Source organism: Mauremys reevesii, linkage group 2, assembly GCF_016161935.1.
Source record: "Mauremys reevesii isolate NIE-2019 linkage group 2, ASM1616193v1, whole genome shotgun sequence".
Classification (NCBI taxonomy): Eukaryota; Metazoa; Chordata; order Testudines; family Geoemydidae; genus Mauremys; species Mauremys reevesii.
The window spans coordinates 5,265,824-5,501,676 of NC_052624.1; the positions used below are offsets into that span (position 1 = coordinate 5,265,824).

Below are 235,853 nucleotides of genomic sequence, written 5' to 3' on the forward strand. Positions count from 1 at the left end.
TTATGAGTCAGGGGCCCGGATACTAGGGTGATGGGCAGCAGGCTAAAAAGAAAGATTGATACGAGAGGTTTTTTTTTAAATCAGGGTTTCGTTGAGCTCACGCCATCCCAATAGCTCACGCTTAACATTTAGCCCTTTCCAGGTGAGGCTCTCAAAGCACCCGGCAAACAAGCACGATCGACAAGCACGGCGCTCTTAGAGGTAGGCGCGGTTGGGGAAACTGAGGCACCGCCAGGCTCAACAATTTGGCCATGGTGTGGGCTTGGCAACGTCCAGGCAGCTGGTGCGCTGGGGCTACTGCTCGGTGCACTCATCAGAACGCCTCTTACTTCGGGCTGGCCTCTTTGCTTTGTTGTAGCCACCTTTTGTCTCCCATCCTGGGCTGCTCGCCCCACAAACTTGCCCTCCAACAACAAAAAGTGTGGCAGGTTCAATCGTGTGTTTAAAACGTCTCTGTGCAGGGACCCAGCTGAGCTGCACAGACAGAATAAGCTGCCCTCGTTCATTAGGGGAGGCCCAACCCACAGCGCTGAGAAATGGGCTTCCCAGGGAAAGCCTCCGAGCCCGAATCCTGATGGTGCGTCCTTCCAGCCACTAGTCACGGAGCCCCCGCTCCTTATGCCCAAGGAATTCCAGTGGTCCCTCCCCGTGCGCTGCAGGCGTGTACACCGGGGTGCTCTGCTGAGGGATACACAGCATTGCTGAAAGGCACAACTGCCTGCCTCTGCTTCCTCAGACTGCCTAGACAGCTGTGCATGGGGGCTTGTCCTGTCCACACCGGCCCAAGCCTGAACACAGTGGGTCTCCAACCGGCGCTGCCTCCTAGGAACACAGGAGACATTCATCTGGCTTGTGACAGGCTGTCAGGTTACGCTGCTGCCGCTTCCCCATCATCACTGCCAGCTCCCTGCTAATCCTCCAGCCCCATCGCCTCCTTTCCACCACCCTGCAGGCCTGACTCTGAGCTCACACCAGGGCTGGTCAGGAGTGACCACTGGCGTGACCCCATGGAGATCTGAATCAGGCCCTGGGTACCTAACATCAGCCCTCCCCGCCCAAGCCCTCCTGCTCTGAGCCCTCTACGTCAGAACCACACTCCCAGCCACAGCTCCCCATCCCCATGTGTGTGGCAGACCAGCCTATTGTACCAGCCGTCTCGTTCCTTCCCTCCTTGAATTTCACTCTGGAACGTGGGATCCCCATAGCAGAACACAGTGCGTCCAGTGTTCCCCAATCTGTGGTAGGCGCCGATACCTAAGGCTTCTCTGGCAGCACCATCATAATACCCCCTATGCGGTGTTGCAAGGAGCAGAGGAGTAATTCCTTCCTGACCTCCCTCCCCCGCTGCTGCTTATCTCCTGCCCTGAAGCATGGCACTTAATGGGTCATTTTTGCATTCCAGATTTACCAGTCCTGTGACTTTTCCCTCTTCCCCTTGGCAATTAGCAGTGCTGAAAGCGACCTAGCAGTGATAGCTGGCTAAGCCTATAAGGCAGAAAAACAAAGCCAGGATGATAGGTTTCAGAGTGGTAGCCGTGTTAGTCTGTATCAGCAAAAAGAACGAGGAGTATTTGTGGCACCTTAGAGACTAACAAATTTATTTGGGCATAAGCTTTTGTGGATAAAAAACCCACTTCATCTGATGCATGCAGTGGAAAATACAGTAGGAAGATATATATATATATACACACACACAGAGAACATGAAAAAATGGGTATTAACGAGATTAATCAATTAAGGTGGGCTATTAGCAGCAGGAGAAAAAAAACTTTTGTAGAGATAATCAGGATGGCCCATTTCAAACAGTTGACAAGAAGGTGTGAGTAACAATAGGGGAAAAATTAGCATGGGGAAATAGTTTTTACTTTGTGTAATGACCCATCCACTCCCAGTCTTTATTCAAGCCTAATTTAATGGTGTCCAGTTTGCAAATTAATTCCAATTCTGCAGTTTCTCATTGGAGTCTGTTTTTTAAGTTTTTTTGTTGGAGAATTGCAACAGGGTGGTTTTGGTTTACATGCATGGAGGAAATGGCCAAGGAGATGATAGCCAGCATTACCGGGACTATACTTATAATGGGAGGGAGTATTATCCAGTGCGTAGAGCAGGGGACTGGGCGCTGGAATGCCTGGGTTCTATTCCCAGCTGTGACACCTGGGAAAAGCCACTAAACCGCTCTGTGCCTCAGTTTCCCCTTTTACAAAATGGAGATATGTGTCCTAACCCAGGGAGAGGGTTTGTGAGGCTTAAACCACGACGACTGTCAAGTGCTTTGACCTCCCTGAAGGCAGTTGAGGCGTTGGAAGGAACTCGGAAACGATGGGCACACATGATTCGGGAGCTAAAGAGATTACTTTAGGGTGGGGGAAGGTTGACAGAGCTAAAGGCCTGAAGCTTACTGGTGCTGAGCACTGGCTGCTCCTCTTGAAGTCACTGGGAGCGTCAGCTGCTCAAGCCCTCACAGGATCAGGCCCTACATTGCTTAAGCTTGTGAGCTCTTTGGGACATGAGACATCTTTTCCTGGCTGTAGACACAGCACCTCGTGCTGGGGCCTCCTGGTGTGCCCATAATTCAAATGGCAGTTCTAATCCACGTGTGCAACTTGGCCAAATGCTGCGTGTGGTTATTCAGAGGCCTAATACCTAGCAATCAGGCAGCAATGTCCGTCTGTAGCTAGGAAGCTGCTTGACTAAGGGAAACTGAGGCGCACTGCGGGAAAGTGCCTTGCTCAATGTCCCACCCAGAGCGAGTCAGTGGGAAAGCCGAGGGCATGCGGATAGCTATAAGTATGTGACAGTTGTAGGGAGGGCAGGGCCGGCCTTAGGGGTGGGTGACCACCCAGGGCACCTTGGTTGGGGGCGCCGTCCAAGCGCCACAGGTTGGCAGACCTGGGCTGCCAGAGCGGATCTGAGTGCAAGCCAGCCCGGGGCTGGAGCACATGGCCAGGCAGGCCGGGGGTGGGAGCTGCCAGCTTGGCGGAGCGGTGCAGGCAGCAGGGCCAGCCCCCGGGTCCCCGCTTCCTCCGGGCACAGTGCTCAGGGGGTATTTGGCTGGGGCAGCCCCTGGGCTCAGAAACTCCTCCCTGTGCAGCCCTTGTCATGGGCGATGGGGGTGGGGACCCTTCAGGGGCCAGGGGTGCCAAAATACAAGTTTGCCCAGGGTGTCATTTTCCCTAAGGCCGGCCCTATGTCTAGGCTCTGGGGATCTGTAGGGGGCTTGCTACAGTGCCGTGGTTATGCCAGCAGAACGCTGTAGTGTAGACGCAGCCTACACGCGAACGGAAGGGGTTTCTCCGTCACTGTAGGAACTCCACTTCCCCGAGGGAGGGTAGCTGGTCCATGGAAGTGTTCTCCCATAGTCCTAGCTGCGTCTCCACAGAGTGTGTGTGTGGGGGGGCTGTCAGGGCGGCCTGACTGCCTGCGCAGGGGGGCGGCTTTTTCACACCTTCAGCCCCCTCGCTAGGTAGACCAGGCCCCAGCCCCCCTCCTCCCACAGCTGAACTGAAAGTTGTTGAGTGAATTAGTGCAATTGCCTTGCAGGGGAATCTTGCTTCCTGCTCTTTCAACCCCAGCCGGGCCGGGAGGGAGATCAAAGGCTGCTGCTACTGTCCGTCTGGCAGGATTAATGTCCTTGGGTCCTGGGGACGCCTCCCTTTGGTGTGTGGGGAATCCGCATGGGAGGGGCAGGCGGGAGGGAAATGCAGGCGCTTCTCTTTATCCAGAGGAGCAGGAGTTAGCCAGCTGGCTGGCTGCAGAGAGCCCCCCGCCACACCCCCCGTCAGCTCCCATGTGCACCACCCAGCGTCCTGGCTGCTCTGGCACGAGGGCAAAGGGCTCTGCTGGGCACCGGTGTTGGCTAAGCCTGGCAGGCCAGGTCCGGATGCAGCAGGGGTGAGGGGGCACGGCCTTTCCTAGAGCTGATGGCACGGCTGGGGCCTGTGGAAGCGGGTAGACAAGCTGGGGGACCACGCACACAGGGGAGGGGATTCAGTGATCGGATCTAGGGGCATCATGAGCCAGTGTCTAGACAGTCGGTGAGGGGGTGTAAGACAGGAGGGAGGGCTGGTTTCCTGGGCCGTGTCTGCGGCCGTACAGCGGTCTCACGTGCTGGGCCCTCGCCCTGCCGAAGGAACCCTGGGGAGATGGGGGAGGACACGGGTTGGGGGGAAATGTTGCAATTGGGAAATCTATTCTAACCGGGGGGGGGGGGAAAGGGGGGCGGCTGAGTCAGGGTGCTCAGCTGGCCCTGTGCCCCCCCGCCAGTAACACCCCGGAGCCGCGGTCCTGGAGCTCCCCTCCAGGAACGCTCCCTCCCAGCCTTCCCCTCCAGAACCAGCAGAGCACTCAGACCGCTGAGCCCCAGCTGGTCGCAGCCAGATCCTCCTCTCCTGTGGTGGGCAGGGGTTCCAGGAACACACACTCCAATGCCACCCAGCAGCATTGGAACCTGCTCCTGAGAATCACCCTGAGTGCGCCTTGAAACCCTCCCAACAGGAGAGCCCCCCCCCCGCTTTTGGTGCAGGCCTCCCCTTCTCCCCCAGCACCCTGAGCTCCAGCTCCAGGGATGCTTTTCCACACGCAAAACTCAGAGGGAGGCAATTACCCAGATCCTCTACGTGGCAGAACCAGTCCTGCCCACCTCCACCTCAAAAATAACCCCACCCAACCCCCTTCTTATTGCCCTGCCTGCCCCCCTCAGAGCCCGAGCCCCCTGCCCCCTCACTCTGGGGCTTCTCGAGTTCAGGAGTCTCCTTTCCTTGCCTGCTCAAGCCCTGGTGGCTTGGACGACGTCTCCTACTGCCCTAGTAATACTTTGCATTTGAGCGGGGCTTTTCAAATGGGGAGAACCATTATTACCCCCATATTACAGGTGGGGAAACTGAGGCAGAGACTCTCACCAAGTACGGGCACCATGTCCTTAAACTGGGGGAACACAAAGCACAGAGCAAACCCAGAGTGAAAAGACGATGCAGCACCGGGACGTTCTGCTCCAGTGTGAGAAGGAGATTGGCTCCGATTCGCTGACATGATGACCATTATTAACGATCACAGTAGCACCGGCAGGCCGCTGTTTGTTGGGATCAGAGCCCCATGGCGCAAGGCGCTGTACGTACATGTCATGAGGGAGCGGCCCTAGCCCAAACTGTTTAGAGTTCAAGTAGGCGAGGCAGAGGAAGGGTGGGGAGAGACAGAGGCTCAGAGATGGGAAGGGTAGCCAGGGTCCAGGCGGAGCGCCTGGCATATTGAATACAATGGGGCAGCCCTGTGGAGCAGAGCTGCCTGTGTCCCTAATGCAGACACCGCACAGGGACAGCTCTCAGACAAGGGCGGCTCTTTGATTTCAGCCTGAGGCTAAAACTCACACGTCCCGTCCCCGCAAGGGCCCCTTGTTGCCAAGCTCACCCTGACATTGTCCTGACATTCGGGGGCTGGTTGTAAAGCTGTGGATTGCAGGCTCCGGCTCCGGCCCCCCTGCCGGCCCTTTGTCTCCCTGTTGCAATCGCTCCCTGGGAGAAGATGGCAATGCAGACAAGGCCTTGGGCGGGGGGGGGCTGGGGAGAGAGGGGAGGGAAGATCAAGAGATGGAGAAGACCAGTAAGCGCCAACCTTGTCCCTTGGGGCCGTTGCAAGTTCTTCGTTGCCCTCTCCAGTGCTGTACGTAACTCACTTCCCTCTTCCTTGGAAAGAAAGAATTAGATCGGCAGACAGGACACTGGGCTGGCTGGCCCATTGGTCTGACCCAGTATGGCCGTTCTGATGGTTTAAAACTGCACCCTCGTCCGTCAGCTCTGCCCCGACCTGTATCGCCGATCTCCACTTGCGTCTCCTGCCTGCCAATGAGTCCAGCCCCACCCTCCCCTTCCTGCCTTCTCCTCCGCTGCCTGGCGGCCGGAGCCGCGCAGAGAAAGGCGTTTTGCTGAGCACGGCATGACCCGACTGCCCCACCGATGCGCGAGGCGGGGTGCTCGGACCAGCCAGCGGGCGGCGCTGCGTATATCTGTGCGCACCTGTACAGCTGTGTACGCCTGAAGAATGAAGGGAGAACTCAAACCTCTTCAATCAGCCCCCTCCCGGGCAGCAAGAGACATTTGGGTTAGAGATTGAGGAAAACTTTCAAATTACGATAGTTAAAACATGGGACCAGCTTACCGAATCCCCATCACCGGAGGTTTTCCAGACCGGGTTAGGTGAACACCTGGCAGGGATGGTCTACGTATATATTTGCTCCCGGACTAGATGCCCTCTTGAGGTCCCTTCCAGCCGTAGGATTCTCCAGGTCCACCTTGATGACTGCACATGGCTCGAGGCAGAGACTGTCAGGTGTTACGTCTTACACACAAAGACTCACCATGTGCCTATGGGGAAAGGAGCATTATTTTCTCTTTGGCAGAGAGGTTAAGGGACTTGGCCAAGGCCATTGTCGGAGCTGGGATTAGAACCCTGAAGCTCCTGGCTCCCAGTTCTGTGCTCTAGAAAAACACATGATATTCTATGTACCATTCTCCAGAAGCTATTCCCCAGAGCTAGACAATGGGGATTTAAGCACCTCGTGGGGAGCTTGTTTCTCAGGCAGGGTTCAGCTCATGGTCCGTTCCTCCTGCAGGCAAAGCATGGCTGGATCCTGGGCTCTCCTGCTGCCCCCTCTCCCAGCCCCTCTGACACTGGTTTGAACTGCAAAGCAATTGGGATGAGGCCTCGCCGGCTGAGAGCTGTTAGCTGCGGTGAGCCGCAGGGACATTTTAATCAGCTACTAATACATGCATGGGCCTGCGTGTGCCGCACGTTCGATTAGATCTAGGGTCCCCTGGCTTGAGCGTGCCAAACCCTGTTATCTACCTGCGCTATCCACTGAGACACCCAGCCACCCCTGCAGCGTCTATAGGACCCAACTGAGATCAGAGCCCCCTGGGGCTAGGTGCTGGAGAGAGACCAGCCCTGCCCCAAAGAGTTTGGAGTCTAAACAGATAGAGGAGGTGGGGGAACAAGGCACAGAAAGGGCCCCAAGGGCCAACAGCAGTAAGAGACCCAAAGCCCCAGGCCAGTGCCCTACCCACTAGCCCGTACTGCCTCTGCTGGTTCTAGCCCTGCGCACGTTTCTGGGCGTGTGCACGCTGAAATCGATGGCAGCTGCACCTGCTGACAGGAGGGCTGGATTGGGTGCTGTGCCTGGACATGTTTGTCAGTGATTCAGCCCTCAGTTATATCCCACTGACCGTACGAGGGACACCGAGCTCAGCATCCAGCCCAGCACGGGGTCCTTTGGCAGTACCCCTGTTCCCTCTCTCAGGCAGCCACTGTTTCCGCCTCTCCACCTTGTCTCCCTAAGGCTGGGAGAACTTTTCCCCTTATGGTCCAGCAGGAATCCATTTACTACAGTACTCCCGGCCTCACTCCAGGGCAGCTTTGGAGTCTGTACAGCAACACAGAAAAGACTTCTCTGCCTCAGTTTCCCCCCGGCCACTCGGATCACCAAACTACAATCACTTGGCTTTCACACACACCATGCAGCCCCTGGTTTCAGTGTGTCGGCACTAGAGCCAAGATGCTGACCCCAGTTAAACCAGTGTTAGTCCAGTGTGGCTCCAACGACTGCATGGCACTCTGGTCTCAACATGAGCAGGCTTCAACCCTAATTTCTATATTCTATACATTCCTGGCCTACACAGAGAGCGTTAGAAACAAAACTTGAATATACCTGCTGAAAGGTGGCCATGTAGCTTAGACTCCAGCACTCCAACATACAACAACCAAATTCAGAGAGAGACAAAGCAGGCTGCTCCCACAAATCACCCCACTTTACTCTAGGCCGGCTCTTTGCAGACTAATAGATGCAGATTGTATTTGCATGTTGTCTCCCTTCCTACAGAGCCCCCCTAGTCTGCAAGAAGGACCAGGACACCCCGGAGAACTTAAAGTGATAGCTTGTCATTTTAACACAGTTTGTAGTACACCCCAGTAAGAGTTTCTTGGGGCTTTGTGCATTGGAGTTCAGCAAGGTCCGGGTTACTGTGAAGTTCCTGGGCAGGAAACTACAGTGTTTGAGCTGGATGTGCACTGAGGGGCACATCTCAATGGACAAATCATCAAGAGAGCAGGTCGAGAAACATTTTGTTCCTTTTTTTTGGTTGAAATTTGATGTTTCCGTGGCAAATGGCATCAAAATATCCCGTGTGGAAACTTTCCCCAGCTCCCTTTGTCCAGCAGGTGCCTCTCAGCCCATTCCCGCGTACACAGGCCCTCCTCCCCTCAGCATGCAGTTGGACAGTGTCCCGGTGGAGACTACAGCGATTAATTCCATGGGCAGGCGACAGCAGGAAGGTAGGTAGCCGTAGCCACCTTTTCACAACTTGGAAATGAAGAGCCAGCTGGGCGTGACCAGCTCTTTGCATGTCACCAGCAAGTGCTCTGCAGACCCTCAGCCCTGCAGAGAGCTGATGAAAACAAGACTGGAGAGGACACCCTGGGTCTGTTTTCACTGCAGCATTAACCAGATTCTTACCCAGCTGTTGCCCCCAACCATCACCCCCGTACAGACCTCTCACCTCAGTTGTTTACTGGTGCTTTCGACCTGCGCTAGCTGGCCAGGCGGGGGGTGAGTTAGAATCCAGGGGCTGCTTTCACTGGCCTGCTAACCCGCCTGCTTTGCAATGAGGATGCAGGTTTAACTACAGGGCTGAGAGGGCTCCGATGCCTTCCCAGAATTCCCCCCTGCCCCATGTAGAAGGACAGACCATTCTCCCATGATGCACTGGGAAAGACCAGAGAGCAGCTCAGTTTAGTGAGGCACAAAGAAACGTGGGACGAGCCCCCAGTCGCCCCAGTGACACGCACGGAGGAACTCCCACGGGGACACAGTAACTCACGTAGGGCTTTGCAGTGGGGCTGCTCAGACCCGGGCCAGGCTAATCAGAGTGCCTAGCCTCTGGGGTTGCTCTAGAGTGAAGACAGACCCTAGCAGAGGCAGTGGTGGGCATGAACTTGCCATGGCAGGCAATGGACTGATGGTCTCTAAGAAGCTGTCTCCACTTTCTATCATATGCAGGGTTTACAGTTTGGTTCAAAGGCTCTCAGCACGTCAGGGCCCTGCAGTGTTGCTGATGAATCTAAGCTAGCCCGTTTTTATAATGCACCTATGCCCATGGCAGCTGGCTCTCCCCAACCCCCCCACTTAGGCCAATGAACTTCTCAGCTGCCCCTGGTCTGTGGGGGTTGGAGCTAGCAGGCCCGTTCATTTCATGGAGCGCTGTCTCACTGGCCAGCCCAGCCCTCGCCACTCGCACTGGGCCTGTTCGGCTTCCAGACTAACAAATGGTGGATCCCGAGGATGGTGAGCAGGGAGGCAAGGGGAGGCGGAGAGGGACTTCAAAGGGGCTATTGAGGGGGAAGATCAGAGAGTGGCAAACTGTAACCAAATGTCCCCCCACTGAGCCGGAGAGGGCAATAGAATTTTATGACCCAATGCCTGGATCCCTTTCAAGGGCTGGGATCTTTTTACTGTTCCCATCCCCTGCCTATCTGCCTAATTGGAGTTCCCTGGGGCCGCCTGCTAATCTCCCCGGCTCTTTGTTATCAGGAAGGAGCAGCGAGTTTTATTGCCAAATCTCCCCCACCCCCCCAGGTCAAAATGTTATGAGACCTGCTGTGGTTTCAAAGGCAGGGGCAGCCTTGCTGGCTTCCTGAATCCGGCAGCACAGCGAAGAGATACTCGTATAGCTGGGCCGAAGGGACTTGACAGGCCCGTGCTATGTGAGATCAGTGGATGGCAGCTTTGGCCAGTGGCTAGGGTGACCAGACAGCAAATGTGAAAAATCGGGACGGGGGTGGGGGGTAATAGGAGCCTATATAAAAAAGACCCCAAAATTGGGACTGTCCCTATAAAATCGGGACATCTGGTCACCCTACCAGTGGCTAACGCACTTAGGCGCCTAACTCCTCAAGCTGGCTTTGAGGATCTGGGCCTTCCCTTCTCTGTGCCCAGGTTTTCCCTCCCAAATGCAGGGCCGGGGCTCCCTCTGTTCACACAGCACCTACCCCCTAGGCACTACTGCAGTGCAAATAATATACCCCAGCAGGGCCAGATTAACCTTTTGTGGGTCGGGCGCCAAATATATTTGCGGGGCCCCTTGGGGGCAATGGCGCATGGCAGGGGGAGATCGGTCCGTGGAGCGAGGGGCCAGCCAGGGGCATGGGATGGCAGGGGTGGCCCCGCTCCGCCCAGCCCAGTGCGAGGGCACTATTTACAAACCGGCTGTTGCCAGACACACAGTGTCCTGCCCGGCCCTGTGCTGCCAGCATGCCCCTTCCCCTCGGGGGTGGGCCCATGCCTCACCACACAGCCCCCCCACCCAACACTGGAACCCCCCCCCCCCGATTCCCTATGGCCAGAGCCCCCCCGGACTCGCTATGCCCAACACCACCCCCAGACCCCTCAAAATTCACAGAGCCCTTCACAACACCATCCCTGCCCAGCACCCCCCTGCCCACAGCCCCACCACAGCTGCCCAGCACGCCACACACAACCCCCACGCCCTAATGCCCAACACACACAGATCTTCCCTGCCCCCTCACAGCCCAGCACCCCCCCCCAGACCCTCAGAGACCCACTCCCCGCCTCTTGGCTGCACTCACTGGCCCTGCTGGGAGGTGACCGTGTCTGCCGGGCTGAGCCGGGAGCGCAGCCATGGGAATCGCTCCGGCCCCTTGGGAGTGGCGCAATCAGCCAGGCCAGGGCCTGCCCCAGCCAGGCTCCCTTCTGAGCATGGGCCCGGCTCCATGGTGCCACTGGAGCCATTGTAAACCCGGCACTGCCGGTATCTAGTTAAGACACCCATGCTCAAAGACGGAGAGGCTGGGGAAATGCAGCCAGAGGGCACCTGATGGCTCAAGAGACTGGAATCCGCTGTCCCCATATTATTATATATTCCTTGTGTTACCATAGCACCTAGCAGCCCTAGTCACACCCCATTGTGCTAGGTGCTGTACAAACACAGAACAGCCAGACAGTCCCTGCCCCAAGGCACTGAGAATCTAAGTCGTTCAGCCCAGGTAGCATATGGACACAGAGGCAACTCATAAGAACATAAGAATGGCCATAGTGGATCAGACCAAAGGTCCATCTAGCCCAGTATCCTGTCTACTGAGAGTGACCAATGCCAGGTGCCCCAGAGGGAATGAACAGAACAGGTAGTGATCACGTGATCTCTCTCCTGCCATCCATCTCCATCCTCTGACAAACAGAGGCTAGGGACACCATTCCTTACCCAGCCTGGCTAATAGCCATTAATGGACTTAACCTCCATGAATTTATCCAGTTCTCTTTTAAACCCTGTTATAGTCCCAGCCTTCACAACCTCCTCAGGCAAGGAGTTCCACAGGTTGACTGTGCGCTGTGTGAAGAAGAACTTCCTTTTATTTGTTTTAAACCTGCTGCCCATTAATTTAATTTGGTGGCCCCTAGTTCTTGTATTGTGGGAATAAGTAAATAACTTTTCCTTATCTACTTTCTCCACACCAGTGATGATTTTATATACCTCTATCATATTCCCCCTTAGTCTCCTCTTTTCCAAGCTGAAGAGTCCTAGCCTCTTTAATCTCTCCTCATATGGTACCCTCTCCAAACCCCTAATCATTTTAGTTGCCCTTCTCTGAACCTTTTCTAGTGCCAGTCTATCTTTTTTGAGGTGAGAAGACCACATCTGTACACAGTATTCGAGATGTGGGTGTACCATGGATTTATATAAGGGCAATAAGATATTCTCCTTCTTATTCTCTATCACCTTTTTAATGATTCCTAACATCCTGTTTGTTTTTTTGACCGCCTCTGCACACTGCGTGGACGTCTTCAGAGAACTATCCACGATGACTCCAAGCTCTTTTTCCTGACTCGTTGTAGCTAAATTAGCCCCCATCATATTGTATGTATAGTTGGGGTTATTTTTTCCAATGTGCATTACTTTACATTTATCCACATTAAATTTCGTTTGTCATTTTGTTGCCCAATCACTTAGTTTTGTGAGATCTTTTTGAAGTTCTTCACAGTCTGCTTTGGTCTTAACTATCTTGAGCAGTTTAGTAACATCTGCAAACTTTGCCACCTCACTGTTTACCCCTTTCTCCAGATCATTTATGAATAAGTTGAATAGGATTGGTCCTAGGACTGACCCTTGGGGGACACCACTAGTTACCCCTCTCCATTCTGAGAATTTACCATTAATTCCTACCCTTTGTTCCCTGTCTTTTAACCAGGTCTCAATCCAGGAAAGGACCTTCCCTTTTATCCCTTTTAACTCCAACTTGGTCTGCTAGGATCAGCTGTTGGGGTGGCTCCACCCATTCAGGGTCTGTGGCCCATTCAATCCGTGGTCTCCCTCCAGGGATTTCCAGCAAGGCTGGGATGGGTTTTGTGATGGTGACACAGGGAACTGGACTGAGATTTTGGTGTCAGAGGGGACCCGCTTGACACCAGCGTGGCCGAGTGCAGAATTTGATCCCTCCACCTGTCAGTAAGGGTTTGAAGGCGGGTGGGAGGGGGTTCTGCAAAGGGTGGGTCCCTGGGGTGTAACGGGGATAAAACTGAGTGAAGGAGAATTTAGGCAGAAATCAGTGGCAGAGTCTGGATATATTCTAGATGGAACTTGCTTTATTTACACACATAGACCAGTCCTGAAATGGAGAGGCTGGCATTTCATCCAAGACTAAAAACTTGCTCACACGCCAAGAACTTGGAAGACTGTGTGCACTAGCGCCCCCTGGTGACTCCTGCCATAATGCGATTTATTTGAATTACAGCAGTACCAGGGGTCAGGGCCCCATTGTGCTGGATGCTGAATAGATGGGCAGCAAAAGACAATCCCTGCCCCTGAGTGCAGCCGCCCCGCTCCACAGACCGAGGGCCAGGCTGGTGGGGAGCTTCACCCAAGGACTTAGCAATGGTACCTGGCTCTGCTGCTATGCCCAGGCCTCTCCACCGGCCCAGGCAGGAGGGGGCTTGAATGGCTCCCCGTCTGCCCCGCTGCACGGTATTTGAAGAGCGACATTAAGAGGCCCCACCTCACGGGGCTGGGGTAGGAGGCCAGGGCCCCGGCCCAGCTCAGAAGCTTCCATCCCTGCTTCCATCAGAAGATGTAGTTCCCGGGGCGGGACTTCGCCCACGTCAGTCACGGGGTGACTGCGGGTCGGGGTGGAGCCAGTGCCAGACACAGGACGTGTCACACCTGCCTTCTGGAGCCTGCAGAGACAAAACAGACACAACCTCCTACCCCGTGTGGTAAGAATCATAGCGGGGTCTATCTGCCTCTCACTCGGCCCCCAGGACCATGGTAGCTGGTCACCTCACAGTCTAGGTATTTATCTTCCCAGCCCTCTGCGAGTCAGGCCAGTGCAGTGATCCCCATTGTACAGATGGGAAACTGAGGCACAGAGAGGCTGAGGCACATGCCCTGATTCACACAAGGAAGCTGCAGAGGAGCAGGGACTAGACTCCAGGTCTCTCAAATCCGAGATTAGTGCCCTAATCTTTGTGCCAACCTGCCGCTCCAGGCGTGTGAATCCTAGGGGATTAAGTGACTCATCCGAGGAAGAGTGTGGCCTAGAAAACTGAGTAGGGGATTGGGACTCTGGTAAACCTGGGTTCTATTCCTGCCTCTACCACTAGCCTCCCGTGCCTCAGTTTCCCCCATCTGTAAAATGGGGATAAAGCACTTTGTGATCCTCTGATGAGAAGCCTTGTATAAGAGCTGGGAATTCTCAGTCTCTCCCAAGGTCCGGGCTACTGCCTTCATCACAAAGCTGCCTTTCCCCTCTGGAAGCTTCAAAAGACAGTCCGGCATTTACTGAGGTGTCTCACATATGAATAGACTACTTAGAAGCCAGTGACGCTTCCCACTCTCAGATGCTGCTGACAGGCTGGAGGCTCCGGGGGAGGGAGGAAACACATTGCAGACTCTGAAGCCATCTCGAAACGAAGCCTGGAGAACATCAGCCCTGCAAAATCTAATTTGAGTGAGACGTCTCCCATAAATAACAATGCAGCCCAGGCCTGTGGAATGCCGATGTACTCCTGGCCCAAAGCCAGCCCCGCCCTTCCCCCTCAAGGATTGTACCATCCCCGTTTCCTGGCTCCCACGGGCCTGGGGACCACCAGCCGGCATGCTGGGAAGGGCTCGGCAATCACAGGGGGAGAATCAGAACCTGCAATGGCAGCTGAGCATCATGCTCTAAGAGTGGCTGCTTGCAACTCCGCGAGGCCCTGGACGCCAGCTCTACTGTGGCCCCTTTCCCCTGGAGGTGGGACACAGGAACCTCCCCTCACCCAGCCCAGCCCAATCTCCCAGCCACCCAACAGGACGCCGACGGCCTTCAGAGCCTCACCCCGGGATCCAGCCCAAGATGGTTACTGAGCACTGGCTCCAGGACAATCAGGACCTGGGGAGTTCCACAGCTTTGGAGATGACCAGATCCACGGCCTGGGGGCGGTAAGGCCGAGAGGCGTTGGGGAGCGAAGACTGGCCTGCGAGCAGGTTCATTTCAGTCCACGGCCTTCACAGAACTGCTCCGGCTGGCTGTGTGAATTCAGCACCTCCAGGCCCTTCTCTGGGGCCATAGGCACAGGAACGAGGGGTGCAGGGGGTGCTGCATGGGGCTCTGCTCCCAACCCCATGCCCAGGGTCCCAGCTGGCACCCCATGCCCGGGGCTCCAGCTGCTGCCCAGCGCCTGGAATCCTGGCTGCCACCCCATGCCCAGGGCTCCACTCTTGGTCCCACACCTGCCCCCAGCTGTGACCCCAGCCTCAGCCCCCTTATCCTTGTCTGGGTCCCCTGCTCCTGGACCCATGACCCTGCTCCCAGTCCCAGCTCATGGGGTGGGTGGGGGGGCGCAGACAGGAATAAGAGGGCTGGCTTTCAGCCAGGGCCGCCTGGGGGGGGCAAGTGGGGCAATTTGCCCCAGGCCTCGGGCCCCGCAGGGCCCCCGCGAGCCCTGGCCCAGCGGCGGTCCAGGTCTTCGATGGCAGCGGGCGCTTCAGTGCTGCAGAAGATGCGGAGCGACTGACGAAGACCCAGACCACCAAAGACCCAGACCGCCACCGGGTGAATATAAGTGCCGCAGCTCCCCCGCTTTGCTCCAGGCCCCCTGAATCCTCTGGGCGGCCCTGCTTTCAGCACCTCCACTATTAGAAGTGTTCCAGTGCCACTGCCTGGTGCCACATCTGGGCTCGTCTGGGCCAGTGGGGGTTTGAAGTGGAACGTTTGTGAGGGTTTTCGGCAGCTGATCCAAGCCCCAGTTAACACGCGTTGACTAAAGAATCCAGCTCCTGGGAGACGAGCTAGACGACAAAGCCCTGGAGCACTGGAGAGAGATGCGGGCTGAAGGACTGACCTGAACGGGTATGTCTACACAGGCTTGCAAACTTGGGTTTGCAGGACCTGGCCTTGTGGACTCGGTGTGTCCGAGCCTGTGCTTGAGCAGCCCGCTGCATTGTAAACCTGGGATTACAACTGCTGGATCCGGGCCTCACAGCCGTGCTAATGCGCCCGTACAGCTAAGCAGACCTTCTGACGCAGGTCTGGGCCTTGAGCTGCATCCGCGCTGCATAACGACCCGCGTATCAGCAAAGACCCTCGGTAGAGAACCCAGGTCCTGAGCGGTTGCTCACTCGAATCAGACAGATGTGTGTGCGGCTGGGAGGGGGTAGGACTCGAATCTGAGCTGTGGGTTTGCAATGTGGTGTCGACATACCCAGGGGGTCCCACTAGTCAGGAGACATGTGCGAGAGCAGCGCTGACACTGCCTGTCCAGTAGAGGGAAGTAGCAGTACACCCAGACGCACACCTGCGCATGCGAAGTACCTGCCAGGTCTGTCCAGATGTGCTAGGCACATACCCGGAAAGGTGCCAACATGTAGGCGGTGTCAGAAGACAGACGCAGCTGGTGGGGGAAGCTGAGCGCCTGGCAGAGAAGCTGGCCCAGCCGGTGCAGGAAGTTGGGTTGATGACCATGAAGTGCTGCCCTGGCTTATGGGCCCAATGCGCTTACCCCAGGAGATAGTGGAAGGCCATTTGGTCGATGACACCTGCCTCCTCCCTGCTGTATGTCTAACTCGGCTTGTCACCACCTCCGCGACATGCCCCGGTCTCAGCTTACCCCAGCTTCCAGCTCTCCACTAGTCAAACCACATCCCTTGTCTGGGGGCAAGTCCCAGGCAGCTGCCCAGTCTGTGTTAGAGCCGGCTGCCTACCTTCTCCCACGTCCAGCTCCTGCAGCCTCGAACCACTGCACTGGCACCTCTGTCAGCCCCCTTCTTTTTAACGCCCTCCACGCTTGCTCTGGCCAACTTCCCGCACTTTGGCTGCTCCTCTGTCTCTGCTGCCTTGCCGTCCTTTCACACAACCCCACCGTCGAGGTGAGAGAGCCTTCTCCCGTGCAGTCTGAACCAGACCGCTCAGCTCATCCCAAACCTCCACCGGTGACACTTCCTCTCTCTCTGTTACTCTCCCACCCAGTTGGCACATTTTTATTATGTTTATATTAATAATGTTGCTACAGAACCGGGTTTAACCATAGGCAGGGTCCTGACCCCACAAGCCAGGAAGGGGTTAATGCACATCTGGAACTGGAAGAACAGTCCAAGGGGCTAATTCTTCTCCTCTGCCCCATTAATGACCTGATTTCCCTTCACTCCCCACTCGCCTTCCTTAACCCATCGTATTGCTCCAACCCAGTCCCTCTCTCAGGCAGGGCCAGAGCCCTGCAGCTCTTGCTAATGGGAGTAAGCGCAGGGGAAGGTGGAGGGCCCTAATATTGTGTGTACAGGAGGCTAGATACCTGTGAATCGCAGCATGGCTTTGTTGCATTTTTTCTAAGCCGGCCCTGTCCTTGCAATAGCACGCAGGGTATGTCCCCTCCCCAGAGCCCTTCCTGCCCCCTGGGGAATGATGTCAGAATGGGAGCATCTGGCAGACATTCCTTCCTGGAGGGAGAACTCAGCCAGGGAGGGAGAGATTCATGCACACCCAGCGGCCACCACTGATGTGGTTTTACCAAAGCCATGCAACAAGGCACCCGCCTCCCCACCCCGCTTCCCTTTCACGGTCTCCAAGCAGCCCAGCCGCCGCCTTCCTTTTCACGCCCATCGCGTGTGTGTGTGTGTGTGTCTTTAAGATCTGACCTTACTGGGTTCAGCACGGAGTCAGGGTTAGGCCTAGCGTCTTGCTCAAAACAGCCCATGCAGCGTGTTACGTGGCAGTTAGTTGCCACGCTCCACCCCAGAGTGGGCTGCATTTCAGGGATGGCATACATATAGTGTGAGGAGCCTTGGAAACCTTCAGCATGGAAGCCTCTATGGGTTTGATGTTCAGACGGCACCCACTAATCTAGCTGAAGTCAATAGGAGCTGCAGCTGCTCAGCAGTGCTGGCCCAGTCAGAGCCTGGCTAGACAGAGCGGCTAACGTCCACTGGAATGAGCACAGGGCTGAGCATCATGGCTCTGCCACTGTTCTGTTGTGTGGCCTTGGGCATGCCACTTCACTGTGCTGTGCCTCAGTTTCCCCTTCTGTCAGTGGAGATGCAACTTCTCAGCTTTCGGTCACAAAGTAGCAGAGGTGCCAAGCACCTCACGGAAAAATTCTTTTAAGTAATTTACAGAGGGCAACATGTTAAAAATAAAAAAGAGAAAAATGTTGAAAATGTTATCCATTTTTTTTTGTGGGCCAAAATTTTGAAACTTCAGCATTTTAAATTTCAAACTGCAAACCAATTTCAGCCCGCTCCGTCGCTGGTTAAAACACAAAAGAAATGGAGATTTCGTCCAACATTTCTCAGATTTTTTTTTTCAAATTTCTAAATTTGAAAAATTCTGATCCATAGGTGCCGACTAGAGCACGCCAGAAAAAAAACCAGTGGGTGCTCAGCACCCATCAGCCAGAGCTGTTTGGCAGCTGGGGGAGGCGCTTGGGGGAAGGTGGAGAGCAGCGAGTGGTGGGTGGACAGGGCCTCGGGGGAGGGGTTAGAGCAGGGGCAGGAAGAGGTGGAGCGAGACCAGGCCCTCAGAGGGGGGCAGAGTCGGGGCAGGGCCTTGGGACAGACTGGGGGATGTAGCACCCCTAGGGGAAAAACCCTCAGCACCTATGTTCTGCTCAACCCCCAACCGAGTGGTCCCTCTTAGCTAGTTGCTCTCCTTCTCCAGCCTGTCTCTAGTTCCCCTCCTTTCCATCCTGCGTGTCCCTCTCTCACAGCAGAAACACCCACGCTCCAAAAGAAGAGCCTCAGAGCTTCTCCGCGTCGGAGCCTGAGCTGGATCTCAATGGCGGCTCAGAACAGTGCTCCTAGTCAACGCAAAGGCCTTCCTTAAAGGGCCACTGGTTAGAACTATTTCCTTTCCCGGGCACGAGGAGGACATTGAAGAGGTGTGGAAAGCCGGAGACATGGCGACCATTTTGAACCGGCTTCAGATTCCAAACCCATCCAAAGTCTACGGGTGGGGGTTGGAGCCTTGATTTTGGTGGGACCGCTCTCTCCTGACACGGCACAAGAGCCAGTGGCTGGAAGCTGAAGTCAGACACATTCCAATTAGAAATTGGGCACCATTTTTTTTTAAATCAGTGAATGTAATTAAACATTGGAACAAAGTCAACTGGCGGATCTTCCACCTTGACGTCTTCAGATCTAGACTAGATTCCTTTCTGGAAGATGCTTTCATCAACCACAAGTTATTGGGCTCAATACAGGATTATGCAGGAGGTCAGACTGCTGAGCCAATGGGCCCTTCTGGCCTTAAACTCTATACATATTTGAAAACTGACAGAACTGCTACCCTGAGTCTGCTGCCCAAAGCACCACCAGCCCACACAGCCCAAGAGACTAAGGGCTTGTCTACACTTGCAATGCTACAGCACTTCAGAGTACACACTCGCTACTGGAATTTCCTGGCCGCATAGTTAATCCGCATCCCCCCTAGACAGTAGGTAGTTTGACGGAAAAATTCTCCTGTTCACGTAGTGCTGTCTACCCCAGGGGTTAGGTTGGCTTAACTACATGGCTCAGGGGTGTGGATTTTTCACACATCTGAGCGGTGTAGCTGGGTCGACTTAACTTTTTAGTGTAGACCTGGCCCAGGGAATATCCCCAGGCAAACACTCAATCACCAGTGACCAAAAGAAAATGCTGTGTTTGAAGGCCGGGAAATATTTTGTACTCATGGCCCAGGTTTCTGGCCAGTACCAAAGATTGGTTGTGCATTCCAAGTAACCCCACTTTGGCTGCGTGCACAGAACAGTCCCGGCTGGGGGAGAGCTCACACGTGTGCCTAGGTGGTTGCTTTGAATCCTCTTCCCCACGTGCTGTTCCCCGGCAACTGTGAAGGAATTTCCATACGCTTTCCAAGGACAGCGTACTTGTGACAACGGCAGCTCTTGCGAGGAAATCCCTGGGAAGGGACAATGAGCAGGGCTCCACAGGGCTCTGCTGAGACACATGGAGTTCAGATCCTGCCGCACGACCCAGGACTTCCCTGCCCATGACTGTCCCTAGGCAGCACCTGAAAGGAACTGGGCCGAGCCCTACTAAGTCCCAGCCTCAGCTGAACCTCTGCAGAGGACTTCTCCTTCTAGAGATCCATGTAGGAAACAGGGCCCGCTCTGTATCCACCCCCCCATTCCTGTTTGACACCCCTGGCTCTCCATGTTATCCCAGGATAAGCTCCAAACCCCACTGCCAGCCCCGGAGCTGTCCTGTCTCCACCCATGCAGGTTAGCAGGATATAAACTGGTGGTTGCTTGGACATGCTGTAGCTGCCTCTCAAGCCTGGTGTCTCAGCTGGGCCAGGCCCAAACAGAGCATGGTGCGGTTGTCTGAAGGGCGAATCCAGCCTCCCCCGGATCAGCCATGATAGTCCTGGGAGGAACGTGGCTGCCGGGAGGGCTCCCGGGCAGGCAGGGGGTCACATGCAGACGAGGCACCCAGGACGGGGCAGACTAGCCTGTCGGCCCCTGGCGAGGCCCCTAAACCGCAGGCCGAAGGAACAGCTGGGTTAGCGCAGCCAGGAGGCAGGGCTGTCAGACACGAGCGTGGCCCGCACAGCTCAGCGGTGTAGCCCCATCGCCCACAGAAGGAGGCAACAGGGGTGGGGCTGCTGCCTGATTCCCCCTTCCCCCCCCAGAGGTGGCTGCATTTCAGCCCTGGGTGGAGCAAGCTTGGTAGGACCCGCTACCCGCTTGCCAACAGTTAAGGTCACACCGGGCGTGGGCCTGCTAGGCCCCAGCGATCTCACCAGTCTGCAAAGCACCCCAGGGACAAAATGGGGCTGCCCCATCTCAGGGGGAGGCCCAAGATACGTGGATCCAGCTGCACTAGGAGCCGCCAGGGCCCTGTCCCCCCTTTGCCCCTGCTGTCTGTCTCTCTCCCCAGCGGGGGGGAGGCTGTCTGGGACCCCTCCCCCTCCCGCTCCTCCTCCCCCTCCCCCTGATCTCTCTCCCCCATCATGAGGTTTTCATTCCTCCTCCTGGGTCTTGTGGTCTCCCTGGCGCCTCTCCAGCCCCCCCCGATACCCCCCAGGGCTGCGCTGCTGCCTCCTCACGGCCCACGTGTCTTTCATTAGGCCTCTGCCGTAGTGTTGTGTTGCCAGGATGGTTCTGTGCACAGCCAGCCAGACCCTGTGCATCTCCGTCCCCTGCCCCACCCTCCACAGCCCCAGGCGGGCAGTGCGGGTAACCCTAGGAACAGGAAAGGAGAGGGCCCTGCTTGGCACCAGCCTGGCGTCAGCTCCCTCTGACACCCCCCCAGCCTATTCTTCCTCCACTTGCACCCTCAGCCTCCCCATCCTCTTTCTTCTCTGCCTTCTTCTCACATCCCCGTCCCTGTCCCCCTTCCCACAGCCGGCTCGCTGTGCCTCTCACCCCCATGCCCCACTGTCTCTCTCACATTCATCCCTCCCCACGCACACTAAGGCCCGGTCTACACCTCAAACTTAGGTCGACGGAGCCACGTTGCTTGGGGCTGGGAAAAATTCACCCCCGGAGGAGACTCATACAGCGCCCGCGGTACGATTGATAGCCTTCCCCGTCCCTCGTGCCGCACGGGACATCAGGGTTTGCACCTAGGGTCACCCATGCTCCAAGGTTGGCTGCATCTAGCACCCGGGCATCTGGAGAGCTTTGCACCCGGTCAAATCCAGCTCAGCTTGACAGGGGTCAGGGGCTGTGTGACAGCCAGTGGAAAACTATGATGCAGGGACCAGGGCTTAGCACAGGGGCGGGCAAACTTTTTGGCCTGAGGGCTGCAGCGGGTTTCGTAACTCGTATGGAGGGCCGGGCCGGGCCGGGCCGGGCCGGGGAGGGGAGGAGAGGAGCTTGAGGGCCGGCCCCCACCTCCTATCTGCCCCCCCCTGGACTCCTGCCCCTTCCAACCCCCCCGTTCCTTGACAGCCTCTCTGGGACCCCTGCCCCATCCACACACCCCTGCTCCCTGTCCCCTGACTGCCCCCGGACCCACGCCGCCCCATCCAAGCCCTCCTCTCATTCCTGACGGCCCCGGGACCCCTGCCCCATCCACACACCCCTGCTCCCTGTCCCCTGACTGCCCCCGGACCCACGCCGCCCCATCCAACCCCTCCTCTCATTCCTGACGGCCCCCCCCGGGACCCCTGCCCCATCCACACACCCCTGCTCCCTGTCCCCTGACTGCCCCCGGACCCCTGCTCCCGACTGGCCCCGCCACCCCATCCAACCCCCTCTCATTGCTGACGGCCCCCGGGACCCCTGCCCCATCCAACCACCCCTTCTCCCTGTCCCCTCACTGCCCCACGAAACCCCTGCATCCCCATCCAACCCCCCACTCCTTCCTGACTGCCCCCGGGACTCCTGCCCCCACTCAACCTCATTTCCCCCCCGACACCACCCCGAACTCCCCTGCCCTCTATCCAAGCCCCCTGCTCCCTGCCCCCTGACCGCGCCGCCTGGAGCACTGGTGGCGGGAGCCGTGCCACGCTGCCGCCACCGCGCAGCACAGAGACCGGGTCAGGCCAGGCTCTGCAGCTGCGCTGCCCCAGGAGCTCACAGCCCCACCGCCCAGAGCACTGCGCCTACAGTGACCAGATGTCCCGATTTAATAGGGGCTTTGTCTTATATAGACTCCTATTACCCCCACACCCTGTCCCAATTTTTCATACTTGCTGTCTGGTCACCCTAATGGCGCAGGCTGCGGAGCGAGCGAGCTGAGGCTGCGGGGGAGGGGCTGGGGCGAGCCTTCCGGGCCAGGAGCTCAGGGGCCGGGCAGGACGGTCCCGTGGGCCGGATGTGGCCCACGGGCCGTAGTTTGCCTACCCCTGGCTTAGCCCCACCAAGCCCAGGACCAAACTTGGCATGAAGTGGAGGGACCTTAGCAGAGAAAACGGCAGCGGGTTTAACTGTCCTTTAACTGGCAGAGGCAAGTCCCTGGAGGTCGGGGTGGAATCCCATCTGCAGTCTGCCTGCTGCTTCGGGAGGACTTCAGTCCTCCTCCCCCACCACTACAGCTGATCGGCTCCTCGGCGGGTGGAAATCCCCCAGCGGGGCCGTGCCGCGCCAGGTCACACCAGCCGAGGAGCCGGCTTATGAAACTTTTCTAGACTCTTCACAAACCTCTCCAGTGCTGGCACAACTCTCTGACCTCGCCTTCCCAGCCACAAATGCAGAGCAAGGGGTTTATTTAAAACCCCAAACCCCCCACCCTAAAACCCTACAGAAACAAGACACTCCACTGCCCACCAGGGAGCGGCTGAGAGAACACACACACCTGATGGGAAGTCATGGTGCTAAATGCACGCATGGAAGGTGCCCAGATACTACAGTGTTGGGCGTGGGATGAGAACCTGCACAGAATAGAATCGACCGGGCTATTTTCAGCACGGTACTGTCACTCACTAGCTTCTTTTCTCGCACTCTGTGCCGCTGCCACACTGCATGGGCTCTCCCACGGCGGCAGTCTGCTCTGGTTCAACGCAGTTGCAAGCAAGGCCTTCTGGGAACAGACCCTGTCAGGGTTTATACTGCACCTCGCCTTCGGAATTAGTCCCAGCCAGAGCAAGGGGGTGAAGCGTGGCCCGGGGGTGCCTGGGAACCTGGAGAGTCACCCCGAGCGGCCTCATCTTCCCCGTCCAGTGAGCAACATTCCAACACAATTTGCTCCCGGATGCAAAACCCACCCTTCACCCCTGGCTTTGTCCAGGGACAAAAGGGCCCAGCTGGGAGCTTTCCAAACAGCAGGCGTTTCACAGGCAGCGGTTCACCTGAAGCTCTGGTCTCTTTTCTAGCATGGGGGGGGGGGGTGTTAGGCTAGCTGCTAGCCCCCCTGGGGAGCAGAGTGGGGGTGGGAGAGGCAGCTCAGGAAATGACCCCACCTCCAGGGAGTTTTATTGCCCCTGCTGCAGCAGAGTGGCATTTACAGCCTGTTAACCGGTTGCACTTCAAGGGCATTTTTGGTTTTTATTGGAGTCCACAGGGTGCTGCAGAAGGGGAGGGAGAGGGGCCGGGGCAGGCCGGGCTTCAGAGAGACACTCGTACAGCTTGGGTCCAGTGGCAGGGTGAGCCAGGAATGTGGCCAGTAGGAGGGAAACTTGTCCAGAATGGACAGCCCGCAGCAGAAGGCCCTTGCCTGGGGGGAATAGAGGGGGCTGAATGTGTATTAGTTGGAGGAAATAAAGCCGATACCCTGAGCAAAGTCTGGACCCCTTGCTGCGTCCTGGCCTGGGGGACAGGCCAGCAGGTAGAAGGGCAGGATCTGCCCAGGAGACGTTACACCTCTGGTGACAATTCCAGCGGAGATAAAGCCACCTTCGTCCTTGCCCACCTGGCTGCGGCCTTTGCCAGTCACCTCGGCCCAATGGGCGAGAACAGCTGCTGAAAAACAAGCTCCCAAAGAGCGGCTGGGATTAGAATGGGCTTGAGTCAAGGGGCGTCTTCCCCAGCCTTACTTCAATGCAGGGTTCACCAGCCTGGCCTGGAGGGGGTTAAGCGGGGGGAGAGAGGGAGGATGCTCACTGAAGTCAATGGCGTTCCACTAGGCTTGATGCCAGCCCGTCGTGGCTTGAATGCCCACAGCAGACCAGTGCCTGTGTCTTTGCTAGCCCGGCAGGGCGTGCGCTCCAATTTCACAGCGGTGACTGGAGCAGTGCCGCGGGGGACGTGGTTTACCAGGGAGGGTTATGCTCTGGCAGAGCGTGGGTTTGGCCTTTGATTCAAGCTAAACCCAGCAGGGCGGAGCTGACATAACGCAGCCACCCCCGTGCCCGCCTGTGCGAGAGGAACAGAACGGGCACACACATCCTCTCTCCCGGACAAGGGAGGCTGTGGATCCCCTTGCTGACACCACCCACCGCTGCGCATCAGCGGCTCTTTGGCTCTCTTTCAGTGCTCTCTCTGAGCCCGGCATCTACGTTGCCTTGCATCACAGCACTGCTGCCACGCCGAGCCGGCCAGGGCAGTACGTGGATGGGAGATCTCTGGGAAGCGGAGTCCTCCTTTGGGTCAGTACTGAACCACTGACCCTAGGGGGCGCCAAGCTGCTGTTGGCTTTCCACAAAATCAAGCTGGTTACCGTTTGTTATCCCAGGCCATATTTTATATATGACTGGGGTGTTCCCCACCCCGCAGCCTGTTCTGATTGCAATTTGGGCTACACCACTCTGCCTTCCAGTCCCTACCCTCCAGCTGGATTCTTCTTCACTTTGTCCCAAACTGCGGTGTCAGCTTGCTGGGCAGTTTCACCCAGAGGTGGCTGCAGTTCAGAGGCGGGGGACGAGATCCCTGCATCTACCGTATAATTTCATGGGATTTTGGACGCCTTCAGACCTATGGGGCTGTCTGAATTCCAGCCACCAAAACAATCCAACAGCCTGTATGCAAGAGCCCCTAATGCGCTGGTGGCCAGTGCCCGTCTCACATACAGACACAGTTTGGAGGCTAGAAGTAAGCACCTCACCTGTAATACACCTCGTACCTTGCCCATGGCTCCGGCTTGTGCATCTCTCTAAAGCCCAGTCATTATTGCGACCCAAAGGCAAGAGCTCAAAAACGTGTGCAGCACACGGACCCCCAGGGGCCATTTCCTGCTTGCTACTCCCATCCTAACACGGTCCAGCCACATACACTTTGTTGCTTTCTGTATGGGGAACAGATCCAGGAGCCACAGCAGGACCCAGGGCTGGGTTTGCCTCTGATCCTGCCCCCTATGCGGCAAAGCGTCTATTCAGACATGGGCAGGGACTCCCTGTGCCTCTTCTGAAAGACAATGGAGACACTCACATCTCTGGGAACCAGCCACAGAGTCATCGATTGTAAGGACCACTGTGGTCACCTCGTCTGATCTCGTGTCTAACACGAGCCACGGGACCGCCCTGAGTTAACTCCTGTTTGTACTAGAGCCGATCTTGTAGAAAAACATCCCAGCTCGATTTAAAAAATGTCCAGCTATGGAGAATCCCCCAGGACCCTTAGAAAGCTGCCCCAATGGTTAATTCCCCTCACTGTTAAAAAAAAAAATTGCATCTATTTCTAGTCTGAATTTGTCTAGCTTCAATTTCCAGCCACTGGCTAGATCGAAGAGCCTCTTATTAAATTTCTGTTCCCCATGTGGGTCCTTAGAGACTGGTCAAGTCACCCCTTAACCTTCTCTTCGTTAAGCTCAATCGATGGAGCTCCTGGAGTCTCCCCCTATAAGGCAGGTTTGCCAGTTCTTCAATCAATCATTCTCTTGGCTCTTCCCTGAACCCCCTTCGATTTATCAATGTCCTCCTTGAACGGTGCACACCAGAGCTGGACGCACCATTCCAGCAGCAGTCGCACCCATGCCAAATACAGAGTAATATAAACAGGGGACCCTGCCAGCTCCTCCCGCTTGCTAGGTCCCTACCATTCTACCCCCCGCAGGATTGACCTCCTTGTGGCTGGCTTGGCACAGAGTCTGAGGCCCGAATGGCCATGGACACAAACTCCCCTCTTGCTCTTGAAAAGGTCCCTTCCAAGTAGGGCTCATGCACAACAACGGGGTGGAGGGGGGAAAGGCAGTGGCTGTTCTGTGGTGAGCAGACTCCAGGGTCTGGGATTGTGAGGTCAGCACCAAATTCGCATCTAAGAAACCACAGTCCCAACTTGCCAGGTCAGCGTCACAAGTGAGCGGCGCTAGCATGCGTCCTGCAGAGCGACGGATGTACCCCGGCTTCTTGGAGAGGGACATGACGCAGCCTGGCATAGGCGCCTCCTCACCCTCCTCCGCTCCCCTGAAGAAGGGTCCCAGCAGAGCCACGTCACAGCAGCTGCCTTCCTGCTTCTGCACCAGGGTCCCTGGTGGAATCCCTTGTATTTACAGAAGGGTGAACTACTGTAAATAGAGCCTAGCGTTAGACTAAACACAGGCGAGTCGGGGAGGCCGAGTCCTTGTCTTATTGGATGAGGGGCTTGCCAAGCCAAGATTGCAGCAGCTTCATCGGCGAAGTGCAGAGCCCTCAGACCACCGTCCAGTCTGGGCAGAGGGCAGACCACAGCCGCATGTGGGTTTGCCCGGATCTTCTCAACCAGTCTGGCTGTAGCTTCCTCCCGACGGATGTGCGGAGGAGTGAGGTGGCTTAACACAGGGAGCACGGTGCTGGTGTGGGTTGAATCATCCCAGTAATGATGCGCCTGGTTGAGTGTAGTTGTGTGTTAACCAACTTGACATGAGACGGATGGAGCCAGACCGGAGCACAATATTCTGCTGCAGAGTAACAGAGCGCTAGACCGGATGAGCATGGAGTTCGAGTGTTTGCGCCGCATGAAGTCCTGGCCTGTTTGCATAGGAGGTTGTTACGTGTCCTCAGCATAGCTGCAGTTTTCCTCAGGTGGTTGATATGTGAGATTTATCCAAGGTTACTCCAGGTAGACTGGGCGAAATTCGTGGTTCAAGCGATGTCCATTGAGAAAGATATCCAGCTCTAGGGATGTTCTGGTGTTATGAGGATGGAACACATTCAAAACTGTCTTGGTTACACACGGTTGCAAATACCATTGACTACCGTATTCAGCCATTTTAGTCAAATCAGCATTTCGGGTGCCTTCGAGTTCTGGGAATGACCATGCTTGGATGCCTGAGCAAATGTCATCTGCCTACATGAATGTGCAGGACTGGGAGAGCCAGAGGTCATTTGCGCATGGGTTGGAACGCGTCGGTGCCAGCAGAGAGCTTGGGGTTAGACCATGGGTGTGTTTTCTCCATGTACTGACTCAATCTCCCGTGTGCACTTGGAAACCTCTGTGGTGGAGAAGGAAGCCAACGATGCTGACTACCCGTGCTGGGAGTGTTCGACAATTTGACTAAGAGCCCTGTGTGCCAGACCCTGGGGGTCATGCCACTGTCCGGTCCAGAAACAAGGCGAGCGAAAGGGACGAATGACACGGGGTGGGGAAGGGAGGGAGAAATGCTTTCAGGCCAACGGCCTCCCATTGTGATCAGCCTTCATCCATGCCCAGGGGCGGGGAGCTGCCTGGGAGAGCGAAGCACAGAGCATGGCCAGGACACTTGCCGGACACACACCACTGCAGCCGGTTGGCCTCTCCCCGGCAGAGTCAAGCAGGCTGCCCAGCGAGGCCCAGCGCCTCAGCCTGCTCCGATCGGGGCAGAGAAGACTGGGGAGGGAGGGAGCTCAGGATCAGACTTTGCTGACTAAGCTCTGAGAGGCCGGTCCCATTGCTCTCCCCTCTTCGTGACCAGCGTGTATGCTGGCTTGGAGAGAGAGAGGTGCTCGCGCCGTCTGAACCCCCCTCATTCCGGATGGGCCCATGCAAATGTCTGCCTCGGCCCCTCTCACCATGGCCCCGATCCAGCAAAGCACTTCGGCTTCGATCCCACTCCCACAGGAGCCAACGGGAACTTTGCCGCCGCCGCCGCCCTTGGGGGCAGGGCTAAGCTGTTCAGCACGTGCTTAAGTGCTTTGCTGGAAGCAGCTCAGCCAAATCCCCCCTCCGGCTCAACACCCCATAACCTGGGAGCGATTCGACTCCAGAGCAGGACTTTATGGCTTGGAACCGAGGGTGGAGCCAGCAGCCTCCGGAGAGCACGTGTTCCCGTTGCGAGTCCCTAGACGCTGAGTGCAACAGGGCCGTCCCTTCTGACACGGGTCAGGCCACGATTTAACCACGTTCCCACGCTGTGCAGGAGACCAGGCCTGCACCGTGGCGGTAACAGCACGGCCTGACCTCCGGGGGTGACCAGACAGCCCAGCCGTTCAAGACTAGGAAGTGCTCAGCTAGGGTTGCCAACTTTCTAATCACACGAAACCAAAACCCTGCTACGCCCCGTCTGAGGCCCCGCCCATGCCCCACCCCTTCTCTGAGGCCCCGCCCCTGCTCACTCCATCTCCCCTCCGTCCGTCACTCACTCTTCTCCACCCTCCCTCACTTTCACTGGGCTGGGGCAGGGGATTGGGGTGTGGGAGGTGGTGAGGGCTCTGGCTGGGGGTGGGGCCGGGGATGAGGGGTTTGGGTGTGGGAGGGGATTGGGGGGCTGGTGGGGGGACAGGGGCCCAGCAGCACTTACCATGGCTTTGAGGTCCTTGTGGCCTCCAGGCGCATGGGTGGCCAGACAGCTCTGCACGGTGTGTGCCACCTTCATGCCCGCAGGCATCACCCCCGCCACCCAGCTCCCATTGGTCGTAGTTCCCGGCCAATGGGAGCTGTGGAGCCGGCACCGGGGGCAGCATGCAGAGCCTAGGGGCTGCAGGGACATGCTGGTTGCTTCTGGGAGCCGCGTGGAGCTAGGGCCGTCCGAGAGCCTACCTTAGCCCCAGGCCCCCGCTGTGCTGCCGACTGGACTTTTAATGGCCTGGTTGGTGGTGTCGACCGGAGCCGCCAGCGTCCCTTTTCCACTAGGCGTTCTGGTCGAAAACCGGACACCTGGCAGCCCTCTACTCTGGTGACGGGGGGCCAGCTAAGTACCTAAGCTACATAGCTGGTCTTGGAACATGGCTAAAACCCAGCGCGGTGCCATCTCCACCCTCAGTCCTCACTGCCTGGCACCCCAGAGCTCGCTGACCACCAGGCCTCAACGGCCCGCTGGGCCCTGACGGCAGTGGGATCGAGGCTGATTTGCACCCACTGAGGATCGGGCCCTTCACATTAAATTTGACAAGCCAGTGGTTTCAATTAAGGGCGAGGAGATAAAGTTTAGCAGAGGCAGGGTCCTCAATCCCCTGCCCCCCCAGTTAAACAACCCAGGCTGTCCCCCGTCTCCCCGGCTGCATGTAGATCTCTCGCTACGCCGGCCGAACCCACCCGTACGCACCAGAGACGCAGGACGCATGCTCCCCAGCAGCTCACAACAGCTAGGGCTACGTAGGCTTTGAAGGCCCTGGCTCCGAGCCCAGGGATGGTGGAGCAGCGCTAGCAGAAGGCCCATCACCAAGCTAGGGGGCCGACCAATCGCCCGTGTCCTCAGCCAAGGGCCGGCCTGGGAATTTGCACGTCGGGACACCAGTTTGCCCAACACCGAGTGGCAGAGCAGAGGGGGGAGGAGATGGGAAAGCCCCAGCAGATCCTGGCTGGTGTATCGATCCCCCAGGCCCCAGCCATGCCAGGGAGGGCAAAACCCCCATCAGGTGTCAAGGGCACCCATCCATCCTGCACCCTCGGGGTTAAATGCCTCCCGCTAGAGAGGGGCACAGGACTGTCTCACTGCAGGAGTTTTAACCCTTCTGCTGCCCAGCTCCTTCCTCCAGCCAGGCCCCCACCCTCTTGGATTGAGCCCCTCACTCTATGGGTGCAAAGCTGCCCTCCGGTTGCCAGGCCAATGCAGCAGAAATGCCAGCTCCTGCTGAAGCATCTCCGGTGGCGCCTTTTCCTAGTGCCCCTCCTGCCTCTGCGAAGCAGTCGCGTGCCCTACGTATTGCCAAAGCGAACCGCGGCTGTTCTGAGCAGATCCGCCCGGAGCAAACACCCTTTCGTCCACCACAAACAAACCTCGCGGCCTCTCCGGAGCCGAGTGTGGTTCCCAGACTGGTAGGGAGAGAGCAGCGGGGGGAGCGAGCCTGTGGGCAGTTCCCAGCACTGTGCCTGGATGAAGCCTGCAGCCCTGCTCCGAAAGCCACAGCCACTTCCCGCCCATGTGACAGCCTGGGGTCCAGGGCCAAGATAAACCTGCCGGATGCCAGAACCTGGCTGGGCATCTCCCACGATTGGTCGCCCTGCGACCACAGGGGGCTGCATCACGCCTGCGTCCCCTCAAACGCCTGGGCATGGCAACTGCAAACCATGGGCGCAAAGCACTCTGGGAGTCTGGCCAAGGGGCCATTCCCATCTCCTGCAGCCAGGCAGGGTGAGCGCACAGGGTCACACCAGGTCAGCCCGTCCTGTGAGCCAGCGAGAGGCTGGATGGTGTTGCAGGGAAGCAGCTGGCCAACGCAGTTGGCTGGGAGGGGAAGTGGGAAGCCCTAGGTGCCGTGGCAGGGCCTTGCACGGCCGGAGGCAGCGACTCGGAGCATCGAGCTGAATCAGCGCCCTTGGCTGCTGCCTGTGAGCTCCCGCAGGCCAAGTTCCTGGGAGCCTCACATGGACGTGGCAGGCTGGCCTCGTGGTCACAGCACTGGACTGGGACTCAGGAGAGCTGCGTTCAAGTCATGGCTCAGCTGCAGCCTCCCTGTGCGCCTCTGAGCAGGTCATTGAATGTGCCTGGGCCTTGGTTCTCCATCTGTACAGCGAGGATAATCAGCCTGCCTTTCTTCCAGCCTTTGGCTGTTCTCGCTAGTTAGCCTGTACGTTCTGCCAAGCAGGGGCTGCCCTTGCCGTGTGTACGTGCAGCGCCTAGCACAATGGGCCCCCAGTCTGCAGCTTCAAGTCTCAGAGCCCAGGTCAGCTGACTTGGGCTGGTGCTGCAGGGCTAAAAATGTCAATGTAGACATTGGGGCTCTGAGACCCTCCCTCCCATTGGGTTTCAGAGCCCAGGCTCCAGCTCTACAAAAGTGGGGTCACTGTTATCATCCCATGGGGGTGGGGGGAGCAGGAGAGAAGTGGGAAACTGAGGCACAGCTGGGGTTCATTTGAGGCCAGTCAACCAGTGAATCAGTTACAGAGCTGGGACCAGTCCTCAGAGCAGCAAACACCCTCCTGGGTGAAAGGGATGGGGAAAGCAAGACTCTCTTAAATTAGCAGGTGCTGTGCAAGTGTCTCCACACACTACTCTGCTAGGGAACCCTAACCTGATCTGCAGCACCCTCTGGGCTCCCAATCCTGGACCACCCCCCACAGCACTGCAGGACCCCACCAGTCCAGCCCCGGGATCCCCCCAGCCCTGCCGCTGCACCTTGCTCCCAGCCCGCAGCACCCCACCAGTCCAGCCTCGAGATCCCCATCCCGCTTTGCCGCTGCACCTCGCTCCCGGCCCGCAGCACCCCACCAGTCCAGCCCTGGGATCCCCCCTGCCCTGCCGCTGCACCTCGCTCCCGGCCCACAGCACCCCACCAGTCCAGCCCCGGGATCCCCCCGGCCCTGCCGCTGCACCTCGCTCCCGGCCCGCAGCACCCTACCAGTCCAGCCCCGGGATCCCCCCGGCCCTGCCGCTGCACCTTGCTCCCGGCCTGCAGCACCCCACCAGTCCAGCCCCGGGATCCCCCCCGGCCCTGCCGCTGCACCTCGCTGCTGGCCCGCAGCACCCCACCAGTCCAGCCCCGAGTTCCCCCCCAGCCCTGCCGCTGCACCTCGCTCCCGGCCCGCAGCACCCCACCAGTCCAGCCCCGCAGCACCCTACCAGTCCAGCCCCGAGATCCCCCCCAGCCCTGCCGCTGCACCTCGCTCCCGGCCCGCAGCACCCCACCAGTCCATCCCCGGGATCCCCCCCGCCCTGCCACTGCACCTCGCTCCCGGCCCGCAGCACCCCACCAGTCCAGCCCCGGGATCCCCCCGGCCCTGCCGCTGCACCTCGCTCCCGGCCCGCAGCACCCCACCAGTCCAGCCCCGGGATCCCCCCCGCCCAGCCGCAGCACCACGCTCCCGGCCCGCAGCACCCCACCCGTCCAGCCCCGACATCCCCCCCAGCCCTGCCGCTGCACCTCGCTCCCGGCCCGCAGCACCCCACCAGTCCAGCCCCGGGATCCCCCCCGCCCTGCCACTGCACCTCGCTCCCGGCCTGCAGCACCCTAATAGTCCAGCCCCGGGATCCCCCCGGCCCTGCCGCTGCACCTCGCTCCCGGCCCGCAGCACCCCACCAGTCCAGCCCCGAGATCCCCCCCAGCCCTGCCGCTGCACCTGGTTCCTGCCTGGGGAATGCTATACATGCAATGGGGGGAGCTGCCTCAGGGTCTGAACTTCTCTCCCCAGTGCACTGTCCTCTGCAGTGCTCGGCTCCTTCCCAGCACAGCTCAGGCCCCCGGCTGAGCTTCTGAGTCACCCAGGGCTTTACACACTCAGCCAGGTATGTAAACAGGCCCCAGTTCAGAGCAGATTCCTGGCAGGAGATGAGATCATGGAGCTGCTAATCGGGGACAGATGGGCTCAGGGAGTCCTTCCAGGGCACAATCCTCTGGGGAGTGAGCAGGGGCATGTGTGTGTTGGGGGGGGGGGGCAGCAATCAGGGCATCTCCCCCAATACCCCTCCCTGGGACTGCGTAACTTCGGTGCCCAGCAGTGAGCCAAGATCCTACAAAGGGCTTGTAGGGGGTGTCCCACGGCCTGGAGCAAGGAAGGGCTTGGAGGACTCATCTGGGCGTCCCCCCCCCGGGTACTGCCTGCAGCCCCCCAGCCCTCGGCATCTTCGAGAGCCCCTGGGAAAAGGGAGAACGACCCTAGTTCAACGCGCCCCGTTCATCCTATCACCAGGCAGTCGGTCCCCAAGGGTCCCCACTCATCTGGCACAAGCTTGAGTTAGGAGGAGGCCCTAGGTGTTAGAGACCCCCCAACCCCTGACCTTGTATTACCCCAGTGCTGGGCTCCCCACTTTCCCCTCCCCCTCCAGGGCTGGGCTCCCCCACTTTCCTCCACCCATCCCTCATGCCCCCCATTGCTGCAGGGGTCAGGGGCAGCTGGCCAGAGCTGGAGCTGCTGGGCGGGTGGGCAGTGCAGAGGAACGGGGAGAGAAGCGTCCGCTGCCCCGTCTGCCTGTGCCGCAGCAGGCAGCCGGGCATAAGAGATGTGGGGGCAGCCCCCTAAAAAGCCCCGGCAGACTGGGAGGGCAGGAGAAGGGAGATCACCCCCTGCTGGCACCAAGGCCTCACTCTCTCAGCACACAGCGGGTTCAGAACAAAGGGAGCAGCAATCCCTCTGGTGAGCCCCTACCTCTGCTGACGGGAAGAGGCAGGGCCGTAACTGAGGAGAGGACCATTTCCAGCCTCATGCAGCCAAAGCAGGGACAATCTACCTACCTAGCTACGTCTAGGGCTCCCGCCACCGCAGCATCGGGGCTCGTTAACAGCTGGATTTATTCCCATCTCCCCCCGTATCATCTCCCCATTGCACAAGTTGGGAAACCGAGGCAGAGAGCGGCTAAGGGGCATGCCCAAGGCTGCCCGGGGAAAGCGTGGAACCCCAGGGCTCCCAAGGCCCATGCCGGCGCCGTAACCGCAAGGCCCTCCACCAGCCGGGGTCGTAGCACCTTACTGAAGAATTCCCCTGCCTCGGAAGCAGCCCTGGGAAGCGGCCGATGCCAGAGGCTGGGCACCCTGGGATTTGACGGCCCAAAGACAACGTGGCCTCCTTCCCCCGGCTGGAGCAGCCTTCCCCGCCCAGCCAAACCCTGCGACCAGCGGCTCCCACACCAGCTGGGGCTCGCAGCTATTCGCCCCATTTTCTCTGCCGCCGCCGCCTCTGCTTCACATTTGGGTGATTAAAGGCTGTAAAGGCCTGGAATGTGCTGCCCCCCCCATGCCACTTCCTGTCTGCAACTAATTTAACATCCTCAGAAACATCTGACGGAAATATTCCCGCACGAACCAGGCAGGAGCGATGGGCATCGGTCAGGGCGCTCCCCCCCCGCGGCAGATTGGCTCCTGGGCGCCCCCTGGAGCCCAGAGGAGAGAGGGCGCGAGGGCAAACAGCCAAAAAGGGACCGTAACCCCCCCACCCCGTGAGCTGGTTGATGCCGCTCAGTGCAGGGGGAGGGTTGGCAGCACAAGCCCCAGGCCCCCTCAGTGGTAGAGAAACAAATTTCTCCATTACCAACACCTCAGAGGCTGCTGGAGCTGAAGGTCGTGAGGCCTGGGCCCCTCCACTGAGACTGCGCCAGTGCCTGACTGGGGCACTAACCGCCCTCGAAGGAACAGCCCAGGAGGGGGCACACGGCAGGGCTGGGGCGTCCCTGCCCCCAGACACCCCCCCAGGGACTGCCACGTCTGCCGCTCGCACTCCAGGTTCAGCTCCCCCAGGCAGGGCTTGGCCCAGGCCACCTGGAAAGCCGGCAGGGGCTTGCCCGGGGCTGCCACCGCTCCGGCTTGTCCAAGGGCAGTGGGTGATGGTGAAGAGCCGGGCCTCGGCCAGCGTGGATACCACGATGCCCTGGCGCCTCCCCCCCCCGCCAGGAGGTCCCCGGCTCGCCTGCAGGGCAAGCACAGAACCAGGAGCCAGAGGCCAGGCGAGGAGAGCAGGGCTAGGGGGAGGCAGATCCAGGGGGCACCCAGAGGCAGGGGGAAGGGAGATCCAAGGGGCACCCAACACCCAGCCCACACACCAGCCTGTATGTCTTCATCACATGAGGCCTCAGGTGCATGCCCAGTGCCTGGCAACGCTCCAGCACCTGCCTGGCATCCCTCTCTCCCCCCCCCCACCTCGTCCACCACCAGCACGAGGTGCGGCCACTCCTGCAGGTGCCACCCACTTCCCCCTCCGCGGCTGGCTGATGAATGCAGGCTTCCTTCAATGCCCATTGCCCCGGATACACCCTTCTCGCACTGTGGTTAGGACCCCTGAGGGCTAGCGCTGCTGCTGGCTTCCTTGGGGCACTTCGGTGCCTCCATTTTGGCTGGCCCCAACTCGAGGCACCAGGAAGGAGCCCAGCCCACTGAGGTGCTGGGTGCCCGCAGGGCCGATCGCTGTCAGCTGAAGCCGAGGGCGACTTACGTCCCGCAGAGTCAGGCGTCTAAAGCCGGGTGCCCATCCCGTAAAGCAACCCAAAGCAGAAGCCGTCTCTGAAACGATGGGGCTTGATAGTCTGTGCCTCAGTTTCCCTATGCATGCTAGGGTAACACTTCCTGTCAAGCTTGATTCTTTGGTGTCTTGAAATGTTAAAAGCCTTTCAGGGAGGGCATCAGGGACGGAGGAAGGTTGGAAGCTGCAGCTGTCTTTGCTGTTTAACCCTTTCAGCACAGGCCCCTTGCAGTAGCGCTCCCCGTTAGAAACCTGCTGCCAGCCAGGCAGTGGTTGGGTCTAATGGGGTCACTGAGTGGCACAAGCTCACGGGGGGAACCTACAGCATGCCAGCCAGCAGCGGAGGGGTTAACTCAGAGAGGCACTGCTCCAGAAGCCCATAGCAAGGCAAAGGGATCAGTGCAATTCTCTCTGGAGTACCCCAGCCTGCGTGAACAGGCTGCTACTGCTGCCAGCTAAGGGAGCCGCCCCTCTAGTCCAAGTGGCAGAGGTCTGGGCTGCCGGTCCAGGGTTCAAACGGCCTGCAAAGAGGAAGAGAGATGCCCCGCTGCGTCCGGCAGAGGGGGACGTGTTCTGGTTCTCATTAGAGGCTGAAACCCAAACAGAGGGGCAGGAGCCCCCGGCACTGACCCTGGCTAAGGACCTGGCAGGAGGCAGACCAGGTCTGAGCTCTGTGGACACCTCACCGGGGGGCTGGAGCTTTAGCCAAGATGCCCACATCCCTGCCCCGAGAGAGGGGCAGCAGCTCCGGCTGGCTCCCAGGGAAGGTCCTTAGCTAGCCCAGCGACGAGGCTCTAGAGAAATGGCTCAGGGCCCATTCACGCTAGGGATCGTAGCTAGACGGACATTCAGAAGCCGGGCAAGTAACACGGAGGCAAGCCCAGTGCAGCAAAGGGGCTCATGCTCTCACGGCCCCTGCTTCCTGCTGAGATGAGATCCAGGCCGGGCGGGGCCCTCCCCTGCACCAAAGGAAGAGTCCGTCTCTGCCCCCCGGGGATGGCTGCCCACCTCCCTGAGTTTTGATTCCAGCTTGGGGCAACTTTTTTTGCCACGCACGCGACTTCCATATCTGCAGCCCCGCAGGAGGCCACGCCGCCTGCCCCCGTGGAAGAGTTTGGACGTGAGGGCAAACAGGCGTAAGCCCACTGCCGTCGGCCCTGCACCAGGGCTGAACGGGAACCCAAGTTCCTCTCTCGGGGCTGTTCCCCGTGGGACAGCGGGAGAGCGTGGAACCCTACCTGGCAGGCAGAGGAATGTTCATCCAACTTCCAGGCTTGGCTGCGGCTCCAGGGACCCTCCAGCCTGTGTGGGGAGGGGGACTTTGATGGGCCCCTGGGAATGCAGTGTGCCCTCAGTCCGGTGGCTACAAGCTCCCAGGGGATCGCTGCTCTTGTCCTCCTGGACATTGCTCTAGGAGCAGCAGAAGCCTGTCAGCCCACTGGCCACCAGCCCAGGTGGTGCCAATAGGATGCAGCAAGTGCCTTCCAAGCACCAAGGAGGGCATGATCGCATGCAGATGCAAGGAGACCCAACTCCCGCTGCACTGAGCGAGTGGGAGAGCGCCAAGCTGCTCCTGCAGACAAGCATGCCACTTCTCACGCTGGCCTGGTGCTGCAAGGGGCTGCAGAAGTCACTCCAGAATGCAGCTGGCCAGCGACCCACTCCAGCCTCAAAGTACAGGCTGTACGGGGCTGGTCACAGAGTTTATAGGACAGGAACAGCTTGGGAAGGGAGCTCTTTCCAGTACCTGACCTCACTGAATGGAGAAGTTCAGCTCAGGCAGAAAAGCCAGTCCCAGACCTAGGCACCACTTCATGCCGACGTTGGGGGCTCAAGCAGTGCAGAGGTCTCATGCTGGCTCATTGGTTGGGGCACCTGTGGGGACTGAACCCCTGATCTGTCTCTAAAAGCACACGAATCTCTACAGCTTCGGCTAACGCACAAGCTACATTGAGACCCGTGTGAAAGTTTTAGACCAGGAAGGTTCAAAGAAATGCAGATGTTAAGTCCTCACAGCAACCTCAACTCAGCCCTGTTGCACTCCTGGCATCATTTCTCTTGCATAGTTCAATGTATTTGTAGGTTTTCAGAAATGATCACGAAGCGTCATCTGTCTGCACAGGCTGAAGGCAGGGCCCTAAATGTGTAGGGGACACACACACAATATCCACTGTGTCGATATGGATGAAATTACACTGCTGCGGGAAACTCAACAAAAATTACCCATGCAACTTAGTGATGGCCATGAGGAAGAACTGTGCTGGGGACCAGGACACCTGGGTTCGGTGCCCCGCTCCACCACAGACTTGGGGTACAACCTTGGGCAAGTCATCAAAATTCCCAAGACAGAAAGATCCCATATTGCAGATGAGTAAATCAAGTCTCCATTTACGGCTGTCAAGCATTTTGAGGTCCTCTTATGAAAGATGCTAAAGAAATGCCAAGTTTTATCACACAATAAGTGGGTGCAGTGGGGAGAGGGGGAGGAAAGGTCAAGGAGTTGAGAACGTGTATTCCTTTATAAAGTTTATTAAAGATCACATACACCGTACGTTGCTAGCAAACCGGACAACCCATCCCCCTACAGAATGAGGCCATGCTCCTCTTCAAGTTTAAGGCATAAATGTTTTCTCATCGGATTGTGCTTTATTTTGTTTTTGGAAAGAATCTGTAGACATAGCTACAAGAGAAATACATTTTTCCGAGCACCAAACACACCCCTTGTGTGGATTTGTCATTCACCCTTCTCTTCCCTGCTGGACAGTGAGGACAGGAGTGTGAGTGAAAGACTTGGCTGGTCCATTTCTCCTCACGGCTGGTTCTAAAGGAAAAGCACAGGCAATGGTCCCATACACAATGCCTGGAGGAGCCCGTGGTCAGAGACGGGGAGTCTGAATTCCTGGGTTGGCTCTCAGCTATCAACCTGTCCCTTCAAATCCTTTGCCAGTCTCCCCAAGCAAACCCTGCTCCATTCCATAGAGGAATGAGAACTGCCTTCAGGTCTGAGTGGGATGCAATCTGGCACAAGGATGGCGGATTTGTTAACACCCCTCCTCCCCAAGATTCAGGATCCTGGGAGATCAGTATGTAGCACAACTGATTGGCATGAAGGCTCCAACACGACATGCGGCAGGCCAGAGAGCTGGGAGTACCAGTGGTGTTACCCTGGTCAAACCACTTGCTTGAATTCACTTCCCCAAAAGGCAGATCCACCGTGAGCCATTCACTTCCCAAAAGAGGTAGAGAAGTAGGGGACCCTCATGTAACCACCCCACAGTCATACCACTACATGCAGGAATCAGGCATGGGGGCTACTTTTTTTTTTTTTTTCTCTCCAAATTTGGGTGCTTACATTAGCTTGCCCAAATGCCAGCTCGGGTCCTGTAACGTAGACACTCAAGATTCAAGACCAGGTTTCACATTGTTATTCCAGGGGTGGGTGGAGCAGAAAGGAATCTTGCAGGGTCAGAAGGAAACCATTCCCTTTGAAGGGGAGCATCCCAAGCCTGCCAGACCCTTCCCCACACAGAAGTCTCAGAGATCTGGCCCAAGCATTCCTGTCTGTGAAGAAGACTGGAGCAGGAAGAGCCCTCAGCAAGTTCCATCCTGACTCCATAAAACCAGAGAAGGTACAAGCCAAGTGAAAGGAGGGAAAGAAAAACCTCTTCAAGTAGAAGAACATGGCAGAGGCCAACCAGAGAGCAGGTACCCCTGGAATTCAAGCATCTTCACAACAGGGCCAGCAATGACCCCTTGAATTTCCACTGGGCCGAGCAATTCTAAGAAGGATGACAGACAAACCCACGGTGAGGATTGTAGGTCCCTTGGTGCTCTATAAAAGCCAGCAGGATTCTGGGAAGCTCCAAATATTTACCACCCCACTTTTGGAAAAAAAGTAGTAGAAATCTTTAGATTTACATCATTCAAAAAAGTTACAAAAGCTATATATATATATATATATATATATATATACACACATACACACACACACACACACCTCAATACAGCACACGTGCTAAAAAAGTCTTCTCTACAAGTTGCAAATATTGCACTGTCGGTGGTTAAACCCTGATCTTCACCCAGGGAATGAAGTTGAGAGCATTGCTTGAGCCTCTTGCCCAGTGTTGGTGGTTCTTGCCTTTTTTTGTTTTTCTTTGTGAAGAGAATTAAGGCGCTGCTCAGTGCAGAGCGTGATCTAACCAGCTGCCCATCACAACATCACCTCCAGACCAGTAGCAACCTCCGCACGCAACAGGGTCCGGTGGCTAACAAGCAGTGCGTTTAGAGAGCCTCTCTTCCCTTATTAGCGGCATTTGCAGTTCAGCATCTGCAGATGATTGTCCCAGCCTACAGTAGATGTTTCCTCCAGCGTGAGCCACAACGGACCCATGTCCTCTCCTCTCAGCCCTTGTTGGAAAGAAGCTACCGAATGACAGTGTCCCAGGGCAGAGACAGTGCCTTTTTTGGTCAGGAGGCGTCATGGCGTGGAAGGTCCAAACCATTTGTAACCATCGTGTTGTAGTTTGACGGAAAGGGACCCTGGAGGACCGATGGAAGAAAGTTGCGAGGATGGAAGGTGCAGCGGCTTTAACGACCCATCGTTATGAATAATAAAAGCAAAGCACATCGCTCATCGCTTTGAGCCCCTCAAGAATCGCACTCAGATCCTAACATTCCTTGACCATCTCTGCGTTTCACACCGTCTGCCCTGCATCCCTCCCACAGATCTTCACCAGGGACCAGCGACTTCTAGGAGAAATCCCTGGACATGAGGGAGCACCCTGTCTCCATACTGTGGCATCAGTAACACGGCAAAAAATACCTAGAGTATATGGGGGCAGGGGAGAGATCCATTTCCTAGAGCCAGGGAATGGGTTCAGGGGGAGAGGAAAGGACAGACTGCTCTTCAACCCACACCCCACCTCACTACAACCCCTCCTGACTCTAGGACTGTGAAGTTTCATGTGGTTCTGCAGAGAGATGGGATTGGATCCAGAACCGAATCTCCCCTCCCTCATCTCTGGGAAGTTCGGATCCAGCTGTTTACGGAGAACAGGGGCCCCGGTTATGAAGCTCAAGCCAAGATACCAACATCTCCAGAGGTCGAGGGGGGTTGGAGTCAGGCGTGGAATTCCCGACCGCTTCAAGCTAGTCACTGCCCTTCCTCTCCAAACCAAAGCCCGGCCCAGCGATGGGCAGTCACTGGCGCCAGAGGCAGGGCAAGCTGACTGGCACCAGGGCGCTTGTTATTGCGAGCATCAACATGATGCAGAAAGGCTGCGGGTTCCACAGCTCTGCGCCCAGACGCATCCGGAGCCCCACCAGCCTCTTCCACCCCTGGCTTACCTGACGGCAGGAGAGTTTTTAAATCAGGGAGAGGAAGTGTGGGGAACAACATGGCAGCTCCCTCCACCTTCCAGCTAAGTGACAGTAACCGTGTCCTACAAGGACCGATCCATCGCCCTTGTTTGGGGGCCATTCGCTCCCAGACGCTCTGGGGATGGGCTCCTGCCCTGCATCGTAAACATGGACTGTTCCATTTTCACGGGGACGGCTGGGCTCCCTGCAGCTGCGAGTTACGTCTGAATGGGGCACAAGCATCTACTAGCCTCAGACAGCTGCTTCTAGCCTAACGCAACCCCCACTCCCCCCATTCCGCTCTGGAGCAACGAGGCCTTGGCCAAGCAGAGATCAGAACCTGGGTCCCTCAGAGAAGGTGCCAGCGTGGTTTCAAATTTCACCATGACCAGGGATGGAAAGTCTGTAGGACTGGACACCCCCCCGCCCAACCCACCCAGTTGGTTAAAAGCAGAGAAGGGTTGGCCGTTGGCTGCAAAAACAAGCCTCTTTCTGGGCGAATTCCTATTTACTGTGGCCACTTCAGTATCAGAAACAGACTGACGGAGGGACAGATGGGCTTTCCTGGAGCGGGAGGGGCATTTGCAGATGGGATCAACATTGGGCCCAGACTGCGAAGGAGACAAAATCCCCGTATTGCTTCATCTCCACTGCTGGAGCTTTCTTACTTCTGTTGCGATCTCTCTAACATTGACCTCCACGGGTTTTGACCGAGCCCTTCGAAGCTTCAGAAGGGCTCAGCTTTGGCTCCGGGAGCCCTCATGGAGATGCCATGTTTCGAGGGCTCTCGGGCTCTCTTACTAAGATCCGCGCTCGTTGGGAGAGGCAAACGCCGACCCCTCTTGCACCTGCGCTGGCCTGATCCTCTCCCGGTTGGGCGAGAAGAACTCTCCTTCCTGCTACAAGCAGGGGTATCCGGTGTGCAGCCAGAGAGGAGTTTCGCTACAGCCCCGGAGCTGCAGGATGAAGGCAAAGCTAACGAACGGCAGGGTTTTATTGCTGGTGAAGTCATCCAATGAGCCCCGCTGGCTCGTGCTCCATGGAACAGACCAGTCTTGGGAGACAAGAAGATTGTGCACATTTATTTTGTTTTTTTTTAAAAAAACGTATAAATCAATAGGAAAGTTAGAAGAGGCCCCACCAGCAAATGACTGGGGCCCTGGGAGGTGCTGAATTTGAGTGCCCCTGTTGGAAGAGGCAGACAAACCATTCTGGAGAATCCCAGTGAAAGCGCAACACCCTTCTTTGCCAGCAGGGGGTCTATGCACATCTCGGCTTTGGGGCTGGCTCGAGACAATCAGTAAGTATCTTTCTGGGCCCCTGGTATTTGTTGCCCTCCGAAATTCAACCCCTGGGAGGAAAACAGAACAGGCTCTTGCCAGTCTGATCACATTAAAGCTTTTCTGCAGCAGACTGGCCTCCTGCCGAAAGCAGTCCTTGGTTTTGGTACAAGTTCTCTACGTAGTGCAACAGGGTCTGGTTAAGGCCACCCAAGGAGGACTGAGAATGCAGCGATGGTCATCGTCTTGCATCTATTGCGACGTTTCCCTGCTGGGCGGCAGGGGGCACCGGCTGCGGGTTTCCCGGCCTCTCCGTCCAGTGAGAAAGTCACAAAGAATAATACAAAAACGTTTTCCACTTCAAGCTCTGCAGGAAACGGGATGGGCTGGGGGGACGTCAGATCGTCCCACACGCATCCTGGCTCGGCAAGCCAGAGTCACCGGTGCAGGCCCCTGGCTCGGAACGGGATCCTGAGCTCTGCACCCTCGGAGAGTGAGTGGTCGAGAGCCCCAGTGCAGCAAGGCTCCCACGGTTCACAGCGATCGCCATGTTCCCAGGGGACGTGCAGATACCTCCGAGTGGCGAGGCTGGACCGGCCCCCTCCGCCACCTCTCAGAGACCTCCTGCTGCAGGACATCTCTGCCCAGTAATGCTCTGGGGACAGGTCACCTCACATCAAGCCTGTCACTTGGACTCGGGCGGGTTGTACTCGGTCTCTCCGGAGGAGACCTGGGAGATCCGGCGCGTGGAACGCCACAGCCGTCTGTGGAACTGCCCCGTCCGCACCTGGGGAGAGAGCGGAATGAAGGGGCAGGGCTGAGGAGAGACGTGGAGGTGCTTTGCGGAAAGGGATGGGGTCGCTCGGCGGAAGCAGGGCCGTAGTCTGTCTTGGCTATGTTACAGACCCGGCTTCTGTAAAGGGGGCCCGGAGCCCCTCCCTCCAGGCCAGGGTCTCATCACACAGCTGGGCTGTGCAGCCGCCCGGCCCCCGGGACGCCCAGCACCTCGAGGGTTGGAGCCCACCCTCTGGCAGGGATGAGCCGTCTCACCAAAGAGAGCAGGGTGGAGCGGACAGAACCTCTGTCCTAAGGGTTCGTGCCAAGGCATGGCTGATCCCAGCCATTTCACGCTCCGGAGAGGAGCTGGATTTCGAGCGTTCTGCTGTGGGAAATCCAGCCCTGCCGTCACGCGGCCCACGAGGAGTCAATCCCTCAGTCTGCAGACAGCGGCTCTGACTTCACTCATGGCTATGGGCCCCTCTTGGCGCCTACCTGGGCTGGCTGGGAGTGCAGCGCCTTCCCCGTCTCACCCTCCTGCCAGCAAGGTGCACCCCGCCCCCCTCCCATCATGCAACTACTTCACTGGTGCTTCCAGCCAGGTGCACCCGCTCCCGCCCACCCCCACCGAACCACGAGGAGGGGCGGTCTCCATTTACCTCCGAGGGCTGGCCCGCTCCCACCACAATCAGCTTCCCATCCTCCAGCCCCACCAGGATGTGGCTCTTCTCCTTGGTCACAGAGACGCTGTGAACCGGGACCTTCATGGGCATTGGCAACACCGCTGCTTGGAGGCTGCAATGGCAAGGGGGGGGATTTAAACAGTGGGGAGAGCTGCTGGGGACTCAGAACAGACTGTGGAAAGGGACAGCTGGGCAGGGGGCCCTGCCAGAGACCCCCCCCCAAACCCACCCCCTCTCCAAGATCTTTAAATTGGGGGTCTCTCAAAGCGCCCGGCTCCTGGCTGCACTCCAAGCCAGATCTGGGGATTTTACTGCATTTCACGCCTGTTCACCCTGCCAAGCCGACGCAGCTCCAGGACAGGGAGCTGGGTCCCAGTCTGGCTCCTGCATCAGTCACCTAGCTGGCTAAGTCCCAGTTGCAGGGAGAAATGCCACACCGGGACAACTGGCTTGTGCGGGCATCTGAGGGCAGAGTTTTATTCCACAGACCCTTTGGGACGGGGGCGACGCGTGAAAAGGAGAAAGCCAAGCTTGACTCTCAGATCCCAGGCTGGTGGGTAGGAAAACCAAACCATTTCACTTCGCAAACAAGAGTCAATCTGATCTGGAATTCCTGCCATGCAGAATCCCACACAGGGCCGCCCGGGGGTGTGAGGGAGGGAGGGAAAGCAGGGCAATTTGCCCCAGGCCCTGCAGGGGCCCCCACGAGAGTTTTTCTGGGCCCCTGGAGCGGGGTCCTTCACTCGTGCTGGGGGCCCTGGAAAACTCTCGCGGGGGCGGGTCCCCGGAGCTTCTTCCACTCCGGGTCTTCGGCGGTGGGGGGTCCTTCTGCCCCGGGACCCGCCGCCGAAGAGCCCCGAAGACCCGCGGCGGGGTGTCCTTCCACCCCGTGACCTGCTGCTGAAGACCCCAGGTCCCCTGAATCCTCTGGGCGGCCCTGATCCCACAAGGCCAGCAGGGGGGAACCAACCACGTTTTCAGGGGTTGATAAATCCAGTTTTAAGTGCCGTCCAGCAGCCCAGCCCCGCACAGACAGTTACAATGGGTGATTCTCTTTCACCCACAAGAGCCGGCAAGACCAGATCAAACTGGCCAGGGCCACAGGCAGGTTTGCCCCAACCTGCTGGGGAAGCGGAAAAAAACATGCAGACATCTTAGTCCTTTAGGAAGAGCAAGAGTCGGGCTAACTCTGTCAGCTAATAACGCGAGACGTCCAGGCAGGGCCTGGGCGCGTGGAAAAGAACCGTAAGAGAGGGTGTTTTGACCCTGTGTTAGATAAGCATGGAACGCAGACTCCAGCAAGAACTGCTGAGAAAAGCAAGATCTCAGGAAGGAATATGTATAAACCAAATGCAGTTGTGGATCCTTACTGTGTGTAACAGAAGGTAGAACTACTTGCCCGAATTGTTTAGCTTTTGGGAGACCTGCCGTTGTGCACTCTCCCCCTTGCAAAATTGCTTGAGAATAAACTGCCTCTGACATGTTGCAACCAACACAAGTGTGAAGGTCTGTTATTCTTCCACACTGCAAACGTCAGCTTCCTAATCCCTGCAAGGAGCCCCCAGGTATGGCCCTAACAGACACCTCATCAGTACGGATTCTAGGGCCTGGGAAACGAGCAGAGGATTTCAATTTAATCCCCAAAGAATAATTTCCACTCCCATTCATGGACTTTATGGCCAGAAAGGACCATTGTGATCATCTAGTCTGACCTCCTGTAGGACACAGGCCAGAGAACCCATTCACCTCACCCCCCGATGGGACATGAACCCACAACCCCGCTTAGGAGGCCAGTGCCTTACCCATTAGTACATTTCACCTCTCGTGCTACTGAGCATAAGGTACCAGCCACACCCTAACCTCACCCTGAATAAAATGGGATGTTAATGGCTGCATGAGAATAGCTCGTCCGCGTGGGGAGCTCCTCCAGAAGATGGTAGGCTACCCTGAGGTGAAGAGAGGTGCAGATGCAAGACCCACACGCTATGCTATTGACCCACACTCTGCGTGGTTTTAGAGAGACAGCGACGGAGGAAAAGCGTTCGCCGCAAGCGGAGGATCATGGCTATGACGCACTCGGGACCCTTGTCCCCTGCACGAGAGTGACACATGGCACTAGTGGGGGGCCCAGGAAACCATCGAGGGGACATTTACCTCTGAAGATCCAAGATCTGGAGAGAACACTGCATGGTCCCCAGAACCACAAACTCCTCGGTGACACACAGGGCTGTGACCTGCTCCTCCAGCGGGACGGAGGAGAGATGCTTGCCGTTGACGGAATAAAGGTGCAGGGCAAATTTATCCTTCGAGAGAAACGAGAAGGGTGTTGGGGGAGAAACCGATGATGGGTTGAAAACTTTCCAAGCACACCTCTATTCTAGGAGGCGACTGGGCGAACAGCCTTCGGCGTGGCCGTGGCACCATCCCTCCATGACTCCCCGTTCAAATGGGCCTGGTTCTTACCTTCTCGGGCATCACCAGCCATAAAGGTTCTGCAGGCCGAGCTATACCATCAGCAACGCCTCCCCACTGCCCGCAACAGGCGCAACTGGAACGTGCCACCCCATTCCGCCGGGATGCCCATAAAGGAGTAAGGGGGGGAGGACAGCGCCTCCTGCTGGGTGGTGGATGGGTTGTTCCTATTCAGGGATAAGTCCCCAGCTATGTTTATTTGGGATGGGAATCTGGCTGCTGCTGATCTGCCCCGAGGCACAGTGCCATCACCACAGCAGGGTGGAGTTACTGTCCCTTCCCTGCTGGGTTCGGAGCGTGTCCGAGACGCCTGTCCTTGCCCACAGCGTCCCATAGGGAAAGGCCATGCTTGGCCCTGCATTGCTGCTGGGCCCGCAGGTCCCGGCCCACTCACCTTCAGGGAGGATCTCCCCGCCACGGTGGTCTGGACGATGATCTGGCCCTCCAGCCCCACGGCGAGGTTCGAGACAGTGGCGGGCAGCGAGCTCTCACAGGGGGGCTTGATGGACTTCATGAACTGTCCCCGGCGGATGGTGTGGACGATGATGGTGCCGTCCTGCCACAACGACAAGGCCTTTCGGCTGTCACCAGGGCAACTGGGTGCTTTGCTCTCATGTACCATCAATGGGCCCTCAGTGTCTAATTCCCATAGGCCTCTCAAAACCCTAGCCTTATTCTCCACCGGCCCTGAGCCTTTCATGAGGACAACTACTAAAAAACTATTAAAAAAATAAAGGAAAAGCAGCATTTTTCTTCTGCATAGCAAAGTTTCAAGGCTGCATTAAGTCAATGTTCCGCTGTAAACTTTTGAAAGAACCGTGTTTGGTTCAGAGTTATGAACATTTCAGAGTTATGAGCAACCTCCATTCCCGGGGTGTTCGGAACGCCGAGGTTCTTCTGTGTGTGTGGGGACAGGGGCTCTTGTTCTGTTGTGTCCCTAGCCTCTGTTTGTCAGAGGGTGGAGCTGGATGGCAGGGGTGGATCACTTGATCGTTACCTGTTCTGTTCATTCCCTCTGGGGCACCTGGCACTGGCCACTGTCGGCAGACAGGACACTGGGCTGGATGGACCTTTGGTCTGACCCAGTGTGGCCGTTCTTATGTTCTAAACTCTAAATAACATGAAATGCTTATGTACAATCAAAGGCCCTATAAAGTACGTCCATCAAACCTGAAAGATTTTTTGGTGTTCATTGTAAATAACTGACACTAGAAAGAGAGCGCCCAGGTGGGTGAGAGGATATCTTCTATTGGTGGGAGGCACAAGGTCTGCGTAACTCGAAAGCTTGTCCCACTCACCAACAGAAGCTGGCTCAATAAAAGATATTGCCTCCCACACCTTCTCTCTCTAAAATCCTGGGACCCACATGGGTACCACCACACCACAGCCTAGAAATAACAGGAATTGTCTGGCACCAAAAGAAGGAATGTTGAAAGACAAACACAGGAATAAATTTGGATTATCCACAGAAATGGCTTAAAAAGGGAGAAATTCCAGTTAATAACAAGGGCTAATACTGAGATGGGATCCTGGATACGAATCAACCATAAAAAAGCCTCAGACAGGGAAAGGACTGAAGAAATGTGTTATACGCCAGTGCCATCTACTGGATACCGATGGAAGTGTAAGAGAAACAGAGCTGAAATCTGAGCACTCCGCTGTCTGTTAGAAATCAGGGGGTGGGGTCCCCACCAAGGAGCCCTGAAATCAGAGTATATAAAGCTGAGGTCACTACATGGGACCCCCAGAGTTGACTGAACCCATGAGGAAGCTTCTGAATCCCCAGTGCAATGGATGCCAGGACTGGCGGTGGGCAGTCTCCATATTCCAGCGTTAAGAGGATAAGAATTGGGGAGATTTCATTTCAGACTGGATTTCCGGGGCATCCATGTGCGCCCGCCTACCAGCCGCCAGACAAGCAGCCGCCAAAATGCCGCAGGGAAGTGCCAACGTCAAGAAGCGACACCTCTTGATGCTCCTTCACGGCGGCATTTCGGTGGCGATGCCTCTTGACGTTGCCACTTCATGGCGGCTTGTCCAGTGGCCACGGTCCTCGGCGGCTAGTTGTCCGGCGCCCGCCCCACGGAAAAGGTTGGGGACCACTGCTCTAGAGACCTCCTGTAACCATAGTTTAGGGTTGAACTCATGCTCGACGAACGCTCTCCTTCATAACGCCGGCAAACTGGCCCACGAGAGATTTGAACTGAAACTTAAAGCAACTGCTTTTGATATTTTAAACTTGTCCCTTTTGCAACCAATCCATTCAAACAGCAGGGACTCCGAACCGCCTTACAGAGACGTGCACTCGACCTCCTTGGAGAAACGCTGGCAGGGCGATGCATGTTAGGTACTGAGAAATGATGCTCGTAAGTAAATGTAATAAAATATCTTGCTGGTTTAACTGCTTGAGTTGAACTCTAGTCTTTGACAATTGCTTGCAAGACTGCGTTGGTGTGTGTGCTCGTACCACGAGCACCGGGTGCACCTACATGTGAGTGGTGAACTGCTGTGTATATTCATCTGGTTCTGGATCAGTTAATACAGTGCTGACTGGTTATGTGTCCTGACTTGAGAAATACTGTTCAAGTGAAGAGCGGATGTGAAAAGGGCCCAGCATTAAAGTAGGAAGTGAACACTCGCTGGACCCCGACACTGGCTACAGCACTTAGCCAACTGGCAAATCAAGTTGGCTGGAGTTCAGCTTTAAAATCTAACTGGCACCTCAGCAAACTCCTAACATTGACGCCTTCGGCCCCCCCACACACCGTGACACATCCTCACCTTCGACCCCGACACGGCCATGTCCAGCTCGGTGCTGATGGCGACGCACGTCACCTCGGCGTCGTGACCGTACAGGACTTGGACAGGTTTGGGAGCCAGGCCACTGGAAAACCCACCCTGGAGAGAGAAACCAGGGTCCGTGGGCCAGATCCTGAGCCAGTCTCGGCCCCGCAGCCCCTCTGATGTCAGTGGAGCTATCGCCGCTTAGAGCAGCGGAGGATCTGGCCTGGAAAGGCCCAGAGGAAACGGAGCTGAGGGAACAGAGCTCCAGCCAGATGCTGGGGGTGGGAAGCGTTTGAAATCACCGTGTGAAGCCACCGATGCTGCTTGCAAAGCCCCCGGGGCTGAGCGAGGCTGGAGGAATAACTCCAGCCACACCCGCCAGGATGGCTCAGGAGAAGCCCCAGCCACGTGGCAGCGAGGCCGACACGTTAGGGGAGCAGAGCTCAGAGCCCTTCCAGCAGGGCAGGCTGAACCGGATACGTTCCTATCCTCGTCTCCAGAAGGCAACCGGCCCCAGCACAGAACTGCCACAGAAGCTAGTATGATGGAGCAACCTCTGCTCGGGACAGGGCTGGACCAGGAGTGCGGGGAACTGGCATCGGGTAGAGCTGGGGGTGGCAAAGGCTGGTGCTGTGGGCCAGGAGTGAGGGGCATTGGCAGAGCTGGGGGGGAGGCTCAGGGCTGGCATGGCAGGGGTGCTGTGGGCCAGGAGTGAGGGGCACTGGCAGAGCTGGGGGGGAGGCCCAGGGCTGGCATGGCAGGGGTGCTGCGGGACGGGAGTGAGGGGCACTGGCAGAGCTGGGGGGAGGCTCAGGGCTGGCATGGCAGGGGTGCTGCGGGACAGGAGTGAGGGGCACTGGCAGAGCTGGGGGGGAGGCTCAGGGCTGGCACGGCAGGGGTGCTGCGGGACGGGAGCGAGGGGCACTGGCAGAGCTGGGTGTGGGGGCTGCAGTACCACTCCCACCAGCCAATCAGTATCAAGTCAACCAAATGCACAAAAGGATCCTGCAAACCTTTGAGGAGACATCGGGGTAGCCTGCTGCCAGCATGCCCTCGGGCCTACAGAATGGTGCCTCCTAGCCCAGGAGCGAAACAGGCCGGGGATCTGCCTTCCCCCCTACCGAGCCCAAGAGTCACGTGAGTGCCTTGCCAGGAAGTCTCCAACCACCCAGACGCCTCCTTGGACCCCCGCCCCGAGCTCCTCAGCGGAGCACACCCGGCCGGAGCCCGTCTCTCCCTCACCTGCTGCAGGACCTGCCAGACCATGCAGGTGGTATCCCGGGAGCCCGAAATGAGGTAGATTCCGCACAGATCGAGCGCCAGGCAGGTGACCACATCTGCAAGCAGGGGAAGAGGAGACGTTGCTTCCGAGACGCCGAGCCCAGCGCCCCACGATGCCGATCCCCACCTGGTTTCCCTGGGGCTCTGAGTTGGGGCTGGGATTTGCTGGAGGCTCCGCACCCGAGAGGGGGGCTTTGGGGCAGAGCCCACCAGGCACTCTGGAGGGGGCGGAAGTTAGTGACCGCAGGGTGAGCAGCACGGCTCCTTTCAACCCCACCTGGTCCTGCGGGCTGGTAACTCCTCCCCCCAAAGCACCAGGTCACGGAGACGAGCCGCAAAGAGTAAGGGGCGGCTCCGGGACCCTGGCTGGCCCGAAGCGTCGAGAGTTTGCCAGTGTCTTCCTAGTGCCCCCGCAGGTCATGCCAGGGTTGATCAGCTGGTCACGGGGTGGAAAAGCTCGGGGGCTGCAGGCCGGGGTGGAGGTGCATTGGAGGGATGGGCCACAGAACCGTGGCAGGATGAGAGTCCCTCCGGCCCACGTGCCCCACATCGGGTTACCCCCCCGCCAGCCCGTCCGGGCCCCATACCTATGTGCCTGGTGATGTGCCCGACGACCTTCCCTTTGCTCAGCGACGTGACTCGCAGGCTGTTGTCCCAGTGCCCCCCGCTGAAGAGGAGCTTCCCGTCGGGAGAGATGGTCAGTGTCTTCGAGGACACCTCCACCCCCGGGGCGAAGGGGCCGGAGAGGAAGCGCTGGGCTCTGGCGGAGGAGACAAGAGCGCATGGCTACGGAGCATCACCCCAGAGAGCCGCCGGCCCTTTGGCTCCCGGGAACTCTCCACCACGTTGTCAGCAGATTGCAATGGCAGCCAGCGTGGTGGGGGGGTCATGGCGAGGACAGAGGGCCGGGGCCTGCGGGAGAGGGGGCATGGGACCCCGGCTGGCACAGGCAGGGCGGAGGGTACAAGCAGGACCCGGAAGGGGGCAGTGGATCACCTGCAATCCTGTGTCCAGAGAAGGCATTTGGGGCTGCCCCTTCAGAGGCATCCCCATGTCCCAGAGCAGGGAGGTGACCCACCCAAGGCACTCTGCCGGGCTGCCCTCCGGCCAGAAGATTGCTCTGTTCCCTCCCAATATGCTAAGAGCAACAGAACTGGCCAAGGGGCTACGAGGACTGGCCCTTGGGGGGCGAAGGCCAGGAATGGGCATGCACAGGGAGGGAGCAGGCTGCCGGTCGGGGGCGGTTGGAGCCAGCTCCTCCAGGGGGCGGCTGGAAGAAGTGGGCTAGCGCGGTGAAAAGGACGCCGCAGGGTGACACCCGGAGGAGCGTGCCTACTGGATGGGGCAGGGGTGGAGGCCTCCGTGGTTGCGCCACCTAGAACCTGACTGGACAAAGCCTCCGGGGACTCGGCGTCAGGGCCGATTCCCGGGGCACTGAACGGCAGGAGCCCGGGAGGGATCCGGTCACGGGGCTCCTGGCCCAGACTCACTTGGCATTGGAGACGGTGGGGTCTTTGGTGAAGCTGAAATAGTTGGAGATGTTTTTGTCGTAGGGCAGCCAGCCGTGGGTTCCCAGCAAGCCGTTGGCGCTCACCGTCACCTAGGCAGGGAGAGGGAGGCTAGCAGGAGAACGCAGAGCGCGCGGCCCCCAGGGTTCCAGCCCCGCTCTTGGGAAAGCGCCACGGGGCACGGGAAGGCCCTGGCCGGTCAGGAGCTCGGTTTTACGACTTGTTCGAAAGGTGCCCCCCCCCCAGCCCCTGCAGCACAACGATGGCAGCGGTGTGGCCACCCCCACCACACTGGGTGATTCCGGGGTGTCCGAGCCCAATATCAACTGGGCCTGACCCTACCTAGCTACAGGCAGATCACCGCACCCGGCGGGATGCGTGCAGGACAGGTCCCCTTCTCTCTCCATAAGCCAGAGCTTAGCTAGTGCTCCCGGGAACAGCCAGCGCCAACGCCTGCTCGGCCCTCGCGCTTTGTCCTCAGCCGCAGGCGGGAGCTTTAGTTTCCCCAGCCAAGTGCTGGAAGTTGGAAGGCCGGGCTTGTGGTTAAGGCCCCAGGCTGGGACCCAGGGGACCTGGTGGCCAGTTCTGCCACTGACCCACCGTGTGGCCATAGGCGAGTCCCTTCAATGGTTCTGTGCCTCAGCTCCGGCCCTGTGAACTGGCAATCAGCTGCCCTGAGTGCACGGGGGCTGGGAGGATAAAATGAACAGAGAGCAGAGGTGCTCCGATAGGGGGGCTACAGACGCACCGAGCTGAGAGCCCCCCGAATTCCCAGCCAACAAGCCATGCCACACCCCCAAGGGCACTCACCAGCACGTCCGGGGAGCCCTGCGTGATGAAGGAATGGGCCTGGTTCATGGGGACTACAGCCTGCACCAGCGGGACCCCGTCGCTGATCCCCTGCGGGAGAGAACAGAGAGCTCTGGTGCTGCTGCCAGGCAGCTCGGGGACTACGCGCTGCCGCGGCCCCGCCCCCGCCAGCACGCGCACGTTGCGTCAGCGCTGGGCATTATCGGGTGTTTGTAGCGCCTCGGCGCCCCAGTCACAGACCGGGACAAGGTCGTGCCAGGCGCTGGACAGACACACTGGAGAGTCCCTGCCCCAAAGAGCTAGGTAACAGCACCATCTCTCTGGAATCCGTGTCCTCCCTCACCCCATATCGCCTCCTCTGGCCACTGTGACCCCATCACTCGCCCCCCCCCCCTACACGCACCCCTCTCTCCCCACCACGTGGGAGGATTCCCTCGTAAGCTCTCCCAGGCAGGCCCCACAGCTCCGGCCAGCCCCACCCTCGGAGCCCAGCGGCGAGGAGAGCTCTCACCTCGACGAAGAAGGACTTGAGCTGGTTGAGGTTCTCGAATACGTTGGGGGAGTACGTGTCGAGCCGGGCCAGCCTCCTGGCGGCGTTTTCGGCCGAGAGGCGCACGGGGTGAGGTTCCTGCCGCGGGGGAGACACCAGTGAGTCAGGAGGTGCCAGATCCTTGCCCCGAGCGAGATCCCAGAGCCCAGCCTCCCAGGAAGACAGAGGAAGCAGGGGGCGAAAGGACCCAGGGGTGGGGGGTGGCCATATATGGACCGAAGCCCTGGCTGGGAGAGTGGAGCTCTGCTCTCAGGGCCTGTTGGGGGATCCCCACACGCGCCCTCTCCGGCTCCCAATACCTTGAGCAGCTGGCAGGGAGTCTGCCCGAAGTTGCTGATGATGCCTTCCAAAGCCTTCCTCTGCGTTTCGTCAGCAATGGCGTCCAGGTCCACGGCCCCTGAGTGTACGGTAACATGGATTTGGGGACAAAATTGTTTTGTCCTTTATAGTAAAGTTACTTGATGAAATTGTTTTAATGTAAGTTTATACATTAAGGTTTTATACTAATTTAGTAATATTGGAGATTGCTCTGTTCTGCCTTGAAAGGACTGTTTTGTTCTGTGAAAAGTTGGTGTTTGAAATTATTGTACCGTTCTGTGTGTGACTAAGTATGTGTGAAATCTAAGTAAATAAATAAAAAAACGCGCCAGTGAACTACAAAAGGGGGGTGAAGAAACAAGCTGCCAGCGTCGTCATCCTGAGACCCTGATGCCTGGACGAGAGTGCAAAGTGACAACCCTAAAGTGCACAGGCAGCCGCCCTGAATTAAGAACAGGATACGAAATAAGGAAATGGAAAATAGCTGTGAAAACCACATGCTAATGATGAAAAAGAAACTGCAAAAACAACTAGTTTGTGATCAATAATTCAAGCACGACACAGCTGGGTCCATAGGTTTACATGGGGATTCGTTGCTATAAAAGGTGAGAGTTGAGGGGCTTTGGGTTCGTCCTGCCAAGACTTCCCCTGGAGCATCGGGTTGGGGCAGACAGAACCCGGCTCCTCCCTAACCGTGATCAATCTAGCTGGCCAGTAGATTGATCCGGACCCTGGACTGGTAACTATAATCGACTGGCAGGGCAGTGTGTGAGCATATGCCAGCTGCTTTCCTACTGTATTCTTCACAAACGCGGCGTGTTGCCTTATCCCCTAAAGAAGGTCCTGCGTGCTTCTTATAAGCTAACCTGGGGAGAGAGGGGGGGGGTGTCGGGAGTGACAGGCACCCTGCCCGCTCTGGCCCCAGCCCCGGCGCCTCTTACCCTCGTATGTGCAGTAATAGAAGACGTTGAGCGCCTCCACGGCGGCCGGGCCCCTCTGCTTGTACCCGAAGATCAGGTCGATCCACTCGTGGAGATGGGCAGACACGTGCTCCGACTCCTGTTCCAGGGAGAGAACGGGGACGTTCAGCGCCACGGGGACACGCCAGGCTGGGGACACCCCCATTGGTCTGGGCCACCTCTTAGGGAAACCCCAGGCCCCCGCCCTACAAGCTGGGGGAGCAGTGAGTTTGGCAGGCCAGGTGACGGCTTCGCAGGCTGGGCGGAGCCCCTGCCCACTTACCAGCGCTTTCCTGTGCTTGTGGACGAAATCCTCCGGGGATCTGGCCCACTTCGGGAGGACGACGTCGCTCACCTGGTCGTTCGACATCTGCAGGCAGCCCAGGTCGAACCCTAGGGAAGGTGATACAGCAGGGCGGCTCACCGTCCCCCTCTGCAGCATCCCACGGCCCGGGGTCCGATCAATGGCCCCCGCAGCCCCGGGGCCAACACCGGCTCGTGCTGGATGCTATAACCTCGCTGCCCGATGCTAGAACCGAGCAGGGCGGGGAATCCTAAGGGTCCCAGGAGATCATGCGCCAGCCATGGCACATCTGCTGGGCACCAGCTCCATGCAGGGCGAAATGAGCTCCCCCGCCCCCCGGGAGCTCAGCCTGCATCCCAGCTCTGTCTAGAGCCCAGTAACGAGGCGCACAGAGCCCTGGGGCACCCAACATGCTCCAACCCCCGCTGGCTTGGGCACTGCACCCTGCATGAGCCAGCATGGCCAGTGGCTAGAGACGAGGACTGAGCGTCACTGCGACGATCGTGAGAGATCAACAGAAGTGGAAGCCAGAGTCACAGAACGCATCCTGCCCCTTCAATGGAGGCCCCAAGTAGGCACCTCCCCATGCCAACCCCGGCTCTCGACGCAGGGCACTCCAGCCAGCCGGGCTGCGATGCCCCAGGAGCGCCCGTTACCGTTCTGGTTCTCCAGGAAGTCTGTGAAATAGAAGAACTCCGGGATCAGCTCCTTCACATCCACCGGGTTCTCCATGCGCGCCTGCCAGGCCGCGGGCACCGAGTGAAACTGCCGGTCCGAGCAGTCAAACCTGCCGGCAAGACATTAAGGCTTGGCCTAGTGGCGAAGGCGCTGGGCAGGCACTTAGGAGAACCGGGACCTGGACTCAGCTCCACCACTGACCCTTCGCATGACTGTGCCGCAGCTGCCTAGCTCGAAGACGGAAGGGGCCTTACTGTCTCTTGCTAAATACCTGCCCAGCACCGAGCACCACAGAGCCCTGACCTCGGTGGGGGTTTCTAGGCACTAGAGCAATACAATCAATGATGCGTAGATCCTCCTGTCATCCAGCAAGCTCCCGGGTTTACCGTATGGTCTGAAGAAATCAGCCTCGTCAGCCAAATCACTGCATCCCTAGCCCTCTCGCTTTCTTCGTGCCGGGTAACACCCATGAGTCACCCAGCCACAGCGGGATACAGGGCCGGCCAAACCCTCTTTCTACTTTATCAACTCAGAGGCAAGGCTCAGAATTGGCTCTACGACACTTTTTGCAATGGGTAATAAAGACTATCTAGTGCTTTCATCAGCAGATCTCCCAGCGCTTCACAGAGGTACCATTCCCATTGTACACTGGGGAAACTGGGGCACAGCACAGGGACGTGATTTGCCCAAGGTCACCGGCAGAGCTAGGAATAAAACCCAGCTCTCCTGAGCCTGGTGATCTATTCACGAGGCCACACTTCCTTGCACAGACACACAGAATGTAGGGAAGAGGCTCCTCCCTCACTCGGACACAAGGAACGTTTAAGAACGAGCCACAGGAAAGGATCCCCCACCAGCGAGCTCTCAGGCTGCGGCTCAGTCTCCCAGGGGACAGTTAGAACGAGCGAGGGGGAAGTGGCGATCCTGTGTTAGCAGGGCCTGGAGAAGCTAGCAGGACCGTCCTGCCACGCGGTGCTAGCCCAGCCCCGGGTCTCACCGGCCGCTTTGCAACTGGATGTGAAGGGTGGTGAAGGGCTCGGTCCGGATCATGTAGTGCATGACGCCCGCCGCGTTGGAGTAGTGTGTGCCGTAGTGAAACTTGTCGATCATGCCCGTGGAGTCCTCAAAGCTCTCGTACCTGGGGACAGGGAGGGGAATGAACAGAGAGCGCCACCGAGACACAGACGGTGGGGGCGGGGGGAAGGAGGAGGAGGAAGGGAATCCCAGCGGGGAGGCCAGGGTGACCTGAAACACAGCTATTGCCTTGGCTGGGCTGGTTTGCCGGCATGTGCTGCAATAGCCGGAGCGATTGCGTCAGGAAGAGAAGACTGGCACCGGAGAGGGCACAGCCTTCTCACCAGCATGCCCCCAGCCGCCGCGCTGCTCGGCCTCTCTCCAGCCATGGAGCAGAGCGCAGGGCGAGCTCTCCTGCCCACGCACCGCTCGGCCTTTTCTAGTTACGAGACGATTGCTCCGTCTCCACAGAGCAAATGGGATCGGTGATCTGCCCCGATCTAGGCCTTCGCTACCCCACGTGCTGGGGTCGGACTCCTACGCCCAGGGCACACCACCGGCTCTCGACGGCCGCGGTGACGCTCCGATGTCGGCCCCCCTCCAGTCCCAGCGCCCGGGACGCGCACTCACTTCTCCTTCACGTCCTTGGCATGTCTCTCGTTGGCCACCCCAATGGGTTTGGAGAGATCCCGGAACACGCCCGGGTCGCTCAGGTCCAGCGTCTCGGAGACGTAGTCCTGCAGGATCCAAGGGAACTGCAGAGGAGAGAGGCCAGTCAGATGCCTGCCAACTCCTTACCTGGCCCGGCCTGTCGTGGGGCCTTCAAACCCTAGCGCCGCCCGCGGCCAGACACACAACAGGGCAGTGGCACAACGGGCAGTTTTCCCCAGGAGCACAGGGCTAGTGTTAGCAGCCGTGCTTCTGGGGCAGGCTGGATAGGCCCATTGGGCCTTCCAGACTCTTACAGGGGGAGACATTCTCGAACCACTGGGAGAGCCAGGAGGACACTATAAGTAGGGGCATTGCCAGCAGATCGAGGGATGTGATCACTCCCCTATGTTGGGCATTGGTGAGGCCTCATCTGGAGTACTGTGTGCAGTTTTGGGCCCCACACTACAAGAAGGATGTGGAAAAACTGGAAAGAGTCCAGCGGAGGGCAACAAAAATGATTAGGGGGCTGGAGCACACGATTTATGAGGAGAGGCTGAGGGAACTGGGATTGTTTAGTCTGCAGAAGAGAAGAATGAGGGGGGATTTGATAGCTGCTTTCAACTACCTGAAAGGGGGTTCCAAAGAGGATGGATCTAGACTGTTCTCAGTGGTAGCAGATGACAGAACAAGAAGTAATGGTCTCCAGTTGCAGTGCGGGAGGTTTAGGTTGGATATTAGGAAACACTATTTCACCAGGAGGTTGGTGAAGCACTGGAATGGGTTCCCTAGGGAGGTGGTGGAATCTCCTTCCTTAGAGGTTTTTAAGGTCAGGCTTGACAAAGCCCTGGCTGGGATGATTTAGTTGGTGTTGGTCCTGCTTTGAGCAGGGGGTGGAACTAGATACCTCCTGAGGTCCCTTCCAACCCTGATATTCTCTGATTTTATGGCTGAGCTCTGCATTATGAGGGGCTGAGGCTGGGCAGCTCTAATTTTACTCTCTTCTATAGGTTCGTACAGCCCCTAGCGCAAAGACGCCCCCACCCGGCTGGCCTGTAGGTGCCACCCCACCGCCGCTGTGATCTAAAGGGTTCCGACAGGACCAATCAATGTAGGTGCAGTACAGGTGGTCAGCAGCACCACTGGGTGCTAGAGACGGCTGGGAGTGACCTAGCACCCGCTTGGCTCTATCGCCCTTCGTTAGCCACTCATTAATGCCTCGACCAATCCCTTAACAAGCCCGTGGAAAGCACGCCGGGAGCGTCCCTGCAACGTGAAGGGTGGCTTGCTAATCACCCGGCCCCAGGCTAGCGAGAGCTGGACTCGGGCCGAGGCTGGGGGCCCACCCCACGCTGCCAGCCCAGGGAGGGAGCACGGAGACCAGACGACCACCCCGGAAGGAATGTCGCGGGGGCGCGCTGAGCACCGAAATCTCCATTCGCCCGCCGGCCCCAGGACAGACCGCTGACCGCGGCTCTGGGCGGAGGGGAAGGGACCGGCGGACATGCTCACCACGGGGTACTGCGACAGGTCGTTGTAGGTGCGCCCCGCGATCGTGTTCAGCTGCATCAGGTACTCGAAGTTGGAGATCTCCCTGTAGACCCATTTCTGAAACAGACACGGCGGGGCTGAAACAGGCTCTGCGGACGGCAGGGCCAGAGGGGGCGGCCCTGGCTGGGTGAGCGGGAGGGGAGTCGCTGCATGGGGGATGGGCGGGGGTGGCATAGGGTGACCATATTTTCCAAAAGAGAAAACGGGATACCCCACAGGGAGGGCCCAATGCCCCCCCTCACCCATCCCATGGGTCAGCCCAAGCCCCCTGCCACCCACCCATGCAGGGCAAGCCTAACCCAAGCCACTCTCCTGGGCCCTCCCTCCCATGTGGGGCAGGCATTGCCGCTCGCCCCCGCACATTCTTCCATGCCTCCCTGGGGGCTGCACCCCCCTTTTCTGGCCCAACTGTGCACTTGTCCCCTTTGCTCTTGCCAACTGGTCAGTTGCAAATGGGACAAACACCCAGTTTTGCCAAAAAATCCGGGACAGGGCTTAAAAAATGGGGACTGTCCCAGCCAAACGGGACGGGACGTGGGGTCACCCTCTGGGAGTCGCTGCCGGGGGCGAGGCCTGGCTGGGACAGTGAGGAGGATATGGCTGGGGAGCAGACTCTGCAGGGATGGGGAGGGGAGTCGCCACGCTGGGGGTGGGGGAGGACCCTCACCGGGAGCAGCACAGACACAGGCTGCTAGAAAGTCAGGGAAACTCGTGCAATGGATTCTCCCCACCCCGCCGTCACACCCTAGTGGTCAGCACCTGCGGGAGGCCAGGCTAGCAGCCACCCACACCTGAGCTCCCCCTCGGGCTATTTAACCCCTCAGGTGCCCACTCTGCCCCGGAGCACAATGACCCGCACTGGGAGTGTGACCTCGCAGCGGGGCGGCACTCACTTTCCCTCTGTGATACCCTGAGCGACCCAAGCCCGTGCTCCGTCTCCCATCGCAGGGCTGGGCTCACGGCCCGGACCACGCCCTGAATGAAGTGCCAGCCCGGGCGGATCTCAGAACCATGACCCAGCTGGGCACAGCTGACAGGCCCTGCTCCCAGGGGCCTGGGGCTGGGACAGAGGGGTGGGCCCTGGGACCTCTGGCAGAGCCGGGAGGCTGGGGGACGTTTGCCCGGCACTCTGGCTACGAGGCAGCCCCGATGGACACACTCTGCTCTCGAGGAGAGAGAGGTGAAGCGGGGAGGATGAGGCGGCTGCAAGAAGATGCTAACGGCACCTGAGTCAGTCCTGAGGCCTTCAGCAGCTCCTGGGGTGACCGGCTGCCGAAGTAGATCTGGTTGGGTGGGCGCAGGCCCAGAATAGAGGAATACACCTTATTTCTAACCTGCAGGGACAAAACCAGGTGCATGAAGCATTCAGGGGAGCACACGTCCAGCGTCCAGCCTGCCCATGAACAAGGCACCTCTCCCCCAGGGCCTCAAAGCACTTGCCCTAGGGGGTGGGGGGATCAGACTCTATCTCCATTTTACAGATGGGGAAACTGAGGCACAGAGGGGCGGTGACTTGCCCCTGGTCAGACACTGGAAGCCGACAGAATCCAGCTCTCCCGATGCCCTGCTCTAGCAAAGACAACCATGCCTCTCCGTGAGAGCTGGCCTGCTCTTCCAGTAGGGGCTGGGAGAGCCCTACATGGATAAACCGCGTGAAAGAGACAGCCGTCCAAGGGCCAGCCCCCCGGTGTAAATCAGCAATGAAATCAAGGGCCCCACGCTGATTTACATCAGCAAAAGATCCAGTCTAAGGAATTCAATCCTAAATCAAACGCACATGCAATTCCCTTCTTACCAAGGCTCCGGAACACGCTGGCCAGGCGCGGCTCCCCTGCTTTGTCCGCGCGGGGATGGGGGCTGGAAAAGCTGGGGGAGCTGGGACTGCTACAGGGTCACCCCCCTCTCCATCCCAGTACCAGACCACCCCCCTCCTGGCTGAGCGCCACCCACTGTATGAAGGGCCACCTTTGCCCATCACCCTGCGTCAGGCCTCTTGCACCAGCGACGCTCGACTTCCTGTGTTATCCCCCCCTCCGATCAAAGCCCCCCTCCCCCGTTTGAATTCACGATTCCTCAGATGGCAACGTGCCCCAGGCTCTGACCACACGGGGCCAGGACCTTGCTTTGGGTCTCCACCATCGCCCCAACGGCAGCCCAGCACCGCGCTGGGGTCTGGGCTGGGCACCGAGGCTCCGGGAAGGGTGCCACTGGCTGCCCAAGAGAAGCGGGGACGCCCCCCGGGGCTGGGCAGCGGCCCGTCTAGGAGAGCAGAGGGGATCGGGGCGAACCTTCTTCCTGAAGTTGACAAAGTAGTTGGCCTGGTCGATGAAGAAGAACTCCAGGGCCGAGCGGCGGAGGTTGTAGCGGCGGAGGTGCACTTCCCGGAGCTGAGACAGGGGGCGCTTGAAGTCGTAGCCAATCCCTGGGGAAAAGGCAGAAAGCAGGCCAGCTGTTACTCCCCCATCCGATACCCAGGCACCTCCGTAGCTGGACAGCTCCCAGCACCGCGGGGCCCGCCCTGATCCTAGACACTGACCCAGCTCAGCCAGCAATCGTCACACCGGGGAGACCCAGCGTAGGCTCCCAGCCCTCCCCCACGTCACACCTCGGGTCTAAGCTCCGTGCTGGGATAACCCCCAAGCCAAGCTAGCCTCGAGGTTAAGGCACTGGACTGGGACTCAGGAGATCTAGGCTCAATTCCCAGCAGCACCACAGACTCCCAGCATGCCCTGGGGCAAGTCACTTAACCTCCGTGTCTCAGTTTCCCATCTTTGTCCGTGAGCTCTTCGGGGCAGGGACAGCCAGCGCCTAGCAGCATGGACCAGTAGGTGCTACTCTCATGCAGTGCTAGTATCGAGATTAACGAGTAATCTCACAGCAGTGGGAGGATGGGAGGGTGGGGGAGAGAACCTCCGGGATCAGAGGCTGCGACGCAGGGCAGGAGACGGGCGGGCATGGGCGAGCTCCGGTACCTTCCTCCGTCTCCTCCTTCTCGCTGCTGCAGTCGTAAAAGTAGACGTGCTGTGTGGTGACCTCCAGCCGGCCCTGGATCACAGCCACGATGGTGATGAGCTCGCAGTCCTCGGAGATCACCAGCTTCTCCCTCTGGCTCTGCTCTTTGGGTTCAGCCCTGGAAGAGATCGTACCCATGAGTGGTGTCCCGCCCGTGCGCACCCCTCTTACGGCCCACGGCCTCCATCCCCGCGCACAGTTGTCCAATACGGCGCGTGGGACTGGCTGGTTAGAGAACAGAGGCCGCCTTTGGCGCCCCGTGCTGGCCTGGGCCGTACGCCACACCGCGTGCTCTGCTCCCAGCAACGGTAGCAGATATCTGGCCTTACCGTGACGTGCTCTGCTGCTCAGCCAATCCTGGGCAGCTCGGCGAACTCTCCCTGCACCCTCGCCAGGGAAAATCCTACCCGCTTCCAGGAGTACCAGCTTGAGCGACGTGCAGAGCGCCTCTTGGCACCGCAGTACCAAGAAGGAACTGGGAGGGGTCTGCACTTGTTAGCTGGGAGAAGGGGGAGATGGGCCCAGGCAGGCAAAGGGGGATGGGTGGCTCGGGGAATATGGAAGAGGATATAGCGCCTCTCACCTCTTCCAACTATATTGTGCTAGTGGCCAGAGGTCCCAGTCAGGATCGGGGCCCTGCTCTACTAGACATGGGGGGGATGTGGTCTCTGCCCCATGCTGCTCACAATGTAAAGGCTGCGGGGTCAAATCCCGCCTGTGACAGTCCCGGATCAAGAGCTGTTACCGGGCGATGGCTGTTTGAAGGCTGTGACTGGCCCCCTGTCAATGATCTCGGCACAAAACCCACAGACTATTGGCCGGGAAGTCCGAACTGCCCCCTCCTCAAGAAGGGGACCACGTGGGGTGACACTGAGACACACGGGCAGACTCAGACACAAGCCTCCGAGGCACCGTATCCCTCCTCTGCAGGACACGCTTTGTTCCTGCGCCCAGCAAGGGCCCGAACAGCAACCCAGGGAGAGCAGCAAAGAGTCCTGTGGCACCTTATAGACTAACAGACGTATTGCAGCATGAGCTTCGTCGGATGCATGGCAGATCCAGACTAACACGGCTACCCCTCTGATACTTGAACCCAGGGAGAGACTCACTGATTGTCCAAGAACTCGAGGTCTTCCTCCGCCAGCTGATCATCCTCCAGCTCGCTCACCTTCGCCTCTTTGGCCACGGCCAGCGGCAGAGGCTCCGCAAGGTTGTGAGAATGATCCGCGCCTGAAACGGACAGAGACTAAACTGGAGACGCCAGGTTGAGCACCGCTCTGAGAGAGTCGCCCTGGGGCTCTGTGGCTGAGGGGCCCTGATCGAGGTTTTATTTCTGCAGGCAGAGGTGGGGTCAGGCCCCACTCCCTTCAAAATGTACATTAAATCCCTCTACGTGAAAATGTAACTCAGGCCTGCTGGGTGTGTCGCTCTGTCCCCCTCCAGTAGCACCTGGCCCAGCCACAGATTGAAGAGCCTGCTACAGCCGTGCCTAAGAGGCAGTTGGTTTTTAGCTCATGCAGTAGAGGCTCATACACGAAGCTTCAGAGGTCCCAGGTTCGATCCCGCCCACGGGGTCTGCTGGCGTTACAGCTGACTGCCCATCGGTGAGCTGGCAGAGCCAGGCTGCGACCCACGCGCACGGGCCCCATCCCCACGCCGCGAGCGTCGCTCACCTAGGTTGTCCCGGAGGGCGCTCGCCTCCACGTGGGGGTCGAAGTGATAGTTGGGGACCAGCTTCAGCCTCATTCTGGAGTAGGTCTCGGCACTTGACAGCTTCCAGCGAATCTCTGGGGGGCTTCTGCGGGGGATGGGGAGGGAGAAAAGTGAGCCCTGAGCACCCCAAAGCTGGGAGCTGGATGGGGGGCAGCTGGAGTCAGCATGGGGCCATGCAGCCTGAGCCAGGGAACAGCCTGGGCTCACGAGCTGTTGGCTGACAGAGCTCCCCTTGCTGCAGGGACTACGAGGACTGTAGACTGAGCAGAGGAGCTGCCGGACCAGGGCCCAGCGGCCCCAGGGGAGTTTCTACCACACCCCATCACGCCTTCAGCCTGGGAGCCACCCAGAGGATCCAGCAGCCCCAACCCTGGGCTGCCCCATAGGCGCTGAGCAGGAGGGGGCCCTGGGCAGCATCCCCTCCCCCGGCCCAAAGGGAGCGCTCTCTCCTGACCGGTCGGCCCAGGCGGAGCGCTGCGAGGTCAGCAGGCGGCGCAGGGCCTTCCACTGCTTCAGGACGACGCCGTGGTGGTTGTTGATCTGCTTCAGGACGTTCACGTGCCGGATGTGCTCGTACTTGGAGCGCTTCATCACCGGCTCCAGGATCAGCTCCTGGCGAGGCAGAGAAGGAGGTGAGACTGTGGAGGAAAGGGCAGGCAACCACACGGATCTCCCCTGGGCAGGGCCGGCTCTAGGTTTTTTGCTGCCCCAAGCAAAAAAAAATTTTTGGCTGCCCCCCGTCCCAGCCCTGGGCTCCTCGCCGCAACCCCCTGCTACCCCAGCTTTGGGCTCTCCCCCTTCTTCCCCCCCATTGCCTCCCCCACACCTCCTACCGCCCCAGCCCTGGTCTCTCCCCTCCCCCCCACCTGCACCCTCCTCCTGCCGCAGCCCTGGGTCACTGGTAACTCGCTCCCAGGGCGGGTCATTTAGCAGGAATTTTGGATGTGCACAGAACAGACAGGATTGGTTCCCATATGGTTACAGAGCTGCAGTAAAGTGGAACAATTTTCAGCTTGTGTGATTGGAGGATATCTGGATGCATATTATAAGACTGTCCTCCATAAATGAGGAAAAGTTGAGGTGCCTTTATTATTCTTTTGTTCCACTCTTTCTTTCTATGGGGAATTTGCCAGTGCAATATCACTGTCTTCCTTTTAAACAAACAAACAAAAAAGGCAATGGCTGTTGAAAATAGCAATTCCAGTCCTAATAACCACTGGGAAGCATTTCTTGCTCAATTTTATCCTACTTTTTCTACAGCAAGTTACAGTGGATCAGTATATTCGATTTGGGAGAAATGAAGTAACAGCTGCCCAAACTGAGCTTGAGCACTCCTGAATTTTGAAGAGTTCAAATCTGGAAGGCAGGTGCTGGGGAGGCTGTGGCTCCACGGGGGAGCACGGCAGCATGTATGCAGCAGCGTGTCTGGTGCTGCACGGAGCCAGACACGCTGGTCTGAGTGGCACGGTAAGGGGGCTGGGGGGTTGGAGAAGGGGTAGGGGTTCTGGGGGCAGTCAAAGGACAGGGAGCAGGGCGGTTGGATGGGGCGGAGGTTTGGGGGCAGTAAGGGGCAGGGAGAAGAGGGGTTAGATGGGTCAGGGGTTCAGGGGGGCAGTCAGGGGACAGGCAGCAGCTGGAGAGGCATGGGAGTCCCAGGGGTGTGTCAGGGGACAGGTAGGGGGTGGGGTCCTGGGGGAGAAATTGGGGGGAGTCTCAGGAGGTGGCAGTTGGGGACAAGGAGAAGGGAGGCTTAGATAGGGGGTGGGGTCCTGGGAAGGGGTGATCAGGGGACAGGGAGCAGGGGGGGTTGGACGGGTTGGGGTTTCTGTGGGGGGCAGTCGGAGGGAGTGGATGGTGGCAGGCTGGGGCTACCCTCCCTCCCCGTGGAGTGTCCTGTTTTCTGAATGTTAAAATCTGGTCTCCCTACCCTTCGCAGTGCAACTCTCCACTCACAGCACGCCGCAGCATGAGGTCCCCCTCCTCCCTTTCCAGTTGGTAGTGACCAAGGGAATGCTGGGAAATGTAGTTCTTTCCCTGCTCCAGGGCTGGCTCTATAGGCAGGGAGCTAACCAAGGAACTACAGCTCCCAGAGCCCCCTGTTGGTTCTCAGCTCCCATGCTGGATCCCTGCCGCCCCTGCAAATGGGCTGCCCCAAGCAGGTGCTTGCTTTGCTGGTGCCTGGAGCCGCCCCTGCCCCGGGAGGAGACTCTGCAGCAGAGATTAGGGTTTTGCGGAAAGACATGCCAGGAGGAGATACCCGGCACTGGCTATTTCAGCCCCCGGGGTTGGTGTTTGGCCGAGTGATATTGGCTGTATTTCCGGAGCACTGAGGAGCCCGAGGCGTTGACTGGACAACAGCAGCGGGGGTGTGTGTTTCGAACGGCCGAGCGCCCGTACCTGGAACTTCTTCCTGCTCTCCTCTTTCTCCCGCTCCCTGCGCAGGGAGCTGCTCATCAAGGCATCGTAGCAGGAGTTCCAGAAATTGGACATGTGGTCGTGGCTCTTGGCGAATGTGTCGATTTCAAACTGCGCCATCATGGGCTGTACCTGCCAAGGGGACGCAGGGGAGAGAGCCCTTGAATGGCGGCGGCCAGGACGTATTTTCGGGGATGCTGCCTTAGAACAGGGTGAGGTCTAGCAGCGAGCACGCAGGACTGGGAGGCCAGGAACTCCCAGCTGAAGCGTGGATTTCGCTGCATGACCCTGGGTAGGGCATATGATCTGTGCCTCAGTTTCCCCATCTGTAATCTACTATTTAGGTGAATGCAGCCCCTCTCCCACTGCCACCCCCACAAAATCACTGCCGTGTCTGAGCACTTTATCCTCAACTCCCGGGCAGTCTCAGAGCTGGGACAGCTCCTTGCGCTGCTCAGACCCAGCTCAGCTCTCCGGCCGGTCAGCTCTCCTGTGCCCACAAACAGCCCCGCTGGGCATCCTCCCGCCCTGCCCACGCCCACTCTCCCGACAACTCCCCCGCCTTGGTTCGGGGCTTGGCTGTCGGCATCTGTGGCTGAGCATGTCGACCGAAGCGACTCCCCATGGACACGCACAGCACCACAGCCAGAGACAGAGCCCACGTCCGACGCAGCCACATGGCCCAGCGTCCCACGGGGACACACGGAGACAGGAGACGCGTCTAGGAGCTGTGTCTAGGGCCCGGTCTGACGCACCCCCCTCCCACCCCCGCTCTATCCGCTCAGTGCTCCCTCCTCCTGCAATGGTAACCAGCGCCCCCCCTCGACGGCACCCACGTGCTTCTCGATGAAGGCCCTCCACTCGGGGCTGGTGCAGAAGAGCTGGAAGTCCTCGTAGAAGGTGGGGCTGCCGTTGGTGGGGGGCAGCGAGGGCAGGCGGTGCTGCAGCTGCAGTGTCTCGTAGCACTGGTCCAGCAATGTGCGGATGATGGGCAGGAGCCAGGAGAAGGCCTCGGACTTGGGGTGCAGCGCGCGGCTCAGGGGGCTCTCCAGCTTCCCCAGCAGGTAGCAGGCCTCCTCCTCCCTGGGGGCCGAGGCCGTCTGGAGCAGGCCGTGGAGCTTGACGTAGGCCAGCGAGTGTAGCTGTAGGGCAGAGAGCCTGTTACACCCCCAGGCTCATCCCAGCATGGGCGGGGGCTAATGTGGTTTTGGGGCCCTCAGAGCCTCCCTCTTGCCCCCCGCCCAATCCCTCCCTCCCCCCCGGCCAGCTGATACTTCCCTTCAGAGCCCAGCCCCTCCCCGCAGAGAGAAGGGGAGCCTGCAGGGTGCCCCAGCGAGGCCAGTCAGGGTCCCCAGCCCCCGGGCCAGCTCACCTGCGCCTCCTCCAGCCCGCTGTACCCGACGAGGACGCGCAGGCCGATCTGAGCCATCTCCTTCAGGTCCGAGGTCCCGTTGGCCAAGTGGTACCACACCCCCAGCTTGTCCAGCAGGCTGTTCACCCCCTCGTAGATCTGCAGCCACAGGACGGGCAGAGTGACCCCTCCCGGCAAGGACAGCAACGGGGCTCACCCTCCCAGCCCCCGCGCTGTGCTTCCCCGGCCTAAGGACGGGGACAGGGATTGTCCGGGGGGGCTGTGCCTGGAGCCCAGGTTGGGGTGTTTAATGGGAGAGCCAGCTGCAAAGCAGTGACCCCAAAAGGACGGCAGCCAGGGAACCGTGGCAGGCGGGAAAGAGAGAGACCCACGGCTCTGCTGTGGCTGGCACGGCAGCACACGCCCAGCAGCCGACGAGCCCGCCGCACGTCAGCACTACGCTACCGCAGGGAGCAGGCCACCTTCACCCCGCAGGCCCGCCAGCAGCACGGACCTTCTCGCTCCACAGGGCCTGGTTGTTGTGTCCCTCGGAAAACAAGAAGTCCTGGAGGAGCCTCAGCAACTTGAGCACGTTCTGGGTGAGGCTGGGCAAAGTGGCCGGGGCCGATTCCTTGATGTCTGTGAAGGCCGATTCCAACATCATCTCCAGGAGGCTGCGAGAGAGAGACAGGGAGTGTGTGTGTGTGCGTGTGTGTGTGGGGACAGACACTGCTAGCAGCTGCCGGATATCGTGTTGGTCACGCAGCCTCTCTCTCCTTCTGAGCACTTCAAGATCCTCCACCCCCTGCCTCGTGTTACAGATGGGGAACTGAGGCCCGGAGAGGCTAAGGGACATGCCCAAGGTCCTGACATGCAGGCAGTGGCAGAGGTGGGAACTGAAGTCACGTCTCACAAGTCCCAGGCCAGCACACCAGTCGTGGGAAGCAGGTGCCCAAGACCAAAGTTTCTCTGCAAAGCACCAATCCCCCTGGCGAGCGTCTCAGGGGCATGCGCTCTGCAGCGCCCCAACCCGGGATTACCCCAAGCTCTGGCACTCATGAACCGGACTGGGAAGCTCCTTACTTCAAGGAGACAGAGGGGCATCTGTACGGGGAAAAGCCACCAACCCAAGTGGCAAGTGTAATGCATGTGGGGGGCGGGGAGGGGCCTACTCCTGATGTGTGCGGGGACATCATGAAATGCAGCCCACTCGCCGGACACACGCGATGCCCAAGACTGGACTAGAAAGGACAGGTCAGGAGTGAGGGGGCCCTGGCAGAGCTGGGGCGGGCGAGGTCCCACAGCTGGGATCGCAGGGGGCTGGAGCGAGGGGCCCGGGCCCGGCTGGGCATGGGGATGCAAGGCTGTGATGGCGTGAGCCTGCCGGCTGGGAGCAAAGGACACGGGCTGGGCATGGGGGCGCAGGGCTGGATACGCAGGGGGTTACTAGCCAGGACAGCTGCCTACGGTACTAACGCGTCACTTTCACAAGGCCACGCCCTCCAAGGGGCAAATGGGGGAGAGGAATGGGCAGGTCTGGGGGCGGGGTGGGACCCTGGCTCTGTAAGGGTAAAATGAAGCAGCTCCATTGGCTGACAGGCCAGGTGCCCTCAGGGCCCGGCAGTGAGCTGCCCCCGTGCCAGGGGCCATCTGAGTCCCAGGGCAACTTGCCAGAAACCCACAAGCTTGGCCACGCTGGCAGCCAGGATCCTGAGCCCTCTGGCCCAGCTGAGGGGGACGGGGTAAAGGGCCCCAATTCTGATCCTATTTCTCCACCTCCCAACCCCCTCCCCCAAGCTGGTCAGAACCCACCAGGCGGGAGCAGGCTGGCCGCTCTGCCAGCACCCACCTGCGCTTGATCTCGTCCGGCGGCCGCACCAGCTCGCAGGCTGTGCCCAGCTTGGTGAGGACGGAGAAGACCTGCCCGCGCTCCTTCCAAGCTGCGTCGTCCCAGCCCTCCACCCCGCGCCAGGTCACCGAGAAGATGATGTTGGTGAGCAGGTTGCACAGCTCCTCCTCCGGCGTTTGCTGAGATGGGGGGAGAGCCGGAAAACACACGCTGATCTGAGCAGCTGGTCCGCTCCCCATGGGCTTCTCCTAGAGGGGATGGCGGACGCAGTGCCCCCTGGGGGAGACAACTGCCCTGCTCAGACACGATGGGGTGAGATCGGGAGTGGGGCCTCTGGGGACAGAGTGCAGGCGTTAGAGGGCCATGACCCAAGGATCTCTTGATGCCAACTGGCAGAGGGCACCAGGGGGCATATGGGTTACAGGGATTCTCTGGGTCCAGTGCGTTCCTATGCAGATAGCGAGGAGTGTCATGTACCGCCTCTGTCACACGGGGCAGCAGAACCTTTGGGAAACGTGGGTGCAGATAACACGCAAGGAGACGTGTGTCTAGCCTGGAAAGTTTGTTCTTAAAGACTCGGCGTTAACGGACACGTCTTAAGACAGGTCCCGCTGGAGCGAAGAGACTTCTCTCCTTGCCTTGCTGTTGTGCCCTGTGCATCTCGGAGCCGGTGGCTGTCTGCACAGAATCAAACGCTGATGAAGGGACGGTGGGGACTTGAGGGGACTAAATTAACTGGAAGAGGTGAACGGCGGGGAGCAGGGAGAGCCTGGTTTACAGGCGAACATCAAAAGGCTGGTCTGGGGTGCAGAGACACCCTGGCATCCTTCCTCTGGGGAGGCCAGCGGGCATGGTCTTGTACGGTGACCAGATGTCCTGATTTTACAGGGACAGGCCCGATATTTGGTGCTTTTTCTTATATAGGTGCCAATTACAACCCACCCCCGGTCCCGATTTTGCACACTTGCTCTCTGGTCACCCTATGGTCTTGTGAAAGGCGGGTGGCGGTAACAGATGCTGCAAGGAGGACTGAGCAGTGAGCAAAACCTTCTTAGATGGGGGTAAGGTGACCAGACAGCAAGTGTGAAAAATCAGCACAGGGTGGGGGGTAATAGGAGCCTATATAAGAAAAAGATCCAAAAATTGGGACTGTCCCTATTAAATTAGGACATCTGGTCACCTAGGTGGGGGGCACCCGGTTAGTGGGACATGGGCTCTAGCAGGCATGTTTTACGTCTAACCCTGCATCTCCACTGTTGCTGCGGGCTACCACCTAAATCCCTGCCCTCGGGTAAATCCACTCACGTTTGCGATCTGCTCCTAGAGAAAGAAGCGCCGTGTACTACGCAGAGCTGCGTGCCACGGTGGGACCAGTAACTGGGCTGGGCTTTGGGGACAGCAGGGCCGGTAATTGTGAGAGCGTCCAGTGGGCCAGACACCGCAGGGGGACACTCGAGGGTTGGCATGTGCCTATTGCTAGTGGCAAAGGGACGACACCAAGCCTGGGAGAGAAGCAAACCCCTCCTACTCCAGACGGCAGCACCATCGCTCATCCACCGCTGCCGGCTCCCCTCTGGACGCTCTCATCACGGGCCACAGCAGGAGGGTGCCAGCCCTCAGGGGGCAGCACCTTACCTGGGGGTTACTGGTATTGGAGGCGTCGTCGCTGGCCAGCGTCTCCTGGTAGCTGCTTTCGTCCAGGACGTTGGAGAGGCTGGAGCTTTTCCGAGCCCGCGTGCCCGGGAAAGGTTTGAAGTACTCCAGAGGGGAGGGGGTCCCCGGCAAGCTCCCCGGCGTCTGGTTGCCGCTCTCCACCGTGGCGGTGGAGCAGGTGCTGGCCAGGTCAAGGCCGAGGTCGAAGGGCGACATGCAGAAGGGCGAGAGCGGGTGGTAGATGCTGTCGAACTGGAGGGGGTCGGTGGAGGGGGCTTCCCCCTGGCCAGGGATGTCGATAGTGTTGGAGGAGGAGGAGTGGCTGGTGCGGTCCAGGGAGTCGAAGGATTTGAAGTTATAGGAGCGGAAGGGCTTGGAGCCGCCGGTCGGGGAGACGGAGTGGTCCGAGAAGCCCTCGGAAAGCTCCTGGTCGGAGGACTCGAACCCCGCCGGCAGGAAGACGTCCAGGTCCTGAAGGTCTGCCAGGGCAGGGCTGGCGCTGTCCAGCCGCTCCTTCCCAGCCTCGGTGCCCGACTCCTTGCCCGCGTGCTCCGAGAGCTTCAGGAGGCCAAGGCAGCCCCCGTTGGCGGACCCGCTCAGGCTGTGCTGGCGGGACTCGTACGACTCCTTGACATAGAGCTTGGTGAGCGTGTCCTGCCAGCCGGCCAGCTTCGCCAGCTGCCTCACCATGTCGTGCTGGGAGTAGATCAGGTGGAAGAGCTGCAGGCAGGAACGAGGCACGTCACGGACCAGCGTGGCCGAGCAGACCCCTTCCCACTCCCCGCGCCCGCCAGAAAGGGAGGAGTTTGGCCCTTGCGCCAGGGCGCTCGGCTGCACAATCCACTCGCCCACCTTTACTGGGGCAAACGAGGGTTCGCCCAACGACCACCAGTGACTCGCCCTCGGATCGGGCAAGGCTTGGTTAACAAGGGGCGCCGGGCCTGTCTACTGCTTCCCGCATCCCTCAAGACGGTAGCACCGTGGGGTAGGGGAACCCTCCTTAGAGGGCCCCATGTGCGGTCGAGAGAGGGGTCACGCCTGCCGCTCCTGAGCCCAGAAATCGGGGCTCCCACATGTGCAGCCCCCACGCTCTCCGCTGGCCTCGCTCCAGCAGCGAGGATGCAACGGCCCGAGCCAGGCCCGCAGTCCTCGAGCAGCGCTCCGTTCACCTCACTAGGTACTTGTACGGCCTCATCATCGCTGCATCCAAGTACCTGCTCAGACACCCATGGGCCCGTGGGGCCGAATCCCTCCCCAACCCCAGATCTGGCGAGCAGCTGAAACCCGTCCAGCAGAGACCAAGGGCCACTGTCGGGATGCGTTCAGCCCTTCAGTTCCTCCACCCCTTTGTGGCCGCACGCTGGGGTCGGCTCCGAGTTCTGGGCAGTGATGTCAAGGGAGGGCTGAAAGCCTTTGATCACGCGGAGCCGGATCTCTGTCAGCTCGGCGGCTCCTTCCCCGGCCAGCCCTTCTCATGACACCGGCTGTCCGGCTGCCTCAAAGGGTCTCCATGCCAGCCAGCCAGCTGCTCAGCGGCTTCCCACACCATGTGGCTCCAAGATCCTGCTAATCAGCATCTCTCCCCACCTTCCACTCTTGGGAGGGAAGTGGAGAGATGGGGTCAAGCCTGGCTCCGCTGAGCACGGTCACCCAGGACCGCAGCGTGCGAGGGATCTAGGGACACCATCAGCCCGGCTGCAACCAACGGGGGATGGAATAGGGTGTCTGCGTTTAGCGTCTGTCTGTCTATGGAACAAGGCAGCTCGTGGCCCTGCCAATATGCCCCTGCCCTGAGCAAGAGGGCAAGATGGGAGGTCAGCCTGCAGTGCGTCTGCTCGGTGTGAGACACAGCAGTGCCTTAGTGACAGATGCCAGCTCCTGAGGACACCCAGTCGCCGTCAGACAACAGCTTCCAGGGACCTGGGGCCCGGAGGGCACGTAAGAGAGACAGAACCAGCTGACTAGGGAGGCTTGGGGGCCGATGGGTTAATGCACCAGGCCCGAGTTTGAGCCCATCTGGGGCTGTACGCGCAGGGAGTGACATGGACTCGTCTCTCTGCAAGAGTGCACAGCCAGGGACGCCTGCAGAACTCCCCGAGGGCTCCACGCCGGACAGTCCTACCTTCCGGCAGGTATCCAGCCTGACCGCCAGCTCCGCCCGGTGGGACAGGTACACCACGGCCATCAGGTCCTTGTAGCTGGGAGAGTCTGCGGGGATGAGAGGCGAGAACGGGCGTGGGACGCGGCCCTGCGGCGCGCTGACCTAACGGACCCTTCCCCGGCTGCCTTCCACGGAGACCGGCGGCTGCAGGCGGGTGCTCCGAGCCAGCCCGGCCCAGACACTCCCCCACACTTTGCGGGGGGAAGGGGGTTCAGCATGGGATCCCGGGTCCGAAAACAATGGCTGACCCCTGGCTGCATAAATCCCAGGCTCTCTTTAACAACACGCCCCCTAAGCCACGTGGCTGCAGCGTGGCAGGCGCCGTACCTGAGCCAAGGACCTGCTCCAGGAGACACCGGAAGAGCAGCATGGACACCGGGATGTCGTTCAGATTCGATATGAGCCCTTGGTAGCCAACGTCCTTCAGCTTCAGGCGGTACTTGCTGCGCTCGTGGGCCTTCTCGTATTTCAGCATCTTGTACAGGACCTGCGGGAGGGAGGGCGCCGGCCTTAGGGGCGGGGCTTGGCGGGAGCCACCACGGGCCTGGTGCTGGAGGCCGGGGGGACTCGGACAACGCACAGGCTCGAGGACTCGCGTCTCACCTTGAAGACTCTCTCCCGTACTTCGTCCGAGAACTTCCTCTGGACGAGCAGCGAGAACAGGACCTCCACGTTCCCCGACTCAAAGAGGAAGGCGTAGAGCTGCTCCTGGGAGGCCGAGTCTTTCAGCAAGCTGTGGATCACCTCCAGAACCCCGCACACCTGCAACGGCCACGCACGCAGTTACACCCCCAAACGGAGACGGCCCACGTACGCCGAGTGGCCATCGCCCCCAGACCACAGCAGCCCCGCCCCCCTTCGGCCAGGCCTCAGGATACAGCCACGCCTCCTGGGCTCTCAGACGAGTGACTGGCAGGGATTCAGGTGGGATATTCACGGTAACGGGGGTTGAGGAAAGTGCTGTAACGGTTGGAAAATCAGCTCCGACAACAGCCCCTGAGGGCTTGTCTACATGGACAGTTAACGCAGCGCCAGGTGAGGTGTGAATCTACAGCACGCGCCTCTGCAGTGCGCTACCTGGCCACGGGGACCCAGCTGCCGCGCGCTAGAAGTGCCGGGGTGCAGCCGGATCTCAGCTTGCAAACGGCAGCAGATCCGAGTAAATGACAGAACCGCTAGCGCGCGGCAGCCGAGTCCGCACAGACACTTGGTAGCGGGCTGTACATTCCCGCTCCAGCTGGCCGGTTAAACGAGCCCTTAGCCAATCAGCTCCCTGTGCGTCCCCAAGTTTTACAGATTATCGCTCGCCACCCACGGTTTAACCCAGGGCCAGCCCAGTCACAGCCGAGCAAGCTGGGTCAGGGATTTTCCGTAGGGACCTCGCTCAGGGCACAGCCTGGCTTCCAGACTCTAGGGTGCAGGGCTGGATCTGGGGGCCCCCAAGTAAAAATACACAGAGTCCTCCCGAGCATCATGACTCCAGCCGCGGTTCCGGCTTGGCCCCGAGCGGTCACTTCTCAAGGCAAGGCCATGGCCATCGTTCGTCACACCTCCGGGACAACCCAGCCGCCTCTGAGCTCTGTTAGGAGGCAGGATTTGTACTGCAGTAGCGCCAATGGGCTCCGGCCAAGAGGAGGGCCCCACAGCGCTAGGTGCTGCACGAACCCACGGTAAGAGTCACAGCCCAGGAGAGCTTGCAGTCTGAACAGGCAGGACGAAGGAAGGATCACTGCCCCTTTTAAAGATGGGAAACTGAAGCCTAGAGAAATGAAGGGTCACTCAGGGCGGCTGTGGCAAGGCCAGGCAATGAACGTAGGACCCCTGAGTTCCAATCCTGCACCTTAACCACAAGACGCTGCCCCCTAGTGGTGCCTCTCCTGACGCACCTGGTGTTCATCGTGCACCGCAGCCAGGTAGCTCAGGGTGCTTTGCATCTCGTCGGCAGAGAAGCTCCTGCAGAGGAAGTCCTTCACCAGGCTGAACAGGGACATCTGCACCGTCTTCACGTTGTCCGTGGGAATCGGCTTCTCCTTCTGAGCGCTGCGAGAGAGGGGAGGGGGGGATTTTACATTAAGGGCACCGACGGAATGGCCCGGATGCAGAAATGGGGGAGAACCACATTCCTCAGCCTCCCCTAGCTTCACTTTATAGTGCCACCCCCTACAGGGCTCCAGCCCCCCGCAGCAGCGGGAGGCAGGCATGGTTCCCGATCACGGAGCTGCCTAGTGGGGCGTGCGGGGCAGGAACTCTCAGGCCACAGGGCGAACCGGGGGAGGGGATGGGGTGAGAATCTCACCGCCACACGCAGCACCCGGGGGGGACTCCGAAAGCAGCAGCAGAACTGGCAGGAATGGGGCAAAGCATCCTCACCGGGAGTCAGCTCCACTCCAGCCTTGAGACGCGCCCACGGAACAGCCTGCCATGGGCAGCGGGCAGCAAAGGCCAGGGGAGGTTAACCCTCCCCTAACCCAGGTGTAGCCCCGCCCACGCTCCCCCCAGGCCCCGCCCACACTCCCATCTCCCCTGAAGCTGGCGGGGGCTCTGCTCCAGCTGGCGGCCAGGGCTCCTCAGGCCGAAGATGCAGGGCCGCAGGCCAGCCTCACCAACCAAGGAGGGGGTGGGGTTTTTACTGCTGCCCGCGTTCCCCCCCCACCGCACGCCTCCGCTGGCTTGTGGAAGCCCCTTGGATGAGGGAAAGGAAACGGTTGGGTCCTAGGCAGAGCTGGCTGGAGAGAACATCTTCTCAGACGGCCTGGAGCCAAGGAGCCGGTTCTGCTTTCCCATGTGCTGCCAGGACATCCCCTCTTCGCCAGGCACTGAGGGTTACAGCAGCTCTGCCAACTCCCCAGCCAAACAAGGGCCAGCTGGAAGCCGGGAGCCAGCCTTCAACAACTCACCCGTAATACGTCCGGATGGAGTCCAGGATGTACTGGACCCCGTATTTCTTGCGGATCCTCTGCTTGTGGTCCTTGATGGTGTTCGATAAATACTGAATGTGACCTGCAGGCGTGGGGAAGAGAGGGAGAGAACAGACCCATCCAGAAGATTAAGTACCTGTATTTGGCAGAGCCAGCAGAGCCAGCCGGGACATGCAGCCAGCTCTCGGCCAAACCACCCTGGCCAGGAGGCAACTGATCCTGACCCCCACGGGGGGAAGCCGTGAGCTGCCAAGGCACAGCCCACCTGGGAAGCAGGCCCCCCGCAGCGCTCGACGCCCCAGGCGGTGCTCACCTAGCCGGACGGCGAAGTCGCTCTTGCTCCAGATGCGGAAGTCGAAGAGCAGGTACTGGTACAGGAGATGCAGCAGGAAGCTGTGGCTCTCAGCGGCCACCTGCTCCATCAGGATCTGCGATGCCATCAGCACGTTCATGTCCATCACGAGGCTGGAGACCTGACGAGCGCAAAGCAACGAGAGCTGGGTGGGCGGCGCCATTTCCATCCAGCAGCCGCAGGGCATTCTGGAACTTACGAGTCATGTGACCCACAGAAAATGAACCTGCCTTAGAGCTCTGACAGCAAAAGACGGGCAGACACTTTCCTAAGCCAGGGGGGGTCTCTCCATCAGTACGCTCCAGAGTCAACACCCTATTGAAACAACTGGGAGCAGAGGTCACCCATCATAGCTTGTTCCAGCTTGGATGCAGCCAGCACTGCATGGCATTATGTGCATTCCCTGACTGGACGCAGTGGCCCAGCTGCTGGCTTTAATGCACCATGTGCCAGGCCCTGGGCTCAGCACCGCCTTGTTAGGCTGCCCCAGGTGACCCAGGCTGGCCCTGGACATCTCTTACCTTCTGCAGCAGAGCTCCAATGATCGCCGGCCCATGGCACTGCACCAGGCTCTCCTGGTTCACGGGGTGATGCCGGATAAAGTTCTTGACCAGCAGCAGAAACGCAGCCACGCCGTTTTTCTCCAGTCTGCTCTCTGCAGGAGGGGACGAGAAGGATCAACCAGGGACCAGCTCTTACGGCCAAGGCGGGGAGTGGGGCTGGCTGCCCAGGGGACAGGTAGGTACGTGGCCCAGGAGAATTTCAGGGCTCCAGCAGCACATGGAGGAACTGGTCTCCCGCTGCCCCCACTCCCAATAGCCCCACAGATGCTGCGCTCACCTGAGGACTTGCCCAGGGGGATGAGCATCCCTTGCCGATTCCGTGAGGATGTCAGTTCCGGCCCAACCAGGTCGTGGGTTTCCTGGCTGTCCTCCGGTTCTTTTCTCTCGTCCGCCACTTGCTCCAGCAACGGGAGGAGCACCCCCATGCCGCCCACACAGTTCACCACGTCCTACAGGAGGAGGGAGAGAGACAGGGCCCTGGCTGATGCACGGAGCTTCCGTCCTCGCCAGCTCACGCTCCGCCCGCGCAGAAGCACTGATGCTGCCTCTGATAGGGCAGCGCTCGGGTAAGTAACAGTGCATGCAAGACTCCAGCGAGTTACCAGCCCGAGAGACCCTACAGAACGAGCCTGCTCAGGCCCAGGGACTGCTCGCCCTAGGAGTCAGCAAGAGAGCCAGCCACCGCTTCCCAGAGCCAGCTGCAGGCAGTGCCGCCCAACAGCCAGCCAGGCAACAAGGGTTTAGCAGTGCAAAAAACCCATCCGTGTGTGATTGTGTCAGCAGCTGTGCCTGACTCCTCGACACCAACACCATTTTAACTCTCGCCCTCAGTGGGGCTACTCCTTAGCAGAAGAGAATCAGGCCCACTGAATGGAAACGGTCTGGAGCACCGAAAGCTTAAGTCATAAAAGCAAATAAACTGGTCTCTGCATCCTCTGGGCGATCGGTCTCGAAAGCTGTTGGGCGGATTGTTGTCCTAGAGCAGCGTTAGATTAGCCGCGGCGTCTGCGCTGTGTGTGCATGAGTCGCACAGCGCGACTGTGGACCGTACACCGTGACGTTATCGGGGGCACTCTGGACGGCACAAGACTGCCAGCGGTTTGCAATCCTGAGCCTTCCTCCAGTTTGTCAATATCTTGGTAGTGGGTTTAGAGAAGAGCAAGGAAATGATCTGGGAGGTGAAGGGGCTACGGGGTACAAACCACTACTGCTCAGCCACGCTCAGTGGAAGGGGGTCACGGGGCAAGGGGAACCCTATGGGTGGGAGTGTCAGAGCGGAATTATCCAAGGGGCCCGCAGGGAGAGACGCTAGGGGCGAATGGGATGGCATTAAGAAAAGTAAGATATAGGTTCAATGTCGGGAAAATCTCCGTGGCAGTGAAATATTAGACTGGAGAACAGTCTCTTAAGCCTCAGCACAGGAGATCTTTCATAGCAGACAGACCCCCACACTCTTACACATTCTGCAGCACAGGAGCCGACTTCCTCTGTTCCCGGGGGGGATGCTCGACTCCCCACTCCGCCCCAAGCCCCGCCCCCCCTTCCCCAAGCCCCACACCCGCTCTACCTCTTCCTGCCTCCACTCCTTTCCCCTCCTCCCCCAGCACCTCCTGCACGCTGCCAAACAACTGATCGCGGCAGGCGCTGCGGGCAGGAGCGGATTGGCAGGGCTGCCAGGGGGTGCTGAGCATGCACTGTTTTTTCCCCCATGGGTGCTCTGAATCAGAGAATCATAGAATATCAGGGTTGGAAGGGACCTCAGGAGGTATCTAGTCCAACCCCCTGCTCAAAGCAGGGCCAATCCCCAACTAAATCATCCCAGCCAGGGCTTTGTCAAGCCTGACCTTAAAAACCTCTAAGGAAGGAGATTCCACCACCTCCCTAGGTAACCCATTCCAGTGCTTCACCACCTTCCTAGTGAAATAGTGTTTCCTAATATCCAACCTAGACCTCCCCCTCTGCAACTTGAGACCATTGCTCCTTGTTCTGTCATCTGCCACCACTGAGAACAGTCTAGATCCATCCTCTTTGGAACCCCCTTTCAGGTAGTTGAAAGCAGCTATCAAATCCCCCCTCATTCTTCTCTTCTGCAGACTAAACAATCCCAGTTCCCTCAGCCTCTCCTCATAAGTCATGTGCTCCAGCCCCCTAATCATTTTTGTTGCCCTCCACTGGACTCTTCCAATTTTTCCACATCCTTTTTGTAGTGTGGGGCCCAAAACTGGACACATTACTCCAGATGAGGCCTCACCAATGTCGAATAGAGGGGAATGATCACGTCCCTCAATCTGCTGGCAATGCCCCTACTTATACAACCCAAAATGCCATTAGCCTTCTTGGCAACACTGTTGACTCATATCCAGCTTCTCATCCACTGTAACCCATAGGTCCTTTTCTGCAGAACTGCTGCCTAGCCACTCGGTCCCTAGTCTGTAGCAGTGCATGGGATTCTTCCGTCCTAAGTGCAGGACTCTGCACTTGTCCTTGTTGAACCTCATCAGATTTCTTTTGGCCCAATCCTCTAATTTGTCTAGGTCCCTCTGTATCCTATCCCTACCCTCCAGCGTATCTACCACTCCTCCCAGTTTCATGTCCTCTGCAAACTTGCTGAGAGTGCAGTCCATGCCACCCTCCAGATGGGTGCTGGAGCACCCATAGAGTTGGCGCCTATGTCCTGTAAGGAAGGAGATGAACTGGGTGATCTAACCCATGTGACTGTCTGACAACATGACGATGTGTCGATCCCAATTTAGTGCTGTAGAAAGCACCAGTTACTGGACTTCTTGGCTATCCGAGCCCACGGTTCCCACTGAGTCCCAGTCTTGTTGGGCCAGCACCCACCAGCTCCAAGAGCCAGGGGACAATGAGAGGCAGCACGTACCTTGATATCCCAGTTCACCACTTTGTGTCCGGTCAGCCTCCCGTCAAAAAAATGGTTTGGAGACAGGTCCAGGCAGATGTTGTTTTTACAAGCCTACAACAGTGCAAGCAAACGACACGTCTTTAGCACACGCCACGGCCATGCCAACAGGTTCACCACACACATGCTTCCTGTCCTGGCATAAGCCATCGCCCGAGCCAAGGGGTGAGAAGGAGAGGAAAGGTGGCCTTGGGGTTTGGGCTGGGACTCCAGAGAGCCAGCGTTCTCAGCTCTGCCACAAACCTCCTGCGTGACCTTGGGCAAGTCACCTGATCTCTCCAAGCCTGTGTAAAACAGGGATACTGACTTCGTCTGGTCTGTTTAGATTGGAAGCTCTTCAAGGCAGGGGCTGTATCACCGAGCACACGGACAGTCGCAAGCACTAGCGAGCACGTCTATGGAAAACGCCAGGTACCCAGGGAATAGTTTGAATCCACAAAGCATACTGGAGAACCAAGGGCAGGGGCACCCGTCTGCCTGCGCAATCCTTGTCACCAGGAGTCAGAGTGGCTGCTCCAGAGATCTAGTTAAAGGAAAGGCTTCCCAGCTGGGCAAGAGCCCGACTGATATCCCAAGCCTGGTGTCTTACTCCCCAGGCAGTTCTGGAGGAGGCAGCGCGCTCAGCTCTGGGGAGGGGACTCACAACGCCGAACAGCTCAATCTTGTGTGTGTTGTCTTGCTAGTATGTGGTGCAGCACAAACTCTGCTTCACCGACACACGCAGGCAGTAAAAGCCAAGTCCCGCCACACAGTGGAACCCATCACCCCCCGGCCCGGAGGGGTTCACAGCCCCAGGCAGAAAGCAGATCTGAATTTAAACCAAGCCCATCATCTGCAATGAAGCCCAGTGGGCGTGACCCATTGGATGATGACCCAAGAGCTTTAGCACAAAGAACAGCTCAACTGCCACGGACTTGGCACCCACAGGAAAGCCCTTGTTACAAACAGCAACCTCAGACAGTCACCGAGTCCCTTGTGCCGAACTCGCAGCCCGGGAAGGCAGGTACTCTGGCGGCCCATGGCATGTGGTTTAACCCTACCCTCCACACACACCGGGGGAAGAAGGATCTGGCCCCTGAAGGACTGAGTGTTTACTACAGGAAACATAAGAACGGCCATACTGGGTCAGACCAAAGGTCCATCTAGTGATCCATCCCCTGTCGCCCAATCCCAGCTTCTGCAAACAGAGGCTAGGGACACCCTCCCTGCCCATCCTGGCTAATAGCCATTGATGGACCTATCCTCCATGAACTTATCTAGTTCCTTTTTGAACCCTGGTATAGTCTTGGCCTTCACAACATCCTCTGGCAAAGAGTTCCACAGGCTGACACCCAGAGGCCCCCCATGTGCGGGGCTCTTCTGAGGTGCGTGTGGTGAGGATCCGTTTTGGATGCTGTGTGTCATTCCTTTTCTGCCACGACTGCAGAGCGGCACCCAGCCAGACTGAAGGATTTACCAACCCCTAACGAGGAAGGTCCTAGAGCTGTTTAAAGCAATTGCCAGCCCAGGAGACTGGTAATTCCATAGAGAGCAGGTCACCCCGCTGCAGCGCGCCCCTCTGTAACCCCATTACCCACGTACCCTTCCAGCTCCACCCACAAACTCCCACCCCCTTTGCAGAGCTGGCCAGCGCTCAATGCAGTGCTCTCTCCGAGCCCAGGCAGCCCATCCGAGCATGGCCCAGCGAACCCCCAGCAGCACCAGCCGTGCCAATCCCTGGAGATGGTGCCGGCAGGGACAGAACCACAGAGAGGTGCCCGGGAAGGTCTCTCCTTACCTGAGGTGTGTAGTAGAGGAGCAGCTTGCTGCTGAGCTCCAGGAAGTCGCCTTCCGGCTTGAGTGGCGACGTGACATTTGGTCCTGCGGGCGAGCGGGGTGAGTGAGTGAGCGACGAGCACGTGTTCCCCCCTGGGGCTGACCCTACTGGCCAACGAGTGCAGACGCCAGCACAGCTATCCCTGGTCTGATCCCCACTGGGCCCGGACCCTGTGCGAGAGCGACCTGCCCCCTTCTCCCTCCCAGCACGGGTCCCTGCCAGGGCAGCCTCCTCCCAAGCCAGGGGGGCGGTGCACTCGACACCGTGGGGCGTCACACCCTGCGAGCGCCCACGCTGGGGATAGGGAGCGTGAGCTGGCCTGGGGCCCCAGCCAGGCTATGGAAATCTGTCCTGCAGCAGGACCCTGTTCGGCCCTGCGTCACAGTCCGCGTTATCGGTGCTCTGGAATCACTGCGCACCTTGGACCGTCTGTGCACCAGTGGGCTGGGGGTGGGTGCGATCCCCAGCCATGCTGCCAGGGATGGGGCGGGGCAGCTCCCACACATTCCTCAGCGCGTTCTGGACCCCGCTGGTACTCAGGGTCGCAACCCGGCCAGCAGTGACTTGTGTCACTGCCTAGCCCTGCGTGGCCGAGGCCCCCAGAGATTCCTACTGCCCCTCATCCTCCTGCTTCCCTCCCCCCCACACAGAAACCCCCCTGCAGCAGGAGAACAGCCTCCCGGGCCGTCCCCCGAGCTGCACGAAGGTTGTCACGCCTCAGACCGGCTCACTGAGCGAGGAGAGGAACCGAAGGGGGAGATTCTCCCTTTGAGCTCCAGAACTTACCTGAGGAGAAAAGTGCTTTGACCTGGGTCTGCTGGAGGGCTTCACAGAAGATGGATACCGACCCCAAGTGTCCTTCGAGGGACGTAGGGGTCCCCCACTCTGTGTCCTGACTCCCTGCCACCATCGTAGACACCTGGCCTTCTCTGGGGGGCTGAGCGGCCCCGGGAGTCCAGGAGTGCGGGGCCAGCGAGGCAGGGAAGGATTGGGAGCGGCTGAGGGAGGGGTGGGAGGGGAAGACCGGCTCCGGCGAGTGGGAAGGCGAGGGGTACACCGTGGAGGTGGTCGTCGTCCGGTGGCCCGCGGAGCCGATGCAACATGAGGTGAACGACTGAAAGAAAACGGGGGGAACAATTGCACGGAACCCTGGAGAGGAAGGTAACGCGGCTCCTCCAGTGCCCACCTCCCCAGGCCCTTTGACTTGTATTTAGGCAAAGCTCGTCAGGGCTTATGTGCGTTTGTACAGCGCCTAGCGCACCGGGGCCCTGTCCTCGGTTAGGGTCTCCCGGTGCTGCCGCAACGCGAGCAGGAAGTGTCATGTTCCCAAAGACAGGCCCGGCAGGTGGCTGCCGACCTCTCCTTTCTGTAGCCCCCCTTTATCAAGCCCTCTTCTTCCACCCAAAGATGCAGGACTAGCACCTGCCCTCCACCACTGGCTCCTGGAACGACCGGATCGGGCAGCACCCGATGGGAAAGGAGGCTCCTGCGTCTCCCCTCAGCAACGAGGGGCTGCTGTCGGGCCGGAGCCTCCCAGCACTGAACGGGTATGGGCTCTCTGGGAGCTGGTCTAGGACAGAAAGGCGCCTCCTGACGTTATGGCTCAGAGATGAACGAGACCTATTACTGTAGGGCCCACCCAAACCATCTCCCTAGGGCCAAAGGAGGCGCCGCTGTCGTGTTTTTACCGCTTCTAGTTCTCAGTCACCTAGACAACGAGCCAAGGCAGCGTTTCTGCATTTCACACACTTCGGCTGGGAGATGCCCCTTGTTTTAGGCCCCGGCCCTGCCAGCTGCTCCGGGCAGAGGGACCCCTATGCTCACAGGGAGCCCCAGCGTCGTTCACCGACAAGCAGCCACTCATGGGGCAGAGCCTGGCTCAGTACACTGGCTGCCCAGCGCCTCCCTCATCCTGCTCAGCAGCCTGGCTGCAGGAAGTCCTGCTCCAGAGCTGCACTCATGGTCCTTGGCCCAGGAGATCCAGGAACCGTCTGGAGGCTGCTGTCGGAAGGACCCGCAGAGTGTAGAGGAAGTGGCTGCCTGTGCCAACCGGTGCGCCCAAGCCTCTCCGCCCACACCCTGCGCTCTAAGCTAGGCACGGCTATCACGGCACCACTGCTGCATTCGAGACGAGGACGTCCGCCCCCCACTGAGTCACACCAAGGATGCCAGGGGCTCCCCGAAGGCCATACACAGCGCTCCCCACCAGCCAGGCTCTGAACTGCGCTGGTTACCCAGGAAGGGGTTAAACCTGAAGCAGGGAGGAGAGCGGGCCAGTGGGGAAAGCCAGCAGCTAGCCACACGGAGCCCCTTGGGCTCTCAGGGCCGCCAAAGTGGATCCTTTTGGGCGGGCGGCTCAGGAGACAGCGCGACCAGCTGCTCAGGGCGGATGGGCCCAGCTCCACCGCTTCCCCACCTCTCCCCCAGCCGCGGGAAGAGACGTGAGGGTGCCCAGGAAGGAGCAACCTCCTGCGCAGAGTTGGGATCAGGCCCTGGGGGTTTCCTTTGTAACAGAGCATCAGAGGGGAGCGTTCTCTTGAGGCACATCCTCCTAACGCTCCTGGGCATGGTCGCTCTCCACCGGCAGAGCTCCATGGTCTGGCATCACTTCATCCAAGGCGTCCCCCACTGCCCACCTGCAGATTCTCCAGTCAGGCCCTTCCGATCGGACCTTTCTCTGACACGCCTCCCCCAACCACCCCTTGATCTCTCTCTCTCACCCTCCCCCCCCCGCTCGATCCTGATGGGGATAAAACTGCTCAGCCGGGTCTCAGTTCGGCCCAGCGCTTACTCCAAGTTCAGCCCATGCTTCGGAGCCCTGTCCTAAGCAAGGATGCTTTGCTGAATGGGGCTCAGGTCATCGTCCTCAGCCCGGGCACCCTCAAAAGCGTCAGCACAGCTCCTCTCCCCCACGACCTGCACCTCCTTCTCACGGGTCGCTGTACGGGGGAAGGGCCAGAGGAGAAGGGAACTACAGAAGTCAGCAGTGGAAAGCCGTGGGGGCGGCAGGACACAGCACCATCTGTCTGGGTCACCGAGGAGGCGAGGGGCCTGGCCCAGGACAGCAGGGAGGGGAAGGATGGGCACAAGGCAGCAGCACTCAGACGGTCCCCCCGCGTTACCTCATTGAGGGAAGGAAAGCGCAGCTGAGCCACCTGCTGCAGCTGCCCGTCTGTGTAGATGTTGACCAGGTTCTGGCCGAAGGGCCGGCGGCCGGTGACGTGGACGATGTCGATGCAGTGCTGGAGGAGAGAGCAGGGCGGGGAGGGAGTCAGCGCCAGCTTCAACCCTGCTCCTTTACTGACTATACACAGCACGAGCCCAACGACGTGCAAGCTACGCTCATCCCCCCCTTCCAAACGCCAGCCACTCAGGCTTCCGGATGCCCTCCTCCCAGACTCTCCCCCTGCCAGATCATCAAGGAACCAGCAGCCCCCAATCCAAGCCATCATCTCCTGGAACCGGGGGCAGCTCAGGACCCAAGACGAGCCCAGATAACAGATCAACGGAGGTTTAGCTTCTCAAGGCTGCGGCGGACGTACAGGCAGCCTCCTCTGGGTGGAAGGCAGCAGCTGCGTAAGCAAGACACAGCAGTGCTGCTCCCCGGCACCACAGGGCAGGGGGTGAACCACACTGTACCCCACTGCAGGGGAACGCCATCCAGAACCCGGGCCGGTGAGCGCGGTTAAGCCCCTCTGCACTCGGGAAAGCAGCCCGTGATGGCTGCTGTCGGTCCAGCAGCACGGTGACAGCTCCATGCTGGATGACCGACTCAGTAGCGACTCACGGGGAAGAGCGCCACCGACCAAATCCCCAGTGCATTGCTCAAGCAGCTAGGGGCTCACCAAAGGTCTCCCACGCACGCGCTGGTACGGCTCAACCCCGAGCAGCTTGCGAGAGACACGCTCGCAGCCCAGGTGCATACAGCTGCAGTGGAGCTGCAGAACTGAACAGCCAGCGGCTGGTTCTCCAGGCAGACCTGACACTGCAGCAGTGTTTATTTCACACAGACGTTTGCTAGGGTAACCCACACACCTCCTGGGTATGGGGTTCTGTCCCCTCTAGTGGCACCGAGACCACAGAGAGAGAGATTAATGAGTTTGCTCTACAGCCTTAGCTAGCAGCCAGGTGGCTTTTAGCTCATGTGGTAGAGGCTCATGCACTAAGCTCCAGAGGTCCCAGGTTCGACCCCGCCCGACGACCGGGGTCTGTCAGCGTTACACTAGGATGTGTCTGCAGGTCTCAGAGCTTTCAGTGAAGATCCTAAGAACATAAGAATGGCCATACCGGGCCCAACTAATAGTCCCTCGAGTCCAGTATCCCATCCCAGAGCTTCAGGGGGAGCGTACAGAACAGGGCAATTTTGGTGAGATCCATCCCTGCCTTCCCCTCCCAGCTTCTGGCAGTGAGAGGTTTAGGGTCACCCCGAGCATGTTCTGCGTCCCTGACCAGCTTGGCTAATGGCCATTGATGGACCCTATTCTCCATGAATTTCTCCAGTTCTGTGGTGAACCCAGTTACGAACCTTCCCCTGCGTGACCTTCAGCAAGTTACTTTGCCTCCAAGCCTTATCATCTCCTTGTACAGAGGGGAAACCAAGTCTGATTTACTGCCTTGAGCGAGGCACCGAAGAGACCCTGGACTACTGCTTCATGAATTGCATGTTCCCGTGCTGCTGTCTCTCCCCACCTACGGACACCAGCCTGAGATATGGTCCGGTGAAGGGGGTACCGGCCCTGCCAATGATCTCCTGGGTGGCCTTGGGCCAGTCACTTGCCCTCTGCTCCCCCTGCCACCCGGTGGCTGTTTGAGCTGTAAGTTCTTTGTCTCTCAGTCCATGCATACGCAGAGCTTAGCACAACTGGGCCCTGATCTCCACTGGGATTGCTAAGCGTGACCCTAGCAATTTGCATCCTGACCATCAGGTTGTCTTCATATCAGGTGCCGCACCCACGTTTAAATAGGTTTTGGGGGAGGGGAGGGGGATCCCCCCCATAACGAAAGGGCTCAGAGGAAACCCATTGCTGTAACTGCAGAGCAGAGGGTCACTGCGTGACATGAACAGCCTGTAGGTTTGGAACGGATTCAAGAAACGCCAGGGCACATGGGCAAAGGGCAGAATTCTCTGGCGCCTCCGGTACAGCCATTGCTGGGGCTAGTTTTAAAGTAGGCCGGACAATACCAGTCCGATAGACACAAGGCACATTTTAGGGCGTATGCTGACCCCACCTCGCCCCGTGGCCAAGTGAATTCGAGATTGCCACAAGCAATGACTCACTCATCAGGTAAGGCCAATGGAAGGGCATGGGTTGGCTGAAACAGAAGGCACTGGAACGAAAGGGGACGTCCCATCCCAGCGTAAAGGGACCCTACTCACCCATACAGAATCGTTGAAGGTGAGTTCTGGGAGCGCCACTGTCATATACTCCTTCTTGGTGCACACCGCCACCACCAGCATCCCGTCGGCCGTGAAGAACGCCTCGAAGCCGGTGCCGCTGGCCGTGAAAAAGCTGCAGGGGGAAGTCACAAGGAGGAGGGAGACCGTGACTTTGGAGTTAGGAGCTGGCCTGAGGCCCCTGAGGCCGGTGGAAGGAACCGGTTGCGGGAGGCGTGTGAACGAACACGCCACTGGAAGGAAAAGTCTGGAGAAGGACAGTCAAACCAGCAGAGAGGAGGGTTGCAGGCAGCTTGGGGTGGGAGGGTCAAGTGAATCACTGGAGGATGAAAAATCATCGGCAGATGGGGATGATTGGAACCAGACGCTGAGCTCACAGTACAGCAAAGATGATCGAGACACAGAACAGGAAGGGAGGGAGAAAGACACCAGATGGGACTCTTATTCTCCTTGAGGAAAGCTACCTGCAGTGTTCAGAAAGGGATTTAAAGAAGGGAGTTCTCCCAGCACTGGATGCAGGGGGCGTGACCGAGACCCGCTGGGTGCTTTGCGAAAAGCTGAGAAGCATGGCCGGCGGGTGGCCCTGCTCTGGGGAGGCTAGCCCCCCGCTCCGCCCACACCCACACCCTCCCTATGGCCGGAGCCCCAAGACCCCCTGGAGCCGGAGCCACAAGACCCCACCTGCCCCCAAGCTGTAGGAGCCGCCCCCCGCCCAGAGGAGCCCCGGGCTGGCAGGAGCTGCCTCATGCCTCGCCTCCCCGGACCCAACCCACGCTGGGGAAAGCATCTGTTAGGAGATGCTTTTGATATGCCCCATGCAGGTTCTTCGGCAGCTGAGGTGGTGGTATGTGCCTCAGCTGCCCCAGAACCTGCATGGGCCATAATAAAGCAAAATCTTTGCCACCAAAACCTGCAACCGGGGGTCCTGTGGCCGAGCCTCCCCTGCCTATTATACCCACCACCCATGCTGATGAGTACTCAAGGGGAAGTTTCTATGCCCGAGTGGGGTTTTACTTCACCCTGGGCTCTGAGAGTCAAGCTGGTTCTTCTTGTCCCATGCACCACCCCCAGTAATAAAGGATCAGCACTCCAAGTTACAGATGCAACCCTGTGGTCTTCAGATTCTGCCCAAAGCTGCACCATGCACCTCCTGTCCACGCTTGAGCTGCATAGGTGTGACAGACCTGAGTTTAGCCTGGCTGGAGCTTAGCTATCAATTCTGCTCTAAGTATTTATCTAGCCTCCATCACACTAGTTTGTGAGCACCTCACAGAACCATATTTATCCTCACAACCACCTGAGAGGCAGGAGAGCTGGGGAACCAAGGTTCAGAGAGGCTAAGTGACATGCCCAAGGTCATACAGGAAGTCTGTGGCAGAGCAAGGACTCAAACCCAGGTCTCTTGAGTTCCAGACTAGCACCCTAACCACTGTGCCATCCTTCCCCTCATGCAACATTCTGCTAACGTTTATGTCAGGGTAGACTCCAGCTCTTTCTCCCAGAGCTGTGTGGGCACTGCAGGTATTTAATGTCATTGCTAACGTGAGTGATGAATGCACAAGAGGTAACAGGAACTCTTACTGCTGTGACAGGCAATCTCCTGAAATACCCTTGAAAAAAACTCACAGTATGAAGCATATGTATTACTGTGGGCCGGCACTGGATGCAACTTCTTTATGGGGGAAGATGGGACAAAGATTGCAACCCCATGAGGTATCTTCAGCGTCCATTGTTTTATATCAACAGTTCTGTTTGATGGTATTGCTCTACTCTAGGGGGGGGAGGATTGCCACAGCTCCTCCAGGCAATGGGCGGGGAGGTAATGAAGACAAATCAGCCAGGTTGTACCCTCCCCCCAAACTCTCCAAAGAAGTACCAACTTCTGGGGAAGCTTGCATATACTGGGTCAAACTAGATTCTCCAGAGACCAGCAGACAAAGGAAGGCCTTTTGGTAAAGTGACTCTGGGACGGCTTTCTGATCCAACAAATAGGCAGGACTTTGTCCAAGAGAGGAAGGCGGAGGGCAATCCTTCCTGGGAAGGGTTGGAAGGACTTGAGTCCATAAGGCCCCATGATGCTGATGGGTGACCTCTGGTAAGCTTAGCTTGTGTTGGGGGGGTGGTTCTTGATTGTTTTCTTTGTAATGCTTTCACTTCAGGAATAAATGTGCTTGCTGGGAATGTATAGGTGCTGGCAATACACTGTTCATAGCCTGTTTAGGGATATCCCAGTGTAGGCAGAGAGCTGTGCAGCCTGGAAAAATCCTGCTCATGAGGGAGGAAGACATGGGTCTCTACCAACCGCGGTGATGGCTGAGGAGCCGGGAGCCTAGAAAGGGTACTCTTGCTAGACCATGAGAGGAAATACAGGTGCAGTTGTCCTGAACTGCTACAGCAGCCGCTTGTCAACACAAATTGTCGTTACTGAGGCGAGATCCTACAATAAAGGAACCCAGCACTTCCACAAAGCGTCCCATAGTAACGACTCAGTCGCCTAAATAATCTGAACTAGTCAAATAAAGCTGTGAGGCAACAGCCTTCAGTTCTTAAAGCTGTGTTTGTTGGCTGGCTGCTTTCCAAACTCCAGGGACCTACAATGGGTTTCCCGCTCGCACGAAAGGGAAGGAAAGGAGGCAGGTGGACACACCCCACTCCCCTCCGCAAGCCCTACCTGTATAGCTGTTTCCGCTTCAGTCTTGTAGGCAGATCTGGCAAGTCTTCGGGCTCCTCGTTCAGACAGACCCAGGCGTGGAAGGCAAAGCCGCTCCCAGGCCATTTCTGGATCGCCGGCACCATAATTCCGGCCATACTTGGCGTCAGGTCGAAATACTGCAGCGCCCTCTCGGACCGGTCCTTCCTCGCCATGCCAGAGAGCGCTCGGATGACCAGCAGGGTGTAAGGGTGGGGCCCCTTGCCGGGCTCGGTCCAGAGCAGCCTGATGAGCTGGCGGAGCTCCCCCGGCTGGATCGAGAGGCTGCCCAGCACCTGCAGAAGGTAGATGAGGTTTTCGGCGCACTTCCGGTCCAGCTCCTGCTCAGAGCCCAGGGCGTCCAGGAGGCAGCTGACCATCCCTGCCTTGACGCAGGTCACGCGGCTGGGCAGGGAGGCGTCGCAGACCCTCTTCAGCCAGTCGGACAGGAACACCTGCAGGTCCCGCGACTTCAGCTCGGGGAGCCACGCGATGAGCATCAGCAGCGGCTGCTCGTTGCGGATGAGTCGGACGGGGAAGGCACTGTGGTCGCCTTCTACTGCCTGGTGAGACAGAAGCCACAGGGTCACGTCCCTCGGCCCACGGGCGCGCCAGCCACCTCCCCGCTGCCCTCCGGCAGGGTCAGCGCCCAGCCTGCTCTGCGCTCAGCCCACGAATGGGCCACCGGGTCAGTGGTACTTGTGCTGCCGCAAAGCATCATGGGGCATTCCAAACCATGGAGAACGCCATCCCACCACGCACGGCAGCATCCGCAGACGACTAGCGTCTCCGTATACTGGGAGCGCACAAGCTAAAGGGGAGGACATGTGACCACACACCCCCACGTGTCTCCCCTGCCCAGTGACCCGCCCCCCAGCCCAGGGCTGCAGCGCTCTCCCTGTCCCATGTTACCTGCGGTGGGAGGGGAGCAAGCTCTCGGTCCTCCTCTCCCTGCGCCTCCCCCGTGCACGTTCGCAGGATGGAGCCGGTTCCGAGTCCCAGACAGGCTCCCTCAGGCAGAAGCGGCTCCATCCCACTCCCCACCCAGCTGCCAGGGAGAGAAAGACAGAGCTCCTCTCCCTGTCCCTGTCATGCCAATCTAGGGGGGCACTTGACCCACCCATACTCCCCCATGCGTCGCCTCTGGCAGTGTCTATGCACGACTCCACACAGACTGGCAGGCGCATCACACCAAGACTCAGCTGACCGGGGTGGAGTGGGGAGGTGAGAGAGGGGGCCCGGGCCAGCGGAGGAGAAAGGGGTGTGAGGCTCCCACCAGCCCTAGCTCATCACGAGCTGTGGAAACAGCACCTTGCAATCCCAGACACCACCAGGGCACGTGAGCTGCTCCACTCACAGGATGCACGTCACTGACATACAGAGTGAGGTTTGCCCTGGTCTGGAGACTGGGCCACCGACAGAGGCTTATGAGCTAGCTACTGCTGCCCTGATCCTGGAAGGCTGGCTCAGGCATTAAAAGGCACGAGAGTTTAGATCCAGAGGTCCTGGGTTCAGTCCCTGCACCCGAGCCAACCAGGGGCATCCCTGCACTGTAGAGGGAATTTGATTATGGATGAATTCCCCCTCCCACCCACTCTGTGCAGAAATATTTTATCAGCTGTTAGGATATATACATTCAGGTCTGTCTGCAAAGGCCTATACTTTAAGAATTTAGGTGTATTCTTATCACTTAGCTAGTTATAGAGGTATAAAAGAAAAAATCAAAATCACTGTCTGTCTGTGTAAGGGCCTTCTCTCACTGTGACAGCCTGAGGCCTGGTTCTCAGGCTAAGGCCTTCGGCTAAGCAGCAGAGGCAGCCATACACTGGGAAGTGAACAGTCATATCCTCACATTCCAAACTAGTCACATTGAAATAAGGTGCTATTGGGCTGTTAGGAATACAATCCTGCCCTGATATTCCTGTCACCTCCAGAGAAAGGGAAGAGCCTAGAAGATGTAAAAGGAAACTTAGTTTGATAGCATCCTGTCTGGCAAGAACTCACTGATCAATAGCTGGGATGTAAAATCCTCATTTCTGTATTGTTCTATCACTGTAGTCTCCACTTCTCCATTGTTTGTCTGTATAATCTCTGTCTGGTTCTGTGATTGTTTCTGTCTGCTGTGTAATTAATTTTGTTGGGTTTAAACCAATTAAGGTGGTGGGGTATAATTAGTTAAATAACCCTGTTACAATGTGTCAGGACTGGTTAGTTAAATTTCAGTAAAATGATTGCTTAAGGTATAGCTAAGCAGAACTCAAGTTTTACTATATGGTCTGCAATCAATCAGGAAGTAAGGAGGGTGGGAACAGGGACTGGGGGTGGGGGAATTGGAATCATGTTTTGCTAAGAGGGGAATGGGAACAGGGAATGGGAGCAGGGATGGCTCTGTAGTGTCAGAGCTGGGAAGGGGGAGACTGAGGAAGGAAACTGGAATCATGCTTGCTGGAAGTTCAATAAACATCAAATTGTTTGCGCCTTTGGACTTCGGGTATTGTTGCTCTCTGTTCACGCGAGAAGGACCAGGGCAGTGAGAGGGTGAAGGAATAAGCCCCCTAACATCAGCCAATTAAGACTTCTGGACAAGGCAGCACCTAGACATGCAGCTCGGGTGCTAGGCAAAGGAGCTGACGCCCCCAGAGTCCAGCTGCAGCCTCTCCCCAGGTCAGTAAGAAGATCTGATCCGGAGCCAGGCTGTCAGCATGTATCTGTGCACGTAAGGGTGAGAGACAAATCAGCCTCCTCTAGAAATGACATCGCTCAGACGACAGGACCGAGGGGCTGCGAATGCCCCAGATCTGCACCTCTGGAGTCCTGAAGACACGGAAATGGCTCTGCTGCTTGGCAGCTACGTCCATTTCTTTATTATTCACCTGGCAATAGCATCAGGGCCCCAATCCTGGATCGGGGCCCCCGCCCAAACCTCTTCACTGCTGCACTCCTGGTTTGCACGTGGAACGCTCTCAATGGCTCCCTGGCTGTCCTTTCCCATCAGACCCAGATCCTTATTAACGTCACCCCCCAGTGCCACAGCCCCCACGGCGTGCTTTAATTAGTCTGTTCCCAGCGCTGTGACGAAGCAGCTGCTTTTGAGGAAGCCAAGCGCTGCGGATGATAGTATCGCTTGAATGGACGTCAGAACTGTGGCTGAGGCCTCCCATAGCTTGTGAATGGAGAAATAACCTTTCACATTTCTAACACGAGAACTCTGCTGCCTTATCATCGCCAAGGCATCTCCCCCCAGCAAGGCTTTCTTCCTGCCCTTTGTATCGCCAACTGTCTTCAGCTGACAAGCTAATTAAGGGAAGTGGCTCATTCTGCGAGCTCCCCCTCCTCTGGGACCTAGAGTAATTGGGTCTCTTCTGTGGAAGGCAGAGAAATCTTGACCCCGATCTCTGGAGGGAAAGCCAAAGGCTGTGCCTGGCACGCTGCACCCAGAAACAAACCAACAGGTGGAACGGACGCCTCATTCGTATTCCTTTGATTGTATTGGGGCCCTTTGCTCATGTCTAGGGCCCTACCAAATTCACAGTCCATTTTTTTTTAAAGTCATAGGATTTTAAAAATCTAATTTCTTGACTTCAGCTATTTAAATCTGAAATGTCACAGTGTTCATAGAATCATAGATTATTAGGGTTGGAAGGGACCTCAGGAGATCATCTAGTCCAACCCCCTGCCCAAAGCAGGACCAATCCCCAAATGGCCCCCTCAAGGATTGAACTCATAATCCTGGGTTTAGCAGGCCAATGCTCAGACCACTGAGCTATCCCTCCCCCTAAGGGTTGTAAGGGTCCTGACCCAAAAAGGAGTGTGGGGGAGGAGGGGGGGGTCGCAAGGTTATTGATGTTCGGGAATCGCGGTATTGCTACCCTTACTTCTGCGCTGCTGCTGGGGGCGACGCTGCCCTCAGAGCTGGGCAGCTGGAGAGCAGCAGCTGCTGGCTGAGTGCCCAGCTCTGAAGGCAGAGCCAATGCCAGCAGCAGCGCAGAAGTAAGGATGGCAGGGTATGGTATTGCCTCCCTTACTTCTGCACTGCTGCCTGCAGAGCTGGGCCCTCAGTCAGCAGCCGCCACCCTCCAGCTGCTCAACTCTGAGGCAGCAGCACAGAAGGGTGGCATGATATGGTATTGTCATGCTTGCTTCTACACTGCTGCTGGCAGGGCGCTGCCTTCAGAGCTGGGTGCCCGGCCAACATCTGCCTCTCTTAGGGTGACCAGATGTCCCAATTTTATAGGGACAGTCCCAATTTTTGGGTCTTTTCCTTATATAGATTCCTATTACCCCGTCCTGATTTTCGTATTTGTTGTCTGGTCACCCTAGCCTCTCTCCAGCCACCCAGCTCTGAAGGAAGCGCAGAAGTAAGGGTGGCAATACTGCAACCCCCTTAAAATAATCTTGCGACTCCCCTGCAACTCCCTTTTGGGTCAGGACCCCCAATTTGAGAAGCACTGGACTCCCCCATGAAATCTGTATAGTACAAGGTAAAAGCACACAAAAGACCGGATTTCATGGTCCATGACGGGTTTTTCATGGCCGAGAATTTGGTAAGGCCCTACTCATGCCGCAGGGAGCAGTACCATCTCACGGACATGGCTCGGGGCTAGGAGACAGGAGATAGTACTATTGCCAGCTCTTACAGACGTGCTGTCCCATCTTGGGGCAGCTCCAGGTCCATTAATGGGTATAACTATTCTTAGCTGCCTTTGACCTCTACTTGTGCGACGCTGGAAGCATGACGACTCTGCAGCTGGCCAGGTCGTTTCCAGCTCAGGTGGACACACGCACACATGGCTTTTGTTGAGCTCGCGGGCTAACACGAGCGTCGCTGCGGCAGCGTGGGTGGCAGGATACGTATCTAGGATCCCAGGCGGGATCTTGCTAGGGGCAGCTAGCCCATCCCACCAGGACTACACTTCTGTCTTTAGCGCACTAGCTTGCGGAAAGCTCGCTGGGTATGTCCGTCTGAGTTGGAACTCACACCTGCAGCTCAAATGTAGCCATACCCTCTGGAAGAGACCGGCCCAGGGCCTGCGAACGCATGTAAACCCGCTCGGAGAAGAGCCCGCAGGCACACGGGCATGTGTTCTGTCCTACGCCGCCTTGGTTCCAAGGCGTGCTGGAAATGAGGGAGCTGCCTGATTCAATGGAACTGGGGCGCAGGGCTCCCTGCACTTGTGGTTTTAAAACTGGGCCCGTGGCATTCACGGGAAAGAGCTTTTCCGCGCGGCGATCCAGACCGAGGATTCCTGATGCACTACACAATGGTGTGTTTGTTGTGAGTTTCACCCCCTATCGTGCCCTCGATCTTCAGTGCGAGGACACAGCTGCAGTTACTCACCCAGATGGTTTAGCGCACCAGGCAGGGACGGAGGGTGGTATTGGCACGGGTACAAAACAAACCACAGGTCAGCAAATATGGCACTGCCCTCGCGTGGGCCGAATTCCCACCTGGCTCCAAGGGAGGGGCGGGGGGGCTTGCATAGGTCAGACTATAAAAGGTCGGGCCCATGGAATCACCACCATTGTACTGGGAGTGAAGAGGGACCAGCAAGGAAGGAGAACAGCTGCATTTAATTACTGCACTGGTCTGCCCATGAGAAAGCAGATGGGCTGTAAAACCCATGCGTCTCCCCTCCACCCAGCAGCCCTGCATTAGCAATAGCCTTGGGTGAGTCACCAGCAATGGGGATTGAACTTAGGTCCTCTGGCTCTTAAACTATCAGCCTCTACGGGCTGAGGCAAAGGGCCAGGCTGAGGCAGTACCAGATTCATGACTCTAGCCATGGCCTGGCCAAACAGCAGTGTTGTAGCAGCCCCAGCCCCGCCAATCCCGTTTGGGGAATGGGACTCTTGGGACCGGGCATTGCAAAGCCATGAGCCGCCCTGCGGCAGAGCTCCGCCCTTACCATGTCCAGGAGCTCCTCAAGCAGGCGGGCGGTGGGTTGGTTCTGGCACCTGAGAACTTCGTACAAGTGGGAGTAGCCGATCCTTTCTTTGAACACCTCCTGGAAGCAAGACACGCATCCATGATAAGCGCACGCCATGGCCCCATACACCCAAGCACAGGGCAGGGGTGACGGACAGGGCATGGAACCGGAACCCATTCGAAACGGTATTTTTACTTGAACTGGAACCAAACTAAAACCATAAGTTTGTCCTATCTAGAACCTGAACTGAAAAAAAATTGCGGTTATCAGTTAAAATAAAGGGGTGCATTTTTTATGATCGATTTAAAAAAAAAAAAAAAGACTGATCTTATTGTCATTATTAACCAACAGGCCTGTGCCAACTCCCAGAAAGGCCTTGCCCCCCTAGATTGAGATGAAAATGTGAGAAGTAGACGACCAGCCCACAAGAGTAGGGAAGGAGAGGAGAAGCCTGGGGAGCTGCCTGCACACGACACGTTGCTACGTAAAAGGCCTGCTCTCGAGTCCCCAAAGGTAAAATAACGCCTCATGCCTCCTCCCACCAGCCCCAGCACCTCGGACAGCTCCTCCCTCCAGTCGCCCCACTTGAGGCAGGGCCCAGGCTCCAAACTCAGATTTATTCCTTCACTGCAGAGGTCCAAGATGAAAGAGCAAGTATCAGCAGATGCTGTTTTAGTTTTCCCAAAATAATCCTGTTGATTTGACAGTGCAAAAAAACACCAGGAAAACTCACGTAAAGTTAAAAAAATAAATGGTCAAAAAAAAAAAATCAAAAGATTTTAACTTTTAAGTTTCAACTCACTTTTTTCAATGTACTTCCACTCTGACTGGAATCTGATTTGAACCGGATCAAACTGGTCACCGTTATCGTTTTTCGGTGGCACACTGAATACAACCAAACCTGAGCCGAGCCAAACCAAACCCAGGTCTGACTCCGTGGTAATGGAACTAGAACGGGAGTTAAAAAACAGCCGCCTGGCACGATTTGTTCAAACCCTCTCAGGAAGGGTACGTCTACACGGCACACTCATGGTGGCATGGAGCATACATATAGCTGTGTTTAGGAGTGTGCAGCCTAAACAGCATGACTTAGGTGAGTAGGGTACAGACAACTAACGGAGACAACAAGTCAAAACAAAAAAAACCCTCTGACAAGATCCAGTCAACTGGTGACTAGACAGCACACAGGGCTGGAAGGGACCTTTTCAGGCATCAAGTCCAGCCCCCCTACCTCACAGGCATCCCCATCAAAACTTTATCCAGCATCCTCTTCAAACTAGTTGGTTGTTCACCTCTGCTTCTCCTATTGGGAGGCTGCTCCAGGACCTCCCTACTCCGATGGCTACAAACCATCTTCTCATTCCCAACCTAAGTTTATTCCTGGCCAGTTTATCCCCATTCGTTCTGTCCTTTAGTTTGTACAGCTCTTCTCCATCCCAGAGTACTGAGATCACCCAAGGCAAGTGGCAAGAACCCACGGCAAGGCCGTGAAAGTTCAAGACACCAGCAGATGTTTTCGTTCCCAGACGCAACTTCCACTGCAGAGTGGTTTGGTTGGTTTCAGTTACCCCCCCGACCCTTCCACATTTGTCGTGCCAGCAGCTCCCATTTTAGAGATGCCGAGATTGCCCGAGGTCTTGCCACCCTCACCGGGAGGAGTACCTGACTTTGCCCGGATTCCCAGTAATGGCAAGGTGAATATCCACAGACTAGGACACTGCCCTTCAACCTACACGACATGGACTAGCACGGCCTATCCTACAGCACAAAATGAAACCCAGCCACACCTCGCAGTTGGAGCTCTCCTTTGGACCTCATCTCCCCCAGTATACTCCATTGGTCACAGTCCTAGACCCTGCAGATGCCCTTTGGAAGTAGACTAGGTTTAGATTCCAGTGTGTTCTCCCTCATGACTGTTACTGTTAATAATATTTAGCTCTTCTCATTCACCAATCTCAAAAGTGCTTGACAAAGGAGGTCAGTGTCATTATGCCCAATTTACAGATGGGAAAACTGAGGCACGGAGAGGGGAACTGGCTTGGTCAAGATCACCCAACAGGCCAGTGGCAAAGCCAGGATTTGAACTCAGGTCTCCCAAGTCCTAGTCCAGTGTGCGCTATCCAATTGGCAACACTACGTTCCCTTCCACCTACACGTTTCATCCCACTCCCCCACCCTTACAACCGAGCAGAACCCCAAAGGGGGTCACAGCCTCTCTGCTTCTTACCTTGGCCGACGGCGAATTGCTCATGATGGAGGTGAGCACACTGATGGCATGAACTGTGATAGCGTCAGAACTGCTGTCCAACACCTAAAGACAGGGGAGAAAGCGAGTGACGATCATGTGGCGACCCCGGCCTATTAAAATCCGCTGGGCTGGCAGGCTGATCCGCCCGTTTTCACAGCTCCTCCCACGGCCATACCGCAACACGAGTCAAGCCCTGAACTACAACGTCACGCCGGGGGCTTCTGAGCAGAGAAGAGCTTCAAGTCGGGTCAGGGCAAGTCGGCAGCCGCAGGGCTGACAAGCACACTCATGTACCGGTGCGAGATCCGAGCGCAGACCCTCTAAGCCGCTGAGAGCCTGAGCGGCCGCAGTTCTCACAGGAGCTGCGGCTACCCAGCACCTCAGAGAAATCAGAACGTGAACCGGTCACTGGCCAACAGGGAGCGGACAGGATTCTCTCTCTTTACATCGTGTCAGTGATGGGGAGAAACCACCAGTTCACTCAGGCTCATCCCTGAGCAAACCCACCCGGCCACAGGCAGTTGGGACAATCCTAGTTCTGCAGATGCCAAACTTTTCACCCAGACCCACCAAAGGAGCTAGGGGCTACAGGACGCCTAGGATTAGATAGGAGAGAGATCCATACAGTTCCACAGCTGTACCTGACCTACAGGAAGGAAGGGTCTCTTGTCCCCCATCTCACCCTGAACCCCAGGGGCTAGATTCTCCTTGGCAGGCAGGATTTACGGGGAGCATGCTATTTATATGAGATAATGCCTCCCCCCAAAACTTTGGGAGAATCCACACTCCAGTTGTAGGGCTCAGATCCACCTGCGGCTATTAAACTCTGCAGGTCACCTCGAGGGACCACCCGGCAACGCTCTCCTTGTAAGCAGACCCCGGCGGTTACAGGAGATGACCACAGGGTAGCGGGGTTGTTCCACGCCCCCTGCTTTCATCTGCTGCTTTACCTTGCAGAGAAATTCAGTCCAACCGGGCCTTGCCCCTCAGGGCAGATCCATTCTCCCTGGGGCTGTTAAAGGCCCCTAGGGGGCTAGGCCGATGGAGGACTGTTACCCAGTACGGGTGGGGAAGGAAGAGGGAATGGAAAGGTCTTTAATCCAGCCTCCGTTGTGATCCTGAGACCCCTTCGGGGGCTGGAGAGATTCTGGGGGCTATTCCCAGGCTGGGACCTTTCCCCTACAGGGGCGGCTAAAGAGTGAAGTGCGGTCTGAGAGACGCACAGAAGCCCCAAGAGGAAACATCCGGTGGACAGAAGGAGCAGGGCCCTGCCAGACAGAGCGCAGGGCATCCCTGGACGATGCCCAGCAGAGCCAGAGGGGGGACGGCAGGAACAGGGGTAGATGGAGATGCACGAAGCTGCTGCCTCCAGGAGCACAGATAGTCCCTGTCATCGGCCACCACCACCCCGGAAGAGGACGAGCCAGACATCGGCGATTTCCTGCACCCGCTGCCATTAGCGGGGCTTTGACGTCAGTGAGGGCAGGATCCCAGCCACTGGCCAGCTGAGGAAGGGGAGGTTCTTTGTGGAAAACGCCGCCACCGCTCACAGGTCAGCCCCGGAAGGGAGGTTTGTGCCCCGGGAGCCGAGGCCTAGGACTGCTGGAGCCTCCGGGGCGTTTGAGAAGGGAGCTGTCGGAGCAACAAGGCTCCACGTGGGAGCGAGGGGGAAACCTCCGCGTCCTGGGCTCGGCTTTCCCTTTTCTCCACGCCCTGAGACCCCGCTCCCGCCCTTCCTGTGGAAAACACCAGCCCCCAGCGAACACTGAGACATGCTCCCCAGCTTTCAGCCTCCTGGCCCAATGCTCCCTTGTGTCGCCATGTCTATCTAGGCTTTAAAACCCCAGCTCAACTTGGAGGGGTGTGGGGGAGGAGGGGAGATCCTCTATTAATTTTCCCTTCTGGACAGAAGTGACAGGATATTTCTGGTAAGAAAGAGGGAGACTGGGCCCATTCCAGGAGGCTAATCTTTTGGACTGGCAGCTGTTTCTATCCCTGCAATAGCCAGGGCCACTCGAGATGCATCTCCCAGTGACCTGTAAAATAAAGAGGCGCAGCCAAGTAGCAGAGCTTACGTCTCCCATCTCAGAGCCGTAAGGGACCCCCCTCCTCTGAGATGCAATGGAAAGGGGAGCCGTCATGCCTTGCATGCAAACCGAGGTTGGGTTGCCAAAGCGTCACTACCAAACAGTGCGGGAAGCGGTAGCATCGGGCCACCAAGCCGCGGCAGCTGGAGGCAGCTCCGTTCAAGGGCACGCAGGGCTTGGAGGGAAGGAGCTGGCGGAGGAAAGGTGGCTGGCGACAGGAAGGATCTGAAGCAAAGACAAGATCCTACCCAAAACAGGAGACGCTGATCGAGTGAATCAGTGAGGGGTTTCCCTGGCCTGTTCATCCAACCGGGGTCATTCCCCCACAGGCCACCCCCTTCAGGGTCTCAAACACTTTCGCTCAGCTCATGCCCAAGGAGGGTTCTGCAGACCTCGAGCAGCCCAGAGGACCAGTGGCATAAACAGATCAAGAGGTCACCAGGCCAGCTGGTTGGGGCTTGTTCCCATCCCGTCCCTGAAGCATGCGAAGGTGGAGGAGAAAGAGGGTTAGCCTGAGAGAACGCCTTTTCTGTTGAGCTGTACAAGCTCAGCAAGGGTTTCTCTGCACACACACACACACACACACCCCCCCCTCTCCCCGTCCCCCAGAGCCCCCAGCCCACTCCCCGGGGAAAGCCACAAAACCCGCTCCAAAGATGCACATGCATGTTGCAAACACGGGAGAGGTATAGAACCAAACGACAAGCTTTCCCGCAGCCGCCAGCAAGGAGCCCGGAGGGAGGGAAGGAGAGGGAACATTGTATGGCTCCCTTGGATTTCTGTAATTAAATTGTATTGTGAGCCACCAGCTGTTAATACTTCTCAGCTGTTCCATCTGGCCAGGCCCCGCCTTCCTCTGTTAGGAGATTATCTTTGCTCCCTGCCTCGGGAGGGACAGTCCAAGTGGCTTCTCCAGGAAGTTGCTGTTCAATTTCAAAGGCAGCTGAGCTGCGCCAGAAGAGCCTGTCTGCCCAGGCACAGCCCCCGGCTTCTGAAAACCTCTCTCGGTTCCCTAGCTACCAGGCTGATAAGGAAGGGGGAAATGGGAACGCAGGTCAGAGCCTCCCAACCAGGGGCGGAGACTCCATCTACTGCTAAAAAAAAAAAAAAAAAAAAAATCCATTTCCAATCTCGCCAGGCTGGGAATTCAGGAACAAGGTCAGGGAGTGTGTGTGGGGGGGAGACGCTGTTTATAAGCACAGGCTGCAGGAGAATTACTCCTGGCCGTTCATGCAACAGGGCCATTAGAACTAGAAGGGGACAGAGACACCCCCCCATCACTCAATAGCCCCACTGGGGGAGCTACCCAAAATGCTTAGGGGCAACTGGAGTTAACTGCCAGCGCTACACTGGTTTCAATGGAGCGACGCCTGTTCACACCAGCTGAGGCTCTGGCGCGTGCTCTGGATTGTTTCTCCTGAACAGCGGTACCCCAAGCGTCCGGGTTTTGAGGGGGGAAGGACGGAGCTCACTACAGATCTGCCCCGTGTCGACCAACAACAGGGCGTTTTTCAATGCCCCATATTAATGTTGCGCCCTTTCCTCTCCAGCACAGGCCTGACCAGTTGCCCTATCATACTCCAGGGGTTTTTGGGGGGGCAGGGGGCAGCAATGGAAGGATTTTACAAGACGTCCAGTTTGACATAAGATTTGGAAAGGGCGTATTCAATGCAAAGGTGGATTATACGGGCCCGATCCTGGGTCCTCAGCGCCTCCCCCGGCAGCACTGGACGCCCGTCCACTCCCACGGAAATCGTTGGGTTTCGAGGCCGCTTGGCAGCTTACAGGACTGGGCCCAGCCCTCCTGACAACACCGCTTGGAAATCTACTCCCAGGAGGGCCCCGGGGTTCCTGGCTAAGGGCGTAGGATGGAACCAGCCCGTGGCTCTGTTTATAACAGTGCGCTGGGCTAGTCTCCCGGCCGGCAACCTGATGGGCTTTGGTGACTTCCGATATTCCCTGTCTAAGCCTGCCTTCCTGCTCCCCGGTTGCCACGCACGTGGAAGGCTGAGAAGCAAGTAACAGCGAGCCAGCGCCGTGTGGTTCTCTTGGATCCAACAGGTGACCGCGCTGTCCCACCCCTGCAGGCGAGCCAGGATGTATTCAGAGCGACGGACGTGAGACTAGTGCGACACGTGCACACCCCCCCCACACCCACGTGATTGGTGCAGGCTCACTCCCAAAGTGCCATCACCTTGCACAAACCAGGGATGTCAGCGCCAGGGACGTCCAAACGGAACGGTGGATTGCCCCTGCCCCCGCCCATATTTTAGCCTCTGAATCCATCCTCTGTCTTAAAGAGAGACAGCGGAAGAGAGCAGGGTACGTGCCTGCTCCAACATGATGCCCTTGGAAATCGCCCGCTGCTCCCTTTCCCCAGGCTCTGGGGCACCCCAGCCCCTTTCCTAGGCTATTACACCCCGGAAAGCTGCCAAGAGCGGGTTCAAAGACCCTCGCAAAGCCGTCGGCGAGGTGAGGTGGCTGGGTGATTTCTCACCTAGTCACGGGGTACAGGAGAGTTTCTGGGCACAGGACTATGGCAGGGGCCAGTCGTGCTGTGCCGCCAGAGCTTAAAATCCAGCCCGGCTCCCAAGGCAGGCACTGAAGGGCCGGCAGGACGGGGAGGGGGCAGGATGGCCTGGCAGGGAAGGCACTGGACTGGGACCCAGGAGACGTGGTCAGATTGGCAGTGACGCTGGGGAAGGGTGGAGAGCAGGGCACCTGCTGGGGTTCTCTGGGTATCTCCGCCTTTGCAGGGGCATCGGGCACTAGTGCCCTTTGGTCCCTGATAGCCTGTGCTCAGGGCCCATCATAGTCGAGTCTCCGGCAGGCTGTGACCCTTCGGTCTCAGCTCAGTTTCGGGTGGGTGTCCTGATGGGAGCGGCCAGTGTCACATGAGAGGCCAGAGCAGATGATCTGGGGGGGCCCTTCTGGCCTTGAACTTTGTGACTGACTCTAGGACTCCATGCAGCACTCTGCCTCAGTTTCCCCATCTGTAAAAGGGGGAGGAGAATACCTGCCTGTGTCTCGCTCCTAGGGCTGTTGGGAGGCACTATGGTACTATGAGTAGAGTGCATCCATAACTGTCAGCTCTGCTCAGAGATCCAGTCCCTGGCTGTGTGAAGGCAAAATGAATTTTAGCAGGGGCGGAGGAAGGGTGAGGTTGTGTGGTTTAGACAGGGGCCTGCCAGGCACCCACCTCACTCCACTGCCAGCCCCTGGGGCTTTGCCTCAGTTTCCCTATCAGGGCCAAGCCCTTGGGGACAGAACGCACCAAGCAAGGATAAAATCTCACCCTCCATTCCGGATGCGCAACCCCCATCCAAGCCAATAGAAGCTGGGCCGGCTCAGGTCCTATTTCCTTCCCCACCTCTAGCTGGACGGTGCAGGGTGAACTTGCCTGACTGGGCACAGAGCCATGGGCAAAAGCGTGGCATCTCCTTCATCCCTTTGGCCTTCCCCCACCCCAGGCTTCCTGGTGCTGCTGACATCACCCGGTTTGTTGCAGCGGAAAATAAATTAACGAAAGCAGCCACAGCCTGAGCATTGCCCTGGCCACCACCAGTGACGTGCAATACCTTCTGGACATCGCTCTCGGTCAGTAAGCGTGCGGCGAGCTCGCTCCCCGTCTCGTCCGCTTTACGCGCCCCGCTCACGTAGAGCTGTCGAAAAGGTGGTCAGAAAAGCTTACGTCAGCCACAGGGAAAGACAGAGAGAGGGTTAAGCACACGACGGACGGGCGCGCCTAGGAGGAACCAGCTGGGCTTTCAACTGCGCTGCATCATCGCTGGGACACTGCTCCAAGCTGGACGCCCCCCCAGAGCCAGAGGGTGCAGGGATCTGGGACAGGGTCCAGGGGAGAGATACTGGCCCCCCGAGGCCCTGGATCAGGTTCTAAACTCTGGCCTGCAGCCTGCCTCTGACATATGGTTTATGAAGTCTCACCTCTGCTGCCTCAGATCATCTGGCATTTCTCCTGTGCACTAACTTTAAATGGCAGGGTTAGAGCATGGCGGGGTGGAGTCGGGGGTGGGGAAACAAGGCAGACCCTCAAATCTCAATGCTGTAAGTGGATTGTAAAACAGCCCGGTAGCAATTGCTCCTGGGAACCGGCAATGGAGCTTCCCCTCCAGGTCACTGACCCGGGTAAGCAGCGACTGAGGAACCCCCGCTGTTTAGTGGCATCTATGAAGCGAGTTTGGGGGGGGAATCTCAATCCAGCTCCTATTGAGCTGCCACGCACTGCACAGAGACCGCCACCAGCAGCTTTGCCGGCAGCCTCTACGGAGCAGGCCAGAGACAAGGAACACGGACGGGGCAGCATGTGCATGGGGAAGGCTGCATTCTTCCAGCCTTGGCTGCGGGGATAATACAGGGCTCCCCAATTTAAGGCTTCAGTCTGGCCCCATCAACCAGCCTGAGTCGATTTGCTTTCAAGAACCGGATTGTCACCGTCTTCTCCGGCTCGTCTCAGTACGGTAAGGCGGGGCAGAAACCAATGAGGATCAGAGGAATCGGAATGCCTTGTAAAAAGAAGGTCTCAAGCACACTTGCTCTGTGCCAAGTTCCAGGGCCCGGTCTCCGTTCTAGCTTTTAGGGGGGCGGAGGAAGGAAAGCTGGTCTCATCTGGGGAGCAAAGATCAGGACACAGGGAAAACAGGCCCTTCTCTGAACTATCAGCAGCCAGGTCACACCAGCACAACGCCGGAGCCATGCCACTGCCATCAGCGGCGTTACTCTCGGCGTGACAGCGTAACTGAGCTCCAAATCCATCCCTGGAGAGGGGGTGACCTCAGAAACCATCTCAGGGCACAGAGTCACTTAGCAGTGCTGCGAACACGCTTATGGGCAGCAGGCCAAGCAGCTTCAACATAGATTATTCCATGGCTAACGTGAGGCCAGACCCAGGTGACGCCGGCTACGTGAACGAAACACTGACTCTTCAGGATTGGGCCCCCGTGCAATGCAAGATCGGAAAGCATCACATGGCTATGTGCACAGATGATTTCCAGTTACCCTGCAGAGTAGACCTTAGGTGGAGTCTCCCTCTGCTACCAGCCATTGCTCCCCTAATCTCAGAGTAGCTGTCACTCCCTCCCTGCATTGTGGGGCTTTCTGGAAGGGCATCGCTTGGAGGTTTCAGTCTTAACTCACCGCCAGTGTATTAAAATACTATCCGGCATGGTGCTGAGTCACCTATGCAGCCTGTCTTACCCACAACCCCCTGGGAGCTCACTTCATGGTGATAACGCCCTGGAAAGATGGGGAATTGCTGGCCTCTACAATCAGCTACATCCCAACATGGGGTCTGGAGGACCACCAGTCACAGCCTTTGCACAGACGGCATCATTTCACAAATACAAACGGCAATGGCCCACAGAGCCCTAGGCAGACGCTGCAAAGGGAGACACGCAGACTGCCTGGGAGAGCCAGATGTTCATATCTGCCTCCCACCCCCGAGGCCACGTCCTAGGATGCTGGAGAACCAAGGCCAGGACCCTCCCCCTGGGGAGACCTTTACACGGTCGAACAGATCTCCCCATTAGGAGACTTGCCCCGCAATTCCATTTGAGATTTACCTTTGCTCTAGGGCTGTCAAGTGATTAAAAAAATTAATTGCGATTAATCGTGCTGTTAAACACTAGAATACCATTTATTTTAAATCTCTTTGGATCTTTGCTACATTTTCAAATATATTAATTTCAATTACAACACAGAATACAAAGTGTCCAGTGCTCACTTTGCATTTGTTTTTTATTACAAATATTTGCACTGTAAAAAACAAAAACATTGTGTTTTTCAATTCACCTCATACAAGTACTGTAGTGCCATCTCTTTACCACGAAACGAACTTACAAATGTAGAATTACATTAAAAAAACGCATTCAAAAAACAAAACATTATAAAACTTTCGAGCCTACAAGTTCATTCAGTCCTTCTTGGTCAGCCAATCACTCAGAGAAACAAGGCTGGTTACAACTTGCAGGAAATAATGCTGCCTGCTTCTTGTTTACAATGTCACCTGAAAGTGAGAACAGGCGGTCGCATGGCACTGTTGTAAGCTGGCATTGCAAGCTATTTACAGGCCAGATGCGCTCCGGATTATGTCCCTTTCATGCTTCAACCACCATTTCAGAGGACGTGTGTCCATGCTGATGATGGGTTCTGTTTGACAACAATCCAAAGCAGTGTGGACCGACGCATGTTTATTTTCATCATCTGAGTCATGTGCCACCAGCAGAAGGTTGACTTTCTTTTTTGGCGGCTTGGGTTCTGTAATTTCAGCATCAGAGTGTTGCTCTTTTAAGTCTTCTGAAAGCAATCTCCACACCTCATCCCTCTCAGATACTGGAAGGCACTTCAGATTCTTAAACCTTGGGTGGAGTGCTGTAGCTATCTTTAGAAGTCTCACAGCCGTACCTTCTTTGCATTTTGTCAAATCTGCTGTGAAAATGTTCTTAAACATGTGCTGGGTCATCATCCGAGACTGCTATAACATGAAATATATACAGAATGCGGGTAAAACAGAGCAGGAGACATAGAATTCTCCCTCCAAGGAGTACAGTCAGAAATTTAATTGACACATTTTTTTAACGAGCATCATCAGCATGGAAGCACGTCCTCTGCAATGGTGGCCAAAGCATGAACGGGCATACAAATGTTTAGCATATCTGGCATGCAAATACCTTGCAATGCCGGCTACAAAAGTGCCTGTTCTCACTTTCAGGTGATGTAAATAAGAAGCACATAGCAGTATCTGCTGTCAATGTAAACAAACCTGTTTGTCTTAGCGACTGGCAGAATAAGCAGTAGGACTGAGTGGACTTGTGTTTTTGAGCACAGCTCTGTAACCAAAAAAAAAAATAATAATCTGCATTTGTAAGTTACACTTTCACAATAAAGAGATCGCACTACAGTACTTGTGCAAGGTGAATTGACAAATACTATTTCTTCTGTTTATCATTTTTACAGTGCATATATTGTAATAAAAATAATATAAAGTGAGCACTGTGTATTCTGTGTTGTAATTGAAATTAATATTGAAAATGTAGAAAGACATCCAGAAATATTTAATAAATTTCAATTGGTAGTCTACTGTTATAAGTGCAATTAATCGCGATTCATTTTTTTGAGTGAATTGCGTGAGTTAACCGCAATTAACAGTCCTACTTTACTCAGTTCCATCCCATTACATCCAGTTATCCTATCCTACTGCAGAGTCACAGCAGATCTCCTGAAAGCCTCATAATAACAGAACCCTACTAATTCTCCAGTTGTCCATAGCATCCTCCCAGAAAGTCAGGGTGGACAAGACCTGAATTTCTAATGGAACAAAACCAAGCAGGAATAAACGTCAAGGCCTCTCTGCTCTCCAGAGAGAAGTTCAAAGAGGGCAGAGACATTTCAAATGCCCTGTCCGAGGCCCCGGCTGAGCCCTTCCCACTATACTCAGGTCAGGGCTAACGCTCACTGTCAGAAAGCAGCTGCACTAGGGTTTTGTTCTGCTGCTTTCCCGTCGGGCTCTGAGATAACGGGCTACGTGTCTGGTTACGCTGTGTCTCTGGCCCCTTTCCGATGAACGACGGGCAAAGCCAGCAGGGGAAAGATGATGCACCACTGTTTGTAGCAAAGCCGCCAAAGGAAACCTCCGCCTGCAGGGCCAATGGCAGATGAGTGCAGAGGCACTGGGTTCTGGGGCTGGCGTGCTGAGCGGGCAGCAGTGAGTTACTGGGAAGGGAAGATCGGGGAACCCCGGAGAGCGGGATGGGAGGACGAATCACTAGGGATCTGCGGAAGGAAGCTCAAAGGGAGACAGTTACAGAAGGCTGCTCAGAACAAATGGGGACTTGGGTCACCAGCTAGGGCACCCATGTAATGGTCCCAAAAGCAATCTGGAGTCAAAGTGATGCAGCCAGTCTGAGAGTTTCTGCATCGAGCTGGAGGCAGATGGGATCAGAGAGGAAGGACAAGGATTCGTGGACCAACACCCCATATTGCCAACACTGCTTTCGTCCCTTGACCACAGGAGTCACTACTGAGCAGCACAGAGCCCTGGAGAGTAGCCTGCTCCTTGCATTTAAAAAGCCCATGATAGAAGTTGCCTGCTGGAAGTTACCCTCCCCAGCTCCCCGTCTCCTGGCAGCAGCCTGCGTCGGACATGGATTAGCCAGCAACTCCTCAGTCAGCAGCAGTTCTGCCAAGGACAGGACTGGAGCTGCAATTTCCCTGGCAACAGCAGCAGCTGGAGATGGCATCAGATGATGGAGAGAGGTGGAAAATCTTGTTAGCTTCCCCGATGATTGATCCCGCGGGCCTGGGGGAGCAAGGAGCAGCAGGGAGCAGAGCTTAATCTAATTGCACTTGATTCTTTGAAAGTCTGGTCGGGAGCTCCGAGACACAACCAGCACGGAGCTGGTCATCCTTCGGAGAATCCTCCTAGCTGGCCGCGTTCACCTCCACTGCATAGCACCGGCCCACAGCGCCCTGCTGGGACACAGGGCCCCGGCAGACGCTCCAAGCATGCCCAAGACAAGCTGGCGGCTGCTGCAGACACATGAGCCTGTGCCGAAGAGTTCGTGTAACATGCGCACTATTCCAGTCGTGCTGGGACAAAGGGGCACCTACAAGGCACATATGAGAGAGGCGGGACCTGATCACAGCACCGGGAGTCAGGACGTCCTGAGTTCAGATCCTGGTTCTATTGCAGACTGCCTCCGTGGCCTCTGACAAGTCACTCCCCCCCTCTGCCTCACCCCGCCCCCCACCAAGACCCCCAGAGCAGGGTTATGCCACCACCTATCCCCCTGCCAAGGGCTGATTACTGTGCACGAAGCCCATCGCAAACCGTACAGCACCAAGCACCCTCTTCAATAAGGTGAATGGCTCTGGACCTGCCAAGCAATCAGGGCCCCCCTGCGCTAATCTGTTAGCTCTCCACCACCGGTTCTTGCGGCTGGAAAGGTGGCGAGTGACGTTCTGACAGATACGCTCCCAGCCACGTGAACCCAAGTTCTGAAACACTCAGAACGGACAAAAGCCCTGGCAGGGCTGAGAAGGGCTAAGAGCGCTCCCACGGCGGCCCGGATTTTAACAACGGAAGAAGAGCTGGTTCAGGGAATGCTGCAGCCACTCCTCAACTCAGAGAGCCTGCCTGCCTCCACTCCCCAATTCCAAGCCACGTTCACCCGCACATCTTCGCCTGTTGTGAGGCCCCCTCGGATTCACCATGGAAAAAGCTTCAGGTGCAGCTTCTTGTAGATCTAGGAATCTAGTTGGTAACATGGCCAATTTCAGCCTCTCCTAGGGAAAAGACACCCTCTCTGCAGCTGCAAGCGTTTGCAACAGCACCAGCTGGTGGTCACTGAGATTCAGAGTTTGCCCGAGTGGCACCTTATTGGTTGAAGCTGCTGAATGAAGAGCCCCCCTGGATCGCCTGTTTTGAAAAGAGGGAGCCGAGAGGGGCTCTCGGTGCCAAACATGGGCAGGGGGCAGCTGGTGGAGAGACACACGTGTGAACAGTGCGTGTTCTGAGCCACCACTCCGGTCAATGCCATAAATGGGAAAATTCCAGCCAACCTGCACCTGGTTTGTTTAAACCGAAGTTAAAAATAACACACGGGAGAGAGGCAGAGCAAGATTCCAGCAGGGTCCGGCTTTCGGTTTGTTACGAATGAATGTAAATCTTCCTTCTGTGTACAAGTGAAATTTAAGGGGTTTTCCGGGCAGAACGAACACACACCGTACCAAAGCCAGGCCGGGCTTGGAAACTGTTCTCTCCGGACTTGGAAACTGCAGCGAGATGGATGAACGGATGCAGATCTCCTGTGTGGAAGGAAGCACTGTACGCCGCACAAACTGACAGGCCACAAAGACCCACTGCACAAAATGAAGAGCAAAGATGATGTTGGGTTTTTTTTTCTTCAAATTAACAGTCAGATGAATAAAAAGCGGCCCCCAGATAAAGGCAGGTGAATCAACTGCAGGCATCTGGGCTGGAACTCCAAGTTCCGATTAGAAATGGGAGTGCGGCAGCCCCCTACCCTCGCCCATCGCATCTCCAGGGCAAGCCCGCTCAGCAAGTTAGTTAACAGATCTTTCCCAATTGTCAGCCCTGCAAATGCAGCCTGGGGATCAAAAACCTAGCTGGGCTCTTTCCACCTCTTCCATTAGCAACAAGTAATAAAGATCCTGAAATTAACACACAAGGCCAAACAGGATCAGCTTTCACGTGCCACGATGTGCGGCCACTTCTAGGGTGTGCTGGTTAACACCACAGAGGAACACTATGCCACAGCTTAGGACAGGGGATGAAGGATGCTGAGCGCAAGTGAAAATAGTCGGGGAGTTTAGGGCCCTGCTGGAATTTGGCCAGGGCAGCAGGGTTAACAGTCCTACTGCTGAGAAAAGTGGACTGGAATCGTTAATGTGCATTGGTGGTCAGGACGTTAGTGTAAGAGGCACAATACTTGCACCACAATAATAGTGAGGACCCTTGTGTGTTGTGGTAGCCTCTCGGGACACTAAGTGCTGCACACGCCTAGGAAAACAGGCTCTGCCCCATTGGTACAAAAAATACATACTGTGGTACATCCCTTAAATCAGAACTTTTTCATAGGGAACCAGCTGCTAAGAAATGAAAGGCGTTAGTCAACCTGCTGGGCAGCGTGCCGAAAATGTTTGAATTGGGCCCCGCACTTCTTAAAGCTGGCCCTGCCTCTCGGAGAGGGCACCCAACCCAGAACAATGGCCTCTCAGCTTCCTCGTTGTTAGCAGGGTGATCCGTTGTACTGCAGCATGACAGATCCCGATCTTTGGGGTGGGTGTGTGGGGTGTGACTCAAGAGACGGTTAATGGCGTCGGAGGGATGAGAGCAACCCAAAGTCAACAGCTCAAGTTCCCGCAGAGCGCCTGGCTCATTCAGTGACTTCTACCTGCCTAGTATTAGAACAAGTCTCCTTGCTGAGACCAGCCCTGAAGCTGAAGGACCCGATTCAGGCTTTTCCAAGCAGGAGGAAACTCGGAGAGGTCCCTCCCACGCTGCCTGCGACCCCCGAGAGCCGGGGAGCATACCTTGCTGTTCTGGATCAGCCGGATGATGTGTTCGAAGCAGTTGTTGCTCAGGAACATGGCTTGCAGGACTGGCCGGTCACCACAATTCAGCATTTCCGGAATTGCATCTGAAGATGAGAGGAAGAGAGTCATCTGAGAGGGGAGCAGTGTCTGAGCCTCGCTCCATGGCAGAGTCGTGGGGAGAGGAGCAGAAATAAGGCCCAAGGGCCATGCAAGTGACACCCGGGAGGCTGGGACTGCCAATAGCTGGGATAGCAGGCCGCACGCGACCCACCCCCAGAGCTCCTGGGGGGACAAAAGGGAATTTGGGAAGTGGCAGGTACCCAATTTCTAGCAGGGTACGGAGATCGTCCTCCCCTTCCAGAGAGGCGCCCAACGGAGACAGGCAGCCACTCAAAGAGGATGCCGATTTCACGGCAGATGAACGGCTAGGCTTTGATGACGTCAGGCTGGGTCGCCTCGGTCAGCACCAGGGGCACGCGATGGGCCCAGCGTAACAGCAGGTGAAGACGAGGTGACACGTGGCTGAGCCCTGCTTAGGCCAGGCTAGCCAGGGTGGTTAAAACCGGGCGGATAGCCGTGCCCGGTCTTCACTAGCACTCCCAGCAGCGGCCGAGCCACACTGCCCTGGGGTGCAGAGCAGCCTGCATCGCCCTGCTAGGGACCACAGGACTAACCCCAGGGACGGCCTCATCTCATTCCACTACCCCAGCAGCTCCATTCAGCGTGGTGCACCGTCAGGGAACCACACCCATCTTGTGCGGGAAAAGCTCATCACCCCAGAGCCCTGTCCCGCCCCGTACCCCGTGAACTCCAGGCCCAGCTCCTCCCAGAGCGACCTACCCAGCATGTTCACCCTGAGAGCGATCATGCCCTCCTCCCAGCGAGCGGCCGGCGAGCCTTCCAGAGAGGCCATGGGCTGGTCTGAGTTGAGGACCTTGAAGTAGCTGTCCAAGATGGTCCTGATCTCCACCTTGCGCTGGCCCGGGTTGCTGGCGTGCAGGATGTGAATCATTCCCACCAGGGTCTTCAAGGTCAGCTGCAGCAGTTTGGGGTCCTTGGTGTCTCCGTTCCGCGGGGAGCACCAGCGCCTGAGCACCAGCATGAGGACCTCAACGGAGGCTGGCGTGATCACCTGCAGGGCGTTTTGCTGTTGCAACAAAGCAGCCCCGTTAGCTGGCGCCCCAGGAAACCAAGCCCAGATTCTCAGACCCGGGGCGGGAATCGCGCCAGCGCGCTGGGCATTGTGCAGAAACACACGGACACCGCGCTCAGCATGCTCACGTGCGGTGCGGTTCAGGCACCAGGGGCTGGGAATCTGGGCTTAGGCAGGCGTCAGAAACTCCCCCTCTGCTAGCACAACCTAGCTTCCCGCAAGAGCATCAAACGCACAAGGCTTGGGTCTGTCCTGCACATGCTGCCCAGCAGAGGGCAGTAACGCAGTCAGGCTAAAAAAAAGCCGTGGGATCACGTCGCCCTCGACTGGCTGCAGCTTACGAGGAGGAAAGCAGAGGGAGGATGGGGAAGAAAAGGAGCAAAGAGGACGACGATAGGAAGAAGGAAAGAAGGTACCTGCAATATTTGAAGTTCACCCACTGTGAATCTGTCTCAGACAGCCTGTGCCCCACAATCCCTACCTCCCCGCTCTTGTATTCCTAAAGCACCAGGAGCTGCCAGAGGCTCCTCCCAGGACCCAAATCCAAGCAGTGCTCTTATCTCTTCCCGCATCCCCTCCCCACCAGTGGATGGGACGAGAGACTCCAGCTCCCTGCCCCAGATCCATGGGGTCTCGCAGGGCCAAGCGAGGCCAGACACTGCCCTACTCTCAGCAGAGGCAGGATTCCGAATGCCCGAGAGGGGCAAGTGTGTTGACACGACATATTGCATTTTTCATCCCTAGGTCACACAGAAGGATCGGTATCATTATCCCCATTTTATGGGCAGGGAAACTGAGGCACAGGGAGAGAACGTGACGGGCCCAAGGTCACACAGCAGGTATGGGGCAGGGCTGGGAGCACAAACCAGGTCTCCTGATTCCCAGTCTGGTGCCATTGAGCCACACTGCCTCCAGGTGGCTAAGTATCGGTGTATCAGACTCCCAGGGCCTGTAAAATGAGGATAACATCCTCCCCCTCCCACCGCCTTGCTGGTTGACCTGTGACCTCATCCGGGCAGGGACTCTCTAGACACGGGTGCAGCACCTAGCACAAGAGGCCCCGATCTTGCTGGGGCCCGTAAGCGCTGCTGCCATACAAGTATTTTCCCCCTAAAACAACACAAGGGATATTTAAAGGCAGCGCTGGCTCCGTGGGGGCTTTCAGGCCAGCCGAACGCAGCCAGCTGCGCATTACGCCTCCCCTACTCACGAAGGACATCCCACTAGCTGCGGGGCGGCAAGGGGGAGTGAGCACACAACAGGCAGCAAATGCAGAGGGGATCCAAGCAGTTTGCTTTTATGTCCTAGAAATGTGGGGCTGGAAGGGACCTCGAAAAGTCACCTAGTCCAAGCCCCACCCCCCACCCTGAGGCAGGACCACGAAAAGCTACAACATCCCCGACAGGTGTTCGGCCCCCTCCCCATCCTTAAAGATCTCCAGAAAGGGGTGTGGAATCCCCCATCCTTGGTTATCAGACATGCCACACCGCTCCCCCGCCCACCTCTCCCTCCCCAGGGGCGGAGCTTGGCTTTCAGGAAGGGGGGAACCGCAGCAGCTAGGGAGGAGTTACCTTGGCTCCAGAGATAATGGCTCCCAAGAGGTGGATGAGTCGCAGCTGGAGCGCCTCGGGAAGCTGCCCCTCGTCCTGGAAGCTCCCTGCAAAGGGCGAGAGGGGAGAGCGGTTTAGCCGGTCAGTCGCAGACTGAGCACCAATCTCTGGAGGGGGGTGGATTTAGCTCGACCCCAAACTCCCACTTCTGGGGCAGGTGGAGAACCTGGGTTACTGCTGAGCAAAGGCAGGGGGAGTAGCAGGTTGGGAATCAGTGACCAAGGGCACTCTCTTTATGGGGTGCGAGCACGGGGCTCCGGGGACACGACTGCCGGTGAGACGCCCTGGATGGGGAGAGATCTCCCAGCGTACAGTCAGCAGGGGCTGCTCTAGGACGTGCAGCAGATGATCTAATGGTATATGGCCGTTACGAGAGAACACAGGGACTTTCCCCTCCACTTGTGGCACGGCCAGAGCCCTTACCCAGGCTGCCTGCTGCGGCACGGGCCGGGGATGCCAACCACTGGGGATCAGAGGAAAAAGGGGCCTCTCTTGGTTACATTTTCTTCACCGTGAGCAAGGAAGGCTGGCAGTGCTGGGCTGGGACTCAGACCTGCCACAGGCGCTACGTGGCCTGGTGAAATCAATGGAAAGACTTCCTGGGGATTTGTAGCAGAATCTTTGTCACTTGGTGCCTCAGTTTCCCCACCAGTACAGCCAGGATGACGTGGCTTCCTTTCTCTGCTGTGTCTATTTAGACCAGGGGTAGGCAACCTGTGGCACACGAGCTGATTTTCAGTGGCACTCACACTGCCCGGGTCCTGGCCACTGGTCCGGGGGGCTCTGCGTTTTAATTTAATTTTAAATGAAGCTTCTTAAACATTCTGAAACCTTATTTACTTTACATACAACAATAGTTTGGTTATATATTATAGACTTATATAAAGAGACCTTCTAAAAAGGTTAAAATTTATTATTGGCACACGAAACCTTAAATTAGAGTGAATAAATGAAGACTCGGCTCACCACTTCTGAAAGGTTGCTGACCCCTGATTTAGACTGTCAGCTCTGTGGGAGAGGGACTGGCTCTTACTGGGTGTATGTACAGCACCTAGCACATGCAGCCTTCATGTGTTGCCCCTCTAGGCGTTAACCACACTACACATTATAAATAGTAACTCAGGGCACACTCAGATCACCACCATGTCTCCAGAGGTGGAGTAAGTCATGCCAGTTAGGATGGGGTGCTAGTGCCCCTTGGGAGACCAAGGATTTGAGTCCCACTTCCAGTTTTGTCACTGAGTCACCGTGCGGCCTTGGTCTAGACTGTTTCTGGGCCTCAGTTTCCCCATCTGTAAGAGGAGGCTGACACAGCTGCTTCTCCACCCCCAGCTCTTCATTCGCTATTTGGAAAGCTCATCTCCTACTCCTTGGCTGGAAGATGCTACTGAAGGGCAAACACGCTCTTATTTAAAATTGACCCCAGCGAGCACACGGGAGGGAGCCAGGGAGGGAGAGGGGCTGCATTAGCTAACGCCCTTCCCAGATCAGAGCTGTACCGCTGTAGGGTGGGAACGCTCCCTCGGTCCTGCTGTGACAGGGATGTCAGGGGATAGAGGGGTGGGGAATTCTCTCATTCTAACGGGTGCCCAACAGCGAAACCCTCCCAGTGTCAAACCCGGCCCAGAGCGTGCGGCTCAAACAGAACGTGACGGGCGCTCGGGAGCGCTTTGAAGATGAAAAGCACTCCGGCTGGGTGCGGCAGCCCCACTTCCTCCAGCTGGGGCGTGCGTGCAGGGAGAGGGCTCACGGTGCAGCTACTCTGGGAGGCAGCATCTCACCTACAGGAAGCTTCCAGGAAGCCAAAGCCCTGTTTCCTACAGGAAAGACCCCAGGAGGATATAAACAGACGAGCGACACGGTACTGGGCCCCTCAGCGCTCACGCCAAGGGCTGCGAAGGCCGGACTGGTCAGACTGCTCAGCGCCCTGGAACGCCTGCAAGCAGGCCGCCGGGCGAAGCCGGTGCAGGGAACCCTCGCTGCAGGGGAGGGCAGGGGGAGAGGGGAATATTCTCCTCCTCTAGTCCGGCTCTGCCCCCACTTGGTTCCATCCCCAACTTGGGCTCCCCTATGGGGGTCCCTCTGCCCCAAAACTGTCACCTCTCAGGCCATGGGATCTCCAGCACATGCTGCCACCTCAATCAGCTCCCCCTTGTTGGCAGACCCAGTGGAGAAGCCAGGGACTGACGAAGCCAGAAGACTTTCTCCCCACCGACCCCACAGGTCAGGCTGAGGCAGTGTGGGGGGAAGCCAGTGCTGCCAGCTCAGCGCCTTGGGCTGGCACGACATTCACGTGTCGAGCGCAGGCCGGGAGATGAGCGCAGCATTTCCCTCCTAGCGAGGGGCACGGCGACTGCTGGGGGGGAGAGGGGGGGGCGAGAGCAATGGCATGTGTCCCCGGTCTCTAATCCTTGGAGCATGGCCAGTCCCCAGCCCGGCCTCTCCCAGTCCCAGCAGGCCCAGAGCGACGCACAGAACAGAGGCCAAACCCTCCCGTTCCCCCCCCCACACACACACCCGTGGAGCTCTCGGCCGCCAGTCTCTGACCGGACACACAGGATCTGACCCAGGCGCCCCCACTAGGGGAGTCGGTGCAAACTTGCTTCACAGGACTCCACGTTTCAACGCTCTCCTTGCGGGACACAAAGCTGATGGGCTGTTAGCTCACAACTCACCTCCCCTCTCCCGCACAACAGGGCCACTGCACAGAAAGGCAGGACCAAGAGCTGGGTTTGTCACAACCTGCATGTACGCTACGTGCCAGCAGTTCCTGCTCCCTTGCCAATAGTTTTCCTCTTAGTGGTAGCATCAGAGGCCTCATGGCTCAGGCACTGGAAGGGGACTTGAGAGGCAAATTCAATTCTCAGTTCTGCCACGGCCTCCCCTCGGTGCCCTTGGGCAAGTCACTTAACTGCGTTGGGGGGCTCAGGGTTAAGAGGTATACCGAGCATGGTAAGCATATGTAGTTAATATGGGTCACTTTAGCATTCCTGTTTGAGTTACCATAGCGCCCACCCAGGATCAGAGGCCCATTACGCAGAATGCTCAACTCACACAAAATACAAAAGACCAAGGACACATTACACAACCTTTGCACAGCAGTGTTTGTGCAGAACATCGCACTAGGCTTTGCAGAGAGCACGTTCCACACTCCACTGGGGAAAGCAATGCCAACCCAAGGGAGAAAGGAGAAACAACGTAACAGATGGATTAAAAGCCACCCAACCAACACAGATGCAATGCACCGAGATTCGAGAGCAGGAAAGACACCTCCTGTGAGTCACCCCTTTTGCTGTATCTGGAGCTTCTTTCTCTAAGACACTTAATCATTCCTCACATCTTCCCATGACAACTTCCTGCTGGCTTTACCTACTGACTGAGCTATGAGGATCTGTCTGGCTAGAAACACTCATTCACCTGGGTTACAAGCACCACCATCCTGGGCAGGCAAGAACAGTGGCTTTACACTGTTTACTCTCTGCATGTCACAGGCAAAGGGACTGGTCAGTTTCACATTCCAGGTGTCATGTGCTACCTCCAAAGCAAACTTATTCAGGCAGGAAAGACATGGATGGGGTTTAGATGGGTGTTTTCTTGAATAAAGCCCTTCTCAATGGAAGTTTCTTTAAAAACAACCCTCATGGAAACATCTCTTGACCTTCAGCATTAAACATCTTCTGCGGCACCAGCATTTCTGCATGCCACACGCATGGTTCAGGGAGCTGGTAACTGGGCATCCAGCTTGGATTGCTGTTTCGCTTACAGGAGATTGCAGTGCTGTCCAGGCACAGCACAGCACAGGGGCCAAGTCTAGGCAGCCCTGACCGTAGGTTTGCAATGCCAAGCTTTGTCCTTCTCTAGCTCCATTTTTCAGAGGATTTCCAAGCACATCACGCTGGGGTTTATTTAGAGGCTGGAGAGGCATGTGTCTCGGATGGTTTAGACACAGCAAATCCTGCATCTTGCCGAGGCACATGGAGATTCCCGCAGCGCCACACAGCAATCTGGGATGAGAACCCAGCTCCCCAGGCAAGCAGCAGGATGGGCACTGAGGAGGGGAAGAGCGAGGATGAGAGGTTGTGAGTCGGGTGTGTGGGTTGGCAGCAGAAGGGAGGGTGCTACAGAAAAGGGAAGGAAAAAAAAGAGACAGATTGGAGATGATACCAGCAGGCACATGGTCAGAAGCCCGGCTACCTGCATCGATACAAACACCAGCCACTGAAAACCCCTTGAGGCTTCACCGCCCAGAAGCGGGTTTTCCCCAAAGGAAATTCTGCCAATTAATTCCACGAGAAGAGACTCATCTGGAGATGCTCATCCCCAGGCACAGTGTGTGCCTGAAAGCTCATTATCTAGTAGGGCTGCTGGACATGGGGCTCAGGGGAGGTTTCCACGATTCTTTGTGGGGCAGGGTGGGATTTTAACAGCGCCGCGAAGGGCCCCAACCTTGCAGGTGCGCAGTGCTTATGGCCTTCGCTCCCAACAGGCACCGGGACAGAACGTGCTGTGTGAGAAATCAGCCCAGATGCAAAGGGCATTTTTCCTCCTAAAAATAACTGGGCAAGGGGATTTACACCATGTGGTCAAAGAAAAACTTCCTGCGTAGTTTTAGGGGCTTTTTCTGCCCTGTCATGACTAGAAAGGGGCTACCGATTAGTGTCCCCGCAGCAGTCAGATGCAAGTTCTCCAGCTATTAACTCCAGCCACAACCCTGCAGCCTTGTAGCTCAGCAGCACGGACTCAGGTGTGTAAAATCCAGCGCCTCTGTGTGTGTGTGTAGCTTTAAGAAGGGTCCATCCAGCGAGGCACCCTCCTGTCCAACCTGCCATCAGGCGCCTGGCAGGAGCTCCTGGCGTGGATACAATGTCTCGCTTCTACAGAGTACACCAAACAGAGGCTGAGATACCGGAGGAAAAAGGAAATCTACTGTTCCCTCTCTAGAAATATCCAATACTCCGGTGCCGTGTGATCAATGGAAAATTGTAACTAAAGCATTAGGGGCACCCAGTCCTAAGCTGAAAAATCTGGAGTCTACGGCCTCCCCGCTGCACAGGGAGCTTGCTGGTGCGCAGAGCAAACCCATTAGCATGCGAAGGAAAGAGCGCCAGTGAGGACAAATCCCCAGCTAGCAACAGAGAATATTAAAAACCCGAGTAGCCAGCGAGTAACGTGCAATCAACCCACTCCAACGGGCTCCTGCCCCCACGGGAACAGCTGCCTCTTCTAAAAGCAGCGCTAACATCCTGGCGTTGATTTTTGCCCCCGCCGCTCAGTCCTCTCATACACGTGTGGTCTAATTCAGACTAAGCACCCCAGGCCGGGGCCCCCATCTTTACTTGTGCCCTGTATGTCTAGGGCACTGTGCAGATATTGGTAATCCTGAGCCAGGCCAAACTCTGAGCCCTGGGAGGTTACCCCTGCACTAGTCATCCAAGTACCATGTGTTATCTAATCAGATACTCACCGTGCGCAGTTCTACTGGTCACCTCCTACATGTGTGTAAGCAACCCACACGTTCATAGAGTCCAAAGTGTTTAATACAAGAGCCAATCGAAAGTCTCCCGATGCAAGGAGTTACCCTGTGTAGCTTATTCATCATAATAAAATACAGGGCTTCAGCTCAGCTCATCAACAAAGCACAGGACTTGTTCAAATCGGAGCCTGGATATAGATTTTGGATTTCACGTATCCCTGCAGTTTCGGGGTGCCTGAATCCAGGGTTTTTCTGTAACCCCACCCCCGCTCTATTTCCTCCGATACTACAGTCCTCCAGTTAGTCAGGAAGTTATTGGTGAATTCAAGTTAATCTTAGAAAATGAGGAGCTGTGTTGAAATGGGGGTGGGGGAAGGGGGAATTTCATGAAACTCAACCCTCCCACACCCTAGTTAAAAAAGTAACTTGTAAATGGGGAGAGAATTGTGTTTGCAGACTTTCTTCCTTCTTTATAGTGTTGTGGAAAAGCCTGGAGGGGTATTTTCAAAAATGATGTTTTACATTAGAAATTCAGGTCTCGTTCTTGGAAGATTTCCAAGTATAGGACAATGAAAGAGGTTGTGTCATCTGGGAAGCAAAACCTACAAAGCTTTAAGTCAGATTGTCTAAAACTCTTTATCGTGTGCGAGGCCTCTTTAACGGCAATGCCCGAGAAACAGTTGGGAGAAAAGCTCTTGATAAAAACAAAACCTCCTTCAATGAAAGGCTAAGAAAGCTCTACTCCAGCTCCCTGGTCCTCCAACAAAACTTCCACCAAGGATAGGGAAAATGAGATTTGACATTTCTAAAACAAACACGCAGAACTTTTTTTGGGGGGGGAGGCAGGGAAGGGGAAGGTGGGGAGATGCTGGAATGGTTCATAAAGGGGTCTGTTTCTCTCAGTGTTTGAGTAAAGCAAGCACAAAATAAAAAGTTTAAGAGTGAACAGAAATAATCCCTTTCCCTAAATCGGGTTTCCCTCCAGCCAGCCACAGAGTCCTCCAAGAACAGCAGGTTAGCCAAGACCTGAGTTTCTAATGTAAAAAAATCACCAAGCTGGGGTGGGGGATGGGGCTTTCAAAAAGTAAAGAAAATGTCCAAAGCATATTTCTACAGCATGGCAAGCAAGCAGCTCTCTTCTCTCTCCCGCTTCCAGTCAGATTGCACTGGGCTTTTCACTCCAATACAAAGGAAGGAAAAGTTCATTTGTGAAGTGAATGGGATCAAGTCCAGAGGCTCATAGGCTGCAGCTCCTTGCAAGACAGCCACATGCCCAGCTTTCTGAAACAGCTCCGCCCCCTTCAATCAAGACTCTTCCTCTTTAGATGCCATCAGCACACGGAGGGACATGATAACGGGAGGGAGCAGCAGCACGGACACCCCTTGGAAGCAGTCACTTGCCCCTCGGGGATGAAGTCGCTGGGAAGGAGTGGCCGTGGCCAGGGCCGGGAGGACTCTGCCGCTCTGAGGGGCAGGACAAACCCGGTTCCCTGTGAAACGGGTTATCGGGCAGCTGCTAGCACTGGTTATTTCTGGTAGCCCTAGCTCTCGGTGGAGAACCCAACGAGACCGGCTGGGCGCGCTCAGTCACGCTTCCCGGAGTCTCCATCATCACTTGGCGCTTGGATGGCACCAAGACGAGAGCCCCAGGTTGAGCCTGGCTGGCCACAGACAGCAAACACACAACGGTAGGACACTGCATGGCGTGTACCGATGCTAGCCACCGAGCCATCCCCCATGCCCAGCTTCTGGACCATTTGATCGGTGCAGGCTCCCACCGGGAGGCTGAAAGGGAACTGGGGGGCCACCCACGCTGCTGCCCCAATTTGTAGCATTCCCCCTCCCTCTCTCTTCGCTGCCATTGTCCTCTCCTGGAGGAAGGCTGAAATGAACGAGCTCCTAGCAGCACCAGCTGAGAAGGGCCCCATCGTCCTGGACACAGGAAGACAGTCTCAGTCAGGACGCTCCATCTAGTCCCCCTTACAGCGCTTCCAAAGCCTCCCCCGTTGTGGTGTGTCTCAGCACTGCCAGTGAAAGCCCCCAGACGGCTCCCAAACGCCAGGCCTTTCCTCGGCCTCCGAGCTGTTGGTTCCACACAGGAATATCCCCCGCCCCCCGCCCCTTTACTGTACAATGTTCCTTAGGAAGTTCGTTAGAGAAGTTAACGAATCAATGAGCTGAGAGCGCCAGCGTGGTCAGGCTCAGAGTCCAAGACAGAGAGCGCTCGGCTCTGGCAACGAAGGAAATTCCTTCGCTAGTTGGGGGAGCCTTGCCTAGAAACTAACACGAGGCTATTTATCGCCCCAGGGATGCGGGGTGAAGACGTTCCCAGGCTCAGCCAGAGGCACACGGCACATTTGGCGAGACGATTCCAAGAGCCAGAGGAAAGCAAGGAGCAAAGGGAACGCCAACCACCGTGTGGAATTCCCCTTGCAAGCCCACAGAGAATGGGCCCGGAAGGGATGGGAGGCGGCTTTGGTAGCTAGGAAAGCCCCCCGGAAGCCTTCCTGGTGTCCAAGCAAAATGAGAACAAAACCCAGCCATTCAACGGCCTGCAGGAGAGTTTTATACATTGGCACACGTGACCAGGCCAAGGCTACTGGGTGGAACTTGCTCAGCATCCCAGTGGAGGAGCGTCCACATTACGAACCCCCTGCCCGTTTGCAGACGGCCTCAGCGGAGAGGGCCCGGACTGAATGGGTCTGGAGCGTCAACTCCTTTCGGACGCCCAAGGAGCGGGTCCTTCAAATTAAGCAGTAAGCACACCGGCTGTTGCCCCCGCTACGTGGAGAAACAGGCAGGTCCAGTCTCCAAGGCTGGGAAACCAGTGCCTTTCACCAAAACTACATTCGCTCCCCATCCCCATTTGAAACAACGCACTCAGTCCCCACTCCTCTGGGATACAGGGACATGAGAGGCAGAATGGGGTTCTGGGTAATATGCAAACACACTTTCTCAACATGTACTGCCGGCTCACAGCCGCCATCTGGCAGCGCTGGGGTCCCGCCTGTCGGGAGGAAATCTGGGAAGTGCAAGCGTGCTCTTTGGGTGCACACACTGCGCTTTTCAACACCACAGAGAGCCCCCCGGTGCCAGGGAGGAGGAAATCAAGGGTCGTTAAAGACGATAACTGCCTGCAAAGGCCTGGAAAGGTTAGGGTGACATTTCACTCCAGCATGAGGAGGGAAGGAGGAGGGCTCCTGAATGGAGAGATAAGAGCACTGGAGACAGACCAACCTCCAATCAGGGCTGGAGGAGGGGGAGTTGGTTGTTTGGCATTTACCTTGGAAGAAAGTGCTGAACTCTAGAGGCAAAGCAGCTGGTGCAAACTTGTATTTGCTCTTCTCTTTCATGCTGACAATTTCCCTAGAAACACAGGAAACGCAGGGGAAGTGAGACAGGATTCCGGGCACGGAGCAGCTAACAGGGAGCAAGCCGGAGACGGGGGCGTTGAAATTACTCGGCCAAGGCATCCGAGTGGTGCAGTGCTGAGTCATTAGATGCTGCATGTTTGAAATGGGGAGTGACATGCCTCGAGACCCCACTCTCCGACACCCCACACCAACGTGTTTTATGCAATGGATTATGGCTCCTCATCGAATCTAACCCCGCAGGCCAGCCGAGCTGTGACAATCTGCCTAGACCACAGCACAGCGAGACCATCCACACAGGACACTGCTCCACACCCACTCACCCGCTCAGCTGCCGCCTCCACGTCTGGTAGGGGTCGAAGAGGCATTCGTAGAGGTGCAATGCATAGACAGTGACGGTCTCTAGCTGAGACCTGCCGGGGGCACACTGCTCCGGGGTGTTCTTTAGCTGCAAGGACAGAAGAAACTTGGTTAATCCGCAGCATTTAAAACCACTTCGCCCACCCCCCACTAAATAATCTTCATTAACATTCAGTCGTGCTGCTGAAAAGTGCCTTGAAGATGTGAAGTGCTATTGAGATGCTGTCTTATTATTCAGGCTAATTTCACTCATTTGATCATAAGCTCCTTCAGAGGAAGTGGAAGAGCGTGTGTTTGAGTCTGTCGCAACTGCTCTTCAAGGTGACCTTTATCATTACTACCTCCTCCAGAGGACATGGGCTGGGACCGGAGGGCCTTTCTGCGCCAGGTGCTGTACACACACCCTAAAGAGACAGTCCCCACCTTGAAAATCTCACAATCATAACAGGTTATGGGGCACAACAAGGGGAGATGAACAAAAAAGGCAGAGGGGGAAGACAGCCAAATGACGGGGTGTGTTATACTAAGCAGCAGTTGCAATGTGGCCCATGACCACAAAGGATGTTTTTAACAACCCAACTGACCATTTTTGGCTTCCTTTGAAAGAAAAATGCAGCCCGAAAAAGCTTGTTTGATTTTTTTTGTTTGTTTTAATTTTTCCTGGTTATTTACCTTTGAAATCCCCCCAAATGTCAAGTCTGATCATTCCTGGTGTTTCTGGACGACCTCTGGGAGGCCTTGGGGATGCTTACTGTGGATTTTAACAAGGGCTGAAGGTGTGAAGTCTTTAACAAAGGCTTCCTTTTCCAAAGTGTTGATTAGTCATTGGCATTAAATGTCACCAAAAAAGTTCTATGCAGCCTAATTAAAAAATCCCTGCCCCTCATAATAGCTCAGCTTTCCCTCCCTACATTTATGAGGCCACTGTTCAGCTCTCCACTTAGTCTTGCATGCTAGACAGGATTTGGGTGTCTAGCGTTAAACAGGCAGCATCATTTTCAAGCTGCCTTTGTTCATCATAAAACACAATAAATCAGGCACACGTCCAATTTGTTTCATCTTTGTGGGTCACCTGTAAGGAGTGTTGGAGATGGGAAGTGAACCAGCAGGTCATCAGAATTTCTTTCAAGTCACGGCAGTCCCCCAGAAATCATGAAAATGTGAGCTCCATAATTTAACAGTTCTTCCCAGCACAGGGGTCCCACTCAGAGCCACACATTATGGCATTACATGGTACTTGTCTGGGCCTGCTGCGCTGGCATGAGACTCACTCACTGAGTGCAGAACATGTGTGCAGCATAGGAACATGTCACTTCATGGCTGTTCTTTGCGGGATTCAGTGTCCTGGCCCCTGTATGACACGTCAGTGACACACTGCATCCGGGACGAGGCCTTAGAAGAGAGCTCTGTGGCCCAAGAGCCAGTATATTCCCGGTTCATAGATTCGAAGGCAGAAGGAACCACTGATCTAGTCTGATCTGTATAACACAGGCCAGGGGAAACCCTTGCGTTTTGCTGGCTTCTTAATATCACTAGCCCATCTATGGATTTCGGGTTGATTTCAACAACAGGCCAAGCCCAGACATAAGCATGTCCATGCTCACAGCGTGCAACTTCCGCTGCTGCATGTGGGGTTATCTAGGGGCCTGGCACACACACACATGCTAGGAAGCCAGCGCTTACCTTGGCTGTACATGCCACCAGCAAGCTAAGCACCTCGTGGATAAAAACCGGCGTCCTGTCGGCTTGGACATTTTCTAAATTCCTGCAAGGGTGGGGGGGGGGAGAAAAAAAGAGGGGGAGGATGAGAAATTCTTGCAACTGGTTTAGATAAGGAGCAGCAAAGGCGAAAGCTGCAAAGTGTGTACAGTTTGGTTTGCAATAATTGGCGGGGGGGGGGGGAGGCGGTGGAATCAGCTGAGCTTTGCCGGGTTTTTAAGTGAATTAGTCGATCCCCACACTAGTTAGCGATTTACCCATGGCTCCCCTGGCCTCAGGGCAACTTTTAGCCACATCAGCTGGGTCTTAAAAAAAAAATAAAATAAAGAGCCATCACCCTACCCCTAATACTGTCCCAAGGTCAATTAACTCAACCGGCTGTGTTTCGCTGCACCCTACAGGCACTCAAGCAGATGAGACCAGTCTGACAGAGAGACCAAACACCAGCCGAGAGTAACGCTGACCCTGCTGGCTGACTAGCATTTCAGAGAGTGCTTGTTGGAATAAGTGCTTGAGCACGGTAGCAAATGGGGCCACTCATTCCATTCACTCCCAAGAGGAGCGTTCTCCTCTAGAGCATTGGCCTGCTAAACCCAAGGTTGTGAGTTCAATCCTTGAGGGGGCCACTTCGGGAACTGGGTTAAAAATCTGTGTGGGGGTTGGTCCAGCTTTGAGCAGGGGGTGGGACTAGATGACCTCTTGAGGTCCCTTCCAACCCTGATATTCTGTGATTCTAGATCCGCAATGGGGAGGCACTGGGGTGCTGCAGAGGCAGAGCTGTGCTTGCCCCAGATGGAGAAGTAACTGAAGGCAGAACCAGTCCCAAGCCTACAGCCAAGCCCAGTGCCCTCTCTCAGAGAGGCGTTGGTGGAGTCCCACCCAGCTCCCCTCAGCTAAAGGGAAGTCCCTTGACAATTGCCACCCAGAGAGGCAGTAAACTGGAGGAAAGGAAAGGGCGGCCATGTCTGTCCATCCACCACCCCAGCAACGGGGGAGTCAGCCAGGGCGGGAGCCCTTCTCAGCCAGGGGAACTTTCTGATCAGGACACAAAGAGGCAAACGCACAAATTCCCTTTAGGAAATTAACTCAGTCCCAAGTGAACGTTGCCTAGAGAAAAGTGAACTTCCAAGGGCTGGGACAGTAGAAGGTGCCAGGAAGAGCTTGCCAGACCAGGTCAGCTTGGATCTGGTGTACAGCAGGTTCCAGTTACATCAGTCTACAATGAGCCATCACAGCCCCTGAGATTCTCCTCTACCAACCCCTTAGTCCAACTCGAGCATCAGAGACACCTTGATGGGCAAAGGACATTTGAAATGCTCCCGACAGACATGGGGGAGTGGGTAGCTGCTCAAGATTTGCACTGGTCAAAAATTTTCCATTGAAACCATTTTCTACAAAAACTTCATTTTTTGCAAAAAAGCATCTGCTTTCTGTGGAAACCTGAAGTATTTGGACATGTTGCCTCACCTCCTATTCCCCCCACCCCCCATTCTATAGGCTGAGCTCCCTGGTCAGACTACATCTCCCATGATGCATGACCTCCCCTGACCAAGAGGAGAGACCATGTTGCTTCATGGGAGATGTAGTCCACCCAGGGAGCCCACCCCATGGATGAGAATGGGGTGTGAGTCACCCAAACTACAACTCCCATGAGGTATTGCAGCAGCACATCAGAATTTAAGGTCTTTTGGATTTTGGCTAAAATTTCAAATTTTTGCTACGAAAAACTAAATTTTCTGCCAAAATTCCTCCCTCCGCCCCAACCATCTTTAGTCAAGACCTCTCTTCTTGGCAGGACCAGTCTCTCGATTCCCTCTGTTCAGTCCAGTGTCCCCATCATGGCTGCACCTCCAGCCATAGCATTTGGGGCAACAATGACCACAGTGTGGCTAAACACTCTGAGGTTTGGGGTCCTGAGAAACCTCCTGAAAGCCCGCACTTTGGGCCAAAAAGCCTGAAGTTCGATAGATATTGCCACCCACCTCCCCCAGTGCTGAGCTGGCCAGAGCTTCCATTGGGACCCCCTCCCTCTCTGCTGCCAATTAGCTCTTCTGGCCGCAGCTTAGAAGGGAGGCCGTGCTGGGGGAATGAAGGATGAAGCCCACAGCTGGCTGTGGAGAGCGAGGCAGGTGAGAGAGGTCTTGCTGAGGGGAACTGAAGGGGTAGCTCGCTGGCTGAGAACGTCCTCCCCTCCAATGGTTAAGAGAGGGGAGAAGAGCAGGTCAGCCCAGCCAGAGAGCGTGAACGTCACTGGTCTGCACAAACAAACCACAAATCCTGACACACACAAGTCCAATTGTTCAGAACTGGCCTGTCTCCAGAGCTAAATATACAGGCAGCGCCCGTTCCGGGGGTGAGGGGTGAAAGAGATGAGCCTTTGCAAGACTCGGGAGGAGGCAGGTGGATGGGTTCTCCTCAGAATCATGCTTCAAAGGGACCCTCAAGAGCTCAGTTAATGAGGATGGCAGCTGCCAAGTCTCCCAAGTCACTGGGTTGAATTTGAGGCCCTGGCCCCCATGCTCCAATTATCAGCCTTTCCTTATCTCTGGCTGGCAGACGGCAGGCACCAGCAGACAGGAATGCAGGAAGGGAGAGAAAACAAGGGTTTCCAAAGTCTCCTTCCAGGAATATCCCAAATTCACAGGCTGGGAGGGGAGGGGAGGGGTAGAAAGGAGACACCGCTGTGCTTAACTCTTCAAAAGCAATGGAAGGGACTCCCCGTGTGAGTGCGGAGAATGGCAGAAGCATTTGGGGGGAGTATTGGGGGAGTGGAGGAGGGACTCCACAGCCATCCAAGGAGATGTGACCCCCCAAGTCTTATTTCACAGCCCAACCAGAGAGAGTTCACCAGAAAGTGGTTGAGGTGATCAGGGACTGACTGAGATGATTAAGAAGAATTGCAGGTCTCTTAACCCAGCTAAGCACTAATTAAGCAGGGGGGAGGAAAAGAGAATAACCGGCTACCTGCATGTACATACATTGCAAACCATCTACATCACAGGTCGCAACTCCCACTGTCTCTTGCGGATGAAGGATGTCAGCAAAATTGCACGTGATCGGTGTAAGGAAGAAGGAACCCCTGGCAGGAACAATGGCCTTTGTGGTTCAGGCACACAACTAGGACTCTGCGCGAGGATCCACAGGCTAGACGCTGGATCTGCTGCTGCCTGGGCAGCTGACACATCCACACTGCCACCTGACCGCTCGGGCAGAACGGCGACTGACGGGCTGTGAACCTCATGGGCCCAAGCCTCACGGGATGTGCCGCCCACAAAGGGCCTGGTAGGCGCCGGTGCACTACTAAAATCTGGAGGGGACACCCAGAGAGTGTGCGCGCACCTACGCAGATCCCCAGCTGGCTGCTACAACAGATCCTGTTCTTTCACCTTGCTCCTGGTCTCTGGTTTCTAAGCCCAGCTCTGACTTTTGACTCCAGCTCCCGACTCGGGTCTCAGGCCCCAGACTCCAGCTCCACCCACTAGTCCTCACTGCACATGCCCCAGTCATGACACTTGGGACATCAGACTCACTATGAGACCTTGGGCACGCCCCTAAATCTCTGTGCCTCAGTTTCCCATCTGTAAAATGGGGATACTATTACTTTTCTCCCACCCCCTGTCTATTCCATTGACGCTGTAAGCTCTTCAGGGCAGGAGCTGTCTCTTACTAGATTCATACACAACTCCTAGTGCAATGGGCCTGTGATCTCAACTGGGACTTCTATATGCTGCCATAATACATAACAGTAATGCTGCTAGCGCTCTTCACTGAGGGCGGACCAAGGGGTACAGGTAGGACCAAATGGAGGAGGAAATCACTAGCAAAGAACATTTTCTAATGGAGGGTTGTACTAGACTGTGGAAGAATGAGATTTGTAAGGCCACGGGAATGCTGATGTGTCGATCATTTAAATTGACCAGGGATCGGAAAGATTTGCAAGTTACGATGGGAGAAAGAACAAAACAAGTGCGGTGTCTTCGGGGATGTCCGCACTACGGGCTGGACGTATCGACGCCAGCTCCTGGAGTCACACCCACGCGAGCGCCGAGCGGGCTGAAAACGGACGCAGAGCAGAGGTGGCGCGAGGACGTGCCCAGCGCCTCAGGCAGGAGTGTACGGGGAAGGGCGAGCCCTTTGCGCCGCTGCGACCACACTTCCGTTTCCAGCGCGCTAGCCTGATCAGAGCTAGTGAGGGTCTGGCTCCTGCTGCTGGACCTGACAGCTCCCGCTGCAGCTGTCCACATCCTCAGACGGCGAGCGGGTGCGAAGGTTAGCACTCACGTTCGGGGATCGGCATTCTCTCCTAAAGAGCCTCCATCCCCATCCTGAGGGTGCGCTGAGGGAAGGATGCAAAGGCTGAAAGAGACCTACTGGACACGTTTCATCTCTGGGGATGATAGGAAGCTAAGGAGAGAGAGACAGGAAGTGACCAGGGCACTATCTAAGAGTCCCCTCCCAAAGGCAATCTGTAATGTTCAGAGCCATTCAGCATCTCCTAAAACCAATATCCCACCGTCACCATCTCCTACAAAGCCAGCCTACCACCAGCACACAGGACAGGGAGAAGTGAGAAACTTTGCCACAGCGTCATTTTTAGCTACTGAAAGCTCATCTAGCTGCTAAGAATAGGGGAACTGGGAGCCAGGAGACCTGGGTTATAATCTCAGTTCCGCTGCCAACATGGTACGTGGCTCTGGGCAAGTCGCTTGCCTGCTTGGTGCCTCAGTTTCCCGCTCTACAACAGGGAGGACACTAGGAATGCTGATGTAAAGACAGAAGCCCAAATGCTAAAGATCCTCCTGCTTAGACCTGCATCTAACGCACAAGGTTTTCACTCCTGTGACTTCTGTTAGCCACACGCAGCTAAGAGGGCAAACCCCAAGCAGCCTGGCAAACCCCACCTTAGTCTCTTCCCTCCCCTGATGGCTGCCAGCTCCATTCATCCCCCAGCAAGACGACCAGGGCTGTCTGATAGGAGCCTCAGGAGCAAGGCCCCTTTCTGAGCAGCAGTGGGGCTGCTTCTCTGCTCAGAGCCCATTCCTGGTATTACTGCAGCTCGACACCCAGCCGAGATGGGGGCCCCACGGTGCTAGGTGCTGTACAAATACATGGACCCCGAGAACATGCCACCTAAACAAACAAGGCAGAGTGTGGGAGGATGGAAGAGCCACTAACCCTATTGTACAGATGGGGAACTAGTGCTCAGAGCAATTAAGTGACTTCCAGGGCACACGGTGAGTCAGTGGCAGAGCCTAGTCCGGTGCTGTAAACTCAAACCCTCCTTCCTCTCATCATCCGCCCAAGCAGACAGCACAGACTAGCTGGCCATCTTTACACCCTGGGCACCGGAGTGGGGACAGACGTGCCGCGCCGTAGCCCGTCTCCCGGTGCCCTGTCCCCTTTGCTCTCCTGCAAGCTGGACGTGCTCCCCCGGCACCTCCGGGGCTCCCGCTGAGCGCTGCAGGCAGCCCCGGCGGGCAGGCTGGGGACAAGCTGCGGTGCTCCGCAGTCAGGAGAGAGGCACTGAAGTGGCTGCTCCACTTCCCCTTTCGATGGCAAGTAAACGGAACCCCCCCAGCACCTGCCCACCTCCCGAGCCAGCGTGTGGCTCCTCCCTTGCTCTTGCTGCGGGGAGGATGTGGGGGAGAAACCGACAATACAAGCAGCTGCATCCCCCTAGCAAAGGCTCTGTCAGCGAGGCGGGGACAGACTCGGGGTTACTGCGCAGCACTGGGAGACAGGACTCCTGGGTCTACCCCCAGCTCTGCCAGGCAAGTGATGGAGGAGCCTCACCAAGTCACTTTGTGTGCCTCAGTCGCGCCATGGGTAGAATGGGTAAACACTGCAGCTGCCTCTCACGGGTGCTGGGAAGCTAAATACTTCAGTGCTGCATTACCTGAGGCAGGGACCGTACCTGCTGCAGCATGTTCTGCGCGACGGGTCAGAAGGACGGGCCAGGCACTTTGTGACCTAGAAGCTAGAACACTGGACTGGGTTCTGTTCCTGGCTCTGCCACTGACACAGTGTGTGATTATGGCCAAATCACTCCCTCTGTGCCTCAGTTTCCCTGTGTACATAATGGGGAATACTAGCACTGCCCATCTCCTGGGGGCACTGACAGCCCATTCACGATTGCAAGGAGCTTCGATCCTATGGCCATGGAAGACGAGAGGAGGACCTGGGTAGGAAGAACCACGCAGACTGCAAGAGCTGGGGGAGGGAGGCAGGCATCAAGGGAGGGTCGGGAATTGGAGACGTTTCCTGAACAAAGCAGGACGTGGCAGGACATCAGGAGCACCTCAAAGGAGGGAGTCCAGTTGTGCTCTCAGGTCACACCAGGGTCAACTCAGTCACCCCCAGCAGAGCAGAGATCAGAGTAAGCCCCAGGTGTTGCTTAGCGCCCAAGTTTCTCTCTGCAAGGTGGAGGATTCGAAGGATGAACGAGTTCCAGCATCTCTCCAGCACGAACCTACCCCTGATGCTGGACTGAAGCGGGACGGGCTGCTCTCCCGGGCAAGGCGGGGGAGCAGGGCAACGTGACAGTGCAGCACGCACCTCGCAGCTGGGCAGGAGTCGCTGAGAAATAACGTGTCAACAGGGGGAAAAAAAAACCAACCCCAACCTAAGTTGGCTCAGCAGAGACTTGGGCTGGCTCAGAATCAAGGGCTCTGGCAGGGTTGATCCAGGGAAAGCCCCTCCTCTGCCCCCAGCCATGTCAAGGGTGCAGCAACATTCGATGTTGTCCTGGCAGATTTCAGCATCTCAGCAAAGTGAAAGTTGGGGGTGGGGATGGCTGGTGTTGGGGGAACCATGCGGTCTGGAGGTTAAGCCCCTGGACAGCACCATATCCTCTGCATTCACCCTTCATTCCCCTCTAGCTACCTGCCTTCCTTCTCTCATCATTGCCTGGCTCCCCCACCCCCACGCTTCTTCTGCCATCCCTCCCTTCCCAACCCAAAACACGAGCAGTGACTGGGCCCCTGAAATTCCAGGAGATAAGGCTGCTGAAAGCTAAGCTGCGCCCCATCATCACCCAGCGCTGAGACAGATGTTTGGTAACCGGCCATGAGCCTCTTGGGCACAGGGACCCACCTCCCGCTCACTCGCCTCGAGCAGAACTGAGACAGACTCCGGTGCTTTCCCCTACCCCCACATGGCGTCGGACCGTCCCCCCTCCGCACTTCAGAAGGCCAGGGTGGCTAGATAGCGGGAAAATAAGCTAAAGGCTTCACACATCCTGGTAACCGTTGAAGGAACACGATGGTCTCACCACAAAAATTAGCAACAGAATAAAAACCACCAGCTCGTCCTCTGAAAGGAGAAGGGGAGGCCAGGGCCGAGGGCTACCGACCACAGGCAGGAACTAGCCAGGGGCCCTGGGCTCATTTTGATCTGAAACTAGGCTTGAGGTAGGTGAAACAAGAACCCTCCCAACAGTACCCCAAATCCAGCACACTGAGGAAAACTCAGACCCACATGCTTTCAGGCTCTCTCGCTTCCAAGCCCTGCAAAGCCCGGGCACGTCTGCCTGAATCCCAAGGCTGCAGAGCAATGGAAACGCACAGGTGGGCTTGTAGTGGGAGCTCTGGCTTGCGGGGAGGATGCAGTGGAGAGGAGCAGGACTTGGGAGGTTACCTTCTCACGTCAGCCTCTGGCTAAAGTCCTACTCATCACGGGATGATCAGTGGCAGGCCGCCTCGAGTGGTGTTTTACAGCACACACAGCCAGTAGACAGGGCACTAGGTGGAAATCTACGCTCTAGGCGTGAGGGACGCTAGGCGCCCCTTAAGAAAAGGAGGAGATCCCCAAAACTTGTCTGCAGGCAGCCACAATGGAGATGCGGCCGCTTTGAGGGCGGGGCAGGGGAGGGAAGGGGCAGCAGGGACGGGAGAGTCTTTTTTCCGAGCTTAAAACACAGATGTTGAAAGTGATGGTGGATTGGTTTCCATGGAAACAGAACCGAGGATAGAAACTGTATGACCTGCTGTCTTAGATACAGGGTCCCCCCAGCACATCTCTGGGGGAAAGGGCTCTGCCTCATCAGGTCCCCCAAAACCAGGCAGGGGGCGCTTGGTTTGTGCGTGTGACACATGGCTAGAAAAATAAATAACCCACAGAAGACATGTGGGGAGAGGTGGTTTGTGTTTTTGTGTATTTACATATGTATGAGTAGGGTCAACAGTCCCTGTCTATGCTGTATTGTGATCATTCAGAGGTCAAAAGGAGATCCTAGCATTTAAATGAATCGTAAACAGGGGATCTCTCGGTACTCATCTCTCTTTGAAATGTATAGCGAATAATCTGTGAATGGGGAAGGAACAAGCAAATGGCCTTATGTTAATTCGTATAGCTAAGTACCAGTGATGGACCTCCTTCAAAGTCATCCTAATGACCTTGGAACTCCCAACTGAAAGAGGACATGAAATTGTATACAAGATCCTTGGGTCCTGATTCTGTCATCTCAGATCTGCTTAAGCTTCTTCAGGGGAAGTTTGAGTCGCAAGATTGAGGTCCCAGTTATGCCGGTAAACCCTGAATGTGAGATTTGGACACTGGACTATAAACTATGACCTATTTCTGAAAGAAATCTTTGCAACCACAAAGCTCACCATCTCTGCTATGAATCTGCACCTAAAGGAACTGAACTCATATCTGTATGTATATTCATCTTTTAACCATACTCTCTCTCGTGTTTTTTAATAAATTTTAGTTTAGTAAGAATTGGCTGTGGCAAATTTGGGTAAAATCTGAAACATTCATTAACCTGGGAGGTGATGTGTCTGATCATTTGGGATTGGTAGAACCTTTCCTTTTATATGATGAGATGAGATTTACAGAAATGTTCATCATATTTGGTGTGGGTACCTAGATGGGGGCCGGAGGCTGGGTCACTTTAAGGGAACTGTGTTGTTTGGACTTCTGAGTAACCAGTAAGGTAATAAAGATGCTGTTTTATGCTGGCTTGGTAAATCTAAGTATTGGAATAGCCACCAGCTTTTGGGAGGTTTGGCTGCTCCATTCTTTGCAGTTCACCCTGAGTGAACACGGCTGGCCCCACTGGGACCCCGGTCACAGTGGCATAGTGCTGCTTGGATACACATTACCACCGTTAATTGGATTTTTGGATCAGAACCACACGCTTGTCAAAATTTAATGTTGATATTGGAGAGTTTAAGGGGTAAAAATCAGTTACAGTGAATGACCCATGATCAAGATCCTGACAGAAAACCCGGGAAGAATTGTGCTTACAGAGACTGTTGTATTTTAAGCAAAGGTCTCCAGAGCAGGAACTGAAAAATCTGTTAATTGCCAGGGATAAGAAAGCAGACCCAGCGAAAATGCTCACAGTAAGAAACCAGCAGTTAGAACCCAAACAAAAGCAAAAAATAGCTGATATGGAAGGAGAAGCTGCTGAAAGAGAACGCCTGGGGTTTGAACATGAACAAAGAATGGCAGATATTTGTTTGCAGGAACTAGAAGCTAAGGCAGAAGTGGACAGACTTAAGCTCCAACTCAAGAGAATAAAGGAACAGCAGGAACTGTATCATCCAGAAAAGCCAGCTCCTCTCAACAGCAAAGATGTGGCTAGAATCTATCCAGTTTGTAACAATGTTGGTCTGTTGTTTGACTCTAAGCAGTTGTCTGTGTGTAACCAAATTTACCCCAACACTGCCATCTTTTATGTAAATGCTTTTACTGGGAGCTCAGGTGAAGGTAACCCCATAATTTGTGCAGAGAACATAAAAGTCAATGGTAAAAGCTGTTTAGGGCAAATTACAGCTTCTAACATCATTCTTGTTAAAGCAGATCTTGTCAAAGAGGAAGATTACTTACCAAATAAGAGTGTGAATATTGTGATCCTCTATGAGTTCACTGTACGTGTGCCTTGAGCCAGAATCCATCTTGAATGGAATGGTGTTAAACACGAAGTTATAGCTGGTGTAAGGAAGTTCTTGCCTAAGGATCTTTTGATCGGGGATGATATTAAAGCTTGTTCAGTCAGGTTGATATAAACCAGTCACAGGAAAGAAATAATCCTGAACCTGTGTCTATTAGGGGCAAGGATTGGCTTGTGGAGGGTTTCTCCAAATGTTTGTCTGAGGAAGATGGCTGTTTGTCTGTGCAAAGAAGCAGTGCATATGTGGAAAAAAATTTTGAGTGTCTGTCTGGTATCTCAGAATGAATCTGGCACCAGATAAGGCTCAGGAAAACGATTCTCTAGAGCAAACTAAAGTTGGTGATCAGGTTAAAGCCCTAACTGAGGAAGGAAGGGGTACAGTCTTGGTGAGTGATGGATTGTTGGCAAGTAAAGTTTGTGAAAGTAAGTCTGACCCAGGTGAAAGTGATGTGCTTAAAGTAGCTCAGTGTAATAAGATGTATTTGTGGAAACCAGCAGTTTCTCTGTTAAGGGAGGGGAAGGCAAAGAAAGTTTAGATGAGCAGAGGCAGCCTTCTGAGCTGATGGCTTTGTCTAATCAGCAGTTTGGGAAGGCAAGGTTAGCGGAGCGTGAGTATCCCTACACCATACCTGTTACCAATGTGGAGAATTGTGACAGTGAAGGAAACGTTCCTGTGTCTGTTAGGGGTAATGACTTGCCTATGAAGGGAGCTACCCCAATCTCCAAGCAGTTGTCTGTGAATAGCCATGTGTGCTAGGACAAAGGAAAGGATCTCTCAAGCTGTTTGTCTGTTAAAGAGGAATGTTTCTCCAGCTCTTTTCTGCCTATAAAGCAGACAGAAAAAGCCTGTCAGCCTATGATGGTTGAAAATTAATCAGTTGACTCAGAGTTGATTCTGGATACAACTAAAGCCCAGGAAGGAAGTGGTCCTAAATTTGTGTCTGCTAGGGATGATGACTTTGTAACTAGGTTGCATCCAGTCAATGTCATAAATAGCTCCAGAGACCAAGAGATTCTGGTGCTTCTATTTTGCCTATTGCTAGTGTGTTGCTGGGTAAAGATATGATAACCTTGTCTGATCAGGGTGATGATATAGCCAGGGCACAAGGAAAGCATGAAGGTGATTTAACTATGTTACCCACTGACAGTGTGGAAACTTGTAACAAGGAAGAGAATGCTTCTAATCTTGGACTGTGAAGTCCAGCAGTTTACCTGAAAATGAGGTTTTGTGAAAATCCTCCTGATGGGACAGAGGTGATTCTGGATTTAAGTGAAACCCAGAAAGCATCCGTTGTTGCTCAGAAAAATGTTCCTTTAGAGCAAACCCTAAGTTAAGAGTAAGGGAAGAATTTCTGTGAAAAATGGGTTGTTGCTTAGAAAGATTCCTGAAGAGAAAAATCTTCAGAGTAGTTTTTGCAAGCAGTTTGCTGCAATGGATGGGTGTGGAAGTGATTGGATGGAGTTAACTCAGGGTGAATCACTGTATAGAGAAAGCAACAGTTTGTTCGGGAGACTTGTTAGTGAAAATGGATGCAATCTCTTTAAGACAAGAGTCCAGCCTTGGAATTGGTCAAGTGTGAAGATCTGAAAACCAGTAAACAAGCTAGTGTCTGTGTTGATGTAAATTACCTGACTGGCTGCCGGGAGAACGACTTCCGCAGAGCTGTTAGCAAAGAGAATGCACCCAGCCAGCCAACGGATTATGTTACACAAAAGAGTTCAGATTTAGAGCTTGGCGACACTTGCGAGTTACAGCGCATTAAAGCAGCCCGGGGCCCCCTAGTTCACTACCCGTCCACACTGGCAAGGCACACAGAGCGCTCTGACTCCATGGCTACAGCGCTCCTGGTACTCCACCTCGGTGAGAGAAATAACGTTTGATGCGCCCCCGCTGGAGTGCCCCAGCGTCAGTGTGAATGAGGTGTTGCATTACTGTGCTCTGATCAGCCTCCGGAAACATCCCATCATCCCCTTAAGTCAAGTGGCCACTCGTCATTGTTTTGGATATGCCCAGCCAGCTGCTTATCTGCTTCGAGACAAAGCAACCATTACTGTGGAATGCTGTGTGTGAGAGAGAGGCAGGCGGGGGGAAGGAGGGGGTCTGCTGCTGTCTGAACTTACAAGACAGCGTGCTGACATGCTCTCAGCCCCCCAAAAACCCACTCTCTCTCCCCCTATATACACACACTCCCTGTCACACTCCACCCCATCCCCCCATTTGAAAAGCACGTTGCAACTACTTGCATGCTGGGACAGCTACCACAATGCACTGCTCTCTGTGGCCATTGCAAGAGCTGCTAATGTGGCCACGCCAGTGCGCTGTCAGCGGGGACAGACTGCAGTGCTTTCCCTACTGCGCTCTACGAAGGCTGGTTTAACTCAAAGTGCTCTACATCTGCAAGTGTAGCTATGCCCATGCCCTCTGACCCCTACTGGACAGGGAGGAAGGGAAGGATTAAACCTTGCAAATATAAGCCACCGGTTAACCCTAAAATACCAAAACCCCAAGGAAGTGATTAAACTGAAAGCCTCTAAGGAAGACCCTGAGGTCAAGAAAAAGCTACAAAGATTCAAAAGGGATATTGAACAAGCTGACCTAAAGAATGATTTGTCTAAACCAAAGGCTTGGCATGACCAAAATAATTCTAAAGGTACACGGGATAAAACTGATGTTATTACTAGTGACTGTAACTAACTTGTTGCTGACAGCAAGAACTGTAAAAACGTACAATGTGCAGGGTTTTGGGGGGAAAACGCTTGAACATGTTGGGGGTGATATGTAAGAACTCATTATGCTGTAAAAGCCTTCATGATTATACTGTTTCATTACATGACAACACACACTATGTTAAATGGCCTGGTGATACTGATATTTCACAGTTAGTGCCTGTATCTAATCATGAAAAACTGTACACAGCAGAAAAACCACCACAAGCTTGAACTGCTGTGCACAAAGGGAAACTGAGGTACAACACTTCACAGCCTTCATGGCTGAATGCCAGAGTAAGTGCTCTTTAAAAAAGATTAATGGCTCTGTTAACACATAGACCAAACCCTGGAATCACTAAAGTCTTGCACAAAGTATGAGCAAGTTTTTGGCTGGGGCCAAATCAGGCATCAATAATTTGGCCTTACAAAGAATTCAGTGTAAAACACAGCTCATATCAATGTTGGAAGGTCCTTAAGTGCATCCAGGAGCTCTAATTTCACCCTTCCACACGAGACTCATGTTGGGGGTGTGACGCATGGCTAGAAAGGGTTAAACATCCTAAGTATTGGAATATCCACCAGCTTTTGGGGGTTTGGCTGCCCCCTTCTTTGACGTTCACCCTAACTGACTGACCACAGCTGGCTCCCCACTAGGACCCCGGTCAGTGTGGAAGACAGGGAGTGAACAGGTTTATTTCATTACCAGACTACGTCTCTCTGCTTCCCCTCTGCCCCCGGTGATGTAGGTATTAGTGAGAGCGCCTTCTTCCCCTCGTCACTCTGCCACTTCTGCCTCTCCAATTCCCCAGCCCCACTGAAAACCTCACACGCCCTCAGGTCGGCCTCACAGCCCCCGTTCTGCCTCTCCGGCCTTGCACCGACCACTTGTACGCACTCGCTGTGAGACCCCGTTCTCTGACGGTTCTACCCTACGCCACGCTCTGACTCAAAGGTCCTGGGCTCAGGTTTCCTTGCTGGCTAGCTAAGATTGGGAGCCCTCCTTGGGCCCGAGGCCTGGCTAAGGCAGGGGTCAGCTGTATGGGTAACTCCATTTCGTTTTCCACTATGGATAACCAAAAGGAAGGCTGGTTATTGTGGCCAAAGCACAGCCCTGCATGCCAGGAGCTCTGGGTTCTGTTCCCAGCTCTACCCCTGCCTTCCAGTCTGACTCCTGGACCCACCACTCAGCCTCTCTGTGCCTCCGAGGTCAGAAAACAAGAGCCACCGCTTATTACACGGGTTGCTGGTACACACAAAATCCTGGGGCCCAGCCCTGCATTCCTGCCTCTGGAGGGCTTGGGAAGCAGGATCCAGTCCTGAGGCCTGCAAGCGGGAAGGTGCTACACTCTCAGACTCCACCAGAGCAATGATTCGACTCTCCAGCCTACCTGCAGATGATGATAAAAAACTTGACGTGCAGGAGCGCCTGGCCAAGGCCCGCCTCGGCCGCCTCCCCACGGGCAATCTGGGCCACGCAGTGCGCCAGCTGTTGGCTCAGCACGTGCAGGACGTCGCGTGGCAGCAGCGGGATCTCGGAGACTGAATCTTCTGGCCTGGGGGTGGGGGAGAAGAGAGGGAACAAAACAATGAGTCTAAGAGCTGGCACCCCCAGCCTCGGCATTCTGGGAGGGGGGAGATGCTGCCACCGCGCTGTTTTTAATCCTGAGTCTCACAATATTTGGTGTTTTTCTTCAAGCCCCAACTCTGAGAGTCATGGGATTCCAGGAGAATCTCAGCTTTAATTAAAAAAAAAAGGTAAAGTAAAGGGTCTAGCCCTTGTTGTGGCAGAGAAGAGGCTTGAAAGTGTGACCCCTACCAGGTCTCAATAATAAAGAGCTGGCGGGAAAAAACTCATGAGTGCTGGATTCTAAGTCTCCTGATTTTGCGTGGCTCTGACCCGTGGTTTTTGGAATGCTTGAGGTTGGCAACAAATTCCTGGGTTCTAATCCCAGTCCTGCCCCACTATGGCCCCTCTCGGAGTCACTTCTGCTTGGTCATCTTCATTCTCCGCCCCCACACACACCTCCATCCATGAGGCGGGGGAGTCATCCTGACCCACCTCTGTACCAACACAAAGATCTACAGGTAAGAAGTGCTACGGGAAGGCTGGACATAGTCATTAATAGTCTTCAAAATGTGTGACGGGTGGTTATACAGAGAGGATGGTGATCAACTGTTTCCCATGTCCACTGAAGGTAGGACAAGCAGCAAATTGGCTTAATCTGCAGCAGAGAGAGATTTAGGTTAGATATTAGGAAAAGCCCCTAACTAGAAGACTAGGTAAGGACTGGAATAAGCTTCCAAGGGAGGTCATGCAAACTCTAGCTCTTTGGAGGTTTTTACGGAGAAGTTAGAAAAACGTGGCAAGGCTGGTCTAGTTTACTCGTGCAGAGGACTGGACTAAATGACCTCTTGAGGTCCCTTCCTACATTTCAGTGACTACTGAACCACTGGGATCTTTCTCCAGCCCCTGCCAACATGTCCTAGCTTTGAAAGGGAGGGAAACAGAAGTTACTCCTTGTGGGCTTGGGGCAAACATTTCTGTTAGGCCTCGTTTACATGTGCAAGTTAATTCGGATTAAGGCAGGGGGCACATTAAAGGACAAAAGCTATTCCTGAATAACTCCATGTGGGGTCACGTTTATTCCAGAATAAGATTGCATTGGTCCAGTGTAGCTTCATCCAAAGTGGAGTCTCCAGGGTCCCACTGGGACAAAGATGGCCAGAAGGATAGAAGCAACCAATTCTTTCGAGTGACTGCTGTCCAGAAACAAGCGCAGCTTCAATGCAAAACCTGCCCTGGGCTATTATTTGCAAATGAGACACAAAGTAGGTCACTGACACTAGGGCAAAGCAGGCAGCAGCTAAAGGAAATTTCTGCTGTTTGTTTGTTGTACAGGGGTAAGAGAACAGCTCTGCCATGGTCACCACCAATGCACTGACACTCCCAGCTCACACCTAACAGGTGAGGGCTGCAGCAGCGCAGCCGATTGTTTCTATCTGAACATAAGAACGGCCATACTGGGTCAGACCAAAGGTCCATCCAGCCCAGTATCCTGTCTGCCGACAGTGGCCAGTGCCAGGTGCCCCAGAGGGAGTGAACAGAACAGGGAATCCTCAAGTGATCCATCCCCTGTGGCCCATTCCCAGCTTCTGGCAAACAGAGGCTAAGGACACCATCCCTGCCCAGCCTGGCTAATAGCCATTGATAGATCTATCCTCCAGGAACCCTGTTACAGTCTTGGCCTTCACACAACATCCTCTGGCAACGAGTTTCATAGGCTGCCTGCATTGTGTGAAGAAACACTTCCTTTTGTTTGTTTTAAACCTGCTGCCTATTAATTTCATTGGGTGACCCCCAGTTCATGTGTTATGAGGAGTAAACAACACTTTCTTATTTACTTTCTCCACACCAGTCATGATTTTATAGACCTTTATCATATCCCCCCTTAGTCAGCTCTTTTCCAAGCTGAAAAGTCCCAGTCTTATTAATCTCCCCTCATACGGAAGCTGTTCCATACCCCTAATAATTTTTGTTGCCCTTTTCTGAACCTTTCCCAATTCCAATATTTGAAACCTATCAAGATATTTTCCTCACATACGCATCCCTGTCCCCCATGGCACAGTCTATCCCACAACTGCACCTGATCGCTGACCCAGAATCAGTGGGTTCAGAGCTGTGGTAACTGGATAGTTCTAGGAATGTCAGCAGTGCTCAATAACGGCCCGTCTGACTTCAGGGGCGGCTGCAGGACTGACTTTTACTGGAGCTCTTGAAAGTTGAAATCTGGTTACCGGACACTCATCACGACAACTAAACTAAATGCCTTGTGTGACAGAGCCACCATGGGCTTTGGTGGTAAAGAGGGACCCACCAGATGTCACATGAAAGAAGTGGACTGGGTCTGGTGAGCTTTGGGCACAGTGCTGGGGAGAGGGAGATAAAGGACAACTCCCAGGCCCCGGTTAGTGCCAGGCCATAGACCAGGGGTGGTGTCTGTGCCACACTGTCTATGCTGCATGGTATTAAGCTTACACAGGCCACTGCACTGGAGAGCAAGAGCCTCTCCCGACACGGGCAGGTGCCTTCAGCTGCCCTTTTCCCCCTCGCCGGACAGATATCAGCTTCTCAGACAAGTCCAGGCCAATGGACCATGTGGAGCCTGGAACCACAGCACTAGGCACCAGGATTTACCAAGTGAGGAGGAGAGGTCAGACTTGCTTCTCCAAGCCTCCGAGGGAAAGGAGGACAGCCCAGCGAGACGGACGGCTGAGGACGTTTGGAAGCAGGGAGGCGGCGGCGAGGACAGCAAGCAAGGCCACCTTGTGAGTGACCTATTGGTACAGGGACATGGGTGCCCTCAGGAGACTGCCCCTGGTCTGGGTGAAAGCCCCACAGTACGGGGGGGGTGGGCAGGGAGTCCCTCCTCACCTCTCCCATGCAGGCACTGTGGTTTGGCTGGCTACGCCCACAACCTGTGAGGCAGGGGTCTGGACAGTGCGAAGGTCCTAGGGGTGGCTCAGTGGGGTGTCATGGGGGACACCAGCAGGACAGGGGCAGTAAGCATGCTAGCAAGTCACTCAGCCTACAAGCAGCATGCCCAGTTCTGGCCTCCGCAGGCCTAGGCCCAAGCCACAGCCCGGTGAAGTCAGTGGAAGCCTTTCCATTACCTTCATCGCACGTTGCATCGCGCTCCTCATGTCTCCAGCTACCCCTTGCTGCAGTGGTGTTCTGCATGCCCTCTGCTCCATCTCCCCCACCGCAGCCATGGCTCAGAGCCACGCCAGAGCTACCCCATTAACATACGGCATAACCGCGGCCAGGTCTCCCTGTCCCCTCCACCTCCCCATACCCCCAGGCAGCAGAGCTCTATCCAGGGGAGTCACAATTTAACATCCTGGCCAGGACCTAAGGAGCAGCCAGGCTCTTTGGATGCCAGCGCCGCTCATTTGCTTGGCAAGGGAGGTGGGAGACACGTACATGATTCGAGCAGCAGCAGCCCTTCCTCCATGGCAACGATTCATGCCAGGACCAAGACAACGGAGCAACAATCAGGTGGAGTCTCCCTCCAGCCAGCTGGCCTGTTTCGTGCTGCTGCCACCATTTACCATCCCCACGGCCATCCATCCAGGCAGCACCAGCAGGTTATTTGTGCCCACCAGTGCAGTTCTCTCTTCAGGGGCCCGGGGACGCCCTTCGTCACACAGCAGCACTGCCAGGCAGTTACAAAAGGACAGCAAAGCCTTTGATCGTAGGAACGCGGAGAGACATTGGCTCAGGTACAGACTTTCAGCGTAACTCCAGTACAAGAGCTCAGCTCGGTGGGGTAAATCCATCAGCCCGATAATACACAGCATGCGCCTTGGCTCCAGAGTTGGCTCCAGAGTTCACCTCCTTGCTGCAGAATTTTGTTCCAGGGTGCATTGTGTTTTAAAAGTATGCTTCTAGCCTTCATGGCTATGAGATACCCTAGCCAATATGAACCTCCTTGTGAATCGATGGGGTAATGCCTGCCTTAATCTGCAGAGAGCCTGAACCAATAGCTCGGAGAGATGTGAACCATCCCATTCATCTTCATCAGGGCTCTATGGACACTTGCGGGGATTCTGTAGCCCCACAGAGTTTGGCATTTAAGAACATAAGAACGGACACACAGGGTCAGACCAAAGGTCCATCTAGCCCAGAATCCTGTCTTCCGACAGTGGCCAGTGCCAGGTGCCCCAGAGAGAATGAACAGAACAGGGAATCACCCAAGTGATCCATCCCCTGTCGCCCATTCGCAGCTTCTCCCCCACTCCCCAGCATGAGACAGAATTTGCCATTTTGCTGCAGCCACATTTTATTTGATCTCCCTGCCTGCAACTGTCTCCCTCTCTGCAGCTTCCCCCCCACCCGCGACCCCTCCAAGAAGCAGCGTGAGGGGCTGTTCCATGGGCCAGACAGCAGGATTCAGGGCATTAGAGGTAGATGCGAGGGAACAGGAGAAGTCAGCCGTATAGACTGGAGAACTGGGTGCTTGGAAAAGAGTGCAGGAACCCAGGCCTGGGGGGCGGGCAGGAGGATGAGTCACTGAAGCCAGCTCCAAGCTCCCCTCTTCCATAGCACACATGGGGATGGGAGGAGCTTGAAGGCTCCCCCATTGCAGGGGGCTGGGGGGGATCTGTCTGCTGCAGGCCTGCCCAGGGACATGGAAAGGGGACCAGAAGAGCTGGCCGCATAGCCATGGTTACGCTACGCATTACTGTAACTCTGGACAATATTGGCAGAGACAGGGGAGAGTAGTGAAAAAAACCATCCTTGGACAATCAGAGTTTAGACAGGTTAGTATCTGCACGTCACAAGCAGGGGGGCAGAATGAATCATAGAATCACAGAACTGGAAGGGACCTCGAGAGGTCATCTAGTCCAGTCCCCTGCCCTCATGGAAGGACTAAGTATTATCTAGACCATCCCTGACAGGTGTTTGTCCAACCTGCTCTTAAAAACCCCCAATGATGGAGATTCTACAACCTCCCTAAGCAATTTATCCCAGTGCTTAACCGCCCTGACAGTCAGGAAGTTTTGCTTAACGAAGGGTCTGCTAGGAAGATTAGCCATTTTTATTCACTCACTTGTACTGTAAGGGTTGTTCTTCCAGAAGCTGACGCTGGAGAATTTTGCCTAGCAGTCCCCGTAGCCCCTCCCTTGACCATGGAGCACAGACTCCAGTGCAGACGGGACAGAGGGCGGGTTGGGGAATATACGTCTGCATCACATCTTGAAGAAGAGTTAAATACATGTCAAGTAACCGTTTTCTTCTTTTTCGAGTAGATGCAGATGCGTATTCCATGTAGGTGACTCACAAGCAGTACTAGCAGGAGGCGGTGCTCAGAGTCCATTTAAACAAGAATTGCCTTCCCAGAGTTTGCAGCTGAGCTGGATGCAGTCGTAACGGCATAGCGGTTAGTAAACGTACTTACAGAGGACCAAGTGGCAGCCCTGCAAATGTTCCATATAGGAACGTCACTTAGAAACATCATCAATGTGGCCTGGGACGTCATGAGATGAGCATGCACCCTTTGAGGGGACACAGTCGGAGATGCATCATATGTGGTCATGGTACAGGAAGTTATTATCCATCTGGAGATTGTCTGTGCAGAGACTGCTTGCCCCTTCATTCCGTCCGCATATGAAACAGACAGCATAAAGAACAGAACGGTTTAGTCCAATCCAGGTAAAAAGCCAAACCTGGCCTGACATCCAACGTATGAAGATCCTGCTCATCTGGGGTTGAATCCGGCTTAGAGAAAAAACACTGGGAGATGTATATCTTGGTTTAAGTGAAACTGAGAAACCACTTTCGATTAAAAAAAAAACACCACCACCTCAGGATGCAGCTGCAGGGTTACTGTGTCCTTGGAAAATTGCGTGCAAGGATGTGCCACCCTCAAAGCTTGCAACTCACTCTCCCGCTGGCAGATGTTATGGCCACAAGAGGAAAGAAAAGTGTTTTCTGATACGTAACGGAGAGAGAAGACGTTGCCAGAGGATCGAACAGAGGGCCCGTAAGAGCCGCTACGACCATACCAAGATCCCGCAAAGGAACCAGCTCTTTAACTGGCAGGTAGAGACGAGTGATTCCTTTCAAGAGCCTCTCTGCCATGGAGTTCGAAAACACCAACTTCCCATGGATAAGTGGATGAAATGCTGAAATCACCCGAGTGGACTTGCAACGAACTAAGTGCAAGACTGGAAGACTGACGGTGTAACAGGTACTTCAAAATGTCCTGGCTACAAGCCAACTTCAGTTTAACTCCCTAGGCTAATGACCACATGGAGAACTGCTTCCACTTGGCCAAGTAGGCCACTCTGACGGAAGGCTTTCTACTATTAGGCAAGAACTGGGCTTGTTTAGTCTGCAGAAGAGAAGAGTGAGGGGGGATTTGATAGCTGCTTTCAACTACCTGAAAGGGCGTTCCAACCAGGATGGATCTAGACTGTTCTCAGTGGTAGCAGATGACAGAACATAGAGCAATGGTCTCAAGTTGCAGTGGGGGAGGTTTAGGTTGGATATTAGGAAACACTTTCACTAGGAGGGTGGTGAAGCACTGGAATGGGTTACCTAGGGAGGTGGTGGAATCTCCTTCCTTAGAGGTTTTTAAAGCCCGGCTTCACAAAGCCCTGGCTGGGATGATTTAGTTGGTGTTGGTCCTGCTCTGAGCGGGGGTTGGACTAGATACCTCCTGAGGTCCCTTCCAACCCTGATATTCTATGATTCTAAGATTTGCCAGATTGCCTCAAATGTCATTCCTCCTCTAACCAGGCAGCATCCACACCATGAGATGCAGGGAGCTGAACACTGGATGCAAAACTTGACCATAACTCTGAGTCAGGAGGTTGGGGTGAAGAAGTGGTATGGGAGGCTGAACTGATAAATGTGAGGAGGTCAGAGAACCAACATTGTTTCGGCCATGCTGGAGCAATGAAAGCGAGCTTGGCAAGGTCCAATTTCAGCTTGAGAATGACCGGCGGGATGATCAGCACTGGAGGAAAAGCATACAGGAATGCCAGTTCCCAGCTCAGGTGAAAAGCATCAGTCAGGGAGCCTGGATTGAGACCCCTTCCAGAGCTGTACAGCCTGCATTTCTTGTTGCGTTTCATGGCAAACAGGTCAATCGTCAGAATGCCCCAAACTGCAAAGATGGCCCGCAGGACCCTGGACTTCAGAGACCACTCATGATTCAGGGAGAAGTTTCTGTTGAGGCCATCCGCTAGGTGATTCTGGATCCCAGGTAAGTGATCGGCCACAGGGGTAACGTTTTCCCTGATGCAAGACTGCCAGAGCCTGATCACCTCCCGACACAGCATGTCGGTGTGTGCTCCTCCCTGTCGGGGTCACCCAATACGTCACAATGGCATTGTGAGTGAGTATGGAACTGCTGAGTCCCTGATGTCATCTCGAAGGGCCTGACAGCCGCTGTAGCTGGCACAAAGCTCTAGGACACGGAGATGCAGAGAAGCTTCCTTCCACAGGCCTTGAACTTTCAGCAACCCCAGATGTGCTCCCCAACCTATGAAGGATCCACTGGTGACTACAGTCCTGGGCGGAGGGGACCAGCGAAGGTAACACCCTGACACACATTGCGCTGAACCATTAACCACCGTACAGAGTCCAGGATCAGTGGAGTGAGTTGGACCAGTCTGCCCGTGGGATGACTGTTTAGATGATGGCCCGACTTCAGCCACGTTTGAAGAGGATGAAAGTACCGTCTGTCAGACTGGACTACCTGTGTGCAAGTAGCAATATGATCAGCAACCTCCGGCATACGCAGGCTGTGGTTGAGGGGATAGACTGCAGCTCCACACATCGGTGGCAAATTTGCCTGGAACTGGTCAGTTGGCAGAAATACCCTTAACCTTGTAGAGTCTAGCAGGGCCCCAATGAACTCAATTCTTCGAGTAGGGACCAATACTGATGTTAAGAACGTAAGAACAGCCATACTGGGTCAGACCAATGGTCCATCTAGCCCAGTATCCTGTCTTCTGACAGTGGCCAGTGTCAGATGCTTCAGAGGGAATGAACAGAACAGGGCAATTTATTGTCTGATTCACCACCTCTCGTCCAGTCCAAGCTTTTGGCACTTAAAAGCTTAGGGACAGCTGGAGCATGGGGTAGCATCCCTGAGCATCTTGGCTAACAGCCATTGATGGACCTAGCCTCCATGAATTTATCTAGGTTTTTTTTTTAATCCTGTTATAATCTTGGCCTTCACAACCGTTTTACCCCTTTTTCAAGACAATTTAGGACTATGTTGAGAAAGCACAGGTCCCAGTACAGATCCTTGAGGGACCCCACTAATGACCTCTCTCCACTGTCCCTGAGAGGACCTTCCCATTTTTCCCATGATGGCTCTCTTTGCTTAAGAGCCTTTGGTGAGGGACCTTGTCAAAGGCTTTCTGAAAGTCCAAGTACACTATATCCACTGGATCGTCCTTGTCCATGTGTTTGTTGACTTCCTCAAAGAATTCTAATATATCGGTGAGGCATGATTTCCCTTTACTAGCCATGTTGACTTTTCCCCAACATGCTGCAGTCTACTAGGTGTCTGATAATTTTGTTCTTTACTATCGTTTCAACCAGTTTGCCTGGTACTGAAATTAGCCTTACTGGCCTGTAACTGCCAGGATTGTCTCTGGAGCCTTTTTTTAAAAAACAGTGTTACATTAGCTATCCTCCAGTCATCTGGTACAGAGGCTGATTTAAATAAAAGGTTATATACCAGTTAGTAGTTCTGCAATTTCATCTTTGAGTTCCTTCAGAACAAGTATTTTAATTTGCTCCAAAACCTCCTCAACTGACACCTCAGTCTGGGACAGTTTCTCAAATCTGTCACCTGAGATGAATGGCTCAGATGTGAAATTCTCCCTCACATCTTCTGCTGTGAAGACTGTGAGGAAGCTAAATAAATTCTTTGCATCAATGTCCTTGTCTTCCTTGAGTGCTCCCCTTTAGCACTTCGATTGCTCCGTGGCCCCACTGATTGGCAGGCTTTCTGCTTCTGAGGTACTTAAAACTAACAGCTCCTTTCTATTTTTCTCAACAGGATTTCACTTAATCTTGCCATGAGTACCGGAGACTGGACTAGGTGACCTCTCAAGATCCCTTCCAGTCCTATGTTTCTATTATTCCAATTTTTAGAGGAAGTCTTTTTGTCTCTAACTACCTCTTCCACTCTGTTTAGCCATGGGGGCATTGTTTTCATCCTTTTGCCGTTTTATTTGAGATATACATATAGCATGAGCCTCTATTATCGCGTTTTAAATTAAGTGTGTCTGCAGCTTGCAGGTATTTCGCTCTTGTGACTGCTCCTTTTAATTTCCATTTAACTGGCCTCTCATTTTTGTGTAGTTCCTTTTTGAAGTTAAATACTAGTGTGGTGGGTTTCTTGGGTATTTCCCCCCCCCCCAAGGAATGTTAAATTTAATTAAATTATTATTGCTATTACCAAGCAGTTCAGCTATATGCACCTCTTGGACCAGATCCAGTGTGCCACGTAGGAATAAATCAAGCATTGCCTCTCCCCTTGTGGGTTCCAGGACTAGCTGCTCCAAGAAGCTGTCATTAATGGTGTCTAGAAATTCTCTCTCTGCATCCCATCCTCAGGTGACATGTTCTCAGTCAATATGGGGATAGTTGAAATCCACCATTACTGGAGTTTGTTTTGGAATCTAATCTCCTGAGCATTTCACCATCCTCCTCAGGTGGTCAGTAGTATATTCCTATTGCTACACTCTGATTATTCAAGCTTTCCATTTGATATTTAGGATCCTAGGATGAAACCTAAGACAGTTGAATAAGCTTAGCGTGAACTGAAGCTGGAGAGGGGATTTCTCCATGCTGATCCTGGCATGACACCGGGGAGCAGTTGAACAGACCTGCTCCATCCTGTGTGCTGGAAAGAGTACGGCACTAGTCAGCACTACTCTTAGAAATGGAGGAAGAGTCTCCCTGAGCCTTGGAGCAGCTCCGATCAGTCTTATGGGACCACCTCCTCCTCAACACGCTAGAGGAGGGAGAACTTGGGGGGAGGGATAGCTCAGTGGTTTGAGCATTGGCCTGCTAAACCCAGGGTTGTGAGTTCAATCCTTCAGGGGGCCACATAGGGATCTGGGGCAAAAATTGGTCCTGCTAGTGAAGGCAGGGGGCTGGACTCAATGACCTTTCAAGGTCCCTTCCAGTTCTAGGAGATTGGCATATCTCCAATTATTATTATTATTATTATTATTATTATTAACTCCGCTTCCTCTTGGGTGAAACAGCAGGGTCCAAACGTGGAGTGACATCACCTGCCGGTTCTGAAGGTGACCACCGATCAGATGAGGGCCTCGATGCGTCAGCCACACATCTCTGGCCATCCGAGGACTCTTTTGGAATGACTTACAGATGGAGCACCGTTCCTTAGCATGTCCTTCACCAAGACACAAGCACCTTGGGTGCGGATCACAGGCCCCAAGTCAAACAATGCTTGAACTACAGTGAGAGCCAAGTACTCTAGACGCACTTAACTAAACTGAATTTACTATTAACTAGAGGGGGCAAAACCCCCCAGAAAACAGACTGAAAACATGACATGAACACACCACACCGAGTGCCGACTCTAGCTGTGGGCGGTGAGAAGGAACTGAGGCAGGTCGGGGTGGCAGCACCCTTACATAGTTAGGGGAGGAGCGAGGGCCACAGGGCACGGGCATCCCCCCTACGGGTACTGCTAGGCAAAGTGCTCCAGCTTCGGTGCACTGGGTGTGCGCGCACCACCACGGAATACACGGCTGTCAGCATTGCCACCAAATTTGCTGCCATCCGCAGGACAAGGGCTAGCAGCGAGCAGAGCAGAGTGACTGTGCTCCAAGCCTGACTCCAAAGGCCGGGGGAGGGGAAGGTGCAAGGAACAGGAAGAGGAGTACGCCAACAAACAGTGTCCTGGGAAACTGTGGGACAGCACGTAAGCTTCAGAAATGCCCCCGGCTTACATTGTTGCTGGTGCATTGCAGGCTGCGTGGCACTTACGCAAATAAGACTTTGCCCAGAAGCCTCTTCTTTCTGGCCTAGCACAAATGTAAACACGCTGGCATGTCCCTCTCAGCAGAGAGGCACTGAAAACAGGGCATGCCAAGTGTCATTGATAAAACCCCTGAAAACACCCTCACCAGACTGGGATAGGCAGAGGCTTAAGACGGCGTCCCTTGGCAGGGGATTACGGCTGCTTGATCTAAGAGCTCAATGAGATGCCACTCACAGCTCTATCTCCCGCTCCACACACAGCCACCTTCCAAAAATAGACTCGCTCAGGATCCAGCAGGCTAAGCAGGGAGCCCAGCCCCAGAGAGCAAAGGGATTTCTCTGCAGCTGAGCTCAGAGGGAGATAAGAGCCAGATACATTCTTCCCAGCCCCAGAACTCAGATTAACTAGCGCCGCCAGCAGAATTTGAATGGCCCAGTGGTTAGGGAGGCAGCCTGGGACTCTGAAGAGCTGGCTTTGAGCCTGTGTTCCACTATAGTCTTCCTATAGTGTGAAGCTGATCCAAGATGGCAAGGCAGTCGGGTACTGTGTAGTGGGGACTTTGTAAGTACACGTATATAGACAGTCCTAAGTATGCACAACGGCCTCAGGGCTCACTTCTGCTTTACATCTTATGTACCAAAGCTCATGCTTCAGGGCTTCAGCCGGCCACTGGCAGGGGTCAGGAAGGGATTTCCCCCAGTGTACTCTGGGAAGGGTTTTTTTGTTTTGTTTTTTTAAATCTCCTTCTTCTGAAACACCAGAGATTGTCATGGCTGGAGAGGAGATGTTGGGTGGGGAGCGTCAGGGCTCTGAGGTGTTACCGAGCATTCTCTCTCTCAGGGGCACGGCTGGCTGGTTCTTGCTCACGTGCTCAGGGTCTAACTGATCACCACATATGGGGTGAGGAAGGAATTTCCCCCCAGGTTAGATTGGCAGTGACCGGAGGGGGGAAGAAGGGGAGGGTCTGCCTTGCTCTGCAGTGTGAGGTTGAGGGCCACTTGCCAGGAATAATGGGTGTATCTCAAACATTTGCCTGCCATTGCAGGGGACTCACTGATTGGTGCATCTCGATCCCCCTTATTCTCTGCCTGTGGCGCATAACAGCCTCCTCTTCTGCGGGCTGTGATACTTTGGTCTAATTCAGTTGGTGGGTTGTGTGTGTGGGGGGGAGGGGGAGGCTGGTGGCCTGTGATATACAGGAGGTCCCTTAAGGCCTTGAACTCCATGACAGTCTCTCTTCTGGTCTTCCCCCACCATAGCTAGAGAGGTTGTTTGCCCTGCAGTTTGCACAAGGAAACAGAACTGACTAATACCCCAGTACAAAGGAGGTGGCAATGTCATCTCCATGGAGAGCTCCTTGCTGTCACCACCTCCCCATGCATGGCGCAGGGAAATCAGCTCTCTGTCATCCTGCCCCACCCCCGCAAGAGAGGAGGGAAGCCGCCAGGAAATTGCACTGATGGTTGGAAGACGCGAGGACAGATTGTAACGTTTCGTCCGCTCGCTGCAATAGAACAAAGGGGTGTGGAAATCAACACTGTGTCGGTGTTAACCGCAGGCAGAGGGAGAGAGAGGCACAGCCACTGCATGATCTGAAACCTGGAAGCAAAGGTTTCCACAAATGGCTGCTTGGAGTTCAACTATCCAGGGCCTAATTGTTAATCTCACCCAGGGGCCCAATTGTGGTTACCTGCATGAATCTGCACTGACGCTAGCTTGGGTAAGAGTTATCAATCCACATGCTTCAGGTCATAAAACTGACCACAAGAATGGGTCAGGAAGGACTCAGTCATAGAAAAACCAGCATTGCTCCAAAGGTCAGATGCATTACGGGCTTCATCCTGAGTCACCTTATTGATTTCAATATGGATTGCAGGGGCTCAGCACCTTTCAGGATCAGGTTCTGTACTGTGGAGAGGTGGTATAGGACTTCCTGTCAAGCATCAGTTATCGGCCAAAATCTGAGCAAGGGAGGGTGGGAGCGTGAGAAGAGTTTCATCTGAAAGACCACCCACAATGAGCACAGTCTGGCTTTACTGCCTCAGAGCTGGTCAGATCCTCTCCAAGGGGTGAACATAATCCTCAGCCATGCAGTCAGCTCGCCTAATGGGCAGAACGCCCTCTGACCTGCCAGAGGTTTATTCCAGATCTCTTCATGGGCACTTTCCTAATCTCAAAGCCTGGGGCAGTCCCAGCCCATCTTATGTCCCTTCCACAACTGGCCAGTGGAATGAAGAAGCTGGAGAGTCCAGATTTTAGCCTCCTACAGCAAGTACGTTTAAATCCACCCCGAGGTACCAAGGCAGGAGCGCGTGAGAACTTTGGCACTCGAGCAGAGAGGAGCCTCCAGATGTACCCCCAGAGGGGTCAATGCAGGGGGCTAGGAGTCCAGGAACCAGCCACGCCACAAGCCAGGCACTCAGGCAGGAGACCAAGGACTTAGGATCCTCCAGAGTCTCAGAAATATGCTCCTTGATCCTACAGAGGCTGCAGGAGCTGAATCAAAGAATCTAGATCAGTTGGCGGTTGGGGAAAGAACTCAAGAAAAAGGCCAACGCAGAGCAGGGAGTGCTGGTAGCGTCAACAACAAGCTCAGCTGCATAAATGAAGCAGAAGACGACTAGCGAAACCTCCTTCCCACCATTCCTGAGCCTGGCACGCCCTAAATCCAATTCCTCCGTTTGTTACACCGAGGTAGCCCAATGAGATTACAGGTTTTAATGAACGCATTGTGAAATATTTCACAATGCACAACCACAGGCGTGTTCCGCTTGTGCGTACTGCCGGCCGAGGAGCAGCCGCAAATGGCAGTAAGTGTAGATTAGCTGATCGTTGACAGGGCCAAGTGCAATTACTGTAGAACAATTAGGGGACTTGCTAAATACAGATGATATTTGGAGCCTGGCTTTCCTTCTGCCTTAAGCCATCCAGATTGGGCTCCATTTCCCCAGCACAGAGCTCCTGGATCGTCACTTAGGAAGTATGACATGATTAATCATACCTATAGACATGGGAATAACCATGGCCAGGGAGAGCAGGAGCCCAAGACTGGAATAGCAGGGGGGCTGAGGGTCAGGGCCGAGTTACAAACACAGAGCTCAGCCAGTGCAAGCACTGGAGCACAGAGGAGCAGAAGGGAAAGAAAAGCTTTAATGGCTACAGCTGCCTGCATCACGTCTCGCCACGAGTCCTGCAGTGGAAAGTCCCACAAACAATTTACATCCCTGCCCCTCCTGAACAACGCGAGCAATGAAGCACGTGGGATTTCAGGGCACTGTTGTAAGTGCAAATCCCTCGCACTTTCAGCCGGCTGCCCCCATTCTGTCTATTCCCCAGCACAGAAGCAGCTCAGTAACTGGCTGCCGCCTCTGGAGAAATTCTGCATTAGGTGGAATTGCACTAGGAGGAGGTTTTCGAGAGCCCCAAAGCCACAAGCGATGGACACTTGCAAGGTGCACCATCCCCCATAGGTAGTGGGCGCCGCAGGACACAATGATGCACATCCTCAGTCCTGTCCTGCAGGAAGATCTTCTCCAGCGTTAGCAGTCAAGTCTCACCCTCCTGCACGTCCCATCTAGAGAGAAGGCTTCTCCTGCCTGGGATGGACGGTGGAGAACAGGCCTGGAAACAAATACAACCTGGGGGGTGACCGTGGGACCCTCACTTCCACTAGGGCTTCCAGGGAACAGCAGCTAGCGCAGAGCAGGGGAGGAACATCCATTCCTGTGAATCCTTGTTAGATTCACTATTACTGCACGCTCCTTGGGGCAGGGACCTCCCTTCCAGGTAATACACCGAGCACAATGATGCCTCCACATTAATATCACAAGGCAAGGTCAAGAAGCTCTTCCTCCTAGAGAAATGATGCCTGCACCCTCAGGCGGAGGAGGATTAGAAGCCATTTGAGGCGAGACAGGGATAGCTCTTGGGATGGATCACTGGCTACAGCGCCAGTCACCTCCAAGGTGCTGGACCTGGCCCGAGCAGGTGGCTCCTGAATGTCACTGCCGCCTGGTTTCACGCTAGCAGCTGAGCGGCAATGGATATGGGGGTCTCAGTGCAGGCCCTGGAAGGAGAGGGTCCACTTCACAACAATAACCCCAAGTGGCACTAACTGGCCCCGTTCCTGGCAAGAGAACAGCTAAAATCCGAATGGGCCATGGAAACTGGCCGCTCTGCCCTGGGTGGTGGTCAGTCTAAGACAAAGCTCAGGCACATTTGAGAGGACAGCACAGGGGAATCTCGTGGCACCGTGGCGTAGGCTGTTCCTCTTCACAGATTTTTGTTTGTTTTATTTTAAGGGCCGGAAGGGACCATTAGGATCATCTCATTTGACCTCCACCGTAGCAGGCGAGAGAATTTCGGCCAGCACCTCCTGCATCAAGCCCCTAGCTTCTGGTTCAGTGAGAGACTATTTAAAAAAAAAAAATCGAGTGACAGAGAATCTTCTGTGTCCCTCAGCAATGGTCAGTTCCCCTCACTGCTAAAAGCGGCGTGACTGTCGCTAGGCTGAATTTGTCTAACTCCGCTTCTCAGCCACTGGCTCTCATTATCTGTGGGTGTACAAAGAAGTCTCCACAGATGCTATTGTTCTGGCACTATTCGCCCAGCACTCCATTCACACTGGTTTAAGGAATAATATTAGATAGTAATCTGTGAACCCCTTAGGCAGAGAAACAAGTGAAATCCACTGAAGGCACCGGCTTCCCACGAGAATTTGTTCCATTTGATCCAAGTTCTTTAACTGCCCGTGTGATCTTCAAGCGTTTGCACTAACCAGCGTGACCACAAGGCAGCCCCCAACCCAATATCCAGAGAGGGGGAGGGGAGAGACTCACCTCCTCGGGTCCAACGACTGCACCGCGATGATCTTTTCAAAGTTCATGACAAACGCCTCCAGCCACTGTTGCAGGTAGGTCAAGTCTTTCTAAAAGACAAAGCGAGGAGGTGGTGAGAAGTCAGGAGTAAATATAAACCAAAGGTTACCGCCACACACAGAGCTGTGAGCTGAAGAGACAGGCCCGAATTAGAACCGGCTAGTCTGAACACCCTCAGACTTCGGGGGAAGTTAGAAACAGAGGCAATTCCAGATTCACGCTTCCCACAACTTGACCGATAGATGAGAGCGCAGGATACACAGCGCTGCAGAATCCACGATAATTCCACGCATTCCGTATGTACGTGCAAGAGGGTCACATGGTCAGGGCCAAACTGCCGGCCAGATTTTGGGGGCGTGCAGGAACTGCCTCCCCGGGTAAATTGGCAGAAGCCTTGGGGGGTTTCTTTGCCCTTCTCTGAAGCATGGGGCATAGCTCACCTGCTAGGCACGACTGGGCAGATCTCACCTCATCACCTCCCTGCCACTGCCCGGGCACTGGTGGTCCCACCATTGCTCCTGTTCTCTGCCTGAGAGGTTAGTCTCCCAAGGACTGACGTGAACTGGAGCCTTCGGGCTCAATATAGGGGTATACTGGTGAAATTGAATGGCCTGTGCTGTACAGGTGGTCAGACTAGATGGTTTAAATGGCCCCACCTCAGCCCAGAGCAATGGGCACCCAAGCCTGGATAGGCTGACAAGTCACATGATCAGCAGCCCATCTCAGTCCCCTCCATTGTGACACACCCCCTTATATGGTACATATCCGGGAGGGGAGCTCTCCTATTACACAGCAGCCAGTCACCATCAGTCACTGTCCACTCTCAGCAAGGCTGACCCAGCCCTGCATGTTCTGAGATGCGCACTGAGCTCCAGGAGCTTCACCGGGCACCTCACTGATCTGACCTCCAGGGGCCCGGTGTGCTCGACGGAGACGTTCTGCCCCAGTATCCTGGGCTAAAATTTCCCCTCTCCTCCTCAGAGAGGCATATATCTCACTCACACACACACACGTTGGTCGCTGTCCTTCACCCCCACAGAGGGCTGCATTTCAGCCACGCTGCCCGTCGTTTGTAGAACGCGAGGCTAGATTTCAAAACAGCTGCCATGCAAGTTGTGCAATACAGTTATTACTACACACACTTTTTGGAACAGCCTTTTGCTCTCAGCAGCCCCACAGTGGCACTCTGTCTTTTGTAACCCTGGCCCTTCTAGCAGCACAGACAGCACGTAGGTGAGGCGGGCCGAGTCCTAGCCCCCTTCTCCTGCATGCTGGGTTTGTTTTCTCCAGATGTCAAGTTCTGAGGGGCAGGTTGCACATCTCATCTATGCGCTATAAAGCGCCATGTACGTTTACAGCCCAGTACTGTATAAAATGTTTATTAAACTCACCCCAACTCAGAACACAAGCAGTAACAGAGCAGCAAACTCAGGCTCCGCCATAAGTTGATATGATCTTAAAATCCTCATAGGATGGTTGCACTCATGCCCCCTATTCGAGGGTGAGGGGAAAGATACTGCTAGACATCCATGCAAAACTCCCCAAGGCCAGCCGGTACAGATTCCTGTGACGAAGTGGGACTGTTCTTAATGTTTCCTCTGAATACTGTGTGTGTGCCTCAGTTTCCCCTATGCATTTCTTACGTCTCCAGTGTGCATAAATGGCCAACAATCTGTCTCCTAGCAACAAATGGCCAGGGCCCTCCCCCCACCCCCAAGGGGATGGCTAAAGGTGAACAAAGATCAGGTGACTTCCTGGCCCAGGAAAGAGACAAAGGCTGGAAAGGAGGGGCTGGAGGGGGTTTCAGTTTGGGGCTGGCTGGGGACGGGAAGTGAGGGCAGACGGGGTTGTCTGGCTCGCTGTACCCCAGAATGGACCCGTCGGAGGGGTCCGGTTTGCGGTACCTACAAGCTCTGTTTTGGACCGTGTTCCTGTCATCGAATAAACCTCTGTTTTACTGGCTGGCTGAGAGTCACGTCTGACTGCGCAGTGGGGGTGCAGGACCCTCTGGCTTCCCCAGGACCTCACCTGGGCGGACTCGCTGTGGGAAGCGCACGGAGGGGCATATACTGAATGCTCCGAGAGACCCAGGAGGTGAAGCCATGTGAGCTTCTTGCCCTGCAGACAGTCTGCTCCGAGGGAGAGGAGGCTCCCCAAAGTCCTGCCTGGCTTTGTGGGGAGCAGTTCCAGAGCATCGCCCGGGGTCTCCGTGACAATTCCACTGCAGGGTACATCAGAAACCAGGCCGGAGACCAGCCGACTATCCAAAGCGGAGAGCAGAGACCATAATCCAGGGGAGTCAGAGAGGCTTCGTGCCATCACCTTGGTGACCATCTCCCAGTGAATGCCAGGAAACAAGGAGAGAGAGGGGGGTGGTGGGCGAGGTAACCTCTTTTATCGGACCAACTTCTGTGGGTGAGAAATACACAAGCTTTTGGGCTACGCAGAGCTCTTCTTCAAGTCCAGGAAAGAGGGTGTCACAGCTAAATACAAGACCGAATAGATAGCTCAGCATAAGTAGTTGGCACATATATTGTAGGGGACCACTCAGTGTGAATGGACCTTAGAATAGGTTCGATCTTGTATTCTGCTGTGACACTGAGTAAGCTTGAAAGCATCTCCCTCTCACCAACAGAAGTTGGTCCAACAAAAGAGATTCTCTCACCCACCTGATCTCTCGTGAGGTTTTTAATACCTTTCGGGTTCTTCTGCTTTGTCCACTAGTTCCTGAGCCTTCAGGTCACTCTGCAGCCACGAGGGCTGGAAACTTTTCCCAGAAGCTGAGATTGCTGCATAATCCCAGGACTCCAGGAGCTGGTGCTTTACAAAATGCAAGCTGACAGGGTAGCCAGTTCCAGCAATCAGAGCCCATTCTGAGGGACCAGAAGCCCTTCCCCCATCACTGCCGTATCAGACAAGCTGCCTGTAAGGTCACACAGGTCACTCTTGGGGGAGGGGAGGAAAGACCCATGCTATTCTCTGCCATGCAAACAAAGGGACTGAACAGTCAGGATAGGCCAGGGGTGCAGAAGGAATCGGTCCCTCTCCCAGCAACCTTGGGGCCACCTGCAGGGACTGAACCCAGAACCACTGACTGCACGAGCGGAAGGGCCAGATGTGCTGGCTCAGAGGCAGCGGCAGATTCAAATCACTTCTGCGTGGTCCACTGACTAGAGGGACAAGGACCCACACTGGGTTAACACGGGTTACTCTGGAAGCCTGTAAAGCCAGGGTCACAGTGCAATGCCCACGGTCTGGCATACTGCCCGCGAGGCTCTGCAGTGCCGCTCGAGGCTGCTCCCCCCGGCTCAGTGCGGAGAGGCGGCCCCAGCCCAGCCAGCGGGCTGCTCCAACTCCTGCCAGCTGGCTGTGAGCCCGAGGGACCATGTGCCAGCTAGAGAGCGCCAGAGCTCTCTATGCACCAGCCACTCCCCCTCCCCACCCGCACTACACAGGCCCTGGGGGAATCCCCAAGCTCCCTTCATGCCATCGGAGCGGCACAGGCAGGGCAGAGCTTGGGTTTACCAGCTGCAATGGTACATTCAGCCCCATGCGCTAAACCAGAGCCTGGAACCTCCCACCCAATGCCAGAATCCAGAGACAGACATGCACATTCAGGGAAGCCAATAACCAACAGCACACACACCAGCCCCTTTGCAGTCCAGCCTCTCCCACAAGAGCCATTCCCCTGGGACAGACGGACAGCTGAAACCAGGGGGCCAGAGAGACCCTCCCTCCATTTCTTCTGCACTCCCTTGCTGCTGCACCCTTCTAGCGCCCATCACCCTGGTATCTAGGCACTTCCCAGAATCTTCTGCCCTTCTCCTTTCCCTGCTAGTAGAGCTCTGCGCCCCACCGCAGGGGGTGTGTGTGTGTAGGTCTCCCCTCCTCCTCTGAGTGGCAGGGTGCCTTGAAAGCCATCTGATGCCAGATCAGCCCGATTTCCTCTGGACGCTCCACAGTTAAGCCTCTTCCCCTGAGAAGAGTTTGCCTATCGCTCCATCGCTCTTTCTGTCTCAACTCACCATAGTTCTACAGAAGAGATAGGCTGATAAGGCAGAGTCACTGCAGGCAGAGGTAGCTGCTTCTCTGCTGACAGTTGCAGCTCTGGGGTTAGGAGACCTGCAGGGGCTTTCACGGCCAGTCTGGGAGGGTGGAGTTCGCAGCAGGCAGACAGACGGGCTGGGCCCTAGCTCCCCATCTAAATCCTGGTGTCACAGAAGCCAGGAAGCAGGTCTTTAGTCACGGTCTCCTGCCCACTGAGCACACCAGGAGCAAGATGTGCTTTTGTTAAGCTTTGGTAGCAACCAAGGTTCCCAACGCCTCCCATCGCACGTAACCTTTGCCAGGAAAGTAAACGGAGATTCCATGCTCCAATTCCTTCCCACCACGGATGGTCTTAAAGGAAGGGAAGAAGCAGAGGAGAAGTCGCACCCTTATGGAAAAGCCCTCTAAGCTTTAGAGACTCATCTCCCCTCTGCAGACTTTCTGGATCAGCCACTAGAACGTGACAGACTCTTATCCCTCCTACATCATTCCGCAGGGTGGCGAAAGTCCCTGGAGCAAGGATTTCACTCTGTTTCAACTGACGGCTTTTCAGAGTGCTCCTTGTGAAGGTCTACAGGGCGTTCCCAGGAAGGCGAAGAGGGGATCAGATACATCCTTTAGATATTCTTCAAATGCCTGGCCTATCCTTCTTGTCCCAGCACCTCTTCCCTACACCCGCTGCTCACCACAGGAAGAGACACCAGGCCAGCCTCATGGACCTCTGCCTAGCCTAGCTCCAAGTGACACGGCTCCTCTCCCTGGGGGAGCCTAGCAGGACCTGCAGGTGTAAGAGTCGCTGTCCTCAAAAGGGCCTGAGCCTGCCAGTGACACAGCACTCTCAACGGGAGTGCCCAGCACCTGGCTGGATCAGGCCCAAAGAGTGGACCGGTAAAAGCTCTCCCCCACGTGACACATGCAAGCCTCCCTCCTGCTACAAGCGATCAATTGATCTGCCCAGCACTGCAGAGACAGCAAGTGGAAGCTCTATTTGCTAGCTTGTTTTTCACACCCCAGACACAGAGCTTGTTTCCTGTAACGACAAACATCTGCAAGCGCAAGCTTAGAGGCAGACGCCCACCTAGCCTGCACCCACAACCCCCCCGATGCAACGCAGAGGGCTCCCACCTGCACGCCATCCAAGCTGGTGCCGCAGCTACCTGAAAGCCAGTGTGCAGGTGTTACCTGGCAGGCCATGGCCGGAGATCCCATCTGACAGCTGGGCAGCTCCATCATCGGCCAAGGACTAAGCCAAATCCAGAGGCAGCCGCCTGAGCTGGGAGCCCATGCAGGCGACGGGGCGAGAGCAGAGCCGCTGGCAGCGCGGGCGGCCCCAGCGAAGGTCGGCGATGCTCCGGGAAGGGGCGGGGGGGGAGGGAGAACGTGAGCACAGAGAGCAGCAAAACAAGAAAGTGACTTTAAAAAACCGCGTTGTGTAAAGCAACAGCCAGGAAATGCCAAGTCACTAGAAACATCAGCGACACTTCCTCCCGCAGCGCCGCAGCGGCCGGGGGACAGGCTGGGTCTCCGAGAGGCACTTGCTTCTAACAGCAAAGGGGCACCCAGCACCAGCCCAAGGCCCTGGCCGCACCGAGACGGGGACACCGGTGGGTCTCAGAGCAGCATCAGCTTGTTCCTTCCCAGCTACCTCTCTAAGGCTACTGGGGCAGGTCCAGCTCCGCCAACCTTGACGGAGCGACTCCAAGGACGGGCGGCCCGTCACGTCGGGTTTATTGAGTCCACACAAGGTCCCCCAGAGGGCGTCCGGAGCATCACAACCCCACACCTCCCAATCAACAGCCCAGGCTCCTGCCCTGCAGCGCCCCCTACTGTTCCAGTCCTGCTGTGCGAACCTCAAGCTGTTCCCAGGCCTGGGCACTCCCATGCCGCCAGTTCTACCCACGAACCTCATCCCTGAGCTGCAGCCCCTTTTACTAGTCCACGGAGGAGGCTCGGCCACCTCCGCTGATTAACCTCAATCCTCAGCCACCGCGCCTTCCCTTCCTATGCCCTCCTCTGGCACAGTGCTGTCCCAAAGGAACCAGAAACAGGCCCCTAGGGCCTCCTCGCCCAGCTCGCAGGCTGCCCAGCCACAGGAACGCCTTCTGGACAAGCCTGCGCCGGGGGACTAAGGGCAGGCTTTCCAGCGTGTGATACACTCCCCTCCCAGAGCCAGGGAGAGAACCCAGGAGTCCTGGCTCCCAGCCACCCCCCCCCGCAACCACCGGACCCCACTCCCCTCCGAGAACCAGGCCCAAAACGTAGCGACGTGTCAGAGAAGTGTCAGCCAGTCGACACTTGGCAAGTGCATCAAACTACTCCTTGCGCACTAAAATTCAGCAGGGAGACTGCAGGAGCGAAAGATGCCAGGTTCACCAGGGATAGAATTGCCTACTGGATTCTACAGCAGGGTTAGAAAGGATGCCCTAGAAAGGTTAACGTTTTCTATAGGACTTTTCTACCTTCTTCCAGCAGGTTACACCAACCGCAGGGCTCCTATCTACAGAACCAGACGTAACTCTCACACGTGCACACTGCACCACAAAGTTCAGCCTCTGAATCTCAGTGAGCACAAAGGAACTCATGTGGGCGCAACTCACACACCAGGGGAGCACGGTAAGAAAAGAGGGGTAAGTACAAACAGTTCACCACGCACCCACTTACTGCTTTGTCAGGGGCTGGGGGAGGTGGACATAGGTCCACTGGAGGGACCTTGGAGTTTGGCAGAGCCCAGATTAAGGTGGTCTGATCTTTCCCGTGCCTTCTGTTTCTCTTCTGCCCACCTCCACCCTCCATTTGGATTTTATCATCTTCTAGAGGCGCTGAATTCCACCTTTAAGGAGCACGTGATCTGGCCAGTTCTTGAGCGCAGAACTGGCGTTCTGCAGAGACATTAAGCCCGTGTCTAGTTAACTGGAACAGCTGCCTGGGGGTTGTGGTGAATCCTCCAGCTCTGGCAATTTTTAGGTCAAGACTGGTTGTTTTTCTGAAAGCTCGGCTCTGGTTCAGACAGGAATTAATTCAGGGAAGTTCTACAGCTGGTGCTTCGGGTGATCACAGGTGTCCCTTTTGCCTTTATAATCTATGAATCTCTGCACTAGAGATGAGCCCAACCCTTTTGCCAACCGTTCCCAAAGTTCAGGGGTCTTCAGGGTTCCGATCTCAGGCCCTTCTCAGTCCAGGGGAAGGCTCCCAAGCTGCCCCAACTGCTTCCCTGTTTGTGGCAGCCCTGGCCCCTGCATCTCTCCACGCATGGTGGGAACACCCCTGAATAACCAGCTGGCAGGAGAAATGGAAACAAGCGAGCAACAAGCCAACTGCCCCAAGCCAACAATGGGAGGAAGAATTTGCAGAGGGCCCTGAAAGCTTCCCGCTCTACAGTGAGGGTTTTGCAAGAAGAGGATATTGGGCAAGAAGAGGTGGTTAGATCGACCTGCCCTGGGAGTGCCTGCCCAGGTCACCGCTTACCAGCAGGCGGCTCACACCCTGCAGTTTGGAAAGGAGGGGGGAAGATTATCCTCCAGCCAGCTCCCACCTGCTCCCTGGGTAACAGCCCCAGTGCAGCCGGAAAAGCCATAATGAGAGGTGGGATGCTAGAAGGGGAAGTGGCTTCTAGGACTCTGAAAGGCCTTAGAATGAGCGTGCTGGACCTATTCAGAATGTACCTTGCAGTGATCAGGCAATAGGATATAGCAGGGGTCGGTAACCTTTCAGAAGTGCTGTGCCGAGTCTTCATTTATTCACTCCAATTGAAGGTTTTGTGTGCCAGTAATACACTAACGTTTTTGAAGGTCTCTTTCTATCAGTCTATAATATACAACTAAACTATTGCTGTATGTAAAGTAAATAAGGTTTTAAAAATGTTTAAGAAGCTTCATTTAAAATTAAATTAAAATGCAGAGCCCCCCCGGACCGGTGCCAGGACCTGGGCAGTGTGAGTGCCACTGAAAATCAGCTTGTGTGCTGCCTTCGGCACGCGTGCCATAGGTTGCCTATCCCTGGGATATAGCATGCAAGTCAACAGGAAGGAAGGGTGATGAGGGCCTCCCAGGACTGGCACTCAGAGCAACAACTGGGGGCTTACCCGGCACTATCTTATCACACAGGATTTGCCATACCGGATTTGGACCAATCAAGTAGCCTCCTGCAGTGACCAACACCTGATGTGAATAAACCCCACAATGCACCCAGCCAGCTGCGCAATGCTGCCCCAAGCCTGCCTGACCCCTGTGAAAATCGCTTGATGCCCTGAAGCATGAAAATTGATTATACAGAAGAGCCAGTGGCTAAGCCAATTTTAAAGACATCACACTTCACTGGAACACGCTTACAGTCAGAAGAGGGATCAAATACAAATGCCTCCTTTGGGGCCAGCGAAGGAGTGTTTGCCAACTCTAGACAGCAATACATTTTTATGCCTGTTAGGCATAAAAGGAGAGGGAGCTGGGTTCTAATCCACCTCGCGCATGGAGTGGAGTGTTAAGTTCCAGTCACAGATTTCTTCTTGCTGGGTGTTGTGCTTGGCAGAAGGAGCCCAGCTTGACTTTCAGATCCCAGTCAGAGTCTGCAACCGGAATACACCAACCGCGTTTTACTTTTAAATCGACAGTGCTTGTTACAGAGTCATAAAACGCCATGAGCCATTTGTACAATGTAAAGGCACTTGAATGCCATCACATATAAAAGCAGCTAGTTAAATTAATGTCTTGAGACCCTTGGAAAACAACGTTTCTATGATTCTATGTGATGGATGCCGTTTCATTTAAGCATGAAGCAGGTCTTAATCACCCTCAGTCTACAGATGGAGAAACTGAGGCAGAGGTTAGACTTGGCCAAGGTCGCTTGGTGAGTAAGTGCGAGAATCAGGATGACAGCCAGTCCCACTTGCTCTAGCCACTAGGTCTCAATCCCTCCCTGAAGCTCAAGCAGCAAGCTCTTTGGGGCAGGGCGTTTGTACAGAACAGGGGCCTGACCCAGGGCTGCCCCAATATAAATGTTAAAGAAGATCATCCATTGAAGGAGATGCAACTGGAAGGGACTCGCTCTCTCAGGGTGTCCTCACAGCAGAGCTAGCGCAGCTGATCGGCACCCGGGCCAGTCTAGCCTGGGCACGAACAGCCCCTCCATGCGTTATCGTGTCCTCACTGGTGCCGGGCTCTGTCTCTCTCGCTAGGATTGCCGGGGCACAGCCCATGGTTCTTTATGCTGCGCTAAGCTGAGCCGCTCACCCAGTGATTTGTGGGTGACCTCATCTGTCCTTCTGGGCACACCGGGGGAAGGCTTTGGAGGACTACCAGCCCCCCACCCCCAGAGATTTCGCCTGCGTCCCCACTGCAAAGCAGCACCTGCGCTCTAACCCCGCCAGGCCAGCTAGCCCAGGCTGAAAGCAGCAGATTCACAGGGGCGGTTTGTGTGCGGACAGGAGGAGGGCTGGGGGGGTAACAGCCTGGCCTCACTGCAGTGAGGACAGACCCTCAAGGCGGTGCTGGGGGGCTGACTGCGCAGACGGTGGATACGCAAGGCCTTAGCCCTGACGTGCAACTGTCTGCATGAGGACGCAGGAGGATTCTTAAACAGCCGAGGAATCAGAGTCTGACTTCCCAAGAGTGACTAACAGCCGGCGAGCAGCTGCCGTGGCTGCTTCCCCAACAAACCGCACCAGGATTCCCATGGCCGGGACGAATCATGAGCCGACAGGTGCGGCAGTGAAGGGGGGCGGGGGTTCCTGGAAAGGGAAGGAGAGTGGCAAAGAAGCGATCCACCTGTATTCAAAGTCAATCATCATGACAAGGCAGGATATGACAGGCTGAGTCATCCGCTTCTCAGCCGCAGCGCAGACTGCTCCCAGCTCCGACAGAACGTCGGTGCTTGGCTCCCATTCAGCTGAGCTTTTCGCCTGCTGCCTGGCTCAGTTGTTCATGTTTTGGCGGAGTTGGTTTGTATTCAGGTGCTTAACCCGTCCTCTCCAGCCCATTCAGCCTGTGAGGCAGCTGCGATTCTAGACAGAGCCAGACACGGGTGGGGGAAGCCCATAGCAGGGGAGTGATCGACTGCCTGAGATAGTCAGCGTGGTCATGGAAGGACTTTTAACATTTCAGTCTGATTTACAGGAAAACAGAAAAGGGAATCCATGGGATGCAGTGTGACCTAGTGGATAGAGCACAGGATACCTGAGTTTCTGGCTTGACCTCTCCCCTCTTACGTGACCCTGGGCAAGTCACTTCCCTGCCCCCATGCCTCAGTTTTCCCATCTGTAAAATGGAGGTAAGGATACCAACCTTTGGAAAGCTCTTTTAGATCTCTGGCTAGAAAGCAACAGGTAAGAGCTAGGTATTAGTTATTATAGTGCGGGGGGGGGGGGGGTGTGGAATCAAAACAAGGCCGGGGGCATGCAGCACAATGGGTCTGTCTAACGTTAGTGGTCCTTGAGCTAACTACCGCTCTGGACATAACACAACCATCTGTGCTTTACCCTAATGCCGTCCTGGGTACTCAGCTGGAGTGAGAACAGGCCCATGCTCTAGTCTAGACAAACCCCAGGAGAAGGGGCAGCAGGATGTTCCCTTGGGAGAACCAGGTTCAAATCCCATCATGGGTCACAAGTGAAACAACTTCGCCGTTAGTGTCACTAGCTGAAGAATGGCTCTGTACTTCTCAGAACACAGACAAACCCACTTGATTGGCTTCAATAGTTCCAGAATTTCAATGCAGGTGTTGGCCTTGAGGGAGCTATGGGAACTGGTGCCAGATGAGGCCCTGGCCCTCCATCTTTTGACTAAGCCTCCAGGCCAGGCCAGGCCGAAGATCTGGAGTACGTTCCAAGTTCTACGTTAAGCCCAGGTTTCTTAGAGGTTCTTTCCTTGTGCAGGATAAATGAGGGGTGCCGCTGACCAGGCGTGTGTTCATTCGGAGCATCGAAGCAGATACTATTGCTCTCTTAGCATTAGGATCAGGGCCACGGTGTCCGACAGTATCTATATCTGGAGTGCAGCATCTTTCAAGAAGACCCCCTTTACTAAAACAAATGCCCCCTCCAGGACACAATCTTCCAAAGCACAGAAACCCCATGTCTCCCCTTTACAGCTCAGCCCAGCTCAGGGCCTGATTGGCACCTTACCTGCCACGGGGCCAGACCTGATTCGCACAAAGCTATTTAAAAAGATCTACTCTCGTTCAAACACACGTTACCAGCCTCCAGACGGGAATCCCTGGGCGAGATTCTCTGGCCTGTGTCATCCAGGAGATCAGGCTCACTAGATGATCGTTCGGGTCCCTTATGTCCTTGAAATTGAAGAACATGGATCCATTACCACCCATCTCTTTGATACATTCAGATCCAGATGGAGTTTCAAACCCTAGGACCTGAATTCTCCATAACACCCCCTCTCTCCCCGGCTGCCCTGACCCAGTGGCTGCCATTGGCCAACCCCTGTTTTAGCGCCTCCCCAGCATCAGGTGCACTCCTTGTATATAAAATTCAGGGCAAACAGTGACCGGTCAGACTCGGGCAATGGCTGAATTAACCCTGAAATCCCCAGAGGGGTTTGTGTCTCGGTCTCTTTCTCCCTCAAGTTAAGAGAGGCAGAAAGAAGACCCGCTACAAGGGAGAGGCTACAAAAACACCTGCTCTTAGTCCGAGTGGGTTTGTTAAGGACACCGACCGCAGGGTGAGCGGCAGTCTCCGATACACCCAAAGGACAGTGGCTAACAGCCGCTGTGGATTTCTTTTTAGTTCCCTCTCTCACAACAAGGGGCCACACGACGCAGACGGGGAAGGAAACAGGGCTGGGAGAGCCAACCCAGCTGTTGGTGGCACCGACTTTAGCAACAGGCTCAAATAGCCTAGTGGCCGCTCTAGGCTGGATGTTCTGGTGGGACCCGTGTCCGGCCTTCTCCAGTGTAGACGGGACGGGACTAGCCGTAACCTCAGCTAGCGCACCCTAACCGCTGCTTCTGGTGGTCGAGGGCAAGGCTGGAGTAACAGCTGCCAGCGGCGTAGCGCCGGGGAGGACAGACGGACGGACAGCAGGCAGGCCCTTCGTGCGGTTTTAAGCCCAACAGGTCTGTTTTTAAAACTTTGTTCCCCAGCTGGTACTGAGACAAAACCGGAGGCGCTTTTAATCCCAGCCTTGGGACGCCATTTTGTGACGCGTGCTGCTTCAGCGTGGCCTCGCCTGCCCAGTGCATACAAGGTCATGCCGGTGGGGGCAGAGTGGCACGCGCTGCATGGCATGACCTCGCGGGCGAGGTGCCTCCGGAGGTACAGAACGGCCAGGACTCCAGGGAGCCACGAGTGGCCGCCCTAAACACATTCACTTCACTCTGATTTTATCCCCTAGTTTCTTTGGGAGGGGCAGGGCATGGGGGCCCCAAAGGTCAAGTCAGCACTACCCTGGCACACAGACACTCAGCTGAGAGTTCGGAACAACTCCAGCGGCTCTAGCCATCCCCGTCCCTCCAGAGTCGTAACGGAGCCACCGAGCCTCACCCCGCCCAGAACACGGGACAGGGAAACAAAGGGGCAGCTACTGTGCAAAGCGACATGGACTGAACAGCTCTAGGGCTGCAGTCAGGAGGCCCCCAGTTCTAATCCTAGCTCCACCACTGACCTAGAGCAAGTCACACTGCCTTGCTGTGCCTCAGTTTCCCCACCCACAAAGTGGGACCCCCACCACATATTTGCTACCAGGGAGGCTGGGAGGTTTAATGAGATAGTGTCTCTACATGTTTAAAGCAAGCCATTGTAAAGTGCTATAAAAATGCTAAGCATGACCCTGATGTCAAGACAAAAGCATTGGGGGTGAGAGGGAGGAAGAGTGCCGGGTGGGGACATTCCCCCCACCTTGCATAAAAGTCTCAGGGAAGGATCAACCCTGGGGCACCCTGCCTGCTGGCAAAATTTTGATTTTCTTCCTCAATCTTTGATGTAGTGCTCATGAGATCTCAAAGGTCAGTATCACCCCCACTTTACAGATAGGGAAACTGAGGCACCAGAGTCACATGACTAACCCAAGGCCACCCGGCAGGTCGGTGCTCTATCCACTAGGCAACACTGCCTCACATCCATTTTTAAATTTCCCTCTTTCACACACAAAATTTAGAGGTGGGGTCTGATTGGAAATAGGACCATGCCCAGGTCCCCTCGACCCTTTCATGGCAGCAGTGCCCACGCCTGGCCCGGCCAGCATGACAAGGAGAGGCAGCCCTCAAGCCAGCATCCGACATGCAGCTTCCGCAGGAACCTGAACAAAGCTGCTCTGTGGGGGGTGAACCCTAACCCTGGGGGCTCCGTGTCTGTTTCCCAGAGGCTTTCAACCCCCTGGGGTGCTCCCAGGGATGACGCACAGCGGGTTCAGGTCTTACCGTATGCTCCCCGCCGCAGCGCTGAGAAACCATGGTGCAGCTGGGACCCAGCTCTGCAGCTCTCGCCCGCCGAGGCTCCTCCTCGGAGAGGTGGGGGCGTGCTCCACGGCACACAGCGAGCAACACCCAGAAAAGACATGTCCAGACACCGACACTCTCACAGCTGGACCGGGCCCCGGCTCACACCCGGGCCTGGCTGGCAGAGCCTGTTCGGCAGCTCTGAGGCTTGGCAGCTCAGCTGAGTGCGTTCCTACGTTAGCCGCTTGCACGCTGAAGGAAGAGGTTGGACTCAGGAGCCCAGGAGATTCCGGAGAAGAGGGAGCCCCGGCTGGGCAAAGGGTCCCACAGAACAGCCGCATCCGTATCCAGCCACAGTCACGGCCCGGCCTGCAGAGTGGGTTCTAGGCCAGCTGGACAGGGCATCTCCCGGGTCATCCGGTGGCCATTTGTCTGCCCCACTGTAGTGCATGTCACAAAAGCCAGCACAGGCTTATTCTATCCTTCTCTCTAGGGTTGCTACCCTCCTGCTCCACCTCTCCCCGCCACCCAGGCCCTGCCTCCTGCTCCGCCCCCCCCCCCCCCCCCCCCCCCCCGATCAAAAAAATGGACCTCAGGGCTTGTCAAATGGCACCTGGACACAAGCTGAAACTAGACTGTCCAGGTGCAAACTTAGGAGGCGACAACCCTATCTCTAATCCCCCCAGCGCATGGGGTGAATTGAGAGGGTGGAGATGCAAGGCTCTCGTACTCTTCCGCTGGACCTCTACTCCCCACGTGTCCGCGGGCCTCGGCACCCCTCAGATGCTGTGCCGGCGTGTGCTCCGTGCCCTCCCCGAGCCCTGGGCAAACCCTACGACTTGGGACTGGCCAGAGGAGCTGCACCGCAGTGTGTTATTTATATAGCACTAGCACCCACAGGGGCAACGGAGCTCCTGTCTCAGCCCGGGCACGTACAGCCACTGCCTTTCAGAGCAGGTCTACGCTGCACACTGAGCTCAGGTTTGTGGGGCGCGGGGTTTCCAAGCCATGTTTGAGGGTTCACGCTGCATTGTAAACCTAGCTTTGCAGTTGCTGGCCCCGTATTGCGCTACGCAGACCTTCTGCCTTGGGTCCGCAGCTCGAGCTGCGTCCACATTGCAAAGAAACAGGGCTTGGACCTGAGGGACAGTGGGACTCTGGCTCTGACCCACCCCATTTAGCAGGGTCCTAGGACCCCATCCTGAGTCAGACTCATTTGTATGTGTGGACGGAAGAGGGCTCGAATTCAAACCAGAGACAGAGCCCGAGGTAGTGCAGATGCACCATCTGAACACAGGACAGAGAGACAGGCACAGAGAAGGGAAGGGACTTACCCAAGATCACAAAAGCAGATCAGTAGAATAGAACCCAGGTCTCCTGATTCCCCGTCAAATTCCCTATCCACTCGGCCACCCTGACTCAAGCTCTGTCCCATGCCACCTGGAACTGTACTTCAACGAGCTGGGCCCAGGGCCGGCAATAGGTTTTTTGCTGCCCCAAGCAAAAAAAATTTTTGGCTGCCCCCCGTCCCAGCCCTGGGCTCCTCGCCGCAACCCCCTCTTGCCCCAGCTCTGGGCTCCCCTCCCCACCATTGCCCCACACACACACTTCCTGCTGCCCCAGCCCTGGGCTCTCCCCCCCCCCTCCATCTGCACCCTCCTTCCGCCCCAGCCCTGGGTCACTGGTAACTTGCTCCCAGGGCGGGTCATTTAGCAGGAATTTTGGATGTGCACAGAACAGACAGGATTGGTTCCCATATGGTTACAGAGCTGCCGTAAAGTGGAACAATTTTCAGCTTGTGTGATTGGAAGATATCTGGATGCATATTATAAGACTGTCCTCCATAAATGAGGAAAAGTTGAGGTGCCTTTATTATTCTTTTGTTCCACTCTTTCTTTCTATGGGGAATTTGCCAGTGCAATATCACTGTCTTCCTTTTAAACAAAAACAAAAGGCAATGGCTGTTGAAAATAGCAATTCCAGTCCTAATAACCACTGGGAAGCATTTCTTGCTCAATTTTATCTACTTTTTCTACAGCAAGTTACAGTGGATCAGTATATTCGATTTGGGAGAAATGAAGTAACAGCTGCCCAAACTGAGCTTGAGCACTCCTGAATTCTGAGGAGTTCAAATCTGGAAGGCAGGTGCTGGGGGTGGGGGGGGCTGTGGCTCTGCGGGGGAGCACGGCAGCATGTATGCAGCTGCACGGACCCAGACACGCTGGTCTGAGTGGCACAGTAAGAGGGCTGGGGGGTTGGAGAAGGGGTAGGCGGTTCTGGGGGGGCAGTCAAGGGACAGGGAGCAGGGGGGGTTGCATAAGGCGGAGGTTCGGGGGGGCAGTCAGGGGTAGGGAGAAGGGGGGGTTAGATGGGTCAGAGGTTCGGGGGCAGTCAGGGGACAGGCAGCAGCTGGAGAAGCATGGAAGTCCCAGGGGTGCGTCAGGGGACAGGTAGGGGGTGGGGTCCTGGGGGGACGTTGGGGGGGGGTCCCAGGAGGGGGCAATCAGGGGACAAGGACCAGTAGCGCTTAGATAGGGGGTGGGGTCCTGGGGGGTGATCAGGGAGTGGGGGGAGTTGGACGGGTTGGGGTTTCTTGGGGGGGCAGTCGGAGGGAGTGGATGGTGGCAGGCTGGGGCTACCCTCCCTCCCCGTGGAGTGTCCTGTTTCCTGAATGTTAAAATCTGGTCTCCCTACCCTTCGCAGTGCAACTCTCCACTCACAGCAGACTGCCGCATGAGGTCCCCCACTTCCTTTCCAATTGGTAGTGGCCAAGGGAATGCTGGGAAATGTAGTTCTTTCCCTGCTCCAGGGCTGGCTCTATAGGCAGGGAGCTAACCAAGGAACTACAGCTCCCAGGGCCCCCTGTTGGTTCTCAGCTCCCATGCTGGATCCCTGCCGCCCCTGCAAATGGGCTGCCCCAAGCAGGTGCTTGCTTTGCTGGTGCCTGGAGCCACCCCTGGCTGGGCCATCAGAGATAAGGCCTTAGACATGGCCAAATTCTATCACAGAGAGACAGACTCAGGCCCACTGCTGAATGGATTATTTCACTTCTGCCTCGTCTTTCAGCTGAATCCTTACTCCTTCAACTCAGATAAAAAATCCCAGACACCAAGGCATCGGCCGCACTGAGTCACAACAGCACATTGCTCCAGCCTTACTGGAGCTCAGCTGGCAATCAGCATTAAGGTCGTGATGTCGTAAAGGTTGCACAATATGGTTCTTTGGCATGACGGGAATTCCTGGTTGCATGGTCACCTTGGCTGATGCTGGCTTTGAGATCAGAGAATCATAGAATATCAGGGTTCGAAGGGACCTCACGAGGTCATCTAGTCCAACCCCCTGCTCAAAGCAGGACCAATTCCCAACTAAATCATCCCAGCCAGGGCTTTGTCAAACCTGACCTTAAAAACCTCTAAGGAAGGAGATTCCACCATCTCCCTGGTAACCCATTCCAGTGCTTCACCACTCTCCGAGTGAAAAAGTTTTTCCTAATATCCAACCTAGACCTCCCCCACTGCAACTTGAGACCATTGCTCCTTGTTCTGTCATCAGGTACCACTGAGAACAGTCTAGATCCATCCTCTTTGGAACCCCCTTTCAGGTAGTTGAAAGCAGCTGTCAAATCCCCCCTCATTCTTCTCTTCTGCAGACTAAACAATCCCAGTTCTCAGCCTCACCTCATAAGTCATGTGCTCCAGCCCCCTAATCAGATACGCTCTGGGGGCCTTCCCCAGAAACTCTGATCTGAAACACTTGCGTTATCAGACATGGGCAAGGCCGTTTTCCGAAATGAAGCACAATCCTTCAGCACTGACATCTGGGCGGCCAGCCAGAATCCCCAGTGTTGGCCCGCATGGCCAATCACCCCACATGACCTTGCTTCCCCCCACTCCACCCTTGCAAGAGATTCCGTATCTTCGTTCTCCCCTCCAGGCACCTGGGAAGCAGCAAGGATGCAAGAGCCTTTCCCAAAAAGGAAAAAAAAAATCAATTTCCTCTCCAGCCCAAAGATCCAGATGCACATGGACAATTCTAGCAGACAAGACTAACAGCAGAGCTGTGCTGGGGAGGAGCACCTGAGCTCTCAACATCTTGACATTGACCAACAAAGGAACCCACACTTTGAACATCCCCTTTTCAGCTGCTCGCGATCCTCAGAGCGCTACACTGCTAAGAGGCTCTCCTGGCAATCCCACACACTGGTCATGCAGCCCTGCGAGCGGCAGCTAGGCCTGGATGGCCTGCAACTAATGAGGATTTGGCCACACTTATATTTAGGTTCCAATTAGAGTTTACAAACAGGTTAATGAAAAAATTAATTGATGTCTGTAATAGGTGTTTACATAAGACCGGCCACGCTCGATCAGACCAAAGGTCCATCTGGCCCAGTACCCAGTCTACCGACAGTGGCCAGTGCCAGGTGCCCCAGAGAGAATGAACAGAACAGGACATCATCAAGTGATCCATCCCCTGTCGCCCATTCCCAACTTCTGGCAAACAGAGGCTGGGACACCCTCCCTGCCCATCCTGGCTAATAGCCATTGATGGACGTATCCTCCATGAACTTATCTAGTTCTTCTACTATCAGTAGCATGTAGTCTAGATGGTCATAAGCAGCTTAGTGACCTGTTGGACTAATTGTATATTAACCTCTCAATCAATCATCCATTAGCCCTTTATAAGCTTATAATGGACCCTTACAATAAAGCCCGACCAACAACTCAGTGGGTAAATCCACCTCCTCTCCAAAGGACTCGTGTAGTTCAAATTCCAGAGCACAGAGCTCATGGGTGCAGGCAGACCTCTCAGATAGGCCGTATGTTGAAGGATTGTCACATTTCAGTCCCAGAGATCCCCGTAAGTTTGCTGAGCCTTCACTTTCAGTGTTGAAAGGGATCTACATCCAAAACAAAAACGACTCATGAAACCGAGGCCATGGGAAGTTATTTACATTAAAGCAATGAACACCGCCAGAATTTTCCGTTTCCTTCATTAATAGTTTTTGGGCCTCTTTATTTCGGGTCTTTGACACACTTTGTGTCCCAAGATACAAGCCTCCGCCAGCTGGGAGTCTATACACCGCTGCCCTCTACTGGATGGAATTGCAACTTTTCCACTGCACGTCATGAGCCCTATAATGGTAACAGATTCTCCTTAACTCAAGCTATAGAGACCTGTGCCTCTGGAGCAGGATTCTCAAAACTTCAAGCAGCAAGGCTGAAGTGGCCCAATTTTGTTCCAATACAGCTGGCGGGTTTGTGGAGAAAGGGGATGGGGTTGGGGATTAAGGGAGAAGAAAACGATTGGACAGGTGCCGTTAGAGATACTCCAGACCTGTGATTCCTCCCTGTGCCTTAAGTGATCACTCAGGGGCCCATTGTCCCTTCTCAGAGCAAACCGGTGCAAAGGGATCTGGGTCCAAGGAGAAACTCTCCCAGGGGAGAACGAAAACCTGCCAACAAGGGAAGAAAAACCACCAAATCAATGCACGCCAGCCGTCACCACGGTCACACGGCTTCCGCCTGCCTCGTCAATATTGACATTACGGCTTCGGTGCCTTGCATTTCCCAGCACCTGGTGGCACCAGATGGCTAGAAAGGCCGAGTGTTTGTCACCCCGGGTAGCAGCTTGACAGGTTGTCAGGGTGAACGGCATGTTTACAGCCTCACCAGCAACCTGGACGCCATCAGTGCGGCCACCTGGGAGCTGCAGGGGAGCTCAGCTTTGGAACAGCCTCACCTGGACAGGCCAGCTGAGCATTCAGGCAGAGTCAGAGGGTTACAGCAGCCATGGGCAGCTCTAGCCATTCCGCCGCAAGCACGGCGGCATGCCGCGGGGGGGGGCGCTCTGCCGGTCGCCGGTCCCGCGGCTCCGGTGGACCTCCCGCAGACGTGCCTGCAGAGGGTCCGCTGGTCCCGTGGCTCCGGTGGACCTCCCGCAGGCGTGTCTGCGGATGCTCCACCGGAGCCGCGGGACCAGCGGACCCTCCGCAGGCACGTCTGCGGGAGGTCCACCGGAGCCGTCTGCCGCCCTCCCGGCGACCGGCAGAGCGCCTCCCGCGGCATGCCGCCCCAAGCACGCGGTTGGAGTGCTGGGGCCTGGAGCAGCCCCTGACGGCAGCAGCGGAGAGCACGACAAGGATGAGATGCGTTGCTTGGGGAACCCTCTGCCCCCTTGCAGTCAGGGATCCCACAGTTAGGGGTCCCACACCAGCAGAAGAGACAGCAGCAGGGAACGGTGCACCACACAGATTCTCCAGGGAACCGTGGGGACCCCCAGCTTTACACAGAGCGCTGCTTTGCATTTCCAACACAGTATCCCCCCTGCCTTTCTAGCAACCACTGCATAACCCGCATGCGCCTCACGCGGCTCTGTCACCCGCTGGTGGCAGGACCACACACACAGCTTTCGGAATCTGCTACCCAACCTAAGTCACCGGACCTGGCCCTTTGGCACCAGCAGAGCTCTGTTTTTAGATCCAGCGTTCAGGGTTCAATCCCAGCAGATGACCTGGTACAACGGCCCAGGCCTGTAGCCAGGGAATTGCTTTGCTACAGACTTCCTGTGTGACCTTGGGCAAGTCACTTAGTCTGTCTTAGTTCCCCTCAGCTGTACAATGGGGATAACAGCACTGCCCTGGCAGGGTAAAGCCAGTCAAGACTATGGCACTCAGATGGGATAGCTATGGGAACCAGACAGGTACCTAAGACAAATGTCCTCTGAACCTAGATCACGGAGCGCTATCCAGAATGAGGATGACAGGAGACGGATTTCAGTTCTGGAGGGTGTAAATCTCTCCCATGGGGTGTCATGCCTCATTTCCAAAAGATACAGCATCGCCAACTCTCACGGGTCTCATGATACTTGGTGTTCTTCTAAGAGCTCCAACCCCTGAAATCAAGTGGTGACATGAGACCGCAGCTTTCACTAAAACTTTTGAAAAGCCCTCGCTGCTGGAGAAAACGAAAAAGCATAAATTGAGTTAAAGGTGCTGAATCCAGAAGGCAAAAGAATAAAGAATCCAAAGTGTATTCAAGAGATTGTGGGTTGTTTTTTTAATCCAGTCCCATGCTTCGGGGTGGGGGGGGTGAGGGGGAGGGGAGCCTGACTCACGGGCTGGCGAGTTCTAGGCGCTGGCAATGCTGCCAAAGACAGAGATACTCAAAAGATATATGGAGCCTTAAACATTTTCACATCGGCTGTCAGCGGCTAAACAAGGAGAGTAAGGCTGTTAGCAGAGAAGCCATTTCTGCAACTCGCCCGATGCAGGCCTTGTATGTTTGTTTTTAAGATTTGAGGGGAGGTCTTTCATTCCCCCCTCAGAAGATTGGGCAAGTTAAAGAATCCCAGTGGCTGAGACTAGCCCAGCCCTGAGCCAGCGTGGACAGCAGAGGGGGATGCAATTACCTACTTGGTAGGAGGCAAAAGCGCTCGCAGCTCCAGGCATGGTTACATATGCAGCTGAACGTGGAGTAAATGATGCCAGTTTGGCTTGCAGAGGATGGGTACATTGGAGGGAGAGTCAGCAAGGAACAAAAAGGCCTGAATTAGCCACCCATCCTGTTAGCTGCCCAACAGCGCTCTGCTGGGTGCAGTAGGGCACACTGGAGATGCAGACGTGGACATCCAGTGACCCCCTTTGCCACCTGGTAGAGCCTGCCCTGCTTCTGAATGCCAGCTACTCAGTCCAGCGGAGTCAGCCTGCCTCGCCGATCTAGGCATAGCACATTCCCAGCGGAAAGCGGGATCTCCCTGCCGAGGCTCCCAGGTCACACACCTTTGCAAAGATTCTCTTGTCCTAGACTTGGCTGGGTGAACCCGAGACCCACGGCAGCGAGGGGTTAGCAGCAGAGAGGACTGCGGATATGGGTCAGGGGCCATCAGAACTGCTTGCGTACACCTTGCGCTTCGCACGCAAAGCCCGGGTAATGTGTATGGTGTCCTACTTTAAAGTGATGACAGAGCAAGCATCCGTCCCCAGGCTTAACCACAGAGGGCTCAGGTTTGTGCCTTGTTCATGCAAAATGAAATGGTTTAAAATGCAGAACGTGCCTCTAGGCCAGTGTTTCTCAACCTTTAGGATACCAGGGACTGGTTTGCTGCCCTCCTCAACTGTGCCAGGGAGATCTCATTGAGAAACACTGCTCTGGGCCCCACCTCACAGGTCACCAGGAAGCAGAGCACCTGGCACTGTAGAGAAAGATACTGAGCCAGGGGACTGCCGGTGTCAGAATCATTGGCCGCAGGGTGGAAGAGAGTCTACAGTATCTCACCTGGTGCTGACATGCTAGCATGCTATGGATCAGCTTGCATAATACCCAGGACTGATGGAATCAGTCACATCCGCGTAGCCGCTCTCCACTAAGCTGGGCAGGAGGGAGCCCTTCCATGCGTTCCCTTCAGGGGGTGCCTGGTATTTGTCCCGACTATTCTCCCCACGCCCGAACACACAGGCTCACCAACGGGACATCCAGAGGGATTCAAAGAATACTGCAGACTCGCCCAGCTGCCGTGCTCCTGCCTAACACTAAGATTAAAAGGTCACAGGGGCGTCAGCTGCGCATCAGCTCGGTTCATCCTCCGTATCGTGCGCGGCACGCGGCGGGGAGAGAGATCGTGCAGGGGACCCAGTCCGAGAGGCGACCAGGCAAGAGCGACAATAGAATCTCAGCTGTGATACGAAACAAGGCTGAGAGATCAGGACGGCCATTCTACAGGCAGTAGCAGAGAGCTAAGTCCCTGCTGCCTTAGAGCCACATGGATGTCATACACCCCTGTTCCCATCTACAGCCCCCTCGTGGGCTGGTGGGACCCACCCCCCGAGGTGCAGGGCAGCAGATCAAGCGTAGGGCATCGGCAGAGGTAAGGTTACGGGAAGAGACAGGAGTGTCTAGTGCTGGATTAGCAGAGCGGAGGGGTGGGAGGGGCTGAAGAGGAGAGGTGTTTATCATTAAACCCTGCAACAAATAGGGAACAGCGGGGTTGGCCGAGGATGTTGGACACATGGTTGTGCTGCTCTGTGCGGAGAAGCACACCCAGCCCAGACAGGCTGGCTGGAATGGCTCCCCACATCCTGCAAGACACGGTCCCTGGATTGATATAGGGCCTCCATGGTCCTTCCCTCTCCCAGCCAGCCGCAAGGAGCGGCAGAGGCCGTGCGTCTGGGCGAGCAGGAAGGTGTTTGGGACACGGGAGCTCAGTTACCGACTCGCTCGGGGAGGAAGCGACAGGACGTAAGAATAAGCCCAGGTTCGCTCTAGACTGGAAGATTCACGATGGCAGCACCGTAGGCCGCGCCAGCCCCCAACCTAATCTGATGAAATACTGCTGAGAATTACAAGCCACCGCCGCAAGCAGCGTCAGGATGAGAACACCCCGCCCGCACCCCCATCTGAACATTTCTGGTCACCCTCAGACGCAGGGGATTGGACAGGCTCCTGCTGATCAGCTCCATCTCCCACTGCACTTTACACCTTTCGGCACAGCCGACCCGCCTCGTTTCCTGTCAACACAGCCACAAGCAAGAGAGACACCGATCTAGCGGCCCACACCCCTTGCCGTTTCATACTGAAACTGGCTTTACGGGGAGAGGAATGTGAGGACATGCCAGTTTCTGTCCCAAACAGCAGCAACATTTCGCCTCAGTGCAGCCCCCCCCCAGTTATCACAGCGTTTTACAGAGAACGGCGGCTGCAGGAGCTTGCAATACACCACGAGCCGGCGGCTGTTCTGGCCCCCTGGCGCCAGCGGGTTTATTTGGAGTTCTCACGGCCCCACCTACTTAATTTTTAATTATTTTTTTTTGCTGGAGTCGGCTCGTGCCACAGGGAGCTCGGAGTTAACCGATGTGGCGGCACCTTCAGAACGAGAGAGAAAAGGGACAGAATCCAAGAGGTTCCTTTAAGCTTCCGGGATCTGTCAAAGCTCAAGGTGAATCTCAAAACGAGCCCAACAGAGGCAAGCAGGAGGTCAAAAAGCCGCCTTTCCTCCAACACACGAGTGCATGACGCAAGTCTTAAAGCCCCTTTGCCGGGGCAATGATGTGCTCTCACCCTCCCTTCTATCTGCAAAAACCCAAAGCGCACGCAGCAGCCTTATCAGTTTTACCAGCTAATTCCCCCGCACTAAATCCTCTAAACCGCAGGACAGGCGGAGAGACAAAACGCACACAGATCGAGGGAGTCATCTCTGGCCCTCTTGTGCAATCCAGCCCCGTCCCATCGCTGCCCCGTCTACGACCTCCCCACTGCCCGAGAGGGTCACTGAGGTGAGGTTGAAGCAGCTCCAGACCCACTTCGGTTGGACAAGAAGTTCCTAGCTCCCCCTGCACACTCCTGGTTTAGCACACTCTTGGCTGAAGGATTTTGGGTGAACAGAGGGCCCCGATTCAGAACGTGCAGGGCCCCCGCCCTCTGAGAACAAGGTCCCTCTTAGAATGAGCCCTGAGGCACCCACGGTCATTAGTCATTTTGGTTTCCTCAGATTACATTCTTATCGCTGGCTCACAACTTCCTCCTAGCGACGGACCAAGGTAAAGCATCCCTGCCGATAGCGTAAGATCCCGCCGCAGCCTTCGAGACACGGGCCGGCTGTGGTCCGCTCCCTGCGGCGGGATCCCGTGCGAGTGGGCTGCACCCGAAGCGGTGCAGTGGGGATGTCCCCTTCCCTCCCCAGGACTCGCCTGTCGGGTGGGTCCCTGCAGGGTTCCAACTCGCCACCCCTCCTACTTCACGCGCATGGAGATCCACTGGGGGTGGAGGGAAGCAGCAAGAGACACGGTCATCCACATGCAGATGACTCAGAACCTCAGCCCTCCTTCTGCTCCAGTCCAGACCCAGCAGTTACTGTGCATGGCCAGTGTCTGAAACAGACCAAAGCTGTGGCTTCAGCTCTCAGCTGAAGTTCTGCAGATAGGAAGGGGAGACACTTAGGGGAACAGGCCAGGTTAGGAGAGGTTTACGCCTGAGCTTTGCTGGGCTTCTCAGTCCACAGGAGATCCATGGCTGCTCATGGAGTCCTGAGTTCACCAGATCTTACTCCAGTTACTTCAAATGCAGCTGATCTACGAAGCCCCAAGCAGTCTAATACCCCAGTGCCCTGGGGCGGGGGGGGGGAGGAATCACCTCTGTCCTGACATCCCGGGGGTAGCAAGGTGCAGGGCTGCTCTGGCAGGCAGCACCTGGGACCGAGCTGTGTGAAAGGCGGCTCATTTCCTGAAAGCGGCAGGTGCTTTTAATCTGAGTGTGCAATTGCTAGATGGCCCGTTCAGATAAGAGCGCTGGCTCCCTGCCTCTCTTCCCATTGCCTTAAACAAACGGGGAAACTGAGGAGGATAAAGCAAACTGCACTGGAGGGTGGAGACCGGGAAGGTTCAACTAAACAATCCCAGCAGCAACAGTGCATACGGCAAGGCAGACAGACGCTGCACCCTGGAGAGCGGCTCTAGCCTGAGACGGGGCATTTGGGAAGCCCGCTACCAGAGTCCATGGCAAGAGAGACTGCTCCCTTATCAGGCCTCCATTGGGCCCTCAGCTTGTGATGAGATGGCCAGGAATAAGCTGAGACCCCCCTTTGCATCAGATAAGCCAGCAGAGTAGCCTTATGGTGGGCCCAGGACTTTGACTGAGGAATGTCGTTTCATGATTGAGCCTTGGGGGGCACTACCCGCTAATGAATACATATGAATAGGGATATGATGTATATATCTGTAGTGTACAGGGGGCTGGAACACAGGCCCCAGGAATTGTGGGATAGCAGCGGTGGCCTGTCAGGGCATGGCCGCTTTACATCCTCACTGCAGAGCAGACAGGCTGGGACATGCTACAGCAGGACACGGGCTTGTACCCAGACCCCGAGATAAGCCAGCACCACCTCGTTCAGGGGTGGCACAGGCACATACCAGAGGGCCGCGTGTGTGAACAGTAGGGGGGGTTGGGCTTGCACATCAGAGGCCATGCACACACTGTAGGGTAGACATACTGTGAGAGAGGCAGGACATGCTGAGTGTACACAGCTCACTCATGGACAAGCAGCGTTATTTTCCTTCTCTCTGCCCTCCTTTCATTGAACCCTGGTCTCCCACGTACCAGGCGAGCCCACTCACCACTGCACCATCCTTCCTCTCCCTAGAGTTTAACTCTAGGTTCGGATGTTAAATATGCTCTGTAAGGGTCTCCACTAGCTACGCCGCATTCGACACTGCGGGCTCGGCCATGCCAAGGAAATGAAAACCAAAGGGGATTTGCTAGCGAATGGGAATCCCAATGAATGTTGATCTACACCCAGGCAGCCGCACCGGGTACTTATGCAAAAACAAAAGCCGCGGCAGCGTGTCTCCGAACCCCGGTCAACTGAAAAATAGCAGCGGAGATGCTCAGGCTTGGACTCAGACCCGGGGAGGAGGGAGGGTCTCCGAGCCCAGGCTCCCCCAAGCAGGAAAGTCTCCACTGCTATTATCAGCCCGTCAGCACGAGCCTGAGCCCGTTGACCTGTCCTCCAAGATTTGCTGCCGTGGGGTTTTGTCCTTTCGCGGGGCAGACGTAGCCACCGATTGCAGTGGGGACAGCTTGGCTGGGGCTGCGCAGACGTGACCCGAGTCAGAACGCATGTCAGGGCGCCCCCTCCCCCCATTCCCGGCTAGCTCACAGCCTCAACCCACTCACATTTTCCTGCCTCAACTTGATTTGAGCTGAAGCAGCCTGTCCCCACCCAGCACAGGCCAGTAACACAGCCCACGTTTTCCACCTGGCTGGGGGGGGGAGGGGTGAGGCTGACTTATCGCCACCTCTCAGCCTCTCTCACCCTGAGTAGGAAAGTTGCGATTTATCAAAGTGACAGGCTCAGCGGAGCCAGGCGCTCGCTGTTTCTCTGAGTCACCAACTGCTTGCAGGGCAGTTTCCTTGTCAATTTCAGACCACGCAAACATCTCTGGCCTCCCCAGCTTTCCATGCACCGGGACCCCAGGCTTTGCAGATGCTCCAGCGCTGAGATCTGAATGCCACAAGGGGCCATTAGATCATCGACGCTAACCTGTTGCCAGGGACTCTCGTCCAGTGACTCCTGTAGCGAATCCAGTGACTTGTGTGGGACTGCAGCATCTTCCAAAACACCTCCAGTCTAGATCTGAAGACCTCGAGAGGGGGTACATCCACCTTCTCCCTTGGCAGCGTGTTCTAATGGTGAAAGCAACCTCACCTAAAAGAGCGGAGCCTGTTAGGCCCTTTGCCATTAGATTAATGAGACCGGTGGTACCCAGCCGTTTCTCCCCAGAAAGGTATTTAGTGTGTATCAAGTAACCCTCTCAATCTTTTCAATAAGTTAAAGGCTCCCCGTGCAAGGCAATTTCTCCAACCCCTGAATCATTTCTGTGGCTCGCGGGATTCGATCTTGGAAATTGGAGACTAGAAGAGACCTCAGGTTATTGGCCTTGTCTACACAAACCTGCACTGATTTGATCAACCCGGGTTCGTTAAACCTCTACAAACCCAGGTGTGGGCCTCCTGTTGGTCTGGAGTTCCTCTTGGTTCCTGTGTCCCACTCAGCTGAAGTTAAACCAAAATAAAAATCAGTTTAAGCCAAAAAAAAAAAAAAAAGTGCCCCAAAGCACCTGAAAGTTACACTGGCTCAACTTTGCATGTAAATAAGCACAGTGGTTTTAAATCCACACCCCCTAAGCCTGACCTCCTGCACGACCCAGGCAATCGAATCCCACCTCACTGGTCCCCCAGCAAACCAGCACAGGGCTACTCCCCATAAGGCTTTCACTCAGTCTCATTTTAACTGATCCACTGCTTCCAGAACCTCACTGGGGAGAACATCCCACCAGAGTTTGCCATTAGGATATTTTTACAGATTAAATTTATCTTTCCCTGCTCATTTCTCTTTATCCCTTAATCCTCCTTCACCTGATCCACCCTGAACAGTCCTTCACTAAAGTCCATACATTCTTGTCTTAGTTATTATCTAATGGCCAAGTCAGACATATCCAGCCCCCTATTTTCTCCCCATTTTGATATTGATCAGCCCCCAGATCAATCGGTTTCTCGTCTCTTTCTGGCTCCATGTCCAGAAGTGGGCACTGAATTCTAGGACACAATATTCCCAGAGAGGTAGCTTCAGAGCCATGGCAGAGAAGGATGTAAGATCCCCTCCCACGCAGCACGGTGCAGACAGAGCTTTACGGTCTCACTGGCACAACGAACCTGGTGCGAGCTCAGACCAGACCTCGGGAACTGGGCAGGCTTCCTTGTGAATAGGTTTCTTATGGCTGTTAGCCTACATTGATTCAAGCAAAATACAGCAGCTATTTGGAAGCCCCCTACGGCGTCGGCAAGTGTGCGGCATGTGCGACAGACACTGATCCTCTCCCCTGCCGCGGCCAGATCTGCACCTGTCAGATCCAGAAGGGGCTGAGAGCTGCAGATGGCTTTCCACTTCAGACAGTCAGCAGATACCCACACCTGGTCCCTTCTCATTAAAAAGAGAGTGATATACCTATCTCCTAAAACTGGAAGGGACCCTGAAAGGTCATTGAGTCCAGCCCCCTGCCTTCACTAGCAGGACCAAGTACTGATTTTCCCCCAGATCCCTAGGTGGCCCCCTCAAGGACTGAACTCACAACCCATTCGCAGGCCAATGCTCAAACCACTGAGCTATACCTCCCCTTTCTGTGAAGAAAGCCTCCAGGGAAGAGGCACCGGGGGAGTTGGGGTACTGAATTCAACGGGAGTAGGAGCAGGACTCGTTTTTTGAAAGCCTGGAACTTGCCAAAAGTTGGGCGATTGCAGCAAAAATTGCAGAGAGCTCCTAAAAAAAAAAAAAAAAAAAAAAAATCCGAGGCAGCAGCGCGTGAATACTGCTGAGCCAGCACCCTGCACCGCCTCATCACCCTGGTATCTGCAGCTACATCCACCCCTCTCCGATACCAGGGCAGTTTCTCAGGGAGAATTGTGCCAAGCCTCAGACCTTTCACAGCTTTCCACCCACAGCTTTTATTCCTGCTGGGGCACCCGGGCCCACCCAGCAAGGCTGATGTGCACTTGATGTTATGGGGTTCAAAACGTCACACTGATGGAGCGAGTGACCCATGGGAGCAATGGCTAAAAATCCAGGTCTTCCCTTCAGCAGGGCTGGGACGGGGCGTCAAAGTAAAATCCCTTTGGAACTTGCTTCCCCCACCCTCGATCCACGGAAGTCCAGATTCATTAGCCCAACGGCTGTCCTGCCAAGCCCTTCTTTAGTCCCGGCATTAGGGGAGCAGGCGGAGGGGTGCCACAGGGTCGGGGACTTTGGATTCTTGGTGGGGGAGGTTCATTGGTGGGACGCTGGCCGTGCCAAGTGCCAATCTCCACTTCAGAAGTCGGAGGAGGGCTCGTTAGCCACCCACCAGCACATAAAGCCTGACTTCACTTCCAAGTGTAAGGTGGCAGTGAATGGTTTACTGGTGGGTTAGGGGCTTCCAGCCCAGGGGAGGTCTCCCCACCACGTCTCTGGAAGTCATCTGCTCCCGTCTTCACGCTGGGTCATGTCGCAGGCTCCATGTTGTCCTTTCAGGGATTGCCTCCTTCACTGCCTCACCTGGGTCAGACTATAGCAGTAGCCGGGAAAGAAGGGGGCAGCCAGCGGCATTAATCCCCCAGGCCAGGAGAGCGCTCCGCCCCTCACAACTCACTCATCTGTGCAGATCAGCTTCGGGGACCGTTGCCAGGAGGCTCCCCAGCTGAAAGGCGAGCGTCACACCCATCCCGGCCCTGGGAATGGAATGCCAACCACCTCCCTCGGGCTGGGGCACCATTTCACGGGCACTGGGGCTGCTGGCTCTCCTCCCGAAATGAGGGGGACGGCTCAGTGGGCGCAGCACAGCTGTTGCTTTGCAATGCATGGGGGCTCCACTCTGGATCCACTGAAGCCCCCCCCATCCCCTCCAGAAGAGCACACCCAGCCTAGGAGACAGATGGCAACTCTTATGACCTCAGGCCGAGCCTTGAGCAGACAGCAGCTATGGGGCCATGCCAGCTAACACCTGCTCTTCGCAAACACAGGCTGCACTGCTGCGGCCAGATGGGCCCCAGGAGCCAGCCCAAATGACACGTGCTCAAAGACAGTGGGGTTCCCAGGAACCGCTGGCTTCGAATCCAGCCATGTAGAAAGGAACCCAGGGCAGATACGACGGTGCCACCCCATCGGGATTGTACAGCTCCTGACACGGGGGGGAGGGGGAAGAGTCAAACACATGAAAAGAGTCTCTGTCTTGAAGAACCTATAGTGTAATTCAGGGGTTCTCAAACTGGGGGTCGGGACCCCTCAGGGGGTCACAAGGTTATTACATGGGGGGTCATGAGTGGTCAGCCTCCACCCCAAGCCCCGCTTTGCATCCAGCATTTATAATGGTGTTAAATATATTAAAAAGCGCTTTTAATTTATAAGGGGGGGGTGACGTTATTGATATAATCTGGGATCATATAGAACATGGTTGCAACCAAGGTCCTGTAGTGGCACCAAATCTTATGTAAAGGGGGTCATATAAGGTGTCTAAGACCAGGTTATGGGTTGCTGGATATAATTATGCTGTCTATATGCATCTGTCATTTTGTAGTTGAAGTTATGAATATTGGCTCTATACTGTCTGTACTTCAAACTTATGTTCTGCTTCTGGGTGACATCCCAGACAAGTTGGTGTTAGCTCTGCCTAGCCTGCTTGATGGCCCATTAAGGACCATCAGCTACACAACTGACCCATTGAGAGGAGGCAGATACGCCGTGTAACTCAGCAAAGTATGCAAGGACTTGCCCATGTGACTCCAGACTCCATTTTTCTGTAATTTTCCACAGTGAGAACAAAGAGGTTCTTACACCTGGAAAAACTATAAAAGGCTGATGCCTCATCTCCATCTTGTCTTCAGTCCTGCTTCTTACCTCTGGAGGGACTTTGCCACAAATGGAAGCTCTACACAAAGGACTGAATGACCCATCCGAGCGGGGGATGTTCCATAGACTTGATTTAAACCTGCAGTTTGCTCCATCATTGCTACAAGCCTGAACTAAGAACTTTGCCATTACTGTATGTAATTGATTCCATTCAACCAATTCTAGCTCTCATCTCTACCTTTTCCCTTTTATGAATAAACCTTTAGATTCTAAAGGATTGGCAACAGTGTGATTTGTGGGTAAGATCTAATTGTATATTGACCTGGGTCTGGGGCTTGATTCTTTGGAATCGAGAGAACCTTTTTCTTTTATTGGGGTGTTGGTTTTCATAACCATTCATCCCCAGGACGAGTGGCGCTGGTGGTGATACTGGAGTGTCTAAGGGAATTGCTTGTGACTTGTGGTTAGCCAGTGGGGTGAGACCAAAGTCCTCTCTGGCTGGCTGGTTTGGTTTGCCTTAGAGGTGGAAAAACCCCAGCCTAGGGCTGTGACTGCCCTGTTTGAAGCGATTTGTCCTGAACTGGCACTCTCAGTTGGGTCCCGCCAGAACCGCATCGTCACAGGGGGTCGCGCTCAGAGGCCTGCTATGTGAAAGGGGTCACCAGGACAAAGGTTTGAGAGCCCCTGGTCTAATCTAAGGCAAGACCAACAGGGGGTGTGAGAGTGGGAGAAGGAGACACAGCTCGGGGAACACAGTGATGTAGACTAGCTATGAGAGAGACAGAGACAGAGAATTCATGATCTCGGTGCCGTTAGCATGAGGGATATCGGGGGGAAGGGGAGATGGGCTACTGAGCTAGCGGTGATACCCCATGCATGGCACTCCCGTGACCGTCGGCTATCAGCACCCACAGCAGGTCCTGTGAATACCCAGGATGACCCAGCTACACTGACAAGCAGGTCCATGGTCACAGCAGGGCACCAGGAGCCAGGAAATTCCATGTTGCAATCCCAGCCCACGATTCTGACCTTGGCCAAGACTTGCAGGTTGCGTGGCAGGCCCCTGCCTGTAAAGTGGAAGGACACATTTGATATTGCAGTAGCCCCAGGAAGCCTCAGCCAGGCTGGAACCCAGTGCGCTAGGCGCTGCACAAACACACAGTAAGTGCCTATCTCTGCCCAAAGGGTTTCTAACCCAAGACAAGACATAACCAGTGGAGGAGACGTGCAGGGGAGGGGAAAGGGATGAGAGAGGGTAACTGTAGGATGTTTTAACACAGTTCTTAGCCACCCAGCCAGGCAGCAGCAGAGAACACCCCTACACGTCCACTAACAATCTGCCCCCAGTGGGCACCATTTATTCTAGACTTTCACACCTGTCTGCTGCGTTCAATTTTCCTCTGCAATTATAAATTCGCCAGCCAGCAGAGATCAAAGAGACCATTGGTGTGAATGCAAGCACCGAGTGAGCCTTCTGGAGTTACACCGACAGACTCAGAGAATGGGAAAGACACAGACAAGATACCTCGGAACATCATTAACTGCTGTACCAGAAAAACTCCACAACCTCGAGGACGCACAAACACGACTTGCAACCAGCGTGCCCTCTTCTACTTCTGCATGCACTATTCCAGTGCAGCGAGCGAATATTCACTATTGTATTGTTATCGCACCTAGCAGCTCCAGGTGTGGCCTGCTCATCATGCGGCTAGGTACTTCCTAAAGAGAACAAAAACCCCTAAAGTTATAGTTGTGTATAACTGACTGCATGTGTTCCACTTCTCTCTTTAAAGCACGCAGGCTAGCTGGCAGAAACTCATAAAAGCAATACACTAGGATAACCATACAAGCTGTGGTTCCTTACTATACCACCACCACTGGCTGATCTTTGTAAAGAGCTTTGAGAACAGCAGGCCGCAATCCACTGAGGTGACTGTGGAAGCACAGCTCAGGTCAACCAAAGGAGTTTTCAATGCAACGGGTAGAGTGACCAGACAGCAAGCGTGAAAAATCGGGACAGGGGGTGGGGGTTAATAGGAGCCTATATAAGAAAAAGACCCAAAAACCAGGACTATCCCTATAAAACCAGGACATCTGGTCACCCTAGCCACGGGGCTGTGTGAACCCCACTAAAGAAGGGCACCGACGGTGGCACTACGGAGCATGACCCCAGCTGCACTGCAGCTTTGCAAGTGAACCAGACTCCCAGCCCAACCCTGGGGATTTAAGAGGCCCTGATTTCTCCGACTGAGATGCAGTGCTCGTTTCTGCAGCTCGGTTCACATGGGGGAGGAGGGGCGCGGCAGCGCGCCTCACTGCTCTGATTAGCAGAGAATGGGCTGAACAACGGAGCGGAGGCGTAGCCAGGTGGTGTGTACTTTTGCAATAGGCAGATGTCAAATATTTGCTCTGCATGTACACACCCATCCTGCCACCTTCCCCCGCCAGCCAGTCAGGTCCACAAACAACTGCGCTCACGGTGCCTCCTCTGCAAGCCGGATCCCTCAAACAGGTCACAAGCAGGAGTCCTGCAGACAATTCCCTGCAGGCAGGCAGAACGCATTGCAGATCACGGCCGTGGGGAAGTGGGTTATTAGCAGACCCTACCCTAAGCAGCACTGGATAATCAAGCCATGGAGGCCTTTTCTGCACGGGCTTTTGTCTCCCCCCAGAAGTTTGCCCCAAGTTCCTTGGCTGGGGGTGACACAGGGAGCTGCATTTGACCCTTTTGGCTTAGTAAATACTTGTATGGGAAGTGCTCTAACCAAGGCCTGAAACACCACGACCTGTATCATAGCAACCGTCAGGGAGATTTCATAGTTCTATCCAAATCCATTGACGAACCCCACTCCGTATGAGGGGCACCAGCAGGGCTGGACCTGGGACCCCGCCACCTCAAAGTTTAAGCTTCTGCATCTTGAGCTAAGTGGCTAGCGCCCCTAACTGGCAGCCTCTCCTTGGGAGGAACACACAGGTCAAGAAACCAATCCTGATAGACCATTTTCTGGCCCCACGCCCAGATGGTCTCTCCGCAGCTCCGTTTCCCCAACTGGCACTTGGCACCCGCAGCTACGGAGCTGTGCCCAGAAACACACCAAAAACAAGGAGGGATAGTTCAGTGGTTTGAGCATTGGCCTGCTAAACCCAGGGTTGTGAGTTCAATCCTTGAGGGGGCCATTTAGGGATCTGGGGCAAAAATCAGTCTGGCGATTGGTCCTGCTTTGAGCAGGGGGTGGGACTAGATGACCTCCTGAAGTCCCTTCCAACCCCGAGATTCTATGATTTTATGATGACCCCAAGCCCCAATCCTGCACGTTAGAGACCCAGCCTTCCGAAAAGGCTGCTCTGGAGAGACCACCACCATCGTGGGAGGGTCGCTCAGAAGAGGGGGACAGAGATGTGAGAATCCCATTGAAGAATGGGGTGTTGGGAGCAGAGCTGGGTGCCAGCGGCCTGCAGAGGGTTCTAGGGCCCAAGAGTACTGAGATTCTAATCGACACTCTGTGGCCCGGGTGAATCACTTACCCTCTGAGTCAGTTTCCTCATTTGTAAAGTGTGAGTAATAAATACGCGCACCACAAGGGTGTTGCACGGACTAGCTAAGGCTGGAGAGGAGAGTGTTACGTGCCAGGTAAAGTTATTCCGCACTCCCCAATAACCAGTTCCAGCCGTCTAGCAGGAGCAGGAGGAGATCAGGGACGATACTTTAAAGGCGGGAAAAGGGTAACGGCTGGATACTGTAGACACTTTGCCTGCTCGCCTCTTGCCATAAGCAGTGAGCACATCCCCAGGACCACCTTTCCCTAAAGGGAGCCACGCAAAAAAGGGCTCTGGCAGGGTTAACCTCGTGGCTGAGCTGCCAGACCAAGGGGCAACAAGAAACAGGGATGACGTTTCCAGAGAGGGGAGCTGACTCAAACAAATTATGACAGGTCTAAGGAGCAGTCTGATTAGCGAGGTCACGAGGGAGGGGGCAAAAAATTCTCACAGTCAGGAGTTTGACGTCTCCTCGCAGCGCTGGAGTTAACCCCATCTCAGCCCTTTGACAGGTGTACACAGGAGAGGAAGTCCCGTGCCATTCAGCTGAACGCCAGCAACCCCATCTCCCAGTACTGAACCACGGCAGACCTCGCGGAGCACAGGATGTGTATCCAACAGGCAGTGTTCAAGATACAGCACTACGGGCTTCGGGACAGGGAACTGCTCCTTGGCAGGAGATCCAGTTGCTGAGGAATGGGGGAGGCCAGGGTTGGACGATAGTAATTGGTAGGTGCGGGTGACAGCTGTGCACTCTGCAGTCAGAGGGCCACCCCGGGCGACCTGTCCCCAAGGGAGAGGAAACACCCACAAAGGCTGCTTTGGAGGTGGTGAGCAGCAAGAGGAGGGAGGAGTTTGCCTTCACTCTCCCCTTCCTTAGTGGAGTGGTGTCCCGGGGATAGGGCACTGGCCAGGGAGCCAGCAGATCAGAATGCTATTCCCCCCTTGGCCACTAGTAACTTGCCTACAGTCATAACTGTGCCTCAGTTTCCTTATTTAGGGATTATTATAATCCCCTTCCTTTGTGAAGAGCTTTGAGATTCATGGGTGAAAAGCATCGTAATGTTACCAGGTAGTTAAGGGGCCAAGAAGATGTGGTCAACATCATATAGGTGATCTTAAAATTAAGAACTTGCCCTGGATGGCGGGTTGTCCTTAGACTCTTCTGCTTAGCAGATCTCCTGTTTTTTGTACATTTGTTTCCAAGACAGCATGTTGATTTCACACTTTGTGTTGATTCATGGACCCCTGAATGTTAATTTACTTTGCTGTATTACAAGATACAACACTGTAGTAGAAGTGTCAATTCTGTCATCCAACCCATATCTGTATTAATCTCTTTGTAACGCTGGTTAGAGTCAGACAGACAGACAGACTCTGGGTGACAAGAGTACAGAAAAGAATTGCTTTGGTTAAAATGAATGAAAACCACCACAAGTCACTAAATCCCCCATCAGTAAAGCAACATGTTCAGTTCAGGGCACGTACGACCAACATCCCCATGAATTCGACGTGATGCCGTCAGGGCATTTCAACCAACACCCAAAACACTGGATGCATTTGAAAAGTCAAAGGCTGAGCACAGTCGAGCCACAGCACAGCTGATCCCCAAACCAAGTAACTCATTAACCCTGCCACATGGTCTCACCCCACTTACGCAGCAAAGCTTTTAGAGCAGTGGGGTGGCCTTCAGGTGCAGTCCTCAGAGGCTGGGGTCCCCTGGGAGGGAGTGTCTTGCTTTAGATGGGAAGCCACAGAAATCTGATCAGAGTCAATGCAGAGGGGTCAGGATCCCAGGCAGCATCTTTGAACCCTGCCCTCCCGGCAGAAACTCGTCTCGCACACTCATGCCACGCACATCCATGGTGTCACTGCGCTCCTGCGGGGAAGGACCCAGACCACACGCAAGCGGCTTGGCCCGGAGAGGGTGAGACAGTCCAAGGAGACAGCCCTGGAGAACGTTACAGCGTGTGCGGTCCAGTTCCTACGTGTGGGAATACACCCGTAGCGGCAATACCCCATCTTTTCCAAAGCATCACGTAAGGGTGCGTGGCAGTTTCTCAGAGCTGTGTAAACTCCTGTTGGAGTCAGACAGACACACTGACAAGCAACGTGAAAGGCAGCACAGTTTCCACATCAACCTCTCAAGTCTGGGTTCACCCACTCGTTTAGAGTTCACCTGGCATTTATACAGCACTTCCCATGTCCAGAGCATCTGTAAGATGGGGCTGATGGAACTGCCACGTCTCACAGGTGCGTTGGGAGGATAGACACATTCGGGCTTGTGAGGCGCTCAGATACTGCAGGAATGCGGGCCAGATAATAAGCTAATGAATCCTCTCCATCCCCTGCATAGGTACATGGTCAGTATCATTCCCAGGAGGCAGAGAGAGGTAAAGTGACTTTCACGTGGGAAGTTAGTGCCAAGCTAAGAATAGAACTTACATCCTCCTGACTCTCAGCCATTCTTCCAGGCCACTCTGCCTTCCTCTGACTGATTAAAAACGCATTATGCACTGAGAAATCAGCTGCATGTCAGCGGAAATCACTCATTTCGCATGCACCATGCAAACAAGCTTTATCTTAAATAGGTGACAGCAGCAGCGATAGGCCAGCAAAAAATATATCTATATCTATATGCCAGTCAGAGCCGGATTAAGAAGGGAGCATTGAGTGAGACTGGCTTATCTGGAGAGCCAGACCAGATCCAGGAGGCCTGGGCAGAGAGTCTGTGGAGTCTCACAGCATCTCCTGACCTTTGAGGAGATATTAATATGGGGGAGATTTTCAAAGGCACAAAGGGCAGGCGCAGCACCCAGGCAACGCAGGGGGAGTCAGGAGTCATCTTTCAGGGGCGTGGGGGGAACAAATCAGAACAGTAAATCTGTTTTTTGCCCCGTAGGAGGCGGCATACAAGAACCCGGATGGGGATGGGATGGGGGCAGAAGCAAACACTAAACCTCGCTGTACTAAAATAGCTCGGCTTTCCCATTCCCCCCAAAAGGTAGAATACGAATAGGATTCTCTAATATCGTACTGCGGTAACCCAGAGCCCTGGCCGAGTTAGACGCTGTGCAGGCCTACGGGAAACAAAATCACAAGAGATTCCCCCCAACACACACACAATTAAGTGGGAGCAGATATGGGGTAAGACTATTAACCAGCGTCCTCTGTACCGCTGCTGTCTGCAGAGCTGCTCAGGGCTGTCTAGGAGCTCAGAGCCCGGCAGATCCTCTCACTCCTTTGCGACCCAATGTTTGAGTTAGCACCGAGCAAACCCAAGCGGGCGCTCATGTTTTTTCACTTTGAGAGAACTGGAGGAGTCTATTGCACCTACAACATTAAAGCATCATTTTAATGGCCTATTCATAAGCTATAGGGAAAAAAGCAAAAGCCGTTGAGTGACAAAGTATCAGCTGGCTGGGTTCTTCTCAAGAACAAAGAGCTTTGCTTTGGCAACAGGTGCTGGATTCTAGGACAATCAAAACAGGGAAGCCAACACAAAGCCAACAAACAATTGTCAAAGACGGGCCTCTGGAAACCCGGCCCTCACAGGCAAGAGAGATGCTTCGGTTGTGTACATACAAGAAGAAAAAAATATACAGAGCAGTCAATTTCAGACTGGGGCGTGCCCTGTTTAAATAGCCCTCTCTTTATCATTAATGGACTCAAAAAAAGAAGACGACAAGTTCATGGAGGATAGGTCCATCAATGGCTATTAGCCAGAAGGGTGAGGGATGCAACCTCATACTATCTCCAGCTGGCACTGACTGGTGTCAGAGACAGGGCCCTGTGCTCAATGGACCATTGGACTGACCCAGTCTGGCCATTCTTATGTTCTGTAGCCACAGTGATTCTGCCACCCCTACTTCCATTGAGTAGTTCCGTAAGTCCTCGATTTCCCTCCCCCACTGACTACTCCAGCAGTAAGGTCCTACTCATCGCATCATCTTACTCACCATCTGGCTGTATAATTCACAGCTGGAGGGGTGGCGGGAGATAGGGGAATCCGTCTCTAAATACAATACCCCGTAAGCGTGGAAGAAGAAATTCTGAGTAATTTCTGAGATTTTAGTCAAAAGAACAGTAGCACAAGCCGAAATCCATTTACGCTGACGAGTGGCATCACCTTAATAAAGTCACTCCCCGCACCTCACCCGGCGGGAGTGGAGCGCAGAGGGGGGTTATTTTTACTACTGTGAAAAGTGGCAAGAAACGTAAGAACATAAGAACGGCCGTACTGGGTCAGACCAATGGTCCATCTAGCCCAGTGTCCTGTCTACCGACAGTGGCCAATGCCAGGTGCCCCAGAGGGAGTGAACCTAACAGGTAATGATCAAGTGATCTCTCTCCTGCCATCCATCTCCACCCTCTGACAAACAGAGGCTAGGGACAACATTCCTTACCCATCCTGGCTAATAGCCATTTATGGACTTAGCCACCATGAATTTATCCAGTTCTCTTTTAAACCCTGTTATAGTCCTAGCCTTCACAACCTCCTCAGGCAAGGAGTTCCACAGGTTGACTGTGCGCTGCGTGAAGAAGAACTTCCTTTTGTTTTAAACCTGCTGCCCATTCATTTCATTTGGTGGCGCCTAGTTCTTGTGTTATGGGAATAAGTAAATAACTTTTCCTTATCTACGTTCTCCACATCACTCATGATTTTATATACCTCTATCATGTCCCCCCTTAGGGATATGCAAGAGAAAATTACAAAAGAATCATCTAATCCCACAAACAGCCCATCGCTACTGAAACGGGACTGTTAGACATTGCCAGAAATCCGCCCTCCAGGCACATTAACCCAAAACTCGCAGTCAAAGAGGCCAAAGGGCTTTTCCAGGAGGATCCGAGCGCCACTCCATCCACAAACACTTCATGATTCTCACAGTCCGCTCCAGCTTTGCTAGCTGCTACCGCAGGCTCAGCATGAGCAGGGCACCCACTGGCAGGGACTCCAGTAGCGTGTGTTTATTCAGTTGCGAGACACAAGGAAGTGCAACAGCTTTCATAGCATCCTCATTAACAGCGCTGACGGGACAAAAAAAGAGGGAAGCCTCTGTTTCACGAGAAGTTTCAAGTGAATCAACTTTTTTGTTTGGTTAGAAATTCTGTAACCGATTTTAAATGTTCTAGTTAGTGGGGGGGCCCTCACGTTTTTACTCCCCACTTGCAAAGTGTGTGTGTGGGGGGGAAATGTACGAAAACAAAAGTGGCTCTCTCCCACACACTGTTTTTGTAATTAATATTGTGCACTAAAAAATTTTTTTATCCAAAATTTGGTTGAAAAACCAGTATTTTCCATCCCCCAAAAATTCAAGGGAAAGTTTTTGGTCAACTCAAGTACTTAACACCAGCTTCAGCACTGCTCTGCCACGATCAACCTCACTGACAAGTGTTGACTGTATGTCCTTCAGTTCCTAGGTCCTCCAATTTCCCATTTGCCCTGTTTGGTCCCTCAGGCTGCCAGCCTGTCTCCTCCTGCCCAGGAAGGACCAATGCCTGCTCTGGCCTTTCCTTCCCATCCTGGTTTGGATCTTCACACAGATTCACAGCCACACACAAGCCAGATCCCTAACCAAAGGAGGCTGCCAGAACTCAGAGAGACCCCTGCCCCTTGCATCTCCCACCTCTCCCCGCTCCGGTGCCACCCTGCATTCTGCAGCTCTTCCAGCCCTTGACAGGAATCCCCTGACCCAACTGGGTCTGATCATCCCAGGCCCAAACACCTGTTCTGAAAAAAGGCATCATTTCCCAACAGGCCTTAGTGTGCAGGGCAGACATACCCTCTAAGCCAGAGGTGGGCAAACTACTGCCCGGGGCCCATATCCAGCCCTCCAGATGTTTTAATCCAGCCCTTGAGCTCCAGCTGGGAAGTGGGGTCTGGGTCTTGCCACACTCCACACGGCTCCCAGAAGCAGTGGCACGTCCCCCCTCCGGCTCTTATGTGTAGGGGCAGCCAGGGGGCTCCGCACGCTGCCTGCACCCCATGAGCAGCCCCTGCAGCTCCCATTGGCCAGGAACTGCAGCCAATGGGAGCTGCAGGGGTGGCGCCTGCGCACAGGGCAGCGCACAGAACCGCCAGGCTGCGCCTCCGCATAGGAGCCGGAGTGGGAACATGCAGTTGCTTCTGGGAGCTGCTTGAGGTAAGCACTGCCCAAAGCCTGCCCCCCTGACGCCCTCCCATGCCCCAACCCTCTGCCCCAGCCCTGATCCCCCTCCTGCCCTCTGAACCCCTTAGCTCCCAGCCCAGAGCACCCTCCTGCACCCCCAACTCCTCATTCCCAGCCCCACCCTAGAGCCCGCACCCCCCAGCCAGAGCCCTCACGCCCTCCTGCACCCCAACCCTGCCAATTTCATGAGCATTCATGGCCTGCCACACAAATTTCCCTACCCAGATGTGGCCCTTGGGGCAAAAAGTTTGCCCATCCCTGTTCTAAGCCCAGGCTCTGACTCCAGTTTGACCCCAAGCCCCCTCACCATGTAACACCAAGCTGTGACTTGGGTCAGCAAGCAGTCAGCACCCCACTTCTAGGGCCCTGGGGCGTCAGAGCCCGAATCCCGCTGCGACTCTTGTCCAAGGCCTGGCATTTTGCAGAGCGGAGGCAGAGGAGAGTCAGAAGAACAGCGTAGCGCAGTACGGACGTCTTAGCATGGCTGCGAGACCTGGGGCCAGGAACCATAAACCCAGGTTTATGATGCAGCGTGGAGTGTAGACATGCCCTAAAAGGACACCGCACCCTGTTACAGTCTGGATTAACTGGCCACTTCACCTCGAGTGGTCTCTTACAATGGGTGAGAGCTACCGACGCTAAACAATCTGTTCCACCTTGCGTTCAGCTGTGACACTGACCCATATTTCCTGAAGAAAAGCTCCGTGCAGCTCGAAAGCTTGTCTCTCTCTTTCACCAGCAGAAGTTGGTCCCTCCACCTTCATAATGCTGGTTAGCAGGACCCCTGACCGCTCCTGCCACGTGCCAGCGCCAATCTAGCTGCCCATCAGCACACTTCGGGATGCTATGGAAAGTCAAATGCCTTATTTTCACCATCTCTCCCCCCAGCAAGCTTGTTTTTGCCACATTGGCTAGATCAATAATCTGCCAGAGACTCAAAAGCAGATGTACATGAAGGGCTAGATGGGACCGCAGCAACTGGTACATCAGCAACATTGAATCTCTGTTGACAAATCTTGATCTGAATTTCTGAGTTTCATTTCCCCTCCTCCTCCTTTTTATTGTGATATCGTCTCTCCATCACATGCATTCGGCCTACTCCCTACAACAAGCCTGACAAGAAACCACCACCTACACACTCCATTAGAGCAGCAAGGCAAATATTTAAGTAGGCCTGCCAAGCGAAGAAAAAGGAGGGGCCAGAGAATCTCATAGAATATTAGGGTTGGAAGGGACCTCAGGAGGTCATCTAGTCCAACCCCCTGCTCAAAGCAGGACCAATCCTCAACTAAATCATCCCAGCCAGGGCTTTGTCAAGCCGGGCCTTAAAAATCAATAAGGAAGGAGATTCCACCACCTCCCTAGGTAACCCATTCCAGTGCTTCACCACCCTCCTAGTGAAATAGTGTTTCCTAATATCCAACCTAGACCTCCCCCACTGCAACATGGAGCCAATAAAGACAGCTAAATACTTCAGACTATATCGCACTCCTCTGGTGAGGGGGCAGGGCAGGCTAGAATGAACAAGGGATCAGCTGGAGTTAGAGGAACCACCCCCCGCCCCATACATTTAAACAAGAAATCACATTTCTCTCTGAGATTTTTGCACCATAACTTGCGTTATGCTACGTCTCTATGAAAGGGATTAGATCAGTCTGTTTCCTTTGCGCATTTGACAGCTTTACAGGTTTTCTGGGTCTTAAATATAGCAGCAAGACTTCTAGGCTACATTTTGAGATAATTAGGCTTGGCGGAATTAGAATGTTTTTATATAATTGAGGGATAATATCAACGTTTAAGCATTTTTGTAAGTTTTGTCTATTTACGTTTTCACAGTCGTAGGAAATTAGAGGGGGCCAGACAATGACAGACGTTGATTCACAAAGTTAAAGCTCCATAAGCCATGAACATCACATGTCAAAATACACAAAGTCGATATCCTTAAAACTCATCTGTTTTTACTATTCGTTCACTGGTCCATTTGTAACAAGCCTAATTCAAAAGTCTAAGTCACGAGCTTTCGCCCACAAAGTCTTCCTTTGCTTATCTGTATATTTTGATCATCAATGGAAATATTTTTCGGTTTGTACAGGGTGAAATCTAGGTTTACCGACACTGACTGATAAAAATTGAATCCTTCCCAGCCTAGAGATAATCTTGAGTGCGCTTACACGCAGCACGCACATCTTGTACAAGTCACTCTTGGTTCAGTCACCAGCGTTTTCATCCCACTCTCGGGCCAATAAACCTTTAAAGAATGAAGTCAGATTTAGATACAGGCTACTTGACAGCATGATGTAAATATGCCTTTATCTCCTCTCTCAATCATTCCATTGCTAATGAACACAGAGTGAGACAGCACACTGAAGTCCCCTCACTCTGTCAGGAACTGGAGAACTAAGGAAGTTGGTAAGTTATCTTTTCTGAGCTGTCACTATAACACTCACGGTCACCAGTGCACTGTAGGAGACTGACGTGCAGCAGTGGGACATGATCTTGATTTGAACTAAGACAACACAGCACCACGGATGGCTCCCACTGGAAGTCCATCCAGGGGCACCCACCACAGTGTGAAGGCACTTTGCCGGAGGAGCAGAGCTGCGGTACGAGGATAATGCACGAGTTGGCCAGCAAGGAGGACAGAGTCAGCCTATGTCAAGGCGACGTTCAATAACTGCTCTGAAGGGCTGGGGAAGATAGAGGAACGGGAGGCTGAGCCACCTTCTCCACTGCGCCATGGCCCATCAGTGGGGCAGCCTGGCACTGCCTGAACAGAGAGCGCCAAAAAACTTCCTCCCCAGCCAGCGGGGGCTCGGCAGGGACCCCCTTACAGCACCAGCAGTGAGAAGCGGGGGGGGATCCCAAAGGCTCCAGGAACAAGAAGTGGGCGCAGCCTGGTTAGGCTGAGCGGTGAGCAGAAGGCACGAGGACAGAATCTCACACCGGGGCTGGGGGACGGAGCTTGAGCCCTCCCTCCTAAGCAGCTTGGAGGCACCATGAAGGTCTCCGCATCCCCCTGCGCTCATCTGAGCCTCGTGATGTTGACCAGGACTATAGGCTCAGGAGAATGCCTGAGGTGCCCCAGGTGGCCAGGGAAGGCCTGAGAAGTTTGGAGAAGGACACTTGGCCATCACCAAAGGGCCCTTTTGCTCCAGCGTCTCTGCCGTGCTCCTCACCCCCATGCCAGGCCTCTGGCAGTTTTATGCTGCCGGCTGGCGAGAGTCGACCACCAGCACCTATGGGAACAGCAGTCTCCTACCACCCCCGGGCAGGAGAGCAGCTGCCAAGGAGCCAGCAGCCTGTCTGCTCCCTGGAAGTCACAATACCTTCCTGGAGCAAGGCTGAGATTTGGGCAGCTCCCCGCCTATTCCTGCTTGTTCTTGACTCCCTCCCACAATGCCCAACTTGAGGCCAGCTCGGGACAGGAGATGGGAAGAGCCAGCCCTAGGAACTGGACTTTCTCCCCCATGCAACAGCAGAGGCTCCTTCAGGTCTCGCAAGCGGCTTGCCCCACAGCCCAGCCCCATACACCCATGCCCAACACTCGCACCAGAGCCTCCCGTTAGCTGGGTCTCTCCTCACACCTCCACTGTTGGCCAGTCGGGTCAGACACAGACTTGGCAGCTGCAGCAAGCTGGGGGCAGGGAGGCATCACCTTGGCCACTCTGGCCAATACACAGACAAAAGCTCTCTCCTGAACCGCTAGCCACACGACGGGCCCGGCCCTGAGGTCTCTTTGCCACCAACTTCAGCCACCTTCCTAGCGGGGGCAGCGAGGCTGGGTCTGCAGCCATGGGCGCTGTCTGGGTCTGTCCGTACGTTCGCTCCTGGGGGCAGCTTCCCTCCTGCCCAGGCTTGCTGCAGGCCCTGTGGGTTCAGCCGAACCCCAGCAAGGTTTATTAGGGAGAATCATTGGCTGGGCTCTGCAGGGAGACACCAGGGCCCCCCGAACCCTAAACCCCTCACTCAGGATTGCTTTGAAAGCAGCAAGGACCTCGATCAGCTCCTGTAGCCCAGTGTGCTCCTGTCAGGTCAGAGGCCCCCAGCAGCTTGAATGGGGTTTAACTTCCCCGGGAGGTGGACGGGGGGGGGGGAGGAAGAGAGAGTTGCTTCTTACCAGGCCAACGAGCAGAGAAACACCCGCCCCCCCGTGCCCTCCCCATTTCTGGAGGGGCTCTGGGCCTGGTGGCTTTCACAGCAAAGCTGGGGAAAACCTTGCACAGCACATCACCTACTTGGGGGTGCTGCATCCCGGGTCCCACCGGGCAGGGACGTAAAGGGAGGCGGGGTGTGGAGACAGGGCGTGACCCCCGAGCAGAGGGAGGGGCTATCGAGGGCAGTACAAGGGGAGAGGACTCGGAAGAATCCCGTTTTGAAGAGGGGAAGTTTAGGGTGAGGGTCAGGAGGAAAAGGGTATTAGACAACGGCCTGGTTCCCCAATTAAATTAAATTAATAAATAATTGGAGATATACCAATCTCCTAGAACTGGAAGGGACCTCGAAAGGTCATTGAGTCCAGCCCCTGCCTTCACTAGCAGGACCAAGTACTGATTTTTGCCCCAGACCCTTAAGTGGCCCCCTCAAGGATTGAACTCACAACCCTGGGTTTAGCAGGCCAATGCTCAAGCCACTGAGCGATCCCTCCCCAAGGGACAGCATCAGAGGGACAGGCAGGGCTTTGCGCATTGTCGGGATCTACACTTCGAGCTCACTGTTGATTTCAGTGCTGGAACGACTCAATGTTTAATTCGCTGCTCCCTGTTAACTGCATTACAGCAGCCCCGGGGTGCCCGCTGCGTGAGGCGCTGTACGAACACAACCGCCCTTTCCCCGAAGGGACTACAGTCTAAGAGGCAAGACAGGGTGGGAGGGGAAACTGAGTCATGGAGGAATGCGACTGGCTCAATGTCACAGTCAGGAACAGAAGCCAAGTCTTTGAACACCTAGCCCAGTATCCTATCCACTACCCCACGCGGCTCTCAGCGTGAATCATCGTATTTCCTCCCTTGCAGTGTTTATCCAAGGGAAAGCCCTCTTCCCCCCACAAGGCAGAGCTGGTGAGAACTGCGTCACCGCTGTGCGTGAAGTCCGCAGCTCCACGGGGCGCACAGCTGCTTCAGCCTATCAGAGATCAGGCAGAACTGTGGAAATGCTGCAGCACCAGCGGCTGGAAAAAACACACCCTCTCCCTGGCTGCCGATCCGCCGGGGAGGTGCCAGCCACAGTGACATCTGGCCAGAAATAACTGTCTCCCAGGGTGGCTGCTCCCCAGGAACCAGGGGAGAGAAAAGAGATACAAGAGCCTTGGCAGAGAGAGGAAGGAAGGGACTAGAGAGGCCGGTGGAGAGGGGCTGCATTTGAGCAATGACTCCAGCTCTGTGAGGTGGGGATGGGAGATAGAGGGTGGAACAAAGGGGTGGAGCGGATGAACTTATTCCACTTTGAAGGCACCAGCCACAGCTGACCACCACGCTGGTTTCTAGGATCCATGCCGGTTTCTAGGATCCATGCCGACTGCAGGGCTATACAATCTGCAGAACGTACAAAGCCAGCCAATAACCTTGAGCTCCCAGGGCGGAGAGGAGCAGGGGCTGATAACACAATAGGGGAAGGAGAACAGGTTTGCAAGGCGGCTAATTCCTTGGCACCTGGCGCCAGACAGCTGACAAGGCAGGCGGAGGGGAAGGGCTGGTCAATTCACTGGCACTATTTGTGCTTAAGAGAAGTAGCAGCGGAGGTCAGAGCAAGGTGGGAAGAGGCGAGCGGCTCCGAAAGGACAGAGGCTGTTTCCTTCCAGAGCACAGCCTACGAGTGCAACGGAAACCCTTTAATGGGTGTCGCTTCCCCCCCAACTCCAGCAAGGGGGATTCGCTCCACTTCACACAGGGTGTTCCAGTCCCCTCTCCATGCCCCAGGACATGCCAAGTCACTCAAGTGGCAATGCCAGGAATGGACCCCCGGACTCCTGGTCCTCAAAACATACCAATGGATTTGTCCTCTCCCTGTATAGTAGTGTGTTATTTCTGTTCCGAGGGCGCAGCCTCAGCCCCACTGCGCTAGGCGCTGCATATACCCAATAGACACTCTCGGCACCACAGAGCTCACAGGCTAGATATATGATGAGACAGAGATAACAAACGGGGGGAGGTCAACAAAATCTCAGGATTGGAAAGACCTGGAGAGGTCACCTGGTCCATTTAGCTGAATAAGGAGACGCTGTCCCAGCACTCCCACTGCCCAGCAAACGGTGGCTGAAAGGGGACCACGTGGCAGCCCCGTGGATCATTACAGGGAGCTCTGCCCATGAATAGGGGGCCACGTGGGCAGAAGTGACAAGGTTCTCGAGGAAAAACAGGACAACGTCTGACAGCTTAGCTCCCAGAAAAGGACAGAAGACGACGCCACAGAGTTTCGAGTCACTCAAGAACAGCCCAGCTCAGAACAGCAAAAGGAAACGCCTCCAGGGGTGTGTCCAGACAGCCATTTCTGGGGTTGGGCTGCAGGAAGGATCTGCTGGAACATACAGCACCAGACACCAAGATAGCGAACAGATAGTAACTTGCATTTATACAGCACCTCTAGCCCAAGGGATCGCAAAGCGCTTTACGTGAACTGCACACAAACCGGGATCACCGACAAATTGCAGCCACCTCTGGGGTGGGCCGTGGCAGCTGTATGACAGCATACAGCAACGCTACCCAACAGCTTGGGATTGGAAGTGAAGGGTGCCCGTTCTCCAGGGCTCCAGGCACCAGCCGACCAAGCATGTGCTTGGGGCGGCACCCTGGGGCGGGGCAGCGCTGGGGTTTGGGTTCACCGGGGCAGCACTAGAGGATTTGTTTTTTTGTTTCGGTGGTGTGGCACTCCAGGGGGGCGGGGGCTTCGGGCGCTGTGGCAGGCAGGGCTTCGGGTGGCGCGGTGCTCAGGGGCGGGAGCTTGGTGCGGCGCTTGGGGGGTGGGGCTTTGGGCAGCGTGGTGCTCAGGGGCGGGGCTTCGGCGGTGCGGCGCTCGTGGGGGGGGAGGTAATGGCAAGGCGGCGCTCTTCTTTTTTGCTTGGGGCAGCAAAAAAGTTAGAGCCGGCCCTGCCATTCTCACAGCTATTTCTTTAGATACTTTTTAAATAAAAGGCAAAAGTTACAACACAACATTAACACACTACGTTGTACAATGCTCCTTACTTATTCAGGGGCTAGTTAATAGCCAGAATTGTTAGCCAGGTTCTTTATCTCACTGGCTGGGGACAGCGGAGTACACTTAAAAGATTACCAAGTTTCTAAATACCCATCCTCTTTTTAGCCCTTTTCTTAAGATCTGAGGACCATTGAAACTGCAGGGGATCATCGCTGGCCTGGAGTTAGGGCAGCAGGCTGTCAGCTGCCCCAACCGCAGGAAGGGCCAGAGAATCTTTAGAGACAAGAAAGCAGGGACCTTGGTTTTGCCTCATCTCATCTGAATGAAGGCCCCCCTCCAGTATCGGCGTGCCCCCTTGCACCACGCTGCGGTACTGAGTCAGTGCCACCTTCCGGAGCAGAGCGCTGCCGACCACACCCCCATCAGCTCCTCGGTGACCCTCACAACTGACGTTCAACCCAGATCCACCCGGCAGGGAGCTGAGCTGAACTCAGTTCTCGGCCTTCTCATTACCAGAGTGGACCAGAACACATTGCAGTCGGTGGAATTTAACGTGAGGGACCTTCCAGGTAGCTCCTATACTTCAGGAGAGGACGGAGTCCAGTGTCTCCGTTCACACCATGCTGGGTTTCCCCACCTGCCAGGCAGAGCGGGTCCCCTTGCAGGAGTGCGTGGCCGAGTCTGAACACTTTCCAGGCTAGACGCCTTCCAGACACCAAGGCCTGGGGCTCAGTTGCAGGCCAATGGCTCAGGGAGCCCATATCCTGATGAGAGCCAGAAGAGAAGCAGGGGGCTTGTTCCTGAGACAAGCTGGGGTGGAAAATGAGAGGGTTAGTTGCAATCCGTAACCAGTTTGTTTTCCTGCTGAGGAGTTTGCGTTTTCAACAAAACCCCGAATTCTGCTGAACACCAACACTTCCTGCAGAAGGTGCCGTTCTCCTGATGGAAAAACCATTTCAAGCCCAACGCCGCGGCCAGCTCCAGCCAGACGCAGCTCAGTGCAGGCCTCTCTTCCTCGGCATCCGCTCTCATCCAAACCAATTCTCCTCCCCCTGCAGTGTCCATCGGGGAGCCTCCCCAGCGCAGCTGCTGCCAAGGACCACTCCCACGCTGCTGTTTAACACGGCAAGGCAGTGCTACAGCCTCTAACGGCGCTGAGTTACAAGCTGGGGCTGTCTCCATCCCGCTCACGTCAGTAAGGGGAGCCCGGGCTGGGGACACGCAGAAGAGCAGGAGGAGGATGGTCAGGAGTTCCAGGCAACGGATCACAACTTGGAAGATCTGGGTTCAGCTGCCAGTAGCTGCTGTGTCACTTCCTCTCTCCAGGATTCGGTTCCTCCGCTATAAAAATCTTCCATCCGTCTTGTCTATGTAGCAGACGGTAAACACTGAGGTAGGCTCAGTGTCTCATGAGGCCTACGTGCAGCGCCTTGCACACTGGGGCCCTGAGCATGGCAGAGGCCTCTAGCTGCTACCAGAATACAAACCGTATTCAGAGAGGACCCCCTGTGAGAGGAAAGAGGGGGCTCAGGTTTTCAGCCCATCTTAAAAGCAGGGGTGCACCTGTGCACACCCACTCATTCTTCACCTGTATGGAATGTCCTTGTCTAGGGGGCAGGGCCCTCTTCTCCCCAGGTCACTAATCTAACAGCTGCATTTTGGACGGTGCTTTTCCATATGTTGCAGCAGCACCTAGGAGCTGCAGCCGTGGGCCATGGTGGGCTGCTGGACGGATTTCGGAAATTTGTGTCTAAGGGGATGAAGTTTTGAGGGCTGGTGTCACTTCACTGAAAGTTACGCCCACGGCATCCTTCATCCCTTTACGAGTTCTAGGTACAGCCACCCTGGGGCAGACACCCCGGAGCAGCCAACCCATGCACGCCCCCCCACCCCAAAAAGAGCCCCACTCGAGGGAATTCTGGCTTCAGACCACTGCAAGAGTGAGAGCAATGGGAGTTTCACATCCTCGTGCACAGCAAAGGCAGCCCTGGTTTAACATCTTAGTGAGCTGGTGGTCCCCGCAAACGCTGCCGCCCCCGTTCTTCAGCTGGCTGTAGAGTAGGACCAGTGCTATCTCCACGCAAGCAGCTGCCCTGGTACAGCTTAGCAAGCCAAAGGGATCCACCCAAGGCTCATTGTAATGGGGACAGTTACCAGGAGCGGGATGAAGCGTGTCCCCAGTTTAGGTTGATGGTTTCCTGGATGGATGAAGATTGAGGATTTATCAAGACAAGTGGGTTTTATTTTTCTTTTTAAAAGAAAACCTCTACGGTTTTAAAATGTGACCCGCAATGCCGTTCTGAATGGGATGAAACCTTGTGATGGGTTGAGTTACATCCTCACGGCGACTGAATTAATGTAAATGTACAGTTAAGCCCCCATCTAAGACAAAGGACTATGAACTGGGCCAGGAACTTTAGCTGAGGATTGTTTTGGGTAGGGATGCGAGTGAGGGCAGGTAGAACGCAGAGGACAGAAGAGAAACAGACTGCCTGAAGGGGCAGCTGAAAGCCAGGTGTCTGACCCTGGAAGAAACCTGCAGAGAGGTTTCTGAGCGAAGGGCGGAGGCTGCCCATGGTGCTGAGCGCAAAAGCAGCGGTTTTCCTGCTATTTGATTCCCTCCATATTCAGAGGCATGGGAGTTTGTACATTCCTTGTAAATAAAGAAGATTGCAAAGAAATACCCAACTATCACCAATTTCTCTTCCTAACGAGAACATCTCCAGGAGCCAAAACTTTGGCTAGCCACTTGGGTAATAGAAGGGAAGCAATATTAAGGCCCATCTAAAATATTCAAGGACATGAAAAAGTCCAGCCACTCAACTGGTGGAAGTCACTAGCTAAACAGATGGACCCAGCTGAAGGACTAAATCAACTTTTGCCAGCAGTAGCCTCTTCTGCGGGTACAGATGGAATATTTTCTTCAGTTCCGTTTAGTCATCTAGTTCAGTTACATGATCGAACTCTGAAAGAACTAAAAGCCAACTGGGAATTAAAGCATGAAAGCTTGTTTTCCTCTTCTGATCTAGGAATCACAACAAGGTGTAAAGATGAGCTCTATTAGCGCTAAAACCTTATTGGACATATGACCAGAAACAATCTGTTCAATTCACTAGCTACAGAGATTTCCTTTCATAATCAGTTTGAAATGTAAAATGTTTGGATAAACTCTATTCTTATGTATCCAGCACATTTAAGATAGTTTTAATGTTTTAAAATGCTGTGTGTTTACTTGAATTCCAGGTGCCATCCAAATGCAATGTGACAAGTAAAAATCTAGTAAATAGGAAGAGTCATTTGCCATTTTCTAAATGTCATAAATGTAAAAATTAAGAACGTGGACAAACAAATTAAGCTACACAACTGCTTAAATGTGTATAGATCTCCAGTGTATCCTCCTGTTTAGCAAGTCAAAGTACCAAATTTAGTGTAAAAACTATATTTAATTCCAAATTCACGTCACCAACCAATGAGAATCAACATCTCTTTAGGAAAATAAAGTACAAATGCAAAACCAGATTAACTGCATGATTTAAACCAAGGTTTCCTCCTTGCTGACTGAAGCCAGCAATTTGAAGTCAATCCACCTGTGGGCTCTGACCTGCAATGTCTGATGAGGTGTCAACATTGTAATGAGTTGGCGAGTGTCTGAGCATTGCCCGTTGCTGGATGGAACTGATCAGGGCCTGGAACGACAGCACTGGCGTATACCCCTTCTGACTGCCCCCACCACCGGGAGCGGGAGGCTGGGATCTGGACCCGTTCAGTGGGGCAGGAACCAAAACGTTCCCAGGACAGACATTTCTCTTCCCATTAGCATCGTGGAGGGGACCAGAGGTGCCAGCCAACGCCTCCTTGCAATAGGCACCGCACAAATGTAAGGATACGACAGCTTGTCCAGAGAGCTTACTGTCACCTTTGTTCTTCTCCTGCCTCGCTGGCATCCCCCCACCCAGCCTGTTCCAGCCCTTAGCACCGAGACGGGATGCAGAGGTACCAGCTCGACCTGGCACCTAAGGAGCGAACTCAGGGGCCCAGGTTAGAAACCAAGCAGGAGAGCAGCAGCTGCTCCAGTCTGATGTTGTGTGTCCCTGTCTGGCGATACAGAGCAGGCTGGCGTGCACGGTGCAGAGCTGCTGCCCGGGCTGAGGAGCCCATCACATGAACAGGGGAGGAGGGCTGGGAGGAAGGGTGTCACATCAGATCCCACCAGGCCATCTCATAAGGACCAGGAGGAGACTGAGCCAGGCAGCCTTTTCTCTAGTGCCTGGTCTGGTTCCACATTTCTCAAGGGTCTTCCACCTGCTCCCTTGGGAGCTTGACTGTCAGTCTGGCAGACACCACCGCTCGGACCTTTTTATAAAGCCGAGCTCTTCTTAATACCCCATCACTGCCCCACTGCTTGGACAATCGCTCACCTCCTCAGCCTGTACAGGCTACAAGAGCCTAATGCTGTACTCTCACCACCACGCTGGCTAGTTGTTTCCCTTCAGGCCTTTACACAGCGCTTGATGTCCTGGTCCCATAACACCGTACGGGCCAGCCAAGCCAGACTCGGATCTGTTAGTCTTCCCACGTCCCGGACAGTGCTAGAGTGTCCTGGAGCAGGGACAGCTACTTAAAACCACTTCAGAGCCAGGCCTGCTTTACATCCATTTCACTGGGAGCGCAGAGCAAGTCCTCTGCCTCGCTGCTATTTGTGGTATAAACGCCAGAAGCAGAAGAAGTGAATCAGTGATGGGCCCTCACATGCCAAGGAGGAGAGTGCAGATGAGCTTTTAAAGCCAGCGGAAAGAGGAGGACCAGGGGGATGACAGATGCAGCACCAACGTAAGAGAGGGGGGCAGCCGGCTCATGGGATGAGCACATGCAGTGGACTCCCGGGGCGTTAAAAGGTGAATCAACTCCACAGTCAGAGACACAAAGTCAGGATAGCGATTACGACCTGGACAGGTGTTTTACCAACAGGCATATTCCACACAGTCTCACAGGGAGGAGGGGAGGGGGAGCTAAAACAGGTTGGGGGAGAATTAATGGACTGGCATGGTTATGTGCACTTGGGACTCAGGAGATCTGGGTTCGAGTCCCAGCTCTGCTACAAACTTCCTGGGTGGCCTTGAGCCAGGTCACGTAGGGCTCGATGCTGCAACATGCTCTGGCTCTGACCCCGCAAAGCACGTGTGCACTCCCACTGACTAGGCAAATGCTCAAGAGACATGCATGGGCTGAAGTCCAATGCTGGATCAGGCTCAGTGTGCTCAGCCCTCTGCAGGATTAAGTCCTTGACCTCTGGGTCTCAGTCTCCCCATCTATAAAATGGGGATTACAATCCTCCCTTTGCCTACCTTGTCTAGTCAGACTAAGTTCCTTTGGAGCAGGGATTGTCTCAATGTGTTTGTACAGCAGCCAGAACAAGGGGGAACCCAATCTCAGCTAAACCATTAGATGGAAGTACTGTAATACAAACGTGTGGCTAGATAACCCTGCATTTCAACATTCAGAGCTGTTAAGACCAGCAGGGACCATTACGATCATCTAGTCTGACCTGCTGTTTAACCCAGGCTAGAGGATTTCACCCAATCTTTCCGGCAGCAGGCCCATCTCCTGAGGTCGAGCTAGAGCATGTTTTTAAGAAAGGAAGCCAGCCTGGACTGAAAGGCTTAAGCGACAGGGAATCCACCACAGCGCTCAGCAAGTTGCTGTAGTGGTTAATCACCCTCCCTCTGACTAGAGCAAGGTGGACATTAGAGAACTTGAGAAGCGCCCGCTCAATGGACTGACAATGCTCTGCCCTCAGAGAAGCAGCACCAAGGGCAGTCAGCATCCACGGGGCTCTCATCTAAAGAAGCAGGCGGAGGGCATCTCTGAAGCAGGAAGCTAGAGAGAGTTGCCACCCCGTACCTCCGGAGAAGGGGACAACCGTAGTGCTCACAGCACAGACAGTGCGCATGCACACAGGTTACACCTCTATGTGCACCACCATGGGCAGATGGGCGACACTTCAGCCATGGCGGCAGCCAGGCAGAAAAGTCACAGTGGTTTCTGCATACCAAAAAACTCAACAAGCCACGAAGGATCCCCAGCCAGCTCATGTCATGACACGGTAGGAATCACCAGGCTCCCAGGCACTACCAACAATCCTCTCTTTTCTGAAAAACAAATGGGCTGCGAGTGTGAACGGTGGAAGGAGAAGGAGTTTATTGCTAAGGCGCTGAGTTCGGGTTCTATTCCAAGCTTTGCCTGGCTCACCTACACGGACACAGGCCAAGTCATTTAATCTCTGTGCCGCATTTCCCAATCTCGGGCTCGTATGGCAGGCTCCCATTCTTTTCTCCGCAGCTGTGTTATTTGTATCCTGGGAGCTCCCAGCAGCCCTCATCATGGACCAGAACCCCATTGCGCTAGGTGCTGTCCAGACACTGGTCAGACCTTCCCTATTGTCTCACACACAGTACGGTGCTATTGTTAGAGCAGTGACTTGCGTGGTCAGACAGGGTCTAAGGAACAGACCTGAAGCGTGTACAACATGTAAATACTGCACCTAACATGAGGCCCCAGTTTGGATCTCTACTGCAATACAAATAAAAAATAACCAGGTAAGAGAAACAAAAGTCCATAAAGTCAACTATGGGCTTCATTACACGATGATGCCATTTACGTGCGCAGCACGTCCTCACCAGTAGTAAAGAAAACCCTGAGGCAGAGAAAAGGCACAAAACGTTCCGTTTCCTGATTCAGGGTCACCTTTAACTCTTCAGATGTGGCTACACGCTGCAGCCACGTGCCTGGCAACAGCCAGCCCCGTTCCACTCCCCGGCCCCACACGTCCAAAATCTCTGCTAATTCCCACAATTCTCTCCTAGTCAAATCTTTGTTTTCATACGCCGCTTGCTTTGCCAATGACATAGTAACCTGGACAGCAGAACTCCGATTTTATGAACATCAATCTAATGAATGACCCATCATATGAACCATTTTTCTGCCACCCAATGGGACTTCAATCCTTCAGCCAACTTTCAAGCAGCTGTACTAGTTTGAATAGACTGAGCAGTTTGGCAGCCAAGACTAATCAGACACTATGCATGTGTAACTATTTGCTACGTACTCTGTCACTGGGCGATAAATTAACTTGTGCACTGTACCCCCTGCAATTCTGAGATGTTCAATTTCATGTTCTTAGCACCTCAATCTCCAATTAGTTCCTAAAATAGGGATCCTGCTGTATTCCTAGTGCACAAAAAAATGGGGAAGCAGTTCTGTTATTGATCCAAATATCAAGTAGTAGCTGTCACTATTCAGAGGGGGCATAATTGAGACCTGCAAAGTGTGCAAAATCCCCATTGGATTTTTATGCTACATTTTCATGCTAAATCTGTTCATTCAGAGCCTGCCTGTAGCTATTATGGTACAATTCCCTGACATTGTAAAGTTTAAGAACTGCACCTGAGAAAGAAGTTTTACACTCTTTGGTTCGGTACTTGACAAGTCTTTCTTGGAAGGATCTGAGACATGCACATTCAATAATGATGAAGACCACCACATGAGGAGGAGTACGATATATGCCTAGACAGATCTGCAGCCTAAGTTCATGACAGGCTGCTAATCTGCAAGCTTCCGAACCTCTGCACATTAGGACCCCAAATCTCAGACCTAATTGGACTGCAGTTAGATCAGATAACCGAAAATCTGGAGCCCCCAGCTGCCTGGGGGCCAACAGCTGGAGCCCCCAGCCGCTGTCAGCCCCAGGCGGCTGGTGATTCGGTAAATATGGAGAGCCAGATAATGGAGGCTCGTTAAACGGGGTTCTACTGTACTTCCATCCTGACCTGGGGGGAACTTGAGGGCTAAATGGGCCTAGAAAACGGTCTCTCTTAAGATTGACAAGTGGCCAATTAATGCCAGTTGTGAGACTTTTTTTTCCTGGTATGCGGACAATTGTCCACTGGGGAGCAACCCAAGACTAAATGAACTTTGATTAGTTCATTATACAAATGAGGTGTTCATCACTGACTTAAAATACACAGCATTTCGGGCAAGATGCTGGCTGATGGAGCTGCGATTATGAGACATGAAATAAGTCTGGAAAATAACGCAAGCGGTACCAACGTAAATGAATCTGTTTAAATAGACTTACAGAGTGATCAAAACAAAGCAAGTCAGGCAACACTAAATGGCATTTCATCAACAGATGAGAGACAGTGGTGATGGTTTACAGAAGTCGATGTAGTTTGCAGAGGTACAGAGCAGCTGCACATATAAACCAGTTACAAGAAAGGCACTTACTAAAACACACTCACCTTGCTGGACATGTGCTGTAAGTGTGGTTAGACAAATACTGTACAAGACAAAACTCCTTTGCTGACATCAGCTGACAAGCCACTAAACTAAGGGCTGGATTCTCATCTAAGTCTTGTCTACGCTACACAGCTGGCCTGTTTTACCGAGTGGCATACCTCTCCGTTCTACAAGTACAGTTTATTCCCAGATGGGAAGGGGAATACGCTATAGTGGTAGAAGGTACCTTTATACCTGTATAATGCCTGCACACTAAGGTTGTATCAGTAAAAAAAAAAAAAGTCACACCTTAATCCAAAAGAGTTACACTTGTGCAAAAAGAACCATTTAGACCAGGACTTACACCAAGACCCCTTTACACTAGTCTGACAGCACGAGGGGACCCGTAAATGGGACAAAATGTAATTCACACGTACTAAGTCCTTTGTACACTGCTTGCTACCATCATCTCTGGTAGCCTTGCAGAGACCCCACTGCACTAGCAGAGCGCATTCAGTGCCGGGCACAGCGCATTCGGCACTGTCCGTACAAACTGGAGCCTCTGGAGTGCTTCCTTTTTCAGCACCAGCCACGGCGGCAATCCAGTCCTCCGCTGCTCCGTTGCAACACCGGACACGAGATCCAGTGTTGTTTGAAGGAGCCTTGGCATATCTGTATGACACACGCACTTCATCCCAGGTGCTTGCGTCCCTCTTCCCCTGGAGAGACCTGGGGAGGCCTCAGGTAACAGAAACCTGAGCTCCAGCCCCGGGGGCGGTGAGGAGATCCCAGGAGACAGCACAAGAACCTGCATCTCCTCTCCACTCCCCCAGAGCAAGAAGAGCTGTATCTCATCTCCCACCTGTCGACATCACTAGACAGGTCCTCCAGAGACCTGGACCTAAAGCCTTCAACTAAGGGAGGAAAGCTATTTTCCGTACATGAAGTGGGATTGCTGATGGTGGAGAAAGGCCTAAGGAAGCACTGAAGTATACAAACTGTGGTTTTGAGCTGCAATTCATCGTGACGGTTTGCCAACGGGTCTGCTGCTACAGCTGCAGCCGTACGTTTCTGTACGCTCCGAGCAAGGGAAAGGTTACCAAGTAAAGGTTCTTTGAAGCAAGGATCCCTTCCAAAGAGCAAGCACAAGACACCTGCACCCAACCCAGGAAGCTCTCCAGTTTCCTTAGCCCAGCAAAGACAGCAATGCTGGGAACACCTGCAGCAAGCTGGCCAGAGCTTACAGGTATGATTACGCACAACACGCTACAGTTGTGCCGCTGCAGCACATCCGTGTAGACACTCACTACAGCCAGGGGAGGGCCTCTCCCATCACTGCAGTTAATCCACCGCCCCAAGAGGAGGTAGCTTGGAAGAATTCTTCCATTGGTCAGTACAGCTATGTCACGGGGGGAGGGGTGTGAGTATATTTCTCACACCCCCGAGAGACGCCGCTATGCCAATGTCCGTTCCCAGGATGGACCAGCCCTACGTCCTGAGGCCACTAAGGCTGGTCTCCGCTGGCTTCGAACTGACATCACCCAGCTGCACCTCCATTAACAGAAGAGGAACAAGCCAGCAACTCCAGCCAGTAGAAGCAGCTACAGAAGCTGCTGACGCAGGCGCTAGGGGAAGGGGTAAGAAGGGGCCTAGCCAGGGTCACACCTCTCAGACCCAGGACTGTGTTGGGGAGACCAACACACACACACCCCCCAGATCCCCACACCATGCAGACTTAAGGGAAAAACGGCAGGAAGGCCCAGCCGGAAGGAACAGCTGCAGAAGCTGCCGGAGAAGGGACCTTCAGGGAACTTTCCACAGCTTTGACTGGACCGACTTTGCCTTGTGCCGATTACCCGTTTGTACCACCTCAGCTTCAATCCAGGCCTTGCCTCTTAGCCCCTTCTCCTCTGCCCTGTCATCCTCACCCCCTTCCCGTTTAGCTGATTTCTCCCCCTTTCCCCCCAACTAAACCCACCCAAAGAAATCTCAGAACTTGCCATTTGTCAGTGGTGTGTTCTACCCCTTCTCCCACCCTGTGTCTGGAGCCCCGAGCTGGGTTGGTTTTTCAGCACCACTCTGATAAACATGATTATTACCACTACTAATAGCCAAGCCACTTGCACTTTAACCAGTGCCACACTCAGGCCATGTCGATGCTACACAATGACGTTGACACACAGCCACCGTGGTTATTAAATCGCTTGTGCGCGTGCACGCTCGGCACCTTGTGCCGGCGGGGTGCATCTCCTCGTTCGGTCAGCGCGGGGCATTGCGGGACAGCTCCAGAAAGCCGGGAACAGTCGACGCAAGCAACGCGGAGTCTACGCTGACACTGCGCCGACCCGACTACATCGAGCGGGACTTTCTGCCACTCAGAGAGGCGGTGTTGCTAAATCGGTGCCGAGAGGCACTTATGCTGGTGGCAGCCAAAGTTAACAAAGACACTTCCACAGCTAAGTTGACGCAGGGCAGCTTATGTCAACCTAACCATGTAGTGTAGGCCTAAGCCTGCACGGAGCTGGCTGAGGCGATGCGGTTAGACTGCCAGACACCACTAGCACCTTGTGCACATTCGCCTTTACACATGCTACCGCCGGGGAGCCGCACTAGTGCACAGATGGGAAACCAGAAGGAAAATGCTTGCGCAAACCAGGCCTAGATGAAGGGGAGGGTGTCTGGAAAACGGGAGCCAAGATAAAATAGAAACACGCTCTGAAGATATTCAGAGGAGAGGGCTCGGCTGAGGATGCTGTCACCCCCTGAGCTGGCTCCAGCTGCCTGACATCCCCAGACACTGTGCACACCGAGGCCTGTCTGTGCCTGCCTGTCCACTGTATTATTGTCAAAGCTGCATAGTTCCCTTGGTGGGTGGGGAAAACGAACAAAGCCAGCCCAGCCCTGCAGTGTCAACAGCAGCAGGGAAACTCCTTTAAAGAGGCAAGATCTGGTTACCAAGTTCTAAACAAACCCAGAGCAGACGGACCTGGCTGATCGGACACTTGATTGGCCCACGTTAACAGAAGGTACACGCATGCAGTCATTTAATAAGAGCCGCCGGTGGCTGCAACGGGCCGTGACAAGGAAGAGTGGAGTTCTGCCAGGAGCCGCAGAGAGACCTGCAGCTCCAGAATGGTTTCCTCTGGCAAATGGAGACGGCACAGCCCCACACACCTCGAGGCTTTCAGCAACTCCCAACGCTCAGACTAGCCGGGAGCCACAAGGGCACTCTAGGGTACTAGTCAGCGCCGTGTAGTCCATCGCGAGAGTCTAGCAGCCCCACAAAGAGACACTCTGGATGTCCTCCTCTCACCACGAGCCTCCAGGCCAGCTGGTGCACGGAGACGGCCACGCACCTAGTTCTAAATGGAAAAAGGAGCTTAGCTCAAGTTCTCCAGGCCTTAGCCCAGTTCCAAGGCCCTCCCAGGGCAAGCTGTTATACGAAGCCCGAGCCGTCTCCTCACCGAGAGGAAAGGCAGACCTGTGCTTAAGACACTGGACTGGGACTTAAGATCTGGACTCTATTCCTGGCTGTACCACAGACTCTGTGCCCCCCCCCATGCCTCAGTTTCTCAGCCAAAAGATGAGGCTAATACTTCCTTTCTGCTGGGAGTGGGTGGCAGGGGATGGATCACTTGGTGATCACCTGTTCTGTTCATTCCCTCTGGGGCACCTGGCATTGGCCACTGTCGGCAGACAGGATACTGGGCTAGATGGACCTTTGGTCTGACCCAAAATGGCCGTTCTTATGTTCTCTGTTTAGATGGAGATGCACTGTCTTTCTGTGCAGCACCTCGCACCATGGAGACGCTGATCTCAGTGCCTCTAGGCACTACTGTGATATCAGTCATGTCACCACAGAATATCAGAAGTTGGGGTTTTGTCAGGTGGTCAGCGGGCTGGAAGCAGCTCACATCCTCCCCAAAGGCCACTTACTTCTAGTCCCATTTCACTACGCTGCAGTGATGTGTTTAATTAATGGCATGATACAACATAAGTGATCACTTTTCGCTCCCCAGTACTTAATGTACTTAACAGAGAAAGCTCAGAGGGAAGATGATTAATAAGAATACTGAAGATCCATCATCTGCTCAATAAGGCTTTAGTATGATCTGTTAAAGAACTCACACAGCTCATGAACAAAGGCATTTTTACAAGCTGAGACGCCATCAGCAACGTTAATTATTCTTTAACAGGAAAAGATGCAATTTACTGGTGGGTTAGTGGACACACATGGCATCTTCGCTGATCTCCATCATCATGTTGATTTTGTCTCCCTAGCCGCCTAACCAGCCCCCCTGGATTTTATTTTAATTTTTATGACACAATGAAGGACAATGTACGAGAAACGGACTCGTGTGCAGCATTTGATATTCAGCCCAAATCAGATGATCAAAGTTAGCAAGCCATGTATTCCATTAGGATGTTAAAGAGAGATAACGATATCTCTGCATGATCCTTGTCTTTGCCTTTCAAATGCAGTTGCGGGAAGACGGGACCTGCTGTTGCACTGACTGGCCTACATTCCCAGGATTAGGTTCAGCCCAGAGTCCTAGCCAAAAACAGCAGCTCCCAGAGATTTTGTAGGGGGATTTTTCACAGGACACCGTGGCTGGAGTAAATCTTCACGATCAGAGGACTCCTAAGAGCAGTTGGTGTTTTCACATAGCAAACATCGTAGGAACAGGCAAAGGCATCAGACCCCGGTGTACAGACATTCCTAGAGACTTCAATTGTAAGTATTCGTACACAGAAATAGCAGGTCATGCCGTAAAATATGAAGGCTGTGCGTAGAGAAACCCAGTATTAACATAACGAACGGCGTAGCCGCCTGCAGGCCCTTGAAGAGTTGTATTTGCACATTAGTGACACCTCCACTGCAAACAGAAATAGCATTTTAAATTCAGTTTCCAGCTCTCCTTGTTATCCAGCATGAGGTCTCAGACGCCTGCAGGAAGAGCTGTTAATGCCTATTAACACATTGCAGGGTAATGGTGACATATCCCAGTTAAGCAGAGATCCTACCCCCACAGGATATTGGTGCTTATCACAGAGAAGATGCCATTGCAACAATCTAGATGGATACTCCTCCTCGGAGGTTCAACAAGATCCAACATAGCCAATACATCTCCCCCAGTAAGGCATAGGTACCATACATCCCTCTGTCCCCAGATATCCAGGCCTTTACTTATCCACTTCTCTCTCTGTTCACCTCCCTCCATCAGGTACCCAGATAACTCTGAACAGCGCGTGTGTGCGCCCCCCCCCACACACACACACGTCAATTATGTGATTCATAACTACCTGGTCTCTTGAGATAGCATCCACTCCCCTTTACTTACAAAGAACATTCTGTGCATCCTTCCAGAATGTTGTGTGATTTTTTGCTTGGAAGCAACTCTTGTCGCAGGGAATCTACTCATTTTAATTTCTTAAAGGTTGTTGGTTTGGGGTGGGGAGGTTGGTTGTTAAAAAGAAAAACTGAAGTCAACTGTAATATCCCTCCCTCTGACATTCTGCTGCATGCACACATCACCCTCTTTTGGTTCTCAGGGATAAGCCCCAGCCTGCAGACTTACCAGCGGTCAATTTACCTTCTCACTCCAGTTCAAGTGCAAGATTCAACACAGCAGGAAGAGACAGAACAATCCACACAAGGGGAAAGGCAGATACAGAATGAAGGCTTCAATCTTGCTGTTAGCCTGGAACTGTTCAGGTGGGTGCAGGTGAAGCACCAATCTTAGCTCTGGTTCATCACGTTCTCAGGTTTAGAGGGTGGCAACTTTCCCCAAAGAATCAAGCTAGTGCACTAGAATTACCTCTTTACAGTCAGTGGACTCAGGATTAAATTCGACCTTTAGAAAAATCGATTTCAGAACTGGGAATGTTTCATTGTTGCTGCTCTCATCTCCCCATCCGGCTCAATCTTTTTATTCCATGCAAGCCTGCGCCTTTAGAAAAGCAAGAGGTGGCAGAGGAAGGCAAAGGCCATATGATTTTGCATTACAAATGGTTTCTTTGGATGACGAAGTGACAGTTTGTTATCCCGTGTTCCCCCATGACATTGAATTGACTTTATCAGTATGCTAAAAGCTGAGAAAACTTCCTTTTCAGAACAAAAGAGGAATTCCCCCAGCTGATGCCATATTTACAGCACTAAAACAAAGCTCTGCTGTAGGGGGCCGGGTTTGCTTGCTGGAGCTGCACTAGCAGAATAAAATGAGGCACACATCAGATGTAATCATCAGTGCCAGCTAGTGCCCAAAACAAGAGAGTTCTGGGAAGACTCAGACATTAAACAAGAATATAACTCACATGCATCTTGTTGACATGAACATACAATGCCTGTCTCCTCTTTGCAAAACAGTGTTCTACAGGCAGAGACCAAAATTAATTTTAAAGAGACAGTTTAAGTGTCCCCTACTCCAGATGTCATTTAGAAGGACATCAGCAGCTCAAATCTGGGCAGCACTGTTAAAAAGAATGTTTACAAAACAAGAGACCAACAAAAACATTTCATCTTTTTTAAAAAATTCTGAAAAGGAACCAGCTTAGCAAATAAGTATTTCTATAGAGCACTTGCAACTCAAACCTTATCAAAGCACAACCAGGACGCATGGTGCCTGGCAGACACAAAGTCAAAGGGAAGTGCCAGCAAAAAGCAGTGAAACTGGGTAGCCACGTTTCATCGCCTAGCCTGGGTGAAGTGCAAAAAGCAAACAAATGTAAGCAGCGAATTTAAGATCTTTTAAATAAATTGCTCTTTTAATTTAGCAGGTTACTTGCAACCTACATGCTCAGACTTTGCATTTATCATCCCCAAGACGCAAGCCTCCTGCTTCGAAAAAGTTTTACTCTTGTCAAAAGCACCATGACTGTAACTGAAGAGAGATTAGGACATTTCCCTCCCCCGTTTTCCTGTGCATCCGGCTGCACTGTGCGTCCACCCAGGTTCCCTCATGTTTGCTTAGAGTCTCACACACACAGCAACAGCCAAGCGTGCTGGTAAAACCACACCAATTGGCAAGGTGAGTCAGAGGCAGGTGTAGCATCAAACGGCGTTAACCATGACAGTTTATAACTGAGGCACAAAGACAACAAGGAGTTCGGGGGGCACTGAAGAAGTGAGGTTTTTACCCACGAAAGCTTATACCCAAATAAATCTGTTAGTCTTAAAGGTGCCACCGGCCTCCTCCTTGTTTTTGTGGATACAGACTAACACGGCTACCCCCTGATAGTTAACTAAGGCACGTTACCCCCGCCAATGATTTTAAACCCGAGGGTCTCCTCCTTCCTGCTCCACCTGCAAAGGACCTCACACGTGCAAGGCTTTGCCACCTTGACCTGATGGTGTCTAAACTTCCCCGCGCTATTGTGTTACCAGAGCCGGCCTCTCCTGCGCACACACCAGGTAACAGTTGCTAGGGCCTGCGGCACAGGGGCCAGGAGTCCAGCGGCAGCCGAGGCACAATCATCAAACAAACAAGAGCCCAGGAAGTGAGCGGACGGTGCCCCGGGCTGCCTGCGCCAGTCGGGGGGTGGCTGCCCCGTTGTTAGCAAAGCACCGACACAGAACTATTGCCAAGCGGGGGGGAAGCTTCCTCCTCCCTCCAGGGCAGGGGGCGGATTCCCCCCGCGGCCGGGGAGGCGAGCTCAGGGCAGGGGGAGGCGGCACCCATGCACCTGCTGCTGCTCCGAGCCCATCCCGGGCGAGCTTTGGGGGGGGAGAGGGGGGCAGTTAACAGGTGCGCCCTGGACAGGTGTGACAGGTGCCCCCCCCGGGGCAAACGGGCGGGGAGGGGGGTGTTTGCAGGCGCCCCTCCCCAGGCAGCGGGAGGGGCTGGTGGCAGGCGCCCCCCGCCCCACACCCACCTTGGCGAAGTAGAGCATCCACAGCTCGTAGAGCCGCTCCTTGGAAGCCATCCTGCCGCCGCCGCCCCCGCCGGCTCCCTGCTTATCTCCGCCGGCCGCGGCCGCTGGCTGTGCGCGGCCCCCAGCCCGTGCGCCCGGCGGGCATGGCAACTTTCCGCGCCCCGCTCCTCCTGCTCCTCCTCCGGCGGTGCGCGCTACGCCTCCGCCATGGCTGCTGGGGGGCAGCGCGGCTCGCCTGGCGGCCGGCCTCGGCCCCTCCTCCGCTGGCGCCTGATTAGCGAACAGCCCCGGGCCGGAGCGCGGGGAGCCGCCCCCAGGTGCGCCCTGGCCCCGCACCCAGCCTGCGCGCTGCGCTGCGCTGCCCCGGCCTGGGGGAGCGGAGCGGGACACGCCCCGCCCGGCCCCGGGTGTGTGTTCAGCCCATTGGGCTGGGTTAGCAAAGGCGGGGTGCGCCGCTCTGCCCGGGGGCGGCGGCTGCTGCTGCTGGGCCGTTCACCCGCGCGGATTGACGAGCAGGGAGCCCCGCGCCCGAGCTGCCAAAGGCACGTGGGTGTCTTGGGCCCCACTGGAGTCAGTGGCTTGACTTCCAACAGGTGCAGCCGGGGTCCAGGGCCCAACGAACAGCCCCTAAAGCCGGGCGGAGAACGGCAGCGGAATCCAACAGGGCTGCCCAGAGGATTCAGGGCGCCTGGGGCAAAGCAATTTCGGGGCCCCTTCCATTAAAAAAATGTGGCAATATTATAGAATACTGTGTTCTCATGGGGGCCCTTGTGGGGCCCGGGGCAAATTGCCCCCCCCCCCCCCCAGGCAGCCCTGGAATCCAAAGGATTATGGGCCTTTGGACCAAGAGTTTCAAAAGTGGCCCCTGATTTTCAGTGTCTTGATTTTTGGAGGGGCCTGGGGCCTGATTTGCAGAGGCACCAAGCTCCCACACAGCTCCCATTCAGCTGGATGCCTGGCTGATAAACGCCTTCTGATCAGGCCCAGCCGGTTTCAAGGGGACACCCCCCAAAGAAGCTAAAAAACATTTGCAGATGGCGGCCTTAGTGTGTAAAGCCTCAAGGGGCTGGGTTTCTGAAAGAATGTTAGAAAGGCACCGAGTGGGATTTTCAAAAGCATCTAGGCCTGCTTGCAAATCCCACTATGAGCTTAAATACCTTTTAAAAATCTGGCTAGAAGTACCTAGGCTACCAAAGGACGGGCCTTTTATAAATATCTCTAGCAGGGTGCAAACATGCGGGTGCTTAGCTATAAGCATGGGGGTGATCCCAGTTATGTGTGCAAAGTTAAAGTCATGCGTGAGCGATGGCAGATAGATGAGATTTGTAATTGACAGATAAACTGTCACGATAATCTTTAGGTATCTTTTATACAGCATTTTACAAGTTATGGCTCTGGTCCTGCATTAGGATCTGCTCCCTCCAACACCTGTGCCTCTGTGGTATTCCCATGGGTGAGGTCTAGGCATGGGGAAATAGCAAATGCAATCAGGTTGGTCATTTTCGCTTTTGTTTACAATCCGTTTTCCTTTCTGGTTCACATACTAGATGCTTCCATTGCCCATCCCCAGCCTTAAAAAGAAATTAACAGCACAATCCACAAGAACACAATCAAAGGAGTAAATAGGAACTAGCACCACGAGGCCATATGACAAATAATTTCGTGAACTTCTGTAGACCTTGTCCTTTCCTTACCAACCCTCTCCCCCGATCTGATGTTACTCTCCTCACTTTACCATGTCAAATGCATAGATCCCCATTCCACAGCTCCTTACATGCTGCCGCAAAGTGTAGTTACAGGTGTAAAACGTTATCATTCCCATCTGGTAGCATCTATGGGCTTGTGTACAGGGGAGATTATTACTAGTTACATCAGTACGATGATACTGGTATATTAAACCGCTGTAGTTATACCGGTATAACTACCCATGTAGACACTCCTGCAATAAGAAGGCTGTTTTCCAGTGTAGCTTAACCATCTGGGAGCATAATGTAATAAAATCTCATTCTGTGGGCAGGGTAGTGATAGAAATGTAAAGGAAGTGTCATTTTATTTGTAAAAATCTACAGAAAAATAATTACAATGGTGTCACCCTCTGCAGTGTGGTGGGCAGATTCACTGACCTCCTCCACCCCCCCACCACATGATCCCAGCTCCAGGTCATCCTGTTGGTGGATATTGATAACCCAATGTCATTGGAAATGGATTGAGTTGGGTGTCATTAGAAAGCCTTTTCTCCCACGAACACAGTGATACCAAGCATGACAAACCTAGAACAATTACAGTAGAACCTCAGAGTTATGAACACCAGAGTTACAAACTGACCGGTCAACCGCACACCTCATTTAGAACTAGAAGTACACAATCCAGCAGCAGCAGAGCCAAAAAAAAAAAAAGAGCAAATACAGTACAGAACTGTATTAAACCTAAACTGCTAAAAAAATAATGGGAACTTTTTTTAAAAATTGACAAGGTATAGAAACTGTGCTTCTCATAGACTCATAGACTTTAAGGTCAGAAGGGACCATTATGATCATCTAGTCTGACCTCCTGCACAATGCAGGCCACAGAATCCCACCCATCCACTTCTATAACAAACCCCTAACCTATGTCTGAGTTATCGAAGTCCCCAAATTGCGGTTTGAAGACCTCAAGCTGCAGAGAATCCTCCAGAAAGTGACCCGTGCCCCATGCTGCAGAGGAAGGCGAAAAACCTCCAGAGCCTCTGCCAATCTGCCCTGGAGGAAAATTCCTTCTTGACCCCAAATATAGCGATCAGTTAAACCTTGAGCATGTGGGCAAGACTCACCAGCCAGCACCCAGGAAAGAATTCTCTGTAGTAACTCAGATCCCAACCCATCTAACATCCCATCACAGACCACTGGGCATATTTACCTGCTGATATTCAAAGATTAATTGCCAAAATTAGGCTATCCCATCATACCATCCCCTCCATAAATTTATCAAGCTTAGTCTTAAAGCCAGATATGTCTTTTGCCCCCACTACTCCCCTTGGAAGGCTGTTCCAGAACTTCACTCCTCTAATGGTTAGAAACCTTCATCTAATTTCAAGTCTAAACTTCCTAGTGTCCAGTTTATATCCATTTGTTCTTGTGTCCACATTGTTACTAAACTTAAATAATTCCTCTCCCTCCCTAATATTAATCCCTCTGATATATTTATAAAGAGCAATCATATCCCCCCTCAACCTTCTTTTGGTTAGGCTAAACAAGCCAAGCTCTTTCAGTCTCCTTTCATAAGACAGGTTTTCCATTCCTCGGATCATCCTAGTAGCCCGTCTCTGAACCTGTTCCAGTTTGAATTCATCCTTCTTAAACATGGGAGACCAGAACTGCACACAGTATTCCAGATGAGGTCTCACCAGTGCCTTGTATAATGGTACTAACACTTCCTTATCTTTGCTGGAAATTCCTCGCCTGATGCATCCTAAAACCGCATTAGCTTTTTTTACGGCCATATCACATTGGCAGCTCATAGTCATCCTGTGATCAACCAATACTCCGAGGTCCTTCTCCTCCTCTGTTACTTCCAACTGATGCGTCCCCAATTTATAACTAAAATTCTTGTTATTAATCCCTAAATGCATGACCTTGCACTTTTCACTATTAAATTTCATTCTATTACTATTACTCCAGTTTACAAGGACATCCAGATCTTCCTGTATGATATCCCGGTCCTTCTCTGTGTTAGCAATACCTCCCAGCTTTGTGTCATCCGCAAACTTTATTAGCACATTCCCGCTTTTTGTGCCAAGGTCAGTAATAAAAAGGTTAAATAAAATTGGTCCCAAAACTGATCCCTGAGGAACTCCACTAGTAACCTCCTTCCAGCCTGACAGTTCACCTTTCAGTATGACCCATTGTAGTCTCCCCTTTAACCAGTTCCTTATCCACCTTTCAATTTTCATATTTATCCCCATCTTTTCAAATTTAACTAATAATTCCCCATGTGGAACCGTGTCAAATGCCTTACTGAAATCGAGGTAAATTAGATCCACTGCATTTCCTTTGTCTAAAAAATCTGTTACTTTCTCAAAGAAGGAGATCAAGTTGGTTTGGCACGATCTACCTTTTGTGAAACCATGTTGTATTTTGTCCCAATTACCATTGACTTCAATGTCCTTAACCACCCGCTCCTTCAAAAATTTTTCCAAGACCTTACATACTACAGATGTCAAACTAACAGGCCTATAGTTACTCGGATCACTTTTTTTTCCTTTCTTAAAAATAGGAACTATGTTAGCAATTCTCCAGTCGTACGGTACAACCCCTGAGTTTACCGATTCATTAAAAATTCTTGCTAATGGGCTTGCAATTTCATGTGCCACTTCCTTTAATATTCTTGGATGAAGATTATCTGGGCCCTCCGATTTAGTCCCATTAAGCTGTACGAGTTTGGCTTCTACCTCGGATGTGGTAATATCTACCTTCATAAATGTGCTTGTTTCATTTAAATTAAGATGGTTAAAAGCAGCATTTTTCTTCTGCATAGTGAAGTTTCAAAGCTGTATTAAAGTCAATGTTGAGTTGCAAATTTTTGAAAGAACAACCATAATGTTTTGTTCAGAGTCATGAACGTTTCAGAGTTCAGACAACCTCCATTCCCGAGGTGTTCGGAACACTGAGGTTCTACTGTATGTCGATATATATTTGAGAAAATGTTTTAAAATCAACTTTTTTGTTATTCTGTAACACAGGGATGCAGTGCCTCCATAAAAAAGACATTGATCTTTGGTAATCCCAGGGAAGTTAGCCTTGACATGTAGGAATGAACACATTTATTCCTCAAAGTCATCATCAGTGTCCTCTCTGTTTAGGGCATCATTGCTAGACACGTTGTCACACTGATTCTCCTCCATGTTGCTCTCGCATATCTCCATACAAGGCAGGCTGCTGGCCAATCATCTGTAGGCTGGTGAGCATCTAGTCTTTGCACACAAGCACTTGATTAACTGAAGGATTGACGTGGGAGGCCATGATATTTCACACATAATTGCTGTGATCCACCTATCCTCCAAGACCTACCTACCCAGTTGGTCAGGGTAGAATCCCAGAGCCATTCCATTGCTTGATAATTTGCCCTCTTGGATTCCTTGCCAGCAGCAATTTTTCTTTATCCGCTTCTTGGAAAACAGTCACCAACGTAGCTGTGCAAGCATCGTAATGCTGGTCTTCAAATAGTTAACTTGGGATATGAACCAATGAGCTCATCAGCGACCGTCTCAGCCGTTCCGAGCACCTTCAGAGCAAGGAGAGAGTCTTCGGAGGCTGAATCAAATGTCTTTCAGTAAAATTATTTGGTCTTGCCCAGCCTTCCAGTAGTATCACATGCTGAAAGAGCATGGAAACGTGGCAGTTGGGTGGCTTTTAATGGTCTGAGTGACAGGAACACATCTCTGAGGGATATGCAGCGATTCTGTTCCCTCACAGCAGGCCCAAAACCAGAATCTTGCAAGATGTCTTGGGTAGCCTCTCACAGCGAGCACTAGAGCACCTGCGTCTTGTGCAAAAATCTGGAGTTTCGTAGCACCTCTCTGTGGCACTGATGGCATGCAAGATCATTTCAGTGTCAGCCTCCTCATGGGACCTACAAAGTCCACTGAACAGTGCGAGGAGGCAGTGGCTTCAATATGCCATATGATGATGAAATTCTTTGAGCAATTCTTCACACGTTGGGGAGTTTTTCCTGCAAGGTATGTGTTTAACTCATCCTCTGTGCAAGTATGAGACAGTAGCTTCTTCATTGTGACATTGGAGATGTTCATGGAGTCAGGGATTTTGTATTGGACAAATACAGTACCATGGAGTCTCTTCTTTCTGGTAATAAGAACATAAGAACGGCCGTCCTGGGTCAGACCAAAGGTCCATCTAGCCCAGTATCCTGTCTGCTGACAGTGGCCAATGCCAGGTGCCCCAGAGGGAATGAACAGAACAGGGAATCATCAAGTGGTCCATCCCCTGTCGCCCATTTCCAGCTTCTGGCAAACAGAGGCTAAAGACACTTCAGAGCATGGTTTTGGATTTTAATTGATTCCTCTGCATATGTGTCAAACACGAGGTGGACTTCGTCATAGGTCCAATATTTTCTCTCTAGCCTCATAATGAAGTGTTCAGCTAAATCGCGGCAGATGTTCACAGTTTCTGGTTTGTCGAGAGCTTGTACATCAGCCATACCACCTATGATTGCTACGCTGAAAGGCATCTGCTGGTGTAAGGTACCAGTCACATCGTCAGTAGGTGCTGGTTTAGGAAGAAGATGGAATATGTGCGTTAATTTACTTTTCACCTGCACGACCTTGTTGTGTCGCATTCAAACACCCTCGTGGTACCATGGAGAACCTGCACTTTCCCAAAGTCTCACATAAATCAACACCACACTGAGATCTGGACACTACCAGGAGATAAGCATCAGCTATGAAACTCCCACATCCTGCAGGACAATACGCTTTTGCATAAAAATTTAGCAGCTGCAGACTGAGTCTCCATGTTACTGTTGACATCAGCGCTTTCTTCCTCTTTTGATAGTGCCACGTCTTTTGCAGCTTTTAAAGATATGGGCTGTGATTCATTTCTGCGGATAGGATTGCTAAAAACTATGCCCATATCCAGCAGTACATCTTGAATACACGCTTTAAGAGCCTTTGTTCCTCTTTAATCCCATTCAGTGCACATATTTCTCTGCTCTTTGCCTCTTCATCAGTCTTCACCACTACTTCCCATCCATTAGCGCCTCTGCAAGCAACTCACGAACTCCGGCTGAGTTCCCTTCACTCGCCTACGGAATTACATCTGCACCAGAACCAAAATCCCTTCCAAGGAGACATCAGCAAAACTGAAAAAAAGACACTCTTTGACTGGAATAAGAGTGTCTACATGGCAGGTTGTAGTGGTATAAATTCACACCTTAGCTTGCACTGCTATCACCTTCCCATGTAGACAAGGTATATGGCAACAAGAGTCTCCCATCTGTATCTTGTAACCACCGGAAGCTCTCCCAGATCAGAAGAGCAGTGTTTCACACACACCCTCTCACTCACTTCTTACAGCTGTATATGGCAACACACAGTGCAGGGCTGGGGAGGTCAGGTGCATCATTCATAGCCAGGCAGCACCCCTGGAAATCCAAACAAAAGGGCATCTTTATTATCATATTAAAAATCAGTTTAAAGCCCATGTTGTGATTTTTGGCTTTATTTAAACTCCCTGACAGCCCCCATTTAATTAAATATGAGACACTTCCCCAGTGATTTGCTAAATATATTGGGCCAGATTCTCTGCTACAGCACCATGGGTTTAATTTTCACTCATTAAGGTATGCCGGCTGTCTCCTCTGCAGCTTGGAGTGCGTTTCCTCCCCTCCCCTCGGAATTTCACCCTGATCCTGCAAACACTTACACGCGTGGGTAAATTTACACCCATGGGTCATCTCAGGCTGTGTCTACGCTACAGACTTCTGCACTCTGTTGGTCAGGGGTGTCCAGGGGGGGTGCCAAAGGTTAAATGACTCGGCCAAGGTCGCCTGTGGCTGAACCAAGAATCAAAGGCAGCTTTCCTGAAACCCAGCCCACTGGCTTAGCTCGGAGACAATACTTCTGCCAGTGCCTCACACCCTCTGCACCATTAGGTCACATCAGCGAATGCCAGAGGTTACCTCCATTGACTGAGCTGGGTCAGGTGACTTGAAGCAGATTGCTGATTGGACACCACTGAGCATAAAGCTTCCTGCTGCAGGCTGCCCCACCCTCTTTTCTGAGCAGCTAGTTGCTAGGCTTGCTGCTGCTGCTGCTGCTGAGACCCCTGTTCCTGCCTCCCCTTTTGCCTGGCTCTTGCTCCTGTTACTGCCCCTTGTTCCTAGCTCCTGCCACCATGCCTGGTTTCCACGGGTTGATCCTGCTACCGCTTCTGCTTCCTCACCCTAACTCCAGTGGCTGACTCCAGCTTGTCCCTTGGCTTGATTTATGACTCCAATTCTGACTTAATCCTTGGTGTGGCTTCCAGCTCTGGCCCTGACCCTTGGCGTGACTTCCAGCTGTGACCCCGATTCCATCCCTGGCTCCAACTGCTAGGTCAGACTGCCTGTTGTGGGCCCTGACAGCGACCCATAGGTCACTCAGTGTTCTAGCCCCACAATTGCCTAATGCTCTTTCAGCAGCCTGCAGGGCTCCAGGAAACCTTGTGGCTACCCAAAGTAATTGCAGATTCATTGGCCTGTCCACCACTCCACAAATCCCCTGCATCCTGCCCAGAGAACTGCTAGAAAGCACAGTTCCATGGCACACAGAGGGGGAGTGTAGTGTATTGAAATCTGTATTAAAATTGTAAGCTACCACTTTAAATGCTCAGGAGTGTTTCCCACTTGCAGGCTTGGGGATTCTGTAGGGAAGCATGCAACCAGGGACTAGCAGAGTCAGTTCTGCAGATAGGCAGCCTATAGGTGGGGTAAGTTGTGCCTTGCTGTTTTAAGGAGCAGTCTGTTTTGTCTCTTTCTGGTTTTGGTTCTTGTGTGTTATTGGTCTGGATTCTAAGAAATAAAGTCATGCTTCATTGCAACCTTCTGGCAAGAGTATTTATGTTTGTTTTTTAAATCTGGTGTCTGTGTGTGTGAGTTTGTGCTGTGAACATAACAGGGAGGAGATCCCAGGATCCTGCCAGCTGCCCATTGATCTGTGGAGCTGCTCTAATCCCGTTTCCATCAGGGCTCTCCCAGGATAAGAAGGGGAGGGCAAGTCTTGACTTAAATATTGGCTTTCCTGGCCCCTGCTAGACTCATTCCCAAACTGTGCTTTATGCTGGGTTTGTAGAGCACCTCTCCAGCCAGCTGCTTCTCTGGGGCCAGAACCTCCCCTGGCGTAAATTGGCACATCCCCACTACAGTCCCCAGCTGAGCCTTGTTCTGCATGATCCGGCCTGCATCTTGGCTGATGTATTCTGAGTACTCCTTGTCCTGCGCGCCCCTCCCTTCCTGTGACATCAGCCTGCCACACTCCCCTCTCTGGGAATGTGTTGCTTGGCACAATGCGGTAAGACGCCTGCTCAGGAAGCATCTAGTCCTGGAGGTCAGGCCATCCAGATCCTTGCCAGGCAGAGAACCAAAGTTCATTGAAATGGGTTACATAAATAACCCAGTGCCTGGCAGGGGCCCTAAGGTGGGCTAAGAGTTCTTTGGCCCTGCCCGACAAAGGGAAGTATGTTTTATTTTGAGGTCACTCATCCTGTGCTGACCTTGTAACTGTGTCTCTGGGCTGCCGCCTCCCTGTCCCAGGCAGCGCTTGGACTGGGGGGGCAGCCAGAGTTTTCCGGGGGAGGGGGGGCAGGTTACCTGCCAAGTAGTGCCGGCCCAGAAATGGAAGAGGTGGAGGAGGCAGCATGAGGAGAAGGCAGCCCAGAGTTCTGGGAAGTGGGGAGCTTGGGAGAGAGGGACCGGCTGGAACCTCTCCCCCATATCCTACTGGGTAGTGTCTATGGGGGTGGGGGAAGCCTACACCTCTTGAACCCCGCACTGCACTGCTGGCTTGGAGAGCAACTAATTCGGGGGCGGGGAGTTGTACTGCTGACCCCTGCCAGCGCTGGAGAGTGACCTTGGCTCCTCCGCAGAGCCCTGTTGTTCCCAGCCTGCCTGGAACTCAAGTGATGGGGGCTCTCTGTGTGTCTCTGCTCGGGCCAGTCCCTTCCCTTCTCTGAGCCTCAGTTCTGCACCTGTAAAATGGGGATGGTAATTCTGCCTTTGTCTCAGCTGTGTCTAACCAGCAGCTCTTTGAGGCAGGGATCGTCTCTTCCTCTTATAGCCCAGTGGCGCTCCAACAGGGTGACCAGATGTCCCAATTTTATAGGGACAGTCCTGATACTCAGGGCTTTTTCTTACATAGGCACCTGTTACCCCCCACCTCCTCTCCCGATTTTTCACACTTTCTATCTGGTTACCCTGGGCTCCAATCCCAGGTGCTACTGTAATCCAAACAGTGATGCCTACTGCAGCAGTGCAAGTGGGACTCTCCCTTCCAACTCCTCCCTAGGATTTTGGACCATCCAAAGAAGAGTCCGTCCTCCTAGGCGGAGCCTTCCCAAAAGTGTGGGGGGGGGGCAGGAGCCCCGCCCTTCCGCGGCCCCACTCACACTCCTCCTTTTCTCCCCGAGGCCCTGCCCCCGAGGCCCAAGAGCAGTCCCCAGCCTGTGTCCCCGCCCTGCAGGCAGGTGGAGGGGCTGCAGCTCCCCACAGCTGCCCAGGCTCCCTGACTGGCCTCCAGCTGCTGGACTGGCCGGGGGGAGAGGGTAAGAGGCGGGGCAGGGGCGGGACCTGTGGTGAAAAGTGAATGGGCCAGGCCCGTCCACTATCAAAAAGTGGGAGGGCCATGACCCCCGGGCTTGCCCCTGCCTTAGGCACTTGGGAAACGTTACCCAAAAAGTCACGGGGAAGGAAAGTCTCCTGGATGGGCACTAGAATATGTGTCAGGTGACTGGAAAATCAATTCCTGGGCCTGCCTCAGGCTTGCTGTTGAATTTGTGTGAATGATCCCAAATCCCTGCTCAGAAGAGTTTTCGGTCACCTGTACTCTATGGAGGGATCTTCCATACAGCCGTCATTGTGGTATCTGAGCCCAGCTAGCTGGTGGCATGGGGTAGCTGTGGCTGGGAGGTCTCACACTACACACGAGCTTTCAGCAGGGTTATCGTGAGCACAGAATCCAGAAAGGTAGCAGGAAACAAAGGTAAGAGGGTAGGTGGGTAGATTATCCCACCTCTGCTGCTGCAGGATTCTTACGCCTTCCTCTGGTGCCATCCGCTGGCAGAGACAGACTACTGGGCTAGATGGATCTCGGGTCTGATCCCATCTGACAGTTGCTGTGTTCCTAGATGGGAGCAGGATTGTAGACAGCGAATACTGAAATACATAAAATAGAGCATGGTCTGGTATCCCCCACTCCCTGCATGAGAAAGAAACAAGCCATAAAATGCAGTGTGATTGGTCCTCTTTTACCTGCCTTCGCATTGACACTTGCTGACCACGAGTGGAATAACTCCGCTATCTCATGGTTAGTGCAGGGGACCTAGCCGCAGGACTCCCGTTATTATCTATATCACCGTAGTGCCTGGCGCTCCTAGCTGAGATCGGGGGCCCATTGTGCCAGGGGCTGTATTGCCACCAAGAGAGAGACAGGCTCGGGCTCTAGGTGCTTATATTCTAAATAGACAAGGCGGACCCAGGGCAGGAGCGGGAAAGGGATTTGCTCGAGGCCTCATGGCAGAGGACACAACACCTGGCTCCGGACTCCCAGCGTGGTACCTTAGCCACTAGACCATACTGCCTTCTACACTGGCCTCGGGGACTAATTCTGTGTGCTTCTGTGCAATCCATACAGCTGCTCCGAGGCGACTTCTCCTCTCTTGGTTACCCTGAAATCGGTGGGGCTCACCCAGGGTGAGAAGGAGGAGAGTCCAGCCCATCATGTTGACAAACCAAAGGCAAGTGCTGATCCCACCGAGTAAAATCAACACTTGCCAGGAGCATGAGTCAATAGCACGAGTGGGAACTGCACAGCACTAGAAACCCAAGTGGGTGCCACATATCCCACCCCACCTCCTCTTCTGCGATCGCTCCCACACACATCATGTTGTTAGCCTTGTTTATTATTTCTATTATTATTCTAGGAGCCAGTCGAGGGCAGGCCCTTATTGTGCTAGGTGCTGTACGAACATAGAATAAGAGCCAATCCCTGCCCCAAATTGTGCATGACCCTAAGGACAGGACAGGGGAAAGGAAAGGGACAGAACACACAAGCAGCGTGGGGAGCGGGGAGGTTGAACCCGCCTAGGGGAATCATCACGCCGGGTTGCAGCTGTTCCCGGCAGATCTCCATTTCCATCGTGTAATGTGACTTCAGAGATTCATAGTGACCATTTGCTCATCTAGTCTGCTGGAGGACAGAGACCTGGTCCCAAGCCCAGCTGCAGCTCCTCAAAGGTAGTTAGGGGAAATCAGTGGGAGTTAGGTGTCTATCTTTGAGGATCTGGGCCCTCGCTTTCCTTGCTTGTTTCCCATGCTCCTTGTGTAACCCACGCTACACCACGGGTCTTTGTCCCCGTCTTCTGGCTGGTGCCCATAAGAAGCTATGAGTTTGCTACAAGTCAGAGTTATTTCTGCAGCTCAGGCTCATGCTTTTATGCCTTTGGTTTGTCAACACGATGGGCTGGACTCTCCTCCCTTTCACCCTGGGTGAGGCCCACCGATCTGTCCCCGTCTTCTGGCTGGTGCCCATAAGAAGCTATGAGTTTGCTACAGGTCAGAGCTATTTCTGCAGCTCAGGCTCATGCTTTTTATGGCTTTTTAAGGTTCTAACCCTGCCTTCGACCCCAGCCTCCTCGGGATGTGACCTCGTTAGTGCTCACAAGCTGAGCTGGGCCAGTACTTGCATTCCTCCCAGGGAAACCCAACCCGCAGACGAGGTGCTATTGAGGATTCAGAAGGTGGAGCTCTTCCCTCTGGGGCAGTGCTGAACTGCAGCCCGAGGGAAAGACGTGCTGCTGGACGTGGTGTCTTTTGGAAAGGGTGGGAAGCCCAGGTCCTGAACGCTTCTTCTCAAGATCCCCAGGCGCTATCTGGCCTTGTTTATATCTGCCTTGTCGGGAAGCTTTTTCTAAGCATGGAGCCTGGTTCTCAGTCATTCCTTTCCTGTACGTGGGGCAGGGACGGAGGGGGAGGTTAGGGTGGCTTTAATCACCTTTGTGCTCCCCGTACTCTGAATCCATGCAGCTGGTGGTGTAAGTTAGAGCAGCTTCAAGGCTACTGTGGCTTAAACTCTCCCCTGTGGGCCGTGGGAAGCAAATCGCCCCGCCACATTCCTGTCATCGCTCTGATCCATGCCCTACACCAGGCACTGGGAGAAGGCATGTGTCCCCGCTGCACAAGTTGGCGAGCTCTCTGCACAGGGGGTATTCTCGTGGGGACATTCCCGCTCACTTTGAGATCCCTATATGCTGCCAGATCAGCCTACAGGTAACGTAGCCTCACTGACTGCAAGACCAGATGTGGTTTGTATACCCCTTGTCTGTTAACACTTTGGTGCTGGCCAGGGTGGCTAGGGCAGAAGTTTGTTAAAGCCAGTCTGGAGACGAGGTAGCTATACTGTGCAGCTGCTGCGTTCCACCCCAGAGCTGGCTGCATGTCAGTGGTGCGTGAAGTCCTTTCCTATTGTTTTGGCTGAAATAATACTAAGGTCTAATCATAGCCTGACTCCTGACATCTGGCCATTACTATGTATTATCTGTATTAAAGTAATGCCCAGAGATCCCAAACAAGATAACGTCCTAGGGTGACCAGATGTCCTGATTTTATAGGGGCCGTCCCGATATTTGGGGCTTTTTTGATATGGGCTCCTATTACCCCCCACCCCCATCCCGATTTTTCACATTTGCTATCTAGTCACCCTATAAGGTCCCATTGTGCTAGGTGCTGTACATATACGCATGGAACAGGGGAGCTAGCCCATTACATGAACCTGGGCTCAACACTCCTATTCCAGTTCAGGAGCTCCTAGCAGGGCCAGTTAAGAGGATGGTATGACCCTAAACACCCTGCATTCACTCCCCACACACACCCCTGCATTCACACCCCATACACTACTTGTACAAAATATGCCTTGTGAGGTATCATTTGAAAATTAAGAGCATGCTGGTCATCGCTGCCATTGTCAAATGCATGCGTTACCCTTAGACACGAAGTTACAAATTTCCTCTGTATAATGTGATTAGAGCAGTTACCTCAATGTACATATTAGCTATAAACAAAGCCATCAAGCAAAGCTGCGGGGGTTTGAACTCGAGAGACAGAGAATGAATATGGCTGCTGCACCCCAGAGAGAGACAGGAGACTGAATGATCCCCAGGCCTTTCTGACTGTGAGAATGACGACAATTCTTTGGGAATATAAGGGTCAGAGAGAGACTCCATCTTTAGCTGTCACCTATGAAGACAACGGAAACCAGCAACTTATCCTGCGGTGGAAGGACCTGACTGAGAGGCAGCGAGCCGGGCTGGACGAAGAGTAATTGGGGAGCGAAACCATCTCGAAGAAGACTGTCCCTTGCTAGATGAAGCGTTAGCCTTTTCCAGGCACGTTCTCACTTTTTTTTGCATGTAACCAGCTCCGCCTTTGCTTCTTCCACTGGGCATCACTTAACCTCTGTCCTCCTGTTAACAACCCTGTTTTATTTCAGTCCAAACCAACCCAGTGCAGTGCTTCAATGGAAGTATTATTATTATTAACTCTAGTTCATGTGGCGAGCTGCTGGGTAGCATCTCTTTAAAGGAGCAAATAAACCTTATTATTTCTCTAAGTTGTCCGGGAGGGGGCTGGACACTTCAGGGCAGGCAGTCTGGGGGAAATTCAGGACTGGAAGTGTGCTGGTGCCATCTTGCCGGGTGTAACCAAAGCTGGTGGTGGAGAGTAGGGTGGGGCTGTTGTGTGGAAGGCAGGTGGGCTCGGAAGCGCTGATCCTAGGCTGTGCAGCTCCCAGACACTCAGGATGCGACATGCTTGTCTGCTGGTGTCTGGGCGGTGAGCCACGCAGCAAAGCATTTAAGGAACACAGGGCAGGCAGCGTCACAAGCCCTTGCAGGTCGGGGTTGCACCCCAGAACGTGACAGGCAGCTGAGACGCTACAAAAGCGATCAGGAGGCAGACAGGAAAAGAGAGCTGCTAGAGGCAGAAGATGGTTCCTAGGAGAAGGCTGAAGGCAGGAGAGCAGCAAGTGGGGTTTCATTGCTGGCATCCCTGAGCCATGGCTAGAGAGGGCTGAAGGCAGGGGAACCGCGAGGCGTTTACCCTCTGCTCTCTCCAGCTGAGCCCAGAGGAACAGTGAGAGGGCCAGAGGGAGTGAGGGATGCTCCTGGCAGAGAGGCTGGGGCTGCACTCCAGAAGGAAGGGTAGGGGTGGATGTCCTGGCAGAGGGATGGAGGTGTGGCAGAAGACACTGGAGGATGGGGAGAAGGAAGCCAGGTTGAAGGACAACCTGAATGGGGGTGGTCTGGATTGTGGCTTGAGAGACTTGGTTATGGACTGGCTGCACTATGCTTTGTTAATAAACTATGTTGCTGGGCTAGAGGACAAACTGGCATAGATTTACCAGAGACCCAAGAGGGAAACTGAGGCAACGGGCCACTTGCAGACCTGCTCCGAGGGGGCTCCTGGGAAGACGCCACTCGTTTACATCACAGTGAACAGAGAGCCCCCGCCCAAGGATCTTACAGCCTCAGTAGGAAGGACAGACAAGGGTTGGAGGGGAAACAGCCAGTCTGTCCTCTGTGAAGGGCCACTGTTCCAGCGGGATGCTGCTACGGCAAAGAATGCCAAGGCCACACAGGTGCAGCCGGTGGTGCTATCACAGCCCTGCTGGGAACTTTCTTAAAACGCATGCAGCACCTATCCAGGCCACAACAGCATGGGCTAACTTGGGTGGATGCAATCAGCTGGGGTGGTCATCACATTGAAGGACCCATTCTGAGCAGTGCTGAGAGGGCAAGGATGGCCTGATGGGTATGGCACAGGCCTGGGACCCAGGAGATTTGGCTCTGCCACAGACTCCATGAGCATCCTCAGGCAAATCACTTAACCTCTACTTCCCTACCTGTAAAATGGGGATAGTAATTCTCCCTTCCTCCCACCCTACACCTGTCTTGTCTATTTAGACTGCAAGCTCTCTGGGACAGGGACCGTCTCTGACAAGGTGTCCAGGCAGTGCTCAGCACAATGGGGCCCTGATCTCAGCTGGGCCTCTGGATCTTACTGCCACCTAAAGCAGCAGCAGGAATGAGAGCGGCACCTCACCCAGCACGTACACCTCCTCCCCCAGTGCCTGCTCGAGTGCCCGTGAACGCTCCTCTCTTGGCAGAGCCCTGATTCTGCAGAAAGTCCAGTGCCATCCTGTCAGACATTGCAATGCAAGGCAACATTTGCTGGGCTAACAACGCAGGGGAAGTGCCAGCCAGGGGATTAGTCAGGGATGTTTTCAGCAGCAGGGGAGTATTTTTCCTCCCGGGCTTCATAAACTTTCCACCTTCCAGGAGGAAAGGGCAGAGAGGAGGGAGAGCAGTGAGTGGCCTCGGGGTTGAAGCAGCAAATTACCACCAACTCCTTCAGTAAAGGGTTTGGGGGGTGGAGGGGACAGCAGAACCAACTCTTCCCCCATCCGTTTGGTGCCTGACTGAACCTGCATGTGTCTCATTCATAAATCGTTTCAGGTCCGCCAAACGGCTTTGTGGCAAATAAACGATGCATCCAAAAAAAAATGTGGCCCAGCTCTACTCTCAAGCTGGCTGCTGCTCTCATGCATTTGCACTCCGTATTCTCCCCCCCTCAACACCTCCCCCCCCCCCATGCTTGTTTTGTGTGTGTGGTTGTAGCTCTGTCTTTCACACCCAAGCTAAGGAGCGAACAGGGTCTTCAGTGCCTGAGATTCCAATCCCAGCTCCCTCTGAAGTCCCAGTGTTGGTCCACCTCCCTCCGGACAGCCCCAGAGGCCATTCTTGGGCCAATCCGTTAAGCTCAGGTTGCTAGGAAGCCGTGGCGGAGCTAGGAGTGGACATTTCGGTAGGCCCCGACTTTCGGGTGGGTGGGCAATGACAGACAGTGCTAGCTCAGCGCCTCCCCCGATGCCACGCCCTCTCCCGAGCCCTGGTGCTCTCAGACACGGGGCCTCGCCTGCCGAGCTGGGCACATGCATGGGGCAGCTCAGAACGCAGCAAGGCAGAGCTGCCCTGAGCGCACAGCTCCATCCTGGATTTCAGGGGCCCGGGTGACGCTCTGGGCCACTGTGGTAGCCCTACACCCTTGCTCAGATTTGGGGGGGGGGGGGCGCAGACCACCCTTGCTACACCCCTGCTAAGAAGGGGCATTAGACAGGCCTTGGAAAAGAAGAGCGGGAAACTCTGGCCAATGAAAAGGGAGATAAGTCTAATTTCGCCCACCATAGGCCCCTGTGAGCAATTGCACTTCCTGCCATAGCACTCCCTATTGTCAGGGCTTCGCATTGCAGGGGTTCGAACCCTAGTGCCCCCTGCTGGGCACCCCCCTTTGTGTACAGTTCAGACCTTCAGCTAAGCAGCTGCTAGTTCAGATCCCTTTTGGGGTAACCAAGAGTGACTAACAGCCAAAAATGTCTCTGTATGAGATCCATGCGTCCATTAAATTATCATCTGACACTTCAGTCCCACCCCTCTGGCTGAGGAGTAGCTAATTGATTAATTACAGCACAAGTGTAGCAGATGAGACTAACTTTTAACCCTGTCTAGCCCAGGATGGGTTTCACCCCATCAAAGACCCTAGTGCTCACACAGGGCCCAATCCAAAGCCCACTGAAGGGACCAGAAAGACTCCCCTTGACTTCAGAGCAGGACCAGATTCACTTAGTTTGAAGCCTCTGCAGCTGAAAGCCAGTTGCTCTGTCAACCTGTCTCGCCAATCCCAGCTGTTCAGAAATCACAGGATGGGCTTAGAAATCACATGCAGGGTTTTTTTAAAATGAATGTTTTGGTTCTGTTTATTTCCCTTCTGGTTTCTGAGCCTTGAGGTCAGCCTCAGGCCACATTTTCAAGGTTTCCTCCCAACGCAAGGGCTCCAATCTTTCTCTTTTTAAGAAAATGCAAGTGGTGATCCCCAGCAAAGCCCATGGCTCCGGGAGCTGGGGCTTCAGGAAAACATCAAACATGGCAAGATCGACGCTAACACTGCTGTCAGGATCCCAACCAGGGCAGTCAGGACCCAGGGGCAAACCCTAGGCTGGGAGGGAGTGGTGCATAGTCAAGTTCCAGGTCAGCATCCCACTCAAGAGGCAAAATCCAAATCAAGTCAAGGTCAAAGCCAAAACCAGAAATAACCATGGCAGCTACAGGAGAATTATACTGTTACTTGGCTGCCCCTTGGGTTTATATGGGATGGAGCACCAATCAGAAGCCATGGGGCTGCTGCCTGTCAGACCCTTTAAGGCGGGACTTCCCATAGTCTGTGGCCACTGGGGATCAGGGGCAGTAGCTACAGCAGCTGGGAGCTACCAGCTATCTAGCAGCTCTGCAAGCCTGGGTTCTAGGGTGCTACGATGGCAAGAATTGGTAATGCTGTGACAAATCACATGCTCTGACTCCCCCTGCCCCAACTCAGCCATCCCATACATGAAACACAAGGTAGGGTACAGATCAATGTTAGCCACTGAGCACCCCTGCATTCATCACCCCTAGATAGCTGCTCCCTGTCTCCTCGGAGCTATCATCATCCCTGCACTGGCACAAGGAGAGCAGAGAGACATTTGGCATCTTCCCTTTCAGGGACTGCAGGGGATGATGGGGGACCTGGCACAGGCTAAGGCAGCCTGGCCTCTCAGGGACCTGCCATTCCTACTGCTATGGGCCTATGGGGATTTTTGGGGTGAAGAGCATAAGAATGGCCATGCTGGGTCAGACCAAAGGTCCATCTAGCCCACTATCCTGTCTTCTGGCAGTGGACAGTGCCAGGTGCTCCAGAGGGAGTGAACAGAACAGGCAATGATCAAGTGATCCATCCCCTGTCACCCATTCCCAGCTTCTGGCAAACAGAGGCTAGAGACACCATCCCTGCCCATCCTGACTAATAGCCCTAGATGGACCTATCCTCCAGGAACTTATCTAGTTCCTTTTT

At 54.8% G+C, this 235,853-nt stretch overlaps 1 protein-coding gene and 2 long non-coding RNA genes across 9 annotated transcripts; 1 reads left to right on the forward strand and 2 right to left on the reverse strand.

The window, feature by feature from the left end:
* Window positions 1-41,484: 41,484 nt before the first annotated feature.
* NBEAL2 (neurobeachin like 2) lies at window positions 41,485-217,429 on the reverse strand. Of its 7 annotated transcripts, none has more exons than XM_039521666.1 (55): window positions 217,173-217,428; window positions 153,856-153,944; window positions 137,864-138,028; window positions 123,833-123,914; window positions 122,113-122,237; window positions 121,702-121,784; window positions 112,907-112,992; window positions 111,023-111,329; window positions 110,180-110,286; window positions 102,688-102,771; window positions 97,002-97,085; window positions 94,754-94,852; window positions 88,830-89,410; window positions 86,141-86,273; window positions 83,886-84,005; window positions 81,550-81,877; window positions 80,725-80,807; window positions 78,909-79,001; window positions 76,305-76,476; window positions 75,986-76,119; window positions 75,426-75,585; window positions 75,092-75,194; window positions 74,081-74,234; window positions 72,798-72,956; window positions 72,522-72,681; window positions 72,156-72,241; window positions 70,016-70,753; window positions 68,381-68,559; window positions 67,046-67,205; window positions 66,553-66,690; window positions 66,017-66,322; window positions 65,163-65,312; window positions 63,220-63,377; window positions 62,726-62,850; window positions 62,162-62,282; window positions 61,013-61,170; window positions 60,329-60,462; window positions 59,267-59,374; window positions 58,002-58,097; window positions 56,472-56,596; window positions 55,825-55,965; window positions 54,806-54,936; window positions 54,129-54,238; window positions 53,828-53,945; window positions 52,868-52,965; window positions 52,530-52,646; window positions 52,019-52,108; window positions 51,191-51,300; window positions 50,288-50,460; window positions 49,662-49,756; window positions 48,417-48,533; window positions 46,030-46,191; window positions 45,318-45,466; window positions 43,140-43,275; window positions 41,485-42,490 (listed from the first exon to the last, which is right to left on the reverse strand). In XM_039521666.1, the coding sequence occupies exons 1-55, from the start codon at window positions 217,221-217,223 to the stop codon at window positions 42,389-42,391; spliced, it is 8,373 nt and encodes a 2,790-aa protein (XP_039377600.1). In that variant the 5' UTR covers window positions 217,224-217,428; the 3' UTR covers window positions 41,485-42,388. The 7 variants fall into 7 exon arrangements, with proteins under 7 accessions (XP_039377600.1, XP_039377604.1, XP_039377599.1 ...); XM_039521665.1 differs by lacking the exon at window positions 217,173-217,428 and adding an exon at window positions 159,124-159,327 and having other exon boundaries at window positions 42,356-42,490; XM_039521668.1 differs by lacking the exon at window positions 217,173-217,428 and adding an exon at window positions 154,335-154,439 and having other exon boundaries at window positions 42,356-42,490.
* Window positions 129,897-133,531, forward strand: LOC120396643. The gene is made up of 3 exons (XR_005593269.1): window positions 129,897-131,277; window positions 132,219-132,522; window positions 133,182-133,531. It is a non-coding gene; the product is annotated as an uncharacterized LOC120396643 (long non-coding RNA).
* LOC120396644 lies at window positions 213,669-216,638 on the reverse strand. Its single transcript, XR_005593270.1, has 3 exons — window positions 216,557-216,638; window positions 214,895-215,251; window positions 213,669-214,177 (listed from the first exon to the last, which is right to left on the reverse strand). It is a non-coding gene; the product is annotated as an uncharacterized LOC120396644 (long non-coding RNA).
* Window positions 217,430-235,853: the final 18,424 nt, after the last annotated feature.

Excerpts from the sequence above, each read along its gene's own strand:
- NBEAL2 (XM_039521666.1), bottom strand. The coding sequence starts at position 217,223 with ATGGCTTCCAAGGAGCGGCTCTACGAGCTGTGGATGCTCTACTTCGCC. Across the intron at positions 123,915-137,863 it reads TTTTTTATCATCATCTGCAG|GAATTTAGAAAATGTCCAAG; the intron begins GTAGGCTGGAGA and ends CCACCCTTGCAG. Across the intron at positions 79,002-80,724 it reads TCCTCTACTACACACCTCAG|GCTTGTAAAAACAACATCTG; the intron begins GTAAGGAGAGAC and ends GCACTGTTGTAG.